The sequence below is a fragment of the Rhinoderma darwinii genome, chromosome 6 (assembly GCF_050947455.1).
Source record: "Rhinoderma darwinii isolate aRhiDar2 chromosome 6, aRhiDar2.hap1, whole genome shotgun sequence".
NCBI classification, from domain to species: Eukaryota; Metazoa; Chordata; class Amphibia; order Anura; family Rhinodermatidae; genus Rhinoderma; species Rhinoderma darwinii.
The window spans coordinates 131,466,716-131,755,073 of NC_134692.1; the positions used below are offsets into that span (position 1 = coordinate 131,466,716).

At 41.1% G+C, this 288,358-nt stretch overlaps 1 protein-coding gene across 1 annotated transcript; it reads right to left on the reverse strand.

Annotated features, from left to right (window-relative positions):
• Nucleotides 1-36,604: 36,604 nt before the first annotated feature.
• On the reverse strand, nucleotides 36,605-225,303 carry LOC142655794 (uncharacterized). Its single transcript, XM_075830365.1, has 2 exons — nucleotides 222,641-225,303; nucleotides 36,605-42,069 (listed from the first exon to the last, which is right to left on the reverse strand). The coding sequence occupies exons 1-2, from the start codon at nucleotides 224,704-224,706 to the stop codon at nucleotides 41,433-41,435; spliced, it is 2,703 nt and encodes a 900-aa protein (XP_075686480.1). The 5' UTR covers nucleotides 224,707-225,303; the 3' UTR covers nucleotides 36,605-41,432.
• Nucleotides 225,304-288,358: the final 63,055 nt, after the last annotated feature.

A 288,358-nucleotide genomic window follows, 5' to 3' on the forward strand; every position in this document is an offset into this window, starting at 1 on the left:
GAAATCAATGAGATAAAAGCTGAAAAAAAATTAAAGCCTATCGATAGATAGGACATCCGTTCCTATTACACTGGACTGGACCATTGCAGTCATCACCATTGCTAACAGTTGGTTTTATTGTAGCATGCAGGTAGGTAATCTTCATAGAAAAACATTAGCAGAAAAGGGTCTGGAGAGCTCAGGGACTTTCAATATGGCACCTATGAGGAATTCTATGAGGTTCAATTGGTGTTGAATCTTTTTCAAGCCCGGACAGTAGAGCTGAAATGTTGTACATTAGTTGTGGATGTGTCAGTGTAATGAGTTGTAGCTCGGCTTTCCGTTACCCATGGCAAAGATTCTAACCAAGAGAGAACGGCTTGTTGGAACCATCCTGCGGTACCCAGCACTTAATGTACATGCCCCACTAGTTCCCCCTAACATGATAATATCAGAGTTTGGATTTTGAAGTACTTAATTAGGGATAGTTGCTGGTGACAATGTGAACATCCAACCAAGACCTTGGTTATTGATTCTGCTCTTGTTTCGACATGACACCATCATAGGATTCCAACTTTTCATCAAGCCAGTTTCTAAAATGTTTGCAAAGGCCAAGTGCTCTTCTTATGCAGTGGAAACTTGTAGCCACAAAGTGGAAGGCTACACAAGCTAATTGTACAAGATCACTGGGTGATAAAGTGCATAGTGTGTGAATGTGATATGTCCTCAAATACAACGATCTCTACAGAGTTCCAGAACCACCTTTCTCCATTCCCAAGCCTCCATGCCTAAACAATTCATACACAATGTCAGTGTCAGACTGGGATTCATTGGGCCCACCAGAGGAAGAGATTCTGAAGGCCCACCTTCATTCTATACATGTCTAGGTCCACTTATTATCATTGCACGCACAGGATATATCATCAATAAGGTCTAATAGATCCTACTGAGAAGTGATTGCCTCCAAAATTCGCTCTAAAGGAGGTTGTCTTCTGCTGGACCATTGAGGGCCCATTATTGTGTCCAACCTTGTGCTCACTAGAGGATCCTCTAGAACTCTGGTTGTCCCCACTGAAAGGTTTGTTGAAGGAGGTATAATGGTCAGGGGGCTGTTTTATATTCAGGCCCCTTAGTTTTAGAGCAGGAAACCCTAATGCTACTTTCAACATTATGGCAACAGTTGAGGAAACACCAATTTTGTCTATAAATCAATGCCCAGTACCTGCACAAAGCCTCAACCTCATTAAACATTAAAGGGAACTGGTCTTACTTTGGATTTAGTCCTTGTCCATAATTCCTTTTAATGAAGCTTATGATGAAAAATAAAAAATGTTGGATCCATATGGAGGGATTAAATAATCCTATGATACATATGGGGCACATTACAGTTTTATACACTGGGAGACATGGGCCGAGGCATGTCATAAACAGTGCCCTCAGGGCTGGCTGAAAGGTTATGTACACCTTTGAAAGTGATTTGAAAAAAAAAAAATGGCTATCAGTGTGTTTGGTGCAACTTTCAAATTAGTTTTTTTATCAAAAATCATTTTTACTTTTTGAGATACAGCTGCTTTGTATAATGTATACAGAGCAGTTGTATCTAGCGCTGAATCCTGTCAGGTCTGCGTGACTGATGGGTTCAGTGTCAGAACATCCTGTATGTCTCTGACATGCAGAATCTACCTGTTATCCACCACATCTAAGTTCATAACAATGAACCCGTCAGTCCCGCGGGACTGACGGATTCAGGTATTAGCGAACTATACAGGATACAAAGCAGCTCTATCTCAAAAAGTTAAAATGATTTTTAATAAAAACTAAATTGAAAGTTGCACCAAACACACTGATAGACATTTTTGTTAAAATAAAAAAATCAGTTTCGACGGTGTACATAGCCTTTTAGATTGGTGGAGGCCACACACAAAAAGGCAAAAAGAACCACGCACATGCTTCTCCACCTCTTCTCGGCTGAATAGGATTGCTGAACAGTTATCAGGGGTTCCTTTATTTCTAATAGGTGGGGTCCCACAAGTTGTGGAGGCCCTGGGCACGTGCCCCTTGTGCCATCCCTATAATTCGGTCCTGCTCTCAGTATGCAAGAAACATTTTCCAATGTGATTTGATGCTCTGGCCATGCAAGTATCAGAGAAGAAGATGCGGCCATATAAACGCTTTATACTCTAGTCGCAAGTATATTGCCTAAACCCTGGGATGAGTGAATGTAAATAGCAGCCGTATGTTAGAGCAAGGTTCTCCCTAATACCTTCTGTATATAAAATCTATTTAATACATAACCACAATTCATTGCTTGAAAGGCTTTGACATCTAACCAGCCCACATGCTCTACTGTTTGCTGTGTAAGGAAATTTTTAGTGTTTATAGAGGTTTACTTGTCTAAGAAGAACAAGACTGGGAAAACCTAATAACTGTAATATAGTTTCGGAGCATACAGTAATTATTATTCTCCCCGTACCACTGTTGGGCTCTTAAAGTTTACGTCCAATTTTTAGCTGCAACATAACTTCTTAATAAATCATTATAGTGGTCGGAGATGTATTTTTCTGACACAAAGCTCCAAATATCTTGTATGGTCATAGAGTTAAATGATAAAATTCTGGCTGCCTGTAGCCACCACTAGGGGGAGCTTAAGAGTTTAATGAAAACTGTTTATGCATAAACAGTGTGTGGTACGATTCTTATGTATAAACAGTATGCAGTGAGCTCCTAGTGGTGGCCTGTCCCTAAGTCATATAAATTGAACTGGTTAAGGGTTAGTTCACACAGTGTGCAAATACTGCAGTTTTTACGCAACGGGATTAGTTGCGAAAAATCCGCAGCACAGACAGTGGCAGCAAAGTGGATGAGATAAAACAAATCTCATCCACACGCTGCGTAAATAATGAGCGGATAAAACGCTCAAAAACTGACTTGCAGTGCGGATCTTTATTCCGCAACGTCATTTGTATTCACGCAAACGCTGCATATTTGTTGCGGGATTTCCCCATTGAGTTCAATGGGAAGGTAAATCCAGCAACAAATAGCATTTGCTGCATTTTTTTGTGGCGGGTTCGCAGGAATTCCACTGCAAAAAAACGCAACAAAAAAAAAAATCTCATACTTATCCAGGAGTCTTGTGTTCCTCTCTCCAGCGCGGCCTCCTGGGATGATGTTTCAGCCCATGTGACCACTGCAGCCAATCACAGGCTGTAGCGGGGTGCTCATGGAATGAAACATCATTCCAGGGGGCCGGCCTGGATGACGTCAGAGGGCCGGCCTCCTGGAATGACCCTTCATCCCATGTAGCAAAATGGAGATACAGGCAGCACATCCAAAAAAGCAAGGAACTTTTATTCACCCATGCGACGTTTCAGCTCAACAGAGCCTTTCTCAAGCAATCACTGGCTGCATCGGTCTCCTGTGATGAAACGTCTAAGTGCTGCAGTTTCCCGCAGCGGATATTCCGGACAAAAAACTGCACCACAGTTTCCACACGGATTTCCCTGTGGCTCACAGGGCGGATACGCTGCATCCTATTACGCAGCGTATCAACCCTGTGTAAACTCAGCCTAACTGTCCTGAATAGCGCTGTCTCCCTGATCCAGTGCTGTTTTTCTATTTCTCCTGGACCACCCAATTCCAGAGATATGGACCACTGTTATGTTGGCTCCCTGTTTGCTGTAGTTAGCCAACAGGGTGTGAACTACCCTCAAGCTGCCTTGCACTGATTGGTCAGCTTCAGAGGCAGGAGAGCTAGCTCCACCCTGTTGGCTAACTAAAGCAAATTAGCCTATAGGGAACCAACGAAACAGCCATATCTCTGGAATGGGGGAATCCAGGAAGAAAAGAAAAACAGCGCTGGAATCAGGGAGTCAGCGTTATTCAGGTCAGTTAAACAGTTCAACTTATATGACCTAGTGACAGGTCCTCTTTAACACACAAGGCATTTGGAGCTCTGTATCAAAGAAGTGGAGCACCAACTGCTATAAAGAAATATTACAAAATGAAACAGCACATAATGTTGGAACTATTGAGATAAAAAAATAAAGCAGGCTATTTTTCTAATCTCATATAACACCTTTAAGTACATTTCAGAAAATACTTATTCAAATGTTGATTCTATCGGATTGTGGAGTAAAAACGGATGATAGGAGTTTAAGAGATTTTGGCCTAGTATTCCTTTTATTGGGTCCCTGGTTTAAGTTGATGAACATATAACTTTTTGTCAGCCCTGCTATACCATGACAATTAGAATACATTGAAATGTACAACTTTGAAAAAAAAAAATGTTTTTATTATTATTATAAAAATTTCTATCAGTGTGTTTGGTGCAACTTTCAAAATAATTTTATTAAAAATGATTTTTACTTTTTGAGATACAGCTGCTTTGTATGCTGTATGCAGAACTGCTGAATACAGTATCCATGTGTTACCGATCACATCTAAGTTCATAGCTTAGATGTGATCGGTAACAGCTCGATCCTGAGTGTCAGATGCACGCAGGACCTGCTGTCATTGAACCCATCAGTCCTGCGGACCTGACAGATACAGGTCTCAGGGCTAGATACAGCTGCTCTGTATACAGAATACAAAGCAGCTGTATCTCAAAACTTAAAAATCTTTTTTAATAAAATGTAATTAGAAAGTTGCACCAAACATACTGATAGACATTTTATTTTTTATTTTTTTTTTAAACTAAAATCGCTTTCGACGGCGTACATAGACTTTAAAGACTTTAAAGACCGTAGTTCAGTCTTACTTGAACTGTCTTCAAAAATATGAGGGCTTCCAAAAATAAAAACCAACCAGGGTTGGAGTCTCATCAGCAGATAGATGGTAGATTCTAGTCTACTGATGGTTATGCCACCCTTGACTCTTTTCCTCATGGGTCGTGTACCCAATTGGCCATGAGTTAAACTGATGACATCACTGGAGTAAATTGGCCGCATTGGTTCCGCCCACAAAGTGATTTCCTCAGACTTGTAATAAATTCTACGTAGATGAGTCAGTATTTGGCCGGATGCTAATTTTGCAGGTTTCAGAGGTTTAACCAAATGTGTGTTCATTTGCATTTTCCTCCCTTCATCAATTTTCTCTGCTCTTCCGGCCCATGGTTTTGCCTTATCGTTATGAAATAAATGTGTTGAATGTTCCCCTTGGTACAGAGCAGGGCACTCTGCCAATGTATAAAAAATGACGCCTCATATTCCGGCCAGCTACTTCCCTCCTTGTATATACTGTATATAGATACATTTTCTGTTGCTGTAATTTAAAAGATTATTTTTGCTTTATTAACCATTAAAAATATTAACACTTTCTCGAGGTTAGCTCATCTCTATTAACAATGCGTGTCTCCTAAAACAGTGTCTGTACGTATTACAAGTACTAGAACATGTAGGTCTTTACACAGTCAGGACATACTATGACTTGTTCATAAAGATATTGGTGACATATTGCTAGGATTTGTTATTAATGTCTAATCAATGGGGGTTCAGAGTGGTGTGACCCCATCAATGGCCAGAACAAAGTAGGAGAAGCGCTAGGAAAACCTGTCAACTCCCCTCGGCTGTTTTTGAAGACCGCATAGTCGGTCTTGACTACAATGGGCTGACCACGTGGCCTACAGAAAAGCAGAGCATGGTTTATAGGGCCCTAAAGGGGACTGTGCTTTTCCAGCACCTATGTTACTGTTTGTATTAATCTTCAGGTACAGTCTGTATTATATTTCATAGCTGCATTCGCAAATATGCAAGCTTCAGAGCTGAAATCTCACAGCATTCCCTGCTATCTCAATATCTGCAAAGGGGTTGCTCTAGTAATTTGCATTTTGAGAAGTGTCATCTTCAAACAAGGCACTGTATAGTAATCCAATATAGGGAAAAAGAACGATCCCATTGCATTATAGGAGCTTAGCCGTTACTGGTGTGTCTGCTAACAAACTTCTCAACTGTTTCCAATAATAAACAGCAGAATTATAAATGCAGCTCTGAAGTATAATACAAACTGTAACTCAAGATTAGTACAAAATGAGTAATGAAATGTACTTACAAACTTACTAAACCATATTATATATATATATATATATATATATATATATATATATATATATATATATATATATATATATACATACAGTTAGGTCCATAATTATTTGGACAGTGACACAACCTTCATGATTTGGGCTCCGCTGCCACCACATTGGATTTGAAATGACACAATTGAGATGCGAATGAAGTGTAGACTTTCAGGTTTAATTCAAGGGTTGAACAAAAATATCCTGTGAAACGTTTAGGAATTGCAGCCATTTTTCTACACAGCCCCCTCATTTCAGGGGCTCAAAAGTAATTGGACAAATTAACATAACCATAAATAAAATGTTTTTTTTAATACTTTGTAGATAATCCTTTGCAGGCAATGACGGCCTGAAGTCTGGAACCCATGGACATCACCACACGCCGGGTTTCCTCCTTTGTGATGCTTTGCCCGGCCTTTACTGCAGCGTCTTCACTTGTTGCTGGTTTGTGGGTCTTTCTGCCTTAAGTTTTGTCTTAAGCAAGTGAAATGCAGATCGATCGGGTTGAGATCTGGTGACTCGGCCATTGCAGAATATTCCACTTCTTTGCCTTATAAACTCCTGTCTTGCTTTCGCATATGTTTTGGATCATTGTCCATCTGTACTGTGAAGCGACGTCCAATCAACCTTGCTGCATTTGGTTGAATCTGAACAGAAAGTAAATCCCTGAACACTTCAGAATTCATCCGGCTGCTTCTGTCTTCAGTCACATCCTCAATAAACACTAGTGACCCAGTGCCTTTGGCAGCCATGCATGCCCATGCCATCACACTGCCCCCACCATGCCATCACACTGCCCCCACCATGCCATCACATGGCTCCCACCATGCCATCACACTGCGCCCACCATGCCAGCACACTGCCCCCACCATGCCAGCACACTGCCCCCACCATGCCAGCACACTGCCCCCACCATGCCATCACACTGCCTCCACCATGCCATAACACTGCCTCCACCATGCCATCACACTGCCTCCACCATGCCATCACACCCCACCATGCCATCACACTGCCCCCACCATGCCATCACACTGCCCCCACCATGCCATCACACTGCCCCCACCATGCCATCACACTGCCTCCACCATGCCATCCCACTGCCTCCACCATGTGTTACAGAGGATGTGGTGGGCTTTGGATCATGAGCTGTTCCAAGCCTTCTCCATACTTTCTTCCTCCCATCATTCTGGTCCAGGTTGATCTTAGTTTCATGCTGTTCTAGAACTGGGCAGCTTCTTTACATGTTGTTTGGCAAAGTCTAATCTGACCTTTCTTTTTTTGAGTCTGATTAATGGTTTGCACCTTGTGGTGAACCCTCTGTATTTGCTCTCATGAAGTCTTCTCTTTATGGTAGACTTAGATACTGATCCACCTACTTCCAGGAGAGTGTTCTTCACTTGGGTAGATGTTGTGAAGGGGTTTTTCTTCACCATGGAAAGGATTCTGTGATCATCCACCACTGTTGTCTTCCGTGGATGTCCAGGCCTTTTCACCAGTGCGCTCTTTTTTTTCAAGAATGTATCAAACTGTTGACTTGGCCCCTCCTAACATTTATGCTCTCTCTCTGATGGATTTCTTCAATTTTTTTCAGCCTAACTATGGTCGGTTTCAATTGCATTGAGAGCTTCTTTGACCTCATGTTGTGGGTTCACAGTAACAGCTTCCAAATGAAAATGCCGCACCTGGAATCAACTCCAGACCTTTTACATGCTGAATTGATGATGGATTAATGAGGGAATAGCCCATGCAGCTCATTAAATAGCTTTTGAGATAATTGTCCAATTACCTTTGGTCCCTTGAAAAAGGCAGCTACATATTAAAGAGCTGTAATTCCTAAACCCTTCCTCAACTAAGGATGTGAATACCCTCAAATTAAAGCTGAGAGTCTGCACTTTAAGCCCATATTGATTATATAACTGTATCTTCAATATGTTTTGGTAAGCAGATAAAATGCCAAAACTTGTGTCACTGTCCAAATAATTCTATATATATTCATTTATCTATCTATAGTAAAATGGTGCACATATAGTGCAGGGGTGTCCAACCTGTAGCTCGCCAATTGTTGTTAAACTACAATACCCAACATTCTCTGACATCCATAGTTTTACAACAGCTAGAGAGCTGCAGGTTAGGGACCACTGTTGTAGTGAAACTCATTGCCACGTTTTAAAAGAGACTTCCAATTGCAGAACCCGTCATTTTGGTGTTAAGCCATATTATCCGTTAACCTTCTTCTACTTGCGTACATCATCTTCTTGCTCACATAGAATATGACTTCTCTCTCCACTATCGGCATAAGACAGTTATGTTTTATCTGACATCTTACATTTTAATTTGAAGTGGCTTTTGATGGATTGTAGTCATGTGAGGCCTCTTGTCCACAGCTTCAGACAAAGTCTACATTTTCCAGGTTATAGTAATGCCAGGTCCCCTAGCACACAGGTCAGTGACACTGCCAGAGTCTGCTTTGTGTGAAGGGGCAGCAAGTTCTCACTGATATGACAGTGCCACGTCCTTGGCAGCTGTTAGTATTCAGGGTGCAAAATACAATGCAATGTCCAGAGGGGGAAAAAAATGTGAGACGATAAAAAAAATCTCATTTATTTGACAGGCTAAGGTTGAGACAAAGAACAATCACCGTAAAACTGGAAAATAGAAAGCTTCCTTCACAAGCCTCTGCTAGCGCGTTACATCGTAAATCGCTCTTATATACGTAATCTGTTCTGATAGGAAATTTAACGTAATTCCTGAAGTTGTCTGAGATGAGAAAAATGCTATTGTTTTTTCCAGAGACAGCGCCACTATTGTGCATAGGTGGTGTCTGGTATTGCAGCTCGGCCCCATCATGGAGCTGAGCTGCAATACCAGACACAGCCAATGGACAAGAGACGTGCTGTTTCTGGAGGAGAAAAAGAAAAAGAACCATTGTTACGCAAGCAATTTGATAAATGTGGCGAATATAAATGAGTATATATGACCAGGGCACATAGACGAGATTGAGCAGTCTTGGAAAAGAAAACAATTCTCTAATACAGTAAAATTCTGATAATCCAATATTCTTAGGACTGCTGAGGTGCTAATACATGAGTCCTCATCAGTATATCGGTCTCCACACACTCCTCCAACGCAAGATACTACTGTATGTACATATCCGTCTGAAGGCCCCATGCCAGTATCTTCGATATTGATGTAGGGTGCTGATGTATGAGGCCCAGAGTAGATAGGCCTACAGATACTGTATATATGTACATAGCATACAGCATTGAATAACTGTACGGGACCTATATACTGGGGACCAACCAACCTATACGACCCCAGACCGGTTCCAGATTATCCGTAAATGTACACCCTAGCAGGCCTGCTTATTGGAATTTTAACAGTATATTGTTATTATTCCAATATTACCACAAGAGCATTTTTTAAGAGCAGAACTATAGGGTTTGTAGAGGTTGTAGAAGCACCTGTACCCTAATGCCTGAGGGTGCTCAATCTACCCAGGATGTCACAGCGGGCAATAATAGTGTTTATTCTCTGTACTGTGACATTACAGCATTAACTATCCTTATACTGTGACATCACTACGTTCCATATTTCTATACTGTGACATCACTGTGTTCAATATCTCAGTACTGTGACATCACTGTGTTCAATATCTCTGTACTGTGACATCACTGTGTTCAATATCTCTGTACTGTGAAATCACTGTGTTCAATATCTCTGTACTGTGACATCACTGTGTTCAATATCTCTGTACTGTGACATCACTGTGTACAATATCTCTGTACTGTGAAATCACTGTGTTCAATATCTCTGTACTGTGACATCACTGTGTTCAATATCTCTGTACTGTGACATCACTGTGTTCAATATCTCTGTACTATGACATCACTGTGATCAATAACCCTGTACTGTGAAATCACTGTGTTCAATATCCCTGTACTGTGACATCACTGTGTTCAATATCTCTGTACTGTGAAATCACTGTGTTCAATATCCCTGTACTGTGACATCACTGTGTTCAAAATCTCTGTACTGTGACATCACTACGTTCAACATCTCTACTGTGACATCACTGTGTGCAATATTCTTCTAGTAGTATGATCCGGTACCTATCTTCTCTGTTCTGTGACATTATTTTTGTTCTGTGACATCCCTTTATGCATTAACCCTTTCCTGTGACTCCACAATGTTTATTATCAATGTACTGTCACATCACTGTGTTTGATTTTTCCAGATGTGGAACATCACTTCGTGTATTATCTCTGTATAGTGACACTCAGTGACCATGATTACCATATGCATCATCCCTGCATTGTGACATCACTGTGACTTTTATTCCTGTGCTGTGATATAAATGTAAGAATTACTCCTATGCAATTACATCATCAGGGTCCCTTAGTATCTAAGGTGCAGATGTTTCAGATGAAACAATGCATCCTCTCCTTTATAAAATGATACAAGTACTATAAACTGCATATAAAGTTTTGGGGGATCCTTGTTACAGTTTTTGCATTAGAGCCTAGGATCCTATGTCTGCAGATGGACTGACAGGGAAAATAACGTAAATACAGTTAGGTCCAGAATAATTTGGACAGTGACACAAGTTTTGGCATTTTAGCTGTTTACCCAAACATATTGAATATACAGTTATATAATGAATATGGGCTTAAAGTGCAGACTCTCCGCTTTAATTTGAGGGTATTCACATCCTAATTTGAGAAAGGGTTTAGGAATTGTAACGGCTGCCGCGCCGTTCCCCGCCTTCCCCGCGGCCTCTGCCCCGTTTCCTGCGCCCTCCATTACCGCATGCTCATCCCGAGCTCCACTTACCCGATCCGGAGGCTCTGCTGGCCCTGGGCGGCGTCAGGTGAGTGCATCCCTTACCTCCCTCCGCGGCCGTCATCCTCGATGTGCGGCTGCAGTCACGAGAGGACTCGTTCTGTCTTAAAGGGCCAGCGCGCACCTTAATTCTAAAGACTTCCTATTTAAGGTTCCTCCTCCCGTTCATCCATGCTTATTCAACCAATTTCCCCGTGCGTTTCCCTGTGCCCTGGTTCTCTGTTTCCTTCCCTTCTGCCTTTGTCTGGATTTCCCGTTGCTGACCTCTGCCTGAACTTGACTATCCTTGCCTGCCGCCTGCCTTGACCTATTGCTATCCATATCCGTTACGACACCTGCTGCCTGCCTTGACCTATTGCCTTGGTTACAAGCACCATCTCCCAGACGACACTGAAGATCCACGAACAAACCGGTGAGAACCGTTATAGGAATTACAGCTCTTTATTATGTATTTGCCTCTTTTTCAAGGGACCAAAGGTAATTGGACAATTATCTCAAAATCGATTTAATGGGCTGCATGTGCTATTCCCTCATTAATCGATCATCAATTCAGCAGGTAAAAGGTCTGGAGTTGATTGCAGGTGCGGCATTTGCATATGAAAGCTGTTGCTGTGAACCCACAACATGAGGTCAAAGGTGCTCTCAATGTAAGTGAAACAGACCATCGTTAGGCTGAAAAAAATGAAGAAATCCACCAGAGAGAAAGCACAAATGGCCAAATCAACAGTTTGGTACATATATATATATATATATATATATATATATATATATATATATATATATATATACACATATATATATATATATATATATATATATATCACAAAAAAGCAAAAAGAGGTTATGGCTAACCCATACCCCCAATCGTACCCGAAAAAGCAATGTAAATAAAGCACGGTGCCATTTCTGAAGACATTATAAACCAAAAGAAAAAGAAAAAAAAGATCCAGAAATATATGCAGGCACTCTCAGGTATAAACAATACATATAAAAATCCAATTTATTTAAACCTCCGAATAATTTCAGATATATCAATATATACATACAAATATAAATATAAAAAAATCTCCTGACCATAAGAGATGGATAACAAGTGATCTAAGACACCTAAAATGTAGATAAATTCACTCATATGCTACATTTGTTCTCACTAGGCATAGGGACAAAAAAGAAAAGAAAAAATAATCTGAACAGTCACTGGGTTGTGTTCACACTTGCGTTTTTTGACAAAATAAATTTTATCATTTCAGGGTGGCCACCATCCCTATTTGCAAAAGGTAGCATTCTTTTTTGAGTAGTAAACTCCTATGCGTAGGAGATTTAGACCTAGGAAATAAATAATCCTATGGTACATAAGCTGTTTTGACGGCAGATTTATATGTTATTAAGCTCTTCCCTCCTATTTCATGCAGCCTTATATTTTAAGGAAAATAAATGGTTATAGGCAGTCTATTCAATAGACACAGGATCTCAATAGATCCCACTCCATCCTCTTTGTTTGAGGGCGAATGATTTTCCCAGACTTTATCTGGAGGCTTATGTTTTTACCTCTGATGTTCAGGTCAGCCTCTGTGATCCATATGCAGGAGCAGTCTATTCATAAGTGGGACGGAGAGACCTTCCAAAGAGAAGTCCCAGGCTGTATGATCATCCGTATATCAGACCACTTTCAAACTCCACTGCAAAATTAGATAGCCGGCGACTTTTTCCTTTTAACATCCACTCAGTCCACAACGTGCGCGAGGAGATACACAGTCCGGGAGGGCAAGAGCATATGCCGGTAAATGAGTGAACTTCTATTCACATGGTGTTTCCTTCCATATCGTGTCTCCAAATTTGGTCAGGGATTTGCAGCGCCAGGTAAGGACGTCACTACCTGTCCAGCTTGATTAGATCCATTAGAACAGCTGACGCGTTTCATCCCTACACGGGATTTCCTCAGAGCCGTTTTGGCAAGTGTAATCAAGGGCATTGTATTTATAGTGTCCCAAACGTTTTTTATTGGTTCCTCCATTGCAGATATCAAGAGGTCATTTCGTATATATAGACAAAATATGTATAGATTCTTTGTACATTTGTATTTATTCACAACTAATAATTCGTTCCAAAAAGAAAGAAAAACTTTTCTTTTACAGGTTATTCTGAACGAATAAACAAATAATTCATCTTATTATAAATCCATGTCTATACAATATTCCATTTATTCGCGTAATAGCGGAGGATCAATGGCACACCTTCAAAAGGAACTGAAATATTCCAAAGGTTCAAACATAAGTAGCGAAAGGTAAAGAACATTTTTGCGATAATGCTATCATTGCAGATTATATATTTATTATTAACTAATAGTGGGACGGGCAAAGAATTAATTATACTCCCCCAGTGGGACCATTCCAGACATACGGCCAAGATCTCATCTTTTATAGCGTCATGCACTATTGTGACTATATAGTCTCTCGGAGAGGGCAGGGAAACCAGGCCTCATGCCAAAAGGAAATGAAACCTGTGTCCCCACCCACTCCAAAAGTCCACAAATCCATAGCCAATAACCACAAGGAAAATTCCTTTATTAAAACATTCTTGGTACAAAAATTTTATTATCATTCCATATAGGACAATCCTTTTTAATTTTATGTTTCTCCACTAGTTATATAGAGTGCCTATTCCTAAGGACGTATAATTATTTCTCCTATCATAACATTTCATATGCAAATTTCTGATCACACGAAGTTTTTTTAGAACAAAAGTCAAATCTTCTCCATGTTCCAAAATCAAATCATTCCATATTCTTGAAGTGCTTTATCCATTTATTTCAATTATTTTTATTATAATTTTAAAGTTTTAATTATCATCACATCCCAAATTTAGAGCCCTTACATAGGGATATCTAATATATACTGGAATCACCATTTATTTTAGGGAACTATAAAGGGGGGAAAAAAATAGAAGGGGAAAAAAGGCCCATATCTTGTCATCCTATGGTATTGGGAAATCCTATAAAGAACAGGAATTTAATCATTCCATTTTCAATAATTGGGAGCAAGTGGAGACTGCTAAAGACGCTGGTAAAACAGCCATCCCAGAAGTAATCAACCCGCTCCCAACATTGTATATTCAGAGGAACATATTGAATTTTATTTCGTTGTTAAGTCCCTTGGGACTTAAAGTCCCTAACGTATAAATCCACATAGTCTCCTTTTGTAGGAGTATGCGATTCCGATCGCCCCCTCTTCTATCTTCAAACAATTGATAGATTCCCATGAATTTCAAACCAACAGGTGACTGTTCATGGTGTGTCTTAAAATGTGCTGCTAGTGGGTTCTTTATTTCCCCTTTGGTAATATCTCGGATGTGTTCATTTATGCGTATATGTAGCTCACGTTTTGTTTTCCCGATATATTGTTTCCCACAAGGACAAGTAACAGAATAAACCACCATCATCGAGCGACAATTGATAAAATTATAAACTTTAAATTCTTTTTTGTGTTCACTATCAAAAAAGGTATCTGATTTTGTTGCATACTTACAACATCTACACGAGCCACACTTAAACATCCCCTTCGGGCGTTTTTCCAGCCATAGGTCCCTTTCTGGGGTATTTCTCTTGAATTCAGAACTAACCAATTTATCCCTAAGTGTAGGTGCCCTTTTGGGGACCATACTAGGGATGTTCCCTACTATTGAATTAATCCTTTTGTCCAATGTTAAGTGTGGCCAGTTCTTTATCATAAGGTTCCGCAATATATCCCAATGAGACCCAAATCTGGAAATGAATCGAACTCTATTATCACCATTATCTCCCTTATTTCTCCTCATAATTTCCTCTCTACTTTGTCTAAGTGCTCTGTTGTATCCTTTTTTAATTAATTTTTTAGAATACCCCCTGTTAATAAAACGGGAGGATAGATCTTGAGCTTCATTTTTAAAGTTCTCAAAATCAGTGCAATTCCGACGAATTCGAAGGAACTCACTGATTGGGATCCCCCTAATTTGAGAAGGCAAATGATGGCTACTTGCTGCCAATAAGGTATTACCCGATGTGGGTTTTCTATACGTAGTTGTTTTAAGTCTATTTCCATGCCTATAAATATTGAGATCGAGAAAACTTATGGTGTTTTTACTGTGAGTAAACGTCAAAAGGATATTCAAATTATTAATATTAAGATCCCCAATGAATTCATTAAGAGAATCCAAAGACCCTTTCCAACAAAGCAGGATATCGTCCATATATCTGAGCCAGGTTGATGCACACTTCCTAAAGAGGGGATGATGGTATACAATGAACTCCTCCCACCATCCTAGATGTAAACACGCGTATGATGGTGCACAGGAGGATCCCATGGCCGTTCCATGTATCTGACGATAAAATTTACCATCAAAGGAGAAACAGTTATAATTCAAAACGAATTCCAACATCTCTATAATGAACTCGTTTTGATGAGACCAATCTCCTCCTCTCCTCTCCAGGAAGTGTGCAGCCGCTCTCATGCCGACATCATGCGGAATCGATGTATATAAGGACTCAACATCTAATCCCACCAAGATAACATCATCATCAATCATTAAATTCTCGATTTTGTTTAGAAGGTCTCCTGTGTCCAAAACGAAGGAAGGCAATGTACGGACAAATGGTTTTAACTTCTCATCTATGTACTTCCCCAGGTGATCAGTCGGGCCATCACACCCTGAAATAATGGGTCTGCCCGGTGGCATATCCCTATTTTTGTGTACCTTGGGAAGTACATAGATAGTCGGTATTCGTGGATCCCTCTTTTTCTTTTCTTTTTTGTCCCTATGCTTAGTGAGAACAAATGTAGCATATGAGTGAATTTATCTACATTTTAGGTGTCTTAGATCACTTGTTATCCATCTCTTATGGTCAGGAGATTTTTTTATATTTATATTTGTATGTATATATTGATATATCTGAAATTATTCGGAGGTTTAAATAAATTGGATTTTTATATGTATTGTTTATACCTGAGAGTGCCTGCATATATTTCTGGATCTTTTTTTTCTTTTTCTTTTGGTTTATATATATATATATATATATATATATATATATATATATATATATATATATATATATATATATATATATATATAAAAAATACTCTATGTATGTGTATGTATATATATATATATATATATATATATATACATATATATATATATATTTTTTTTTTATATATGTATATATATATATATATTATTTTTTTTTGTGGTATCTAAAGGGCAAAAGAGATACACTTTACAATATCAAGAAACACTAGAATAATTTTTCATTATTTTTTGGTGAGAAGTTCAATTTTTGCCGCTTATGCACATTCATTATCAATTTTAGCCAGAGAGATCTGCACCGCACCGCACTGATAATATGAATGTGTTATCAGAGGTAGCTGATTGCTGATTTTGGCTTCTGTACATATTCAGCATTTTATGATTAGCAAAGTCCTGGTGTTCTGTAAAAAAATGCATTACAAAAATAAGATGTGCAGTATTGCAAACTAAAGTACGCTAGTATGGCTGAAGCTGTGGGTATACCTATAAATATAATATAATATATATATATATATATATATATATATATATATATATATATATATATATATATATATATATATATATATATATAGAATTGTCTGCCCTGGACAATCAAAATTGAAGACTTATACGGTGACAACTAAGACAGAGAAGCATTTATAAAAGCACGTGGTTCCAGAGTTAAGCCTCGTGCACACAGCGCTGTGGAGTCCCTGTACTGCAGAGCTGTAGGTACATTGTGTGCCACTGGATTGTGGAGGAATTCTACATTAGAAGGATTTCTACTTAAGAATACATTAAGATACAGCAGAAAAACCCTGTTGCAGAATGCATTACAGGAATATGTTAGACTTGAACTGAGAAACTCTCATTGTGCCATCTGAAGTGTTGTTCGGCTTCATTGCTGACCTTGTATCCAGGTTTTCTTGATTCCTGCCTCTGTATTCCTTGCCTTGGTTGCCCTGATTGGTTTCACCATTTTGGTTTACTCTATGAGCCTGGACCTTGAACTTCCTTCTTGCCAGATTATTGGACTTCCTGTCTGTATTCTAGTTCCTTGCTGCCTCTCTACAAACTGTTGCTGCTCATTTGTGTACCGAACTTGGATTGTTTCCTGACCACATCTCTGCCTCACACTGCAACCTGTTGCAACTCATCTACGTGCCAAACCTGGATTATTTCCTGACCACATCTCTATCTCAGTCTACAACCTGTTGCCACTTATCTACATGCCAAAAGGATTGTTTCCTGACCACGTCTCTGCCTCACACAGCAATCTATTTCCGCTTATCTGTGTACCGAACCTGGACTCTTGCTATGAGTACCCTCCTGCCTGATCGCTTCAGCCACTCTACGAATCTGCTACAGACTTTAACAGCATATTTGGCCCCCTGCTTCTTTTTACACAGACATAGAGATATATAATAAAATTCTAGTTCTCTGCAGCTATTACTAGGGGGTGTGTTTGACCTTCCACCAGATGGAGTTATTATTGACTTAAATGGGAGCTGTATAAATCCACCTTCAGTAACTTTCCCGTAGTGGTGGCTAAAGATAGTCCGATTTTTTCCAAATCTGTGACTGCATGAGGGAAGCAAAAGCCTTTGGTGGCCGGTAACAGAAAGATGGAACTCTGACCCCTATAAAGAATTATTATGAAAAAAAGAAACACTGAATTTTAGAAATTTTTTGTATTGGATAAAAAAAAAATAAACAATAGGTAAAACTGAAATAGAAAAGAGAGGGAGTCATAGCAAAATTCAAGGTGGGGTCCTGTAATAATTGTTTATTACTCCAACATACTAGTCTTTCTGAATGAATTAGAATATCATAAAAAAGTTTATTTATTTCAGTAATTCGATTCAATAAGTGAAACTCATATATTCTATAGATTCATTACACACAGAGTGATCTATTTCCAGCATTTTTTTCTTTTAATGTTGATGATTATGGTGACAGTTTATGAAAACCCAAAATTTAGTGTCTCAGAAAATTAGAATATTATATAAGCCCAATTTCAAAAATGATTTTTAATACCGAAATGTAGGCCTACTGAAAAGTCTGTCCAGTATCTGCCCTCAATACTTGGTCAGGGCTCCGACTCTGCATGAATTACTGCATCAATGCGGCGTGGCATGGGGGTGATCAGCCTGTGGCACTGCTGAGGTGTTATCAATGTGGCATGGAGGCGATCAGCCGGTGGCATTGCTGAGGTGTTATCAATGTGGCGTGGCATGGAGGCGATCAGCCTGTGGCATTGCTGAGGTGTTATCAATGTGGCGTGGCATGGAGGCGATCAGCCTGTGGCATTGCTGAGGTGTTATCAATGCGGCGTGGCATGGGGGCGATTAGCCTGTGGCACTGCTGAGGTGTTAACAATGCGGCGTGGCATGGGGGTGATCAGCCTGTGGCACTGCTGAGGTGTTATCAATGCGGCGTGGCATGGGGGCGATCAGCCTGTGGCACTGCTGAGGTGTTATGGAAGCCCAGGTTGCTTTGATAGCGGCCTTCAGCTCGTCTGCATCTCCATAAAGCTTGTCAGCAGGGGGAAGCATAAAGTACACTAAAATTTCCTGGTAGACGCTGCGTTGACTCTGGAGTTGATATAACACAGTGGACCAACACCAGCAGATGACACGGCCCCCAAACCATCACTGACTGTGGAAACTTCACACTGGACCGCAAGCAACTTGGATTGATGCCTCTCCACTCTTCCTCCAGGACCTTGAATTCCCAAAGAAATGCAAAATTTTCTCTCATCTAAAAACAGGACTTTGGACACTGAGCAACAATGTTGGTCCACTGTATTATATCAAGTCCTGAGTCAACCAGGAAATTTTCGAGCACTTCATGCTTCCCTCTGCTGACGTGCTTTATGGAGATGCTGATTTCATTTTCCAACAGGACTTGGCACCTGCCCACACTGCCAAAAGTGCCAATACCTGGTGTAATAATATCACTGCACCTGATTGGCCAGCAAACTCGCCTGACCTAAACCCCATAGAGAATCTATAGGGCAGAGGCGTATCTAAGTTCTCCTGCACCCGGGGCAAAGATTCAGTTTGGCGCCCCCCCCCCCCCCCGGAAGTCTTTCCTGACATCTTCTTCCCACTCACCATGTTTGCTTTCTCTACGAATCAATGAGGTGTAACTTTTTTTTTCACTTTTATTTTAATGTACCTGAAGCATAAAACCATTTGTAAATTTTACTAGCAGTATAGTTCTATGTGTGGTACCTGTTTCGCGGATCCGTGATATGCAGCCGTCTAAATGGCAATGGTTGTCTACTTGAGGCCTTCGGCCTCATGCACACTTCAGTTTTTTCATCAGGGTGCTATCCGTTGTTTGAACGGATAGCACCCTGACACATTCATTTCAATGGGGCCATGCACACTTCTGTTGTTTTAACGGAACCATGCCGCCGTTCCCTCAAAAATAGGGCAGGTCCTACTCCTGCCCGTTTTTGACGGAACTGTCTCGGTCTTTGTATTGATTTGGTTCGTGAAACAACAGACTGCACACGGAAGCCATCCGCGTGAGGTCTGTGATTCACGGAACCGTCATTACAACGGCCGACGGAAGTGTGCATGAGGCTATACAGTCAAATCCTTCCTCCCCACTAAAACAATTTATACGGAATCCCCTCACCCCACACAAAAAGGATTTACACACACACACACACACACACACACACACACACAGCAGTGCCACAGGCTGATCGCCTCCATGCCATGCCGCATTGATAACACCTCAGCAGTGCCACCGGCTGATCATCTCCATGCCACGCTGCATTGATGCAGCAATTCATGCAGAGTCGGAGCCCCGAGCAAGTATTGAGGGCAGATACTGGACAGACTTTTCAGTAGGCCAACATTTCGGTATTAAAAATAATTTTTTAAATTGGGCTTATATAATATTCTAATTTTCTGAGACACAAAATTTTGGGTTTTCATTACCTGTTGCCATAATCATCAACATTAAAAGAAAAAAATGCTGGAAATAGATCCCTCTGTGTAATGAATCTATATAAGATATGAGTTTCACTTTTTGAAGTTACTAAAATAAATTAACTTTTTGATGATATTCTAATTTATTGAGAAGGACAAGTATTCCCTTATCCACACCACCACCATTCCTTGTAGAAGAGAAGGGCTTCGTGATTCCCCTCACACCCCTTTTTAGAGCAAAGCTTTTCTAAAGCTCCCCTTAACTATTACTTATAGCACTGCTATTGTCTTATGTGGCAGAAGGGCCATTGGGCCCCCACAGGCACCAGTATCCAGGTGCAACTGCAACCACAACACCCACTATTGTTATATTCCTGCTACGGAGGCCAAACCACAACCTTTTACCCCACCTTAGTAATGGAGAACCCCTAGTAGGGAAGACTTAGAAGTTAAAGTGGTTGGGAGGTCATATCACCAACCAAAACTGACTTTCTTAATTTTTAGGCTGAATATTGATTTTAACCATTTAGAAGCTAAAGGGACTGGTAATACAAAGCACAGTTTAAGATAAATGGCGCAATAAGCCCACAATGTCCTTTTTACTCCAGGTTAAGTTTAAATCTTGGTCTGGTAGTCGTACGGAAGGTGCAAAAAAACCACAGATTCTTTACACTTTGCAATATCTTTTATTGATCTCACATAAACATGATAGAAGGCTGTTGTTGCCCAGGCCCGTTTAAGACCCCATAAGTCTCTTTTATAGGACATAATCACAAGAAGAAAGACGAACCATCCGAAGAATTCAGTAACACAAAGGCGCTTTCACGGTGAGGATAACTCAGGAAGGTATATGAGCAAATTTTAGGGCTGGAAGATTTTATCTCTGCTTCACATATTGTGCTGTTTTAAATAATAGAAGGAGACAGTAAACTTCCTTTACAAAATGAGAAGTTACAAGCTGCCCCGCGGGCTGTACCCAGAACCGGCCAGCGACTGGGAATAGGTATTTCAGACAAACAGCTGAACGCTGCAAAATAAAACAGTCTGCTTGTTCTCCGTCTTATCATGTCTACGAAGATCATCTGTGCGGCCAATCAGTGTCTGTGGCACTCGGCTCCTACAAGGCTTCACAATCTGGCAGAAGGAAAGAAGGGATTATTCTTAACAAGGATGGCTGATTAAACAGCGGTAGATTTGGTCTTGTACCAAACTGGTGGAGCAGTGAGTGGGTGAAGACATTAATATGTAATTTCATGAATCTGTTTTTGTGTGTGTGATAGCTAATGTGCTGTGTACACAATAGGATTTTATGCATTCAAATATTTTTTACTATTTGGGAAGATTTAACCCCTTAAGGACACGGCCAATTTTAGCCTTGAGGACAGAGCAATTTTTTTTACATTTTCCTCTTTGCATCCCGACGCTCATAACGCTTTTATTTTTTGTACGACGTAGTTGTATGAGACTTTGTTTTTTGCGGGACGAGTTGTACTTTATGTAGGTACCATTTTTTGGTACAAATACATTATCGTTTAATTTCTATACATTTTTAATTAGATTAAAATGCAAAAAAAAAGCAGTTGTGCAGCAGTTTTAATTTTTTTTTTTTTACACCATACACCGATCATAATAAATAATGGTATACATTTGTAGTACAGGTTGTTACGGTCGTGGCGATACCAAATATGTCTATATTATTTCATGTTTTGGGACTTATATTTTAAAAAGTTGATTTATTATAAAAAATTTGTATTTCTGTGTATTTTATTTACTTTTTATTTATTTATTTACCATTATTTTTTTTTTACATTCATTTAACTTTTTTTTTTAATCCCATAAAGGGATTTATCATTTTGATTTTGAATTTGTAACTGCAATGTACTGGCATAGATCTATATGCCAGTACAGTAGCCTGTTACTGATTGTACACAGGCAGTTGTTAGGGCATACCTCAGTATGCCCTAACAACAGGAAATATGTTCAGACAGCCCTGGGGTCCTTCACTGGACCCTGGGCTGTCTGGCCATATGAGTTGTGGGCTTTGATCGCGTCACAGTAATTTTCTGTGACGCAATCAATGTGCAGTCCCCTCTCCTTGAACGCCGCGATCAGCTGTCATCGCGGCGTTCAAAGGGTTAACAGCGGAGAGAAGATGTTTCTCTCCTCTCCGCTGTCAGAGCGGGGCCGTGGCTGTGTATTACAGCCGTTGCCCCGCTATCGATCGCGCGCACAGACGCGCGCAGGGACGGCTGTCACACAGGACGAGTATGCTCAGCCTGTGTCGGCAACCAGTTAATAAAGACAGACAGCAAAACAGTATTAGAATATGCTCCATTATCAGCAGAACATATATACTGTACGGATTTTTTTTTTTATCTGGCATTAATGGGATCTAACAAGTACCAGTCTATGAGACATTTTGGGCAGGGATGGCTTTTTTTTACAGGTCTGCACTTAATCCTTATTCAAAGTGATAAGGGGCTGCGGGCCACATCTGGCTATGAGACCTCAGTCACTTAAAGTGGTTATCACATGAATCAGCTTCATACCAGAAGTCCAGAAATGCTGTTAATTTCTGTTTTAAAGTAATTTTCAGTGTTCCTAAAAAACACCTTTTTCATCTTTTTTGTTGTTGTTGTTGTTGTTGTTGTTGTTGTTGTTGTTGTACTCTATGTCCCCCATTGTGCTGCTGCTAATCTGTGCTACTTGTGGTGTGGCTCTGAGCAGAATCAGTCTGCTTTCTCCTCTGGCAACTGACAACATAGTCTCTTCTCAAGGGGTCTTTACGCTGGGTGACTATTGGGCAGACGAGCGTTCATAGAACGCTCGTTGCCGATAATTGCCCTGTGTAAACAGGGCAGCGATCAGCAGATGAACGAGCAAACGCTCGTTCATCTGCTGATTGTATCGTTTTAAAAAAGTAAAATATTATCGTTGTAGGCAGCACATCTCCCGTTGTGAACAGGGAGACGCGCTGCCGACATGATAATAATGTATGGGGATGAGCAATCGGAGTACGATCACTCATCCCCATGCATAGTTCCTTGTGACAGGAGCAATCGAGCGCCAATTAACGATGTCTCGTTGATCGGCACTCGCTGCACCGGCCAACATCGGGCAGTGTAATAGGGGCTTTACTTCCCCTTCTAATAAGGAATGTGGGATCCAGAGTAGTGAAGATATATACTGTTTGCACTCTCCTTAGAACCCAATGCATTTTCTTAGAAACCAATGAATATATAATGAAATAAACAATAAAAGCTGAGTGGGCATAGCCAGGGTTTATATTGACTTTCAGGATGCAGAGCTTTATAGTCCTGACAAGCTGAGGAGAAGGCGTCTCATAAGCTTTACTGCCATGCTACTGCAGAGGCCCTGCTCCTTCCCTGACAAGCAGGGCAGAAAGCTTTATTGGCTGCTTTGCAGTGAAGAGAAGATCTCTATGTAGAGACTTGGCTGTGAGGAGAGTGACTCAACATGCGTGTCCACCAGCACTCAGCTTATTAAGTGGATGTGAACATTGCTATACACCAGGTGGTGCCACACTATGGAAGTACATTACAGAACTATTCAGTGGCTAATTGGAAAACATTGTTCATTTTTTTATTTTTTTATAATTTATGTAAAGATTTAATGGTGGGAGAACCCCTTTAGTGCCGGAATGGTCAGCCTGTTTCTAATACTGTAGTATCTATAAGCATTTATAAGACATTATATGAGATATGACAGGCAAGGGTAAAGAGTCTCCAGGCAAACAACCCTAAGTACAAAATCTATTGTAAGTCTAGGCTGATATCACTGTTCTTTTTTGTTTTTGTTTTTATTTAGAACTTTTGTCATAATAGCTATTAACCCCTTCAGGACACAGCCTGTTTTGGCCTCGTGGACACAGATGATTTTTTCAAATCAAATGTGTCACTTTATACCAGATAATAACTCTGGAATGCTTTTACCTATCCAAGCAATTCTGAGATTGTTTTCTTGTGACATATTGTACTTTATGTTAGTGAAAAAATTTGGTCGATAAATTCAATATTTATTTGTGAAAAACGTAACATTTTAGCGAAAATTTGCAAACATTTGCATTTTTCTAAATGTAAATGTATTTGCTTGTAAAACAGATAGTAATACCACACAAAATAGTTACTAGTTAACATCCCCCATATGTCTACTTTATGTTTGTATCTTTTTTTTCATGTCCTTTTGTTTTTCTAGGACGTTACAAGGCTTAGAACTTTAGCAGCAATTTCTCATATTTTCAATAAAATTTCAAAAGGCTATTTTTTCAGGGACCAGTTCAGTTCTGAAGTGGCTTTGAGGGCCTTATATATTAGAAAGTCCCCACAAATCACTCCATTTTGAAAACTGCACCCCTTAAAGTATTCAAAACCACATTCAGAAAGTATTTTAACCCTTTAGGCGTATCACAGGAATTAAAGCAAAGTAGAGGTGAAATTTACAAATTTCACTTTTTTTTCCAAAATTCATTTGTAATAAAAAAAAATCTGTAACACAGAAGGTTTTACCAGAGAAACGCAACTCAATATTTATTGCCCAGATTCTGCCGTTTTTAGAAATATCTCTGTAGTCTCTCTTTATACTCTCCTCTCATGAGTCTCTCTGTAGTCTCTCTTTATACTCACCTCTGAGTCTCTCTCTCTGTAGTCTCTCTTTATACTCTCCTCTCATGAGTCTCTCTGCAGTCTCTCTTTATACTATCCTCTCATGAGTCTCTCTGCAGTCTCTCTTTATACTATCCTCTCATGAGTCTCTCTGCAGTCTTTCTTTATACTCTCCTCTCATGAGTTTCTCTGCAGTCTCTCTTTATACTTTCCTCTCATGAGTCTCTCTGCAGTCTCTCTTTATACTCTCCTCTCATGAGTTTCTCTGCAGTCTCTCTTTATACTCTTTTCTCATGAGTTTCTCTTTATAATCTCCTCTCATGAGTTTCTCTGCAGTCTCTCTTTATACTCTCCTCTCATGAGTTTCTCTGCAGTCTCTCTTCATACTCTTCTCTCATGAGTCTCTCTTTATACTCTCCTCTCATGAGTTTCTCTGCAGTCTCTCTTCATACTCTTCTCTCATGAGTCTCTCTTTATACTCTCCTCTCATGAGTTTCTCTGCAGTCTCTCTTTATACTCTTTTCTCATGAGTTTCTCTTTATACTCTCCTTTCATGAGTTTCTCTGCAGTCTCTCTTTATACTCTCCTCTCATGAGTTTCTCTGCAGTCTCTCTTCATACTCTTCTCTCATGAGTCTCTCTTTATACTCTCCTCTCATGAGTTTCTCTGCAGTCTCTCTTTGGGCATGACCACACATGGCGGAATTCCTCCGCAACTGTCCGCATCCATGCCGCACAGAATCTGCGTTGCAGATTCTGCTGCGGATCTGCACAAAATGTGCAGTACATTGATGCGGACTAGCTGCTGCGGACTGCGGGAAAAGTGCTTCCCTTCTCCCTATCAGTGCAGGATAGAGAGAAGGGACAGCACTTTCCCTAGTGAAAGTAAAAGAATTTCATACTTACCGGCCGTTGTCTTGGTAACGCGTCCCTCTTTCGGCATCCAGCCCGACCTCCCTGGATGACGCGCCAGTCCATGTGACCGCTGCAGCCTGTGCTTGGCCTGTGATTGGCTGCAGCCGTCACTTAGACTCAAACGTCATCCTGGGAGGCCGGACTGGAGACAGACGCAGGGAGTTCTCGGTAAGTATGAACTTATATATTTTTTTACAGATACATGTATATTGAGATCGGTAGTCACTGTCCCGGGTGCAGAAACAGTTACTGCCGATCGCGTAACTCTTTCAGCACCCTGGACAGTGACTATTTACAGACGTCTCCTAGCAACGCTCCCGTCATTACGGGAGCCCCATTGACTTCCTCAGTCTGGCTGTAGACCTAGAAATACATAGGTCCAGCCAGAATGAAGAAATGTCATGGTAGTAAAAACAATACGCTCCGCAGCACACATAAGATCTGCGGACTTCATTGCGGAATTTTGACTCTCCATTGAAGTCAATGGAGAAATTCCGCCATGAGTCCGCAACCAGTCCGCCACTGCTCCGCAACAGACAGAGCATGCTGCGGACACCAAATTCCGCTCCGCAGCCTATGCTCCGCAGCGGAATTGTACGCATCGTGTAAACGAACACTGCTAAATAGAAGTGTAAGTCAATGGAGAAACGGCTCCGCTGCGGATTAACGCTGCGGAGTGTCCGCAGCGGAATTTAAGTGAAATTCCGCCATGTGTGAACCCGCCCTAAATACTCTCCTCTCATGAGTCTCTCTGTAGTCTCTCTTTATACTTTCTTCTCATGAGTTTCTCTGCAGTCTCTTTTCCTTCACTCTCTTGTCTGCTCCTCTAGCACAGAGCTCCTCCTCCTGGCTCCTCTAGCACAGAGCTCCTCCTCCTCCTGCTCCTCTAGCACAGAGCTCCTCCTCCTGGCTTCTCTAGCACAGAGCTCCTCCTCCTCCTGCTCCTCTAGCACAGAGCTCCTCCTCCTGGCTTCTCTAGCACAGAGCTCCTCCTCCTGCTGCTCCTCTAGCACAGAGCTCCTCCTCCTACTCCTCTAATCCTTTCTAGAACTTTCCTCAGTCCTCTATGCTGGGCTTTCTGGGCATGCTCAGTACAATCTGTCAAATTACTTTTTAGTAAAAATCTTCCTTCTACAAATATAACCAGACAGATAACAGTGATAACAAACTACAGTTACAGCATACACATAGTACAGCAGAATACAGGTTACACAGACTGCAATCATTTATCCCAGCCATGCTCACCCCTCTTACAGTCACATATTTTGAGATATATATTTTGGGATACTAGATCATACAGCACACTGGATATTTGCGTTGAGAAATAGTTGTAAGGCCCCATGCACACGACCGTATTTTTCATCCATCCTCATATACTGTCCATAAATACGGATCTGTAGCCATCCGTAAATCATCCGCACATACGGAAGGCTGTCCGTAAATACAGTCCGTAGTGCATCCGAAATGCATCCATATTTATGGATCCACGAAAAAACGGGGAGGAATCTAGGTTAATCCCCTGGCATCACATACCAATGCTTCCGTTATTATGGATGGCTACAGAAGCAAATCCGTAGCCGTCCGTAATTATGGAAGCGCCCATAGACTTCTATGGGGAGTCTGTGCTGTAATTACCAACAAAAAAAGGACATGTTCTATAATTTCTACGGCATGGACACCCATCCGTAAAAATACAGAAAGGTGTCCATAGCCAATAGAAATGAATGGGTCCGTAATTACGGATGAAATATATGGTCGTGTGCATGGGACCTTCGTGGTATTTAACCTAGGATCAAGGCCATTCTCTTGGGCACCCCAATGTCATGCTTGATGCCCGAACCTATGGAATGGCAGCTATATTCCCTGGTTTATTAATTTTGCACTTGTTATTTGGGCACTGTGTTATTGTATTATTTGACTCTATGGTTCACCATAGAAGGTATTATACAAGGCATATGCTTGGGATCACATTAAGAATCTCAGACATGGCGTTAACTGGAAAAATATATATATTTAAATGAATGTACGAGAAGAGACTTAAAGGCTATGTACACACTTTAAAAGTGTTTTTTTGTGTGTTTTTTTATTATTAATAATAATAATAATAATAATAATAAAAATGTCAATCAGTGTGTTTGGTGCAACTTTCAAATTCGTTTTTATTAAAAATCCGGTTTAGGACTGACCGGTTTAGTGTCAGCAGGTAATCTATCACATCTAAGTCATGAACTTGGATGTGGTAGCTAACAGGTGCATCCTGTGTGTTAGAGACAGGCAGGACCAGCTGTCACCGAACTCGTCAGGACCCGACGTGTACAGGATTCAACGAACGATACAGCTGCTCTGTATACAGGATACAAAGCAGCTGTATCTCAAAAAGTAAAAATTATTTTGAATAAAACTAATTCGAAAATTGCCGCAAACACATACACATTTTCATTAAAACAAAATAAAAAATAAAAATCCCTTTTAAAGGTGTACATAGCCTTAAAGGGAGATCCATATATAGAAGGAAATTAAAAAGAAAAGCAATTACATTGCAATGTTTACCGTCACATATAGTCCATCTTCATATACAGGAGGCGCCTCACATATAAATCTTCCAGTCTGTGGCTTGTAAGGGTCTAGAGGTTTTTGGAAGGATGTGATTCACGCCATGTAAGTGGTTGTTTTGCAGATAAATTGCAGCTAATACTTTACAACAGCTCGACTTGTCATCTTTGACTCTAAATCTAAATGACATTTTCTTGACACATTTACTTTGCAAAGTAACATGATTTTTCCATTAGTATTTATATGTGGAAACTCTAGATGAAAAGAACGTACGAAGAGAACTTCCTGCAAATATTGCTCTAGTGCTTCAAATGACAAGAAAGTGTGTCGAAGTGTTATATCTAAAAACCACAGATTCGTGTTTTATATGTACAAGCAAAGCAAAAGATGGAAGAAATATTTATGAAGGTGCATGAGCCGAGAAGACTTGTTCAGAGAATATTTATTGACATTGAGTTTGGAGCAAGGGAAAGGTCTTATTCACACAGTGAAGTTTATTTACCCAAATCCGGGGTCGAACCAAAACCGAGGAAATGTAAAAAGCAAAAACTAAGGCTATGTTCACACAAGGCGGATATGCTGCATAAAATATCACAGCGTATCTGCCCTGGACGCCGCAGGGGATTCTGGCCGAAAAAACGCACCAAATTGAGGTGCAGTTTTTAGTCCGGAATGTCCGCTGCGGAAAACTGCAAGTAAAAAAAAAAACGTTTGATACTTACGTGTAGCTATGGCGACGCGTCCCTCTGTCATCCTGCAGCCAAGCCTCCTAGGATGACGTTTTATACCATGTGACCGCTGCAGCCTGTGATTGGCTGCAGCAGTCACATGGGATAAAATGTCATCCCAGGAGGCCAGCTTGACAAAGAAGCACAGAATTCTGGGTAAGTATAAGATTATTTTTTTCTCTGAGTTGCAATATTTGCGGTGGAAAACCTGCGATTCCGCCGCAAAAATCACAACATCTGATATTTGTTGTGGGTTTTACCTCCCCGTTGAATTGAAGGGTATGTTCACACGCAGAGTCAAAAACGTCTCAAAATATGGAGCTGTTTTCAAGAGAAAACAGCTCCTGATTTTCAGACGTTTTTTGTGCCACTCGCGATTTTCGCTGCGTTTTTTACGCCCGTTTTTGGAGCTTTTTTCAATAGAGTCTATGGAAAACGGCTCCAAAAACGTCCCAAGAAGTGTCCTGCATTTCTTTTTTCGTGGCCGTTTTTTTACGCGTAAAAAAACGCCGCAGAAAACGCTCTGTTGGAACAGAACGCCGTTTTCCCATTGAAATCAAAGGGCAGATGTTTGGAGGCATTCTGCTTCCGATTTTTCGGCCGAAAATAGGTCTTGTGAACATACCCTAATGGGGGAAAACTAGCAACAAAAAAGCACCGATTACGCAAATACAATTGACATACTGCAGATTAAAAAACCGCACCGCCGGTCAATTTCTGAGCGTTTTTTCCTCTCAGCATTTACACGGCGTGTGGATGAGATTTGTTCTATTCTCATCCACTCTGCTGCTACTGTATTATGCTGCCGATTTTCTGCAATGAAATCCAGTGTGGATTATTATTTGACAATCTCTCTTTATTTCGATTGTGGATTCATTTTTCTGATCCACCCCTCTGCATAGACAGAGAGTTAAATGGGTTTTACGGATTAATCCAAAAAGTGACCAAGGGTGGAATGCAATAAAACAATAAAAGCAGGATTACTCACCTGACAAATCCCCCGCCACCGTTTATTGGCATGGCTGCATTGATGATGTGGCCGAATACTCACCTGATCACTGCAGCCAATCACTGTCCTCAGTGGGTATACGGCAAAGAAAGCAGAGAGAGCTGAGGAGCTACCTGCAAACTGTTTATACAGTCAACTTAATTATAGAACAGTACGCTGTAAACTTCTCAATGCCCCTCGGTGGTGACTGCAGGCAGACAGCAATTTATCATTTAAAGGGGTATTCTCAAGTCAGACATTTATGGCATATATTAGGGATATGGCATGAATGTCTAAAAAATGCCGATCCCAACTCTGGAACCCGCAGCTATTTGGTGAACGAGGGTCCCAGTGTGGAGGCCGCTGGTGTGTGTCTCTCTCCATTCACTTCTATGAGAGTTACGTAAGCACCAAGCCCACTGTGGCCATCCAACACCCAAAAAAAGGAACTCTGTTTTGGGACGGGAGTTTGTGGGTGAGCCTAGTTACAGGTAGTATTTCTGGTTACCTAGTGTCCTCCCTGTCGTCCTGTTTTCATTAATACAAGCCATTCCTGTATGGCTGTAAGCTTTGTTTTTGTGCAACCTCTAATTAGAAAGGGTGTCAATATTTTTTGGGCCATGTAGTAGTGGTCTGGAAATATATTGTAACATTAATTTTTATTATTATTATTATTATTATTATTAGTTTATATTTCGTATATTATTATATGTATTATATTTATTATTATCGTTATTTTATATTTTGCATATGAATTTGTATATTATTATTATTATTATTAATAATATTATTATTATTTTATATTTTGTATATTATTTTGTATATTATTATTATTATTATTATTATTATACATATTACTATAATTTTTTTATTTTGTATATTATTATATGTATTATTATATTTATTATTATCATTATTTTATATTTTGTATATTATTTTGTAAATTATAATATTATTAGTATTATATGTATTATTATATGTAGTATTATTATTTTATATTTTGTATATTTTGTATTTCATTATTATTAATAATAATAATAATCATTTGTTTAATACTGGATTTGCCTGTTGGTTTCCTTCCTCAGGGTATGTTCACACGGCCTATTTACGGACGTAATTCGGGCGTTTTTGCCCCGAATTACGTCTGAAAATAGCGCCTCAATAGCGCTGACAAACATCTGCCCATTGAAAGCAATGGGCAGACGTTTGTCTGTTCACACGAGGCGTATATTTACGCGCCGCTGTCAAATGACGGCGCGTAAATAGACGCCCGCGTAGAAGAAGTGACCTGTCACTTCTTTGGCCGTAATTGGAGCCGCTATTCATTGACTCCAATGAATAGCAGCGCTAATTACGGCCGTAATTGACGCGGCGTTCAAGCGCCTGCCGGTACGGCTGAAATTACGGGGATGTTTTCAGGCTGAAACATCCCCGTAATTTCAGCCGTTACGGACCCCCGCCGTGTGAACATACCCTCAGGGTATGTTCACACGGCCAAATTTCAGACGTATACGAGGCGTATTATGCCTCGTTTTACGTCTGAAAATACGGCTCCAATACGTCGGCAAACATCTGCCCATTCCTTTGAATGGGTTTGCCGACGTACTGTGCAGACGACCTGTTATTTACGCGTCGTCGTTTGACAGCTGTCAAACGACGACTCGTAAAAATACAGCCTCGTCAAAAGAAGTGCAGGACACTTCTTTCAGACGTTTTTGGAGCTGTTTTCTCATAGACTCCAATGCAAACAGCTCCAAAAACGGACGTAAAAAACGCAGCGAAAACGGCGCGAAAAACGCCGCGAAAAATGCGAGTTGGTAAAAAAACGTCTGAAAAGCAGGGTCTGTTTTCCCTTGAAAACAGCTCTGGATTTTCAGACGTTTTGGTTGACTACGTGTGAACATACCCTAAGGGTATGTTCACACGGCCAAATTTCAGACGTATACGAGGCGTATTATGCCTCGTTTTACGTCTGAAAATATGGCTACAATACGTCGGCAAACATCTGCCCATTCATTTGAATGGGTTTGCCGACGTACTGTGCAGACGACCTGTTATTTACGAGTCGTCGTTTGACAGCTGTCAAACGACGACCCGTAAATTTACTGCCTCGGCAAAGAAGTGCAGGGCACTTCTTTGCCACGTAATTTGAGCCGTTCTTCATTGAATACAATGAAGCACGGCTCAAGGTTTACGAGCGTCTCAGACGCCTCGTAAATTACGAGGAGGAGCTTTTACGTGTGAAACGAGGCAGCTGTTAACAGTCTGTCTTTTCACACGTAACTGCCTCTCAGCGTGTGAACATACCCTTATATCATCACAGAATGACAGTATATAAAAACCGTTTCATAAACTGTGTGTTACTAGACCGCACAAAGGAACAGAAATCCACGGTGCAGCGTTTCTCCCAGTAACCTCCTGATTCATAGATAGAGCAGAGGAAACCTCTTCTTATCAGCAAATTAAGAAGTAGTGAACTATAAAATTGCTTAATTATTTGCCAGAAATGACTTTTGAATAAGTTCAGACATCAATCACAGACGTATTAGCTTCTATTAGCAGGCCGGCATTTATTCCCCCGGCCTGGATTTATCATTGTCCTTTGGAGAAGAAATGCAAAGCATTATGGGCAGGAGAGGATACTCATTTTCATGACCCTGGGCAGATGTACAGGACAATTATAGGTCGGGCAGTTGAGCGAATCAGAATTTATTCATATAAAGGTCCAAGCCAAGTGAAGAAAAATGATATAAATTTAAAAAAACTGGAGAAGACTGAGGCTATATAGAGGAAAGTTCAGCACAATGGAATTCAATGGGGGCACATCGTGGGTGGACATTTCACCCTATGAATTTTAGACTAACTGAACCCTGTAAACAGCATTTTGCTTTTCTTCATCTAAATAGATCCAAATTTCTATGTGAATTTCATAATATATCTTTATAGCAGGTGGGGCTACGTTTTTCTTTTATTAGCTCCAGAGCCCTAGCACAGACGTACATTTAAATGTTTACAATTCTGACTGCCTGTAGTCACCACTAGGGGGAGCTTTCTGCATACAATGTAAACACTAAACTGGATAATAAAACACTAAGTGCCCCCTATTAGTGACCGCAGTCAGCCAGAATTTTATCACTTAACGCCATCGAATTTGAAGCTCAGTACTAGTAAAACAAAGCACTGTTCCCTAAAAGACCAAATTCACACACACAGTTTTGATGCAGATTTTAGTTCATTTTTTTGAGCCAAAGCCAAAAGTGGATTCATAAGGAAGGCAAGGAATAAGGAACGACTGGCGCATCTCTTTTCTTTTGTGTTCACTTCTGTGTTTGACTCAAAAGACTGAGCCAAAAACCATCATAAAAACTGCATCAAAACTGTGTGTGTGATCCTGGCCTAAAGATATATTATGAAACATCACGTTGGAACTAAAAGCAACATGGGGTTAAAATATGGGCACTTTAAATTTATCCTTTAACATCTGAAATTTGAAAAGTATTTTCTTATCTTTTATTCTTCTTCTTCTTCTTCTTCTTCTTCTTCTTATTATTATTATTATTATTATTATTATTATTATTATTATTATTATTATATTACACCACCAAATTTGAATTTCAACTTCTGGAAACCATATGACTACAATGTTCTGTCTTGTGATTAGTTTATCTTGATTCTTCAGGCTTTTTAATAGCAGGTTTATGATTGATCTATCCATCTTGTTGCTCTTTGTAAACTCCTTCTTTTCCCTTAAAGGGTTTGTCCACATTGACTAATCTCTTTTTGTTAGAGCATTCCCTCAATGATAAACTAAACCCCAGTGATGAGCCATAATCTGTGGGAGAAACGGGAAGTAAGTGTTTAATTCCCAGCAGCACCCCCACAGGGGAAATTAAGTATTGCACATTGTCTATTAAAATCAATGGGCTGTCCATGTAATGTATGGATATGCTAAGTCCTCCAGAGTAAAAGACGCACTTTATATACATTCATATACCCTGAATACTGAACCTGACAAATTGATTTGACCCTCCCTCTCCCTTAGCGAATATTACTCTATAGCTTTGATCTTGAATATTAAAATGTATGTTCAATATTTCCTAGCGAAAAGTGTTGTCCCAGTGCTTGTGTTTCATATACAAACACGACATACATATGCAGATAGTGGGCCTCATGCATGTAAACCAGTGCAAACACAATGGTGGGCATTTATTAAGACTGGCGATACATATACGCCAGTCAATCTAAAATACGCTGGGGTAAGATAAATAATAAATAAGGGCGCATCCCTGGCCATCCGTGCGCAAGAAAGTCAAAGATTTGCGCATTATTTATGCCAATTTCTGGCATAAATTATAGTAAAGTTGACAGCCTGTGGGTCGCCCTTTCTCCCTGGCTCTGCTAAGCCCTGACCACTTTTTGAAAGTGGCGGAGGCTTCGAACAAATGGAAAAGTTGCAAAATCTTTGCCCATAAAGCAAATTTTTGCACTAAGTATGACTTTTTCTAGGTCAGAAAATTGGCGTAGAGTGTTTAATAAATTCCCTCCATTATGGACCAAATGCCTATTGCAACCAATCAGATTTTAATTTATTTTTTTCCCCATTTTGCAGCCACCACTAGGGGGAGATAACTGATGACGGATTTATACAGCTCCTAATGGACTCAATAATAAATCAAGAAATATCAGAAACATACAATACATTTACAAGCCACTATAGGTGAAATGTGGATCCGTACCAGGTTGTGTTTTTTTCCATCTTCCCATTAACATTTGTGTAATACTGGCATTATGGGTATGTTTACTTTTTTGTGTGACTATTATATGGACTGAGTACCATCCTGCTATTTTGTGCGTTCCTAAAGTTGGTGATTGGCGTGCCTTATGTGTCTAATATCCCCACTCTTCAAACAATAGGGAGAGGTGAAAGTACAGCTGTCCGCTGCTTTTATTCTTGTAGTGTTATTTTTTGCAACTTACTTTTTATACATTTTTGTTATTATTGTGATTTCTAAATAAAGGTTTCGTGCAATTTTTTGCATTTGTCTGACTTTGTGGAAGACAGTGCCCTCATTATAGGTTCAATATTCAGTGTTTTAAGACTACAACTGATTCTAGTTGTCCTTTTTGTACATGAAACTCCTTTTGTAGAACGGTGAGATGTGTTATGTATCTGTTTGGTCATTTAAATAATAAATCAGTCTTCATAAAGCCCCTGAGCTCCACCTGGTGGTGGCTTCAGGGAGACAGACATTTTATCATTTAACTCTATGGCTCTATGGCCCAAAACTGTATTGCTTTAATTAAATAGAGTCACTTAGACAATAAAATCATACGCAATTTATGTGCCAGGCCCTTCCTGATGAAAGTCCACAGCTAAAGGTGATGTCATCCATTGTGACCTCCCTCTCTTGGTCATGTGACCAAGTAATGCACAGTGCTAGATCTATGAGATCCTGTGTTTTTGTGACCATGGGACATCACTATGGATAATATAGCAACTGTGACAGCCAAAATTTTACTAAATGTTTGACTATATAAGTAAGTGACTCCATTTAGTTGAAGCATTACATGAATGAGCTTGATTAAAACCCCTACTATGTCTGGAAACCTCCTTTAAATTGAAGAGGACCTGTCACCCCTTCTGACATGTCTGTTTTTGTAAATACTGGTATTCCCCCAGATATAACAATTCTGGAACACCTTTTCTTAGAACTCTACATTGTACCATTCCTCTTTTATTCCTCCTAGAAATATATGAATAAATTGACAACTGGCTGTTACCAGTTGGGGGTGTGTCCCTACACGGACTGACACTGTCCAATCAGTACTGACAGAGTGAAACTGTGTAGGGACACGCCTCTTTAACAAGGGAAATTGTAACGTCCATTTGGTAATTTATTAATAAATTTCTAGGAGGAATAAAAGAGGAACGATACAACGCTGAGTTCTAAGAAAATATGTTCCAGAATTGTTATTTCATGGGGAATACAAGTATTTACTAAAATAGACATGTCAGGAGACGAAAGGTGCTCTTTAAGGGTATGTTCACACGGCCTATTTACGGACGTAAATCGGGTGTTTTTGCCCCGAATTACGTCTGAAAATAGCGCCTCAATAGCGCTGACAAACATCTGCCCATTGAAAGCAATGGGCAGACGTTTGTCTGTTCACACGAGGCGTATATTTACGCGCCGCTGTCAAATCACGGCGCGTAAATAGACGCCCGCGTAGAAGAAGTGACCTGTCACTTCTTTGGCCGTAATTGGAGCCGCTATTCATTGACTCCAATGAATAGCAGCGCTAATTACGGCCGTAATTGACGCGGCGTTCAAGCGCCTGCACATGCCGGAACGGCTGAAATTACGGGGATGTTTTCAGGCTGAAACATCCCCGTAATTTCAGCCGTTACGGACCCCCGCCGTGTGAACATACCCTAATATTGCTGTGATTATTAGCATCCATCCTTGTTGCTTTCTAATCTCACATTCGATGGCATCTTCCCACCTGGGATTTCACACATCTGCGGTAGCTTTAGAATATGAACATACTATTCTTTGTTGTCTTTTTTTTATATTTTTTTCCTGGCGCGCTGAATGACTAAACCCTAGGAATAATGCATGCGGTGAATGAAGCTCATTAACAAGATGGGTCGGCTTCATCCCCTGCAGTCCGCACCTCAGTCAGGAGATGTTGGGCTTTAACTGCTGTCGTTGAAGATTACAAGATGATCTATGCCTGTGGCATCTCTTTAAATCTGGCGTCACTCCGTTCTTTACTGCACAATGCCCCGATAGCGGCGCACTAACTTCCTAGTCATTACTACAAATAATCAGCTCTTCTCAACATGCTCCCGGATTGTGAGAAGTAACCACTGTGTATAGAAGTCTTTGAAAATCAATAAGCACATCCAGTGTCTGAAAATAACTTTTATTTATACAGGATTTTTTTCTTCCTCCTCAATAAATAACAATGTTTTATGTGTAAGCTGGTACTGGGTTTTGCTTTCAGTAAGCAGAGCAGCACATGGAGAGATCGAAATAAAAATACAAAATAGAAGCCGTTGTAATCAATACCGCACCGGGCTGGAGGGATTGCAATGTTTTTGTCCACATAAATATTTCAAAGGGCTCCTTGCCTTCAGATGATTCTAGTTTAGATCCCTATTGTACCATTAACCACTAATATAATGTTTTTTTCCCGCTATAGGTGGTCATGCACATGGCCATATTGGGGATCCGTGTTGTATGGGTCTGTTATACAGTGCCCGTAACCTTTTATGGGCCCATACTGCACCTCCATGTGAATCATGGGGTCCATGGGAAATCAAAATTGTGGCATGCACCATAGTATTGCCTGTAGGAGTAAATACAACACCTCATGGAGGCACCATATGGCGGAGTGTCTATGGCTCCTCAATACGGACCTAAAAGGACTTTGTGTCCACATACAGGGTCCATGGATACCTGGACGTGTTTCAAAATCTGTAAATCTTTTTACATGTATTTGGTGATCTAATGGTTTATAAAGAATAATTCCTACATGGATCATACTGGTTATTGATTTCAGTATGCATCAAGCATGTGCAAATCATTCATCAGAATTTAAGGTCCTCTTTTATGTATTTTTGTATGGGGCATTATAAAAGGGGAAAAAATAGGGTTTCATCAGAACTTTCTCATCCTGTCTAAAAGCAATTTGTGTTGAGTCTATTGGTCTCTGCAGGGCAAGCATTCTACTATGCAGAGTCCTACAGGGAGCAGTTCCTATGCAGATCAATGCGTCTCCATGGTCACAGACTACAAACAAAGCCTGTGTAGTCTGATCCTGTCACCATGTGTAATTCCAATACCTCTGCCCCGTCTTCCTGATAATATTAAGACAGAAGAAGAGACGGCAGATGGAAGGGAGTAGCACATAACTGCTGGATCAGGTTTTATTTTTAGTTTGTAACCATTAAGACACATGCCTGCATAGGAACTGTATACATTAAACGGTACTATATTTCTAATCATGACTATTTGCAAAGTTGCTCCATTTTTATTTTAGATGCATTGAGGTTTTTTAAAAAATTGCTTACAAAAGTGCCCATACCCTGGAATACAGTTATGCATCCAGAGCTGTGGTAGCTGATTCTTTCCTAGAAGAGAGCAGAATACTCAGCAAATATTGCTTCTATGTGACAGTCCATACAATGGCCCAATGCTTAAAGGAAAAGTCCAGGCTAAACCAATACACCGCGTTGTGCCTAGTGCTGGCTCCGCGGGGGCGGTGCATAAGCCGGAGATATTCTTTGGTCCACTTTGACTCCCTGTGTCATGCACCGCCCCCGCACTAGACTTAACACAATGTATGCATTTTGCTTGGAGCGTTCCTTTATCACCAGTCTCTAAACTAATTGTAGGAAAATTACACCTCCCATATGCCACAGCAAGATGATGGCCATCTGGTGGCTAACAAATATGGCTACTGCAGCGACAGAGCCTCCAGGGAGGCTCAAAGGCTTTCAAAATATTAAAGAAAAACATATTTTGTATAAAATGTAGCACAGCTCTGTACAATAAAGGCTGAATACTTCAGGACATCCTCCATCAGAAATGGTCTCTGCGGAGAGAGAGAGTGCATAAGCCGGTGTTGGAACTTTTCCATTTAATTACTATAGCACAATGGCAATTTCTTGCTACATAATATGAAGAGGCATAATTCCAGCACACTATTTGAGTTTGACAAATTAATTAACTTGTCACCAGTTATCTTGCAATCTCTACCACACAGGGAGGGGATGTGCCTTTGGCTTTCACTGATTTACTACTGCAAGGCATTGCAATTAATGATCGAGCAGTTTGTTGTAATATAGTGTGACGGCGAAAGAATCAACTCAAAAATATCATGTTCAACCCTTAAAATAAAAAAAATTCTAAGCTTTATTGACTGGCAAGGCATGATGAGAGGTGTAGCCCAGAAGGGCAACACTAAGGCCGGGTTCCCACGGGTCGACTAAAAATCACGCAGCGTATCTGACCTGCAGCACCTTCCATCCGAAAAATCGCACACCACACTGTTTTTTTGGACGGAATTTCCGCTGCGTACAAAAGCACTCATACGTACCCCCTCTCTCCTTTGACTTCCGCTCCGGCTTCCTAAGATGACATAGCAGGCCATGTGACGCTGCAGCCTGTGATTGGCTGCAGCGGTCACATGGGATGAAATGTCATCCCAGGAAGCCGGACTGCAGGAAGGAGGGCGTTCTGGGTAAGTATGATTTATTTTTTTCCGGAGTTGCGATTTTTGCAGTGTAATCGCAACACTTGGCTTTGTGTTGCGGGATTCGTATCCCCGTTGAATTCAATGGGGAAAACATAAAATCAACAAAAACACAGCATAAATTGACATGCTGCAGAACTAAATTCCGCACCGCAGGTCAATTTAATAACGTTTACGCTGTGGGTTTATTCCGCGGCGTGTGCATGAGATTTACTAAATCTCATCCACTTTGCTGTTACTGTAAATCCTGCGGAATTTTCGCACATAATTCCGTTGCGGAAATTCCGCAGCATCTATGCTATGTGGGAACCCGACCTCAGAGAGAAATGTTTTAATAGATTTACGCCACTTTTCTGGTGTACAAAAGTTGCAAATTTTGCGCTACAATTGTTAAACTTTTTTCATCTCTCAACTTTTTTGAAAAGGGCAAGAAAAGTGACGGGATTAACCTTTAGGGGCCAGTGTCAACTTGGTCCAACAGATTTAATAGGAATATCCTAAAGTGACATTTAAATCTCTCTGATACACTTTGTGTTTTAATTCCTTGTCATTTAAAAATATATATATATATATTGCTGTCAGTGAATGGATTTTTTTTTTTTTTTAGATTTAGAGACTGGAAACTGGTCCTGATCTTGTTCTGCTCAGACAGTGCAGGTCTCATTAGAGGCGCTGAGATTAGAAAAACATGGCAGCTTTCTTTCGGAAATAGTACCACTGTTGTCCATGGGCTGTGTCTGGTGTTGAAGTCCCATTCACTTATGTAATGCAATACCAGACACAACCTATGGACAAGAATGACGCTGTTTCTGGAAGAAAGTAGAGCTCGGATTCTAAACCCATACAACCCCTTTAAGCATATCATTGTTCTCTCCTGTAACAAGCCATGCACCTGTATCAGTTGGACATGATCAGGATGTTTTCTCTGCCACTGGATGTAATTGAGAATATTTTCAATCACTGACAGCAAGCAGAGATTTGTAAATTGTAAGGCATTTAACACAAGGTATATTAGAAAATTGCATAACTTTTCATTGTACAGACGTTAAGGTTTTTCTTCTACTTAAAACCAGAACATCCCTTTAAAGAAATGTCACCATGCGGGGGATCAGGGCATGGACAAATTATGCCCTATGTCTACAGGGGCGTAATATCTATGCATTAAAGGGGTTGCACAGGATCATATTGTAAAAACATGGCTGCTTTCTCCCTAAAACAGTGCCACATCTGTCCGCAGGTTGTGTCTGGTATTGTGGCACAGTTCCATTGAAGTAAATGGAGTTGACTTGTGGACTGTGGACAGGTGTGGCACTGTTTTGGGGATAAAGCAGCCGTGTTTCTGGGCCTCAAACTCCATTCCTTTTTGCTAAAAATGTATATAATTTATTTTTTGGGTGTTTTTTTTAATAAGTTATTGCACAAACGGCACAGTCAGGTATTTTTTTTCAATACATCTAGACACATAGTGATCAAAATAAAATATACAATAAATATTTGTGCTTCCTCATTGTCTCTGCTGGATTGTACTTTTTTGGCAACAACTTTTTACCCGACCAAAAAAGTAACAAAAATAGTTGAGAAGTTTCTGATATATTTAGTTTGACAAAATATACAGGGACAGATAACTCGCTCTGCCAAGGTTCACGCCATATTTCTGTTATTTAGGTGCTTCCACACCTACACATCGATTAGGGGGCATTAATCCGCTTTATAATTAGCTTCACAAATGTGCCGGAACTCATAGCAACCAACCACATATTATTTTAGATTTTCTTAGTGCAAGTTTCCTAACTGAAAGGAAGTATGTGATCTTTTGCTACACTTTACAGCCCAAATGTGATGTTTGCAGGTGTAATGTCTACATACAGGTAAGGATTCGTGCACACGGTCATATTACAACTCTGTACAAGTTCCGAGTTGTACAGAATTGTATTACTACACTCATAAGAGTCCATGGACCCATATTCTCCATGCCTCTGATTTCATACGGAGACGTTCTGTAGTGTTTCCTCCCGCGTTCATATAGAATTTGACAAAAATAATATTCCATGGCGTGTCCTGTTCTATCAGATTCCGTATTACAAAAATAGGGAACACCTCCATAATATGGTGCCATATGGAGGCACCATATAGCGGTACATGGAGTGGCAACAGTTACGTACTACTGAACAATAGGGACTCCGTGTGCCGCCATACAGGCTCCGTGCACGTGACTCACCCAAGCCTAAATCTCATCAACCTCTAGAAAAGGACTTGAAAACTTTTTGCTTCTATGCAGATTTTTTAGATTTACCTGTATTACCATTTGTACCATAGAATTTGTTGCACTTTATTTTATAGAAATAATTATTTAATCTTTTCAGCAATTTTTTATATATTTTTCCTCTTTGTATTTGTTGGCAAAATGTTAAATATTCTCTGTACACTGCTAAACCTGTCCAAAGACGAGTATATCTTCTTCCACGGTACACCTCCACCCCACGTGTCCAGTTTAGCTCTCCAGTTCTCCTTTCTCCCATTGAAAATCCTGACCTGTCATTTGATAGAACATAGCATTAAAAGGTTTGTAAAACTTTCTCAGACGTTTGATTACATCGGGGTCAATTTTTGGATGAGTTCGACCCTTGGACTTTCCCAAACACCTGGGAGCTCCTGTGTCTTCCGGCTTCTTCAAACATGGAAAACCTTTAGTCTTATTGAAGTAGAAATGCTTATCCGTGATAATCCGTTGGAGACCCAAAAAATCTTGAACTTTGGCCAGTTCTTCCGCCGGGTTACTTATAAGACTTTCTCCACTAACAAAAAGGATTTGGGAAAGGGGAAAGTACTGCATCCAACTTTCTAAATGCAAAGCATAGATGCCTATCCGCAGTGCACTCCAAGAGGCATCAATCAGTCCCAGGGTCCTGTTTTTGAAAGCAAGGACCTCAAAAGTTGGAATCTCTGGTTTCTTGGAAAGAGTTTGTGTGTAGTCCGAAATGGCACGTGTCACTGGGTTCCTTACCACCACAATTAGCTTGGTGTCTTTGGCCATCGAATGGATCCTTTGCGGAGCCTCATTAGTAACAAAGTAACTTGGTGTCTTCTCCATGGTTATTTGGCCTTCTACTGTCCTTGGCATCAGATCTCTACACAAAAAGATGAACCACGTGTTAATAGATGACATTTTGTTTAATAAAACGATAGCTTGTAAAAAAAAATTAAAGAGTAATTTCACCTAGTTATTCAAATTCCCCATTACTACAACCATATGCCAGTTGCACACGACCGGGTGCCACTCTGGCAATTTTTCACGGCATCCGAGTGGCACCCGATAGTTTTCACTGACCCATTCACTTTAACGAATGAATACGGGCCGTGAAAACGGACCCGACCTCCGATCCGTGGAAAGATAGAACATGTCCTATCTTTTCTCAGATCATGGACGGGACTCAGCCGGCACACATGGCCGTGCACATTAGGCATAAACTGCAAAATGACCATGGAGTGGGGTTAAAACCAACAAGATTTTGCAGTGCCCAAAGAGGAAAGGAGATCTACTAGCTGGGAAGGGGGATGGGAGATGAAGCGACTTGCCTCAATATATTTTTAGTGTCCCTAATGCTGTATTATACTTATACATGGATAAAGATTGCTTCAATACACTGTGAATAGAATTGCTCTTTAATGTATGAAGATCAAAGACTAGTATAATAATGCTGAAATAGCTGATGTGATTACAAGTCACTAAGCAAGTCAAGCATGCTGTGTGTCTTATAACTATGCAGAAAGCTGACATTTACAACCAAAAATGTTTTCTTTTTCACTGTGGGAGAAAAATAGGTGAATAATGAACAGTGCATTTTGTTTTTACTTTTCCTATATGAATATTAAATTTTTTGTTTAAATCTTTTAAAGGGGTTGTCCAGGCACATATGATCGATGCGGATACGGCGCTAGACCCTGCACCGATCAGCTGCTCCAGCTGCCTCCAGGTGGCGGATGTTATGCAGGGTATGCAGTAGTTGGAACCGGAGGCAGATGGCTCTGACCACTGCATAGCGGCCATTCTGCAGAACTGCTCCTATTCACTTAAATAGGAGCAGAGCTGCAGTAATGCAACTCGGCCGCTATTCCATGACCGGAGCCATCTGCTTCCAGAACAGACATCCGGTGCCCAGAGGCAGCCGGTGCAGCTGATCGGTGCGGGCTCCGAGTTTCAGACCCCACCGATCATATACTGATGATCTATCCTGTGGATAGGTCATCAGTTGACCGTTTGTGGACAACCCCTTTAATATTCATTTAATTAACCATAACAGGGATAAAAAAAAGACCGTTAAAAGGATAATCCAAAAACTTAATTCCAAAATACCCATAAGACCTGCCTAACGTCCTCTCCTTATTGTTGTCAGTTACACCACCTCTGTGTGTTTCATTGGCAGGCCATGCTAGTAGTATTGGGCTACAGAGATTTTTCCCACAGATTTTCTGCTGGTATGCCGGTCATGCTCTACCCCATGTTTCCAAAAACATTCTTTACTTCCCCCTTCCTGCGCAGATTCCTCCTTATTTTCTTGTCACTCATGTTGCATTAGCCAATCATATAGCAAAACACAAGTCCTGCCTGTTAGAGGACCTATAAGTTTTGTATCCTATTCCCTACAGGCAGAGCTTTATTCGTCCATTAGCGAGATAATTAATCTCAAAACTTCTTAAACCCTGTATCAAAGAGGGAGCACTGTGACAATCTGTGAGTGAAGAGATCTTGTTCATGTTACATTACAGCTTGTACAGGGTTAGAAACCGGCAGACAAGCAAGCTGGCCCTCCCATAGATTGAGAAAAGCAGCTGCAATTCAGAAAAGTGCAGAAAAGGTAAATAAATGCAGTAATGTAAGTAGAATTAGTCAAGATATGGTTTAACTGAGCATTTCAGGAACTGAGACTATTTTATTAAACGTGTCTAGAATTCTCCCTTAAGTTAATATCACCTATTTATCAGCTATTGTTGGCTTGAAAGCTTTTTCCTCTTTATGTCTGATGATAAATTTTATTGATAAGCACCATATAAAGCCTAACAATGCCTTCTGACACTGAAAATAATTGTCTCTTTCCAATAGTACATACTGTCTGAGTTCAATTTTTCCAAATTGTCAATTTTTTATGATCACAAATGGGAAGTTATTTTATCTAGAATTGAACCCACCGTCCGTTTTATTTCAAGAATAATATTGCAGAGCAGGAACCATTGACTGCTCTAAATTGGTTTTACCCAATAAACTGCACAACACCCAGACTTCATTGAAAGGGAATCAAGAGAGCTGTAAAATTGTTACATCAGCCGTCACATCTCAGGTTTCTCTAATCACGTGAATAAAATCAAGTCTATTCAGATGACGAGATGGAGCCCAAATGGATCATTGTCTAAGTGCGCCTTGCACATAACCCATCCCTATCATCAAGCTTATAATACTTTTACTGATATAATGTTTTTGCCTCTGAAAGCATTTTTATATTCGTGTTCATAAAAAGTCATATCCATTTATAGGCAGTTAGAGAAAAACACACTCCCTGAGTAGTCTATAAATGGTGTCCTGAGCAGACAGGTCAGTCATGCAAGATCCGAACATCAAGTTTTGTAGACATACGACTTCGCTTTATATTTTTCATTCTGTAATGCAGTGGACTCTGACCTGGAGGTCTCCAACTGTTGGGAAATGACAACTCCTATCATGCTTTGACAACTTTCAGGTGGAGACCCCCAGGTTGGAGACCACTGCAGCAATGTATCTCTATGAAGTAATTCAACTTGTGTCTCCATATTCATTGTTAAGGGGGTCGTTGACTAGTAGAAGTCTGCCCATTTCTTACCTATTTCACAGAGCTGAGGTTGGCCATAGACTTCATGGTTTTGTGGTGTCTAATATTGGTGATCACCATTGTGTTTAATTTAGTCATCAATATTCCCACGGTCTATACCACCAATGGTTGGAGCAATATAATGTAATGATGGGAGAAATATCAAAATGAATAGTAAATTTCAGGGTCGCAATGGCCCATCAGAAAATCAGAGGATCCTTTGGTGGTCCAGGATTTGACCTTTCAATAATAAGTTCCAAAGGTCCAGCAGAAGACAACCCCATTTGGAGATGACTATGGAGAGAATCACTTGCCACTAGGGTCTATTTTTATGGGTAGATCCACAAATAACTTCTTAGACTTTATTAATGATATGTGCACATGTTCTGTATAGATGGGGTGGTTCCTTAGAATTATTTCCGCACAAGGAACCTTAGTTCGACGCTGCCAAGTACCCCTGCCAACTATCTTCTGTATAGTTAGTACTTAGCGCCGAATAGAGGTTTTCTACATATAAAGCAATGATCATGATAATTTTTTGTGCCGTTGTCTTCTAAAAGTCGCAATTTAAATCTCATTTAGGGCCGTGCAAATTTTAATATTCCCATTTTCCATACGAGGAGGCAGAAAAACCACCAAACGTCTGCTGTTGAGTCAGTAACTTCTGTAACAGACGGCGAGATATTTGATACAGCTCCAAGATGTCAAGCCATTTACTCAACTATGATTAAAAAAAAATAGCAAGCGAGCACCTTGCACGGCACCATATGTAATATAATCTCTGACACTGGCACCGAGTCATGTTACAGAGAATGCACGCTTGCTCTGCTCGCTTTAGCAGAATCCTCTGTGTTCATCTACACTTTGCTTAATAGGCTGAGCCTGACGGACAGGGCACAGATGGGATGTGCTAGGCCAGCATTCGGGAACAGTCACTTGAACAGTATTTGCTTGCTTTGTCCAATGAGCTGTCTATTAGGTATAGGATGATTGGGAATTTTCTCTGTGTATATTTGGCCATGGGATAAGGTAGGACAGTGCTGTGTATAGATGATGGATGAGGTTTGGCAACGGCCCTTGCAGTAGTTTCAAAAAGCATCATTTCCAGTCCCCTTAGCATTGGCCATCGTAGAAAATAACAGCATTAAACCAAAACTTTACAGTTACAGTGATTGATGGGCCTGAGTAACATCTGTAAATACAATTCTACCCTGCGTCTTCCATTGCTAATGTCCCAATGTGAACTGTCCGCCGCACGCCTCCTCTTCCGGATACAGGCATGCAATTTGAAAGCAAAGCAGGAATAAACTTATATATATATAGTGCCTTGCGAAAGTATTCAGTCCCCTAAATAATCAACAAATTTATCTGGATTAACCCCATCCCGAGATTTGACATAGCCGTGTAGGGGAAGTATGGAGCGGGCTCACGGGCTGAGCCCGCTCCATACAATGCGGGTGTCGGGTGTAAGTTATAGCCGACACTTCACAGTAATGAGCAGGATCACGCTCAAGCGCGATCCCGCTCGTTTAATCCATTAAATACTCCGGTCAATATGGAACGCGGCATTTAAATCGTTAGAAAGAGGGGGGAGACACCCTCTAACAGCTTGTTGCTCCCCCTCCTGCGATGCAATCGCGGGGTGGTGATGGTTGCTATGGCAGTTTGGGGGCCTAATGAAGACCCCCCAGGTCTACCATCTTTGTGCTCCTATTAAGCCCTGTCCAGCCTGTCAGAAAGATGATATACTGCAATACATTAGTATCGCAGTATATAGTGAAAGTGATCCATTGATCGCTGGTTCAAGTCCCCTAGGGGGACTAATAAAAATAGTAGAAATTAGTTAACAAAAGTTTTTTTATGTACAAAAAAAAACAAACATTAAAAGTAAAAAAAAACAAAACACTTTTTCTCATTTTCCCACTAAAGCATTGTAAAAAGATAAATAAATAAACATAATTGGTATCGCCGCATCCGTAATAGTCTGAACTATTACAAGATACCATTGTTTAACCTGCACGGTGTGCGCCGTAAAAAAACAAGCCAGAATCGAAGACAGCTTATCCTGCAAATAATAAGCGCTCATGCCACTTAATCGACAGAAAAATTTAAAAAGTTATGGCTCAGAATTTGGCGACACAAAATAAATGTTATTTTTCACAGTTAGGGCATGCCCAGATTGCGTTGCAGATTCTGTTGCGGATCTGCCCAAAATGGGCATTAAATTGATGCGGACTGGCCGTTGCGTATTGAGGTGAAAGTACTTCCCTTCTCCCTATCAGTGCAGGATAGAGAGAAGGGACAGCACTTTCCCTAGTGAAAGTAAAAGAATTTCATACTTACCCGGCCGTTGTCTTGGTGACGCGTCCCTCTTTCGGCATCCAGCCCGACCTTCCTGGATGACGCGGCAGTCCATGTGACCGCTGCAGCCTGTGATTGGCTGCAGCCGTCACTTAGACTGAAACGTCATCCTGGGAAGCCGGACTGGAGACAGAAGCAGGGAGTTCTCGGTCAGTATGAACTTCTATTTTTTTTGCAGGTTGCTGTATATTGGGATCGGTAGTCACTGTCCAGGTAGTTGAAACAGTTACTGCCGATCGCTTAACTCTTTCAGCACCCTGGACAGTGACTATTTACTGACGTCGCCTAGCAACGCTCCCGTAATTACGGGTGCACACACGTAGTCACCCGTAATTACGGGAGCCCCATTGACTTCCTCAGTCTGGCTGTAGACCTAGAAATACATAGGTCCAGCCAGAATGAAGAAATGTCATGTTAAAAAACCAGTACGCTCCGCAGCACACATAACATGTACATGACATCTGCGGACTTCATTGCGGAATTTTGAATCTCCATTGAAGTCAATGGAGAAATTTTGCAATGAGTCCGCAACCAGTCCGCCACACGTCTGCAACAACCATTGTATGCTGCGGACACCAAATTCCGCACCGCAGCCTATGCTCCGAATTGTCCGCAACGTGCAAATGAACCCAACTAAAAAGCTGTGGAAGGCAATGGAGAAACGGGTCCGCTGCGGATTTCCGCTGCAGAGTTTCCGCAGCGGAATTCCAGAGCAATTCCGCCACGTCTGGCCATGCCCTTAGTGTTTCCTTGTAAAAGTAGTAAAATATAGAAAAAAATCAATATAAATTTGGTATCACCGTAATTCTATTGACCCACAGAATAAAGGTAACATGTTGTTTTAATTGCACAGTGAATGTCGTAAAAACAAAGAACAAAAAATAATGGAGGAATTGCTGTATTTTTCATTTTCTACTCCACAAATATTTTTTCCCCCGTTTCCTAGTACATTATATGGTACAATATCGACTATATAGACGGAAAAATTAAAAAGTTAAAATGTAAAAGTTATGGCTTGTGGAATGTGGGCAGTAAAACGCAAATTGAAAATCTGAAAAATGGCTGCGGCGGGAAGGGGTTAAAAATGATATTTAGGGAATGTTCACACACGGTGGATATGCTGCGTAAAAGTACGCAACGTATCCGACCTAGAACCTGCAAATTGTGGTGTAGATTTTCTGCTGGAATCTCCGCTCATAGATTTAAAAAAAAAAAAAAAAAAAAGCAACAAAGAACAAAGGGACGCGTCGCTATGGCAATGCCCAGGGTGTAAGTATAGACTTTTTTTATTGCATTGAAACAAATAAAACGTATTTTTTATGATTTGCGACTTTTGCAGCTTTCCCGCCGCAAAAAAAAATAAATCGAAAATTTGCTCTTTTTTCCAATTTTTACCTCCCTATTGAATTCAATGGGGAACACCTGCCACAAAAGTGCAGCGATTCCGCAGCATAAATGGACATACTGCGGATTTAGAAAACTGCACTGCAGGTCAATTTAAGGATGTTTTCTCAGCAGATTTTTTTCTGCAGCGCGTGGATGATATTTCTCGTCCACTTTGCTGCTACTGTACTACGTTGCGGAATTTCTGCAATGAAATCTGTTGCGGAAAATCTTCAGCTAATCCACCGAATGTAAACATACTTTTATATAAATTGTTCCATCTGGCATTGCATTGCAATCCACTATGCTCTTAAATTTTTTTAAATCCTGATTGCATAAGTATTCAACCCCTGCTGTGGAAGCTTCAGGTTGATATATTAACAAAAGATATATATACACACGGTATAGTAAGCAGTCCAAAGTGCTGAACCAACATGGATTCTTCATTTTGCTCAGACGCAATACAACATCAGACGCGATACGAAATCAGACGCGATACGAAATCAGACGTGATACGAAATCAGACGCGATACGGCTGTATAACTTCGCCCCCCCCACACACCTTTTTTTTTTACAAAGCATTAAATAATTTTCTACATCAGACCGGGTGAGTGCGGCTTTTTTCTCTCTACTTGTATTGTGTTACATATGGTCTTACCTACGAAGCCCAGCACCTCCCTAGACTTATACCGCAGCCCATGTAGCGCCTCCGGACCGTGAGCAGTTTACTGCCGAATGTCCCGAAGGACTACTGGTCCCAGCAGTGCCGACTGATTCTCTTGTACTTAAGCAATACAACATCAGCCGCACTACTCCCGGAAAATAATGTGTATTTATGTGAGTCTCCTGTAGATAGGATATTTGTAAGACTATGTTCTGCTGATGTCCTCGTGGGTAAGCTCCTGGATTTGTGCTCTGCAGATACAGTAGCAGAGTTACATTTTTAATGTAAGTTTATCTGCAGTTTTATGGAATAACACAACTCACGTACTGAACATTGACAGTGTCAGCTCTGCTATATGCTCTGTCCATAGCTAGAGAATATAATGATGCTGCATTTTTTATGAGGGTACAGCTGACCCTGCATGTAATGTTCTCATGAGGAGGTCCTGGTTGTTTGCTCTATCACAAGGGTTAGAGGCAGAAAGTATACAATCCCATCAATTATAAAGAAAATATATGATGATTATTATTATTATTATTATTATTATTATTATCATTATTATTATCATTATTATTATTATTATTATTATTATTATCATTATTATTATCATTATTATTATTATTATTATTATTATCATTATTATTATCATTATTATTATTATTATTATTATTATTATTATTATCATTATTATTATTATTATCTTTATTATTATTATCATTATTATTATCATTATTATTATCATTATTATTATTATTATTATTATTATTATTATTATCATTATTATTATTATTATTATCATCATTATTATTATTATTATTATTATTATTATCATTATTATTATTATTATTATTATTATTATTATTATTATTTACCTCCAGACACTATTTCACAGTTCAGATATTTATGCTTAAAAACATAAAAATATAATTGTAATAATAACAATAATTTAAAAGTTAATGTATCTATTCCAGTATAGAATCTCTCTCTCTCTCTCTCTCTCTTTCTCTCTCTCTCTCTCTCTCTTTCTCTCTCTCTCTCTCTCTCTCTCTCTCTGTGGGGAGACAGACAGGTGAGCCCTAATCTACCCGCCACTCAGTCCCTGCCTACTTGCAATGACCCGTCCTAAGCGACGGGGTACAACTGGGCGACGGTCCCTACGCTCAGTAAGTGCAAGACAGACGAACAGACAAGGGAACACAGAAGCTAGGGAAACGGGGCAGCTGCCCACGGAGACACCGTGAGCAACAAGAGTAGTGAACGAGCCGAGTCAAACCAGGAGAGAACGAGGTACCAAACGCTGAGCAGGAGAGTGGTCAGAAAGCCAAGGTCAATCACAAGCAGAGGATGAGTAGTACAAGCAGCAGCAGCGGCAAGCCAGGAAACAAGCAGAGGAGAATCACAGGCAAAGGAGGAACAGGAAAGGCAGGTATAAATAGACAGAGGGCGGAAGCTAGCTCCATCTGGCCAGGCTGTGATAGGCTCTCCCACTCCAAAGCCTGCCATCCTGAGTGGTGGAAGATGGAGTCAGTCTCACAGACATAGAAGCAGGTGCAGACTGATTGCCCACGGGCGTATACACAGAAGCTGTGTCTTGCAAATCCTTTACACTCGCTCTCTCTTTCTCTCTCTCTCTCTCTCTCTCTTTATTTCTCTTTCTCTCCCTTATTCTCTCTCTAATTCTCTCTCTCTTTTGCTCTCTCTCTCTTTCTCTTCATCTCTCTCTTTCTCGATCCCTTTCTCTCTCTATCTTTCTCCATCTCTCTCCTCTTTCTCTCTTTCTTTCTCTCTCTCTTTCTATCTCTTTTTCCCTCTCTCTCTCTCACCATCTCTCTCTCTCACCATCTCTCCCTCTCTTTCGCTCCATCTCTCTCTCTTTCTCTTTCTATTTCTGTATCTCTCTCCATCTCTCTCTGTTTCTCTCTCTCACTCCATCTCTCTCTAACTTTCTCCCTCTCTCACTCTCTCTCTTTCTCTCTCTCTCTCTTTCTCTCTCTCTCTCTCTCTCTCTCTCTCTCTTTCTCTCTCAATACAATTTCAGTAATTTGATTTACAGCCTGTAGTACAGGGGGGGGCGTGGCCAGCAGTCGATGGCGCCGGTCGCATAAACTGAGAGCTCCGCGCCCTGCCACGCAGATCCAGCAGCCTACAGCGGGGAAAGGTGCCTCATATGGGGAAAAAAAGACCCCAAGGGTCTAGACTCACCCCTGCAGCACAGCACCAGGTCGCCGCCGCTCCACCAACGATCGACGGCTACTTTCTTCGGCGGCAAGCCACGCCGCTCCCTCAGCCGCAGCCATCTTGGACAGCCTCGTGTCAGAAGGAAGGGGAGATGTCCGAGCAGGGAGAGGAGACAGTGCCCCACGTACAGGGTAAGCTGAATAGCCGGATGGCTAAAGTTCACCCTCCCAGCTCCCCTAAGCTGTCCTCCACCTCGTCCTGTGAACAGCAGGGAAGGGGGTCCCCTATCCCAGGAGCAATGGAGGCCAGGCCACGAGGAGCATCAGCTCAGTTAGAGGCCCCAGTACACCTGCTTGAACCACCAATGTCACAGCCCTCAGCACAAATGGCCCTACAGATTTGGCCTGCACCTAAACCTCAACGGCCCACGATCCAGCAGCCGGGGAGGAGAGACGATCTGGGGGATACACCATCTTTGACCCCCTATGCCCAGGCCCCTGTATATGCCTCAGATTCTGACCTGGAGGATTCAGCCTCACTTCCTTCAGATGTGCCCCCTATGTGGAGGGAATGTTTCTCACAGTTGCCCACTAAAGAGGACTTTAAGAGTATGATACAAGAAGTGAAGGCAGCTTTTCGTTCAGAATTGGCGGGGGTGTCGCAGCATATACAGCAGATTGCTACGAGGGTGGAGGCTCTAGAAGATGACCACGATGCCACTAGGCGCCATGTCTCTGTGATACAGTCTTCAGTGTCCTCCCAGCTGGCGTCCATTAGAGATATGCAACTGCATCTAGAAGATTTGGATAACAGAGGTCGCCGTCATAATATAAGGATAAGGGGCATACCGGAGCCCTCGGGGTCTGAAGATCTTCCCATCGTGTTAGAGACTATCTTTAACGACCTTTTGGGTGCACCCCCGTCTAATCGGATACCGCTTGACAGAGCGCATAGAGCACTGAAACCAAAATCCATTACATCTCAGCCCAGAGATATCATCTGCTGTGTCCAGGATTTCCGCACTAAGGAGGACATTATGCTTAAAGCCCGTCAGCGTAAAGACCTGGAGTATGCCGGTGTGCCGATTCAGTTATTCCCGGATCTCTCCTGGATTACGTTACAGAAAAGACGTCTGCTTCGTCCGCTTCTCGCAGCCCTACGGGACCACAATATTATTTATCGATGGGGGTTTCCGTTCTCCCTTACAGCCCGAAGAGATGGTGTTTCTGCAACCCTGAGGTACCCAGGGGATTTGCCTCATTTCTGTGACTCCCTTGGTATACCAACGCCCAAGATGCAGAATTGGGAGACTCCTTTGCCGCCTTCGTCTCCACCTCCAGTCTGGCAGTCGGTCCGAAATAAGCGGAGGACCTCTCCAAGACGACAGTCTAACCGAAGTTCACCAAGACCTGATTTGAATTGATGGACGCTGCGCAGATACACGGCACCTCCGTAATATATGTGAAGGAGCCTGGTCACCCATACCAGCTGCTCCCTTCGCCAGTTGCACTATCCTAGGCTAAAAATGCATTTAGGATTATATTTCTGATTTTATGTTGCTTCTCTTTAATTCGTTAACGTAAATTGTGGCAGGGCGCGATTGCCCGGGATACACTTGGCTCTTTCACCCCCTTTTTGTTTTTTCTCGGCCTGTACGTATTTATACGTACTTTTGTACTAGGTTCCTCGACTGTTGAGACCCGACCTCCTTTTTTGATAGGGGTAATTTGTTTTGCAGTTCTCCCTCTGTTTTTAGAGAGAGTTGCAAAGGGTAATATTGTATTACCAGTTTTCTTTTGCTTTAATATCACCCGCCCCAGGGTATAGTATTCTCCCTGGTAGTATTTTCTGAGTGTGTTTGAAATTCATTGATCTCATGCATTTCTCTTTGTTCTCACTGCAGATATGTGTATTGTCTCCCTGGTACGTCTTTACCCCAGTGTCTTTCCCTCCCCTCCTACTTTCATCCGAAATAACACTTGAGACGACAGTGAATCCTCCAAGAACCTCCAAGGTAGAAGGACGCCGTAGAACGCTGCTTGCTTTGAAACCGACATGGGACTGGCCCCGACATAACTGTGAGCTGTATACATCCGCACTTTCCACATCATTCTTTGCTCTTTCATACATCTTTGACCATGGTTAAATTTGTCACACTTAATGTCAAGGGTCTCAACTCCAATGTGAAGAGACGCTTGCTTCTCAGGGAGTTGAAATCGCTTGGAGCGGAAGTTGCTTTTCTGCAGGAAACACACTTAGATTCTTCCGGAACTTTCCAATTTGCCCGAGGGGCGTATCCTGCTGTGTACTCTGCCTCGTCAGGTCGCAAAAGGGAGGGGGTGGCCATTTTGATAGCAGCTTCCTGCCCCATACAAGTTCACACCTCACATCTAGATCCGAAAGGCAGATATGTTATAATAGAGGGGACTTTGCTTGGACAGCCCATTGTTTTATGTAACGTTTACTCTCCTAATACCGCACAGATTCCATTCCTACGTAGACTCCTTTCTAAACTCCAGAAGCTTCCTAGGGGGGCATGGCTGGTGGGAGGAGATTTTAATGTCCCGTTCTCCACGTCCATGGATAGGGTCTCTCTTACACACGCTACTCCGACGCCCACCCTTACAGGACTTTCTACACGTTTTAGGCAACTAATTAGAGAGCACCAGCTCTATGATTTGTGGCGAGTGGATCACCCAGGTGATAGGTCCTATACCTTCTTCTCCCATACGCACAGCACTCATACACGCTTAGATTACTTTTTTGGTAATGTCCCTGCCCTCCGTGCGCTCCAGGGGGCGAATATAGACCCCATCTCTTGGTCAGATCACGCACCAGTTTCTGTGTCCCTACAGATAGGGAAACCAAATACGAGAGTATGTCATTGGCGCTTAAACGAAACTTTGATTAAGTCCCCTTCTCTTAGGGACAGCCTGGCCGGACATATGCGGGAATTTTATGCACTTAATGAGGGATCGGTTCCTTCAGTATCCACTCTTTGGGAGGCGCATAAGGCGGTGATGAGAGGGCAATGCATAGTAATGGGATCTAGATTGAAAAGAGACTCTCGGGCCAAGCGGGTGGCTCTCCATCGGACAATTACTAAGTTGGAGAGAGAAATGGGGATTAAACCGGCGGTCCCGACACTACGGAAATTGATAGAGGCTAGAGCACAACTCAAGGACTTAGCTATGAAGGGGGTAGAAAAGTCATTACTATACACAAAAAGGAAATATTACGACAAAGGTAATAAGGCGCACTCGCTTCTGGCCAGACTATTGCGGGATCAGGCGACTGTTCGTACTCCACAGGCGGTTCGGGATAAGGCGGGCATACTCCAGCATCACCCAGACACGATAGCCACACTTTTTCATGACTATTATAAATCCTTATACCACCTGCCAAATACCTTACCACCTGATCCGGCTCGTCGGAGGGAAACGCTGCAAGCATATCTCTCTTCCTGTGCTCTCCCTAAACTGAAAGATGAGGAGCTTTCATCCCTGAATGCCCCGATCTCTGCGGAGGAATTGTTTGATATATTGAAGGACCTCCCTAGTGGTAAGGCCCCTGGACCAGATGGCTTTACATATGGGTATTATAAGACCTTTGCAGAGATCTTGGTTCCACGGATGGCTTCGTTATTTAATGAATTCCTACAGGGTTCTCCCATCCCTCAAACATTCCTGCATTCTCATATCACGCTGATCCCTAAACCGGGTAAAGACCACGCAGAGTGCTCCAATTACAGACCCATAGCCCTTCTGAATTCGGATCTAAAAATTTTCACCCGTCTTCTAGCTAATAGACTCAATGTTTGGCTCCCTTCTTTGATTCATAAAGACCAAGTGGGCTTTGTGCCTCTTAGGCAAGGAGGAGACAACACACGAAGGGCCCTTGACCTCATTGATGCCCTCCAAAAGCAAAAGGAATCGGCGATCCTTCTTAGTCTAGATGCAGAGAAGGCGTTTGACCGCTTGGGATGGCCATTTATGTTCGAAACTCTAAATTCATTTGGGATTTCGGGCCCTTATTTGACAGCACTGCGTGGTCTCTACTCCAAACCGACAGCGGCAATTAAACTCCCACACTCCACCTCCCCTCCGTTTCAAATCTGGAATGGTACACGTCAGGGGTGTCCCCTATCCCCACTTTTATTTGTGCTATGCATAGAACCTTTAGCAGCTCAAATACGGAAATCCAGGGATATAGCGGGGGTCCAGATACAAGATAAAGAGTTTAAGGTTTCCCTGTTTGCAGATGACGTCCTCTTGACTATCACTAAACCTCATACCTCCCTCCCTAACCTTACTACAGTTCTCCGTAGGTATGGGAGGCTGTCAGGATATAAAACTAATACATCTAAAACGGAAGCGCTCCCTCTTAATGTCCCACACCAGGAGCTCCAGCTACTCAAACACAACTACACCTACAACTGGAAGGAAACCTCCCTGACTTATTTAGGAGTTCAACTCACTCCCTCCTATACGTCGGTTTACAAGGCTAATTTCCCCTCTCTGTTTGTAGAGCTACGTCAGCTAATGGCCAGGTGGGATCCTCTTCCCATGTCATTTTTTGGGCGCATAGCAGCGGTCAAAATGACCTTGCTCCCTAAATTACTGTACTACTTTGAGACTTTGCCGGTAGCAGTACCTATGAAGGAATTGCGGGCCATGCAGTCTTCTATCCTCAGGTTCATATGGCATTCCGGCAGACATCGAATTCCGAAATCAGTTTTATTATCGGGTCGATCTGCGGGTGGGCTATCGGTCCCTGATGTGGTGAAGTACTACTGGGCGGCACACCTCCGTCGCATACCCAGCTGGGTGTCTTTAAGGGCGTACAATAAATGGACCGAAATAGAGAAGCTATGGATGGCCCCGGTCCACCCAAACTCCCTGTTATGGGGTGACCCACTGGTAATGCCGACTGCATCTTTATTGGGTCCCATGAGATTTCAAAGGGAGGTGTGGGAAACCTGTAAAAACCGCTTCCATTTGGCATCGGGTTGCCCGCCCTTGACTTCGGTACTCTACACTCCCACTATTCCGGGGGGCACTACCTCCCGAATAGTCCGATTGTGGACGGGAATTGAGGTATTTCACCTGGCTGATATGGTTGATCCCCACACGCAAGAGCTTCACCCGTTTTCATACTTTCAAAAACATCATAATATTCCCTCCGCTGCGTTCTTTCACTATCTTCAGGTTAGACATTACATGCAGCAAACTTTTAGATCCACGCGGGTTACTGCACCTACAAGCTTCGAAAGGTTATGTCGGTATGCTACCACCACTAGGGGGCTTATCTCAGCCATTTATGCATTATTGCTATCCCCGGAGGGTTCCCCTCCGCCTGGGCATAGATACATGTTGAAGTGGGAGGCCTTACTGAATAAATCCATCCCGCTCTCATTGTGGCAGATTATTTGGTCGCAAGCAGCTAAAACCTCCATCTGCACTGCATATAAGGAAAACCAATATAAAATCCTTATGTTTTGGTACCATACCCCTGCCTTTTTGCATAGCTTCAATCCGGGTATTCCGTCGGATTGCTGGCGATGTAGAGGTCAGAGAGGTGATCTGTTCCATATTTTCTGGAGCTGTTCACTGGTACAACAGTATTGGTTGGAAGTTAAGAACTTGGCATTGGCGGTGTTGCAGCAGGATATTCCCTTAGACCCTCTTCATTACCTCCTAAATGTTCCCCCTAGGTCTTTGGGGAAATCACCAGCTCGACTCTTTCGACACTTTCTCACAGCCGCTAAGACGTTGATAGCGTGGAAATGGAGACAGACAACCCCTCCCTCCCACATCGACTTAGTAACTAGAATTAGGGAAATACGTACAATGGAGCATATGACGGCCTCTATTGACAATGAACTGGACAGGTTCAAAGTGGTGTGGGACCCGTGGGACAAGTATTGGATACAGGGAACTCAAGATTAGGTGGTAGGTGGAGCTCCGACTATCCCCCCCCCCTCACCCCCTTAAACCCCTGTGTTTTTTCCCAGATGTTTTGTCTGTCTATTGAAAGTTACTGTCTTACTATGTGAATTGCATGGCCCTTCATGCTGCTCTAAGTTATATGTATATTTTTGAAAAATGTTCAATAAAAACACAGTTGAAACCAGCCTGTAGTACAGGGTGGGTCATTTATATGGATACACCTAAATAAAACGGGAATGATTGGTGATATTAACTTCCTGTTTGTGGCACATTAGTATATGGGAGGGGGGAAACTTTTCAAGCTGGGTGTTGACCGTGGCGGCCATTTTGAAGTCGGCCATTTTGTATCCAACTTTCGTTTTTTTCAATGGGAAGAGGGTCATGTGACACATCAAACTTATCGAGAATTTCACAAGAAAAACAATGGTGTGCTTGGTTTCAACGTTACTTTATTCTTTCATGAGTTATTTACAAGTTTCTGACCACTTATAAAATTTGTTCAAAGTGCTGCCCATTGTGTTGGATTGTCAATGCAACCCGCTTCTCCCACTCTTCACACACTGATAGCAACACCGCAGAAGAAATGCTAGCACAGGCTTCCAGTATCCGTAGTTTCAGTTGCTGCACATCTCGTATCTTCACAGCATAGACAATTGCCTTCAGATGACTCCAAAGATAAAAGTCTAAGGGGGTCAGATCGGGGGCCATTCAACTGGCCCACGACGACCAATCCACTTTCCAGGAAACTGTTAATCTGGGAATGCTCGGACCTGACACCCATAATGTGGTGGTGCACCATCTTGCTGGAAAGCTCAGGGAACGTGCCAGCTTCAGTGCATAAAGAGGGAAACACATCATCATGTAGCAATTTCAGATATCCCGTGGCCTTGAGGTTTCCATTGATGAAGAATGGCCCCACTATCTTTGTACCCCATATACCACACCATACCATCAATTTTTGTGTTCCAACAGTCTTGAAGGGATCTATCCAATGTGGGTTAGTGTCAGATCAATAGCGGTGGTTTAGTTTGTTAACTTCACCATTCACATAAAAGTTTGCCTCATCACTGAATAAAATGTTCTGTGTAAACTGAGGGTCCTGTTCCAATTTTTGTTTTGCCCATTCTGCAAATTCAGTGCGCCGATCTGGGTCATCCTCGTTGAGATGCTGCAGCAGCTGGAGTTTGTAAGGGTGCCATTTGTGAGTAGCTAATATCCGCCGAAGGGATATTGGACTGATGCCACTCTCCAGTGACATGCGGCGAGTGCTACGCTGTGGGCTCTTGCTGAATGAGGCTAGGACAGCCACTGATGTTTCTTCATTAGTGACAGTTTTCATGCGTCCACATTTGGGCAAATCCAACACTGAACCAGTTTCACGAAACTTGGCAAGCAGTTTTCAAACTGTAGCATGGGAGATGGGTGGTCTCGTAGGGTGTCTTGCATTGAAATCTGCTGCAAAGACCCGGGTACTGCGTTCACCAGACATCAACACAATTTCTATCCGCTCCTCACGTGTTAACCTCTGCGACATGTCAATGGCTGTAAACAAAGAGAAGCTTGTAAATAACTCATGAAAGAATAAAGTAACGTTGAAACCAAGCACACCATTGTTTTTCTTGTGAAATTCTCGATAAGTTTGATGTGTCACATGACCCTCTTCCCATTGAAAAAACGAAAGTTGGATACAAAATGTCTGACTTCAAAATGGCCGCCATGGTCAACACCCAGCTTGAAAAGTTTCCCCCCTCCCATATACTAATGTGCCACAAACAGGAAGTTAATATCACCAACCATTCCCATTTTATTTAGGTGTATCCATATAAATGGCCCACCCTGTATAGTCCCAAGCTGTATTCACAATTCTGCAGACTTTAGAGTTGAAATATCTCAGAACTCCCTGCTTGTTTAGTGTCTGCACCAAGTTTATGCTGCTGATATGCATTCGATGTGTTGGTTTTAAAAAAAAACAACAACCCTGTTCCACAATATTATAGGAGCTCATGGACTCTTTCAAATAACAATCAGCAGAATTGTGAATGCAGCTCTGGAGTATAATACAGTCTGTAACTCAGGGTCAGCACAAGATAAGTAATGCAATGTATTTACAAAGCTACTTCCATATTATTGTAAAAAAAAAAAAATATATATATATATATATATATATATACTGTATATATTCTAAAATTTCATTTGTCCTGGATTTACGCTATAAGTATTGAACCATTAATATCTAACTATTTTTTTTTCATGGAAATAAATTCTAATATTTAGAATGATTTTTTTATTCCAATTATTATTAGAATTACATTTCTATTATTAAGCGTACATTGCATGTAAATTATTGGGAGTCTTGAAGAGATAAATATTAGAAAGAAGGCGAGCGAGCTCCGTGTTCTGATTAATGCAAAAATCTGAGTATCAAATACGACAGCAGAAGTGAGCGTGATCATTCCAGAAACAGTATGAAAGCTAAATGGTATTGCTCGGATAATTCCAGGCCCTATAACTGACAAGAAGAAGGATTAGACAGATTATAAATAGCAGAGAAATGAAAACAATTAGAAAGAGGGAACGGGAGGCAAGTTAAAATAACTGTGCGCTGCCACCGAAAAAGCCTTTTTGTCAATCACATTTAGAGTGGAAATATAATGAAAGAATAGATTTCCCTGAAGGATGTTCCACTGGATCGGGCATGGAGGAGAAGAGCATGTGATATAACTGCAGGTTTTATATCGCAGCCAAGACCAAAGAGAAGGGAGGGGGGGGGCTGTTGTAATGAAGCCGGTTGACAGCTTGTCGGGAGCATGGTTTTTACAAGCATGGGAAATGATCAGAAACCTGCGGTCACTGCTGTCACTCACTGTAGAGGAACGTTGGGATGGAGACACGGGGCTGCCTATGAATTTAGAAACAGTAATATGACAGAGAATTTAGTAGAGATGAGTGCACAATGACAGGCAGCCCATGCCAAGGGAGATCACGACATACCACCAGAGAATTCCAGAAATATATTTATCTACTGGACACCAGTAGAAGAACAGCCATGTAGACGTAACATGTTATCCATCTCATTGACGTCCAGATGGCAAGAAGGCCCCGAGGGTATTAGGATATGTAGCATGCGGCTCTATGGACATTGGGTGGGCATCTAGTTCAACATATGTTGGGGGCTTGTTATGGTGATCCTATTTTATCCAATGGGACTGCACAAACAAAATGAAGTTATTGGTTCAATATTTTAGAGTTTTGGGTTCACTAGTAAAACAATAAAGGACCAAAGTTTTCCCACCTGCCCCCTCTTCTTGATAACCTACAGATAGAAGGAGAGGCATCAGTAGGTAGTACATGACTGCAGGATTTGACTGCTCACAGGTTTGCTAGTAGTGTGTAACCGTGGACGCACATCAGTTTGCATAAGAGCTGCATACACAAAACGGTAGGAGATTTTCTTTAATTAAGACTATTGATAATTCATTATGCAACAGAGTAATAAAGACATGGATGTTAAGGTGGAAATATTCTTTAAAGAACGATGGATACCTGGGTTCAACACAATAGGGGTCCCCAAAGATGCAGTAGAAGACAACCCCATGTGGAGCTGTTTTCGAGACAATGATTTGCTGCCAGGGACTATTTTTTTGTTGGTTTGTGCACAAATAACATATTAAATCTTATTCATGATAAGTTCTGTGCGTGCAAAGATAACAACAAAGCTTAAAAGCAATTAAAAGTGGACGTGCACATGGTCTATATACATTAGATGGAGGGTGGACCTCTGTATCTTGACTCTGATAACTTGCTGCAGCGTGATATCACACAGCAAAAGCCATTGAAAAATTATTGAAAAAGTCAAGTTAACCCCTTCCCGTCGTAAACAATTTTCAGATTTTCATTTTCATTTTTCCTCCCCACCTTCCAAAAGCCATAACTTTTCCGTTGCTATGGTCCTATGAGGGATTGATTTTGCCATATAATGTACTAGGAAATGGGGAAAAAAATTTTGTGGGGTAGAAAATTTAAAAAACAGCGATTTCTCCATTGTTTTTTGCGCTTCCTTTTTACGGAATTCACCGTGCAATTAATACAATATGATAACTTTATTCTGTAGGTCAATACGATTACCGCGATACCAATATATATATATATATTTTTTCTATATTTTACTACTTTTACAAGGAAAAACCTAAGTTTAAAACATTACATTTATTTTGTGTCGCCAATTTCCTAGAGCCATAATTCTTTTATTTTTCCGTCGATTAAGTGGTATGAGGGCTTATGTTTCGCGGGATAAGCTGTAGTTTTTAAGGCTGTGTTCACACAGAGTTTTTTGACACGTTTTTTGACGCGGAAAACGCGTCGGAAAACGCGCCAAAAACGACCCAAAATGACTCCCATTGATTTCAAGCAGAGGTGTACCACCGAATGGACATTGATGTTGGGAAATTGATTCAAGAAGTAAGTATACTTTTTTTTTTTTTAATGTGGGCCTGTTCACATCAGCGTGGTTTCCGCTGAGGGGTTCCGTCGGTGCTTTCAGTCAGGGGAACCCCTCAACGGAAAGGCAAGTGTGAAGTAAGTTCCGTTTGCATCACCATTCATTTCAATGGTGACAGATCCGTTGACAGAAGGATGTCAGGCTGGGTTCACACGACCATGTTACGTCCGTAATGTACGGAACGTATTTCGGCCGGAAGACCCGGACCGAAGACAGTGCAGGGAGCCGGGCTCCTAGCATCATAGTGATGTACGATGCTAGGAGTCCCTGCCTCGCTGCAGGACAACTGTCCCGTACTGTAATCATGATTACAGTACGGGACAGTAGTTCCACGCAGAGGCAGGGACTCCTAGTGTCGTACATCACTATGATGCTAGGAGCCCGGCTCCCTGCACTGTCTTCGGTCCGGGTCTTCCGGCCGAAATACGTTCCGTACATTACGGACGTAACATGGTCGTGTGAACCCAGCCTCATGCATGTGAAAACCTCGGCAAAAACAGCCTGAAAAACCGCCTGGAAAACCGCCTCAAAAACCACGTCAAAAACCACGTCAAAAACCACGTCAAAAACCACATCAAACATGAAAACCTCCAGGGTCAGTTTTTACAGGAGGAATTTTCCTCCTGCAAAAAACTCCGTGTGAACAGGGCTTAATGCTACCATTTTGGGGTACATGCAAGGTTTTGATCACTTTTTATTCCATTTATTGTGGGAGATGAGGTGACCAAAAAATAGCAATTCTGGCGTTTACATTTATTTTTTTACGGCGCACACCGTGCGGGTTACATAATGGTATATTGTAATAGTTCAGACTTTTACGGATGTGGCAATACCAATTATGTTTATTTATTTAATTTTTACAATGCTTTAGGTAAAAATGGGAAAAGGGGAGATTTTTGATCTTTTAATATATATCTTTTTTTGTACATAAAAAAACCCACTTTATTTGACAAAAAAAAAATTAAGTTTCTTTTTTTAGTCCCCTTGGGGTACTTGAACCAGCGATTGTTGGATCGCTTGCACTATATACTAATGTATTGCAATATATCGTCTTTCTGACAGGTTTCTAGAAGACCCCGACAGAGGAAGCGCTTAATAGGAGCACAAACATGGCAGACCTGGGGACCTTCATTAGGCCTCCAGGCTGCCATAGAAACCATCGCCACGCCGCGATTGCATTGCAGGTGGCACGATGAGCTGCTAGAGGGGGTTGGCCCCCTCTTTCTAACAATTTAAATGCCGCGGTCTCTATTGACAGGTTAAACGAGCGGAATCGCGCGCGAGCACGATTCCACTCCTTAATGTGAAGTGTCAGCTGTATCATACAGCAGACACCCGCATCGTATGGAGCGGGCTCACTCTGTCCCATACTTCCCCTACCCGGCTATGATGTAGCCCTACACCAAATGTCGGGAAGGGGTTAAAGATTCTTGCCACTGTGTATTTAATGCGTTAAAAGTCAAGATACAGATGGCTACATCTGTATGTAGTTGGAATTTCCATCCGTTATGGCACGCAGTGATAAAATAGACGCAGCCACCATGTATTTGATGACAGACCGAAATAGTTTGTATGCAGAAATAAAGCAGATTGGGATTAGACCGTACACCGCGGTTCTTCTGCCGGTCGCGGTAAGACGTTCTTTCTACTTACACTACAAATGTTTGAACCGTCATGAAATAGACGACTTTGTTCTTTGAGGTTTTCCAGATGTTATTTTTTTTCCTTCATTGTCCATCATACAAAGTGTTAGTAATACTTCAAACCGACTCGACTGAGAGAATGTAAACGGCCTCCTCCAGGCTGCGTCTGGCGGAGCCAAAAATTCACCTCAATCCTTTTTTGAAAGAAAGTGTTTGAATAATTGTTCGGAGATGAGTGCTTTAAACAAGTACAATATAACCAGGTCCATGTGAGAACGGATTTATTGCCAGAGACCTCTGCGGATTATATAAATCCAGATTATATTGTTTATTTGAGGAATCACAGCTGTCATTTATCTGTGTGCAGCCAGAACACTTGTTAATTTGATAAGATTTTCCCGCCCTTGAGTAGATTATCCTCTAAAAACAGATCCGTTTTCAGGGTAGCGTCTGTGGCGCCACAGATTGAGCTCCTTTGGTGTGAAATGAATGGGTTTGAAGTACTTTATTTAGTTTTAAATCCACATTAACATAATTATACCGTTTTATTTGTGCGTGCGATTGCCTAAAGTACAAAGTAATCCACACACAAAGGCCAAGAATTCATCAACTAATCTGCCAATAAAACTCAGTACTTAGTGTTCCAGTAAATTAACGCAACGTTCAATGTCAATTCTCTATATGTCATTTATATTTGTCTGATGTTAATAATAAGAATATAGAAAGTTTAAAGGGGTTTTCCCATCTCGGACAATTATAGCATATCCATGGGATATGCCATAAAAGTCCAATAGATGCGTGTCCCACCTCTGGGACCTGCACCTATCTCTTGAATGGGGCCCCCTAAACCCCGTTCTAGCTTACTTGGCTCCACTGCCTCCCAACCACGGTGGTCGGGAATTCCGGAAACAGCCAAGCTCACTGAGCTATGCTGTTTCGGTAACTCCCGTAGAAGTGAATTGGAGTTACGGAAACAGAGTAGCACGGCGAGCTATGCTGTTACCGTAGCTACTGAGTTCCGGAAACAGCGTAGCTGGCTGTGCCACGCTGTTTCAGTAACTCCCATTCACTTCTATGGGAGTTACTGAAACAGCGTAGCTCAGCGAGCACTCGGCTGTTTCCGTAACTCCCGACCACCTAACCAGGATGTGGCTGGGAGGCAGCAGAGCCGAGTAAGCTAGAACGAGGTTTAGGAGGCCCCATTCTAGAGATTGGTGCGGGTACCAGAAGTGGGACCCGCATCTATCGGACTTTTATGGCATATCCTGTGGATATGCCATAAATGTCCAAAATGGGAAAACCCCTTTAAAGGGCAGTGAAAGGAAGATCAAGTAAAGTGAATGTCCACCCTGGAATACCATGTTTTTTTTAAATCTAAATACGTCCAAATTAGTAGGTCCATTCCATGCTGATTCATTTCTAAACATATATTTAGAGTAGAGTTTAGGAGCTTACTGCATACTGTGTATACATTGAACTCATTAACCCCTTACAGTCCAAGCCATTATTTTTTTTTTACATTTTCGTTTTACACTCCCCGCCTTCTTTTTTTCGGGAGGTGTTGTAGTTTCTATTGGCACCATTTAAAGTACGATCTAATGTACTGGGAAAGTGAAAAAAAAAATCCATGTGGGGTGGAATTGGAAAAAACTGTGATTCCACCATTTTCTTTTGGGTTTACGTTTTAACGTCTTTCACCCTGCAGTAAAAATGACAAATTTAATTTATTCTGCTGGTCAATACGATTACATTTGTACCAGATTTATATAGTTTTTTTTTAATGTTTTACTCCTTTTACAAAGAAAAAACTATTTGTTAGAAAAAAAAATGCCTTTCATGACTACCATCGGCACCCCACGATGTGGGGGCGGCGATGAGCGATCAGAGGGGGCCGCCCCCTCTTTATAATGCCTAAGATACTGCTGTCGCAATTGACCACAGCATTTGAGGGGGTAAACGGCCAGGAACAGCGCGGTCGCTGTTCCTATCCATTAGTGCCGTGTGTCAGCTGTAGTACACAGCTGACACCTGCAGCATATGGAGCGCGCTCAGCTCGTGTGCACGTTCCATACTTTTCCCCCTGCACCATGACGTGCACTTATGTCAAGGTGCGTTAAGGGGTTAAAGAGGACCTCCAGTGGAAACACAACTTTCCATGTCTGCACCCCCCACCTGACTTTATACCACATTCTACACTTCTTTTATGTATACTGTAATTATTTTATGAACTGCTGCCTTGTCTGTGCTTTAAAAAAGTCTCCATCTTGATTCCAACATTTCCCCAGCTTTCTCTTCCTCCCTGCTTTGCTATCAATCCCATGATGCTTCAGCACAGCATCATATGACCAGCTAAAGACCATACCATTTCTGCATGCTGGGGGATCTTGTGATTATCATTCTCTCTATTCTACTAAATAAGCTCAGAATCCATAAATATACGGACACGATGGCTGCACTATATTCTCCTACATTACACCTGTGTGACAGGAACCTGTCTAAGTATCAGTGGTGGCTGATGATAGAAGTTTCTGTCCCCCTCGTGTATAACTAGTGTGGTACAGGACCTGCTGAAGTCTGTGATGGGTGACACATAGATCTCCATAGACTCAAGTAGAGACAGCGTGTCACCGAGCCGAATTCACATTGCTGCTAAGCAACCATCCCAGTCTGATATATAGGGAAAGATAACAGGTGAGAGACTGATACATGGAATACCAGAATAGTACACATGGGAAAGTTTTGTTTTGGCCGGAGTGCCCCTTTAATAACACAGTATGCAATAAGCTCCTTAGGTCCCTCCAGTGGTGTCTGCAGGCAGCAAGCATGTTATCAGCTTTTAGCTTTGTATAAAAAACAAAATCACTATTAATAAAGATTTATTAATAAATTAATCAGAACAGAATGTTGGACCTAAAAAATACATAATGATAAAAGGTGGATATTCAATTTAAGGTTGCCCCCAATCAGATAAAATGTACAATATTTATAAAATATCACAATTTGTTGGTGCTTTGTCAATATAATACATTCAAACATATTTTACAATGATCTAAATGGTCTTCCAATGGAAAAATTCCTCAAAGCCGGAACCATAATTGCATTTTTAGAGAGGGGTTGCCAGTTCAGGGCCCTTATCTATTAGCCAGAGTGGAGAGAAGCCACACAGACTGTCTCTCACTCTGGAGGACCTAGCATGTCTTTGCATTACATCTACAGACAACTGACTTCAGTAATAACTGGGTAATGCTTAATTAACCCTGTGGGGGCGCTGTTGTGAAACTGAACTCTTTCTGCCAGGTTACTGTACTGTTACAGCTGATCTCTGGAGCTCCTACCAGCAGGACATCCTATGACCAACTTATTTTCTGGACACATTTTGCTGAGATTGGGCAAAGGTGACAACCCCAACCTCAGGTGTAATAATCTTCTCAAAAGGTAAAAGGACTTTTAAATTGTTACCAATTTTGGGATTATAGAATATCTTCCTAAGGATGAAATTAAATATATAAAGGAAGGGATAGTGTATAAAATATAACCTTTAATTATTTATCCATATAAAACGGACTAACAATATGTGTTGGGATTGTGCTATTAAAGAATATATACATACATATGCAGCACTAAAATATTCAGCTTGCCAAGTGCTTTTGAAACGTCCAGAACATATACAGCAGGGTTGCTCAGATCACTTAGGTAACACAATCGTTTTCTGTCTGTCCCTTGCATCTTACCCTCACTGTTGACAACTAAATGGGCACCCGTTCTAAAAAGAACGACCCAGTTGTCTCTGGAACCTGTCCCTAAAATAAAAACCGTATACTAACTCAGCTCATGCTCCTACGCGTTTCACCAGTTGTACTGGTTCGTCAGGGAGATATGGAGCCTCACGGCTTGACAGATAATGTAGCAATGGCAGCGAGCGCTTGAAACCACGCTCTTTTTGTATGTGCATAAGCTCTGCCCACTGTGGGGGCTCGGTCAACGGACATCCAATCAAATGAGAGTGCTATTGCATCATCGCCCACCCCTCGATACCGCGTCCTACGTTACCTGCACAGTGGGCTGATGAGATAGTATCGTATTGGGGGTTCGTTAAGACATTCCCCTATATGGCTAGTGTGCTTTCCTACCTCAAAATTACACAGTTCATTTAGATGATCTCAGAATAGATAGATAGTTCAGATGGCGTAGCCGAAAGGAATAGAATCTGCAATCAAGGAATTATTGGTTAACTAAATGGTTTAGTAAATCCCCTAAGGATGAAACTGCTGTAATGCAGCAGTCACAAATCCAGAGTCATCATCTAGCCATAGCATTGTCTTCGGTGGTATGACGGACATATTGGTATAGGTATAAGTGGTGTCACATGTCTTATTCATAGGTGAGTAATTCATCTTAGATCGACCCCTTACTTTATACCTATGGCAGAACTGTCACTTCTTGACTTGAAATACATTAGTGGGTGTAAAACCTCTATAGAGTAAGCCGAATCTATTGTAACCCTTCTCCTCCGTCACCTCCTTCAAGCTCTCAATCTTCAGTCACTCTTCATATAATACAATAGGTTACTATGTTAAGCATTTAGATGATGAACAGTAAAGTCACTCACTCATTGCTGATCTCATCTCCACAATTATCATGTCATGCTATTATAACTATATGTTCTATGAATCAGTCTTCTGTAAGGAAAATTAAGTTATCGTACTTATTGTAATCTTTGCACCAAGATATAAAGCCTAACGCCAATTGCCAAAATCCCTTGTCTGTAGTTTAATAACAACAAATCCTCCCTTGTTCTTGTCTTGATCGCTCCTTCTCCAATTTTCATTGACCTCCTGCCTCAGTGACCACACTGTCTATCCATGTACAGATGTAGCCAAGTTTATTTTGACTCTGATAACTTGCCGCAGCGTGATATCACACATCAAAAGCCATCGAAAAGATCAAGTTCAAGTTTCCTGGCTGTGTATTTAATGTGTTAAAAGTCAAGATAAAGATGGCTACATCTGTTGTAGACAACAATAGCTGTGGACGGTCACCAGGAGTTATTCTGCGCAGCACATTGGTCCTGCCCATTATACAGATACATGGTGGTGCATACTCATTGTATAAGGTAAAAGCTCATCCATAGGATTTGTTCACATGTGGTAGAAATTTTGCAGAAGTTTCTGTGACTGTGGGGTTTGTAAAAATCCATGCACATGCTGCAGAAACAACCCCTGGAAAGAATTTTCAGTCTGAGAAAATTTTTACAAAAATTCTCCAACCGGTGAAGATACTCATAAAGAGATTCATCTGGTATAAAAGTAATGGAGGTATTTATTACTACTGGGAAGAGTCAGTATCTTAGTGGAGTTATGGTTTACTGGGATTTTCCCATGATTAAAATGTATTACCTGTCCCCATTCTGACCTAGTTTTGCTAGCAGAACTGTAGTTTGTTACAATGTATTAGATTACCAGACTCAAACCAGTGCTCACCTGCAAATCAGATATCGTCATAGTGTTTATGTGAATTGTATCTAAGGCCAATTAAAATTCATGAAGATCTTCCAATTACATAGAGAGTCAATAAATGTATCAGTATGTTTCTGGAGTGTGGAAGGAAATGGGATAACACACGCACAAAGATGGGGAGAACGTATTAACTCTATGCAGATGCTGGTTAAATTTGAACCTATGACCGCAGTGTTAAAAGGCAAGTGTTAGCCACTGAGCCACCATGATGCCCAGTGGGTTATGGCAATTTCCTTAGTGACTAAAGTATTGATTGAAGGAATTATCTTCTAAAATCTTCTTTCACAAAATTCCATGTTCCAAGTTTTTAGCAGAAGCCTTTCCAGTGCACAATATCCTAAAGTACCTAAATTTATACTTGCATTAAATGGACACTAACTTTTCAAACAACTTATGCTATTCTAATAGTATACCTGATATAGATCAACTTTGTAATTTACTTGCTGTTAAAATGTCGTGTTTTATCCATGCAAATCTGTGTAAATTTACAGACACTAGGTGTCTCCCTTCCTGTAATCTGCTGTCCACCCCTTGTTGTCATGCAAAATCTGTTCCTAGTTACAGAGCAGAGGAGACGGACTGCAGGAAGTGTTTGTGTGTGTGGGGTGGGGGGGTGTTTCTTCACAACCTGCCCATAGAAGTCTATGTAGAGGAGAGGGGGAGCAGAAAGAGGGGGGGAGAGACAAAGACACACTGCCCATAGAAGTCTATAGAGAGGGGAGGGAGAGACCATGCTGCTGCTCCTTCAATATATGTGATAGATAGATATAGGAGAGCAGGATCCTCCTCTTCTATGTGTGTATAGAAGTCATAATAGCAGTTAGGCTCCGCTGGCGATTTTAAAGAAAATTGAGAATTAGAGAAAAAGCCTGCAGAGGGGAAAACTTCTAAATAATGCAGAATACAAGTCAGAAATAGTGGTACTCCTTATGTACACACATACGATAGCTTATAGCAAAAAGTCACCTGAAAAGTTAGCTACGCTTTTAGCAGCATTTCTGATACTAATTCCATTTAGTTCTTGACCTCATAGACGTATATTTTGAATTTGCGGCATAGCTGCAAGAAATTTGCTCTCATCCAAGATTTGGAACTGGTTCATGCCCTTTGGTTTGACAGTGAAGGATCAAACTAAGGTCAATGTCTAAAATACTAGGACATTTTTATTTAACAGCCAGATGACAAGAAGAGCGGATGTTGGGTGATTTTCTGCTTTGTATTTTAATGTAGCTCTTGGATGTTCTCCACTAAAATGGCAGCTTATCAGCTCAAACATTCAGAGGATTTCCATCCAGCTCTCCCGTCCCTTTCCTTTAGAGTGGGTTTTATGAAAAGCCTGTGTGTGTCTAAGTCAGATATGTGATTCCTGCCTGTCTATTAGAATTTATAGGAGTATACACATAGTGACCATTCAGCCATCCTGGCTCAGCTCCAGTGAAATTCTAGGACCAGTACTGCAGCTATTTTCTTGAAACGTACAAATTCTTATAAGATTGTAGAGACATTAGGGAAACATATAAAGGGGTACCGCAGAATACGAGTGTGTTTTAAGGGGTTAATAGATGAGGTTGCTGATTTCAGAGCCCTCATCTATTGGCTGGAGCAGAGAGAAGCTACAAAGAGAGTCTCTCCCTCTGGAGGACCTGGCACATATGCAGTACATAGAGACAGTCCATCGACTTCAACGGGAATTGAATGTATGTAATGCTTCAATTCTCCTGTGGTGGCACTGCAGGGAAATTAAACACTTGCAGCCGGATTCCTCTAAAAGTTGCAGCTTATTGCTGAGGACCGTAGCACTGGGATCATCTTAAAATTTGATGTGACCCTTATAACAAAAAGGAATTGTCCAAAGCTTTGTAGAACTGTGACTTATATGTAATCCTATAAAAATCTTTACAGAATCTATAAAGTTCTTTGACTTTTCTTTGCTTTGATTGATTTAGCATTGGAGCTTGTGTCATATTTTACAGTTTTATAGGTATTGTAAAGGATCTGCCAGGCACAGCTTCGGGGTTAACTCCCATAGGTAATCAGTCTGCACCTGAATCTACGTCTCTGAGACTGACTCCATCTTCCACCACTCAGGATGGCAGGCTTAGGAGTGGGAGAGCCTATCGCAGTCTGGCCAGACGGAGCTAGCTCCCGCCCTCTGTCTATTTATACCTGCCTTTCCTGTTCCTCCTTTGCTTGTGATTCTTCTCGTGTGGTTTCCTGGCCCAGCTACAGCTCCTAACTATTTGATCCTGCTCCATACTGACCCTGGCTTACTGACTACTCTCCTGCTCTGCGTTTGGTACCTCGTGCACTCCTGGTTTGACTTGGCTCGTTCACCACTCTGGTTGCTCACTGTGTTGCCGTGGGCAACTGCCCCTTTCCCTTTGCTTTGTATTCCCTTGTATGTTTGTCTCGTGCACTTACTGAGCGTAGGGACCGCCGCCCAGTTGTACCCCATCACCTAGGGTGGGTCGTTGCAAGTAGGCAGGGACAGAGTAGATTAGGGCTCACTTGTCCGTTTCCCTACCCCCCGTCGTTACAGGTATACTGATTTAGTATATATACTTATATAGGTCATTACCATACTCATATAGGTATTGGGCTCTGGGTTGACCTAAAGCTTTGCATGTGATTGATGGTAGATTGTAAGGTCTATTTGAGAAGATAGAAAAGTTGATATGTAATAAAAATATTGCTACCATATAAACATAAAATATGGAAAAAGAATAAACTAAAAGAGTTTAAAGATTGATTAAGAGATTGAATATTATTTTGTTTTATTTCTGACATATTAATGGGGTTTTCCAGGATTAGAATATAGATGGCCTATCCTTAAGATAGGCCAGCAATATGAGATAATTGGGAGTCCATCTCCTAATACCCTCACGATCAGCTGATTGAAAGGTCTGCTTCATTGTTTACCATGCACAGTGCTGTACATTTGGTTGTGCCTGGTATTGCAGCACAGGATCGTTCACTTTAATGTGACTAAGCTGCAGTACCAGGCACAGCCACTACCAAATGTGCAGCCCTGTGCCTGGTAAACAGTGTAGGGGACGCGGCGCTCACTGGAGTTGGATCCCCACCAATCTGATGTTGTAGCCTAAGCTAGGGAAACATTCTTTAAATTGATTACCTGTGTCATGACTTCATACTCTATTCTTAGAGGGGATACAACATTAGTCTCTGAAGGGTCAAAGGGATGCCAAATGCAAACAAAGCATGCCATGGACATTCATTGATTTTAATAGGCACCTTGTAGTGATGAGCAAATCTAAAAATTTGCTTTGCATGTGTTTCACTGAAAGGTTAATTTTTTATGATAGAGTCATATTTCACCAGACAGTGCAGGCTGAAAAGGGGCTCTTTATTAAAGAAGTTTGACCGCCATTGCTATATATACACAATAGGAAAAGGGACTGTCCTCGAAATGCTGGCGAAGCTAAATGTAGTCAATTTCAATAATTTCCTATTTCCTGTTCCTTGCCATGATTTGTTCTCTCTGAAGTTAAAACAAGACATTTTAATACTAAAGACAGGTATTTAGGGGCCTCCAATAAGACTCCTCTAAGAGCCCCACAAAATGAAAAGTGATTTAGAAACCTGGGAAACACAATTTTTACTTAAAGAGATTTTTGGATTGTCTCTTTATTTTTTTTTAAGAAGGTATCATGATAAGCTGATCACAGGTTGTCCCACTGTGGAGACCTCCAGTGAGCAGCTCTAAACTGTGGAGGAAAAAGGCATCAGGTGTTCAATTTCCCTGCAGCACACCCACAGGCTAAATGAAGCATTGCATATTTCCATTGAAATCAATGGCCTGATCGTATAATGCGTGGACATGCTGGATCCTACAGGGTAAGAGATAGTATATTCATCATTTGGGTTAATAATAAAAATAGTAAAGTAATAGAATAGAATATAAATAAAATATACATGAAAACTATCCATCCAGACTTATGCCTGCCAAGCATTTTCAGACTTCCTCCTCTTTATAAAGCAAAATGCAATATCTTGTTTGTTGGTTTGGAACATTCACCTTGAGAATAATGAGGAGATGTGTCCTGGTGCTTATTTCAGTTGTCAGTCCCGTCATTTTTTTTTTTTTCGGGAGTTCATAGAGACGGACTTCACACAGGCTATTAATACCCAATGAATTTATTTTGTCAACTGTGTGCATTTACATGTTACCAGGGACCCCAGATGAATGACATATCCCGATTATTCTGTTTATTTCATATCCACAGCTGCCATTTATCTGTGTACGGCCAGGATCCTCATTAACATGATAATTTCGTACCCATCCGCTGACTTAACAGCGCTGACTGCAATAAACATAATAATAACAATAATCATTGTAATTATAATGATCAGTGATCATTTTATTGATATCCTGAACATAGTTTCTTTGTCGGTGAAGCTTTTATGCTAACAGCACAAGCCTAGAGCAATACCCTGCCAAGCCGTGCCAGAAACACACAGCTAAAATACACATTGTTGTATATAATAAACAATGCAAAAGACACATACAAATCCAAAATTTGACAAAACCACCAAAATGCATACAGTGCTATGTGGTATCTTGACAAAAAATTTTTGGGCTCTGTACAGATCGTATATGCGCTACATTTGGCATATGCGCCAGGGAAGCTTCCAGCGCATATAAAGGACATATCCTATGGAGCCCCAGTTATCTGACGGTTGCAAAAGGGTATCCTAATGGAATCTGTCAGGCCGTTATCTTTTTTTTGTAAGTATAGGAAAGCATACTCTGCTGTGCTTTCCAATGCAGGGGCATACAGAAAAAATGTATACTGAGCGGTATACGTTTTTTACAATTGGATCCTACGGGCGATGTATTCCTTTGTATGCTTATACAACAACATATGTTGAAACCTTCTGTATAATTAATATGTCTGGAAATACTCCTGATATACTTCCAATGGAAGGCAAGAACGATATGTGAACAGAGCTATAGATGTTTCCAATAAACACCAAAAAACAAGAATTTTTGGAACAAAACATAAAATTTAAAATATTCATCAAATGGCACATAATTGCAATTTCTAATGATTCTGAAAACTCTTTTTAATCCTGGAAAAACCCTTTAAATGTATTGTGACCTTAAAATGAGTCTCCACCTTTTCTCATTGTGTTTTTAGGTCTAAACTATTGTGATGATTGATTATATATATTCATAGCGTTCAGAGCTAAATGATAAAACTCTGAATGTGTGCACCCACCACTAGGAGGAGCTAAACCGCTACTGTTATACATTAAGCTCAATAATGAAACAGTATGCAGAAAGCTCCTCAGCTCCCCCTAGTGGCAGCTGCTGGCAGTCCGAAATTTATCATTTTATTCTATTGCCATGGAATTTGGAGTTCTGTATCAGAAAAAGCTCTCTTCCCTAAAAAGATATATTAATAATTTAATGGTCTCAGAATTTTGAAAAAATAAACGGAATAATTTTTAAGGGCGGACACTTTAAGTCAGGCTGACGCCTTATTGTGTGACACTTTTTTTTTAATTTTATTTTTTTTAAAAGTATATATTATTTTTCCGGATCAAAGTAACTGTTTTTCCAATTTCCAATTGCGACCATTTTACACTGCTAAATATTTGGATTATCAGAGAAGCCCAAAAAAAATATTCTTTGCCAGAGGTATACAGGAGCCAACATGGTAATGATTGACATCTTAATATTAGACAGTGCTCAATGTTATAAAGTATATAAACATTCTATGTGCAATAGTTCACAATCATATTCATATAATCAATAATCTGAGTGTGAACTCATGGGAGATAGATCATTCTTACCATCTAAATGTAGTTTCTTAACTGTTACAATTGACTTTATGTTACAACTGACCTTGCTGCAAATAATTCACGAACCTGCAATCTAATATCAATGCTATGTTTCATGTCCTAACAGGTAAAGCTGTCTTCAATATTGATTTCTTATATTTATTTACTGCCATATGTGTTCCAGTCATTGCCCTATGACAATTTACAACATAAAGATTAAAGGGATCGTACAGCTTTAAAAAAACATGGCTGCTTTCTTGTAAAAATAGTGGGGAAAAAACGGCAAAAATGCTCCTTCAGCCTAATACTGTCTGCAGGTTTTTGATTTGCTATGAACAGTTTTTGTTAGTACACATTATGTAACACCTTTAAGTCCTTTACTCGGACCTGACAAGTATTACAAATCCACACAAAAATAATGGGTAAGGCTTCGTTCACATTTGTGTCGGGGCTCTGTTCAGGGGTTCGGTCGGACCTTTCCGTCAGGGGAACCCATAATCAGAACCCTAACTGAAACAAACGGAAACCATAGGTTTCCGTTTGCATCACCATTGATTTCAATGGTGACGGATCCGGTGAAAATGGTTTCCGTCTGTCATCGTTGTGTAAGGGTTCCATCGTTTTGACGGAATCAATACTGTAGTCGACAGCGCTGTTCATTCTGTCAAAACGACGGAACCCTTGCACAACTGAGACAAACGGAAACCATTTGGATTCGTCACCATTGAAATCAATGGTGATGCAAACGGAAACCTATTGTTTCAGTCAGGGTTTTGTTCATGGGTTCGCTCCGATGGAATCCATGAATGGAGCCCTGACGCAGATGTGAACGAAGCCTAAATTTAGTAGAATTAAAGTAAATTCATAATGTCTGGTTCCAGTAGAATTTCAAACCAACGATATCTGTTATTTGTTACATGAAACACTTCCGTTAGTTAAAGGGATTTTGCATTTTGAGTTATCTGTCTCTTAGAACATAATATAGCTCGGGTTCTATGGTTCCAAACTTGGGATGATTGCTTGTGCCAATTTTACACAGTCATGCTGTCTGGCCTGACCATGGCCGTACTACACTGATGATCTTCTCTGGTCAGTACTGACCTCTTCCTAAAGCTTTTATACTACTAAGTGGCTACCGCTGCTCATTCCTGCCAGGTCAGCAAGTGCTACTTAAAAAGTTTTTATTAAAAACTTGTATTCCCCATTAAATAATTCTGGAGAACCTTTTCTTAGATCTCTACATTGTGCCGTTCCTCTGTTATTCCTCCCAGAAATATATAAGTAAATTGACATCTGGGTGTACCAGTTGGGGGGGGGGGTGTCCCTACACAGACTCACACTGTCCAATCAGTGCTGACAGAATGAGACTGTGTAGGGACACGCCCCCTATGGTAACATGTAGTTGTCAATTTATTTCTACATTTCTAGGAGGAATAACAGAGGTATGACACAGCACAGAGATCTAAGAAAATGTGTTCTAGAATTCTTATTTCATGGGGAATACAAGTATTTACTAAAAAAGACATGTCAGAAGAGGTGACAGGTCCTCTTTAAGGAGGGTGCTTCCTGTCAATCAGCAGGGCTTGACAGGAAGCTCCCCTCCATTCCTTTTTTAAGGGACAAACTGCTGATAAAAAAAAATATTGATCTGCTTCAGAACCATTTTTTTGGGGGGGGATCTGTTTTGCTAGTCACTTATTGATTGTCATGAAGCCCCCATTTCTCCACAAAGATGTACTCTAACAGTTGGATTGTGTATTATAAGCCATGTCAGTGATTTATCTATCGTTACTTATTTCTTTTATCAAGACAATTACGAAGCATAATGTACCCACAACTATAAATGACACAACAGGGGTTCCATACTTATAATTATTGATGGCATGAAGTTAGCTTATGCCATCAATGTGTGACTATTGTGGGTCCAACTCCTGGGACCTCCAATGATCATGAGATTGAAGGGACTACTACATTAATGGCATATGCCAACAATATGCCATCAACAATTTTAAGAATGGAAACCCCTTTAAAGATACTAGAAGTCATCTCGGAGTACAGTGGCCTGTAAACAAACAAAAAAACACTGAATTTCGAAATATTTTTTCATACAATCCATTCCAATGTAACAATCTCCATGAACACAGTGCACTGCTGATCCCGTGAAAGCATTCCCTAGAGTATGTGGACTATTCTGCAAATACTAGTGCAGATCAATCAATGACCTTGGCACCAAGGTGATACCAACCTACTCATCCTCTCAATGTAAATATATACAATAATGCCTCAAGCCTGTGTGTTTAATACTGGACGCTGTCACTCTGCCAGTCCCCTAAAAAATCAGCAGGGTATGAGCTGGTCTCTCAGCTGGAGGATAGTGAAATGCACTGTTATCTGAAGCCACAGAAGCGCCTGACAGTTCTCCGGATGGACATTAAATCACAGCTCGTGGAAGTGATGGGAATCAGTCAGGCAGCTCCGATTCAGCCTCTATGAAAGGCAACAGCATCTCTGGCCTCGACAGAATGAAAATCATAAATCTTTATTATACGCTGTCCTAGTTGATTTCTACCAAACTTGTTCCACTGGAGGTAGTCTTTTTTTTTTTTTTTACGCTTGTAGAAAAATCTATATTTTTTATGTGCGAACAGAACAACATAGGACTTCATAAAATAATTTGCTATGTTCAGCATTAATCAGTTGTTGCGAAAAGAACTTACAGTCTAATTTTATTTTATCATGGAAAATATTTGGGGCGAAAATATAAAAATAATTAAAAGAAAACAGTCCACTAAAATGTGTCCTTATACTGTGTTTCATAGGCATCAATGTCGTTGTACCACCATGCGCCTTTGTCTTCTCTTCTACAAGACATGAAGAGCAGAGACCAACAACTTTCACAACATCCACTTTTCCTTAAAAAAAAAGACGAGAAGATGGGGAAGATCTGAACACAACTGATGGGGAAGATCCCACAACACACTTCTTTTCCACAAAAGATGAGAAGGTTGGTGACCAACAAGCATCTCTGAAACCTTCCCTCTTACAAGTATTGAGAAGGTATGGAAACCACCAAAAGATGAGAAGGTTGGTGACCAACAAGCATCTCTGAAACCTTCCCTCTTACAAGTAATGAGAAGGTATGGAAACCACCAAAAGATGAGAAGGTGTGGTAACCAACAAGCATTTCTGAAACCTTCCCTCTTACAAGTAATGAGAAGGTATGGAAACCACCAAAAGATGAGAAGGTTGGTGACCAACAAGCATCTCTGAAACCTTCCCTCTTACAAGTAATGAGAAGGTATGAAAACATTTGGAAACTAACAAGCATCAATGCACCCTTCTACAAAAGATAACAAGGTGCGGAAACCAACAACCATCCCAACATCCTTCTCTCTTACAAAAGATGAGAAGGTGTGGAGACCAACAAGCATCACTACACCCTTCTCTCTTACAGGAAATGAGACGGTATGGAAAACAACAAATATCACTGTACCCTTCTATCCTGGAAGGAATTAGAAGGTGTGGGGACCATCATCCATCATGATAGCCATCTCTTCTACAAGAGATGAAAAAGTGTAGATTAACAAGCATTACTGCACTTTTCTCTCCTACGAAAGTTGAGAGGGTGTGGAGACCAACAACCATCACAGCACCCATTTCTCCTACTAAATATTAGAAGGTGAAACAATTTTGAAACCTCAATGCACCCTTCTACAAAAGATAACACGTTGTGGAGACCAACAACAATCACAACATACTTCTCTCTTACAAGAGATGAGAAGATGTGGTGACTAACCAGCAACACTCTTCTCATACAAATGATACAAAGTTGTGGAGACCTACTGCCATCACAACACCCTTCTCTCCTACAAGAGATTAGAAGGTATAGAAACCAATAGAAGGTGTGGGGACTATCGGCCATTATGACAATCTTCTCTTCTACAAGAGATGAAAGGGTGTAGAGACTACCAAGAATCACTGCACTTTTCTCTCCTACAAAAGTTGAGAAGGTGTGGAGACCAACAACCATCACAGCACCCTTCTCTTCTACAAAAGATTAGAAGGTGAAGCAATTTTCAGACATCAATGCACCCTTTTACAAAAGATAACATGTTGTGGAGCCCAACAACCATCACAACATACTTCTCTCTTACAAGAGATGAGAAGATGTAGTGACTAATAAGCCTCACTCTTCTCATACCAAGGATAAATAGATTTTAGAAACCTACAACCATCACAACACCCTTCTCTCCTAGAAGAAATGTGAAGGTATAGAAACCAGCAAACATCACTGCACCATTTTATCCTACAAAAGATTAAAAGGTGTGTACACCAACAACCATCATGACAAGTTGTGGAGACCAACAACCATCACAACATCCTTCTCTCTTACAAGAGATGAGAAGATGTGGTGACTAATAAGCCTCACTCCTCTCATACCAAGGATAAAAAGGTCTTAAACCTACAACCATCACAACATCCTTCTCTCCTACAAGAGATGGGAAGATGTGGTGACTAATAAGCCTCACTTTTCTCATACCAAGGATAAAAAGGTCTTAAAGGGAAGTGTCATGATTTTTATTTTTTTTTATCATATTTATCATATATGATATTAACATAAATTGTATTTATTTATATTCTCGTGTTCTACTTTTTACTTTGTTCTTATTTTTACTTCTCTATGGGGGCTGCCATTTTTTTTTCATCTCTGTATGTGTGGATTAACGACATATACAGAGATGGAATATGGCACATACAACCCCATAGAGAATGCGAACGGGAACCGTTCCATTCACTGCAGCGTAGTCCGTCTGTGTGGGAACGGCGCATGCGCCGCTCCCACACAGACCAAAACGAAGCTCGTTCGCAGAGCAAAATCCGGCGCCATTTTCATGTGGATCGGAAGCCGCTGCCGGACAGTAAGATGACGACTTCCGGCCGCGGCTTCCGGCCATATGTTCAAGGAAGCGAAGGCGCAAGGAATAGGAGCAGAGGTGGCAGCGGCGGCAGGAGCAGGTAATTTATGTTCATGTATGTGATGTGTGTATTATGTTCGTGTATGTTTGTGTTATACTGTCTGCTGAGCCCTGTATCTAATCATCCTACACTGTGCAGTCGCTCAGAAAATGGCGGCACACAGTGTAGGAGGTTTGAAGATTCAAACTCCTCCTTCTCCTCGCACTAGCCAGAATAAGGGCGGGGGGATTGTGTGAGGACACTAGAGGCAGTGTCTACCCCAAATTTGCAGCATAAAGCAATGAGGTTACTTTACCACATTGACCATGCTGCAATTTTGGGAACTGCTCCCTGTAGTGGCCAGCACATGGAAATGTTATAAATTAGAATCTAATTTATAATATTTGCTGACTTGTGAAGAAATTAAAAAAATTAAAACAATGTGTAATCACTTAAATAATAATTGTTTAACTAAAAAAATAAATACATTTCTAGCGACACATTCCCTTTAACCCCTTAGTGACCACTAATACGCCTTTTTGCGTGATTCACTAATGGGCTTTAGGCTAGGCTGACGCATTTTCACGTCAGCCTAGTCTAAGTCCTGCACGGGTCTCCCGTGCAGGCAGGAGCCGGGGCTCTGCTGTCTGATGACAGCTGAGCTCCTGCTCCAACGCCCGCGATCGAAGTTTACTTCGATCGCGGCCATTTAACCCGTTAAATGCCGCCGTCAATAGCGACCGCGGCATTTAACTTTGTTTACAGAGGGAGTGCGCTCCCTCTGTCACCCATCGGCGGCCCGCGAATGCAATCGCGGGTCTCCGATGGGGTGTCATGGCAGCCGGGGGCTTGATAAAAGCCCCCAGGTCTGCCCTGGACATATTCCTGTTAGGACGCGCCGGAGGCACGTCCTAACAGATTGCCTGTCAGATTTACACTGACAGGCAATAATGCTCTGGTATACGAAGTATACCAGAGCATTATAGCAGCGATCGGATGATCGCACAGTAAAGTCCCCTAGTGGGACTAATAAAATCAGTCATCAAAGTGAAATAAATATTAATAATAAAAAGTACAGTAAAAAAATAAATAAAACCATTTTTTTCCATAAAAAGTGGTTTTATTTAGTAAAAGTGTAAAAAAATAAAAAAGTACACATATGTGGTATCGCCGCGACCGTAATGACTCCATTAATAAAGTTAATATGTAATTTAAACCGCAAAGTGAACACCGTAAAAAAAAAACGCAAAAAACCATGGCGAAATTGCAATTTTTTTCCATTGCCCCCCAAAAAAGTCATAATAAAAATGAATCAATAAGTCCCACGCACCCCAAAACAGTACCAATCAAAACTACGTCTTGTCCCGCAGAAAACAAGCCCAAAAAATCACTACATTGATGGAAAAATAAAAAAATTACGGCTCTTGGAAAGCGACGATGCAAAAACAAATAATTTTAGTTCAAAAGTGTTTTTATTGTGCAAAAGTCATAAAACATAAAAAAACTTCTACACATGTGGTATCGCCGTAATCGTACCGACCCATAGAATAAAGGTAACATGTTATTTATGTCGCACAGTGAACGGCGTCAATTTAAAAACGCATAGAACAATGGCGGAATTTCAGTTTTTTTTATAATCCCCCCCAAAAAGGTTAATAAAAGTTAATATAAAAATTATATGTACCCCAAAATGGTGGCATTAAAAAGCACAACTAATCCCGCAAAAAACAAGTCCTCATACAGCTATGTAGACGAAAAAATAAGAACATTATAGCTCTTTGAATGCGACTATAGAAAAACGAATAAAATAGCTTGGTCATTAAGGCCTAAAATGGGCTGGTCACTAAGGGGTTAAGGACCTACAAACATCACAACATGCTTCTCTCCTACAAATAATGAAAAGGTGTAGAGACTAACAAGCATCACTGCACCCTTCTACAAAAGATATGAAGGTGTGGAGACCAACAACCATCCTAACATCCTTCTTGCTTAACTGGTTGCCGACGCAGGACGAGTATGCTCGTCCTGAGCGGCGAGCACTTCGCGCATTAGGCTGAGCATACTCGTCCTGTGAGACAGCCGTCCCTGCGCGCATCTGTGCGCGCAATCGAGAGCGGGGCTACGGCTGTAATACACAGCCACGGCCCCCCTCTGACAGCGGAGAGGAGAGAAACATCTTCTCTCCGCTGTTAACCCTTTGAACGCCGCGATGAAAGCTGATCGCGGCGTTCAAAGAGAGGGGACTGCACATTGATCGCGTCACAGAAAATAACTGTGACGCGATCAAAGCCAACAACTCATATGGCCAGACAGCCCAGGGTCCATTGAAGGACCCCAGGGCTGTCTGAACATATTTCCTGTTGTTAGGGCATACTGAGGTACGCCCTAACAACTGCCTGTGTACAATCAGTACACAGGCTAATGTACTGGCATATAGATCTATGCCAGTACATTGCAGTTACAAAATAAAAATAAAAATGATAAATCCCTTTATGGGATTAAAAAAAAAAGTTAAATGAATGTAAAAAAAAAATAATGGTAAATAAATAAATAAATAAAAAGTAAATAAAATACACAGAAATACACATTTTTTATAATAAATCAACTTTTTAAAATATAAGTCCCAAAACATGAAATAATATAGACATATTTGGTATCGCCACGACCGTAACAACCTGTACAACAAATGTATAACATTATTTATGATGATCGGTGTATGGTGTAAAAAAAAAAAATATTAAAACTGCTGCGCAACTGCTTTTTTTCTGCATTTTAATCTAATTAAAAATTTATAGAAATTAAACGATAATGTATTTGTACCAAAAAATGGTACGTACATAAAGAACAACTCGTCCCGTCTCATACAACTACGTCGTACAAAAAATAAAAGCGTTATGAGCGTCGGGATGCAAAGAGGGAAATGTAAAAAAAAATTGCTCTATCCTTAAGGGGTTAAAAGAGAAGAGAGGGTGTGGAGATAAACAAGTCTCAAGTCCTCCTGTAACCGGACATGCGGTGTGATGGTGATCTAAACAAGGGCTAAGAGAGGACCATTTTTCTTTTTTGCGATGGACCCGAAAATAAGCTTACAAGTGTACCAGGTTCATATCTTTGCATTTCAACCATGTGTTGAATATTTCATCATCGTTCTGATTAGTGACCATCCTGCCAAATTTTGGGTCCCTATAGATTGGAGGTTGGCAGTCTGTGACTCTCCAGTTCTTGTTAAAGTACATTACAGGTTGTCCAAAGCTGTTCCAGTGGGTTAAAATTGTAGGTTTCTGCCAGAGCTACACAGTTTATGCAAACAAAATTCTGCAATCTCTTTCCAAAGCGTTAGCAACATAAAACAGTAATTATGAAAAACACTTAATTAAAGGGTTATGTTTTAAATAAAAAGAATGCGGCATGCGGGAAGGGAAATTAAAAAGCCGGAGTCTTCTTTGCATGCGTGATGTTAAAAAACAACATGCAGCTAATTACAACCACAAACTGATAAGGAATAACTCATGTTGCTATCTGCAACTCTCTGCTATCGGAGACGATGTTGGGAGGACAGATAAGAACTCGTACATACAGCACATCCAATCTTAGAAATACAATCATTTCTAATACATACAATTATATCTACGGTATCCTGACCAGGGCTAGTACTCGTTGCTAAGGGGATAATAAATTGGGTGCATTCTTCCGTAACCATACAGATGGTTACTAGTTACGAAGCTGTATATGATAGATATGTGCTATAACCATGGTAAGCAATTAAACCCAAAGGGGGTTTCCACTTATTTTTCATAAATGTCACAATTATGTGGCATTCGAGATAGAGAAACGTGTGGTTTGAATGCTGACTTCTCTCCCTCAACCAGTAACTTGAGACAGACTGGTTGCTAGGGACTCACTACATGACAACCACATATAAACAGGGTTGGATAGGTTTATGATGAAAACAAAACGGAGTGGGGTCCGTTGGGTTCGGTCTTGGTGTCTATCATTTTGATAGGAAGAATAGCGATGCTTGCAACAGAACATGATGAAGCTTATTATCTGAGGCTCAGACGCAGATGTGAACAAAGACTTAAAGGAACAGTGTCACCAACATTTTTTTTTTTTATATCAGTTTTATGTTAGGGTTTTATTAAAAACGTTTATATTTATTTGTGTGTTTGTGTGTTACTTTTTTCATTTTTTACACTTTTTCTTCCCTATGGGGCTGCCATTTTTTTTTTCCATTTCTGTATGTGTCGATTAACGACACATACAGACATGGAATACAACAGCTCCAGTCCCATAGGGACTGCGAACGGGGCCCGTTCCATCCACTTTGGTGTACGCCGTGTGTGTGGGAACGGCGCATGCGCCGCTCCCACACAGTCCGATTTGAAATGCGCGCCGTCCGGCGCCATTTTCCTGTGGACCGGAAGTCGCGGCCGGGCAGTAAGATTACTACTTCCGGTCGCGGCTTCCGGACTTGTGCACATGGAGCAGCGGCAGCAGACGGAGCGGACGGACCGGAGGGAGAGGTGGCGACTGGAGCAGGTAAGTGATTTCTATGTATGTTCGTGTTTCAGTGTGTTTTACTAGTGTATGTAAACCTTCTACACTGTGTGTTAGCTCAAAAAATGGCGACACACAGTGTAGGAGGTTTGACCGTTCAAACCCCTCGTTTCTCCCGGCACTAGCCAAGAGAAAGGAGGGGGGAATTCTGAGAGCTCACTAGAGCGAGGGATTTTTTCCCAATTTTGCAGCATAAAGCAATGTGGTTGCTTTACCACATGCAATGCTGCAATTTTGGGAAGTGCTCCATCTAGTGACCAGTGCTGGGAAATATTATAAATTGAATCCAATTTATAACATTTCCTGACTCGTGAAAAAAATAAAAAAAATTAGAACAATGTTTAATCACCCACACACTAATTGTTTAAGTAAAAAAAAACAAAACATGTTTTGCTGGCAACACATTCCCTTTAAGAAGTTTATCCGTAGTAATTAGTCTATGTATCACTGAGCATTGAGATGACAGTAGAGAAGGGGGAATGAAATTTGGCAGAAGTAACGTCATGGCTTTCGCCATCTCAATTTGCTTTATTAATCAGATTTTTGTAAAGATTAATTTAGCTGGAGAACCTCTTTAAAGTGTAACTAAACTTTCAAAAAAACTTCTGACATGTCATAGTGACATGTCAGAAGTTTTGATCGGTGGGGGTTCTGAGCAATTAGACCCCGGCGATCACTAAAATTAATTCGCAGAAGCGCTTGGGTGAGTTCCCAGACCCTTGTTTTCTGATCGGCTTTTCTCAGAAAGCCAAGCAATCGGTGTACGGGCTCATAGACTTTCACCCGAGCTCTTCTGTCGCTTTGTTTCAGTTCTCGGACCCTCACCGATCAAAACTTCTGACAAGTCACTATGAGTTTTTTTAAAGTTTAGTTACCCTTTAAAATGAAAAGTTGAAATATTATTATTTTTAATATTTACATTTTACTTAACGAAATGTCTTGTAATGGTCTGCTTTTGTAACAAAATGTAACAAATGCAACAAACAGCAGACATACAATACACCATAATCTATAATGCCCACGTCTCTATACAACCTATGAGTTGGGGTCATACCACACCTCCGCATGTCTCAGATTTTAATATGGCGGCATACATGATTTTTTTACTGTTGTATTCATATGAAATAAAAAAAAAAAAAATCATGATATGTTCTATTGAATGACGCATTACGGAGAGGCACTGAGGCACCATATGGTGGCATACAAGTGCCTACAGCTCCATTGTACGGAGCCTTGTTTGCCACCATTCGGGCTCATACTACACGGCTCCGCTATGTTAATGAGGTTTTACTTGTATGTATAATACTGACTGGAAAATACTTCTTGCAATTATTATGTTAGAACTATTACAAAAACCTTATAGATCTTTTGTCATCCAGAATACATTGCCCTTCTTATCTGACTGTATATGATTAATTAACTACAATATGTTAACAGAGTCAATAATCATGCTGTAATTCGTTAATTTGACCAACGTTTGCAGAATTAAATAAAAAAGTTAATTTTACAACTTTTATTGACTTTTTCTTCTCTCAATTATTTTTTGCCAGGCCAGTCAATAATTCTATATTTATATTCTTATCTACATAATGTACTTTCTTACCATTACACCTACATAAATCTATATAGGAAATATTATTATTAAAGTTTACACACAAGTGCATGTGCCATGGAGGCAGCCCATGTGGCTACTGTAAGGCCCTTGGAGAGAGGGTTCCCAGTCCTGTTTAGTCCCATTCCCATTGCTATTGGGTGACTCCCCTTCTCCTCAAGAACTGCAATGTTAGCAAACAAAGAGGTGGGAAATTAACCCAAAGATTATAAAAATGCCATGGAGAAGGAAACAAACACCAGGCCCTTCTGTCTTGAGCGGCAAAAACCTCACTGAAGAGCTATGACTCAGGGGCGTAGCTATAGGGGTACAGAGTGGACCTGATAGTAGGTGGGGAGCCTTATTACAGACTTTACATTGGGCCCAAGAGCTTCAAGTCACTCCTGTACATTTCTTTTATACAGAGGAGTAACGTTAAGCTCCTTGGCCCCAATATAACGTCTGTAATAGGACTGTGATATAGTTATAAAACCCATTTGGACCCTACACAAAATCCTAATGAACAAGAACTACACCTAGACATGCAATCCATCCTGTCTGAGTTGAGCGGTATTGAGATTATATTGGTCTGTGAAAAAGTTTGGTTTGCAACATCGCCCAAATATTAGGTATGTATTAAAGTGGTGGTCTCACCAAAGATAACTAAAAGCCAGTGCAGCGATCAGCTGATCTACATGGGTCGGCTCCCAGCAACCCTGGCACGCAATTGATTTTGCCACGGGAATCTACAACCAGCCAGATATGGAGTACGACATAGCAGTTATTCAGATAAATAGCTGTCCATGTAAAACATGGATGACTCACGTCCACCAGAGCCTCTTTGATGTTCATATACCCTAATAGGACACATGGACAGGGGTGGTCTTCATCATACAACGCCTTTAAAGGGGTTTTACCATGATCAATATTTATCACCTGTCCACAGGATAAGTGATAAATAACTGATCGGTGGGGGTTTGACCCCTGGAACCCCCTCCGATCATGAGAACGGGCTTACCTTGCTGTCCCTGTGAGCTCCATGGAGCAATAGTGCACTTGCTCAGCCACCGCTCCATTAATTTCTATGGGGTTGCCGAATATAGCGCTTAGCAGCCCCACAAAAATGAATGGATCTGTGGCCATGCATGCACACTACCGCTCCATTCCTATGGGGCACACAGGTAAGTCCATTCTGGTGATCGGTGGGGGTCCCATCAGATGGACCCCCACCGATCAGATATTTATCACTTAGGTGATACATATTGATTATGGTAAAACCCCTTTAAAGATGCTCTGACACCAGATTATAAATGCCCTATCTCCTACATAATCTGATCGGTGCTGTAATGTAGACAACAGTGGTTTTTATTTTGAAAAACGATCATTTTTGAGCAAATTATGAACAATTTTAGATTTATGCTAATTAGTTTCTTAATAGACAACGGGCGTGTTTTTACTTTTTACCAACTGGGCGTTGTACAGAGAAGTGTATGATGCTGACCAATCAGTGACCAATCAGCGACCAATCAGCATCATACACTCCTCATTGATCCAGCCCATTGTTACAGTGTGATTGTGCAGTGAAAGAAGCTGGGCTGCAACAATGAGAAGTGTATGACGATGATTGGTCGCTGATTGGTCACTGATTGGTCACTGATTGGTCAGCGTCATACACTTCTCTGTACAACACCCAGTTGGTAAAAAGCAAAAACACGACCCTTTGTCTATTAAGAAACTAATTAGCATAAATCTAAAATTGCTTATAACTTGCTCAAAAATGATCATATTTCAAAATAAAAACCACTGTTGTTATCTACATTACAGCGCCAATCACATATGTAGGAGATACGGCACTTATAATCTAGTGACAGAGCCTCTTTAAGTGTATGTATTAAACTAGGGATCATATATGAGGTCCATCTTTATGGTTTATTAACAAGCTGGTAATTAACTCCAACAACGAGCGTAGAGCTTTCAGTCCATCAATAGTTCCTACTCTACTCGGGGTTTGTATACACAGATTTACTAGTGTTAGACGGCCCCAGGACTTGAATTTCCTGATTAGTGTAAATATCAAACACAGACCAATTAACAAGCCCTAAGCCTGCTTATCACTTGTCATTTAGTGCGAGAATCCAGCCAACACTAAACACACAAGTATTGATTTAACATTAACAGCCAGAGATCCACTCAAAATAAAATGCAGCACAATGTACAAGATACAAAGAAGCCTCCGTCTAATGGGCCACACAAGCTGTTAGCAATTCTAATTGCTGCAGGTAATGGAGATGAATGCACAGCCAAGGATAGTAAGACAACCAGTAAAGTCATGGTGTTAACCTATTGTTTTCAGGGAAGTGTTTTCTGATATGCATATCTACCAGGTGTCCTGATTTATATTTGATATTAAAAGGGGTTGTATGAGATTAAAATGAAAATTATTATCAATTATTATTTATCCAAAACAGCGCCACTTTGTCCACAGGCTGGGATTGGTAGTGCAGCTCAACCACATTCACTTTAATAGAGCTAAGCTGCAATACCTGACACAGCCTATAAACAAGATTGGCGCTGTTTTTAAGAAAGAATAAGCAGAAATGTTTCTAATCTCACACAACCCCTTTAATTAAATGAGGAAAAAGGGGACTAAGCTACAAGTAGGGTATGAGGGGCAGCTTATTAAGAAATTCTGTTTACGTGCAGGCACTCAAAACTCCCATAAAATCAGTGGGGGAGTAGTCCCTTCTCATGTAAGTGGCATATAACCTCAAAAACAAGATCACAGGCAGAGCACATAGCACACATGGTTATTTAGAGTTAAAACAGGATAGAAACATGGTGACATCTTCAACTGCAAGCTAAGACATATGGTCTATCTGTCTCTACTTAAAGGGGTTGTCCAGTTTAGAAAACCCATTTACATACACCCTGTTAGGGAGTTCTGAGTTAATACGGGAAGTCCTCTGTTCTGGATCCTCATCTCTTGGTCAGAGGGGAAAGCTGTTACAAAACATGTCTCCATCTCTTGAGGACCTCTCCTGTCTTGTATTACACAGACAACTTATTGATTTAAATGTACAGCGTAATGCCTAATTTCCCCTGTGGTGGCGCTGCAGGAATGTTTAACACTTATTGCCAGGTTTCCTCACATATTACAGCAGATCGCTGGGGTTACCATTTCACAAGTAGGGATCGTCCAAAGCGGAGAACCTCTTCTAAGAAATAGGTTATTGACTTAACAAAGATCTGATCCGAATTGGATTATGTTTGATTCTGCTCTCCCCTGTGACCTTGTTATTCTTTGCTTTGTTATATCCACATTCTTTTGTTGCCTTTGTAACCTAGTTCTCTGTCTGTATTATGTACTTCTCTTGTAAAATGTATTGAAAAGCAAAAACAGATGTTAAAACGTCTTAAAAACAATATATTTACTAAAAACAAAAATAGTCTAGACTCTAAAGAAGCAGCAGGAGCTGAGATTAAGTATTAAAATCTAAAGCCAGGACTATAGAGTAGGTATTTTTGGATTTAGTAGAGGTGGAGTAACCCCCAGGCAACATTGACATGTTTCTGGTTCTCCTGGACACCACCATTCAATAAAGATGCAGATATATTTATCCCTGTATTCCATCTGGTCTACAATTAAAGGAGATTTACCATAATCATTATGTATCCACAGGATAGGTGATAAATATCTGATCGGTGGGAGTCTAACTGCTGGGAACCCCATCGATCACGAGAATGGGTTTACTGTTCCTTGGAGACCCATATGAATGGAGCGGTAGTGGGCATGCTTAACCATCATTTCTATGGGGATGCCAAATGCTATCTTCAGCAGCCCCATAGAAATGAATGGCATGGTGGCTGAGCATGCGCACTACCGCTCCATTCCTATGGGGCTCCCAGGAATGGCACGGTAAGCCAGTTTTTGTGATCGGTAGGGGTCCCCGTAGTAGGACCCCCACTGATCAGATATTTATCACCTATCCTGTGGATAAGTGACAAATATTGATTATGGGAAAACCCCTTTAGGGCACATGCGATATGGAGTTCCCAGACCCTTGTTTTCTGATCGGCTTTTCTCAGAAAGCCAAGCAATCGGTGTACGGGCTCATAGACTTTCACCCGAGCTCTTCTGTCGCTTTGTTTCAGTTCTCGGACCCTCACCGATCAAAACTTCTGACAAGTCACTATGAGTTTTTTTAAAGTTTAGTTACCCTTTAAAATGAAAAGTTGAAATATTATTATTTTTAATATTTACATTTTACTTAACGAAATGTCTTGTAATGGTCTGCTTTTGTAACAAAATGTAACAAATGCAACAAACAGCAGACATACAATACACCATAATCTATAATGCCCACGTCTCTATACAACCTATGAGTTGGGGTCATACCACACCTCCGCATGTCTCAGATTTTAATATGGCGGCATACATGATTTTTTTACTGTTGTATTCATATGAAATAAAAAAAAAAAAAATCATGATATGTTCTATTGAATGACGCATTACGGAGAGGCACTGAGGCACCATATGGTGGCATACAAGTGCCTACAGCTCCATTGTACGGAGCCTTGTTTGCCACCATTCGGGCTCATACTACACGGCTCCGCTATGTTAATGAGGTTTTACTTGTATGTATAATACTGACTGGAAAATACTTCTTGCAATTATTATGTTAGAACTATTACAAAAACCTTATAGATCTTTTGTCATCCAGAATACATTGCCCTTCTTATCTGACTGTATATGATTAATTAACTACAATATGTTAACAGAGTCAATAATCATGCTGTAATTCGTTAATTTGACCAACGTTTGCAGAATTAAATAAAAAAGTTAATTTTACAACTTTTATTGACTTTTTCTTCTCTCAATTATTTTTTGCCAGGCCAGTCAATAATTCTATATTTATATTCTTATCTACATAATGTACTTTCTTACCATTACACCTACATAAATCTATATAGGAAATATTATTATTAAAGTTTACACACAAGTGCATGTGCCATGGAGGCAGCCCATGTGGCTACTGTAAGGCCCTTGGAGAGAGGGTTCCCAGTCCTGTTTAGTCCCATTCCCATTGCTATTGGGTGACTCCCCTTCTCCTCAAGAACTGCAATGTTAGCAAACAAAGAGGTGGGAAATTAACCCAAAGATTATAAAAATGCCATGGAGAAGGAAACAAACACCAGGCCCTTCTGTCTTGAGCGGCAAAAACCTCACTGAAGAGCTATGACTCAGGGGCGTAGCTATAGGGGTACAGAGTGGACCTGATAGTAGGTGGGGAGCCTTATTACAGACTTTACATTGGGCCCAAGAGCTTCAAGTCACTCCTGTACATTTCTTTTATACAGAGGAGTAACGTTAAGCTCCTTGGCCCCAATATAACGTCTGTAATAGGACTGTGATATAGTTATAAAACCCATTTGGACCCTACACAAAATCCTAATGAACAAGAACTACACCTAGACATGCAATCCATCCTGTCTGAGTTGAGCGGTATTGAGATTATATTGGTCTGTGAAAAAGTTTGGTTTGCAACATCGCCCAAATATTAGGTATGTATTAAAGTGGTGGTCTCACCAAAGATAACTAAAAGCCAGTGCAGCGATCAGCTGATCTACATGGGTCGGCTCCCAGCAACCCTGGCACGCAATTGATTTTGCCACGGGAATCTACAACCAGCCAGATATGGAGTACGACATAGCAGTTATTCAGATAAATAGCTGTCCATGTAAAACATGGATGACTCACGTCCACCAGAGCCTCTTTGATGTTCATATACCCTAATAGGACACATGGACAGGGGTGGTCTTCATCATACAACGCCTTTAAAGGGGTTTTACCATGATCAATATTTATCACCTGTCCACAGGATAAGTGATAAATAACTGATCGGTGGGGGTTTGACCCCTGGAACCCCCTCCGATCATGAGAACGGGCTTACCTTGCTGTCCCTGTGAGCTCCATGGAGCAATAGTGCACTTGCTCAGCCACCGCTCCATTAATTTCTATGGGGTTGCCGAATATAGCGCTTAGCAGCCCCACAAAAATGAATGGATCTGTGGCCATGCATGCACACTACCGCTCCATTCCTATGGGGCACACAGGTAAGTCCATTCTGGTGATCGGTGGGGGTCCCATCAGATGGACCCCCACCGATCAGATATTTATCACTTAGGTGATACATATTGATTATGGTAAAACCCCTTTAAAGATGCTCTGACACCAGATTATAAATGCCCTATCTCCTACATAATCTGATCGGTGCTGTAATGTAGACAACAGTGGTTTTTATTTTGAAAAACGATCATTTTTGAGCAAATTATGAACAATTTTAGATTTATGCTAATTAGTTTCTTAATAGACAACGGGCGTGTTTTTACTTTTTACCAACTGGGCGTTGTACAGAGAAGTGTATGATGCTGACCAATCAGTGACCAATCAGCGACCAATCAGCATCATACACTCCTCATTGATCCAGCCCATTGTTACAGTGTGATTGTGCAGTGAAAGAAGCTGGGCTGCAACAATGAGAAGTGTATGACGATGATTGGTCGCTGATTGGTCACTGATTGGTCACTGATTGGTCAGCGTCATACACTTCTCTGTACAACACCCAGTTGGTAAAAAGCAAAAACACGACCCTTTGTCTATTAAGAAACTAATTAGCATAAATCTAAAATTGCTTATAACTTGCTCAAAAATGATCATATTTCAAAATAAAAACCACTGTTGTTATCTACATTACAGCGCCAATCACATATGTAGGAGATACGGCACTTATAATCTAGTGACAGAGCCTCTTTAAGTGTATGTATTAAACTAGGGATCATATATGAGGTCCATCTTTATGGTTTATTAACAAGCTGGTAATTAACTCCAACAACGAGCGTAGAGCTTTCAGTCCATCAATAGTTCCTACTCTACTCGGGGTTTGTATACACAGATTTACTAGTGTTAGACGGCCCCAGGACTTGAATTTCCTGATTAGTGTAAATATCAAACACAGACCAATTAACAAGCCCTAAGCCTGCTTATCACTTGTCATTTAGTGCGAGAATCCAGCCAACACTAAACACACAAGTATTGATTTAACATTAACAGCCAGAGATCCACTCAAAATAAAATGCAGCACAATGTACAAGATACAAAGAAGCCTCCGTCTAATGGGCCACACAAGCTGTTAGCAATTCTAATTGCTGCAGGTAATGGAGATGAATGCACAGCCAAGGATAGTAAGACAACCAGTAAAGTCATGGTGTTAACCTATTGTTTTCAGGGAAGTGTTTTCTGATATGCATATCTACCAGGTGTCCTGATTTATATTTGATATTAAAAGGGGTTGTATGAGATTAAAATGAAAATTATTATCAATTATTATTTATCCAAAACAGCGCCACTTTGTCCACAGGCTGGGATTGGTAGTGCAGCTCAACCACATTCACTTTAATAGAGCTAAGCTGCAATACCTGACACAGCCTATAAACAAGATTGGCGCTGTTTTTAAGAAAGAATAAGCAGAAATGTTTCTAATCTCACACAACCCCTTTAATTAAATGAGGAAAAAGGGGACTAAGCTACAAGTAGGGTATGAGGGGCAGCTTATTAAGAAATTCTGTTTACGTGCAGGCACTCAAAACTCCCATAAAATCAGTGGGGGAGTAGTCCCTTCTCATGTAAGTGGCATATAACCTCAAAAACAAGATCACAGGCAGAGCACATAGCACACATGGTTATTTAGAGTTAAAACAGGATAGAAACATGGTGACATCTTCAACTGCAAGCTAAGACATATGGTCTATCTGTCTCTACTTAAAGGGGTTGTCCAGTTTAGAAAACCCATTTACATACACCCTGTTAGGGAGTTCTGAGTTAATACGGGAAGTCCTCTGTTCTGGATCCTCATCTCTTGGTCAGAGGGGAAAGCTGTTACAAAACATGTCTCCATCTCTTGAGGACCTCTCCTGTCTTGTATTACACAGACAACTTATTGATTTAAATGTACAGCGTAATGCCTAATTTCCCCTGTGGTGGCGCTGCAGGAATGTTTAACACTTATTGCCAGGTTTCCTCACATATTACAGCAGATCGCTGGGGTTACCATTTCACAAGTAGGGATCGTCCAAAGCGGAGAACCTCTTCTAAGAAATAGGTTATTGACTTAACAAAGATCTGATCCGAATTGGATTATGTTTGATTCTGCTCTCCCCTGTGACCTTGTTATTCTTTGCTTTGTTATATCCACATTCTTTTGTTGCCTTTGTAACCTAGTTCTCTGTCTGTATTATGTACTTCTCTTGTAAAATGTATTGAAAAGCAAAAACAGATGTTAAAACGTCTTAAAAACAATATATTTACTAAAAACAAAAATAGTCTAGACTCTAAAGAAGCAGCAGGAGCTGAGATTAAGTATTAAAATCTAAAGCCAGGACTATAGAGTAGGTATTTTTGGATTTAGTAGAGGTGGAGTAACCCCCAGGCAACATTGACATGTTTCTGGTTCTCCTGGACACCACCATTCAATAAAGATGCAGATATATTTATCCCTGTATTCCATCTGGTCTACAATTAAAGGAGATTTACCATAATCATTATGTATCCACAGGATAGGTGATAAATATCTGATCGGTGGGAGTCTAACTGCTGGGAACCCCATCGATCACGAGAATGGGTTTACTGTTCCTTGGAGACCCATATGAATGGAGCGGTAGTGGGCATGCTTAACCATCATTTCTATGGGGATGCCAAATGCTATCTTCAGCAGCCCCATAGAAATGAATGGCATGGTGGCTGAGCATGCGCACTACCGCTCCATTCCTATGGGGCTCCCAGGAATGGCACGGTAAGCCAGTTTTTGTGATCGGTAGGGGTCCCCGTAGTAGGACCCCCACTGATCAGATATTTATCACCTATCCTGTGGATAAGTGACAAATATTGATTATGGGAAAACCCCTTTAGGGCACATGCGATATGGAGACGGCTGCCACCTAAAGCCAAGGTAAATGCATTATTGCTGTCCCAGCAGCAATGGAGGTAGTTGTTCTGTGGAAGATAAATCTCCCAGTTGACTTGGGTTGACTTGGCCACAATATAGTGGACAAGTTTCAGTCAATTTCAACCATTGTCTGAAGGTTTTTTTTTGGGCCCACCAGAAATGATTCCTCCATCTTTACAGAACATGTGTCCGTCCATTTTTTTATTCCATCATAAACGTTGTTGTTATCATTGCACACACAGGATGGATCATCAATAAGATCTAATAGGTTATTTGTAACGCAACCCATAAGAAATAGACCCTAGTGGTAAGTGATTGTCTCCAAAGTCATCCAAATGTTGTCATCTTCTGCTGGACCTTTGGGACCTAATATTGTGTTCGTGTCTGAGCTCAATGGGGAATCCTCTTATTCTTCATTGGACCACCCCAACTTAAAATGCATCTTGAATGCCGTAGCATATCACAGTTACATTGGGCCGCTCACATCAGCTTGTTTTAGCTCAACATAAATGAAGGCGTCTCACCACATGGGGGAAGAACCTCAACAGCTCCCAGTGAGCACAGATATGGGGTAGTAGCGACCAACTGCTTTATGCAACGTGTGTTAGTTCAACACTGTCCTCAGAAGGTTAGACAATAAATTTTTAGGTTTCCAATTGGTTCCTAAAATTTTTGTCGTTAATTTGTCCACAAAAAATGAAAAAGGAGGTCGCCCACCCTGACCCCGTTTGATATCTGAGGACTACCTAGAGCATGTTGTGCCAGTCATAAAGTCTTGGTTTAAGTTTTGATGCGGAACTAAAAAGCTAGCAACAATTTCTTACATTTTTTTTACAAAGGTGCGACCCTACTGAATAGTTCCCCAAATCAGCAAGTCCTGCTTACATACAGTGTCAATGTAATCTCTTTTCTCACCGCCTCATGCCTATCCACGCATAATGGAACTGTATTGCTTTTACTAAAGCCACTGTACATTATTGCAGAAATCTCTAAGGATTTGAGCGCTCTCTCCATTATAGGAAAAAAATGTACACAAAGTCGGAGCTGTATTCGACTTACGTAACCAATATGCTATGGCTTCTGGTGCTACGTAATAAGAGTGTCCATTTATTCCATATTTAAAACCAATTTAAGATGTCATTTGGTTTTTTGGCCCCCTCCCGTAAACGTTGTCCTAATGTCATTCTTCTCCTAGAGCCAAAGGGTTACTGACTCAGTGTCCCCAGACTTGTCATCAAATCCATTTCTTCTCAGGGCTGCTGGAGGTTACAAACTGCAAATCATAAGAGATATAATCTTTTCCTTGAAACTAATCTTTATTGAAGAACTCATAACCTCCTGTAACCTTCCTCCCGCTGCCTCCCAGCTCCTGTCCCGCTTACTGTAAGCCTGACAGCTTTTGGGAAGCATGCCCACGGCGGGACAAGATAAGAGGGGGTCCACCTCCTCCCCACAAGGTGTCACAAGGCTTCTATGTGATTTAAGCCCTCCGCCGCTCGCCCACAAGCAGCAGGTAATGTTTGTCCCCTGAAGTTCTTTTAACCACAAATGAACCGTGAACATCAGCAGAGATATAACCTGTGTTGATGTGAGTGGTAATAAAAGGAGATCAAGGCGGTAATGATTTCACTGCACTTTACAAGCAGCTGCCACCCTCCTGATATTGACAGTTCAAGGTCCTGCATTGGGCTGAAATATCCATTGCTGGCAAGACACCATTGCGGAAAGATTTACATTAATATCGGCTTTCCGGAAAGCAATGATAAAAAGCTACATTTATTATAATTGTGCGATACTTAGGGTAATTTTGGATTTGTTTGACCACATATGAGGTGTTAAGTAGGGCATTGGATAGGCTTTCGGGTGAGATATAAAACTCAGAAGAAGTTGAGGTTGGAGGACTGAATAAATAGCAATTCCCCCAATGCAATATTGGCTGTGGAAAATGTAGTAATTACTGCCAAACATATGTAATATGCGACAAAAATCCTTAAATTGTCTTCAAACTCATTAATGTCCTGATGTGTCCACTCACTGGCTAATAAGATGCATTTCATGTGCTGGAGATCTTGGTTTTCTTATGAAGCTTACCTGTTCCAAGAGAACAACACAAGCTCAAATGTCATCTATCTATCATCTATCTATCTATCTATCTATCTATCTATCTATCTATCTATCTATCTATCTATCTATCTATCTATCTATCTATCTATCTATCTATCTATCTATCATCTATCTATCTATCTATCTATCTATCTATCTATCTATCTATCTATCTATCTATCTATCTATCTATCTCTCTATCTATCTATCCCATCTCACCTTATCTCATATCTATCTATCTATCTATCTATCTATCTATCTATCTATCTATCTATCTATCTATCTATCTATCTATCTATCTATCTATCTATCTATCTATCTATCTATCTCATATCTATCTATCTATCTATCTCATATCTATCTATCTATCTATCTATCTATCTATCTATCTATCTATCTATCTATCTATCTATCTATCTCATATCTATCTATCTATCTATCTATCTATCTATCTATCTATCTATCTATCTATCTATCTATCTATCTATCTATCTATCTATCTATCTATCTATCTGTCTATCTATCTATCTATCTCATATCTATCTATCTATCTATCTATCTATCTATCTATCTATCTATCTATCTATCTATCTATCTATCTATCTATCTATCTATCTATCTATCTATCTATCTCCATCTATCTATCTATCTATCTATCTATCTATCTATCTATCTATCTATCTATCTATCTATCTATCTATCTATCTATCTATCTATCTATCTATCTATCTATCTATCTATCTGTCTATCTATCTATCTATCTATCTATCTATCTATCTATCTATCTATCTATCTCATATCTATTTATCTATCTGTCTATCTATCTATCTTATGTCTATCTAACGATCGATCGATCGATAGATAGATATTGAGGTCTGACTTGGTTCTATTAGTGTAATCCATTAACCTACAAAATAATACTGTAGCTTGATAGAATCTAGGCAATCTATATACCGGAAAGCCTTTTTTATTTTAAGTCCGAAGCACCTTCAGGATTGTGACTCACAGTTACAATTATAGCTCTTAATATACTCTGTTGTGTCTCGGGCAGATATTGATATCACATTATCGCTGATACCAAATAATATGATAATACAGTTATCTTACACACAATTATAAGCGTCTGCTCTTCTTGGATTGTTGAGTTTTCACAGATTGAATTAACCCACTATTTGTGTTTAGTGGAGATCTACTGTCTACTTAGCAAGATGATCCTCTTGTAATGCAGCCGCTGCTTCACCTGTGCTCTGCTATTTTATATAAGGAGTTTTCCAGGAATTTCCAAGTTGGACTTTTACCAATCAATATTTAGCATGAGCCTGCCGGTTAGTTTGGCTAGATTGAAGGCACTTACGTCCGTCAGCACACAGAGTAACAGAACATCTTTAAAAATGAATATATTTAGCGCAGCATGTGGTTGTAACACATCAGGTGGTGGGGCGTCTGGGAAACTAGAGCATTTGGGTCACATCTAGAATGGGAAGTGAAGTCTAAGGGATTGTTGGATGGCATGGACTCTAACCAGATGGTATTCCGGGGTCACTCTTCCAGAATGGTCTCTAATAGCAACAGCTACAACACATTCAAATGAAAGATACAGCCAAAGTCGAGATCATTCAAAGTAAATAGTCACGGCTGGTGGAGAATACGTACATGTATAGTAAAAAAAAAAAAAAAAAAGACTTATAGGGAACCTGTCAGCAGCATTTCACCTATTGAACTTTCCTCACCCCTCGCTGGCCACTGCTGTCAAAAGTTCATTGCGGTTATCCCCTCTCCTAAACTCCTCTTCCGACTGTAAATAACTGTCTGCAAAGATTTTATGCCTTTTATGGTAATAATCCGTTAGTCTCGTTAATTCCTCTTCCTATGCCCACCCAACACCGAGAACTGGCCTGCTCTGAATGCCGAAATCTCGTATGAGATAGCGCGCATACGCCCGTCATGTATGGTCCAACACCCTTTCCTGTTTTGTCCGGGCCTCAAATCTAGTTACTGCGCATGCGCCGGCATGGTGTCCCGTTGTGTGCACGCACAAGAAAAGGACATCAATGCGCAAGCACGGGGGCAGGCGAAGAGTTGTCAATCAAAAGTAAAGAGGCGGGGGAAATCGGAAAGGCTTGAGGAATGAAGATATGACTCTTTTCGACTGAAGATATGACTCTTTTATGCTCATTAGCTCATAATTACAGGTTACATAAAAATGATTTTTCACCCACTACCACCAGGTATTGCTGGTTTAATAGCTGAAATGCTGGTGACAGGTTCCCTTTTAGTTAGGTTAGATGGCTAACAACCAAGATGGAGCCAGAAACAGGCCAAGTTGCAATGAGGAACCAGGACAATAGCAAGACATGTTTGTACAGACGGAACTCTAAAGAGCCTATTGCTCAGATACCAGAGAGTTATGCTCCAGAGACATCTGCCAGTCCACCAGGAGACCTAGAGTTCATATAGAGCACAGAGGAACAGTACAAGCACAAGGTAGGGTCAACGTCAAACCCTACCACCGACTCTCGGTATAGAGCAAGTAGCATATATTTCAAGCTGTACTAGACTGGAAAAAAGGTCATCAAAATTAATGGTCAACAGATTAACTGTTTGCAAAAATTGTTGAAATAAGCATGGAAGACTTTTGTAATTCTGTGCAATCGATCAGACAACTGAAGAACAATTGACATTTGTTTGTGCAGATACAGGTTCAAAGACAGGTCATGACAACTTCTTCCTGGCACCTGAGCATAAGAAGACTCCCATAAATCAACAGGGATGAAAAAGTATGGCTTTGGGGTGGTTTGACGTTCCCCTCAGAGGGTCCCATTTACCAGTCCTTCTCGTTTGGTGGTGCACGGGTTGAAACTGAAAACAGAAAGTTGTCTCACCTACCACTGGTGCCCATGAGACATCTCACCATGCATGACCAGCTTAATAATACATGCCTTGAAGGGATTATGAGTAATTGATCATCTGCATTATCTACAAACCATACCCCAGTCTTCCTTTCGGGCTGCTATTGGTTGGATTTTATTGCCTAAGATTTTTCCCATAAGAGGTTTAATATAATGGGGTCAGTAATGGGGACAGCAATTATTCTTTATTTTCTTATATCTCGTGTAAATATAAATCCAGACTGCAGATTTTCAACAATTTAATTGGATACATTAGTGTCCTTAATAATAAGCTCCCACCGGGGATAACATCTGATCTGAACAAAAAAAAGTTATCTCATTTTATGGATCCTTAAAAGCCATAATTTATCCAATGTATTTACCCTACAACACATTCTCTTTGAAATCACTTGATGGTCTCGATCATATTCCTCAATTCCTGCCTACAAGATTTCACTTTTATTTCATAATCTAAGACCTAAAAAGCAGAAACCACGACTCTGTTGTCTTGCCAGAGGCAGATTTTTTTACGTCTTCGGCTCAGTAGACTCCATGCCTCATCCACTTGCTGGAGAACTGAATTCAATTGTTGATCCCATGAGATCCCTGCTGAGATCTCTGATAGATAAATATAGAAGAAGCTCATTTATCACCCCTTCTTCCTCCTGATCTACACAGTTTTTGCAGAAACAAATTCCTGAAGAAAAGGGGCAGCTTCCAAATCGAATAAGATGGTGAGGCCAGGTTGCAAAATATGTAAGATTGCGGGTGGTGACCATTCTTTGAGTTACAGACTTTATAATGGCATTTATAAATTCAAGTAAGTCAACTCTACAAGGAAAAAAAGCATAAGAGTGGTTACATGGTTAAAGAAGAGTTCCAGTATGGAGAAAATATGATCTCCTGCCAGCCCCCAACTGTGACCTCTTCTAAACCCCACTTATTACTTCCAGCATATTTGACACCAGCACTGGTTATTGGAGGTCATCTCTTGGTGCCATTACATAAATATGGGCTGGCAATGCTTCTGGACATTGGTGGGGGGACAACACTGTGCTCACAGAAGAAAGGTGCCACAACAATGTCAGCCACTTCTTGTTGGCAGGTAAATGTTGCCCAACAAACAGAATAGATAATGAAAAGTATTCATTAGGAAGTGCAAAGGTTGTCCTAATGGTTATCGGTGGACTTTAATTTTTTTTCTTATTTCCATTTAAACGATGGTGCTCTATATAGCGTCATTGGTTACACGAGAGCCAACACAGGAGAACAAACCTAAACATAAGACCCTTAGTAGTAAAATGCTAAAATGCTCCCAAAAAGGACATCCATATTCTTTACAAAGGTGAAACAGAAGGTGGCCATCAAAACCAAATGGTGTCTAGACTCACCTATAAATTTATCCAAAAACTAGCAACAAGGTCCACAGAAGAAAACGTTAAATCCTAAAAGAACAGATGAGGATATACAAGCTTTGATATTCCTATAGCTGGAACTCTACAATATTTGAAGACAATTTCCACCTTACATTAGCAAATCACCTTGATTTTGTCAAGGCATTGTCATTTTTTGAGAAAATCAACACAACCATTGCATCCCCCCCCCCCCCCCCCCCCCCCAGGGATTGTCATGCAACTTTTTTATACTCCTAATTGGTATATCTGCGAGTATTTGCTTCAATAGACTGACTACATTTACTACATAACTAGGCAGCTTTAGTGTGGGAAAGCAGCGATAATCACTATAGGGGCTGTTGTTCCACCAATATTGGTTATTTCTTTTGTAAATTGGCAGGGAATCAACATTACGTTTTTGATTACATGTCACAAGGACCAGATTTCTAGGCTCTGTTCACACTAGCGTCATGGCTTCCATTCATAGAGGAGCCACAACAGCTATGGCGGATCCACTTTTTAACACAGCCCAATAAATCCTAATGGATTTCATTGACTGAGGCTTCATGCACATGGCCATATTATGGCTCCATACAAACTCCAAGTTATACACAGCCATAATGGGGCACCTATAAACTTAATTGGGGGCCTACTGTGCTTCTGTATGCCTCTGATTGCTTAGGTGTTTTCTGTCGGACTCTTTATTCATTTTACAAAATAAAATTGTGACATTCTCCATCGGACACCATAGTACATGGGTATTCTCCGCTAATAACATTTCACCTAGGGGAGAATCTCTCCGTAATACGGTGCCATACGGAGCATCATACAGTGGCACACAGAGTGCCTATGCTCCCTAGTACGGAACCGCATTAGAATTCATACCATGAAGGCACTGATGCCTTCTTTTAATGGGGTACAAGGAACCCTCTTATATAATGCTGTATACGATTATAATGCTATTCTTTCTTGTCAAAAATACCAGACGAAGAGGGAAAAAGAGGGTACAGAAAATTTTCTAAATTCACATTCTTTTTTTGTTTAACCTTACCTGGTGACAAATTGTTGATCAATGTTTATTAAGCTCAAACACACTGCCTTAAAGGAAAACCTGATTACATATTCATCCTAATTAAAACAAGGTAATTAAATCTATTGGAAACTTTGGTCTTCTTTCCCAATTAACCCTACAGTTCCTAATCGTTCCATTAATTCCATGGCGTTATTGACTTTGTGCACGAGTGGAGTACCTTAAAGGGGTTGTGCTCTTTAACAATTCCTTTTAGTTAAAATAATTTTCCCAACGTCCGAATGATAAACTGACCAAAAATTGTCCCCCTGTTGAGACCTCCAGCGATTAGATATAATTTGTCGGGGGATCGGACATCAAGTGTTTGCTTCCCCTGCAGTGCCACCACAGGTGAAATGCAGAACTACACAGTTCCTATTAAAATCAAAGGTCTGTATATGTAATGTATGAATGTGCTGGGTCCTCCAACTCAAGAGATGCTGTTTGCAGCCACAATACTATGGCTAATAGTAGGGGTTATACATGGAGAGACCCTTTTTTTAAAATTCGTATGCCCTGACAGGGTTTATGACCAGGGGTTTTCTAAGGCAGACAGCCCCTTTAAATCTGTTCATTTACTGCACAAGCAATAGAGACACCTAAGTGACAACAGGGAGTTAATACTAATATTGTGGCATTGAGAGGTAATAGAGTATAATTTAACTGGTAATCTTTGTAAAGGCAATTAATAATCATGAACCGTTTGCCAAGCTCATAAACATTGTATTCAAATTCCCCTATGATATGCCACAGGGGAATGAAAAGAAGAAAAAAATGTCTGCTACTGCAAATTATATCACATATATCACAGTAATCAACATAAAGTCTTTGTCTAGTCAGCAGTTATTGACTTTTAGGACCTTAGAACACAAGAAGTATATCTACCTACGACACATATATAGTGTATGATGCCGAACGTTGACTCATAATGAATATCAATAGAAATACTGGCCTTTGAGTTAAGGCCCTTTTACACGGGCCAATTATCGTGCAACTACCGTTCATATGAATGCTCGTTCCCGATGTAAACATCTCCCTGTGTAAACAGGGAGATGTGCTGCCGATATGATGAAAATGTATGGGGACGAGCGATTGTAATATTGATCGCTATTGACCATTCACAGCTCCTTGTGAAAGGAGCAAACGAGCGCCAATCTACGAACTTCCTCGTTGATCGGCGCTCCTCTACACGGCCCATGTTGAGCCATGTAAGAGGACCCTTAGTCCAAGTTTTCCAAGGCTATACACTCTTGCAAAACCATGCCCATCCTTTTTCCTCTCATGTATATTCTTGAGCTCAAGTCTCCTTTTTAGCAAGAATTGTTAGAAATTAAAATAGCAGTGAAAGAGGTGAGGTTTGTGTGCTGCTTCCTTGCCTCAACGTTGGCCTCAGGATTGTGGATCTCATGCAAACCTTATGTTGTACAATAGACAGTTAACTAAGAGCCCCAACCCCAACCAGGGCCAGATTATAGGGAGGGCAAAAGGTGCATTAGCCAATGAACCTCCGTTTCCAAAGGTCGTTCCAGCCACCCCCTGACACTCCCAGCAGCTAGCTAGGGGTGTTTTATAACCGAAATACTTATTTCCATCTAAAATGTTTATGGCATATCCAAGGGATGTGCCATAAATGTCTGATAGTTGCGGGTCCACGCTCTGCGACCCGCACCTAACTCCAGAACAATGTCCCCTGACCCCAACCCTGCCGGTAGAGAATCTATGTTTTTTATTGAAACAGCCGAGCTCGTTTGCTCTGCTTTTTCCGTAACTCCTATAGGAATCAATGGAGAGATCTGCGCACATATGCGACCACCACTCCATTGATGCTCCGGCTGGATGCGACAACCATCAACCACCTCACCAGGTGGGACCGGGGTGAGTTGACTCCCTTTCTGGTGATAGGTGCGGGTCCTAGAGCTGGGACATGCATCTATCAGAACTGATGGCATATCCCGTGGATACACCATAAACGTTGTAGATGGGAATAACCCTTTAATTGTGGGTGGGAGCTTGAGCAGGAACTCCCCTCTATTACATCCATATGCCTAATAGGGCATATCCAAATGGGCTTTTTAAAGCAGATAACACATTTAACTAGTAAGATGAATACATTTTTCTTTAAAAAATTATTTTCTTTAGCAAGTAAGGCAAGCAATCTTTGGGGCCTCTTGAAATATTCTTATTATATTATAGTATTATTATAATATTTTCTACAGCTGCAGATTTGGGACCCTCGGTTGAAATGTTGCCGTGTGCTGTCAGGTTGATGGTTGACTTCTCCTGCAAGGAATGGCACGCTCAATCAGTACATGAAATGTCCATATACATCTAATATCACTGTATGGGGATAAATGACCTTTAATAACACATCCAGAATCGGAGAAGGTCAGAAGTTGATTGAAAAATCAATCTATTGGAAAAATGTTAAATAAACTTTGCAGAGATTGTTGCTCCATAAACAGACCACTCTATCACATAAACACATTAGATGGATATCACGCAGGCAACTAAAGGCTTTATCCGATTTCCGCAAAAAAAATATATATATAATACGTGTCCCCCATGGGACCCATAATCTTAAATGATGACTCAAGTTCTGGAATGTGTTTTTAAGGCAATTTAACTTTATAGGAAATTTTCTCTATTTCACCACGGGTAATTAAATTAAATTATAAATTAACTAAATATTGATTTAATTACTCAATTCGATTTCACATTTGGAATGTTTACACGACAAACAATTTAATTTCTAAATCATTTACAGCGTTGTTGTAATATTAATATTAATGTTTTGTTTCATAAAAGGGACTGTAATGATATGAAGGAATCATAACGAATATCAAGAGATCGCTTAATGCTACGGTGCTTGTGCTACATTTTATTATTGCATTTTTAGTTAGCGTGAAGGATTCCACAGCTCCCTTGCTGTTATCTAAAATCCAAGGACCTTGGGAAATATATTGTATTCCAGTCATTCCTCTGTAGATACAGTACATCGCTCCATTCCTAATCTTACAAAATAATTATGCCCGGACTGTTGAGACTTTTATCCTTGTATATATTGGATGACCAATGAAGTGTCGGATCCGGCTCTTACTGGTCTCCTCATGGGTGGAGTCAACTTGTACAGCTTCCCCACCCTCAACAGGTGCAGAAATGTAAGCAAATAAGAGTGAAAAATAAAGAAACAAGAAGGTTAAGTGGGGGCGGAAGTTACAACAAGGATGAGCCCATTTTGACTTTTGCTTGTATTAAATAAAAGAGTTGAAAAAAAGAAAGTCTATGTCAGCTCAACCAAGGACATACCTGCGGATGTAGCAGCCAAACCCCACCCCTGGTGAAATCAGTTAAAGTGTAACTAAACTTTAAAAAAAACTTTTGACATGTCATAGTGACATGTCAGAAGTTTTGATCTGTGAGGGTCCGAGACCTGAGACCCCCACTGATTGTTAAAACAAAGCGGCAGAAGCAATTGGGTGAGCGCTGTGCTGCTTTGTTTCTGATCGGCTTATCTCGGAGCGGTGTACGGGCTCAATAGAAAGTCTATGGGTCCGTACACCACTTGCTCGGCTGTTCAAGGAAAGCCGATCAGAAATAAAGCAGCACAGTGTTAACCCGAGTGCTTCTACCGCTACGTTTTAGGGATCGGTGGGGGTCCCAGTCCCTTCAATCAAGACTTCTGACATGTCACTGTGACATGTCAAAAGTTTTTTGAAAGTTTAGTTACCCTCTAAGTTTAGAGGAAGGCCCTTCCTTACTTTGGCAAGGGGTCATGTCATTATGGAACAGGAAAGGACCATCGTGGCAGGTGATTAGCTCTGAATTCAGTTCCAAATACTCTTGTCTTCTGCTAGATCCCTGGGGCCCATTACTGTGTCATAGCCTGTGCCCAGCGGGTATCCTCTCAGTCTAACCCTGCTCTCAGCTCCTTAGTAAATCTCCTTCTAGCATTTCTATGGCGATTGTGTTATTTTTACTTGATTCTTTGCATCTGTTAAACAGTAAGTGAGGCATAAATGTCCAATCTTCCGAAATTAAAGGGAAGTCCACATACTTTTGGTCATGAGCTGCATATATTTTTTTACAAGTATTTATATAGTTTAACAACATATTTGTTTTTACTGAATCTGTTCCCTGCATTATTGCTGGCCTGTTCTCTATAGCTGCCCCCCCCCCCCCCCCACTCCATTGCGGAAGATTTTTCTATTTTAATCAATGGTTGACATTTGCATTATATAGTCTGGTGAAGAAGACTTCCCCCAAGCTTGGTAAGGAGAGGTATTGAATGAGTGGCCTCTGTGAAATGAGTCAGACGTCTCTCTCCCGGGCTGTCACTCAGCATAACGCCAGGACTCCTGCTCCTGTCACACTATTGTATTATCACAGAGACGGGTAATGTTTACAGATTAGATCCTTTCAAAGAATCACCTAGAAATATCTATTTTCAGGAGTCGTTGAAGTTTCCTCTGTCCGAAAATGAAAATCTTTATATCTAAGGAGCACTTTTCATCACTCAGCGAGAAGATGAGGAAATGAGATTATTCTTTGATCTCTGCTCTAATCCTGACATATATAAGAAATGTCTATGTACTCAATTACTGCAAAGATATAGCTATGAAAGTTACATCAAATATTACAATTATATAGATTGTGCCATACAGCCCCCCTGTAGATAGTGCCATACAGCCCCCAACCTCCCCCTTGTAGATTGTGCCATACAGCCCCGCTGTAGATAGTGCCACATAGTCCCCCACCTCCCACTTATAGATAGTGCCATACAGCCCCTCACCAACCCCTTGTAGACAGTGCCATACAGCCCCTCACCTCCCCTTGTAGACAGTGCCATACAACTCCTCACCTCCCCGTGGTAGACAGTGCCATACAGACCCTCACCTCCCCTTGTACACAGTGCCATACAGACCCTCACATCCCCTTGTACAAAGTGCCATACAGATCCTCACCTACCCTTGTACACAGTGCCATACAGCCCCCACCTCCCCCTTGTAGACAGTGCCATACAGCCCCTCATCTCCCCCTTGTAGACAGTGCCATACAAACCCCCCCCTTGTACACAGTACCATACATCTTTTACCCCCCTTGTACACAGTGACGTACAGCCCCCCACCTCCCCAATATAGACATTGCCATACAGCCCCTCACCTCCCCCTTGTAGACAGTGCCATACAGTCCCCACCCCTTGTACACAGTGCCGTACATCCCTCACGTCCCCCTTGTAGATATTACAACACCCCACCTAACCCTTGTAGACAGTGCTATACAAACCACAACCACCCCCTTGTAGACAGTGACCCCCAAACAAATAAAACAAAAAAATTATACTTACCTAGGCCCCGTAGGAACGGAGCTGCTCCTCAAAGCTGACGGAATCCTTGCATAGTCCGGCGTGTTCCAGTAACGTCATCACTCCGGCCTGCGCAGGGATCCTGTCCCTGCGCCTAATAAGCTGCAGGCCGAATGGCCTGTAGCTTAGTAAATGGCAGAGCAGGGAGATACCTCCCTGCTCTGCCATAGTGTTCAGTAGTATCTGTGTCCTAAGGACGCAGATACTATTGAAAGTGGCATCACAACTGCTGTAGCAGCCACATCGGCTGTAGCAGCCACATAGGCTGCTGGTGGCGCCACCGGGCATAGGTGGGCCCTGTAGCAGTTGCTATGGCTGCTACTGTGGTTGTTTTTCTGATCGAGAAAAGCCGATCAGAAACGAAGGGTCTCAATGCTCACCCGAGCGATTCTGCCTGCTTCGTTTTACCGTTGGGTGGGGGTCTCAGGGCTCGGACCCCCACTGATCAAGACTTCTGACATGTCACTATGACATGTCAGAAGTTTTTTTAAACTTTAGTTACCCTTTAATAATAGGCATGTGTGGAGGCCTCCTTCCCCATAGTACTCCCTCTCAACCAGACATCGACATCTAGATAGATAATGTGACTTAGGGGACACCAAAGGTTTTATTTAGACATTTTCATTTTTGTTCTTTCTTTTTCAAATTCAGACCAAATGGATCTGAATGAATTTCATTTTGCGCAAAATTGTCTCGAAATGCATCCATAGTTTTCTGTCGCCATTTGTAACATATATGGAAGCATTGTTCCGGTCGTGTGCAAAAATAACCACTTTTGTAACTCCAAAGTAGTCCATGGGACGACTGATAAATAAAATGGTGGTCATCTGTTGCCCCATTAACTTCAGTGTAATTGGAATCAATCAAATAACGGGTGACAACTGAACATTTTTCACAGCAAATCCAGAAAATCATTTCACAATAAATATCCCCAAAAAGTAACAACATATTGTAAGGATATGAACATTGTGGCTGCTGACTGACTCAACGACAAGTATGTCAAATGTGCCTGACATGAATTATTGTTAGGGTTTTATTCACACACAGCAGATTCGTTGTTGAAATTTCATCGTCGATTTCATTTATTTGAATGGGGCTTACAGAAATCCATGCACATGCTGCAGAAACAACCCCATTCATATGTATAAAAAGGATTCTGAAGTCACTGAAATTCTCAGAGTGTGAACATACCCTTAACCCCTTCCCGACATTTGATGTGTCCATACGTCATAGCCGGGTAGGGGAAGTATGGAGCGAGCTCACAGGCTGAGTCCGCTCCATACGATGCGGGTGTCGGCTGTATGTTACAGCCGACACTTTACAGTAACGAGCGATCCCGCACGTTTAACCTATTAAATGCCGCAGTCAATAGCAACCGCAGCATTTAAACGATTAGAAAGAGGGGGCGACCCCCTCTAGTAGCTCATCGCAATGCAATCGAGGGGTGGCGATGGTTGCTATGGCAGAATGGGGGCCTAATGAAGGCCCCCAGGTCCGCCATCTTTGTGCTCCTACTAAGCCCTGCCTCTGTCGGGGTCTTATAGAAGTCTGTCAGAAAGTCGATATACTGCAATACATTAGTATTGCAGTATATATTGCAAGCGATCCAATGATCGCTGGTTCAGGTCCCCTAATAAAAATCAGTGAAATAAAGTTTTTTTTATGTACAAAAAATAAACAAATTAAAAGTTAAAAAAAAAAATGTTTTCCAATTTCCCCCCTAAAGCTTTGTAAAAAAAAAGAAACATAATTGGTATCTTCGCATCCGCAAAAGTCTTAACTATTACAATATATCATTATGTAACCCTCACGGTGTACGCCGGAAAAAAAAAATTAAACGGAAGAATCGCTTTTTTTTAGTCACATAATCTCCCACAAAAAAATAAAATAAAAAGTTATCAAAATGTCGCATGTACCCCAAAATGGTAGAATTAAAAACTACAGCTTATCCCGCAAAAAAATAAGCCCTCATGCCGCTTAATCGATGAAAAAATCAAAAAGTTATGGCTCTCAGAATTTGGTGACAAAAAATAAATTTTATTTTTCACTATTAGTTTTTTCCTTATAAAAGTAGTAAAATATAGAAAAAAACGATATAAATTTGGTGTTGCCGTAATCGTATTGACCCACAGAATAAATATAACATGTTTTTTTAATTTCACGGTGAATTCTGTAAAAACTAAGCGCAAAAAACTATGGAGGAAGCTCTGTTTTTTTTATTTTCTACTCCACAAATGTTTTTCCCGTTTCCTAGTACATTATATGGCACAATAAATGGCGCTACAAAAAACTACAACTCGTCTCGAAAAAATCAAGCCCTCAAAGGACTATATCGTTGGAAAAATGAAAAAGTTATGGCTTTTGGAACGTGGGGAGGAAAAAATTAAAATTTAAATCGGAAAAATGGCTGCGACGGGAAGGGGTTAAGGAGGTCTTGTAAACTTAGCAACCCCTTTTCAGATTGACGTCGACCCATTGATCAGTTGTTTGCTGTGGTTGGCCATACATTTCCCCTGCAGAGGCAACTGCAAGGAAAATCTAGTATTACATGCCAACCATTCAAGTAAATGACCCACCATATAATACATGGACAGGACTCCCTCTATAACGTCCATATTTCTATATGCATAGAGGTTCCCTTCATGAGACGATCCCTTTAATGGCTTCAATATTTATTAATCAACCAAATAGTCAACTAATAATGAATTATAACAAGACATTGTAAGTAGAGATGAACGAATTGATTATAAACTACCGTATTTTTCGGACTCGGACTATAAGACGCAGTTTTTAGCAAGAATAAATCTTGCTAAAAAGACCCTGCATCCTATAGTCGGTAGCCAAGGGACCCGGCAGCGCCGAGTCCCCTGACCGCTACTTACTTAACCCCTTCCCGACCCATGATGTGCCGGCACATCATGGAGCAGGGAGGGGATGATGTTTGGAGCGGGCTCGCATGCTACGCTGCTTCTGTAACTGCCATTCACTACTATAATGATCGCTGGTTCAAGTCCCCTTAGAGGAACTAATAAAATGTATAAAAAAAAAAGTTTGATAAATTTCTTAGGAGTGTAAAAAAATATTAAAAGTTAAAAGAAAAAACTTTTCCAATTTTTCACCAAGCGCAATGTAAAAGATAAAGAAAAAGGAATGAAATAAAAAGTGATTAAAAAAAATCGTATGTATCAAAAAATGGCTCTCAGAATGTAATGAAACAGAACTAATTATTTTTTTTAGTAGTAAAAAATAAAAAAAAATTAAATTTTTTTGTTGTCTAAACCCTGGGTGTGTCTTATAGTAATGTGCGTCTTATAGTCCAAAAAATACGGCAATCGAATTTGGTCGTAATTTCCTAAAAGTTTTTGATTCGGCAAAATCCAAAAGTTTTGGTGGTCTCGGAGCACGAATCGGCAAAATGGCAGTAATCCTTGTATGCAGGCCCTTATGAACGATAATAAGATAACAATAAAGCCTCTGACAATACTTCTTGCATGTTTCTCCCATCAACACTCAGGTCATGAATACTTAATACATTGCTTATATATTCAGTAGTGATACAGATACCAGGAAATATAAAAGTGGATTTCACAGTTACAGTTTGGAATGAAATGAAGCCAATCACATCCCGCTGTGAGCAGCCAGATTAGATTCATTAAATGTTAGATAATTAGTAAATAGAATAATTAATTCTCACATATTTCTGGGAATTCTTTATTTCCTGTAACTCCCAACAGAAGTTTAATAGAACAGTAACATTTTATGGAGAGTAAAACGCGTCTTTATTACAGGAAAATGCCGAATACGATGAGAAATTGACGTCGCTTCATTAGACCTAAAATTAGATAAATTAAATTTGCAATTCTTGATTTTGCCAACACATTTTAATAATTAATTGCAAACAAAGACACGGGTTTCTTGTAGACAATGATGTATCTTTGACTGAGCAGCATTTCCCTACAACTACTAGCACCAGTATCCAGAACAAGATAAAGGCAGTTGGTTCTCCAACTGTTGCAAAACTACAACTCACAGCATGCTCTGACAACCTGTATCTGTCAAAGCATGCTTGGAGTTGTAGTTTTGCAGCAAGCCATAGGTTGGGGTCCACTGCTCATATGCTCATTGAACTCTCCTGCGTGAAGGTTTCCTTCAATCTAAATGTAAATATACAACTGGATGTAAATTTGGAGGGAGACTAAATCTTTGCACAAAGTACCTGGAGTGAACTTAAAGTCCAGTCCCAAAAAATGGATGGCGTCTGCTCAGCTCAATAAAAATGAAAGGAGCGCTGTCAGTGATGGAGAACTTCAGGGGCCTTTCAGTCCCCCGTTCTCCCTATCGCTGCCAGCGATCACACAGGTATCCCCTATCCTGTGGATAGGGGATACATGTCTTTTGTTTAATGGCAGAGCGGGGAGATACCTCCCTGCTCTGCCGTAGTGTTCAGTGGCGTCGCGCTCTAGCAGCCATAGCGGCTGCTAGCGGAGCCTCCGGCCATGGTGGGGGCCCGTGCCGGCGGGCGACAAGGGCCCCCTCTTGCCGCGGGCCCCGTAGCTGCTACGGCGGTAGTTACGCCACTGGGAGAAGGCTATAATACTGGGAACCGGCGCTAGAAGTGTGTCGGTAGTTCATAGTATGAGCCGCAAAGGAAATGAAGGGGAAGCAGCGCTCATACAAGCATATTCAATCCCCTAGAGCAGTGGACCCCAACCTATGGCTCGTTGCAAAACTACAACTCCAACTCTCCTGAGAATAGGCCATCAATTTTTTGGTACTGACCAACCCCTTTAAAGAGGTTTGTATGAGATTAGAAAACGGGTTTTTCTTTTCCCATAAAAAACACCACACGTGTTCACAAAAAAATATTATTTTAGCAATTTTGATTCCGCTTGACTTCGGCGATACACCCGGGGTCGAGGCATTCTATTGGTTCAAACCCTTTACAATGCCCTCCCCGTTCTTTCTTTGATTACGTCTCAATGCGGGCACTGAGGGATAACATGAACGAAAATAAAATAGGGCTGGCATTGAGACGTAATCTAAGAAAGAACGGAACGGGCATTGAGGCGGCTTTGGACTAATAGGTTGCCTCGAACACGGGTGTATGGCAGAAGTGAAGCGGAATCTAAAAGGCACAAAGTTATTTTGTTTGTGTGGGCGCTATTATCTGTATTTAAAGGTGCAAGCGCAATGAACAGACTTTTAATGCACATGCGCAACATATTGTAAACAAACATCAGGATATAAACAATACAGTGTAAAGCTGATTTAAATATATAAAATTGTGGAAACGAGTGTCAGGGGACAATAATTTAACTAGATAGAAGCATTACAATGATTAAAAAAATAATAATAATAATTTGTGAAAAACCCCTTTAATTCCAACCAAGTGAATCGGGAAGAAATATTTCACTGGGTAAGGAACAGTTCAATAACAAGGAAAGCTGGAGAAGCAAGAGTTAGGTATATAGGAGAATTACAGTAGGTGTGGTCTGGCACCTAGAGATGGAGAAGGAGTAGTCACAAATGAGCGATGGTAAGGACGGGATCGGCGCATCGGCAGGTCCTGAAGGATGGCCGGGAAACTGGGAATGAGTGATCGGACATCAAGCGAGCTGGAAAAAAGCGATCCGAACAAACGAAAGAGCTGGGAAGGAGTGACGTGATACATGGGTTAGCAGTAAAGGAGCGGTCAGACATAGAATAAAGTTGTCTGACACAAAGGAGAGATTGAGGAGTGGTCCGGCACCAAAGAGAGTTGAGGAAGGAGTAGTCTGGTGCAAAGGAAAATAATTGGAGTGGTCTGAAACATAAAAGATCTGGACAAAATAGAATGTTCTGCTACATGAAAGATTTCACAAGTCGTAGTCTGACACCTAAACGAGCGGGGAAGGAGTCGTCTGACACATAGTGCGGATTACATAGAATAAAAGTTTACACATTTGACACATATATAATATGAATGTAATTGATTATGGGAATAATGCCAACAACAGGCTGCTACACACCAAGGAAGGAAAGGTGGGAAATAGTTCTAGATGTCTCTCATTACGGATATCTCGTTATGAAGTCTATGTCAATCCATTTGCAGATTGATGCTAAAGAGTTAATTATTTCATTTCATATATTTATTTGGCAGAGAGACAAGTTGTTTATTAAAGAACTAAATCATTTCTGTAATTCTGTAAAATGACAAAACACAATTCATTTTTTTGTAACCTTGGAATTCATTTGGACAATTGGAAACAACAGGAACAAAAGACATTTTTGATGTCAGGCAAAACATATTTAGCTGCTCCCATGAGGTCCTGGGTGACATTACATCCTGTCCTTATCATTTTGTTATGCACGTTCAATAATCTAACGTTTTCAAAGGCTCACATGTTAAGAGCGCCCATTCAAGCCGTGCTATAGTCCTGTACGAGTGTTTTTGCCAATGATTTCAATGGGGAAATTGCAACCGCAAAATTCAAATATTTGTTTTTTATTTGCATATGGCACCATTGGCATTCTCCAGTAGGAATCAGTTCTGGTGGAACATACAGATGTAGCCATCTTTATCTGGAATCTTAACACATTAAATACACAGTGGCAAGAAACTTTAACTTGACTTTTTCAATGACATTTCAATGGCTTTTGTTGTGTGATATCACGCTGCTGCAAGTTATCAGAGTCAAGATCAACTTGGCTACATCGGTATGCTCTTTTTTATATGGTAGGTGCATTTCTCAACAACCCTCTTTCATTAATTCGGCAGTTAAAAGAGAAATTCTGACACTTCTCATCAGAACGCCCAGCTAGTAAAAGTAGTAAAAACGCCCCGATGTACGCACATAATACACGCCCAGTTGTACTTTTACTTTTCAACACACCCACTTGGACTTTTGCAAGCCTCATTTGCATAAATACAAAAATAGCCATAACTTGGCCAAAAATGCTCGTTTTTTTAAAATAAAAACGTTACTGTAATCTACATTGCAGCGCCGATCTGCTGCAATAGCAGATACGGGTTGCAAAATCTGGTGACAGAGCCTCTTTAAAGACCCTAGCAACGCCCCTGCCTTGGCCCCCTGATGCCAAAAGACCCATGAAAGTTTCAACGGCTGTCTCTATGGCATATATGCACCATGTCTCATAATCTTTTCTCAATGGTGGTGTTTAGCTTCTAGTTTATAATCGTTCCATCCTTTTTCTATAAGAGATATCATCTGAACATGCACTTACTACCTGGTGAGCTTATGCCGGGCTTATACTTAGACACAGCAGCCAATCTAAGACCACAGAGCTGCAGTGTAAAAGTATTGCGGTAGGATAGAGCAGCCGCACGAGTCACTGATAAGACAGGAGCATTATTTCTGACTACCTCAGACTCCAAAAGACAATGCAGTGAACCTGGATTTACTCCTCTATAAAAGCACCTGGAAGGTACTGATTCTACTTGAGAAGATCCAACTCATAGGGAGTCCTAAGGGCAATTTTTCTCTGGGGTAAAAAAAAAAAAGTATGCATAATGTTGTTCTCCTCCAGAAGGAAGAAAATTGTCTTTCTACTGCCACCTATAGGTGAATGCCCTGTAAGTTGATGTTCTACCCTTTAAACATGACTCGGGTTAACAGCCAAACCATAGACACCTATGTGGCAGCACTATTTCAGAGTTGTTGCTCCTCATTAGTAGAGAGAAGAACTCTGATTGGCTGAATGAGAGGCCTTTGATGCTCTTGGAAGGTACTGATTTTTCTTGTGAAGATACAGCTTGTAGCATCCTGAAAAGAAGCAAAGCTAAAACCCCATACTGTAGTTGTTCAAATTCATATGTGTGTACATGAGGTATAAGACTATTTCTGACCATTATATTACCTGTATCCTGCATCTATCTATCTATCTATCTATCTAATCTATCTATCACATATAGAGATGCAGAAGTAACATGGAGGAGGTTCTATAGAGATGAAGAGCAATGTAGCTGTAAATCCAGAACTTGGGTGAGATATAACACTTACTAGGAAGATGCTGCAGCATCTGTGTGTTTGAGTCTCCCTCTCTCTATTTAACTTTTTTTTCACTCTGCTCCTGCTGCCTCCCCCTTCTCTCTCCATAGAGTTCTCTGGGCAGCTGTAACCTGATCCCTCAGCGAGCTGAAAATAGCAGTAAATTCAGAGCAAGTGAATAGTTAAAGAGGCTCTGTCACCAGATTTTGCAGCCCCTATCTGCTATTGCAGCAGATCGGCGCTGCAATGTAGATTACAGTAACGTTTTTATTTTTAAAAAACGAGCATTTTTGGCCAAGTTATGACCATTTTCGTATTTATGCAAATGAGGCTTGCAAAAGTACAACTGGGCGTGTTGAAAAGTAAAAGTACAACTGGGCGTGTATTATGTGCGTACATCGGGGCGTGTTTACTACTTTTACTAGCTGGGCGTTGTGTATAGAAGTGTCATCCACTTCTCTTCACAACGCCCAGCTTCTGGCAGTGCAGATCTGTGACGTCACTCACAGGTCCTGCATCGTGTCGGCACCAGAGGCTACAGATGATTCTGCAGCAGCATCGGCGTTTGCAGGTAAGTCGATGTAGCTACTTACCTGCAAATGCTGATGCTGCTGCAGAATCAACTGTAGCCTCTGGTGCCGACACGATGCAGGACCTGTGAGTGACGTCACAGTGCTGCACTGCCAGAAGCTGGGCGTTGTGTAGAGAAGTGGATGACACTTCTATACACAACGCCCAGCTAGTAATAGTAGTAAACACGCCCCGATGTACGCACATAATACACGCCCAGTTGTACTTTTACTTTTCAACACGCCCAGTTGTACTTTTGCAAGCCTCATTTGCATAAATACGAAAATGGTCATAACTTGGCCAAAAATGCTCGTTTTTTAAAAATAAAAACGTTACTGTAATCTACATTGCAGCGCCGATCTGCTGCAATAGCAGATAGGGGTTGCAGAATCTGGTGACAGAGCCTCTTTAAGAGGAAGACGGGGTAGGAAAGGAGTCTGATAAGTGAAAAAAAGGCATTTTTCATTAAAAAGATATATTGCAAAATTTCTTATATTCGCTTTTACTTTTTTATTGAAAAGTTGGTGACCTTTTAAGCAAATTTGCTGGCAAGCAATGAAAGATATGACAACATCTAAGCAGATCATACAACACAGTGCTCAGCAAGACCCACTTAAGAGAAAATTAGGAAAAATAATAATATATCTACTGCGTATATCAGTGTTATGCATTATGCAAAATCATACTTATGTTATATAGCGGTGCAGTACATCATATCGATGACCCAGTATGCTCCTGCTCGGAGGTATGGTATACTTGACCAGGTTTCAAGCTGCTGAGCTGAGAGATTACATAAGTAATGAACAAATTCAAATATGGCAGTAGTTTACTTAAGAATGGATTTATTTTTCAGGCTCTGTTTTCACTTATCCCTTTGTATAATTTGTAATAAAATGCCAGCAGGATAAGATTACCAATAAATAATGTTGATTTTATGCAGCTGGTAGGTGCCCCCTGAAACGTAAAAAGCATATTTTACTAATCTCTAAGGGGTTTAATTCTCTGCCATCCTGCTGGACTAGAAAGGTTCTGGTAGAGGAGCTAATCCAATGGAATGGAATGATGATGCTGCGGGAGGGTAGGAGGGATCGTCTCTGTTTGCCCAAAAGATTCTCGCTAATGGTTTGCGAAAGGCGGAAATGTTTTTCATTATACAGTGAGTGATCAAAGCGTGAACTGGATTCAGACGGATGATGTTTGGTCTTAGAATTAATGATTCAACAATTGGAATACACAGAGGGGTAGGGTGCGGAAATTTAGAACATGTTTTAGAAGTCTCATATTAACATGAATGAATCTCATCCAAGTTGTTAAACAAAATAACACAAAGATTGGTTAATATTAATAAATTATTTAATGCCCGTTGTATTGACTAATTCTCCTATTCACATGTGTGTCAGTCGTTACCTCACCACCTGAAATCCTGTGAAGATGCTGGAACTTAGGATAGACTCAAGTCGAGCAACTAGTGTTGGATAATAGGGGGGAAAATGTGTAAATTGGCCTGGATCCGCCACCACCACGGGCAACCCAAGACTTGCTACCTTTATATCTAGGGATGTAGGTGGACGTCTAGGGCATGACTTGAGGTGGGGTGCAATTTATGGCTCCATACAGTATATGAAGAAAGGTAAGGGAGAGACTTTAGGCCAGCCAGTCCTGTATTGAGGACTGTACATGTGTAAAGGTGGTGAAGGGATATGGGGAACATATATTATACATACTGTAAGAATGCTAGGGATTGGTGAGGAAGGGGAGGTTCAAGGTGCAACTAAGTGAATAATTGTCTATCCCAAAGCTATAATGCTGAACTTCAAGGATGGATGGTGTGGTATTCACCCCTGCCTTGGGCACCAAGAGAGCTTGTCTGAAGAGAGGCAGTAACAGGAAAATTTTGTGATGTATATAAAGGGAACGTCTCATGTATTTGATTTTAGTGTCAAGAAATATATGTAAATCTGTAGAATTTTGTAAAAACTTCCCTGCGGGCGGCCATATTGGAGGCACTCACCTTCTTGTATTGATAGTGCAGCAGTTTACGGATGTAGCCATCTTTATCTTGACTTTGATAACTTACTGCAGCGTGATATCGCACAACAAAAGCCATTGAAAAGTCATTGAATAAGTCAAGATAAAGGATATTACTGTTGTGTATTTAATGCGTTAAAAGTCAAGATAAAGACGGCAACATCTGTATGTGTGCAGAAGCATAGCTACAGGATGTGTAGGGGGTAGCAGTCATACCCAGGTTCTGGTGCCTCGGGGTTTCAAATGCCTCCCTGCCGAAAAAAAAAATGCAACAGAATTATAATTGGCACATGGTAGGTGGAGGGCCCTGTTAAACATTTTGGACTGGGGGCTATGTGTGTGCTTTATGGCGGATGGAATGAATGGAAGCTAATTGACATTGAGAAATGTCCATGAAGTGTGGGGTACAGCGCCTCTCATAGACCCGAGACTAACAGGGCAGCTGCATCTGTGTGAATAGTATTGCTATCCTGACTTATCTAGACCTCTAGCTGTACAATAGAGCTATCATCTGTCATTTAATACTCCGCTCTCTGCTGACTCTGTCCCAGTCTATACAGCAAAGCTGACAATTGAGCTGCAGAGAAAAGGAAGTGTCATCCTATCATGTGTTCTCTATTGGCCAGTGTGAAAACTGGAATATTTCTGCAGTCCAATCTGTGCCCACCATGTTGTGGCTTCATTGTCCTTATTTATAGAAGGGAGCAATAGTAATTATATAGATATAGTTGCGATGGAAAGTTTGTAAGCTCCTCTAACAAATATCAGGGCCTATAATATTTTTTTGTGGTATATGTTCTTGCACTTAATGATTTTCCCCTCTTGAACCTGAACATATCTTTTTTTTTAGCCTTTTTTTCGATCAAACATTGCTCTGTATAGCATGCAGAAGACTAGAATCTCTGACTCACAAGAGGTAGATTGGAAGAAAGCTAAATAATAAATAGAATTACAGCTATTTTATGTTAACCATTTATGTAACAAAGGAGATGGGTGCTAGTGGAAAGAGATGGGCAAGATTAAGTCAGCATAGATCTGCTATACAGTAGGTGTAATGTTTGAGAATAGGGGGGGGGGGCGTTGAGAAGAAGAAGTAAAGATAGATGAAGAGCAGTGGTACAAAAATAGACGTTTCCTTTCTGGTCCCATAGAGAAGTCTTCTTCTAATGTGCAGGAGTCTGAGTGGGTTGCCGATGATTTTATTTAGAAGCTGTAGGTGCTGCCGCAGCTGCCGGCGATGCATGATGTAGTACAGAGAATGTTCGTACTCTAGTATTTTAACCGTTCCACGGCTGAAGATCTCACATTTAAAAACATTGTTCACTACTATTCCAAAAAATGCAAATTATGTATATCAGGGCAAATTATGTATGTAACATGGTACAATTATACAGTATATCATATATAGTGCAGTCCCATAGCTATGGGGGCGCAGATGTTGCATATACATCCAGGTCTTGATTAAGCCCAAGGGCACTTCTGCGTTATAAGAGGACAATGCTATAAATTGCAAGAGCTGGTTAAGAGGTGGCTCAAGCACCAGGGGCAGGTTGATCATTCGGGCCCATGGCCAGAGGAGGCCGGCAGCCCCTAAATCCGCCGCAGCACAACTTAAAATTTAAGTACACGGCCAGCCAAGAAAAGAAGCGCAAGTTATACATGCAATGTGATTACCCAATCCAAGGGAATCATGATTAAGATACTTGGTAAGGGGTCCATATGACATTTATTGCCCAGGGGCCCTGCCTGGTAGACTAGAGATCTTATATTTTATTTATCCTGTAGAATGGCATATCCCACAATGCTATGCAAACCATATATTCATTAAATTATTCATTACACAGTATATGGAGCATACAGATTCATTTACACACAAATACTGTATTAAAAAAGCAGTCACCCACATAACGTTTACCTTTTGTTCTTGTGCTTATTACAAGCATCATTTATCTACAGTGGTCTCCAACCTGTGGCTCCCCAGCTGAAACAAAACTACAAATCCCAGCATGCCCTGACACCTGTAGGCTGTCAGGGAATGTTGGAAGTTGTAGTTTTAAGACAGCTCAAAAGACACAGCGTGGAGAGTACAGATCTACAGTAAGAAGCCTGGGGGAGATTCAGTAACAACAGCAGAATACACTATGTAGAGTTAAGGTTGTCACCCAGTGCATTCCTGGATTGTTGCTAGGCAGCAGCCCAGAAACATTGTATCTATTACTACATATATATTTTCATTATTCCGGAACCTACAAGTGGCAGCAGAGATATCAAAAATTATGATTAAAAGTTAGAATTAACTTTGACTTTCCCAGCCGTTTCCATTGTTACTTCGATTTTCATTTGATGTTCTAAGACATATTTAACATCATCGGGACTGATATTTGCTCTTCAATAACAATGATAATCAATCAAAAAAGATGGTCCAAGTACTTTTATAAGCCAGTGTTCGCTAACCTGAGGCTTTCAGATGTTGCAAAACTACAACCACCAGCATGCCCAGACAACCTGTGGCTAACAGGGCATGGTGGGAGTTGTAGTTTCTCAACAGCAAGAGAGACACAGGTTAGAGAACGCTTTTATAAAAGAACATGGTCATGGTCAGGAAGGCAAAAATGTCAGTCATCGGGCGACAGTCGCCAGTAGTGAGCAGGAGAAAACCTTTGGACCTTACGCTGATTTAGAGCAAGAGAATTCTAAGAGGACAGAGCAAATCTCACTGCGGCTAATAAGTCACATACCGTCATCTGCAGTTGCTGGATATTCTTCAATTTATATATTTTTTTTTTAACAAGAAAGAGATTTGGTGGCTGTAAATGTAGAGATAATCAAGATCAATATACAATGCAGCACATTCATTTTCACCAGAATATGAAATGTCTTTTTAAATAAAATCCAAGGTTGTACAATGATTTCCATTCACAAGCCCCTCGCTTTGCTTAGAAGGTCACCGTGTACCATCACATGTAAAGATCTATTTTTGTTTTCATAGTTTTTGTTGAACTGAACTGTAATTTTTTTCTGCTTCTGTTGATTTTATAATAATGTAGAGATTTATTTCTTAAAGGAACAAATTATTCTCTCTGTAGCCATTTAGATCAACCATTTCAGCCCACCTCCTTTTTACAAACCTCTCTCTGGCTGTGAGACAACTGGCTGCAGTAGGAGCCCTCCCACATTACTCTGTCTGCAAAAGGAGACAAAGAATATTAAGCCCTACCCTCTTGTCTAAGCCCCACCCCTTTGCCTGCCTATAACAGAAGAGATCAGAAAGAAATGAACACTTAAGGTCCTCTTACACGGCCTGTCCTGGGCCGTGTAAACGAGTGCCGATCAACGAGACAGCTCGTTGATCAGCGTTCGTTTGCTCCTGTGACAAGGAGCTATATATTGGGACGAGTGCTCGTTACTCCGATCGCTCATTCTCATACATTATTATCATGTCGGCAGTGCATCTCCCTGTTTACACATGTGCTGCCGACAACGATAATATTTTACACATTTAAAACTATACAATCAGCAGATGATTAAGCGTTTCCTCGTTCATCTGCTCATCGCTGCCCTATTTACACAGGCCAATTATCGGGAACGAGCGTAAGGGCCTTTACTCTCTGTATGATTTCTAAAAAATTGTTTGTTCCAGGAGCTGCAGAAAATATCAAGACAGACAAGCTCCACCATTGACTAAGATACTAAGATTAGATATAGATTTAGAAAACGTATAATACAATGTGCAACACATCTTCATTGTCTACTGTTTGGAAACTGTCATCTTATAATTGGTTCTGTATTTTTATGTCTATATTTAGTACTTTGAGTACCCAAGGGAATATTGGTCTAAATGGGCTGATGGTTTCATTGACTCATTAAAACCTTAAAGGGGCTTTCGGAACACAACATGTTTTTTACTTTTATCTTCTGTAAATCAGACAGGTTGTACCGGAATAATAGTTGGGGGTCCTACCCCCAAGTCCCTTTCTCGACCCGACAGAAATAAATTGGACTTTTAGAAACTCGGCTTTATTAAGTATTAAAGGGGTTGTACAGGCACGGACAACTAATGATCTATCCGCAACATAGGTCATCAGTATATGATCGGTGGGTGTCCGACCCTCCACCGATCAGCTGCTCCGGCTGTCTCCGGGCACCGGATGTCCATACCGGAAGCAGATGGCTCCGATCACAGTATAGCGGCCGAGCTGCAGTACTGCAGCTCTGTTCCTATTCACGTGAGTAGGAGCAGAGTTGCTGTTCTGCAGCACGGCTGCTATACTGTGACCGGAGCCATCTGCTTCCAGCTCCGACTACTGAATAGCCTTCATAACATCCAGCGCCCGGAGGCAGCCAGAGCAGATGATCGGTGTGGGGTCTGGGTGTCGGACCCCCACCGATCATATACTGATGACCTATCCTGTGGTCATCAGTTGTCCATGCCTGGACAACCCCTTTAATGAGACAGGTACTAAGAGATACTTGAATGTGAATAATTCCAACTTATTCTAAATACTTGTACAAGCAGCGTACAAAAATAAAGACACACAAGAATAATATAACACTAAAAACAGTAACTAGCCTGCATGCTGACAGTTTCGACACTGTAATTGGAAATTATTTTTAATTACTGCAAAGTCTAAAAACAAAGTGAAAAATAAATGAAACAACATAAAAGAAATAGATTACAATGATGGAAGATTGAACATTTGCTTTTAAGGAATTGATTAGTACTAAACTATAAGATTTATATGTGTCAGAAAATATGACAAGAATAAATATAAAATAAAAAGCATTTGGATGCATAGGTGTAATAGGAGAGGAAGACGCCATTGGATTATTACTGTCCCTTTAGACACAAGAATGTAATAAAATGCTAGAAAATATCACCATCCATTGACTGATGTATGGAAATTCTACAGGTTTTCCTATAGAGAACTCTAGTTGACAGGCATCTATGAAGGGCTCCTGTCGGCTCTTGTATGACCGGCTCCTGTCGGCTCTTGTATGACCGGCTCCTGTCGGCTCTTGTATGACCGGCTCTTGTCGGCTCTTGTATGACCGGCTCCTGTCGGCTCTTGTATGACCGGCTCCTGTCGGCTCTTGTATGACCGGCTCCTGTCGGCTCTTGTATGACCGGCTCCTGTCGGCTCTTGTATGACCGGCTCCTGTCGGCTCTTTTATGACCGGGTCCTGTCGGCTCTTGTATGACCGGCTCCTGTCGGCTCTTGTATGACCGGCTCCTGTCGGCTCTTGTATGACCGGCTCTTGTCGGCTCTTGTATGACCGTCTCCTGTCGGCTCTTGTATGATCGGCTCCTGTCGGCTCTTGTATGACCGGCTCCTGTCGGCTCTTGTATGAATGGCTCCTGTCGGCTCTTGTATGACCGGCTCCTGTCGGCTCTTGTATGACCGGCTCCTGTCGGCTCTTGTATGACCGGCTCCTGTCGGCTCTTGTATGACCGGCTCCTGTCGGCTCTTGTATGACCGGCTCCTGTCGGCTCTTGTATGACCGGCTCCTGTCGGCTCTTGTATGACCGGCCTCTGTCGGCTCCTGTATGACCGGCTCCTGTTGGCTCTTGCATGACTGGCTCCTATTGGCTCTTGTAAACTGAATATCAGTGACAGCCTAATAAATCTTTGGCTGGTTTGACCCGTAAAGTGTAATTTTATTTCAAATTGAAACAAAAGAAACCAAAGCCCAAGAAGAAATTGTTGAATTTGTTATCAATATTTTGGTCTATTCGCATTAAATGTATCACAATAAGTCTCTGAAGAATTATTTCACGGCCAAAATTCCAAGGTTTATGACTCCGGGGGTCAGAGGCGTAATGTGAAGCTCTTGGGCCCCAATGCAAAATCTGTAACAGGGCCCCCCACCTTCCATGTGCCATTTATAATACTGGTGTTTTCTTATGTGGCAGAGAGGAGTTTGGGCCTCTTAAGGCGCCAGGGTCTGGATGAGACTGCTACCTCAGCATCCCCTTACAGATATTCCCCTGCGGTGGGTCCAACAATCTGTTGCATTTACAATTCATAGGCAACCGGGTATATTAATTTCTATTGAAACCAATGAAGAAAAATAAATTTGTGAATTTATGGCCCTTGAAGAGAGAGGTCCAGCTCTGGTTTCTCCTATTGATCGGTTAGTGGGTGGCGAGAAGAACCTGTGCAGGTGCAAAGCTAGGGGATGCGGAATTGGTTCAAGCGTTATGTGAAGAGGGGGGATGAAAAAAACACCAGAACCTTTTGTGTTTAGTCGCAAAACCCCAAACAATATTAATAGCCCATTTTGACCTTTGGGGCCTACTCTCTTCTATGTTCGCCATTGCCTTGAACTACACGTACTACGTATTATACTTGTAATCTTATAGGCTATAAAATAAGGGTGAAGGCTCTGTTCTAGCTGGATTATGTTTCCCAATATAGGGATGGATAAAGTCAAGCCCATCTCTGCATGCACAGTAAGAGGGGAGAGTGAACCGATTGTGATTGGCTGCCAGGGAGATCTATGAGTGGAGGAAGAGGACCCTCTGGGTGAGGTATCATCCCCATGAGAGCAATACTGGCTGAACATTGTATCTACTACATGTACTATCCCTGTTATATACTACAGAAATACTACACCTGCATATACTATATACTACATGTATACTACACCTGCATATACTATATACTACATGTATACTACACCTGCATATAATATAAACTACATGTATACTACACCTGCATATACTATACACTACATAAATTCTACACCTGCATATACTATAGACTACATGTATACTACACCTGCATATACTATACACTACATCAATTCTACACCTGCATATACTATATACTACATGTATACTACACCAGCATATACTATATATGACATGTATCTACACCAGCATATACTATATATGACATGTATCTACACCAGCATATACTATATATGACATGTATCTACACCAGCATATTCTATACAGTACATAAATTCTACACCTGCAATAATATATATTACATGTATACTATACCTGCTTATACTATATAATCCGTTTACATATGCTATATACTTCATGTATAGTACATCTACATATGTTATTTACTACATCTGCATATTTTATATACTACATATGCACTACTTCTGCATAAACTGTATAACACATAAACACTATACCTGCATATATTATTTACTACATATACACTTCACCTGCATATATTATTTACTACATATACACTTCACCTGCATATGTTATATACTACTTATACACTACACCTGCATATACTATATACCACATATACACTACACCTGGATATACTATACACTACATATACGCTAAACCTGCATATACTATATACCACATATACACTACACCTGGATATACTATACACTACATATACGCTAAACCTGCATATACTATATACCACATATACACTACACCTGGATATACTATACACTACATATACGCTAAACCTGCATATACTATATACTACATATACACTACACCTGGATATACTATACACTACATATACGCTAAACCTGCATATACTATATACTACATATACACTACACCTGCAAATACTATATACTACATAAACATTACACCTGCTCAATGTTATATACTACATGTATACTACAACTGTTTATACTCTATATAACACATATACCTGCATATATTGTATAATACATAAACACTACACCTGCATAGAGTATATACTTCAGAAATGTAATATTTCTATATGAAACACTATTTACTACACCAGCAGATACTTTATGGTACCTGCATACTACACCAGCATATTCTATATACTACATGTATACTACACCAGCATATACTGCATATAATACATGAATATATCTCCTGCATATACCTCCATAGAACACATCCATATGATATATATTATATCTGCATGTACTTTATGGTGCATGTATACTACACCAGCATATGCTACATTCTACATAAATACTAAACCGGTATATACTATATATGACATTGGCATATGCTATATATTACATGTATACTAGGCCTGCATACTTTCTCACTTCTAGTAGATGAAAGGCTAGTAACGCATTGCTGAAAGTGATTCTGTAAAAGGGAAGAAGAACAAAAAAAAAAGGAAAAGAATATGAACCAGACACTTTATTTGACCGAAATATAGAGACAACGTTCACTCCAAAAATATCTGCAGTTATTCCAGAAAGTACAGGGCGAGGATATAAACCTGTAATAATCAGCCGGCAGACACAAAGCAGCCGATACAAACACTGCCGGTGACATCTCTTTTATTTGTGTTCTCTGTTCTGTTTGCCGGGAAAGTGACTGCTAGAAAGATGAAAATCATTTGACATCATTTTCTATCGCTGACAAAAGGCAGAGCTCAGAGTAAAGTCACAACTCATTTAAAATTATTCTTTCATCACGATTTCCAAATACTTCTTTTGTTCTATTAAAAAGTCAAGCATTATATCTAAAGGATCCTACAAGCAAGCGCTGATACCTTATAAATTATTACACTACAACTCCCATCAGCTGTAGATTGTAGAGTTTATTTTCAACAGAATTTTGTGGCGCATTTTTGGCATATTTTAGTGCAATTTTGCCCTTTTTAAGCCATGCCCATTTTCCCACTAAGCCCAGTCCAATTTCGGACTTTTTTTTTTAAAGTGTTTAGAGAGGAGCAAACGTCTATTTTAAAATTAATTGCACAACATTGAGCCAAAATGTGGCAAATTTTGGCACATTTTTGGACACATTCTAGGTGTAGACACATTAATATATTTGCCACGGTGTCTCTACTACCAGCCACACTGCCCTCTGGTTCAGCCACAATGTCTCCAGTAACCGCCAAAGTGTCTCGAGTACCCAATACAGTTTCTCCAGTGCCAGCCACATTGCCCTCTAGTGTCAGCCACATACAGTAGTTTCCTGTAACCGCCAATGTCTTAAGTGCCCACTACAGTTTCTCCAGTGCCAGCCATATTGCCCTCTGGCATCAGCCACATAGTTTCCAGTAACCGTTATAGTGTCTCCAGTACCTGCTACAGTTTCTCCAGTGCCAGTCACATTGCCCTCCAGTATCAGCCACAGCATCTGTAGTACCAGCCACACCGCCTCTCATTATCAACCAATGAGTCTCTAATACAAGCCACAGTGCCCTCAGTATCAGCCCCAGTATATCCAGTACCCGCCACAGAGTCTCTACTACAAGCCACACTGCCCTCCAGTTCAGCCACCGTGTCTCCAGTAACCGCCACAGTGTTTCCAGTACCCACTACAGTTTCTCCAGCGCCAGCCATATTGTCCTCTGGTATCAGCCACATAGTTTCCAGTAACCATTACATTGTCCCCAGTACCCGCTACAGTTTCTCCAGTGCCAGCCACATTGCCTTCTAGTATCAGCCATAGTGTCCTCAATATCAGGCACAGTGTCTCCAGTATCAGCCATAGTGTCCGCAATATCGGAAACAGTGCCTCAAGTACCCGCCACAGCATCTGTAGTACCAGCCACATTGCCCTCCAGTATCAGCCACAGAGTCCGTAGTACCAGCCACACTGCCTCTCAATATCAACCAATGAGTATCTAATACAAGCCACAGTGCCCTCAGTATAAGTCACAGTATCTCAAGCACCCTCCACAGTGTATCCAGTACCCGGCACACCACTCCTCAGTTTCAGTCACCGTGTCTCAAGTACCCACCACAGCATCTCCAGCACCAACCACATCCCAGTAATAGCTAAAGAGTCTCAGGTGCCAGCCACAATGCTCCCCAGTAACGGCCACAGTACGCCCCCCCCCCCCCCCCCAGCACCAGACCCCTAAATTCTGTCCTGGGACACTGGGTCTGTCCTGTTTAATCTGGTACTCTTGGGAGGCATGCCAAACCTCATCAGAAACTGAGGAGCTTCAATGCGACTAAGCTGCAGTACCAGTCACAGCCATTAACAAGAGTGGCACTGTTTCTGGAAAAAAGCTGATTTTTTTTTTTTCCTAATCTTAGTCAACCCCCCTAATGTTCTGGTAGCCTAATGTTGATTGAAATCCTGTACCCATCATGTAGGGACACTTTTATTCCTTAGTATACTCCTGGAAATACATGTAGCTTGTGATGCCTCTATGAAGACACAGACTATAGCTTGATGCCAATCTTACATTTATCTAATACTCACAATTATTCTAGGCGTAGAACTGTAATATAATGAAGGGGTCAGAGGTCACATTTTCTGCCTCCCTGGACACATTATGACAGACCATAAATCATAGATAGGAGAAGATGGCTTCATATCAGTCAGTTATGTCTTTAGTAATTACTGGCGCAACTCAAAGGGATAATCATCCCACCAGCATAAATACAATTACAGATTGTCTCACGAAACATTCACCTCTTGTGCATTTGATTCATATATGGGCACATCCCCCCCATGTATGTGGGAGAGAGGGCAAGTTATCATTATTCATGCGGCTCGTAATACATTGCAGACAAGGAAATTGCAACAACTACCCTGGCAGAGCAAATTACTACTAGCTTTATTCATTCCTATAAATGTTTTATTATACTGTACCAGACAAGTTCTTCATCAGTCATAAACGCGCACCGGTAAAGCAATCCAAAGATTTCTGCATTAGGATCCCCAACTGAAGAGGTTCATGAAGTTACCATCTAACCGGCCTACATGGAGCGCCATTGACATTAACTTTTTGTAGCTGCCCCAATTCTTAAAAGGTGTTATGTGGGGACCAAAAATGATTACCAGTTTAGTCCCTCCAGTATGTGAGTCCACTCACTAATATACATTCCGTTCCCCCGTCGCGCTGATTCTGAGATTTTCATAGATTTTTATAGTTCTGCCGGGGGACCGGAAGTCTAGTTGCACATAACCCCTTTAACACCCAGATAGTTTTGACTTACTGATATGGTACGTGCAAAAGCTTGAGTGTTTTTGGACTAGTTGGATCTTGAATGGACTAGATAAAGAACTGAGCTTTGTATTGGCTTTTTATTTCACCAAAAATTAAAGGTAAGGTAGGTATTTGCTATGTCAGGTTTACTAAAAGCTCATCATGCACACAGTAATGCCTGTACACATGGTTTTCTACAAGTCTGTATTATGAACCCATACGTACTCTGTGTGCTGCATAATTTTCCTATAGAAGCAAAGCCCCCAAGGCAGAATACCTAAATAGGCCAAAATTATGCTCTGATAAATATCATAATATACCTTCATAGGTGTTACGGCTACTGTTTGTATCCAGAAATCCCCTTCACACAGTCATAGAGTGGAGTGATAACATTCTGGTTGCCAGCATCCACAATTAGCTTACTGCATATCCTTTTTTACAGCTCCTATTAAATTCAATATTAAATCTGTATGCAGTAAGTGTCTAAGCTCCCCCTAGTGGTGGCTGCAGCCACAGTTTTACCATTTAAAGGGTTACTAAATGTTTGACAAACTTCTGACATGTCATAGTGACATGTCAGAAGTTTTGATTGGTGGGTGTCCGAGCACTGAGACCCCCACCAATCGCTAAAACGAAGCAGCAGAAGCTCACCCGCATTGTTTCTGCTATGCTTTTTCCGGAAAGTACGTTCTATTGAGTCAGTACTACGATACACTGATTTCCGGAAAAAGCTGAACAGAAACTAAGTTGCTGAGCGCTCATACAAGCAGTTCTGCCACGTTGTTTTAGCGATTGGTAGGGGTCTCAGTGCTCAGACCCCCTCCAATCAAAACTTCTGACATGTCATGACATGTCAGAAGTTTGTTGAACGTTTAGTTACCCTTTAAAGGAGTTTTTCAGGAAAACGAATTGATGACCTATCCTTAGGATAAGCCATCAATGTGTGATCAAGGAGGGTCCAACCCCTGAAACTGTCACTGATCAGCCAAACAAAGGAGCAATGTCGCTACCTTGAGTAAATGGGGATGAACTGTGCTGCTATGCCCAGATAAACATAGAAAGGGCGCTCAGAAGAGGCCATCATTATGTTTTCCCAGAAATCCCCTTTAAATCCGTGCTCGGGTCAAGGGAAGTCCTGGAATTCTAGCCATTGCCTTCTTAGTTATTGCTACCACTGTGGTTTCTATAGTTGGGAGAGGAGCAAATTATGAGACCTCCTTCATTCCAATGTATCAGGGCTAGAATGAGGCATAGACAAAGCAGGCAAATGTCTAGGGCGCCATTAAAAGGTAAGGGGGTGTAATATATGGAATAAAAAAAAACAATGTTCTGGCTTTAAATGTCCTTGCACTACCAATTGGATAACATGGGGAGGATATAGGGTAGAGAAAAATGGGGAGTATGTACTATAAATAAGGGATTGTGGGGCAACAGTTGGAAATTCAATGGGTAATTGTCTATCGACAGTCATTACTTTACTTCAGGGTCTGAAAGTGATGAGGCGCATTTTGAATACCTCCTATTTTGGGCACCAAGAGAGCTTGTCCCATGGGCTTTATACTATGGGGGCTGTCGCTTTTACATGCACCCTTGGCTTTGGGGACCAAATGTCTTGTCTTGCATCTCGATACAAGAATCATATTCAAAAACAAGATTTAATTTTACAGGACAAGATAATTAAAATTGGCAAAATGAAATGCACCCTGGGGGAGCGTATTTTGCTCATTTAAAATCCGACTGCCATTGTTTATGAAGAGTGATTACATTCAAGCAAGGCCACATCTCCCGCATTTCAACAAGGTCTTCATATGAGACAGTGTTACTGAGTACAATAAAAAGCCGATGCCTGTGAAAAGCCCTGCGGGGAATTAATATTATAAAGGCATGAAAAAATTGAAGCAAAAAGCATTTTGAAGTATCCTCCGGTTTACTGGGTAAAAATGTGGCTTGTCACTGACGGCTCTCACGGCCCAACCTTATAGGCAGGTGATGAATTGATGTCTATAAAGGAAGAGAATTGAACGCCGTATTTCTCTCAGTCGAAAAAAATTAGCAAGAAAAATGTGATCCACAAAACACAGCAATTTGATAAATGTTTTTGCCCCTCTGAGTAGACTGGCACCTTTAAAAAGAGCCGATATTAAAGAAGTAATGGATGTCATTATGTATTGTGCGTTGCAGGTAATAGACGCTTTGACGCCAATAATACCGAGATGACTCCGGCTAGTACATTATACTAATGAACTGCTGCTGATATTGAAGTTTGCAGGGGTTCTGTTTACTGCGGGGCTGCCGGTGCCCCTGACAGTTTTCCCGCACCGGCTCGAATACTAATACCTCCTGAGATTGTATTCTTTTCAGTCTAATAAACACCTCTGTTTTTTTATTATGTAGGACGACCTTCAAATCTTTATTGCTTTTTATAAATAAACACTGAGAAGCTGACATGAAATAACACGTCACGGGTGCTTTACCCCGGCCCATTGAAGGGAAAGCTATGAATTTTTACCCTACGATTGCTACAGGGCATTCTTGAATAAAGGAGTAATGATGATCTGACATTTATCTGTTGGATTATTAAACCTAAATTTGGTCTTTAGACCATGTTGGACTTGACTTTTAAACATTATGTGGTTAGGAGTTTGTTGAAAACTATAGCACAGGCGGCCAAAAAACTGTGCAGTAAAAATGTCATCATGGAAAATGTTAGATGAGGTTATTGAGCTCTTAAGAGGACTGAGCAGGAAGCGAGACTTTATCGGAAGGGATTACATTACTGCCCCTATCCCCAAATACCTTTGTGTGAATTGCAATGTTCATTCTCATTTTTCCTGCAGCACCCCTGCTGGGAAAACAGAGTACTGTAGGTACCAGGCACTTATTTATTCAATGGGTGTCCAATGTGATTAATGAGAACCAGTTACCACTGCTGACATGTCAGTTTTAGTTAATATTTGTATTCCCCATGAAATAACAATTTTGGAACATATTTTGTTAGAACTCTGCATTGTGCCGTTCCTCTGTTATTCCTCCTAGAAATGTATGAATAAATTGACAACTGGGTGTAACCATTCCCCTTGTCAAAAGGGCGTGTCCCTACACAGTCTAACTCTGTCAGCACTGATTGGACAGTGTCTGTCTGTTAAGGGACACCCCACCCTCCCCCCTCCGAAAAGTAACAACCAATTATCAATGTATTAATAAATTTCTATGAGGCATTCCATGAAGAACGGCACAACGCAGAGTTTGAAGAAAAAAAATATCCAGAATTGTTATTCCATGGAGAACTCAATTATTAACTAAAACAAACATATCAGGACAGGTGACAGGTCCTTTTTAAGAGGAAGCAAGAACTTATCACAAGGGGTCCCACTGCTGCCCCTACCCCCCAAACAGCTTCCTGTGAACCATAATGTTCATTCTAATTTTTCCTGTATGTACCGGGCACTTATTTTATTTAATGTGTGTCCCAATGCGATTAAAGGAATTTTCTGGATCAGTCCCCCATATTTTAGACGGTATGACCTCTAGCTGACAGCTTACTATGGGGGTTTATCTCGGGTTTCATATGCAACCAGAATAGCGGTTCTGGTGGCATATTAAAGAGGAGATTCTAATCTTTCATATGCCACCAGGATCGCAGTTCTAGCTGCGACACAACCGGAGATATCGCCAGTTAAAAACACAGTCGGGAATGGAAGCTGTATACTATATGATCACACTGTGTTACTGGGCAGGGAAGGGGGAGAAGCTGAATGCTGATTGGACAGCGTCATACAGAAAACATTACACTCCCTTAGTGAAAAGAAAGTGTCACCTCCCATTTGGCTAATAGAGCCACATTAGCATATTTAGAAAAATGCTCATAACTTTGCAAATATTAAACGTTTTTGAAAACAAATCACACTGTAGTTATCAGCAGCATAGCGCCTATTAGATTAGTTAGGATAGAGGGAATTGAAGGATTCAGGTCTCAGTGCAAGATACAGCTGCTCTGTATACGGGATACAAAGCAGCTGCATCTCAAAAAGTTAAAATAATTTTTAATAAAAAGTATTTAGAAAGTTGCACCAAACCTACTGATAAACATTTTTATTAAAAAAAATAATAATAATTTCAAAAGTGTAATTGGCCTTTAAAATGTGCCAAAGTGCGCCAAAACTGGACCAATAAAGTAAGTTAACCAAGAGGTGGCATAAGGAAAAGAAAAGTGTCTAACATGTATTCCTACATTCTTGGGAGCCAACATTTGTCATAAAGTATCCTCTACACATTACATATTACATGTTGGAGACGTAATAAATCTAATTGAAGGCAGGAGGGTATTTTGGTAGCTGCCAGGGTATCAGTTGTGGTACTGTTATTATGTAAGTCGTTAATAAAATTTCATTACATAGGAAAATTTAGTGTTTCATTGACCAGACAAAAATGACTTTGCTGTAAAGAAGGAAACCGTCTGATGGACAATGTTCCAGCTAAATCCCCCGGCATTGTAATTTTGTTTTTCAATACCAATGGTCAAGAAGAAAGCAGTTCATTTTAATTGAGTAAAATCGATTAAAATTGTATTATGTAAATCCATATTGTCCGACACTTTGACCCTTTTGAATGGACAGTCATCAGGGAGAGGTTAATGGAGAACTGCGAGGTTAGGTAATATAGATTTCTTATAATACAATTTACTTTGATTGTCCTTTCTCAAAGTGCCTGTATATTATTCATCAGCAATTTTAAAGTTTGTTTTACAAGGCAGATTCTATACGTTATTGTCTTAAAGATAAACTCCATCATGTTTACAGAAGGAAGGCCGAGGTGGAAAAGACAGGAAGAATCCCATTAGGCCCCTTCCCAAAACTCGTTTCCCAAGGGAACTACCGCTGTAAGATGAGGCCATATATGATGCCACTCCAATGAATGCGCGATCAGGTAAAACAAATTCTCTAGAATAAGAACTGCTCGTTGCAGCCGCCTGACATCATTGACCCATTAACGGCAGAGGTGGGCTTCCCCATACTGCCTAGCAAAAAGCCTTTCTAAAAGGTTCATCAAGGTTAATTAACAGGGTCCCCTAAAAGAGTATATTGACAAGGGTCGCCCTGATAGCAATACAGCAATTATTCAAAAACTGTATTATGTATTAACTCATTGGGGATATGTCCTAGATGATTGCTCTGCTACTTCTGCTCCTTTGTGGCACCGCGGATTACAAATGACTGTCCTTACACAAGACACAGTGAGTGCACACAGCTATTACTAAGTACATATAGGTTATGAATTTTGGGAGGAGAGACAAATTAAATACCGTGTGCTACTTAAAGGGTAAGTCCATTTTTTGGACAGCTTTATTCTATATATAAAAATTAGTTACATTACATATCCTGTACTGATCCTGAGTTACATCCTGTATTATGCTCCAGAGCTGCACTCACTATTCTGCTGGTTGAGTCAGTGTCTATATACATTACATTACTTATCCTGTACTGGTTGTGAGTTACATCCTGTATTATACTTCAGAGCTGCACTCTCTATTCTGCTGGTGGAGTCACTGTGTACATACATTACATTACTTATCCTGTACTGATCCTGAGTTACATCCTGTATTATACTCCAGAGCTGAACTCACTATTTTGTTGGTGGAGTCACTGTGTACATACATTGCATTACTTATCCTGTACTGATCCTGAGTTACATCCTGTGTTATACACTGGAGCTGCACTCACTATTCTGCTGGTGGAGTCACTGTGTACATACATTACATTACTTATCCTGAACTGATCATGAATTACAGCCTGTATCCCACTTCAGAGCTGCATTCACAATTCTGCTTGTTGTCATTGGGAACAGTCAACAAGATTGTTGTCAGATACAACCCTAACAACTAGCTGAGCTCCTATTATCCAAGCGCTCAGTAAGCTTTTCTAGATCTTATTATCATACAGTGTCTGGTGTAGAGACAATACTTCCCAGAAGAATGATTGTAAATCAGCAAGGAGATATCAGTTCAGAAGCAACAGAATTATGAATGCAGCTCTGGAGTATAATACAGTGTGTATCTTAGGATCAGTACAAGATAAGTAATGCAATGAATTTACAAAGTTACTCAACTATTTATGTAGATACTATAAAATTGTGTCTAAAGGCAGATGCTGTAATTTCCTATAGTTGCAATTTATTATAGGGGCTCATTAATTTACATGCAAAGGCTGTTGACAGTAATAAAGTGGCTTTCCATTGAATAGCAATTAATGATCAATATATACTCTAGTAAATAGAGAATTGATTGTTTCTCCATGCTATTAATTCAGCTATTTGCATTTTCAATATTTTCTCTCCTTGACTACTTTTGCATGGGTAACTGAATAAACCTGTGACGTTATTGGTGTCACAAAAAGTTGTGGACGTGGCGCAGCACTCAGAATCTATTTATTAACCAGATATATCAAATAATTATTTTGAAACCACAGCAGACATATGTTTCAAGTATTATAATATTTTACATTTCAATTGCATATGTTTTGTCTATTGTAACTTACAGATATGTGAACAAAATGTTTTTCTGGTGTCCAGTGTTTTGGAATCAAGTTTCAAGGAGTTGTCTGTTTGAGAAAAGAAGTAGAGATGGAGCCCTATTGATATCAATAAAAACTACAGTATGTGATGCTTTATTTCTCCTGTGGTGGCGCTGTAGGGAAATTGAACACTTGCAGGCAGATTTATCCACAGATTGCAGCTGATCGCTGTAGATCCCAGCTACAAGACTCTCTATGATCAGCTTATCATCTGAGGACCTTTATAATAATAAATAAAGGGATTGTCTAAAGCGGACAGATTTTCCTCTAATCCGCTAATACACATTAACAGGTAACCCCAAACCATAATTGGGTATGAATAAACCGTAAAGGGGTCCTAAGAACAGGGTTATATAGGCTTAAAGGGGATTTCTGGGAACATAAATGAATAGCCTATCCTTAAGTAATTCAATAAGACAAAAATAGAAAATAGGAAGTTGAGCCTAAAGCATAAGCTCTCAGACTGGATCTATATTTTAGAAAAATATATTATGTATAGTACTGGTCAGAAATTATAGATTGCAAATATATATATATACACACACACACACACACACACACACACACACACACACACACACACACACACACACACACACACACACACACACACACACACATATCTCTTCTTAATACATAAATGTATCAATACATAGATAAATTGATACATTCATACATATCAACCTAACAATAATAATGATAATTCATAAATTCAAGGTATGAAGGTTATATATATATATATATATATATATATATATATATATACACATATAATAACTCTTATAGAAAAAAATGTATTATATCTATCTATCTATCTATCTATCTATATCTATATATATATATATATATATATATATATATATATATATATATATATATATATATATATATATATATATATTTATAGGTCAGACTAAACATTAGTACATTGGGTAGTATCGGCAGATATCCAAATAGCTCAGGTAAGTAAGAACATATGAAGCAAGATTTCTTCATATGATGGAAATGATGGAAAAAGCAAATGAATGCCCAATATTTGATGAAGGGAATATAATTCCCAAACCGTCAGAAGCCACTGACACGATCACTCAACGTAGTGGAGATAATGATAAATTTACAATGTCACATAGACAGAGATGAGTAGGGGAGCGGCCCCAGTAGAATGACTCTTAAATGTTGCCTCTGTACAGTACTGTATTTTCCTCTAAAATAATGTGAGGGGTCCTTTGACAATAAGCAGATCACACAGTGCCCCCCCTGCTGGGACCCTCCACGATCAGCTGTAATCTCTTGGAAACTTGGAAGTAAGTGCCAAATTCCCTGCAGTGCCACCACAGGGGGAATTAAGCATTACACAGTTGTTATTCATATCAATGGGATGTCTGTATAATACAGGACAGGACAGGTCCTTCAGACAGAGAGACGCTCTTTGTGACTGTTCTTCATTCTGGCCAAGAGAAGAGGATCCTGAACAGAGGACCCCCGCCCCCTCTATGAACTCAGAATTCCCTAATAGGGTATATGTAAAGGGGTTTTCTAAACCAGACAACCCCTTTAAGTTCAGGGTTACGTGGCGATGTTCATGGTAAGAGTTCAATGTTTCCCTATGGGAAAGAAATCACCTGCAACCACAGTCAATTTGCAACATGTATTTTTACTGCGACTTTTCATTTTTGGGGGTAGTCCAATGATCATTTTTTCTTGTACAATATACCAGGGGCGGACATACCGCATGTGCAGCCGGTGCAGCTGCACAAGGGCCCCGCGTGGGAAGGGGGCCCGTTCAGTGGCGTAACTACCACAGTAGCAGCCGTAGCAGCTGCTACGGGGCCCGCGGCATGGGGGGGCCCGTGTCGCCCTGACAGGCACATTACATTTTATGTACCAGGCCTGGCGGCACGGGCCCCCTCATGCCTAGTAGCATCACAACACTAGGCATGAGGGGAGGGAGGGGGCGGGGGCCCGGTGATAGCCGCCACACTGCACTACCAATCGGGAGGGAGGGGGCGGGTGCCCGGGCCCGGTGATAGCCGCTACACTGCACTGCCAATCTGGCACAGATGAATAGGACAGGACGGCGATGCTGGTGGTAGGAGGAGCGCTCAGGCAGGGGAGAGGACAGGGGGCGGTGCGACGTAAGACTTCGGGCGGCTGGACAGTAGTCAGGACTGCCGGAGAACTCATAGGATGAGCGGAGGACAGACACAGGACGAGTGGAGGACGTGCAGACTGCAGAGGACAGGTAGATGAAGTTAAAAAGTTCATGTCAGAAGGGAGAAGTTTTTATGTAGAAAAATCTGCCTCATAATTCCTTCCGGAATTTTGAGGCATATTTTGACCTGCCGGTAGAACACTTCCCGCGTTTTTCATTGCGTTTTTTTGTGGCGTTTTTCGGCCATCGGGCCGTGGGCAGGGAAACGCAGCAAAAAACGCATTTTCTGCCTGCCATTGTTGTCAATGGGAAGTCAGAGACAGAAACGCCCGAAGAAAGGGCATTGCGCTTCTTTTTCCCGCATGCGGTTTTTACTGCTCGCAGGAAAAATTTCATGGATTTCAATGGGAGGCACTTTCTGACGTTTTTCGCGAAAAAAACCTCAGTGTGAACTCCCCCTAACACAGGGGCGTAACTACTGCTATAGCAGCCGTAGCGGCTGCTACGGGGCCGCGGCATGAGGGGGCCCGCGTCACCTGCCGGCACGGGCCCCCACCTTGGCCGGAATCTCCGCTAGCTGCCGCTATGGCTGCTACAGCGCGATGCCACGGAACACTACGGCAGAGCAGGGAGTATCTCCCCGCTCTGCCATTAAACATAAGACATGTATCCCCTATCCACAGGATAGGGGATACGTGTGTGATCGCTGGCATTGATAGGGAGAACGGGGGACCGAAAGTCCCCTGAAGTTCTCCATCACAAACCTCGGACTTCCGGGGTCTGTGTCGGCAGCTCCGTAGAAATGAATGGAGCGCCGGTCACACTTGAGCTGCGCAGACACCGGAAGTCAGAGGTGAGTGATGGAGAACTTCGGGGGACTTTCGGTCCCCCGCTCTCCCTATCAATGCCAGCGATCACACATGTATCCCCTATCCTGTGGATAGGGGATACATGTCTTTTGTCTTTTCACACTGTAGGTCGCATTTTTTTGAGTGATTGGGGGTGTATGGCGTTCCCTACAGGGGGGGGGCTGTATAGCGTTCCCTACAGGGGGGGGCTGTAAGGCGTTCCCTACAGGGGGGGCTGTATAGCGTTCCCTACAGGGGGGGCTGTATAGCGTTCCCTACAGGGGGGTCTGTATGGCGTTCCCTAAAGGGGGGTCTGTATGGCGTTCCCTACAGGGGGGGGCTGTATGACTTTCCCTACAGACCCCCCCTGTAGGGAACGCCATACAGAACCCCTGTAGATAACGCCATACAGACCCCACTGTAGATAACGCCATAAAGTCCCCCCTGTAGATAACACCATACAGCCCCCTGTAGATAACGCCATACAGCCCCCCTGTAGATAACGCCATACAGCCCCCTCTGTAGATAGCGCCATACAGTCCCCCCTGTAGATAGCGCCATACAGTCCCCCCTGTAGATAGCGCCATACAGTCCCCCCTGTAGATAGCGCCATACAGTCCCCCCTGTAGATAGCGCCATACAGTCCCCCCTGTAGATAGCGCCATACAGTCCCCCCTGTAGATAGCGCCATACAGTCCCCCCTGTAGATAGCGCCATACAGACCCCCCTGTAGATAGCGCCATACAGACCCCTCTGTAGATAGCGCCATACAGTCCCCCCTGTAGATAACGCCATACAGTCCCCCCTGTAGATAGCGCCATACAGACCCCCCTGTAGATAGCGCCATACAGACCCCTCTGTAGATAGCGCCATACAGTCCCCCCTGTAGATAGCGCCATACAGTCCCCCCTGTAGATAGCGCCATACAGACCCCTCTGTAGATAGCGCCATACAGACCCCCCTGTAGATAGCGCCATACAGACCCCTCTGTAGATAGCGCCATACAGTCCCCCCTGTAGATAGCGCCATACAGACCCCTCTGTAGATAGCGCCATACAGTCCCCCCTGTAGATAGCGCCATACAGACCCCTCTGTAGATAGCGCCATACAGTCCCCCCTGTAGATAGCGCCATACAGACCCCCCTGTAGATAGCGCCATACAGACCCCTCTGTAGATAGCGCCATACAGTCCCCCCTGTAGATAGCGCCATACAGACCCCTCTGTAGATAGCGCCATACAGACCCCCCTGTAGATAGCGCCATACAGACCCCTCTGTAGATAGCGCCATACAGTCCCCCCTGTAGATAACGCCATACAGCCCCCTCTGTTGATAGCGCCATACAGTCCCCCCTGTAGATAACGCCATACAGCCCCCTCTGTAGATATCTTGAGATTCAGTCCTGCTTGATAGGTAACAGTGCAGTAAGCTAAGCATGATAAGATCATCTAAATTATTGCATCTCAGTTGCATGAGTGCTTTGTGTTATATTCAATGATTCAATTTAACCTAAGTCTCTAAATGTGGGCAAAGAAAATAAAAAAACTATACTCACCTCCTCCCTCGCCTCCGTTCACCCGCCGCAGCCCCCATCCTCCTGTCTCGGTCTGTGTTACAAGTGTACAAGGCTGCACTGGTGACGCGCTGCCGATGGCACGTGACCGCTGCTGCCAATAACTCCTCATTGGTGTGCTGCTGAGGACAGTAGTTCCACAGCAAATCGCTGTTGAGGGCATTGATTGGCTGCAGCGGTCATGTGCCATCGACCGCGCGTCACCACAGCAGCTTTGTAAACACAGAAAGGGATAGGGGCTGCGGAGGGGGAACGGAGGCGCCGGAGGAGGTGAGTATAGGTTTTTCATTTTCTTTGCCCACATTTAGGGACTTAGTTTAGATAAGAATTTAACCCGGAAAAAAATGTGTTACTTGTGTTCTAAACTGGTAATAAAATGTACAATATAAATCTTCCTTCATAATTTTTATTAGTAAGGTTTATTTTTATATGCATATATATGTTTAGGTAACTTTGTCGGTATTGGGGGGGGGGCGGGGGGGCCCTGGCACATTATCTGCACAGGGGCCTTTTGCAGTCTGTGTCCGCCACTGCAATATACACAGTAGCTTTTACTAGCGAACATGACATACAAAAAGACATTGAACATCACCTCTACTATATTTCTCTCTCGGATATAGGTTGAATCTTTTTGTAATGTAACGTACTGTGTATTGTGCTGGTTTAAAGCCTTGCAGGGAATCTTTGGTAAATTTTGTAGAGGACGTTTGATGATAATCACATCTCATGTAATTAATCTCTTTCCTTCAGCTTCCATCTTGCTATCTATACATAAGATCTTCAGGTTGCTGCTGATGTTAGGATAGCCGTAACACTATCCTTCCTTCTTTGTGTAGCTTGTGAGCAGAATTTTTTTTCCCAGGATCTGAACCAGCATTACTGTCTCCTTCATATGTTAAGAAGCTTTTATTCTCTGTTTTTGGAAGGTTTGCTGTGATAAAATAAATGGAATTGCTGATAAGCATCCAGCTAGTATGCAATGAACACAGGTCACCACTCATGCTTGGTGGAAAGTAGATTTTACCGTGAGATTCTCAGCACAGGGCAACATCTGTCTTTTTATTTAACAGCTTTTTGATGCATAGGTCAAAGATCTCCGATAGGGGGGAGAGGGGTTTGTAGAGATTCCTACCATTTGAGCTGACCTGACGAAGGCCGTGTAAACGAGCACTGATCAACGAGACAGCTCTTTGATCGTCGCTCGTTTGCTCCTTTCACAAGAAGCTGTGGATGGGGCGAGCGATCATTACTCTGATTGCTCGTCCCTATAGATTACCATCATGTCGACATGTTTATCGGAGATGTGCTGCCGACAATGATAATATTTTGGCTGCATAAACTATACAATCAGCCGATAAATGAGCGTTTGCTCAATCATCGGTGGATTGTTGCTCTATTTACACAAGGCAATGATCGGGAATGAGCGTTCATATGATCACTTGTTTTCCAGATCATTGGCCCGTGTAAAAGGGCCTTAAGTATGTTCAGCATCTTGGAGGCACATCTTCGAGGAATGAAGACTTCTTCAGTTTTTTGCGGAATATTACATTTATCGCCATGCAAGGCCTGATCCCAGATTTGAGGCTCAGAAATATGACGATCTGATGGGGATCCTGCAAAAGAGGGTTTACCCAGGGGAATACCGATGAATGATTTCAATAATGTAAAGAAAACATATATTTTAATTCTTATGGAAGAACCAATCCTTTACTTTTTATGGAGAAAAAGGAAAAATAGACACAATGGCAAGTGTACCCCTACACAGTAGGTTCAATGGGGCTCCCAGTGGGGTTACATATTGGCAGTCGATCACGGGGTGCCAATGGTTGTTATAGCAACCTGGGGGTCTAATTTGTGCTCCTATTAAGCCCTGCCAGAGGAGCCTGTAATAGGAGTCTGTAAAATTCATGGGAGATGTGCTGCCGACAACGATAATATTTTAGGCTGCGTAAACGATACAATCAGCCGATGACCGGGCGTTTTCTCCTTCATCGGCTGATCGTTGCCCTGTTTACACAGTGCAATTATCAGGAACGAGCGTTTTGTGAACGCTCGTTTGCCCAATAATTGGCCGGTGTAAAAGGGCCCTAAATCTTATAGACAATTAAGACACAATTGTCAATGTAAGTAAAAGTCGTGTGTGCTGCTCTCTTGAAAACCATAGAAGCGCTGTACTTAGAGGCAGACCATGCGGCTGCTATTGGGCCCTTAGAGAGAGCTCTGGTTGGTTTCGTCCTCTTTCCAATAGGGTGGCGAGAAACTCTACAGAGTTCCTTTCTTCAGAGGAACTGCATTGCTAGCAAGCAAGGGGATGGCAAATTGGCCCAAGGGTCACGGAAAGGACCTGAAAGAAACACAAGGTCCATCTGTCATGATAGGCAAAATTTAGGAATATAATGGCGGTCTAATTTTGATCTTTGTTATGACGCTCCCTCACTTCTACAGTTTGTACATCACTGTATAAAAAAAAAAACCATTATTAATTAGAAACTACACGTTCATCAAACTTTTGATATGTCATAAGACTTGTCAAAAGTTTGGATCGGTGTGGGTCCAAGTGCTGAGACCCCCACCGATGCTGAAACGATGGTGCAGCTGAGTGTCTTGCATATTCGGCTGTGGTCAGCGCTCATCATCAGGCTGAAGACGTCTTACATAGAAGGTCTATATGAGCCGTCTTCAGATTGACAGGGAGCGCTGATCACATCCGAAGGTGCAGGGCGCTCAGCTGAGCACTTCTGCACCTTCATTTCAGCAACGGTGGTGGTCTCAGCCCCTGGACCCCACCGATCCAAACATTTGATATATCTTTATATCAAAATTTTGATGAACGTGCAATCACTCTTTAAGCTTGACTGACACATTTTTATAAGCCCAGTTTTAAAACCCATCTGTGGTCAAAAAAAAGTATAACCCCGTCCCGCACCGTGCAGTACGTTTATGGCACCGGCGGGAGGTTGTTCCCAAACAGCCCCGTAAATGTACACCACAGGAATGGTGCGGGCTCAGGATCCCATCAGCTCACCTTGTTGAACTGAATTGTACGGTCATATGATATATCTACGTGCAGGATCACTAGAAGAAATGTTTAATTTATTTTGATGAAACAAAAATATCAAATCGTTTTTCTTTTATCCTATCTCTGACCGAGTGCCTTGTTCTTTTTACTCTTTTTTTTTTCTCCCTTGCTTCTCTATGTTTTCCTTTTTTATGTACATTAAAGGCTATGTACACCTTTGAGGACTTTTTTTTTCTTTAATAAACAGATCAGTCAGTGTGTTTTGTGTAACTTCTTAATTAGTTTTTATGAAAAATTATTTTTACTTTTTTAGATGCAGCTGTTCTGTATTCTCTATACACAGCAGCCCTATGGTGCGCTATTCACTCCTTCAGTCCCGCAGACCTGTCGGGTTCAGTGTCTCTGAAACGCAGGATCCACCTGTAATCGATCACATCTAAGTTATGAACTTAGATGTGATAGTTTACAGGTGAATCCTGTGTGCCTCTGACAAGCAGGACCCGCTGTCACTGAACCCATCAGTCCCGCGGATCTGACGGGTACAAGATTTAGCGCAAGATACAGATACTTTGTATAGAGAATACAGAACAGCTGCATCTAAAATAGTAAAACAAATTTTTAATCAAAACTAATTAAGAAGTTAAACAAAACACACTGACTGATCTGTTTATTGAGCCCTCAAATGTGTATATAGCCTTTAAGAGGTATCACTATTGTTTTTTGGGCAAATTTATTCATGTAGAGATTCCTCAGGATTATTTAGTATAATATAGACGCATTCTTCATATAATAACCCTTCATATATTGTTCTGTGTACTATGGTCTATGATTAGAAAACCTCTCGGAATAAAATAAGCAGTTTGAGGATATATTGTCTGGCACTAGCACTCACGAAGCTTCGTAAATAACACCCTATCGGTGCGGACAATTAGAGGTTTAACGTCCGCTGCTATATGGCAAAGCTTTTAGATCTTACATGTTTTCTATTATGGTGATTAAATAGTATTAGCGTATAGTCCAATCATATATTAAATATTCAGGCTCGATCATTGCTGTATATGGGAGTTGATTTACGTCATGCATGTGTATGTTTGTCTATGGACTTGAAAAGTTTGCTACGTTATTGTGCCAATAAAAAGTGGTCAACAGGTTAATATATTATTGATGCTGATGGAGGAGGGAAGGGGAGTTATTTACACACTAATAGAATTCAGGTCCATCCAGATAACCCTTTCACCACCCAAGGGAATTGAAATCCAATACACGACCATGCATCACATTAAATAGGCCAGATCCTTATTTAACAGTTCGTTGGTTAGATCCTTTGGTTCTGGGTTAAATCTGTATATGAGTAACTATGAATGAAAATAACATTAATAACAATATCAAGGTAGACCTATGTTCGATTTATAAGGACGGCCTTGGAAAAGAATGCACGGGAACTTGTATTATTGACCTTTACTAATGCTCTATTGACATTGAGTATGTTTAAAGCTTTAGGAGCTTCAAGATGTGTCTCTGTGTCATTGCACCATGGAATCATTGGCGCCTCAAGTATCGCATTTTTCACATCCTATTGGAAAGTGATTTTCATTAGGGCATGAATCGGCATCTGCCGATGCCCCCACAGGAAGCGGTTCTGAGTCTCCCTCTCTCTCATCCTGCTCACTCCCCACCACAAGTAGGCAAGGAGTGAATGGAGTGGGCCTAACGGATCGGCTCAGTTAACCTCTTAGATGTAGCGGTCATTAGGTAATAATGCTTTGGAATACATAGTATTCCAAAGCATTATGTAAACAATGAATCACAGCTTCTATTCCCCTAGTGGGACAAATAAAGAAAAAAGCTAAATTATTTAACAATTAATAATAATAAAAAATTCCCCCCAAAAATAAACCCAAAAACATTAAAATAATATATAAAAAAATTTAAATAGTAAAAAATAAATACAAATATTTGATATATGTAGAAACACAATCGGAAAGACCCATAGACAAAAAGATAACCTATTTTTTTTAAACGCATTGTACTTGGTGTTAAAAAAAAGAACGCAAAAAAGCTGTGGCGGAATTTCTGTTTTTTTCCGATTCCTCCCGTTAATAAAAGTTAGAAAAATCAAACAATAAATTATATGCACTCCAAAATGGTGCCAAAAGACAACAACTGATCCCACAAAAAACAAACCCTTTATGGCCACAATGACAACAAATTTAAACTTATGGGTCTCATAAAGTGGCACCCCAAGAAAAAAAAAAATTCCCCATAAACTATGCGCTTATTTAGCAAAAGTTGCAGAACAGAAGAACAAAAAAGATATAAATTTGGTATCACCGTAATCAAACCGATTTATTTATACCGCAGGGTCCATGGTATAACAAAAAAGAATAAATTAATAAATTATATGTTCCTTCAAATTGTACCAATAAAAACTACAACTTCTACAACTTTGTCGATGGAAAAATATAAAAGTTCTAGCTCTTGGAACAAAAAAAAATTGCTTATTCCTGAAAGCCCAAAATAGGCTGGTCCTTAAGGGGTTAACTAACCCATATTTTGTGGCTCATTTTTGACCTACCGTATTTTTCGGACTATAAGACGCAGTTTTTAGCAAGAATAAATCTTGCTAAAAAGCCCCTGCGTCTTATAGTCTGCAGTCAAGGGACCCGGCATCGCCGGGCGCCATGTTCGCTTCATTACTTAACCCCTTCCCGACCCATGACGTGCCGGCACATCATGGAGCGGGGTGGGGGGGTGATGTATGGAGCGGCTAACGGGCTGAGCCCGCACCATACACTGCAGGTGTCAGCTTCTGACACGCTGCTCTAACGGCCAGGAACAGCAATTTCGCTGTTCCTGGCAGTTTAAAAGGGTTGTGCCATAAAACACATATATCTCCTAACCACAGGATACATGTGTGATCGATAAGGAGAACGGGGACCGAAAGTCACCAAGAGCACTGCATGAGAAGCTGTGACTTCCGCGTTCTGTGTCCGGCAGCTTCATAGAGATCAATGGGATTCTTCTGCGCATGCACGAGCGGCTCCCCATTGATCTCTATGGAGCTGTGGAACAGATAAGCCAGACACAGAACCCGGAAGTCCAGGCTTCTCATGTAGCGCTCTGGGTGACTTTCGGTCCCCTGTTCTCCTTATCGCTGGGGGTCCCAGCGGTCGGACCCCCAGAGATCTCACATGTGGCCTCTATCCTGTGGATAGGGGATAAATGTGTTTTATTGCAAACCCCTTCAACTAGTTAAATGCTGCGGTCAGTAGCGACCGTGGCGTTTAGGGGGGTTTTATATGAAGGACATTTATGACACATCCTTTGGATATGTCATAAATGTCAGATAGATGCAGGTCTCACCCCTGGGAACCGCATCTCTAGAACGGGGGCCCCTAAACCCCATTCTAGCTTTCTGTGCTCTCCCGGCCACTTGATTGCATGTGGAGTTACTGAAACAGCGTAACTCGCTGTTTCCGTAACTCCCATAGAACAGAACAGTAGTTACGGAAACAGCGTAGCTCGAATGCTACACTGCTCCCGTAACTGCCATTCACTACTATGCAAGTTAGGGAAACAGCGTAGCTCAGCAAGTTACGCTGTTTCAGTAACTCCACATGTAACCAAGTGGCCGCTGGTTCAAGTCCCCTAGGGAAACTAATAAAATGTGTAAATAAAAAAAATGTTAGATACATTTTCAGCAGTGTAAAAAAACAAACTATATATATTATTAAAAGTAAAAAAATAAAAAAAAACTTTTCCCATTTTTCCCCAAGCACAATGTAAAAAATTTAAATAATTTGGTATCGCTGCGTCCATAAAAGTCCCATCTATTACAATATACAATTATTTGACTCGCACGGTGAGTTTAAAAATTGAAAACATCAAAATAGTTTTTGGTCACCTTAGCGCTTAAAAAAAGAAATAAAATAAAAAAAATCGTATGTACCAAAAATTGGTACCAATAAAACTACAGCTCGTCCTGCAAAAAAATAAGCCCTCACACCGCTCAATCGATGAAAAAAATATAAAAAAACGTTTTGGCTCTCAGAATGGGGTGAAACAGAATAAATTATATTTTAAGAAATTATTTTTTTCCTATTTTCTGTTGTCTAAAACCTGGGTGCGTCTTATGGTCAGGTGTGTCTTATGGTCTTACTGAAAACACAAGGGAAGTTCACCTCAACATCCTGGATCATCAATGAGTCTTTAAAATGGATGACAGCCATAATGACTCTTATTTCCAATGACGTACATTCCAGTTATTATCGGGGGCAATGATGAGAACCTCAGTTTAGGAATTTGGAATCCACTCTGAAGTCCACCACAATCCACTCCTACAAAAAGGCAGAAACCAAGCACCAAGCTCTCCTGTCCTGTAATAGGACAGATGTGGCAGTATCAACTACTGCAGCCCCAAGAGTGGGACCCCTTTATGATTATTGCTATGGGCACCACACCCTTTCTCTGTGTGTGCCCCTCTATGATTTTAGCAATGGATAAAATGGAAAACCTCTTATGTCGCACACGCACTGATATTATCCCTCGTGATAGACCATGGCAAGTAGTGAAAATAACTGTTCTTCACCTTCTCACAACAATATTGTTCTTCAGTAAAGATTTATTAAGTCATTGATAAGATTTATAAAACCCATTATACATACCATAGGAACTATAATTGTAAAAGTTTCTTCTGATAATTTTTATTATACTGGTCCAATAACTAATTTTGGGCATCTCCACATCCTGTGAATGAAATCAGCTGATGGCCTCCCGTATCTTGGACTCTCTGAATCACTTCTTAGACCATATCTGTATACTGTATATCTTATCAGTAGTAACATATGGATAACATACAACTGAGATAGTCTATATGATTTATTAGTAGAAACCCTTAGCACCAATGCCAGGGCACTCTCTCACCGTTCTCATGAAACTTGCCCGATGGCCTTCCTCCATCTATCATAAATTGGCGAGAACTTTTACTTAGTATCCACCAAACACATATATTTATAACATTTAGATAGTACTCTGTTTTTCACACGAGCACTATACAAATAATAAGCTATAATACACACTGCCCTTTAATACCTTGGATCACCCATTTGTGTCTTAACCACATGCCATAATTGAACAAAATAAAAAAAATATCTTATTCGATAGTGAAAACACGTGTTGCATCTCCAAAATGGTTAAAGACAGTTTATAGTATAAGTGGACTGTGATAGATAGGAAGAGAGAGATGTTCACACGTCTTCACAAACCAGAGTATTCCTAAAAGCTGAGGCTCTTCATTCAACCTGTCAGTCTCCACTGCTTGTTTATAAATGATCCTCTCAAGTTGGATTATATCTTTACTTATGTCCGTTATAGTAGATTTCAAGCTTCCCGGAGAGCTCCATCATTAGTGGGTGGAATTTCTATTTCTTTCGAGTCTCTGGATACATTCTTCATTCTCTCCTCTATACCATGGTCCCGGCTGCTACACTGCTGATCCCTTGTGCTCACGCATGGGATTGACTAGGCTTTAATGTCTTGTAAATAAACAATGCGTGAGGATTCCCGGTGAACAGCAGATTGGATATTATATGTAAGATCAGGCTTCTCCTGATCTCTGATCGCAGCATGACTTCACAGGTGGATAGATGGAAAACCTTAAAAATGTTCCTTGAGTAAATTCTTAGTCAGGACATTCGCTAAGAACTTGTGGTGGGTTATCTTAGATGTTATTTTTTGAGTATTCCCTGATAAAATAGAGTAATAAGTTTTGTTAAAGGGGTTTTCGTGCCTTCAAAAAATTACCTAAAAATGTAATATGTGTTAAAATAACAAACAGTGAATTATTTACACCTCAAATCCCCCGCCTCTTCCATGCAAACGGTTCTGTGGTCCCTAACTGGTCTCTGTGTACACCCCTGTAGCAATTAGCAAAGCATGAGTTTGTTTTTTCCGAGCCTCTGAGAGAGTTAAAAGCCCAATGACATTCAGATTGACCTTGGCTGGTCTTTAAGTTATACTTCTGAAAACCCTAAATATTTGGTCAGCAAAATAATATTTTAAAGAGCCAACGGTCAAGCTGCCGATCATGGGGACTTGTTTAAAGGAACAGGAGGTTTGGTGCATCATTTAACTGTCTGCGTCAATAAGTAAAGGGATCAATAAATCAGATGTGATGCACAATGACTGCCAACAGGAAAATTTGGACTCATGAGTGCCATCAAATGCCATATTATGGAGCATTACTTCTAGGAATGAATATCTCCATAATTGGGTACCGTACCGTACATAAGGAGAACCGTATGATGGTGCATCCCAGCCACCATTGTGCTACCAATGTGGTGTGGTGGGAAAGCTGAGAGGGCAAGGAGAGAGGTTGTGGTTTTGTTAAGGTGGTTGGATGGCGCATATCAAGAGGATGGAGGGTTTTGACTTTGTTGCAAAACAACACTTTAAAGAGTATTAAAAAAAAGCAGCTTGTACTTATACAACTGGCTGGGAAAGAACATAGGGATTTGTAGTTTGACAGCAGTTGGTGAATTACAAGATTCTTACATCTTCATTAAAGTCCACCAAGTTGACAGATTCAGCTGGCTTTAGTCACCAATACGTTCATTCTGTCTTGTCCTTAAAATGTGCCTGGCACCAACAATTTTTGTTTTATGTTTTGCAGATATAATAAATGATTTTCCGCTGGAGGGACCGGCATGTCCAAGTTTTCCTGGCAGAGACTGGACCAAAATACCTTTTTATCTCATTTTCTAAGTTGCTGCTAGTTTAGCCTTAAACCAATCAGTGCATTTACTGCAAAGTAATTTGTTGCAGGCTGTTCCCTGCTTGAGAGAAAGTAATATTGTTTTTATGTTTTGTTATTTTATTTTTATGTCACGCCAGCCACATGCAATGCCAGCCATATGCTCTAAACCGCTCAATGAAAACTTATGAGCAATTGAAGGACAGATAGAGATATAGAGAGAAAAGGACCCTTAGCCCAAGGATCTACTCATCACCAGCTCTACTGTACAAATAAATATTTTATAGCGGTGACTGTTCTGAAGGTCAACGAGAGTGTTGAGTCCTTCCTAATGAAATAAAGATTCTTTTTTGTGCTACCAGTATATTTTCTCCTACTGCTCTGATAAATACGAACCTTTTGCAGATAGTTTTCATTTTTTGGGATGGTTGGAGTGGTGGTCCATGAGCTGGGATCCCACTAATCTCTAGAATTAAGGGGCCAGTGTCATATGTCTTCATGCCTTTTTAGCTTGGGCAAACTGGCCATTTGGGCATTAGGGCTGTGTCTGAAGCCCACTGTCACTTAGTTACTCTACATTGCAAAATGTATTGATCCAAACCAAGTGTATCTATGGTGGTTGGTAAGAGGCCCATAAGCATTAATGTCCCGGGGTCTAATTCACACCCAGTCCATCCATTTCCTTCACTATTTAACCCTGGTGAGTTTTTCCATTGAATTGAATTGGCTGAAGGTTGAAGTCGAATGACGCTTCACGAAAATAACCCAGGCCCCTTCTTTCTAGTGATTGGGTCCTAACTCAAAGACCCAATAAATTACATGTTCTGATACTTTTTAATGACATATCAGAAGAATTCTAAAGATTATTTTAGGACATTAATTAAAATATTGTTTTAATTCACTCCTTGACCTGGGCATATAAGGGTCCTGAGTGGCCCATTTGGTTAAACATATGCTATTGTATGGCTTATCTTTTGCCTAGTTGAAACTATATTGGGCTTAGAAAATGACTAGACACACAGACTGAGACAGACAATGGATATTTTTTAATACTCTTGGTAAGAAATTGTGGAAATGGTTGTGTTGCAGGAGATGAACAGGAATCTTTTTTTTTTAATAACGTTATAATGTGACAATATCTGGTAAAGTTGGCCCATGTCTTTACAAGTTAGAATACACATTTAATCCTATTTTTAAGACTTTTTTTATAATTTTTTTTTAGCAGAAAACATAAAAATCTGCATAATATTATTAGCAAACTGAAATGATAGTATTATTGTCAAGTAGATTATTAAAAAAAAAATGTACTGTACTGCATGGTAAGTCAGAACTCCCCGGAGATCACTGTAGCTACACTAACACGGGCTAATCTGACCTACGGGTCATCTTGATTTGACAGTTGTATTACTCAATGTCTCCACAGGTTAGGAGTGAAGGAGGAATAGGGCTGATAATGTATTTTTCAGATATACTCACTTATCTAATAAAAAAGTGTGGAGAAAGGAGGAAAAAGGCTTATGGAGCTGTGTTGTAGGATTCTAAGAAAATGCTCTCTCACTGATGTCTGTAGAAATGAAGGAATCGGTTCATGTACATTCCTGGGTGGATTCAGATTGTGAAACTTCTTTACTCATTTGTTCTCTTTGAGATATTCAGAAGAAATCAAGACAATATTATGTTCATCAGATTAGACAATATTATTTTGTTTACAATGTAATTTGGGGTTTTCCAGCTGTGGTGGGTTTACAAATCACCTATTGCTAGTCCCGAAATATTGCCTTGCCCAACAAATTAAGTACTAAAGATGTACCCCTGTACCTTGCTCCCTCTCCCTTCCCCAAGGCAGTGTTTCAACCTACGTATTTCCTCTTCTTCACAAGCATTTCAGCCCGAATCAGGAGAGGGGACAGTGCTGTAGATCATATTGCCCTTTTCTATCACAAGGGATGGGAATGAGGAGTCCGAGGCCTTACTTTTCCAGGATTATGGGCACATTCTGATTTTAACTTTTGACCTACCTTTCCTCTATGTAAACAGAAATCTGAGAGGACCAGATAGCACAGAGTTGGTTCTTAACCTGTGGTACATGTACTCCATGGGGTGTATCCTCCAACTGTGCTCATGTTGTACTTTTACTTGGGGGTACGTTGATGTAATTTTTTGAGAAGGGAATATTTCCATAGTAAGATATTAAAATAGTTTGTATGGCTGAAAACATTTATAAGTTCATCCAGTTCTGCCTATAATCATGCAATGTTGATCCAGAAAAAGGCACCACCCCCCCCCCCCCCACCCCCTCCATATGGTAAAAGCCAATTGTCCTCATCTTTCCACCACTTTAGAATTATTTTAGTAAATTTATCATCACTGGGTACTGTAGTCCATCCATTGCATTTATTACTTTGGTACTGGCTTAAAAAATGTAATGCAATATTTTGGGAAATTATATCTATGCTGTTACAAGCCAAGACCTTTAAAAATTATATCTTCTGTATACTCTCTAAAACATTGACCAGAGGGGTGAGACTGTGCAACATACCCTTCATGTCAAAGTGGTTCCACCATCAATAGAGGGATTGTATTATTGGCATTGAAACTTGGTAAACGTCGAAAATAAAATCAGAATTCAATATGGCTGCACATCGAAGCTAAGCAAATTATTTTTTATAATATATATATATATATATATATATATATATATATATATATATATATATATATATACACATGGAACTGCATTGGAATGACCCTTTAATAGGTTAATCACAAGTGATCACCAATTTCTCAGCATTGAATACATAAATTTTGGTATTTTAGTAATTATATTAGTGATAGATTTACTGGCTTAACACTACCAATTAACTTAACGTTTCTAAGGCTAGGGCTCCGTATCGTCACAGAATTGGCCACAATTAACAGTAACATTTCTGAATTATTGCAACGGTCACACCAGCTCAATGTTTCCTTATGACTGAAAAATTCAAGTAATTTTGTTGAGGTAATGCCACTATTCTTCCATGATTTAAAGGTGACGAGAGTCGCCATGGAGCCCCGAGCCTTACAAGTAATTACAATGTATTCATCAAGATTTTTACATTTATTTCCAGAGGGAAAAACAGAATATTGGAACTCAACAGGCAAATTGCATATTGTCTTTCTAGGATTATATGGACACTTTTAGATAAAGGTTCCCGGCTTTAAGTACAGTAAGTGATTTTATCTGGGATTACAATGTCACCTTCATACAGAACAATGATTTATTTTCTAATTTTACATCTGTAACTTACAAAAGAATTAATGAAACTTTGCATTGCATTGGAAGAAAGGTTTGAATCCGCTGGGAAAAAATTGAGATATTATACAAATGTGAATTGTAGAATAATGAACAGTAGTGCAAGCAAAACCACTATGAAAGGGGTTGTCTTATTTATTGACCATGGCATCTAAGGGGTTAGACATCTGGAATCCAAGTTATCTTCAATCTTGGCCATTGCAGTAGGGTGTCTGCTCTATATTACAACTGATACCCGCAGGTTCAGTGCCATCACCTTCCTTGTTCCATGATAGTATGGCATAGTGGGGGTAGGGATCAAGGACCCTTATCTACTCTAGTACAAATAGCAGCTGCAAAAAGCATTTCTAGCTCTGTAGGACCATGCATTACATGGACAACACATTTCTTTCAATTTGCACTGTGTAATGCTTTATTTCTCCTGGGGTGGCGCTGCTAATTAATTGAATACTTTCTGCTGGGTTCCACCTTAGCTGATCACTTGGATCATGTGATCAATATATTGTCGGGGGACCCTTTAACAAAAAGCAATTGTTCAAACTGGTTAACCCCTTTAAAGCTAGAACAACTAGTAATCACATACTCTTTATTGCTATTCCAATTCTAAAAAGGTGGCTACAAAGTCATATTGATTGGCTGATCGTTGGCACATATTGATTATGTGCCACCAGCCCTTCCACTACCAGCCCCAGAGGAAAGAAGATGATCACTTGAACCCAGCCCTGCAGCATAAATGTCAATTTTTTTTAATATGGTGGTTTTGAATGGGGCTGGAAGAAGACAAGAAGGGTCCTCGTCTCTAGTTACATTTTAAACCAACCGGACACTTTAGCTCCTCCTATAATCCTTTGCTAAAAATAGGGTGCTGTATCTTTAAGTATAAACTTTTAGTACCCATTTTTTGCACTAGCTTTTTAATGAAGAAAGAATAAAATGCGATCTCCAAATGCTGATTTAGGAGACTACAATTGCTGACTTAATTCTGACGCTAGACGAAGTCTTAACCTTAGTTCAGGTCTCTTCCATTTTAATTATACAAATCTGTTTGCAGACAGCAGTTATGTTTAGTGTCTTATGGGGTATATGAATATTTAAAAAGAATGTGTTTTTAAAGGCAAATATGTTTAAAAATTAATCAATCATGTAATGTTAGATTTTTGTTTGCCAGTTTGTAGCTGTGAAGGGATTTAAAGTGTTTCTAGAGGATAAGTGTAAAAATAATGATCAATGTCAATCTGCAGCATCAAGTGTAAGGCTGAATACATAATACACGCGGCTACAATGTGCAGATGAAGGACGTAGCCATCAAATATCTCTATGTCCTGCATATAAATACTTTACCAAACTAAAAACTTTATAAAAAACCAACTAGAATGCAGCAATACTGAAGAAGTGAGGTCAAACTGCGAATTAGAAAATTGCAAACGCGTGGTCTAGTTTGGGCTACCGTTTTCCAATTTCAAGCCCCCTGGTGACAAGCGGCTGGGCACCGGAGTACCAATGGGTCCTCCATCTGCCCCATCCTTGGCTTGTCAAATATAGATCATGTTTACCCAGATCGCCAGATAATTCACAGATCCGATAGTTGGACCCTACTCTATCTGCACAGGATGGCTTAATATGGAATTTGAATGTGTTGATGCTTATTCTGGACACCCTCTCGGAAGGAATTTTCTACACGCATCTAAACTTATACATTTTGAGTCTAAACATATTCACTCTTTTACACTTCAAAATTATTTATATTGGGTGAGTCAACAACGGAGAAGGTTTTAGGTTTATTTATTTAGGACCAAGATGCACTCACTGTAGTATACTAAACCACAGCCGAAGCCTGTGCTGACCCTGGCAACATGACAACCAAGCAGTCCTGGAATGAGCCACTTGGCAGGCAGCATTGGAAATACCACTAATCTTCAATGCAATGGTTGACAGTTGTAGTATTTTCTATGTTGCTTGCCAAGTGGCTCATTCCACTGCTTCATGGTTGTCATGTGGTCATGGTCGGCACAGGCTTCAGATGCAGCCTAGTTGATGATTGTCCCCCGAAATAACTTTGGCAAGGTGCAGAGCTGAAGTTTTGCTTTAAATTTATGCTCCAATTATATTTTTTTAGACCTTTTACAGACCTAGGGTATTTTAACTCCATCACTTAGATCTTTAGATGTGCAGATTTTATATAAAAATTAAGTTGTCAACTACTTTTTGTGATTTAATGGATGCTGAATTAAAGGGATTTTTTTTTTCTATAACTTGCATTGATAAAAATGTCATAAAACTGACCATGGATTTTCCTGTTTTATCATACTTAGTGTATTGTTATTGCATAGACAGCTGTATCCTTCTGTGCATTTGACAGTAGTAGTATTACATTTAACAATGTCACCTCTAAATTTAGATGAAAAACTCTGGGGGATGTCCCATGTTAAGTCATTAACTCCTGTATAACCTCAGCATTACAGGTCATGTTCTATTGGGGTATCCAATTACAAACTGATCTCCTCCACAATATCATGTCACTAGTTGACCTTTATGGAAATTCTTGCTTGGAGGGATCTCTTGGTTTTTCTTATATCAGAGAAAGACCATTAACTGATTCCTTTGTGGCATTAGGACCCCATTGGGGAATCTCGGTTACAATATAATTATTTGGTAACTTGTCCCATGTGACTGTACAGCCTTCTCAAAGAACTGCAGTAAGACCTCTAAGGGACTCTCTTCTTAAACCACAGATGAGCAAACTCATTATTTTTAGCTATCGGTGAACATTCAGGCAGGAATGTAACAGAACTGAGTTTGTCATGTAGCAGCTTTTTGTGCACAGTGATACATCTTATAACTCTGACGGCTATCATGTAGATCTATGGAAAATCACAGGTTTCAATGGTTGACTTAAAGGGAACCTGTCAGCAGTTTTGAGGTCTTAAAACTGATGTGTATCGATAAAAGCGAGCGGGAGGGCATTATAAACGTACCTTTTTTTTGCATGACCAAGAAAATGATGTTTAATTCTCCCGGTGCGCCGATTGCAAGTGCCACTAAGGCGGGATTTGATGTGCAAGTACTCCTGCACTGCATGCTGCAAGTCCCGCCCCTCTGGCCTCCTGATTGGCAGTTAGAGCCATCACAGAGCAGAGAGTGGCACATGTGACTGCCAAACTGGGGGAATCGAGCAAAGTTTAAAATGCCCCTCCTCTCCCCTATATCCCCCTGTCAGTAGTTTTGAGGCCCTAAAACGGTTGACAGGTTCTCTTTAATTACGGATCTGTACAACACGGATCAATGACACAACAATAAGCATGAGATCTTAGTGTACTTTTAAAGTCTGTTCAGAAACTAGAGTAGCCATACAAACATGGGGAGAACTTATACATTTGACGTAGACATTGCCCAGTCAAAATCAAACCGATGGTGCCAGTACTGCAAAGAAGCAACGAGAACCATGGAGCCACGGCCAAAACAAGACTAGGAAAAGTGATTTCCTACCCATTGTATATATTTACATGTAAGTTATGCAAAACTTATTACTCAAAATCTGAAAGTCAAATCCATCTAAAACATAGAAGAGATACTAGCTGACAAGTCGCTGCCTTCTCTCCGATCACATAGGTTTGGCAGACACATAAACCCCTGACCAGAACCATCCGGGGAGGCTGTGGTTACTCGGCTCTTGGAATAACAGGCACATTTCAGCAGATGCTGAAGGTCAATCACTGAGCACAGGATGAAAGGGGATCCTCTTGGGGCCCCCGTGGAGAATAAGGCTCTGGTGTGTATGTTTCCCCTAATTGCAGATCTGACATTTCAGGTTGAAGAGTCACAGAGATGAGCAATGCCCGTCATGGATAAATGTTCACGAGGCGGGATGTCTAGTTGTCAATATTACTTGATCACAAAGGTATAAGATTGGGAGGGATCATTTTTTTCCATCTTGTAGATATAATTCTTATGGAGTCGGCATTGACAGCCCTTTTAATTTGTGGCTTAAGCAGTAGTGCTGACAAGGGTCAGTCTCTTTTATCTTAGTGTCAATAAATCTGCTTCGATTGGCATATACTATGTAGGATACAATTATCTGTATATGCCCAAACATATTCCTCTAAAATAAAAAAACAAGTCCTTGAGTTGTACATTTTTATCAAGCTGTTGAAAAAATATATATTCAGCTGTTTCATAGTTATATCGTACTTAGTATTGTAATAGCTGAATGATGATAAACAATATGGGCACTGTCGTACTTCCAAGGGGTTGTGACCCAGCATGCCCAGTCTCCTGGTATAGGAGCACAGGAATAATATAGCCTATACAGGCAGATTTGACATTAGGACTTTAACAAAGATGGTAAGGACCAGTGTTGGGCTTCATTGGGTTCACCAGTGGAAATAATTCTGAGGGCCCACCCTCCACCTATACAGAATATGTCCACTTTTTAATTCCATTTTAATCTTTGTTGTTATCATTGCTCACACAGGTCATATCATCAATGACTTCAAATAGGTTATTTGCAAATGAATCCATACGAAATAGACCCTAGTGACAAGGGATTGGCTCCAAAATCATCTCTAAATGGGGTTGTCTTCTGCTTGACCTTTGGAGTCCATTGTTGTATCAGAACCAGGTTCCACCGGAGAATTCCCAGATTCCCTGGTAACAATTCTAGGGTCTAACTTGAAACTTTTTGGCCCCAATGCAAATTCTATACCAGGGCCTTCCAACTACCATTTATAATATTGGTGTCATCTTACATGGCAAAGGGACTTTGGGCGCCTCATGCGCCAAATCAAAGTGATAACAGATACCACTGCAGCCCCTATAGTTACGCGCCCTGTAACAAGCCTTGTTTGAGCTGTAGCGCTTGTCACATTGATTGTAACATCTTTCCTACAAACAAAAATGTGGCTAAACATGGGTGAATATAATAAATATTTTTCATTGTTTTTTTTTTCTTTTAGGGGGAGCTGTTCTGTAAATGAGAAATAGAAATGAGTGTATAAATCTGATTTGAGTTTTGCCAATAATTGTTTCATTTGATTAGATAATTGATTGGCAAGTGCCCTCTATTAACCCTGGAATAACTGGGGAATAAATAAACCCATTGTATTCTATGGTGTAAAATAAAAAAAAATCTGCACATTGGTTTAATCATTTATATAATTATTTATATTAATATAAAGGTGAAATTTGAATAAACTGCAATACACAAATACTGCAAATTTTAAGCTGCCATTGTTTGATCTGATACATAGCCAAGACCCTTTATTAAATTACACAAGCACATAGGATTTGGAATAAATGGTGCTTATCTTTTTGCAATTTAGGTGCTCCTATATATCTGTATGAAGAGAATAAACCAAGGCTGTTCATGCATGTATGCTGTCTGAGAAGAGTCTAAGGACTGGCGGTTAAAGGAAGGAGCACTGCGCCGCATACGAATGAAGACCGGGGAGTATATTCTGCACAGAAATTGGAATATTTTTTTCCTTTCAGTGCCTGAGTCTGCTCACCCAATCATAATATGCACCATCTTTATAGTAATAATCCCCTTGCCAGCTCCTATCACTTTGTGGTAATGTTTTCTAATGCCTATGCAAAGTTCTCATCAGATGTAAAATCCATATTTAGATTTCTCCACCCTGGAATCATCCTGTAATCACAGATAAGTGGTTAACCGGTTCAGCACTTCGGAGGCTTAAAAGATACAACTGACTATATATGTAACAGTAAAGACAGGTTTACAAAGAATCGACTTATTACATGGGGGTTGACAACATTATTGATGACGTGATAGGCGGAAAAGTCAATAGTTAGACATTTAAATGAATGAATGGATTAAGTGATCGATGGATGGATGGATGGATGGATTGATGATTTGTGAAAGGAAAGCCAGACATATAGATGACCCCAAAGTGTCTCATTTGTTGTCACAGGTGCCTAGTGACAAGATCCTGACTTGGAATCCAACTATAGGCCGAATCTACATGAAACCTGTACAGTCGATGGATCCATGTGCACATAAAACCAGTAACAGGCTAGAATATTTTACCTGTTAACAAGTTAGGCAATTGCTCAGATGAAAAAGTAGGTACCTATAAGTTCAGTGTAATAAAAAGTAGCCAAAAACGACACTGGGTTGTAGAAATAGAAGTTAACATCTACTGGCCATGTTCTTGAATATGGTGGTGTAGAGACCCAACTTGCATGTTCCAAGGTCTATGACCTGTTCACCTTGTGTTTGTGTCTGTATGCTCATCCCATGTGTCTCCCTGTCCTCAGGGACCCATGTATCTCAATTTACTTCTCAATGCTCCATCTGTCCACCATTTTTCACCTTGGGGAACCCTGATGGCATCTGATAGAACCTTGGAGCCTAGTTTTAGAAACAATATTGTAATGCTTTGCGCCTATAACCAAGTCATAGTAAATAACAAAAAAGGACACTAGCATGGCTTCAATAGAAAAATAGCTAAAACGGAGATTCAACCAATTCAACAAGACCTTCAAAAAGTTGAACCGCCATGGCTTTTCATCTAAAACATTTCCTGTTGTCAGTTATATTAAAACTAAAAATTAACATCTTTGTTTATATATGATTTGATCATTATTACCTTATTTGTGCCTCTCTGATTTTCCCCTTCCGTGTACCGATGCAGTGGGCGGGCTGATGATGTGGCACACACGGCCACCACTTAGCTGCTTCTGCCTACCATTCCCATGATCCTTTGTCCAAGACTCTGCTCCTTCCCCCGCCTTACTCTACTCCCCCTTTTCCTTAGGCGCAGCTTAGGATAGGAGAGGTAGGGATAAAGCTGTGTCACTGAAGGAGAGATCATTGCTCGCAGTTCAAGGAGGATCTGGATCTAAGGGTGAGTTCACATCTGCGTCAGGGCTCCATTCCGACTACGCTATTGATTCCGTCAAAACTACGGAACTCCTGCACAACAGAGACAAACGGAAACCATTGGCACCGGATTCATCACCATTGAAATCAATGGTGATGGAAACGGAAACCTATGGTTTCCATTTGTGTCAGTCAGGGCTCCGTTCCGACGGAAAGCTCAGACGGAACCTTGGAACGGAGCCCTGACGCAGATGTGAGAAGGATGTGCAGCGTGAAATCCTCATTGGATACAAGGTGGCACAGGTACAAGACAGTAAGTATAATATTGCAGGAATTAAGCATATATATATTTTTTTAACTATTTTACAAATAGAAGTTTTTTAAATATTTATCATGATGGGATAACCCCTTTAAAAGGGCTGTCTAGTTTTAAAAAAAATGTTTTATATATCTTATTTGAAACCCATAAAAACATACGAGATCCGTACAGGTGAAAAATTGAACTCACGACTCCAGTACTACAAAACAACATTGTTAACCATTTAGCCGCCATGTCAAGGATCCCTACAGTTCGGTCCATATCCCACTTAAAAACAGTACACGGCAACATATAATTTTTTATTTTTCAATTTTTAGAGATATTATACAGTTTTTACATATATATGTGTGTGTGTCAATCCGCATCACTGCTCTGACAACTGTATAAAGCACATAGTACTTAAATTCCCTTCATTACTTATTGCTAATTAACTGAATTAGCAACAAAGTGATGTATTACTCTTTGATACAATTAGGTATGTCGGCTTTTTACTAATTTTGTTTCTTGAAGGAATATTTGATTCTGGATTAATCTCCTTTGATGTGAGTCTTTCTGAATTACCACCACTTCACTAATCCTCTATTTTCTGATGGTTCTTGTGACGATTAACTTTTTATTGTGTTTTGGGTTTTTTTACTCCAATTTTTGCTTCTATTTTAAAATTAATTGTGGACCTGATGGTAGTCACTATATATTCTTCTAACCTAGTACGGTGTTTCCCAACCACTTTTTTTTGGAACCCAGTCACGGGTTCCCTGTTCCCCAGAAGATATCAAGAGCTGTCACCATTATTGTAACGATGGGATACTTGTAGGGGTTTACTGGGAGGGAAGCATTTTTGGTTCCTCCATGGTAAAAAAAAAAAATAAAAAATTGGGAATTGCTGGGCTAGAATACTATACTGGGTTGTCTAGTTCCTATTCATTACTAAGATTTTCCACATCTTTGAACACGCAGCCTGTTGATTGGTAGAACATTTGTCAGTAGGTGACATCATTATACTGGGTGGGTCTAAGGCAGACTCAGCCCACCCCGGCTGAGCATTTAGTTTAAGTTCAGGGTAGATTTAGGCAGTATTTTAGTTCAGGCCTATACAGAAATGTGATAAATGTGCTTTGCATGTTCTTTATGAGCCCAAATTTTCATACTGGTGGTAAACTATTATATAAACTTATAAACATAATCAAATAAAACACAAAAAGCAAATAAACCAGGGAGTGATATAGACAGGGTCGGACTTGCCCAGCAGAGAACCAGATGATCCTCCGGTGGGCCGAACCTCTTAAACAATAATGGCCCTTAAAGGTCCAGCAGAAGACAACCCCATTTGGAGCTCTTTGGAGCCAATGACTTACCACTAGGGTCTATTTCTTATGGAATGATTCACAAATGACCTATTAGACCTTATTGATCATATGTCCTGTGTGTACAATGATATCAACTATGATGAAATTAAAAGTGGACATGTACATGTTCTATATAGGTGGAGGGTGGGCCCTCAGTATCATCTCCTCTGGTGGGCCCAAGAAACCCCAGACGGACGCTGGATACAGAAGATACGTTGAAAGTCGATCCCACTTCTGTAATTCGTTCTTCAAGGACTGAGGCTACATCTGTACTTACTTTCTACGCAACTAGTGAAGCAACACCAGCTATTCTAGACTCACAAAGTGACAGATGCAATGCTCATTTACACGCAGGGGGAAAATTAGGCAGAACATCCTATTTTACAAACCTGTTGACATCTGTCAGACACAAACCCTAGGAGCCTATTGTCTGCACACATTACTTTTTCATTAGGCTGTGTTGGTGGAAGATGCATCTCCCAGTTTAACATGCTAGCACTTCTCTGCTCCAATTCACACAAGCGAGGAGCATTAATGCAGCTACAGTTGACTGCTTTGTGTAGACACCCCACTGGCCCTAATTCTTTATCAGAGGCAGCAGTTAATGATTATGGCTGTGATTACTTGATTGCGTATATAGCGGCAGGCACAGCACGTTATTCTGAAATATATCTACCATTGATGATTGAATATGCCCAACAGTGAACATAGACATGTTGCACTTACAGCGGAGGACTGACATTTTCTCGTCTATTCCTAAATCATTGCATGGAATATACATATGAGGATTTTATGTTATGAACGTCATAGCAAAGCTTTATGGGCAATGTAGAAAATTAAATCATAACTGCTAAGAAAAACCTGGATAAACTCAAAGGGGTTGTCTGGTTTAGAAAACCCATTTTCAAATATTCTCATTCAGAACCTTCATCAATTAGCTGGAGCAGAGAACAACTACAAAGAGCGTCTTTCTCTTTGGAAGACCCGGCACATCCATGAGTTACATATATAACCCATTTCAATAGTCACCATGTAATACTCAATGTCTCCTGTGGTGGCACTGCAGGATAATTAGATACTTTCTTCCCATTGCCCCCACAGATGACAGGAAATCATGGGATCAGCTTATTTTCTAAAGAAAAATGTGATTGTCTAAAGTTAGATTTGTCACAGTTCATGTTTTCTATCCCTCAATAAAAAGGATAATATCATTGACATGATATAAGAGCTAGGGGAAAATACATAAAGATTCTCTACCTAACGCAACTCAAAGGGGTTGTCCACAACCATTTTTAAAAAAATTCATGACATGTCAATTATACAGGTCTCTGAGACCCCTCAAAAACAGGGGCCTCAAGTCTCACATTCAAATGTATACAATATTCCCATGCAGTCCTCCGGAGAGTGGCAGCATGACCAATTCTCCAGCCAATTGTTTTTAATAAATGGTGGGGTCCCAGAGGAATGTTCCACTACCCACTTGTCTAATTGAAAAATATATTTAAAAACAACAGAAAGTTTTCTCCCCTATTCCAACACTTCAGTTCTTACTATTTGTAATATAATTAGTTATACCCACTTATGTACAATTATTTTCAATCTTGCTTAAGTGAATATTAAAGTTTTCAACATGGCGTCCTATTGTAAATTAACCTTTTAAGGTTATTATAATTTAGAATTTAAAACGCCTTCAAGTAAATTATGGATTTAAAATGTTGTTGGCAATATTAGTAAACAATGTATCATTTATCGTAATTGTAGCAATATTAAATCTCTTAAAGACTGAAATGGTTATTGTTGCTCTAAATACCAACATTGTGAAATGAGCTGAACAAGGGGAATTAAGTCATTAAGTTATTTCAATGCGGTGCATGGATTAATTAGAACAGAAGGAGTTTACTTCTTTTTTTTTTTTTTTTTACAAGGCGGCATAATGTAAACTTTTGACTCTAATAAGTAAATAAAATGTCAACGTAAAGTAATTGTGTCTCTTTTTATCATCATGTCATTTTTAAGTCCAACATTCTGCGCTGAATAATTTCTTACTATATCTTTATAGTGGTCAGAGCTCCATAAAGTTCTGGCAGCCTGCAGTTACCACTAGGGGGAGCTTAGGAGCTTACTGCATACTGGTTCATTATTGAGTTTAATGTATAATAAGTATACAGTAAGTACTTTAGCTCTTCCTAGTGGTGACTGCAGGCAGTCCAAATTTTATCATTTAACTTTATGATTTTGCAGAGGATTTGGAGCACTGTATCAGAAAAAAAGAACTTTGACTGCTACAGATGTAGCAATCTTCAAATCGACCCTGATAACTTTCTGCAGCGTGATAATTTATCACATAACACAACAAAAGCCATTGAAAAACGCAAGTTAAAGTTTCTTGCCTCAATGTATTTAATGTGTAAAATATCAAGTCAAAAATTGCTACGTCTGTATAATGGCATTTTCAGAAATTAATCATCACAGAATTTCAGACCCATTTAAATAAAACTGTGTTCAAGGAGGGACAGTCAGCATATGCTCAACATTTTACAATTTACATATGAAATGAATCTACATAAAATGTTTAGAGATTTTGCAGACATTACAGTACTGGTCTTGAGGAACATATCCAGAGCAGCAATCAAAATTCTGCAGGCTTTGGGGTTGAAATCTAATACCTGACTCAATGTCTGGCGATTTGTCTTATGGAAAATGCCATATTTTCCCCAGTCATGTACAGTAATGTGATGTAGAAGAAACATTTCTCATTTCAAGATGGGGTAGTTATTTTTTTTTTATATGGTGAAATGCCGGCTGTATTGCAACCGTAGTCTATATAGTCTTTACATGATCGTCTTAGGTGGTTGAACAAAGCTAATACTCCTATAGTAATTATATTAGGAGAAAATAGCAATAGAGAAGCAAGAACAGTATAAAGGTCAAGTATAAAGAATTTAAGATTTAAGAAGGCTGTCAGGGAATTCAGGGAATGTCACAAACAAAAATAATAAATTATCTCATATTGAAAAAAATATATGAAGAGTGATTTCTCTAAGGTCACTTTATCACTAAATGGGATGAAATATTGATCAGAATTTATAATGTTTGATATCTGATATTTATTGTGAGCACTAGGTCTTTACAGACCAGTATATTTATGCAGAGATACAATTAGCATGGGTGTAAGTGAGAAGTCCTGGGTTCAGTGATACTCATAAAAAGAGTGACACTCCATTTTTCCATGACTAGTTCGGATCATAGTACACTCCCGGCTCCAGGACATACGGTAAGTGCAAGGACGTTTTCCAGTAACCAATTCTCTGGATAATGTGTATGTGATGGTTGCCAGTAGGTAATGATAAATCAGTGGGTGGGTAGAGTCAAAATGTAGTAAAAAAAAATCTAGCTGGGGTAGTTACGAAGAACAATAGCTAAACATAGTACAAAATATTCTTCTCTCATTGGTCGGATGGCTGTGCGCATTGTACATGCTCTGCTCAGTATTCTGGTTGGCTCCGTTATATAGACCAAAGAAGTACCGGCGGCCAAGACATGCAGATATTACTAGCGCACGGCAGTAAGTACATTTTTTACTATAGTAAAGCACTAATCGAATTATGTGAGGACCGAAAAGTATTCGCAGTGTAGTCCCTGCAGTATGTGCGTACACTTGCTAATATACATTCCGCTCCCCCGTTGGCTGATTAGGAGATTTTAATAGATTTTTAACAGTCTTCCTTCATGACGACACGACTCTTCGTCATGTAACCGGCCCCGCCGTACTCTATGTAATCAATGTACTACTGCTTATATATAGAGTACAACAGAGCCGGTCACATGACAAAGAGTTATGTCGTCATGAAGAAAGATTGTGCAACTAGACTTCTGGTCCCCCGCCAGCGCTACAAGAAACCATTAAATTCTCATAATCAGTGTGACAGGGGAACATAATATATATTAGCGAGTATACTCACATACTGCAGTGAGTACACTGCTAATAAGTTTTGGTGCCCACATAACCACTTTAATAAGCCTACACTGAGGAATCCAGGAAGAACATAATTGAAATACAGTTTCTTCCTAAAGAGGACTAACAGAAGGAGTCTTGAAACATGTTTTGGATAGTAGCTAATCCCAAACCTTATTTTGCTTGAATTTTGTTAAGGACTCTAATTTCTCTGAATATTTAAAGGTGTTGCACCAGAATCGAAATTTATCTTCTAGCCAGAGTATGGGTGATAATTGTCTGATCGCTGTGGGCCCCACCACTGGAACCCCCATGGATCGTGATAACGGAGGTCCCAAACCCCCCGTGCCTTCTCTGCACCCCCCCCCCTAGTGAGGAGGAGCTTGAATGGAGTGTCGGTCGAGAATCCATTCGCCTCTCCATTTAATGTCTATGGAACTGATGGAAACAGCCGAGTGCTGAACTCGGCTGTTTGTCATTTCCATATATTTTGAATAGAGCGGCAGTGCGCAATGTTTCAAAGTCCTCCTCACTGCAGTCCAGCCCCCCGTTCTCGTGATCAGTGGAGGTCCCAACTGTCAAATAATTTTCACCTATCCTGTGGATAGGTAATAAATGTGGATTCTGGTACAGTCCCTTTAATATCACTGGCATCACATCTTCTGCCCACAGAGAACAAGCAAAGGGGAAGCATTCTTTAGGTAATTGCCTCCTAAAAAGAAGAATTTTGTTTCTTCGGTACCAACTATAAATAGCTAGCTAGCCTGTAAACCAAATTTTCACCCTAGAAATAGTCTTGAACATGAGTTTGTAGATACAATTTTCTTCCTTTTTTTTTTTTTCATTCCTTTTCTTTTCCTATCAAGATCCAATAGATCAAAACATATATGTCCCCACATGGGTGTCTCTATCTAGCTAATGTTGAAGCCATCTGTTAAAATCCCGTCTGGAGTAAAGGCCCTTTTACACGGGCCAATTATCGACCAAACGATCGTTCACTGAATGCTCTTTGGCGATAATTGCCCAGCGTAAACATAGCAGCGATCATCACATGAACAAGCAAACGCTTGTTCATCTGCTGATCGTATCGTTTTAAAAAAGTTAAATATTATCGTTGTCGTCAGCACATCCACCTGTGTAAACAGGGAGACGCGCTGCCGACATGATAATAATGTATGGGGACAAGCGATCGTAGTAACGAGCGCTTGTCCCCATCCATAGCTCCTTGTGACAGGAGAAAACGAGCGCCGATCAACGATCTTGTCTCGTTGATTGGTGCTCATTTACATGGCCCAGGACGGGCTGTGTAAGAGGACCTTAAGATAACAGCAGGCAGAGTCTGAAAAAAGGGCTATAGCTAAAAGAAATCATATATTGTGCCCCATTGTTCAGTGAAAAATGCTGGCATAGATGTAAGGCATAAAGAAGTGTTACCAATGTCTAACCAGTTACACCATATTTATAATGCCACAGGCAACATTCTGAAAAATTTGGGTCAATTTGCCCCATTTCACTCTCCCATAAACTAATGCATCTTACAACAGTATTGATAAATCTCCATCATTGACTCACATATAGATGGTGTAACCTGTAGGTGTAAGATGACATAGATAAGGACGAATGTGAATTATCACAATCATTCCCCGCTGTTCTGCTTCTCATTAACACGCGATGGATGATATTACGATAAAGGTAAGAAAGACTGCAGCACTCGAATTTCCAAAAGGTATTGGTCTTTATTCACCAAGCAATAAAAACTACGTTATTACGATAACAGATACATATTAGGGAATTTCCATTAAGGCAAACTCTGGTGCAGTTTTTCACCCGGAATGTCCGCTGCGAAAAACTACGGCACTTAGCCGGCCTGCTAGCAGACCGGCCTCCTGGGATGAGACGTCCTGTGATTGGCTGCAGCGGCAGTGACATGGGCTGAAGCATCACCCCAGGAGACCGGCCTGGAGGAAGAAACAGACTTCTGGGTAAGTATATGATTTATTTTTTTCTGAGTTGCGTTTTTTGCGCCGGGATCTTTGCGAACCCACCGCAAAAAAACACAACTGCTATTTGTTGCGGGTTTTACCTCCCCATTGAATTCAATAGGGAAAACCCGCAATAAAAAAGCAGCATTTACGCAAATACAATTGACATGCTGCGGAATAAAATTCCACACCGCAGGTCAATTTCTGAGCGTTTTTCCGCTCAGTATTTACGTAGCGTGTGGATGAGATTTGTTCTATCTCAATATCTTTGCTGCTACTGTATTTGCTGCAGATTTTCCGCAACGAAAATCCGCAGTATTTACGCAACATGTGAACTGACCCTTAAACATTCAGAACAGAAAGCCCTGTTGCTCACATATCATTTTCATGCCTAAAGTACGTTTCCCACTTCCTGTGGAAACCACATAGGGACGAGATCATCCTGGAATAAGCCCTCTCTATCCATAGCAGCCGCCTGCGCTACCTTTATGGTACATAAGCTCTTGATATCTCCTTGTTCCAGACAATTTCTCATAAAGCAAGAATAAAAAAAAACAGCTCAAGTTAACGGGGCGCAGATAGACTTGTCTTGTTAAAATAACATTGAAAACGTCATTAAGGAAAAAGGATTTAGCAAGAAACAATTTTTGTTATCGTTATCCAACGCCGATCTCTAACCAGTGTAACATAGCGGTGATCCCTTCAGATGTAAGCAGTGAACCTCCGACTAATCCCACTCCTGCCTGTCTCACACTACGCTGCTTACTGTACATTGCCAGGATTTTCTTCTGTTTGCAGTTATTAACCATGTTTGTTTTGTTACTTTTCTGTTTGTAAAGAAAAATTCCCGGTTAGATTTCTCATAGATTAAGACTGTTCAGGCTTGTGAACAGTATCTATGAAGCAGCCTGACTGACTCATGTAGTCTTCTCCGCATCCGACGTTTCATCTCAGAATAGATAGAAAACTTGTATCACTCATTAGGACAAATAAACAAGAACAAAACCATGACCCTGACCAAGGGCGGATATACCAATAGTGCGGCCGGTGCAGCGGCACAGGGGGCCAGTAGATAAGGGGGTCCACTGTCAACTTAAAGCAGCCTTCTTTTTCCTATGGGATATGGCTAACAAATAATGATGGATTGTAAGGCTTCGTTCACATCTGCGTCAGGACTCTGTTCATGGGTTCCGTTGGAGCTTTCCGTCAGAACGGAACCCTGACTGAAACAAGCGGAAACCATATGTTTCCGTTTGCATCACCATTGATTTTAATGGTGACGGATCTGGTTCAAATGGTTTCCGGTTGTCTCCGTTGTGCAAGGGTTCCGTCGTTTTGACGAAGCAATACCGTAGTCGACTGCGCTATTAATTCTGTCAAAACGACGGAACCCTTTCACAACGGAGACAAATGGAAACCGTTTGCAATGGATCCGTCACTATTAAAATCAATGGTGATGCAAACCTATAGTGTCTGTTTGTTTCAGTCAGGGTTCCGTTCATGGGTTCCCCTGACGGAAAGCTCAAACGGAACGCTTGAATGGAGCCCTGACGCAGATGTGAACGAAGCCTTAGAGACACATGAGGGTGTGATTTATGATGAGATATTGGAGACCAAGTGGCCCATATACTGTTCTTGCACCAGAGCCCTCAAGTGTCGGCATCTGCCCCTGACCCTGACATAATAATTGTCCCAAGCCACAACAGGGTCCATAAAGACAAGCAGAGTTTAAAAGTTAACAGGAATACACCTTGCCCATTCCAACCCTGAACAGAACTAACTTACACATAGGAAAGTATATGTTGTTACTAAAATTGGGCACGTATTGTGCATCTGCACAATAAAAAGAGACCGAATTCGAACACTTAGATAAATGATCTGGTTGGCCTATCAAACATGTGAGACTTGGTTGTACTCCATGTCAACAGTACAATACATTAACAGTCTTCAAGGTAATAAAGCCCATAGTTGCCAATGCAGCCCCCGGTGACTAGGTTACATAGAGGTGTGGAGGAGTCTGGCGATGGGATGGTAGGTCATGAGCTACATTGTATTGTTAAAGAGTAACTGTGTAACTATGTCATACATACATATCAAAAGTTTGGATCGGTGGGAGTCCGGGTGCTGAGACATCCACCATCGCTTAAATGAAGCTGAGCCTCCCGCACCTTCGGCTGTGATCTGCGCTACTTGTTAGGCTGGAGACAGCTGACATAGACCATCTCTGAGCCATCTTCAGCCTGACAAGGAGCGCAGATCACAGCCGAAAGTAGCGATGAGCTGAGCGCTTCCGCACCTTTGTTTCAGTGATGGTTGGGGTCTCAGCCCACCGATCCAAACTTTTGACATGTCTCTATGACATATCAAAAGTTTGGAGAAGTGCAGTTACTTCTTAAGCCACATTGAATATCAAAAGGAGAAAATTCTAGTAGAGATATAACAAAGTGATATAGCTTTTACCTTAGTGTTCATCCAGAGATAAAGTTTTGAGTGAAGGACTACTAATTCTAAGACAATCCTGGTGCTACTAGTCCATAATAGTATCTGCAGCTGTCAACAGTTGGGGAGCGACATGAGAGCCACACGGGGCTACCAAGCAACTGGTTGGGGAACACGGGTATACAGTATAGTTCTTGTGTTGTGCCAGTTTGCAAAGTTCTTTGATAACTTTCTCCATAATGATCTATAAATTATCCAACAGATGGATGCAACGAGCTCAATTACAGAGCTCTGATAAAGTTTTTCTCATCCAACCCCTAAAACAAATTGAATTATGTGCAGGCAATGGGAAAGAAATCAAAGTTACCCAACAATTAAAGGGATTGTAAAAAAATGTAAAAACTTTTTTTTTTAAAAAAAACAGTGCCACTCTTGCCCATGGTATTCATACGAATGTGGCTCAGCTGCAATACCAGACACAGCCTCTAGACCGGAGTGGCACTGTTTGCAATCTCACACATCCCCTTTAAAGCTTCTCACTCAATAAGTGGAGAATGTTCATAGTTTTATGGAACATATAAACCTGAATACTTCTAATCTTAGCAAGTCAATTAATTAGCATTTGTTTCACCATATGAATTCTTTGTTCGAATGCCGTCTGTAGAGATTTGTTATTCCTTGAATATACTAATTGTTTTGCTATGACAGAACATCATATGAAAACAATTAGTATAATCAGATTTATGTTTTTATCTACAGTAAAAAAAACAAAAACAAAAAACAAACTATGGGATTCAATTAAATTTAAATTCTACAATAAAAAAAAGTTTTCATTTGTGAAAAGCATTTCTGAGCCAAAGCCTGGTGGTAAGAGTATAGATACCAGGAAAATAATCATTACCATAGACCTTCGTTTCTAAAGAGACAGGAGAGACAGTGGAGTCGACCCTCTTCATTTTCCTAAAACACCAAGGACCCACTAACTCACCAGTTACCATGACTACAAAGATCCCAAAAGGTTGGGATGGTAGCTGGCAATGAGGGCAAAGACCATAGGAGAAGAGTGAGTATGCAAGGTGGCACTCCACATGCCGTATGCCCATGATTAATGTCTGTTTGGGACTTTATTCTTTACATTCCCGTCGTGTACACTTAAATTATAGTTCAGCGCCGTCAGGGAGAAATTGTTTTTCATTGAAAATATTGTTCCTTGGCCTATCACCAATATATTTATATCTTTTTCCATTGTTATAGATGTAGTTTATCTTAAAAATATCAGCATCTGAGCTGTAACATTAATGCAGAATAGTCCCGAACGAGAGCCTAGGGCAGCATGCTTATGACCATTTAGTTATCTAGAAAGACAGACCATGAAAGGGTTATCCCAGAGGATATAATTATCTCCTATCCACTCCATATGTGATAAATGTTAGATCTGTGGTCCCTTGCCCCAAGTCCCCAGTCGCTTGCCCCCCAAACCACCACCAGCCCAACCATAGGAAAGAGGAGAAGAGCATAGCCCACTCAACCACCGCTCCTTACAAACTCCGGCTTACAAACAATCATAATGGTGGGGGTGTAGGGTGGCAGGGGACTAAAGGATAGGTGATAAATGTTATCCTCTAATGAGAGATGTTAGAGCTGATTCACCCACTTTGAGGTTCACAACCAAAAAGAGTGATCCACCAGGTCAAGCACCCACAATAGATCACGATTTGATTTAAAGTGTAACTAAACTTTAAAAAAGACTTTTGACAAGTCATAGTGACATGTAAGAAGTTTTGATCGGTGGGGGTCCGAGCACTGAGATCCCTACCGATTGCTAAAATGAAGCTGCAGAAGTTCCCCCGCGACGTTGTTTCTGATCGGCTTTCCTCAGAGCGACCCATACAGTGCTTGCTCGGCTTTCCGAGGAAAGTCGTTCAGAAACAAAACGGGACAGCGCTCATCCAAGCGCTTCTGCTGCTTCGTTTTTAGCGATCGGCGGGGGTCTCAGTGCTCGGACCACCACAAATCAGAACTTCTGACATGTCACTGTGACATGTTAAAAGTTTTTTTAAAGTTTAGTTACACTTTAAGGATATCCCTTAGAGAGAATGCCTTTTGTAATCCCTGATGTAATGACCATAATTAACCCGTTAGTGACCGCCAATACGCCTTTTCACTAACGGGCTTTCTTCTGATGCATACACCTTTTCACGTTGCTGCATCTGAATAAATAAACAGAACAGGGAGCCATTAGGGTAAGTTCACACGGCAGCGTCCGTTACGGCTGAAATTACGGGGCTGTTTTCAGGAGAAAACAGCTCCGTAATTTCAGCCGTCATGGCATGTTGAGGCGCTATTTCACTGCGTAATTCACTGTATTTTAACGCTATATATTGTGCTCCCACAAATATGAACATTTGAAAATTCACTGAAGTGATAAGAGTAAAATGTATAATTTTTATTTCATAGCTATCTAAAAACAGGGGTACAATCACCACTGTGAAAAGCCCAACCGTGTATTTAAAAACGTATTAAACAGAATACTCCCAGTCCTAGTTCGTTTGCGAACCCTTAATGACTGGGTATGTAAACAGAGATATCAAAATATGGAATCAGCGTATAACATTGGTAAAGCAGTGGTTTGGACCCTCGTTCACACAGGAGCCTGCGTTAACCGCACCAGATTCTCCCAATGTACAGATGCACAACAATGCCACTGCCCCCTACGCAAAATTCCCTCACTTCACCCACCGCTATTTCACTGCGTCCATTACGGACGTAATTGGAGCTGCTTTTCCATCGAGTCAATGGAAAACGGCTCCAATTACGTCTGAAGAAGTGACAGGCACTTCTTTGACGCGGGCGTCTTTTTTACGCGCCACCTTTTGACAGCGGGGCGTAAAAAAAATGACCGTGTGCACAGAACATCGTAAGACCCATTCTAATGAATGGGCAGATGTTTGCCAACGCTATTGAGGCGCATTTTCGGACGTAAATCGAGGGGTAAAACGCCCGAATTACGTCCGTAAATAAGCCGTGTGAACATACCCTTAAATCTCCCTGCTCTCAGCTGCCAGAGGTAGCTGAGGGCTGGGGGCGTCCCTGCTCAAACGGGTGAGATCGATATAAGTATCGATCTCACCCGTTTAACCCCTCAGATGCGGCGCTCAATAGGGAGCTCCCTCTCATCCCACCATCACCCTGCGATAAGATCGCCGAATGTCTGTGTCTCCGATGGCAGCCGGGGGCCTAATAAAGGCCCCCAGGTCTGCCTGTAGGGTATGCCTGCTAGGTCATGCCAGAGGCATGGCCTAGCAGGTGCCTGTCCGGTTTACACGGACAGGCATAATACACTGCAATACAAAAGTATTGCAGTGTATTATAAAAGCGATCGGATGATCGCATATTAAAGTCCCCTAGTGGGACTAGTGAAAAAAAAAAAAAGTGTAATAAAGTTAATTAAAAAAAAGTGACAACAATAAATTTAAAAACCCACTTTTTCCCTTACAAAATGCTTTACTATTAAAAAAACTAAATAAAGCAAAAACGTTACACATATTTGATATCGCCGTATCCGTAACGACCCCAACTATAAAGCTTTTACATTATTTAACCTGCACGGTGAACGCTGTAAAAAATAAAATAAAAAACAATGGAAAAATTGCTGTTTTCTGTGAATCCTGCCTTATAACAAATTTGTAAAAAGTGATCAAAAAGTCGCATCTACTTCAAAATGGTACCAATAAAAACTACAAGTCGTCCCGCAAAAACAAAGCCCTCATACAACTGCATCAGCGGAACAATAAAAAAGTTATGGCTCCTCAAATATGGAGACACAAAAACAAATAATTTTGTAAAAGTAGTAAAACATACAAAATCTATACAAATTTGGTATCGTTGCAATCGTAACAACCCACTGAATGAAGTTATTATGTTATTTATACCACATGGTAAACGGCGTAGATTTAGGACGCAAAAAAGAGTGGCAAAATGTCTTTTTTTTTCTATTCCCCCCCAAAAAAAAGTTCAGAAAAGTTAATCAATAAATTATATGTACCCCAAAATGGTGCTATTAAAAAACACAACTTGTTCCACAAAAAAACAAGACCTTATACAGCTATGTCGACGCAAAAATAAAAAAGTTATAGCTCTTGGAATGCGACACTGGAAAAAGGTAAAAAATACCTTAGTCATTAAGGTTTAAAATAGGCTTGTCATTAAAGGGTTAAAGTATAACATCTGTGGAATACTATGGAACATCTGAAAACATGACCTATTGGGTGGTACCTGAGCCTCGGAGTTCAGAAACATTGAGATAGAAGACCTGGACTGATCATCCCTAAATTTCCTGTAAACTGAACATTGCTTGTTGTGACCTTTCTGTGTTAAAAAAAAGGACAACCCCCTTACATAAACCCTATTATAACATATGGATCCCCCGGTCAAGACCACTTTCTATAGCCCAGACCGGAGAGCCACTAAATAAGAACAGTTCCCATAAGGGCTCATTCAGACGAGCGTGATTCTCGTCCGTGTGCTGTGCGGTGAAACAATGGGGCCTTTCACACATGCGTGAGTTTTCACGCAGCGAGAGTCCGTTGCATGAAACTCACTGCATGTCCTATATTGGTGCGTTTTCACACACCTAGCCGCCCATTGAAGTCAATGGGTGCGTGAAAACCACAGACCGCACACGGACGCCCATGTGCTGTCCGTGTTTCATGCATTAATTACATTGAAAAAAAAGTGCTTGCAAGTGCGTGAAAAACACATGCCACACAAAGCACACTGATGCAAAAAACGCACACGGACAATCTGTCACGCTCGTGTAAATTTACACGAAGACATACGACTATCCCTTTAAATATCTCTGATTGGGTTTCCCACCTTCTTCTTGTATAGAATTCAGAAGTCAAGTACTAGAAATCGAAAATATTGCAAAGCAGATTTGTAATCTAATTCAATAATTGTTCACACAATCATTTTACAAAATCCATATTTTTTTTATGCCTACAATAATAAATGTGGCGCACGTTACCCGCAAAACGTTTATGAACAGAGCGAAAAATGCCTTGTGATATTTGATTCTGTCCATTGGTCTCACTTTATGAATAAATACCATTGTAAGAACGCTTGTACCCACAGCAATCCTATTCTGCAGATCTATCCCACAATTTCATTATATGGTTCCATTATTGCATCAATCGGCGTCTCCCCCCTTGCCCTCACCCCATTTACAGTACTGCTGAGCTCCGAATGATGGTATTATAGAAATAAATGCTGAAGATTGCCGAAGTTAACCGGCTCACTCTGTCATTCTCTCCCTTTATTTGTCCATTGTTTCGTCTTTTTTGTTGCTTTTTTGCTCGCTTTCGATCGTGTAAATAGACGAGCCTGTTGTAATGACTTAATTGAGCTACACAAGTGATACTATAGAATAGAGTGATGTATCTATCAGCGGATGCCTCTTGGACGGATATGCTCTGGCAGAGGCACAACAAAGCTGAACGAACACTGGTATCAGTCAATAAGACAATCAGCATCTAAGAGTGCGTCCTGCTGCACGGAAATGTGCGCCATCAGGGGTTTTGCTGCTGGATTCTTGTTATAGGCTTATTGCTGGTTGGTGTTGGTGCGTGGTCTGAAAGTAAAGTAATATGATACCTCCCAACTTTCAAGTATCACAAAGAGGGACAATCGATGCGGCGAGTGTAGTGCGTCGCAGCAATTTTTTTCTTTTAAGCCACGCCTCTAATTCCACCCAATCCCCGCCCATACACGTCCGCTTCAGCCCACACAGTAAAATGCTCCCATAGTGCCTCCCACACAGAATAATTCCCCCATAGATGCACCCATACAGTATAAAACCCACACAGATTTTCCATGCTTTATAAGGCCCACACAGATGCCCCCATACAGTATAATGCCCACATAAATGCCCCCATGTAGCATAATGCCCAAACAATTCCACTATACAGCATAATGCCCAAAAGTGCCCCCATACAGCATAATGCTCCCATATCTGCACCCATACAGTAGAATGCCCCCATAGCTGCTTTATACAGTACAATGCCTCACAGCAGCCCCCATACAGTATAATGCCCCCAAAGCTGCCCACATACAGCATAATGCCCCCAGAGCTGCCCCATACAGTATAATGCCCACATAGCTGCCCTTATATAGTATAATGCACCATAGCTGCCCCATACAGTAGAATGCGCCCACAGGTGCCCCCAAACATGATAATGCCCCTATATCTTCCGTTATACAGTATAATGCCCCCATAGCTGCCCCCTTAGCTGCCATCATACAGTATAATACCCCAACAGCTGCCCCATATAGTATAATGCCCCTATAGCTTCCCCCATACAGTATAATGCCGCCTTAGATGCCACTAGTGCCAGTGCCCACATATAAAGTGTCAGGGCCTACGTAGATAGTGCCATAGTGCCCATGTAGATAGCACCAGTGTCCCCTGCAGATAGTGCCCCTATATAGTGCCACAGTGCCCATGTAGATAGTGCCATACCCCTCTTGAAGATAGCGTTACCATCCCTGTAGATAGCACTACCCCCCCCCCCCCTCCTGAAGATTGTGCCATTGGGACTCCCTCCAGGAGTGGAGTCCCCAGCCAGAGCATAGGCTGGGGATTCTGCCCCTAGATGGAACCCCTGATGTCGCTGTCTACACATGTCTTCTGTGAGCAGAATCCCCAGCCACAGCGTCGGCAATGGGGATTCCCCTCCATCGGAGCCACTGATGTCACAACAAGAACTTCCCCGGGCACAGTGCTTAAAGTAGCACTATGCCCGGGGAGTCCTCAGCGAGCGGAGGAGCTCCCTCTGCTCCTCCGCTCTGAACTAATGCTGAAGCAGGAACGGTTCCTTGCTTCAGCATTGGGTTCAATTATATCTGCTTCCTGAGGACGCAGATACAGTTCACAGCGGGACATACCCCCAGCCGCCCAGGACAGCTGGACACTGCCCAGAATCCGGGACTCTCCCACTGAATCCGGGATGGTTGGGAGGTATGGATAGGGTCCTATTCAGAGCAACAGAGGGAGGACAATGGCTGCTGGAAGTATGATTCTGATCATGAGTGCACATGGGTGTAACTATCAGGGTAGCGGGCATAGCAGATGTTATAGGGGCAGAGGTCCACGTGCTGTGTGTTGAAACAATGCACAGCACACGGACCCATTGATTTCACTTTTGATTTCAATTTTACTAGAGTTAAAAATGCAGTTGTTACTGCAGATCACTGACTATGATCCCCCTCGGTATTTATAGCTAGTTTGTAGAGCCAACAGGGTGCTGGGCACTATTCTCTTTAGGCCTGATTTACACGAGCGTGTGCGTTTTGCGCGCGCAAAAAACGCTGCGTTTTGCGCGCGCAAAAGGCACTTGGCAGCTCCGTGTGTCATCCGTGTATGCTGCGCGGCTGCGTGATTTTCGCGCAGCCGCCATCATAGAGATGAAGCAAGTCGACGCCCGTCACTGTCCAAGGTGCTGAAAGAGCTAACTGATCGGCAGTAACTCTTTCAGCACCCTCGACAGTGAATGCCGAACACAATATACACCAACCTGTGAATAAAAAAAGACTTTCATACTTACCAAGAACTTCCTGCTTCCCCCAGTCCGGGCTCCCGGCCGTTGCCTTGGTGACGCGTCCCACTCTTGTCATCCGGCCCCACCTCCCAGGATGACGCCGCAGTCCATGAGACCGCTGCAGCCTGTGATTGGCTGCAGCCTGTGCTTGGCCTGTGATTGGCTGCAGCTGTCACTTGGACTTAACTGTCATCCCGGGAGGTCGGACCGGAGTTATCGGTAAGTCAGAACGTCTTTTTTTTTTTACAGGTTCATGGATTTTCGGAGCGGAAGTCACTGTCCATGGTGCTGAACCAGTTTAACGCTTTCAGCACCGTGGACAGTGACTGTCTCCTGACGTCGCGTACCCGAACATTTTTTACCGGTTTCGGTCAAAACGAGTTTGGCCGAACCCGGTGAAGTTCGGTGCGCTCATCTCGAATTTGACACTCCGTTTGGATGTTTGTAAACAGAAAAGCACGTGGTGCTTTTCTGTTTACATTCAGGAGTTTGACAGCTCTTGCGCGAATCACGCAGTTCGCACGGAAGTGCTTCCGTGCGGCATGCGTGGTTTTCACGCACCCATTGACTTCAATGGGTGCGTGAGTGCGCGAAAAACGCACGATTATAGAACATGTCGTGAGTTTTTTTCTGCACACACGCGCTGAGCGCAATTCACGCATCGTCTAAACTGCCCCATTGACTAATATAGGTGCGTACGACATGCGTGCAAAGCACGCGCGTCGCACGCGCGTATATTACGTTCGTGTAAATGAGGCCTTAGTGCTTATTCAGACGAACGTAAAATACGCGCGTGCAACGCGCGTGATTTTCACGTGCGTTGCCCGTAGCTATATTAGTCAATGGGGCCGTGCAGACATGGCAGCGTTTTTTGCGCAGCGTTGCTCCGTTGTAAAAAACTCACGACATGTCCGTTGATTCAGCGTTTTTAACGCATCACGCACCCATTGAAGTCAATGGGTGCGTGAAAACCACGCATGTCGCACGGAAGCACTTCCGTGCGAACTGGGTGTTTGCGCAACAGCTGTCAAAAGGATGAATGTAAACAGAAAAGCACCACGTGCTTTTCTGTTTCCGAACATCCAAACGGAGTGTCTTTGCGATTAGCGAAGCCGGACAAGCGAACCGAACTTCACCGGGTTCGGCCGAACTCGATTTGGCCGAACCCGGCAAAAAAATTATCGGTACGCGACGTCAGGAGATAGTCACTGTCCATGGTGCAGAAAGAGTTAAACTGTTTCAGCACCATGGACAGTGACTACCGATCCCAATAAACATGAACCTGTAAAAAAAAAAGAAGTTCTGACTTACCGATAACTCCCGGCGTCTTCCTCCAGTCTGACCTCCCGGGATGACAATTCAGGCCAAGTGACAGCTCCAGCCAATCACAGGCCAAGCACAGCCTGCAGCGGTCACATGGACTGGCGCGTCATCCAGGGAGGTGGGGCCCGATGTCGAGAGGCGCGTCACCAAGGACGCGTCACCAAGGCAACGGCCGGGAAGTTCTCGGTAAGTACGAACTTTTTCTTTCTTTCACGGCATTCACTGTCGAGGGTGCTGAAAGAGTTAGCTCTTTCAGCACCTTGGACAGTGACGGGCGTCGACTAGACTCATCTCTATGATGGCGGCTGCGCGAAAATCACGCAGCCGTGCATCAGACACGGATGACACACGCAGCTGTCAAATGGTGTTTGCGCGCGCAAAACGCTGCGTTGTTTGCGCGCGCAAAAACGCAACGCTCGTATGAATCCGGCCTTAAGGTGGGCGATTCCAAAAGGCATCAAAAATATATTGCCATATAGTGGCCAAATAATTAGCCATACATCAGCCAGATACACAGTGTCACATTGAATCGGATTAATAGTTTTAGGGTCTATTCACACTTGACTGTTTCCTGTAGCAACCAGCAGAATTGTGAATGCAGCTCTGGAGTATAATACAGGATGTAACTCGGGATCAGTACAGGATAAGTAATGTAATGTATGTACACAGTGACTCTACGAGCAGAATAGTGAGTGCAGCTATAAATAGACTCGTTTGGGCCGGACAGATGCCAAAAAAGTGTTCTTTTTGGGATCCACCGGGCTGGTCTACGGCAGTGAAGGAGTAAATGTCAGCTTCTCTGGTCTAATTTTAGAAGAATAAGGCTACGTTCACACAGGACAGATACGCGGCTACAGGGAATTCCAGACTAAAAACCGCACCAAATTATGGTGCAGTTTTTAGCCCGGAATGTCCACTGCGGAAAAAAGAAAAGAAAAAAGAAACACATACTTACTCTCTGACGTCCTGCAGCCCGGCCTCCTAGGTTGACGTTTTATCCTGTGTGATCGCTGCAGCCTGTGATTGGCTGCAGCAATCACATGGGATGAAAGGTCATCCCAAGAGGCTGGCCTGGGCGAAGGAGCCCATAAGATTTTTTCGGAGTTTCAATTTTTGCTGTGGAATCGCAGCTTTTCTGCGGAAAAAATTGCAACATCTGCTATTTATTGCGGGTTTTATCTCCCTATTGAATTCGATGGGGAAAACCGGCAACAAATAAGCAGCATTTACGCAAACACACTTGACATGCTGCAGATTACAAAACCGCACCGCAGGTCAATTTCTGAGCATTTTTTCCGCTTATCATTTACGCAGCGTGTGGATGAGATACTGTATTTTGCTGTGGATTTTCTGCAACGAAAGCCGTTGTGTAAAATCTGCAGTATTTACGCTATGTATGATCTCAACCTAATAGTGCCTACATAGCAATGCCAAACAGTACCCACATTATAGTTTCATATAGCGCCCCCATAATACTGCAATAACAAATCTCCTAAAATTGTGGCAACTACATATCAATTATTTCTATACATATCTATATTAGTGTCATATAATACATAGTGCCCATATTATGATACCTATAATAGTGCCCATATAATAGAGTGGCATGAGCCAAAGTCTAAAAAACATGCTGCCCCTAAATGACTGCCAATACATCAATAGGTAGAAGGACCCAAACTCCATCATCCCGACCCCCAACCCCAAGCCTCACACTCTACGACTAGTCCCAAGGCCGCTCATCTATAACGACTGATATAACTGCAAATACAATTCCTAAAAAAACGAATGGGGATCCATCTTCAATCTTTCCATCCAATTTGAACAATCAGTTTCCCATCGGCAATAGAAACAAGGAACACCAACGCATCTCGTACAGAACAGTCTATGCCCTCTGTCCACCAGGGTTGGTCTTGCCCACCAGAGGAGAGGAGCATGAGTCCATGACCTGACATTATAATGGGTCCCAGCCAAAGTAGGGCCCATGTGGTCCAGCAGAGTCTACAAAACAATTAAAGGGGACATGTACCCGTTCTATATAGCTAAATGGTCGTCCCTTAGTCTCATCTCCTTCAATGGGCTCAAGGTAGTCCAGTCCAACCCTACACTCCACCCAATTCCGATACCAAACAATGATCCTCATCATCCATAAACTCATATGGTTAGATATCAGTGAGGCGAAAAATTAAGAAATGTTTTTGCCCTTCACAACCGGTCCCTTTTACATCATCGCTATAGACTCTACGCCAACACAAGTCTCTATTATTAATACAAATAGTCCCAAACAGCCTTGTACGCCACACGTAAGCCATAAGAGGGATTAAGGATAACGCCATTGAACGCTTTGTTTCCGACACTTTTCCATTTTCTCGGCACACGCAGCATATGTTCCTCCATCGCCTTTATTGTTACTGTTGAATGGAGTAGAAAAACAATGCCGTCACTTAAAGGTTTTAACCCTTCTGCCACTGGACTGGGAAGCAGGTAGGGATACAGTTAACCAGCCTAATCGAATAGTTCCCGATTCCTTTTTTTATTCTCCCTATGAATCCCGTGTAATAATAAAAGGAAAAAACTGCATCGCATGCACCCGGCTGGTCCCACGGGCTCCCGCATGCGGCTTAATTTGAATCATTTTGATGCAATTAAAAAGCTGAAAAGGATTTAAAAGGATTTGAAAGGCTGTAAACAAATTGCAGATTGGAGTGCTGAGTTTTTCACTGAAGCGCTTTTTGTTTGGAAACAATCTGTTAAACATAAAAAGCCCTCAGCCCTTATTCAAACAGAGCTGGCAACCTTGAATTATCAGCAGCGAGAACCTTTCCATTATTTATTAGCAGGATCAGTCTGAGTGTGCCATGTGCGGAGCGCCACTCATACATGTGCACGCGGCACAATAGGTAGGATAAAAATAAAGAGAGGGAGGAAGAGCAGATGACACTCCACGGATCTCCAATAACTCCATGGATACTCATTTTTCCTCTATGGAAGGACTGAGATTTTGGGTAGGATGGTAATAAATTAAAGGGGTTGTCCAGGATTAATGAAACATGGCTGCTTTCTAGTGCCCCACCTGTTCACAGGTTGTGTGTGGTATTGTTACAACTCAGCAACATTCACTAAAATAGAGTTGAGCTGCAATACCCAAGACTTGATTAAATAAATCAAGTCTTGTTCTTAAAGGGGTTAAATGGGATTAGAAAAATATGGCTGCTTTCTAGTGCCCCACCTGTTCACAGGTTGTGTGTGGTATTACAACTCAGCACTATTCACTTCAATAGAGTTGTGCTGCAATACCCAATATAACCCATAGGCAATGAAATAAAAAAATCAAGTCTTGTCCTTAAAGGGGTTGAACAGGATTAGAAAAAACATGGCTGCTTTCTAGTGCCACGCTTATTCACAGGTTGTGTGTGGTATTACAACTCAGCACCATTCACTTCAACAGAGCTGAGCTGCAATATCCAATATAACCCATAGATAATGAAGGTTGAACGGAATTAGAAAAAACATGGCTGCTTTTTATTTTTTTTTAAAACATAGTTCCACACCTGTCCACGGCTTGTGTGCGTTATTGCCCCTCAACCTCATTTACTTCAAAGGAGTTGATCTGCAATACCAGATACAACCCATGAACAGGTATGGCAGTGTTGCTGGAGGAAAGTCACCATGTTTTCCAATCCTGCACAATACTTTTTATGGTTTTATGGGTACATATTGTGCCATGAACAGAAGAACATGGTAGAACTAAACAGGGCCATAAAGAGGAGAAGGCAGGGAAGGCAATAGCCTCAGGCGCCAAAGAAGGAGACAAAGTTTAGGGGAAAAAAAAATCAGTCGGAGTGGTAAGTAAAGCGGCTGGTGTCCCATTATAGTTGATGTATTTTAGAGTGAGGTGGGAAGGAGCCAGGAGAGGAGCTGCCGGAGCCACCAGACACTAATACAGACAAGTGGAAGGGTGGCCAGCTGGCCCTGCATTGATAACTGTTCATGGGTAGAGGTGAATGGGGAAAATGTAATATAAATAAGGGCCCTTTACATGGGTCAGTTATCGGGCAAACGAGCGTTCATATGACAGCTTGTTCCCGATCCTTGTAAACAGGGCAACGATCAGCCGATGAACGAGCAAGCGATCATGATAACATTAAGCAACTGTAAAGGATTTGCCAGGCACAGCTTCGGGGTTAACTCCCTTAATTAATCAGTCAGCACCTGAATCTACATCCCTGAGACTGACTCCAGCTTCCACCACTCAGGCTGGCAGGCTTAGGAGTGGGAGAGCCTATCGTAACCTGGCCAGACTCAGCTAGCTCCCACCCTCTGTCTATTTATACCTGCATTTCCTGTTCCTCCTTGCTTGTGATTCTTTTTCGTGTGGTTTCCTGGCCCAGCTACAGCTCCTTCTATTTTGTTCCTGCTTCATACTGACCCTGGCTTACTGACTACTCTTCTGCTCTTCGTTTGGTACCTCGCACACTGCTGGCTTGACTCGGCTCGTTCACCACTCTGGTTGCTCACGGTGTTGCCGTGGGCAACTGCCCCTTTCCCTTGCTTGTATTCCCTTGTATGTTTGTCGTGTTTGTCGTGCACTTACTGAGTGCAGGGACCGCCGCCCAGTTGTACCCCGTCGCCTAGGGCGGGTCGTTGCAAGTAGGCAGGGACAGAGTGGCGGGTAGATTAGGGCTCACTTGTCCGTTTCCCTACCCCCTGCCATTACAGCAACATAAGCAAATGGATGATCGTGTTGTTTATGCAGCAGAAAACATTATCGTTGTCGGCAGCGCATCTCTCTGTGTTAGTAACGATTTTTCGTCCCCAGACATAACCAATCGCTGCTGCTTGTGAAAGGAGCAAATGAGCGCCGATCAATGAGCTGTCTTCTTGATCGGCGCTTGTTTTTTTATGGCAAATATTGGTCGGTGTAAAAGGACCCTAAGATTGGAGGAAGAGGGAAAGGACAGGACACTTGAGCACCCTCAGGCACCCCTTTAGCTACACATGATAGATAGATAGATAGATAGATAGATAGATAGATAGATAGATAGATAGATAGATAGATAGATAGATAGATAGATAGATAGATAGATAGATAGATAGATAGATAGATAGATAGATAGATAGATAGATAGATAGATAGATAGATAGATAGATTTTAAATACAGACATGAAAGGAATAAATATGAATTGTTTTCAAATGAGAACAAACTATAGCAGATGGTATTAAGCAGCATATTGTCTAGTTTGACCTCCCTCTGCCTGTCAGACCTGAGACAATGAAGCCCTCGCTGGAGAGCAGCATATATTACATGATTCATTCTGTATGCAAAAGACTGGGAAAAGACCTGAGACTAAACAGCCACATCTGTAGTTCAGTCACATTGAAGTAATCGTGTTATTGTGGAAACAGTCGTCTCATTTACTCTATTGGAGAAATATACGAAATAAAATAGTGTTCGAAAAAGAAGCGAATATTCATAAACCGCAGACTGGGAAACTTTGACTACAGGAGACAATGTAAAGCGATCAGTGTCGCCGGCCTCCATCACAGTCATTCATTATCCCTGAGATATGCATATGCTAATTATTTAGACTTCAGTGTTTATAAAGTTTCTAAGTGCAGTTGATTACGTAGCAAATCAGTGTCACATAAACCAAAGTTTTTTTAAACTTGTCAAATAACTTACAATAAAAATGAAACACAATTTCCTATCATCAAGAGTAAATGTATCAGAGGATTAGTTCATTTCATAAATAGTACATATTTTGGAATTATATTTTTAATTTTTGAAAGAATAGTACAATAAATGTAAAGGTTTAGTTAGCTCCGTCTTAGAAGACTGAATGTGGTTTTAGTGTCATGTACATAGAGACACTAAAACAGTGGTGTAGCTGGGGGGCTGGTGAGGCATGTGCCCTGGGTGCTGGGTGCCAGGAGGCAGGTTGCAGTCTGTTTTTGAGGAAAAGCTCACAGAAACGTTAACGAAGTGTCAGGATTGTGAATAGACATCCCGTGGAATGTCTATTCACTGACTAAACACTTCAGTATCGTTAATGTGTCGTTATAAGACAGCGCATAATGAATAAAGCAGTGTCACTATGCGCTGACTAAATGAACGGAGAGGAGTACATGACGCTGATTGGTCACTGATTGGTCAGCGTCATACACTCCTCTGTACAACGCCCACTTGGTCATATAGTAAAACACGCCCAGTTGTCCATTAAGAAACTAATTAGCATAAAGCTAAAATCGCTCCTAATGTGGTAAAAATAGATCGTTTTTTTTAAATAAAAAGCACTGCTGTCCCCTACATTTCAGCGCCCATCACATTATGTAGGAGACAGGGCACTTATAATGTGGTGACAGAGTCTCTTCAAGGCTCATAGAGTAGTACACGGTACATTGAATTTCATGACCCGGGTGCCTGCCACACCTTAAAGTTTATTTCCCTGCGGCTGCTTTTGTCTAATCTCCGACGTACAATTAAGCATTGTTTCGGCTGACTCTGCAAGTGAATTATTTATGTGTGTGAGGGAGAATCACATCCCCTTCCCTGCCGGGGCCTTCATCTTCTCTGCCGTACTTTGTCCCTGAAAATTATCTGAAACTTAAAGGGAAGGTGTCATGATTTTATTTTTTTATTATTATTATTATATTGCTTTTAATATGATATTAACATAAACTTTATTTATTTGTGTTCTCATGTTCTACTTTTTACCGTGTTCTTACTTTTACTTCTCTACGGGGGCTGCCATTTTTTTTTTATCTCTGTATGAGTCGATTAACGACACATACTGAGATGCTATACGGCACATACAACCCCATAGAGAATGTGAACGGGAGCCGTTCCATTCTTAGAAGCGTGCGCCGTCTGTGTGGGAACGGCGCATGCGCTGCTCCCACATAGATCAAAACGAAGCTCATTCGTAGAGCGAAATCCGGCGCCATTTTCATGTGGACCGGAAGCTGCTGCCGGACAGTAAGATGACGACTTCCGGCCACGGCTTCCGGCCATATGTTCAACGAAGCGAAGGCGCAAGGAAGAGGAGCGTAGACCAGCGGAGGCGGCAGCAGGAGCAGGTGATTTATGTGCGTGTATGATGTGTGTATTATGTTTGTGTATTACTGTCTGCTGAGCCCTGTATCTAATACTCCTACACTGTGCATTCACTCAGAAAATGGCAGCACACAGTGTAGGAGGTTTGAAGACATTAAAACCCTTCCTTCTCCTGACACTAGCCAGAAGAAGGGAGGGGGGATTGTGTGAGGACACTAGAGAGTGTGTCCACCCCAAATTTGCAGCATAAATCAATGAGGTTGCTTTACCACATTGACCATGCTGCAATTTTGGGAACTGCACCATCTAGTGGCCAGCACATGGAAATGTTATAAATTAGAATCTAATTTATAATATTTCCTGACTTGTGAAAAAATGTAAACAATGTGTAATCACTCAAATACAAATTGTTTAACTGAAAAAAAAAATTCTAGCGACACATTCCCTTTAAGAGTAAAATAGTATTTCAAAAGAGTCTCTCCAGACACTTCTTCACATAGGTTGTTATTACCATTACAGGCTAGGACTTCATCATTATTAGGAAGTGATTTCAATAGAGCTGCATGCAAGGTGATGTCTGGGATGTGAGCCGTACCGCTACTTAGCAGCATGCAGAATACGTTTTAATGTTACCTAACAAATCCAACACTTTGTACCCGCTATGTTTGCTTATCACAAAATCCAGGAAGATTATTAAGGGACCACAGAAATCAAATATAATCTTGCTTGAAGACTTTAGAAGAGAAAAGAAGATATATGAATAGTTATCTTAAAGTGCCTCAACCCAAATAATTACATGTACCTCTGCTAGTGATTGTATGTCTTCCTTTAATCTATAGTGTGTTACTTGTTAGAACAGCATTTCAGAGCTTCATTCTGTAAGTAGGTGTAGGAATTTGCAACCATGGCCATCCATTTTGAAACCTACGGAGAGCTGCCTTTGGTCACCCGGACACCAAATATGTATACAAATGTATAGAAATGTTTCTCCGTTCTCTTATCTCTATTTGGTTCACTATGTTGCCCTTTCTCCTCTGTGCATACTTGGATTACTACGCAATTACTGTAGCAGGGACCCTTATACCGTGATAAGAATAATCAAAAAGTAGTCAACATCTTGAGAGAGAGGAATGCAAACTCTTTCTCTTATGGAACCTTTTATTTTAGTTCAGGTTAAAGTCAAGAGAAAGTAGCTATGAACCTAAGTACAAAAAAAAGGATACAAGATACACAGGGCCAATTTGCGTCACCCACACTTCTACATTATTTTCTGACTGTGCCATCTTGTAAAGTATATATTATTATTATTGGATCATCATCTCCATAGACATGACGATGACGGAGATTTCCAAGTATGAGTATTAGCACCATAGGTATGTAGACGTTACTTATTTCCATTTGTTCAATCCAATTGGATCACTATCATAGACTTAAAGATTTTTGCTTCGTTCAGTAGAATTTAGGTCAGCAGGATCTTCACGTCCATGCCTTCGTGACATGTTTTGACAAACATTAAATAGTTTCCATGCCTTGAACAACCTTTTTTTGTTTTAGAAGTGTTCTACCAAAAATAAGATGATCACTGCTGGGAACATCCAAAATCATCTGTTATCTGAAGGGAAACGTGGCAGCAAGTGTTCATTTCCTCTGCAGCACTCCCACAGGAGAAATTAAGAATTACACGGTGCCCATTAAAATTAATAGACTGTCTGTGTAATACAGAGACAGGCAGGGTCCTCCAGAGGGAGATGTGCTCTGAAGCATCTCTCAGTTTGGATTGATTAATGGAGGTTCTGAATGAGCCCCCCCCCCTCCCCCATTAGCTCAGAATGCCCTAAAGCGTATTTGAAAAAGGAGTTTTCTAAACCTGATGACCCCTTTAACTAAGAATTGGTATATAAAAATCTTGCTGGAGTTTTTAATATCCTCTAAAAAAAGGTTGCCTCTAGAATAGTGATTCCCAACCACCGGGCGGTGGACCAATACCGGGCCGTGGATCATTTGGAATCGGGCCGGCGATATTTGATATCCGCCGCGGTGGCCGCTGGGAATTTTGGGCAAAAAAACGCACCAAACTGTGGTGCAGTTTTTCACCCGGAATGTCCGCTGCAGAAAACTGCTTAGCATTTAGCCAGCCTGCTAGCAGGCCGACCTCCTGGGACGACGTTTCATCCCAGGAGGCCGGCCTGGAGGTAGAAACACAAACTTCTGGGTAAGTATAAGTTGTTTTTTTTCTGAGTTGTGTTTTTGCAATGGAATCGCTGCGATTCCGCTGCAATAAGCGCAACAACTGCTAATTGTTGTGGGTTTTACCTCCCCACTGAATTCAATGTGGAAAACCCGCAACAAATAAGCAGCGTTTACGCAAATATAATTGACATGATGCGGAATAAAAGTCTGCACCGCATGTCAATTTCTAAACGGTTCTTCCACTCAGTATTTATGCAGAGTGTGGATGAGATTTGTTTTATCTCATCTACTTTGCTGCTTCTGTATTATGCTGCGAATTTTCTGCAACAAATTCCGTTGTGGAAAATCTGCTGTATTTACGCAACGTGTGAACTGACCCTAACCCGCCCCAACTCCCTCCCCCCCCCCCCCGCCCACGCAGCTATTAGGGCAGATGGACGTCACAGAGGGGGGTCGGCTATGAGACAGACTGGAGAGCCGCTAACAGAGAGCAGCTCTTGCTCTGCTGGACCTGGCCCATCTATGAATTACAAGGTGGGCCATTTCTTGTGACCGCTGCAGCGGAACTGTACAAATATCTGCTCTGTGTACAATCTTATGTTTTATTCACCAGTAAAAACAGATGATCTTCGGGGGGTTTCTGAAGCCAAACCAATAATGATCAGCTGATCGCCAGATCGGCTTCAATTTAAAATGAGTTGTCTTGGTGAGGCAACTCTTTTAAGAAAGGTCCAAGACTTAGAAGTAGAATGGTTGTCTTCAGCTTGAGGAGCACCTAGGACCTCTGGTGGTCTGAAGCTACTTCTGGCTTCATAACTGAGTATTTTCCTAAAAAAAAAACATCATATATCTTCAAGCGACAGATGTATGTGATGTGCTAAGCTTAGTAAGACTCTACTGTCTCCATCTGCCTGCAAGGAGGTCACCCTTGTCTGATATCTAGCTGATGTTGTTAATAGCTATGTAATATGCCATTAGCAGATATGTTACTCTAAATGAATGTAAGCTATTTATAAGTACATTCAGTTGCAAATATGGGTCATTAGAGGGTGGTTAACACTGTAGGCATGCCTGCCATTTAAATCAAAGTATTAATATAATTGATAGCCATAATTAAATAAATACTGATGACAGTTGTAATTAAATGAGAGCAATTTCAATTTATTTATGATCACAGGAAATATACATCATACACTGGTAAGAACTCATCCAATGCTCCTGGTCCTACTTCCAAGATCTACAATAAATGGTCAGCGAAAAAAGAATACGGATAACTACAGACGAATGCCCATATAATAAGATATAATACACTTGGCAAATTCTCATATACAAGCATCCAAGACAAGGTCTAAGAGGTTGTCTGGTTTAGGAAACCCAATGCTAGGAATAAGTGAATTTCACGAAATTAGTTTCAGGTCCTATTCGGTCCTTGGCGCATATTGCAAGTGCCTGATTGCCCTGAAAACTTTTGTCCGTCTCTCTGATGTCTTCTACGACTGTATCCGTCCTCTTTTAAGCTCTTTAACGCCAAGACCTCGTTAGTAATGTCAAAGCAACATATTTGGTTAGTGGGAGGGATTACCGCAGTGCATTTTAGGAAGACTGCCTGCATGGCATTATAGGTAAACACCCCTGAGGTCATGTGATCCTTTTTCTAATCCTTAAAAGTGGTCAACACTTGCCAACAGCCGCCATATTTCCACCAATCATGCGTTGCAAACACCAAAAGTTTTGGAATTTGCAAAATCCAAAACTTTTTGAAAATATGGAATGAATTTAATTAGTGTGGAATGGATTTGCTTATCTCTACCTAATACCCTTTTAGAGAATTTTTGAGTTAATAGGGGGGTGTCCAAAATGAAGATCCTTATCCATAGCTAAGATCGGCTACAAAGAGTGTCTATCACTCTGGAGGACTCGACATGTCAATGCATTATAAGGACAGCCCGTGATTTAAATTGGAACTGTGTAATGCTTCACTTCTCCTGTGGTGGTGCTGCAGGGGACTTGAACACTTGATGCCTGATATCCCCACAGATTACAGCTGATCTCTGAAGATCTCCACAGTAGCACACCATTTTAAAGGGTTCCTCTACAAAGCGGACAACCTCCAACCATTTAATTATATTATGTAAGGATAGTAAAATAAATATATTTTGCACTGGGAGAAAGATATTCTGCACTTTTATATCACTCACACTATGATCAACACTCCTTAAATCGGCGTAATCAAAATGTCTGCTCATGAATATTCATTAGGTACTTCACCCTTTTTTAATACATATATTTAGCAGCTTCCTCTATAAGCTGACAGATGCTTTTCCTGTGATGTGACCTCACAGTCACTTCTGTACCACAGTCAATGTGATTGGTCAAAGCCATTACTCAATCTCTAACCTTCAGACTCATTCAGAGACAAGAAAACCCTCTTAGACTCATTTGTTCCAAAAAGTGAGAGAATCCTTACATTAAGAAAATATATTAGGATTTAACATTGACAGATGCGCTTTAATGATAAAATATAACAAATTTACATACTGTATGTGACAAAAAAATGTACAGAAGGGAAAACCTAAAGGTATACCTCATAAACTCAACACCTGGTGAATAAATGAATGAGGTGACCATACCTCTACGGTGCCCATCATATTCAAGGTGGCACCTCTACTCTACCGGTGCAGGCCCAAAATAATAAGTAATAGTCACCTGGATTTCACTAACCAGTATATCCATATGTCCAAAAAATATTAGTTTAAAAGGTATGTACACTTTTGCACTCAATTTCATTTTGCTGAAATGCCTTAAAGCAACTTTGCACACAGCTCCTATGCAGACCTATGCGTCTCCATGGTTACAGACGACAAACAAAACCCTGTGTCATCCGATCCTGCCCTGCAGTACTCCGCTCTTCTTGATAACCCACAGACAGTAGAGACAGAGGGAGTGGAAAAATACCTGACTGCAGGATCCGACTACCACAGGATTTGTTTGTGGTCTGTAACCATGAAGACCCATTGGTGTGCATAGGAGCTGTATACACAAAACAGTAGAATATTTTTTCATCAAGACTATTTTCAAAGTCGCTTGATTTTTTGGTTTAGTGGCATTGAAGCAATAAAAAAAAATTCACCCTTTAAACCTTTAGATCCAGAACGTCTCGCATGGATTTAATCAGGAAAGAGAGAACTTGAACAACGGCGCGCTGACAGATCTACCAGCTGTAACGAAAACATTGACCAATTTCGACAATTAAATCGATGCAATTATTTTAAGTTAATTGAATTAATAGTTTATTTGTTTCATGTAGTAAATGTCCCACTCATCAATAATAAGATAGACTGGTTACTTTTAGGAACGTTATGTAACATTCATAGGGGAAGATTATTCCTCAAACGATCACAGCTAAATATTTAACGCCAGCACTGCAGCCGTCGCAGACTCATTAGCAGGCTCGAGTGGTAACAAGCGGATTTTCAGACTGCCACAAAGGTTACTGATTGTGTTGTGCAAGAAGTACATTGTCTGAAGTGCCAAGGTACATGTGCAGTTCTCCCGGGGGTCATGGAAAATGAAATTAAACAGTAGGCTTGGGGAACTTGATGTAGCACAGTGTGTAATATGTACGACTATCCCAGGAGGGAACTCCAGCACATAGTAGAAGCCAAAAAAAGCACCAAGTTGTATTTAAGAAAGATTAGGAACCTGGACAAATTGCAAGGCAGTGATCCAAAAGTGTTGACTTCAAAGTATGTAGTCTAGAAACGGTATAAAGAGGTTTCAAAGGAGTCCACTTAAAGGGGTTGTCCAGAATAAGAAAAATATGGCTGCGCTCTTCACAAAATAGCGCCACCCCTGTTCACAGGTTGTGCGTGGTGTTGCAGATTACTCACATTCAATTCCATGCAGCTGAGCTGCAATATCAGATAAAACCCATGGGCAAGTGGGGCACAGTTTTTGAAAGAAAGAAGCCATGTAATCCTGTACAATATAAAACATTTTTGTTTTCATTAGAAGAAGCCTCGGATGATAAGCTTATTATAATGGTGTTTCTGCTAGGCCCTCTAGCAATCAGCTATAAACTGTAACAGCGCCACTACAGGTGAAATGAAGCATTACACCGTTCCCATTGAAATCAATAGTTTGTCCATGTATTACAAGGATATTGGGTCCTCCAGAGCAAGAAATGGCCTTTGTAGCTACTCTCTGGCTACTATATGAGGGTACTAAACAGAGGTCCCCATTTTATTATCCGCAAATTCCCTAATAGAGTATTTAAAAATCAGGGTTTTTAACCAGGAATCCCCTTTAAGAATATAATGGGCCAGTCCCGTTCCCCCATTGTATCCTATGGAATGGTGACTGCAATTGTGCAAATTGGGGTATCAGGTGAAACAATACATTAAAGAGGATCTGGCACCTCTCCTGACATGTCTGTTTTAGTACAAAAAAAACTTATTAACCATTAAATAACAATTCTGGAGCAACTTTTCTTAGAACTTTAGGTTGGCCCCGTTCCTCTGTTATTCCTCCTAGAAATGTACAACTGGATATTATCAGCTGGGGGTGTGTCCCTACACATACTCACATTGTCCAATCAGTGCTGACCGAGTGAGACTGTGTAGGGACACACCCCTTTGAAAAGGGAAATGGTAACACCTAGTTGTCAGTTTATTCATACATTTCTAGGAGGAATAACAGAGGAATGGTGCAACGCTGAGTTCTAAGAAAATATGTTTCAGAATTATTATTTCATAGGGAATACAAGTGGAATTTGTTTATGGTGCAATTAATTATTATTCATATTTTTGCCATGTCCCTTTAAGACTGGGGATAAACTACATAACTGTGACAGACTGAAAGTTTATTATCAAAATCTTCTATAACAAGTACATATCGTTACAGTGTATAAACAATTCGGTTAAATTGCTGGACTGAATTTAAGATGTTTTTGTTTATTGTTTTTTTTTATCATTGTGTTTTTTTTAATTCTGGAAAATATCTTTTAGCTACAGACATATTTAGCTAAATGATAAAAAGTGATGGAAAGAAGCAGCTCAGGTAGATGCATGTAACTGAAGTGGAATAAAATAAAGTTTATTGCCTGAGGAGTTATGAAATAGTAAAAACCTTTCTCAAGGGGCATTCACTGCAAATAAATACAAACTCAATAATTCTAAACCTGCTATAAAATGCAGAACCAAACATGAAACGAAAAATCTAAAGACGGCCTAATCACAAAGAATAAGTAAACCACACAAACACTGGAGATGAGTGCTGTGGTCAATAATATAATGAATAAACTACAGCTATAACAACAGATACATATAAATGGGGTGTCTCAAAAATTTAAGCCGGCCCAGTATTTAGTACATCATTCTGGTTCAGAAATCTCAGCAATCAACTGCCAATGGCTGCAGGACCATCAACTTCTGCAGGACCATCAACCTCTGCAAGACCATCACCCGCTGCAGGACCATCACCCGCTGCAGGACCATCAACCTCTGCAGGACCATCATCCACTGCAGGACCATCAACCGCTGCAGGACATCAACCTCTGCAGGACCATCACCCGCTGCAGGACCATCACCCGCTGCAGGACCATCAACCGCTGCAGGACCATCAACCGCTGCAGGACCATCACCCGCTGCAGGACCATCTACCGCTGCAGGACCATCACCCGCTGCAGGACATCAACCTCTGCAGGACCATCACCCGCTGCAGGACCATCACCCGCTGCAGGACCATCAACTGCTGCAGGACCATCAACCGCTGCAGGACCATCACCCGCTGCAGGACCATCTACCGCTGCAGGACCATCAACCGCTGCAGGACCATTAAACCGCTGCAGGACCATCAACCGCTGCAGGACCATCAACCTCTGCAGGACAATCAACAGCTGCAGGACCATAGTTTTGCATAATGGCAATTGAAATAAATAGTAGACCATGTAATACATTGATAACTGGAGGATCCCCCCTCTATCATGTCCATATGCCTTAACAGTGCCCTAATAGGGATCACACATCTTGCAACTGTGGCAGATATTTGCCGCTTGCCACGATTATATCACTAATGACCGTAGATTTCGGGTGGACCCTCCGGTCCCAGGACAAAATTATAAATGTGATTGGGTGTATAAAGTTATATTACCTGGTGCCCTCCAGTTGCGCCCTTCTGCCGTGGACCCGCCGCCTTGGGATCCCCTCTGAGTTGTCTCAAAATGGCCACAGCGTTTCTCAGACTGAGTCTAAGACACTCCCTTTGTTCTCGGATTGGCCAGAACTGCTCACGTAAGAAGCTCTGGCAAATCCAAGAATAGTGGCTTTGTCTCAGACTCAAGTCTAAGAAACGCTACAGCCATGTTGGGACAACGCAAAGGGGACCCCAAAGCGGCGGATCCACGGCAGAGGGGCGCAACTGGAGGGCACCAGGTAATATTACTCCATATAGCCTATCATATTTAAAATGTTGTCGCGGGACCGGAGGGTCGCTTTAGTGATTGACATGTTATACCATAGGATCATAAACACGAGCAAGAGGTAGTGATGGTGCGGGAATGGAGTAGAACCACTAAGGTGGGCATATCGAGCAGTTGTACCCTTTTATAGGCATATAACCTCTACTTGAAAATTCCCAGAAGACCTGGAAAGGTTGGTATTTCAAACAATACCAAATCTGTGGTGTGGCTTGAAGCTCCTGGGCACCCAATCATGCCCCCACCCATATACCATGTCCATATTGACTTCTTATGTGGCAGAGGAGTTTTGACCCACCTTAAGCACTATGGCCTAAGCAGAACTGTGGCCCCTGCACCACCTACACCTACCCCTCCTCATAAAGACATGGCGCGCTAATTAACATGGCATCCCAATTGAAATTACACAAGTGTGACAAGACATGGCCGATGTAGCGATATATATATTTTTTTATATGATTTTCACAAACCAATGCCGTGTCCTCCTTGTAAACAGAGCTGCCGGTGTGATAAGGAGAGATGTCTTATATGAGCAATCAATAAGTGAAATATTTCAAACTGATCTGTCCTGCCGGAGTGAGATGAACAGAGCGTCAAGAGATTGATTTTCAGTTTAAGGGTTTGTCATGAATCATGAAAGGTTTTCAATCCTCATTTGAACTAAGGGCCATAGCCTACTGACTCCCGGGGCACCTGTTCCTTTGAGCTGATATTGCAGACTATCAGCTATCTCTAGTGGTAAAGTCTACATATTTGTGATGGGCTCCTCTGGGGTGTAAGCTCTCAGATAACTTTGATGTTTCATTGTTACTTTGTGTTTGTGATTCTCAAGAGCTGTGGTCAGGGCAGATGTCTCTGATCTTCAGCTTCTGTTCCACTGAGTCTCTTCAGCTTACATGCACTATATGGTAGAAAATGGAAATAAAAGGAACTGAAAATCCCAAGCGTCATTTCATGGATTCGTTCGAGAAACAGAGAAATTACAGTAGATAATAAACAATGTCATGATTTTTCTATTGGTTTATTGTCACTGTGGTTGAGCTATGATCTGACCCTAAACAGACCCAAGAGGATCTAATTCACATTCACCTGAACCATGTTAACACCTAATCGGTACTCCTTACTACCTTCTGGAGAGGATATACCATAGCACTGCGTCTTTGCACATGGACTCAACCAAAAATGTCCCTGGGTCCAGTCATAGAGGAGGTGGAACATCTGTAAGAACAGTAAAGCCGACTACCTGTATGTGCCACCACAATTAAATGTGACTATGCCCTAAAGCCATATGCACAGCCACTGTCCCAAAAAAACGGTAAAGCGATTGTCCCATCAGAACTCCTGTCTCCATAATCTATAAGGCCAATTTAATTACATCATTGGGAGTGCTCAAGACCCCCCTCTGACAAGAGAGCCATTGTAAATTGCAACTTCCACTCTTGTCGACTGAAGAGGGCCATAGGCATCATGTAAAACTATATTCGTGGATGGTTGGGTGCAGCTTCCCCAGTGATAATAGCTGACCGCCAGGAGTTAGGGAGTCCAAATCTATTCCTATGTCCAATTGAAATAGTCTCTTTTATGTTGAAGATATGAAATATTAGTTTCAAGAACTGGATTGATGAAGGAAAAGTGGTTTAGTCATCTATATAGGAAAGGATTCTTTACAGAAAGAGCAGTAAAACTTTAGAATCTCCTACCACAAGACATAGTAATGACAGTTACAATGGCAGCGTTCAAAGGGTTATTCCCTTCTAAGACATTTATGGCGTATCCTTTGGAGAAAGCTGAGACCCGCACTTATGTATAGAATGGGGGGCTCCCCGACCCCTGTTCTGCCTGGTGAATTGGCCTCTACATCCAGGAGGAGAATGAATGGAGCTCTCTATAATCTGTTCTATGGGTGTTATGGAAACAGCCGAACAAGCAATAATTCTTCATTATAATTAAGGTGGCAGAAGAATGTTTCATTGATCCAAGGAAATGATCTGACTCCTGTGTGGGGTCAGGACACAATTTTTTTCCCGTGAGCAAAATTGTCAACTATCGCCCATTGGTTTTTGATTGGATGAAGCAGCCAGGTCTTAGAAAGGTTGAGCATGGTGGATATATATGGTATATATATATATATATATATATATATATATATATATATATATATATATATATATATATATATATATATATATATATATATATATATATATATATATATTTATTTATTTATTTTTAATTTTTTTTATTATTTATTTATTTTAATTTATTTAATTTATTTTTTTAATTACTATGGAGACCTCTAGGTATAGATTTATATCCATCAGAAAACGTTTCTCATATTGACTCAGTTGCAGATATGTCTATATACTGTACATACAAGCAACAGATGGCTCATCTATAACACCTTTATCATTACCTCCATTCTCCATACAGAACAGGAACACAAGTAGCTAACTAGAATACTAACTGAGACCTTGAGCTACAACATCTAATAATGGTTTCAATTTTGAAGTGATTCACGTCAATACAATGGCTGTCTATTCAGAACAATGAGCCGTCATCATGTATTTTCAACACAATAGCAAATGTATGAAAAAAGAAGGGTTCACAGATAACTGGAATTCATCAGAAAACATAGTTCGCTGCTAAGGAACAGTGTATTCAATGTTACCTCATTGGAGGTCAAATGTGGAAATTCTCTTATGAACAAAGCTGGAGACAGAGGCAAAGTTGACAAATTAGTGGATTGTATGTCGAGAGAATGGCATTGTCTCTATCACTGATAAGAATGATGTACAGATATGTGATAAATAAGTCATTGTCATACAGAACATAATTATTAAATGCTTCAATTAGGGGTAATGAAGTAAAAATGACACGTAAATGGTATTTACCGGTCCTGGTACGCAGTGACCTCTTCTGAAAATGAAAACACAATCAAGAAAGCTCGACAGCCAAGAAGAGCATTTTTCAGCAGCATATGGAGATGTACAATACACATTAAAGTTCCTTAAAATAGTGTGTGCTATACTACACTCACTCCATTCCCATATACCTGGTTAATGTTGCTCTACAGGTGTACATATATATAAAATATCTGGGGGTCAATGCACAGCAACAGCCATGAGAGAGCAAGGTGACCACCCTCCTGTGTTTAGGATTCAGTGTAATGAGGTGGTTACCTTGCCAGGAGGAGCAGTGTATTCTCGCATTCAAAATAATGTAGGTACAGACAGTACTGTCTCCCTGTCTCTCCCTGTAAAAGATGTAGTTATAAATAGGACTACATCTTTTTCTCTTCCTACTAATATTGTAGATACAGTTAATATGGCCTCGCCTTCTCTCCCTGTAACTGAAGGTAAAAAAAACATTGTCTCCCTGTCTCTTCCTTTAAAGGATGTAGGTACAGATAATACTTGACTCCTTGTCTTTCCCTGTAAATTATATATGTACAGTTAATACTGTCTTCTTGTCTCTCCCTGTAAGTAATGTAGGTACAGATAGTACTGCCTCCCTGTCTCTCTAGTTAAATGATGAAGGTAGGGAAAACACTGTTTCCCTGTCTCTACCTGTTAATGATGAAGGCACAGATAGTACTGCCTCCCCATCTTTCCCAGTAAATGATGTAGGTACAGATAGTGCTGTCTCCTTATCTCTCCATGTAAATGATGGATGCACAGATTGTACCGCCTCTCTGTCTTTCCATTTAAAGGATGAAGGTACGGAAAACACTGTCTCTCTGTCTCTACCTGTTAATGATGAAGGCATAGATAGGACTGTCTCTCCATCTTTCCCTGTAAATGATATAGGTACAGATAGTACTGCCTCCCTATCTCTCTCTGTAAATGATGTAGGCACAGTTAGTACTGCCTCCTTGTCTCTCCCTGTAAATGATGTAGGCACAGTTAGTACTGCCTCCCTGTTTCTCCCTGTAAATGATGTAGGTACAGTTAGTACTGCCTACCTGTTTCTCCCTGTAAATGATGTAGGCACAGTTAGTACTGCCTCCCTGTCTCTCCCTAGCTGGTAAAACATGCTGCAAGATCTCTCCCTCCCTAATTCATTCACACCCCAGTAAGCAATAACACCAATATCTTATTAATGCAAAAACCTAAATGAACATTATAAAAAGTAAAGAAAATATTTACTGCATATCAACATGTAACTGGAAGAACAGTGAAGTGTGTGATGGGGAGGAGGGGTTGGAGCTTTCTTTTTAGACTGGATAAGTACCAGATTATACAATATTCTAGGTAATCAGAAGATCGTAGAAAAGTATATAAAAGAAATGGAAGTAAATCCAAAATCTGCTATTATTGCATTGCATTTTTTTTTTTTGTCGTGTATAGAATATATTTCTCTATACACAAACCAGTGCTTGCATCTTCTCCATTTTTATTTCTCTATTAAAGTCTTGTTGATCATGCAGCGAGACGCCTCATCCTGAGCTCTCTGGCGGATTCTTACTGCCTATGAGTCAGAAACGACAATATAAAGACGATCTAGTTTTCCTCTTAATGCATTATGTCGGCTTACAATCCGTTCTGAAAGGAGTCGGCATTTGCATTTGCTTGAGCTCATTGCCAGTGTGATATTATGTGTTTCTTTATGTCACGCGTTAAATCATCTGGAATTTCTCCTTTCTGTTTAGTAACTTTTTAAATGTTCAATTTTCAGTATGACAATGTGAACATTTTAACAGCCACAATGGCAGCAAATATTGAGTAGAGCTCGCAAGATTTATAAAGGTATTTCCATCTACAGAGCAACACAATTACATATGTAAGGAATTTCCAGAAGTATAAATTTAATAGTAAACCATAAATTGTCCCGGCATTATACTATGGATAGTTTTATCAACTCAATGAGGAGGCTCGGGGATTCACAAAAATGTCTTCATAAACTGCCTATTGAGATGCATATAGGAACGTGGTCATATTACACTACGGGAGCTGATAACAAGGGAAAATATGTCACTGTAGCGTACAGATGTAGCCAAGGTTATCTTGATTCTGATAACTTGCTACAGCGGGATATCACACAACAAAAGCCATCGAAAAGCCATTGAAAAAGTCAGGTTAGGGTATGTTCCCACGCTGTGATTTTAGTCATTTATCAAGGCGTAAACGCCTCGAAAAACCAGAAGCTGACCGCCTCCAAACATCTGCCTATTGATTACGTGGCCGTTTAAAAACACGGCGCGTAAAAAGAACATGTCACTTCTTGAGCCATTTTTTGAGCCGTTTTTCATCGTGTCAATAGAAAAACAGCTCCAAAAACGGCTCCGAAAAACGCATAAAAAAACTGATGCTTTAAAAACGGCTGAAAAATCAGAGTCTATTTTCCCTTGAAAACAGCTCCGTATTTTACAGCCGTTTTTACTTTAGCGTGTGAACATAGCCTTAAAGTTTCTTGCCACTGTGTATTTATTGCGTTAAAAGTCAAGATAAAGATGGCTACATCTGTAGATCAGCATTTCAAATGTGTAGAATACTGTTATAAAGGTTAACCCGTGAGTGATCACCCATTAGTGTTTTTACGGCGGCCACCAACGGGCTTTATTCCTGTGCAATAGTCTTTTTACGGCGCTGCATCGGAATAAATAAACAGAGCAGGGAGTCGTTAAATCTCTCTGCTCTCCGCTGCCGGAGGCATCCCTGCTCTAATTGGAAAAATCTATACCAGTATAGATCTCACCCATTTAACCCCTCAGATGCGGCGCCCAATAGCGAGCGCCGCTTCCAAGTGGTTTTGGAGAGAGGGAGGGAGCTCCCTCTCATCCCACCGTCATCCTGCGTAAGATCGCCGAGTGTCTGTGTCTCAAATGGAAGCCGGGGGACCTAATAAAGGTCTACCTCTAGTTATGGCCTAGCAGATGTCAGTGTCAGTTTTACACGGACAGGAGGTAATACACTGCAGTACAAAAGTATTGCAGTGTATAAAAGCGATCAGACAATCGCATAGTGAAGTTCCCAAGTGGGACTAGTAAAAATGTAAAAATAAAAGTTTAATAAAGTGAATAAAAAAAATAAGTAAAAAAAAAATGAAAACCCCACTTTTTCCCCTTACAAAATGCTTTATTATTTAAAAAAAAAAAATGTTACACATATTTGGTATCGCTGCGTCCGTAATGATCCCAACTATAAAGTTATTATTTAACCCGCTCGGCAAACGCCGTAAAAAATAAAAAAATAAAAAGCAATGCAAAAATTGCTGTTTTCTCTGAATCCTGCCTTAAAAAATATGTGATAAAAAGTGATCAAACAGTCGCATCTACTCCAAAATAGTACCGATAGAAACTACAAGTCGTCCCGCAAAAAAACACTCATAGAGCTGCATCAACGGAAAAATATAAAAGTTATGGTTCTTGAAATATGGAGACACAAAAACAAATAATTTTGAAAAATCAGTGTTTTGACTGTGTTAGGGCGGGTTCACACATAGCGGAATTTCACTTAAATTCCGCTGCGGACACTCCGCAGCGTTAATCCGCAGCGGAGCCGTTTCTCCATTGACTTTCACTTTAATTTAGCAGTGTTCGTTTACACGATGCGTACAATTCCGCTGCGGAGCATAGGCTGCGGAGCGGAATTTGGTGTCCGCAGCATGCTCTGTCTGTTGCGGAGCAGTGGCGGACTGGTTGCGGACTCATGGCGGAATTTCTCCATTGACTTCAATGGAGAGTCAAAATTCCGCAATGAAGTCCGCAGATCTTATGTGTGCTGCGGAGCGTATTGTTTTTACTACCATGACATTTCTTCATTCTGGCTGGACCTATGTATTTCTAGGTCTACAGCCAGACTGAGGAAGTCAATGGGGCTCCCGTAATGACGGGAGCGTTGCTAGGAGACGTCTGTAAATAGTCACTGTCCAGGGTGCTGAAAGAGTTACGCGATCGGCAGTAACTGTTTCTGCACCCGGGACAGTGACTACCGATCTCAATATACATGTATCTGTAAAAAAAAATATAAGTTCATACTTACCGAGAACTCCCTGCGTCTGTCTACAGTCCGGCCTCCCAGGATGACGTTTCAGTGTAAGTGACGGCTGCAGCCAATCACAGGCCAAGCACAGGCTGCAGCGGTCACATGGACTGGAGCGTCATCCAGGGAGGTCGGGCCGGATGCCGAAAGAGGGACGCGTCACCAAGACAACGGGCGGTAAGTATGAAATTCTTTGACTTTCACTAGGGAAAGTGCTGTCCCTTCTCTCTATCCTGCACTGAATAGGGAGAAGAGAAGCACTTTTCCTGCAGTCCGCAGCGGCCAGTCCGCATCAATTTTCTGCACATTTTGTGCAGATCCGCTGCAGAATCTGCAACGCAGATTCTGTGCGGCATTGATGCGGACAGTTGCGGAGGAATTCCGCCATGTGTGGTCATGCCCTAAAAGTAGTAAAACATACAAAATCTATATAAATTTGGTATCGTTGCAATCATAACAACCCGCTGAATAAAGTTATTGCGTTATTTATACCACACGGTAAACGGAGTGAATTTAGGATGCAAAAAAGTATGGCGAAAGTGCAGGTTTTTTTCTATTGCCACTAAAAAAAAGTTAATCAATAAATTATATGTACCCCAAAATGGTGCTATTAAAAAATACACCTTGTCCCGCAAAAAAACAAGACCTTATACAGCTATGTTGATGCAAAAATAAAAAAAGTTATAGCTCTTGGAATGAGAAGATGGAAAAACGTAAAAAATACCTTGGTCATTAAGGCCCAAAATAGGCTGGTCACTGAAGGGTTAAACCCTTAAAGGGGGTTGTCTCATTGCAATTATTGGTGGTATATTGATAGGATATGCCACCAATGTCCGATCGGTGGGGGTCCAACCACTGTGACCCCTGCTAATCGATAGAACAAATTGGCAGCGGTGCTAGGCAAGTGCTCTGGCATCCAGATGGATGACCATTGATTAAAATGTCTGTCCATGTGGTCCCTGAAAAAGTAGTGCCACTTGATGCTAGAGATTGGCAGGGGTCACAGTGGTCAGACCACTGCCAATCGGACAGTGGTGGCATATCCTGGCAATATGCCACCAATGCGATGAGACAACCTCTTTAACAACCAGTCCGTTTAGTCCGTAAAAACCAAATAATATTTTGGGACTTTGCACACGTCGTAAGTTAGAAAAAAAGTTTTTTGTTTTTTTTTCAGAAACAGCACCACTCTTTTCTATAGGTTGTGTCTAGTATTGCAGTATTCCCTGCAATACCAGGAATAGCCTATAGAAAAGAGTGGCGCTGTTTCTGAAAAAAAGCTGTAAAAACATAATACACTTCTAGGTGATATTAAATATTTATTATGCTAATTTAAACATAGCTAGAATTATAATCAGGTCACCTTAAAGCACTAATCCTCTTTTTATATATCCAAGCAACTGCACAAGATAACTCTGAATTTTAATATTATAGAAATTTCCACCTTACCTGTGCGCTTCGCTCAAACCATTAAGAGTTTTTACAAGTCATGAAATGCTGCGGCTAATCAGGAAAATACATTGATATATATTCCTGCCTGCAAAGTTGGTGTTTGAACAGAAGACCTATCAGACACAGATTCTCTCTGATGGATTACGGAATTATGTATGATCCCATCTACTATCACAGCCTTTCTTTTAATATCAGTGAAGGTTTCCTCTCATTTTAATAACGCACCCTGAGGCAAATGACTACAAGGGACTTTGAACACGAGCTGTAAACGTACTTTAATATATAAAATATTGGTAATGGATATGGACAGCAAAGTCATAGTAGTGATGTCATATTGTCTACTTGATAGGTTATCCTCAACTGAGTACTGAGCAGTGTGGGTATAAAAGCACCTAAAAGGGGTGGGTATAAAAGCACCTAAAAGGGGTGGGTATGATAGGCAAGTAGCAGAGGTGGTGAATAATAAGCAAATAGAATATAATTTAATATAGAAAATATTGTTAATGGATATAGACAGCAAAGTCATAGTAGTGATGTCATATTGTCTACTTGATAGGTTATCCTCAACTTAGTACTGAGCAGTGTGGGTATAAAAGCACGTAAGAGGGGTGGGTATAAAAGCACGTAAAAGGGGTGGGTATGATAGGCAAGTAGCAGAGGTGGTGAATAATAGGCAAATAGAATATAATTTAATATAGAAAATATTGTTAATGGATATAGACAGCAAAGTCATAGTAGTGATGTCATATTGTCTACTTGATAGGTTATCCTCAACTGAGTACTGAGCAGTGTGGGTATAAAAGCACCTAAAAGGGGTGGGTATAAAAGCACGTAAAAGGGGTGGGTATGATAGGCAAGTAGCAGAGGTGGTGAATAATAAGCAAATAGAATATAATTTAATATATAAAATATTGGTAATGGATATGGACAGCAAAGTCATAGTAGTGATGTCATATTGTCTACTTGATAGGTTATCCTCAACTTAGTACTGAGCAGTGTGGGTATAATAGGCACGTAAGAGGGGTGGGTATAATAGGCACGTAAGAGGGGTGGGTATAATAGGCACGTAAGAGGGGTGGGTATGATAGGCAAGTAGCGGAGGTGGTGAATAATAGGCAAGTAAAACAGTGAGCGTGATAGGAATGTAGTGGGGGGCCGAGTAGAATAGGCAAGTAAAGGTGGTTTTTATTATAGGCAAGTAGTGAACATGAGCATAATAGGCAAGTACAGGGGTTGGGCATGATAGAAAAGTAGTGGGGGCATATTAGGCAGGAAAATAAAAAGTAATGGGGTGGGAATGATATGCAGGTTAAGGGAGTGGGCATGAGAAGCAAGTAGTGAGGGTGGGTATAGTAGGCAAGTAACGCGAGTGGGCATAATAACAAAGTATTGTTTTTAACTGTACAGTTTATAGTCATTATGCTACATAATGACAATACAAGGAAATTTAGTTATGGCAGAAAGTGATACTATTCAGCGGTAGCTGAACATATAAGGTAAGAGCAAGCTTGGGAAGAACATACTTGTCTACTTCTAGTAGATATGTGCAAATATAAAATAAGTATGTAAACCGGCCAATACATAGCAATTATACAATATACAATATAATTACCTAAAAATGCTCTAATGCATCTAAAATAAAAAAAATGAAGCAACTTTATATATATTCTTGTTTTTCTAAATCTCCAACCATATTGTGTATACAGATCCTATGCAGATTAATGTGTCTCCATGGTTACAGACTGCAAACAAACCATGTGCGTAGTCTGATCCTGCAGTCATCGGTTACTTCCTTCCCTCTGTTCCCTCTTCAATTGTCTGTAGGTTAGCAGGAAGATGGAGCAGAGCAAGTGGAGTAATACATGACCGTAGAATCAGACAACCCAGGATTAGTTTGTAGTCTGTAACCATGGAGACACGTAGATCTACAAAACATTAAGGGTCAGTTCACACGTTGCGTAAATACTGCGGTTTTTCCGCAACAGAATTTGTTGCGGAAAGTCCGCAGCAAATACAGTAGCAGCAAAGTGGATGAGATAAAACAAATCTCATTCACATGATGTGTAAATACTGAGCGGAAAAATGCTCATAAATTGACCTGCGGTGCGAATTCAATGGGAAGGTAAATCCCGCAACAAATAGCAGTTGTTGCGTTTTTTTGCAGCAGGTTCACTGCGAAAAAACGCAACTCAGAAAAGAATTAAAATCTAATACTTACCCAGAAGTCTGTGTTCCTCCCTCCAGCGCGGTCCTCCTGGGATAATGCTTTATCTCATGTGACCGCAGCAGCCAATCATCATCCCAGGATGCCGGCCTGGATGATGTCAGAGGGCCGGCCTCCTGGGATTATGCTTCATCCAATGTGACCGCCGCTGCAGCCAATCACAGGCTATTGCCGTTTCCTGGGATGAAGCGTCAGTCTAAGTGCTGCAGTTTTCCGCAGCGGATATTCTGTGCAAAAAAATGCACCTTAGTTTGGTGCATTTTATCGCCCGGAATTCCCTCCGGTGCACAGGGCGGATACGCTGCGTGTTATTATGCAGCGTATCCGTCCCGTGCGAACACAGCCTTAGGCATTTTGAATCAAGACTATTTACCAAGTTGTCTATTTTAGATGCACTGAGCAATTACAAGTGGTTGCAAAAGTCTACATACCCCTTAACATGATCGTTTTGCTAAACAATAAGACTTATGTGCTATGATTACTGTACAGAAGATGTTCACCTTGTCTAGTACTTGCTGTTTTTTTTCCGTTTATGGGTTCCCGGTTGGATTTTGATGTGATCTGCAAGCATGTACAATTTAATTGGTTTCTTAGCTGTCCACACAAATTCATGTCTTACTTCTAGTGAAAAGGGAAAAAATGTGAAGTCTTAATCCTGCCGACAAGTACTTTTGAATCTGTGATTGGTAAGCAATGCTGGCACAAATGCATCCGTCTCAATACCAAGTGCCGTGCAAATATAGATAAATATAAGTACATGTTTATTGTATTATACCATTCACAGTCTACTATCATTTGTCAATAGAAATTTATCTCCAGAACGCAAAGTATAAAGAAAGAGAGGGAACGGATGAGACAGAAATTCACAGTATTTAACGAAACAAGCCCCGGGCATAGAGTCCGATTTTCATATGAGAATCTCCGGTTAAATCTGCATGTCTGCTTTTTATAGCATCTCCAAATACAAGGAGTACACATGATGACAAATGCCGCTTATTAGCCAACTTCTAAAAGAAATACATCACTTGATATAAAATTTGTTTAGTTAAAGGTCCAGGAATTCCGCTATTGTTAAAGGGGTTCTCCATTTCAAAGTATCCTTTTTTTTGTTAAAAGGGTACTGGATGTCCTGCTGCTGCGATCCCCAGTGATCAGATATAATCTGTAGAGGAATCTGGCAGCAAGAGTTCAATTTCTCTGCAGCACCACCACAGGAGGAAGGAAGCATTGCATAGAGCCCAGGGCTATACATATAATGCGTGAACATGTTGGATCCTCCAGAGTGAGGGACTCTCTTTGTCTGCTGCTTTCCACTCAGTCTGAAAGATGAGGGTCCTGAACAAGGCCCCCCCCCCCCCACAATTAATTCAAAATTACATAGTAGAGTTTTTGAAAATAGATTTAAATTTAAAAAAAAATAGACAACCCCTTTAAAGATGCAACAATATTAACTACTAATAATCATATTTTAATGACCATATTTAATTAACCATGTTACACCAGGAAAGGGGGTTGTCCAGGATTAGAAAAACATGGCCGCTTTCTTTCAAAAACAGGCAACTAAAGTTAATGGAATTGAGCCACAATACCACACATAACCGGTGGACAGGAGTGGCGCTGTTTTTAAAAAAAAAATAGAAAACAGACATGTTTTTCTAATCCTGGACCATCCCTTTAAGTAGCTCCATATAGCACAATACTGACCTTTATGGACAGATCATATAGAACAATTCATTCTGAGCTTCCATATTCAGGATTTAAGATGCTAGAGCTGCCAAAACTTTACAGACAGAGTAGTAGGAGAGAAGGGGCAGGGAAAGAATGTGATATGTGGATTGTTACGCCATTTAGGATCTGTGGAAAGCTCGGCGACAGTTCCGAACACATTTGAAAACTTTTTTTTTGTAAAAAATAAAAATGTCTATCAGTGTGATTGGTGCAACTTTCTAATTACTTTTTATTAAAAGATACAGCTGCTTTGTATCCTGTTTACAGAGCCAGCTGTATCTGGCGCTGAGACCTGAATCTGTCAGGGCAGCAGGACTGACGGGTTCAGTGTCAGCGGGTCTGATCCACCTGTTATCGATCACATCTAAGTTATGAACTTAGATGTGATTAGTAACAGCTCGATCCTGCTTATTAGAGACACGCAGGACCCGCTGTCACTGAATCTGTCAGTCCCGCTGACCTGACGGATTCAGGTCTCAGCACTAGATACAGCCGCTCTATATACAGGATACAAAGCAGCTGTATCTCAAAAAGTAAAAATAATTTTTAATAAAAACGAATTAGAAAGTTGCAGTAAACACCCTGATAGACATTTTTATTCATAATAATAATAATAATTAAAAAAAAAAATGTTTTCAAAGGTGTAAACAGCTTTGAAGAGTCTCAAAGAACCCCAAACCTGAAAATGAGCGATGAAAGTAAAGAGGTGAACTATTTGCGCGCAAGTCCTCAAAATTTTATGCAGCTCCTTAAATAAATGTTCTTGTGGAAACCTTGCAGAGGGTTAATTCTCTCCTTATCCCTTTCAAGAAGGGAAATGGCTGATCTCCTGGGACCCATATACAGTTCTTAAAATATTTCTTGCAGCTTTTATTGCAATGTTCGATAGAATAGGATGAAGGGAAAGTAGGAGATTAAGGAAGAAAATGGTACTTTGTGTGTATTTTCTACATTTAGCGTGTGGGTGAATGAGCACCGAAGAAACTGAGCACTGAAGCTTAATAACATATCCAGTTGCTTTCTATACAGTTTTATATAATGTGAGGAACAGAGGGTCAGGCCGGCCCAGCAGAGGAACAGAGGATCTTCTGGTGGGCCCAGGCACTGACTCAATAGTAGGCCCCAAAGATTCAGCAGAAGACAACCCCATATGGTGATGACTTTGGAGCCAATCATTTGTCATTAGGGGCTATTTCTTATGGGTCAATTCATAAATAACCTATTAGACCTTATTTACCCCTTCCCAACATTTGCCATACAGTCGGGAGGCTCATGGGCTGAGTCCGTCCCATACGACGCTGACACCTTGAACTTACAGCCACTGCGGTATCAATATCGACCACGGCATCCAAGCCGTTAAACCAAGGTAGGGGGACCTCTGTCACTCAATCGCTCCTCCATGCGACGCGATAAGGGAGTGCTGAGGATGTCCTGGCAGTCGGGAAACCTAATAAAGTTGCCTAAATCTGACAAGTTAGTGTTCCTATTAAGCCCTTCCAAAGGCAGGGTTTAATCAGAGATGGAAAAAATAAAAAAGTACAGATGTAGCAAACTTTAACTTGACTTTGATAACTTGCTGCAGCAGGATAATTTATCAGTTAACACAACAAAAGCCACTAAAAAGCCATTGAAAAAGTAAAGTAAAGTCTCTGCCACAGGTTATTTAATGCGTAAAGTTAAAGATTGCTACATCTGTATTGCAGTCTCTGGTGTAAAGCGATCAAACCATCACATTCACGTACATGTTCCCTAGATCAAAAAAAGTGAAAAAAAAAAAAAAAAAAACTGTTCTGCTAAAGTATTGTAAACAATTGAAAACAAATAATCATAATTGGTTTTGCTGCATACATAAAAGTCTGAACTATTAGAATATAACTTTATTTATCAGGCATGGTACGCGCCGAAAAAAACGGAGAAAATTATAAAAAGTGATTAAAAAAAGTGGTCAAATATGTTGCATGTTCCCCAAAATGCTATTAATAAAAAAACAAAAAAAAACAAACGATATAGATTTGGTACGGCTGTATTCATCCTGACCTGCAGAATAAAGTCGCCGTGTCATTTTTACCACAGGGTGAACGCCGTTAAAACTAACACCGAAAAACAATGGAGGAATTGCTATTTCTTTCTTCATTCTACCCCACAAAATCATTTTTAAAAGTTTCCTGATATTGTACATTATATGTTACATTAAATGGTGCCATTAAAAACTACAACTCATCCTGCAAAAAATGGAAAAATGGAAAAATAAAAAAAATATGGTTTTTGGTATTCTGGGAGAAAAAAAAACGAAAACGTAAAAAAAAGAGAAAGGCTGCGGCAAGAAGGGGTTAATGATATGTAATGATAACCATAAAAGATTATGAGGCAATTAGAAGTGGATGTGCACATGTTCTGTATAGATAGGGGTGGACCCCTAGAATCATTGAACCCCAGTCCGATGTTAGTGATACACTTCCCATTAGAGGAGAACTCAGGGACTTATTGTATCAAATAGTTTTCATTTTATGGGGATTTGCCTTAAAGGAACATTCCATTCCAATCTGTTCTATGCCTCGTGCAGAACCGGAGGGGCGGGGCATAACTCAAGGATTCAAAAACAGCAAAAAGATTGGTCAGGCTCCGCCCCCTTAGGCCCTGCTCTAGACATAACACAGTGTATTAGCTTTACCTGGAGTGTTCCTTTAACTATATCAGTATTCAAATTTATTTTGCATGTTTTTGTGCATTTCCAGTGTTGGCAGCCATTGTGTGTAATGAGCCGTAAGTAGGCAGCCTATCAAATCACCAGGAAAATTGTGTCTCATGAATATTAATCAGATGTCATGAACATTACGTATAAAGTGCACCAGTGATACCTCTCTTCTGATTGCAGCCAATTATGGCAATTTCTACTTGTTATATGTAATCTGCTTCACATTTCAACTGATGTGCGCACTTAACCCTTAAGACTGCTCAAACACCACAAGAGGTGGGCATTGCCCCTACCCTGATACCCAGTTTAATGTGATGCTGCATTTGTTACATTTATTTATGCAAACGTTCCTCTTGATAAGACAGCTGTTGGAAAACAAGTATCTAAATTTAGGAGGACGACGGCGAGAGATAAGAACTCAGTCACACTGATGTCGGAAGGAAAACAGAAACCTGGTTCTATCACATATCCAGATGCTGGCTTCAATCTCAATTGTTTCCTGTGGTATAAACCACCACCTATGTATTTTTATTTAAAAAAAAAAAAAAAAGAAAACCTTCCCCTTTTACCTCCATCTTACAGTTTACATCAAGATATACTGTAATTTGCATAATGTGCACATCAAAGGAAACGTCCCATTGTCATACCTGTACATAGTATTAGTATAAACATCACATTCTAATCTCAGAACTCGATGACTTTACAGAGATAAGTGTCACGAAACAGGCGCCGCTTATCTCTTCCTGCAGACGATGTCTTTTACAGATCACCGTTGCAGGAAGTTCTTACTCTTGTGCCAACCACTGAATGATTGATTGATTGATTGATTGATTGATTGATTGATTGATTGATTGATTGATTGATTGATTGATTGATTTATTGATTGATTGATATATAGTGCCCCCATCTTTAAAAAAATAAGTTATTGAGCAGCTGTTGTGTGCATTATACAGTTTTGTGTCTCTGCTGCTGCAGAAGATCATGATACACACCTCAGATGCTGCAGAACATGATAATACACACCTCAGATGCTGCAGAACATCATAATACACACCTCAGATGCTGCAGAACATCATAAGACATACCTCAGCTGCTGCAGAACATGATAATACACACCTCAGCTGCTGCAGAACATCATAATACGCTCATCAGATGCTGCAGAACAACACAATACAGACCTCAGCTGCTGCAGAACAACATAATACACACCTCAGATGCGGCAGAACAACATAATACACACCTCAGCTGCTGCAGAACATGATAATACAGACCTCAGCTGCTGAAGAACATCATAATACACACCTCAGCTGCTGCAGAACATCATAATACACACCTCAGATGCTGTAGAACATCATAATACAGACCTCAACTGCTGCAGAACATCATAATACAGACCTCAGCTGCTGCAGAACAACATAATACACACCTCAGCTGCTGCAGAACAACATAATACAGACCTCAGCTGCTGCAGAACATGATAATACACACCTCAGCTGCTGCAGAACATCATAATACACACCTCAGTTGCTGCAGAAGATCATAATACAGACCTCAGCTGCTGCAGAACAACATAATACAGACCTCAGCTGCTGCAGAACATGATAATACACACCTCAGCTGCTGCAGAACATGATAATACACACCTCAGATGTTGCAGAACAACATAATACACACCTCAGCTACTCAGAACATCATAGTACACACCTTAGCTGCTGTAGAACATCATAATACAGACCTCAACTGCTGCAGAACATCATAATACACACCTCAGCTGCTGCAGAACATCATAATACACACCTCAGCTGCTGCAGAACATGATAATACACACCTCAGCTGCTGCAGAACATCATAATACACACCTCAGTTGCTGCAGAAGATCATAATACACACCTCAGTTGCTGCAGAAGATCATAATACACACCTCAGATACTGCAGAACAACATAATACACACCTCAGCTGCTGCAGAACATGATAATACAGACCTCAGCTGCTGCAGAACATGATAATACACACCTCAGATGCTGCAGAACAACATAATACACACCTCAGCTGCTGCAGAACAACATAATACAGACCTCAGATGCTGCAGAACAACATAATACACACCTCAGCTGCTGCAGAACATGATAATACACACCTCAGCTGCTGCAGAACATGATAATACACACCTCAGATGTTGCAGAACAACATAATACACACCTCAGCTACTCAGAACATCATAGTACACACCTTAGCTGCTGTAGAACATCATAATACAGACCTCAACTGCTGCAGAACATCATAATACACACCTCAGCTGCTGCAGAACATCATAATACACACCTCAGCTGCTGCAGAACATGATAATACACACCTCAGCTGCTGCAGAACATCATAATACACACCTCAGTTGCTGCAGAAGATCATAATACACACCTCAGATACTGCAGAACAACATAATACACACCTCAGCTGCTGCAGAACATGATAATACAGACCTCAGCTGCTGCAGAACATGATAATACACCTCAGATGCTGCAGAACATCATAATACACACCTCAGCTGCTGCAGAACAACATAATACAGACCTCAGCTGCTGCAGAACATGATAATACACACCTCAGCTGCTGCAGAACATCATAATACACACCTCAGTTGCTGCAGAACAACATAATACAGACCTCAGCTGCTGCAGAACATCATAATACAGACCTCAGCTGCTGCAGAACAACATAATACAGACCTCAGCTGCTGCAGAACATGATAATACACACCTCAGCTGCTGCAGAACATGATAATACACACCTCAGATGTTGCAGAACAACATAATACACACCTCAGCTACTCAGAACATCATAGTACACACCTTAGCTGCTGTAGAACATCATAATACAGACCTCAACTGCTGCAGAACATCATAATACACACCTCAGCTGCTGCAGAACATCATAATACACACCTCAGCTGCTGCAGAACATGATAATACACACCTCAGCTGCTGCAGAACATCATAATACACACCTCAGTTGCTGCAGAAGATCATAATACACACCTCAGATACTGCAGAACAACATAATACACACCTCAGCTGCTGCAGAACATGATAATACAGACCTCAGCTGCTGCAGAACATGATAATACACACCTCAGATGCTGCAGAACATCATAATACACACCTCAGCTGCTGCAGAACAACATAATACACACCTCAGCTGCTGCAGAACAACATAATACAGACCTCAGCTGCTGCAGAACATGATAATACACACCTCAGCTGCTGCAGAACATGATAATACAGACCTCAGCTGCTGCAGAACAACATAATACACACCTCAGCTGCTGCAGAACAACATAATACAGACCTCAGCTGCTGCAGAACATGATAATACACACCTCAGCTGCTGCAGAACATCATAATACAGACCTCAACTGCTGCAGAACATCATAATACACACCTTAGTTGCTGCAGAAGATCATAATACAGACCTCAGATGCTGCAGAACAACATAATACACACCTCAGCTGCTGCAGAACAACATAATACAGACCTCAGCTGCTGCAGAACATGATAATACACACCTCAGCTGCTGCAGAACATCATAATACACACCTCAGATGCTGTAGAACATCATAATACAGACCTGAACTGCTGCAGAACATCATAATACACACCTCAGCTGCTGCAGAACATCATAATACACACCTCAGCTGCTGCAGAACATGATAATACACACCTCAGCTGCTGCAGAACATCATAATACACACCTCAGTTGCTGCAGAAGATCATAATACACACCTCAGATGCTGCAGAACAACATAATACACACCTCAGCTGCTGCAGAACATCATAAGACATACCTCAGCTGCTGCAGAACATGATAATACAGACCTCAGCTGCTGCAGAACATGATAATACAGACCTCAGCTGCTGCAGAACATGATAATACACACCTCAGATGCTGCAGAACATCATAATACAGACCTCAGCTGCTGCAGAACAACATAATACAGACCTCAGCTGCTGCAGAACAACATAATACAGACCTCAGCTGCTGCAGAACAACATAATACAGACCTCAGCTGCTGCAGAACATGATAATACACACCTCAGCTGCTGCAGAACATGATAATACAGACCTCAGCTGCTGCAGAACAACATAATACACACCTCAGCTGCTGCAGAACAACATAATACAGACCTCAGCTGCTGCAGAACATGATAATACACACCTCAGCTGCTGCAGAACATCATAATACACACCTCAGATGCTGCAGAACATCATAATACAGACCTCAGCTGCTGCAGAACAACATAATACAGACCTCAGCTGCTGCAGAACAACATAATACAGACCTCAGCTGCTGCAGAACAACATAATACACACCTCAGCTGCTGCAGAACAACATAATACAGACCTCAGCTGCTGCAGAACATGATAATACAGACCTCAGCTGCTGCAGAACAACATAATACACACCTCAGCTGCTGCAGAACAACATAATACAGACCTCAGCTGCTGCAGAACATGATAATACACACCTCAGATGCTGCAGAACATCATAATACACACCTCAGCTGCTGCAGAACATCATAATACACACCCCAGCTGCTGCAGAACATCATAATACACACCTCAGCTGCTGCAGAACATCATAATACACACCTCAGCTGCTGCAGAACATCATAACACACCACAATTGGTGCAGAACATCATAAAATATACCTTGAGAGTTGCAGATTTTCTTGAAAAATGTCATAGAGGAATCTCTCCCCTTACTCTACAAGAAGAGGTTCTGTAGCAGCTGAGGTCTGTATTATAAGGAATAATATTCCCACCACTGTAAAATATAAGAAATACTAGAAGTCACATCAAAGTTCCGTGATCATATAAAGATTCTCAGCCTGTGGCCTTGTGTTTCTCTATGGTAACAGAACTCCTCGCTGACGCTTTACATTCACATAATTTACAGTAGGGGGGGGGGCATATTCCATTTATATTGGAAAGTAATAATAATTTTGCTAATTTTGAGCTAATGAGTTTCTCTTTAAGTGGGTTTTATGAGATGAAAGAAAAAGAGTATTTAATCCCCCCCCCCCCCCCCCCAGAAGCCTATACATGGGATAATATAAACTCCTCCGAAGGGTTCACATATCTGAGGCTCTGTTCACATCTGCCGCCTGGTTTCTTTTTATGTCACAACGCATAATGCAGCGCCGGATCCGTCATACACTGGATACCACCGGCACCTGATGGACACATTGACTTATATTAAGGTATGTCGGGCTGTTGTGGTATCTGTCATATTTACTGAAAAAATCCTCTATAAAAGGGAATTCTGCTCTGATCCCTCATTAGCATTGATGTATATACAATGGAATGGGATTATTTTACTGCTATTTTGGATCTCATTCAGTTTATATTAGCAGGGACCAGCTGTATTCCCAAGCACTAAGAATTGAAAATCCAGGACCAAGAATGTGCTGAGCTCCGAATCTGATCAGAAACCTCCATACATTTCTATCTTACCTTTCTATGTCAGTAACGCACTTACTATTACCAGGAATTCACTGGAGGAAATCACTGGCTACTTGTTTATAGATGGGTGGATATTACTGACGCTCATTGTAGACTAGTATCTCCCTCACGTGCAGTAAATCTCCACTTGAATGGCTTTTATTTCGGTTGCGCTACCATGGAATGAAAATGCTGAGTGAAGGGTTTTACTTAGCAGAGTAATCATTACATTGTTTGAAGTGCTAAACTCATTTATTCTTTGTGGTTGGAGATCACTTCAATCATTGGTGGACAGCAAGATATTATCAACGGCCCTGAAAAAGGCCAATTTCATGCGATTGTAATGGATGTAACGTATTATGTCCGCAAATCCTGGCCCAAACACTGATGACTTAAATGACCAGCATCATACAGATGTGTCCACTTTTACCTTTGCTTGAATTTGGTTAAGGACTTGAATTTCTCATGAAGCGAATTCAATACAATATCGCGACATGCTACCTTAAACTCTTGACAGGCTGCAATTCACATGACAGCCACTGGGTCACAAATAGATACATATAGCATAGATGTCTCGTGACGGTATGGTAAAATCATGTTGTTTTTTTAAAGCTGGTCTTCTTGCACCACACATGTCAGGATATGTTGAGATATGACGAAAGGTAAGGAAGGACGCATCTGTAGGTCTCTTTGCACCTTATTAGGCTTGCATAAAACTGGCCTTAGACCTAAAATTCAAGGGTTGTCCACTTTTGAAATCCCTTTTTTGTTCAAAGGTTCCTCGGATAAAAAAACTGATCACTGGGTGCTCCAATGCTTTGGGGAATTTCTCATTAATTGTTCACTTCCTCTTGCAGCACAATATTTATATATATATATATATATATATATATATACACACACTTTATAGACAAAGCTATTACAACCTCCTTTATAATTCTAGCATGGTCCTATAACAGGATGCCACAGTTGTAACAAGTCAGTTCCTGACATTTCTTCCCTCCTTGATGTTCCACCATAAACTGTGAGTGATATTATTGTAGAGCGTTTAAGAACCACAGAAACTCAGCCACAAAGTGCAGACCACGTAAAGTAACAGAGCGGGGTCAGCGAGCGCTGAGACTTATAGTGTATAAAAGTCGCCTGGTATTAACATCTGCACAAAAACTGTGCCCGGGAGCTTCATGGCATGGAGGGCGAGTTGCTACATACCAGCCTTACATCAGTAAGCACAATGCCAGGTGTCGCATGGAGTGGTGTAAACCCGCCGTCACTGGACTCTGGAGCGGTGGAAACGTGTTCTGTGGAGTGACGAATCGCGCTTCTCTATCTGGCATCTGATGGACAAGTCTGGGTTTGGTGAATGCCAGGAGAACGTCACCTGCCCGACTACATTGTGCCAGCTGTAAAGGTTTGGTGGAGGAGGGGTAATGCTCTGGGGTTGTTTTTCAGGGGTCGGCTCCTTAGTTCCAGTGAAGGGAAATCTTAATGCTTCATCATAACAAGACATTTTGGATGATTGTAGCTTCCAACTTTGTGGGAACAGTTTTGGGTTTGTCCCTTTTCTGTTCCATCATGACTCTGCCCCAGTGCACAAGGTCCATAAAGACATGGCTGGTTGGTTGGTTGGTTGGTTGGTTGGTTGGTTGGGGGAGTTTGGTGTGGAAGAACTTGACTGTCCGCACAGAGCCCTGACCTCAACCCCATCCAACACCTTTGGGATGAACTAGAACGAAGATTACGAGCCAGACCCCCTCCCCCAACATCAGTGTCTGACCTCACAAATTCTCTTCTGGATGAATGGGCAAAAATTCCCACAGACACCCCAAAATCTTGTAGATAACCTCCCCAGAAGAGTGGAAGCTGTTTTAGTGGCAAAGGGGAACCAACTCCTTGCTTGATCACAGTTGTAGTTTGGTAAAAAAAAAAATATCCAGATCTCTGCCCTTGTTGGTAGAAATGTGTCATTTGATGAATTAAGACATAGACAAACATTGTGGCAGATTTGCATTCAAAATGCGCCAGAATTCCAGATTTATTAATGACGTGTGCCAAAATTTTAGCACAAAACAGTGGTCTAAAGTAAGGAAACCAAGGGGTGGCATGGGAACCAGAATGGTATCTAATCTCTAGATCATCACCCAGCGGGTATCACAGTGATACATTTACAGCATCTTCTGTCTGTCTCCTCTCAGTTTCTTCTTTCTTTATTTTACACAGTATTAATAAATCTACCGCATTGTCTGCACCATCAGATATCATATTCCTGATTATACTCATTTATTACTTTTGTGGAAACTGCCAAAAATTCAACATTTTCAAACAGATTTCATGTTTTAGTAAAGCAAAATATAAACTTGTGGGCGAAAAGGGATAGTTCAATGAACAAAAGCTCAGAGACGCCACATTCAGAAAGATTCAGAGATCAAAGGTTCAAAGGATACAAAGATTGTCGTGTCTGGAACTCCACCACTACTGGCACTCTACTTGCCAACTGATATTGAGAGTTGTAGTTTCTACGCTTACAGCTATTATGTTCTGGTACATAAACAAATTGAAGAACATTTGGATTAATTATATATTTAGAAAAAAAAAATGTTGATGTTATAGTTACATCAAAGTTCCTTTTATACGGAATCTGATTATATGGAAATTCGGAATGTCTGGCAATTCTGTCTAATAGAGAAAATCCATAATCAGAGGATCGGGCCGCAACAACCTGTGACCTATGATACAAAGTGATATATTAACATGTTATATTTGGTTGCCTTTTTTTGAGGTTTCTATGCTTTTCTATGACTGTCACATAATTCAGAATATTCCAGCAGTAGAGTCCTAGTCATTTCGAATTAAAGACATCTTATTTTGAATATTTCACAACTCTACCTGTAGCTGTAATATATATATATATATATACTTCAAATTAATAAGATATAGATAGTGTAATATTGGACAGTGGTCTAACCTATGGCTCTCCAACTGTTGCAAAACCACAACTCTCATTATTCCCAGACAGCTGCAGGATGCACTTTGCTCACAAATCAGGGATATAGTACATACATAGAGTTGCATGAATGCATTATCGGTCCATGGACAAGACCTAAGAAACCAAGAAAACCCCATCGTTCATCAGACATAGCAATCAAAATTGACCCTTGGGGACAAAAATGTATATCTTACACCCTAAGGGTCCATGAATATGACCGTATTACAGCTCCGTACAAGCTCCAAGTTGAATTAAGCTGTAATACAGTACCTAAAGTATACGGGGCCGTGCTGTACCTCTATATACCTCTGATTTCATATACCGAATTCAATAATAAAAAAGGCGTATGGCGTATACTCCATCAAATGGCGTACTATGGAGAGTAAGTCTGTAATATGGCGTAGTATGGAGTACCGACGAAGCCATAGAGACTCCATGTGCCGCCATACAGGGCTCATTGTATACAGCTCTGCCATGTGCATGATCTCTTAGTGCAATTGCAAACTCTACGTGTTTTGTATGACTGTATGAGGACGATTGATGGCTCTAATGAAATTGCACTAACCTTAAAGTTCAGCAATCAAGAAAGCTTAATAGAGCCCATACCAGCTCTGCGTGACTGCCACTTATCTCCACCCAGGTAAATGATGATTTTGAATGCTAAATATATTACTATAATAATATTACTTTCAGTGGAATGAGCAACGGGAATGGGTTGCTTTGGAATTCTTCATCTCCCTTTAGTTCTAGGGGAGCCAATAATTAATTAATTCCCCTCTAGTCATCACTAGTCAGATCACACATGGAATATTGGGCACCAGTATATTTGGACAGTTATTGGCACCATAGCATGTGTATATATTGTGTACCATTTTGGGCACCATAGCATAGCAGGCCACCAGTAATAGTAGGAATGGGTGGAAAGCAGTACTCTAAAAACATGTTAGGGATGACCTGATAACTGACCTAATATGTGTAGCCATGACAAGGGGGCTATCACTATGTCTACAGGATAAAGGGTTTCACCATGAGTATATAGGGGGTTTTCTTACTGTAGCAGTCACGCTCTACAAGTCTTCAGAGGATGTTGTAATGGTTATTGATTGGAAGATTTTACAAGGCACCCGGATATATATATATCTATTTCTACCATACTTGGAGTGGGAAAGAAATGTTTTCCCCTAAAGTTAAAGGCTATGTAAACCTTTGAAGGGCAATTTTTTAAAAAATAAATAGATTAGTCACTGTGTTTAGTGCAAGTTTCTAAATAGTTTTTATTAAAAATTTGTTTTACTTTTTGAGATACAGCTGCTTTGTATCCTGTATACAGAGCAGCTGTATTGTTTGCTATGACCTGAATCCATCAGTCCCGCGGACCTGACGGGAACAGGATTTAGCTTTAGATACAGCTGCTATGTATAGAGAATACAAAGCAGCTGTATCTGAAAAAGTAAAACTAATTTTTAATAAAAACTATTTAGAAAGTTGCACCAAACACACTGATTGACCTTTTTATTAAAAAATAATAATAATTTCCCTTCAAAGGTGTAGAAAGCCTTCAAGACAATCGTCTTCTATCTCATGGGGGTAATTTTGCTTCCACTGCAAGACTATTGGTTGAACTTGATGGACTTGTGTCTCTTTTTCCATCCTACTTTGTTACAATGTATCTTGTTTTATCTTGTTTGTCACGGAATTCTCAGGAATTCAATGTGATGTCGACAATATGAGGCCATTCTGAGGCATCATTAAGAATAGACATTATTACAAGAAGGAAATCAAGCAGATTTTCACACATTACAATAAACCTTTCACTCAGTGTGAAATGACAAATTGAGCCAATCTTCAATCTCAAGCGAAATGTTAATATAACAAACAAGTCTGGAAATGGGCTAAATTCTGATTTTTTTCATGCCTCATCCTTTATTACTAAATTGAGAACAGCATGTTAATGGAGATTATAATACCTGGCATAACCAACCAGGGATACAGGTTCATCTTTCCAAGCAAATAAAACTGGAACACCAAGGGTTAACCATTCCTGTAATAAGTCACCACAGTTTTCTAGAGTGTTTGCTCAACATACTTTTTCTTTGCTGACTTGAAGACCTAAAACTCCTTAGGGCATCACGCAGGCCTCTCATGAAGATGTATTTCTTTGTCTAAACTTTGTCAGTGATAAAAAATCTCATATCTGAATATAATTTGGCGTGTGAGTATCATAGAGAAAGCTTTGGTACAATGAAAGAGTCCAAGATGGAATCAGACATGTAGATAAACACTACCACAAAGTATAGTAAAGAAATATTTTCCAAAGGGTCACTGAACATGGTTATGTCAAACAAGTTCAGTTTACTTTACAAGGACTCTGATCTAAAACATATCTAAAATACACCAACAACCCAACATCATCATGAAAATAAAACGGAGCAACCGGATAATGTAAGGTATTGACGGAAATAAAGATGCAAAGTTGTAGGGTAGCACATGCTTACAGAATATTGCAGACTACAATATGTATGTGTATGTATATATATATATATATATATATATATATATATATATATATATATATATATATATATATATATATATATATATATATATTAGTATACTATAGTAGTCATAGATGGTATTTAATATGCTATGTATATAAATATTTATATGTTCAATATTTGACACTACAGCGGTTTCAGTATGTGATTAGTATATATATATATATATATATATATATATATATATATATATATATATGCAAGCTCTTGTGTTTTAGACTATAGTGTGCCAAAATAATATACTGTGGATATTATTAATTTTGGTCACATAATTGGCATCCTTTCCTGACTTGCATTTAGTATGAACTATACCAGTGGTCTTCAGTTATACCCCCTACTTGTCGTGACTTAGAGAATGGTACACTGTGTAAAATGTACAATAGTCCTAATGCAAGATCAGTAAATAATTTAGAATACAAGGTGGCAATAGAATCATACAGTATAGTAAGGTAATGTGTGCTATACATATTTTCCTGTGCACACATTATAATGCAATGCATGAAAACTGATCTATAATTTGATATGATAGATAGAGAGAGAGAGAGAGAGAGAGAGAGAGAGAGAGAGAAAGAGAGAAAGAGAGAAAGAGAGAAAGAGAGAAAGAGAGAAAGAGAGAAAGAAAGAGAGATAGATAGATAGATAGATAGATAGATAGATAGATAGATAGATAGATAGATAGATAGATAGATAGATAGATAGATAGATAGATAGATAGATAGATAGATAGATAGATAGATAGATAGATAGATATGGGATAGATAGATAGATAGATAGATAGATAGATAGATAGATAGATAGATAGATAGATAGATAGATAGATAGATAGATAGATAGATAGATAGATAGATATGAGATAGATATGAGATAGATAGATAGATAGATAGATAGATAGATAGATAGATAGATAGATAGATAGATAGATAGATAGATAGATAGATAGATAGATAGATAGATAGATAGATAGATAGTGGTTATAACAACACAAACTTATTGACATTATGTGATCATAAAACTTCTTGCTTCAAAAGCCATCAGAGACCTTCTTCTAGTGTACAGAAGTCCATTTATTTTTACATTGTGGGTGGCAACAAACTTCTCAGATCAGGAATATATTGTTAACCAGATCATAGACAGAGTGAACCTTTATGAACAAAAGTCCAAACATTATTAAGAATAAGTGCTTTAAAATGCTACAGCACTTGGGTTATAGCCAACCATTGCATTCTAAGCAGGTTGATGGGTTAAATACATAGTGTATTATAGCTGGAAGATCAGGTCATAGAGAAATATTTTTTTATATTGAGATAAAGCAAACATCAGTCTACAAGTACAATGAAATATCAGTATTCATAGGGAATGGGATAGCACCGTCTTAGCAGCTACCAGACAGATAGTGAACCTTCCCTACATGCTCATTCCATAACCTGGCAAACTGCAGAAGATTTCTCATGCATTAAGATTCCTACACATTGAGACCATACACAAATAGAATGAAGTATACAATAAGGAATCAATAGTATGCTGGGCTCCTTATTGTATTTGATGCCTTAATGTAGCACTTAGCCTTTCCCAGCTGCTCAGAATATACAAATTGCCAACTGGGGGAGGTTACAGTTAACACTATGAGTCCTGCAACAGTAAGGAACTTACCGGTACCATTCCAGCCCTTTCTCATAGTTTCTATCAAAGAAATGAGGCTCTACACCAACAGCCCTGACGTCAGGATGGGCTCTTAAAGCTTCCAGCAGAGCACGCGTGCCCCCTTTTTTCACCCCAATAATAATTGCCTGGGGCAGTTTTTTTTCTCCATACTCTATAGTACTATTGACAGACAGTCTGCGACTCAGCTCGTCCTCGGTGGTGCTGGATTCCTGAGTATCTCGATCTAAAAACCCAGTGTGAGATTCTGAGATCATTTCAGTGGCAGCTAGAGGAGTCCTACCCCAGTTGTTTAGGGGTGTATGCATTTCATTTCCTGTAAAATCCGAGTGTCTGGGGATCTCCTCTGGATTAAATATTCTAGAATAAGTATTTCTAGACATGTAGGTATCCTGATTACTTTTATGAATTGGAAACGTGTCAGCAGTACTGAAGTCATTCAGTCTGGGAGACACGCTGGGGATAGCAGTGCTGTCAGTGCTGATGCTGAAGGTTTGCTGGTAGGATTCCTTAGTCACTCTAGCTGATCCTTGGAGTGAAATGTCAGCATGCGAAAGGTGGATTTTCAGTGCACTGTCCGAGGTGCTTAATCTCTGTGCTGTTGATATGATAGGAGTGCTATCCAAGGTGCTGAAACCCTGGGAGGAGGCGGAAAAAGAAGCGCTATCCAAGGTGCTGGACCGCTGTGCTGTGACAATAGGAGCGCTCCCCACAGTGCTGAACCCCTGGGCTGCTACAATGGGAGCGCTGTCCACGATGCTGAACCCCTGGGCTGCTACAATGGGAGCACTGTCCAAGGTGATAAACTCCTGGGAGGTTAGAATGGGTACACTGTCCAGGGTGCTGTACCCCTTAGCTGCTTCAATCGGAGCGCTGTCCAAGGTGTTGTAATCCTGAGAAGATAGAATGGGTACACTGTCCAGGGTGCTGTACCCCTTAGCTACTTCGATCGGAGCGCTGTCCAAGGTGCTGTAGTCCTGGGAGGATAGAATGGGTGTACTGTCCAGGGTGCTGTACCCCTTAGCTACTTCGATCGCAGTGCTGTCCAGGGTGCTGTAGTCCTGGGAGGATATAATGGGTGTACTGTCCAAGGTGCTGTAGTCCTGGGAGGATAGAATGGGTGTACTGACCAGGGTGCTGTAGTCCTGGGAGGATAGAATGGGTGTACGGTCCAAGGTGCTGTAGTCCTGGGAGGATAGAATGGGTGTACGGTCCAAGGTGCTGTAGTCCTGGGAGGATAGGATGGGTGTACGGTCCAAGGTGCTGTAGTCCTGGGAGGATAGAATGGGTGTACGGTCCAAGGTGCTGTAGTCCTGGGAGGATAGAATGGGTGTACTGTCCAATGTGCCAACCCTGACAGCGGTGAAGGGAATCTGAGCAACCTCCTGGGGACTTTTTCTTGACACTGTGGAGCCTACAGGGCCAAGAGCTCTCTGTTTTTGGACATCAAATGAGCTGAGTCTCTGAGCTGCAGATAGCAATGGAGAGCTGGTCCTGACAGTAGACCACCCGGGTTGTAGAACAGTATTTAAGGTCCTGGTCCTGCTGGAACTTGCAGAAACTAAGTGTGAGGGCACAGAATTGCTTAATTCCACCACTGATGAAGTGGATAGGGGAACCCTGATTCCTCCAGAGGACTTCTTAGATTCCAAGTCAGCATTTAATGCAATGTCCCCTTTCCTATCAATGCTGCTGATGCCACTACTAGATGGCAAATAGGAGTCCAGGCTACTTCTACTATTCTGAGTGACAGCCCTGCTCTTGTAATTACTCTTCCTAGAAGAGGGTGTTAGAGAGTATCCAGACTCTGGACTAATTATATCTTGATTGCTAATGTCTGGCTTTAAAGAAGCTGTTCTGATAGCATTCACTGGACTGACCCCAGAGTCTGGCTGCAAATAAATGCCAACATCCTGCAATGGAAACTGCAATGAACTGTAGCAGCTGAGGAGGCTATAGAAGAGATAAGTGACGGATAAGGACAGTGTGAACAGGAACACAAGTTTCCGAGGTGCCTTAATTGAGAGCAGGGAAGTACCTGGCCACCACGGGGCCATTGCTGATCGCCAGCCCCAGACCACAAGACATGGTTTCAGCCGAAATCGTGCATGGAGCCGCCTGAAGAAACAGCCCCTGGAAAAGGAAATATTGAGGATCAGGAGGGATATGCTGTCCAGATGTGAAGGTGCACAGAAACTTACAGCAATGTGGATTGAGATCTGCAAGACTTTCAACGTATCCTATTCCCCCACCTCCCAGCACAAAGCTTCTTCACATGGAAGAGATCTCCCAGCAAGTTCCGATGCCTGGGCTGCCAACTGCAGATGAGGAGAGGAGACATCACCGACGTGTGGCTCCCGGACCTCTAGCGCTCCGGATGATCCACTGATTCCTAATGATAGGTTTGCATTGCAGCATATCCACCCTATTCTCCGCTCAGCGCGTCAGCAGCCGCCGGTTGTCACCTCGCCTGTTGCAGAAACAGAACAGCAGCAGCAACTTTAGGCGTCGGTAGGTCGAGCTCAGCTCTGCAGGAGGCACCAAGCAAGCACCGCCTTATGCCTCACAGTCTCGCCCACCTATGTGTCTAGGAGAGACCCCCTCACCTGCTTCCTATCACTGCCAATGAGATAGTAACTGCGCCGCGTCTACAAGCAGCACTCTCTACCAGGGGGGTAAGAAGGAGAAGAGAGGAGGATCGTTCCTAATATTTATTGGAACAAAGATCTGCAATGGCAACAGAACAATCAAACACCTGGAGGTGATAGGAAGATGTGATACATTGTGATACATTGTGATACGTTGTGCTGCATTGTTATGTTTAGCTCATTTGTTTATTTTTCTTATTGTTTTGCTACATGAAGAGAATTGTAACAATGTTTTACACCAGATGTTCAGTAATAATGATCCCTAACAATTATTGGTATTGGAAATTATTAAGTGAAATTCAGATTTATTTTTTTTATAAGTCATTGAATTTTAACATTTTTGATTGGTTGTCATTTGTAATCAAAGCAGGAATTTGGCGATGTGACTATCATGGTGAATGATGATTCACTGAGGAACTTTGAAGTTGTGTGTTTTTTGTATTAGTCAATTAATTAGATACAACATTGGCCTCAATGTGATCAATCTTTTACACTGTCAGTTTTTACGGTGTTGTATGATGGACTTATTATTAGATGGTTTATTGTTTGCAATAATAGGTTAGCTTATTAAGCTAGAACAGCTCCTTCACTGAACATGTATTCGAGGGGTTTTCCCATCAGGGGCATTTATGGCATATCCACAGAATATGTTATAAATATTAGAGAGATGCGGGTCCCACCTCTGGGACCTGAACCTATCTCTAGAACGGGGCCCCGTCAACCCACTGTGCCGTATCTTTCGCTGTTCCTGCTGTGACTTGTAATTTCCGACTATGTAAGTAGAAAACAGCTTAGCTCGCTGAGCTACGCTATTTCCGTAACTCCCATAGAAGTGAACGGCAGTTACGGAAGCAGCATGCCATAAATGTCCCTGATGGGAAAAACCATTTAAAGGGAACCTGTCACCAGCATTTCACCTATTGAACTTTACTTATCCCTCACTGGCCGCTGCTATCAAAAGTTCATAGCCGTTATCCCCGCTCCTAAACTCCTCCTCCGACTGTAAATAACGGTCTGCAAACATTTTGCGCCTTTTATCGTAATAATCCGGTATCCCTTTGTGTGCACACCCCAGAAGAAGACATTAATGCACAAGCACAGGATTTTGTGTGCTGGGGGAAGGCGAGGAGCTGTCAATCAAAAGTAAGGAGGCGGAGTAAACTCGGAAAGACTTGAGGAATGAAGATATGACTCTTTTCAAATGAAGTTTTGACTCTTTTCAAGTGAAGATTTGACTCTTTTATGCTCAGTAGCATACGGTGTGGGAACACTAAAAAGCTGAGTACTAAAGCTTCAGAGCCAACTAAGAAGACAATTATAGGTTATATAGAAATTATTTTTCACCCACTACCACCAGGTATTGCTGGTTTAATAGGTGAAATGCTGGTGACAGGTTCCCTTTAAGTTCCATATGTTTATATGTACAGTAAAGCTACAGAGGAGGAAAAGATTTCTATAATGCTATATAAATGACTTAAAGTGTACCTAACCTTTCAGGTGACTTTCAGAATAAGCTGTCAAATGTGTGTGCATGACAAATAACACTATTTCTGGCAATCATATGACTTGTATATGCCATTTTTTTTCAGCTGTTTTTCCTCTGTAGCCACTATCTCTAACTCTCATTTTTCCCCGAGATAGTATAACTGCTATCATGTCTGCCATACACAGCACACATAGAAAAGAGAACATCCTGCTCCCCCATCTCTTTGTAGCCCACCATCAGAAGCAGCAGCTGCATGGAGAACAATACAGCCGTAAAGAGTAGAGTAGCTTAGACGTACTAGAGTGAGATAAAACACATACTATAAGCTGCTGCAGTGTCTCTGTGTATGTTTCTCTCTCTGCCTCCCCCTCCCGTCTCCATAGACTACTATGGTCACCATGTAACCCGTTCCATCAATGAGCTGATAATATGTCACATCCCTTGGACAGATTTAATGATAAATTCAGAGTTGGTGAACAGTTAGGAAGAAGGGGTAGAGGGAGAAGAGTATAATAAGTGGAGAAAAGAGCATTATCTCTAATAAGATATATGAGAAATGTTCTTATATAAGCAAATATAACAACATTTCTAATATATCTTATTAGAGACAATGCCCTTTTCTCCACTTATCATACTCTTGTCCCTCCCATAAGATATATTAGAAATGATCTTATATTGGCTTATACTATTGATTTATGCAAAGTTAAAGAGATTGTATACGATTATAAAAAAAAAAAACATCAGATTTTTCTTCACAAACAGCACCACTCTTGTCCATAGGCTCTGTCTGGTATTGCAGCATTCACTTCAATGGGGCTGAGCTGCAATACCAGATACAACCAAAGGACAAGAGTGGTGCTATTTCTGGGGAACAATTTATCCTTTATTTCTATCTGTAAGTTTTATATTACTTAAACACTGTGGTAAAATTTTGGCCTGAGCACTGATCTTGGATATTGCAGACATCTTTACACAAGCTCTCCATAGATCAAGCCCTCTCCCCAACCCATAAATACTAAAATCAGCACATAGGGGTCACATTTGAACAGAGAGGTGTTTTTTTTAAATTTGATCACTAGATGGACTCACCTATATTTATGTAAAGTCAAAGAAAACCTTTTATCTACAGTTTCTGTATCAGGTACTTCAAGGTCTATGTCAAACCATGACCGTAAATCAGTAAAGTCAACATTTGAGGCCAATGTCCAGAACAACCTTATATTGAAGCTCAGTTGTTTCCTAGCAGTGTCTTAACAATCATCTTGTCCTCACTGGTGTGTTAGTTGCTTGTAGTTTATAATCATTATATCCTTGTTATAATAGAAATGCTCCATGTAAGGACTTCCTGGTGAGCCGGAGGTGGGCTTGTGCTTATACACAGCAGCCAATCTGAACTAACAGAGCTGCAGTATAAGGCTGGGTTCACACACCCTATTTACGGACGTATTTTGGGCGTTTTAGCCTTGAATTACGTCCGAAAATACGGCTTTAAAGCGTCGGCAAACATCTGCCCATTCATTTGAATGGGTTTTACGATGTACTGTGCCGACGGTCATTTTTTTTACGCGCCGGTGTCAAAAGATGGCACGTAAAAAAGACGCTTGCATCAAAGAAGTGCCTGTCACTTCTTGAGACGTAATTGGAGCCGTTTTCCATTGACTCCATGGAAAAACAGCTCCAATTACGTCCATAATGGACGCAGCGTAAAGCGTCTGCACATGCCATTACGTCTGAAAATCCGGAGCTGTTTTCTCCTGAAAACAGCTCCGTAATTTCAGTCGTAATGGACGCTGCCATGTGAACATACCCTAATGGAGCAGAGATAGCAGCCAAGCATCCAATGCTATATCTCCACAGCCATGAGATATAAGAAGGCTATTAGAGAAGGGGGTGGGGGTACAATAATAAATTTTATCAAGAAATTGTTATTTATTAAAGGGTAACTAAATTTTCCACAAACTTCTTACATGTTAGAGTGACATGTCAGAAGTTTTGATTGGTGGGGGTCCGAGCACTGAGACCCCTACCAATCGCTAAAACGAAGAAGCAGAAGTGCTCGTGTGAACGCTTAGCCACTTAGTTTCTGTTCGGCTTTTTCAATGTAGCGGTGTACGGGCTCAATAGAAAGTCTATGAATAGAAAGTTCAGAAAAAGCCGAACAGACACAAAGCGGCTGAGCGCTCACACGGGCACTTCTGCCGCTTCGTTTTAGCGATTGGTGGGGCTCTCAGTGCTCGGACCCCCACCAATCAAAACCTCTGACATGTCACTATGACATGTCAGAAGTTTGTTGAACATTTAGTAACCCTTTAAAGACTGTATTTTGCGTCGGCATCCAACTGAAATGGACACGAGGGTGGAGTATTGGGTGGAGAATACTGGCAACCAGCTACTCTCAGTCAATCAACATCAATGGGAGTAATTTAAATAATGCTGATTGGCTGAGAGCAGCTGACAGACAGGACGCTCCTCGCAAGGCTCCACCCTCATGTCCTTTTCAGTTGGACGCTGGCATAACATACAACCTGTAATAAAACCATTATGACTTTATTAAAGGAGATTTATCTAAACTGGTTGCCGATAACAACCAATCAGATTGCTTATTTTATGTTCAAAAGCCTCTGAAAAATGTGTTCCGGAATGTGATTGGTTGCTATGGGCAACTCCACTCTATGTTTGCAAAAATGTTGTTCCATTTCCCCCAGTGTCTGTTTAAATAAAGCTATGTAGATATTTTGAAACGGTTCCAGTTCTCCTCCGTTTCCTAGGACCAGATATTCTATTTTGCAGATAATCCCACATTTGTGACTCTGCGGTGTCTTCACTTGTTTAGCTGGAAATTACACATTCCATTTTATAACCCAGATAGGAATATGAAGCGTTAGAAGAGAAAATTGTATTAGCCGTATATATGCCATGGAATGTTTTCCCTGAGATTTACTGTTTATTCTTCCCTCTACAAACACATGGATTATGGCCTGTTAAGGGATCTGTGCATTGAGCAGAAACACTATCAAAATTGTTCTTTCATGAGAAATCGGATCACCTGATTAAAGGAAACCCTGTCCTTGTAATACTGTAAACTGGAGCTCTACATTTTTAACCGCCCTTCCCCCCATGCCCATAATAACAAGTAATTGTATCATTGTATAGGATCACCTTTTAAAAGTAATTCTGGAAGGTTTTGAAAAAAATGTCATATCATTAAAGGAACACTCCAATTAAAACCTATACACTGTCTTATGGATAGCTCAGAGCTGGAGGGGGCGGAGCATGACACTGGGATTCAAATTGAGAATCATGCACCCCCTCCTTTCGTCCTGCCCTAAGCACGGTATTTAAATGTTGCCTCAAATGTTTCTTTAAGGTGTAAACACAATAGTAATAGATACAGTACTTAAAGGTACAGTAAACATTTTGTACATAGGTGGAATATTGCTCATAAAATATAAAAAAGGAGCAGAAACAAGGTGAGTCATAAATAATAGACAGACCCCAAGAATAAGGTAATAATTGTTCTCCTTTCTCTGTACAGGACCCCTTCCCCTCCCCCACCTTTAGTGGCACAAACAGTTGGGCCTGGTTTTTCCACAGCTAAAATGGTGCGTTAACGCATGGAGATTGGATCAGGGCAAGGATTACATTGGAAAGTTACACTCTATCCTAATTGGGCAGCATTTAAGTAAAATATAAGATCCCTTTAAGTGGAAAAGGTATTGGTATGTTCCTAGTAAAAGCAGCATTGCTTTTCTGTTTTCTGGATCTGTTTTAGTAGGAAGATTCATTATCACAGTCATAGCATTGTGAATACATGAACTTATTAACTCCAGAGTTCTAGTTGCCTGCAGCTGCCACTAGGGGAGCTTACTGCATATGTATCGGTTCATGTGTTCAATGTGAGCTATAGCTGCTCCCCTAGTGGTAGTTGCAGGCAGCACAATTATTTCATGATTGTTCCCACTGTATACAGCCGTAGCAACGTTTCCTTTTTCTTTTCCTCTCTCCTTACGTCTAATCTCTACACCTTCCACTAACCTTATATCAATACCTAACTATCGATGACATACACAGACTCCCTCCCAGACTTGAAGCTAGTCATGTTTTGCTCATATGTAAATTTGCATCCCATTCCTTTACTTTCTCTGGAGTTAATTGTAGTGTTATCTGTCGGTACACACATTGTTCAGGGGTCCGTCTTTGTTTATCTCGCACGCTCTTAACAGACTCTGCCACGGGGTAAACTCCTGGCCTCTCTATTGGTGTGTGATTAAGTCAACCTATTAAGAACACCAACATGCAAAGTGAATAAAAGGAAAGGCTCAGATATGAAGTGAATAGAGATGACTGAACTGCTTAGGACGGTTCGCGGTTAATTCCAAAATGGAGTAATTTTCAAGATTTGGCGAATGGCGAACAATGCCGGTTTCAACATTACTAGCGAATGACTTCCCCTCAGGCGCCATTTTTCCATACATCATAAATCATGTAATTATGTGCATGTAAACAAAGAAGAAGACAAGACTTTGGCCCACGCGTACTCACGCATTTCACATGCCAGTCTTAGTCAGTAGCCCGTAACATTAAGAGGCTGAATTAATTTATTGCGTCTTAATAAATTTGTTGGATCTTCTGCTGTCGGAACTGCCGTAGATTTCTGTAAGAAATGACGCCACTTTCTGGTGTAAAATTGTAAAAATCTGTCGGGTTGCGATGATCCGCCCCCTTTTTAGGGCACGCCTTATTTATTTTTTTGAAATTCAGACCTAACATAAAAGTGTTAAAAGTCGCAAATTTTAGTGCAAAACGACCGTGCGTCCTAATTTGCAACTTTTTTCATCAAATTAGTGCTAAAAAACACATAAATGAGGGGCCCCCTGTATAAAGTTGCACTTGCACTCATATTCTCATGCGAAAAATAAATAATTTATTAAACAAAAAAATGAAAACACAGCCGTAAAAGGATGAAAACCTCACTATGGACATCAGTGTAAAGTCCAAATATACAAGGAATAGATGAAAAAACAATATAACATAAGATGAACAATATAAATAAACAAATGTACTAATGTCATCATGTACCGGATCACCATATAAAACACAGCCTATAGGATGTGCTGCATTCTGTGTATCCGTCAGTCTCCTGTGAGAACTACAACTCTCAGCAGGCAGACATTGGGGTGGATGAGGTTGTTGGGGAACATAAACAAAACAAATTTTTTGCAGGCAGCCAACCCCCAGCGTCTGTGCACCCGCACAAATGTGGTCAGTGTCATTGGGTTTCTCCTATATAACTATATCAAATATTAAAATAACAAAATAAAACATTGATTTAATTTTCTGCTTGTATTCTGCAGCACCTTCAAACTGGCGGCCAAATGGACCAAAATGTTGGCAAAGCAAATTTTTTAAATTTCACACATTTTTACTTCTGTATTGGGGTTTGTCCACATGTAATGGAATTGCTGCCACAAATTTCTGCAGCAGTTCCGTAGAAATGACTAGAAATTCCGCTATGGAAAAACCGCACCATTTACTGTATTTGTTGCTGCAGAGAATGGTGCGTATTATGCAGCGTTTTTCTCAATGTTGGGATATGGTGACGTCGCCTCCTAAAAACGCAGCAATTCTGTCCACTTTCCGCAGCAGGAATGGAGATGCTGCGGTTGGAAAAATACGCACCGCATGTGAATTTCTGCTCGGAAATTTTACGCAGCGTGTGGATGAGATTTGTTAAATCTCACCCACTTTGCTGCTATTGTATTCTGCTGCGTTTTTTTTTCCGTCCGCAATTTCCGTTACGTGTAAACAAGCCATAAAATAAAAGAGATTCCACCGAATCAGAGATTTAGCCAATAAATCGGCATTTTGGACAGAAGACCCTCCTTTATTTAGGACCATATCTGAGGATCCCTGATCTCTCTGTCTTACCCTTCTTTTTCTTGCTTTGTGTTTTTTCGTCTTTTCCTGCTACGGTCACAGATTTTTTGACAGTAAGGGCTTGTACACACGTAACGGAATTGCTGCGGAAAATTTCGGCAGAAATTCCCGTACCGTGTGGACAAGCCCTTAATGTCATAATATTGTGTATTGTTGTTGTTTTGTGTGAAATTCTTTTTTTTCTTGGATTTACAAAAAGTAATAAATAACAAAAGACATAAAAAAATAGAAAATGCTGCAAAACCTATAACAATAGTAAATATTCGTCAAACATTAACCAGATATCAAGTGACACGAAACGCACTAACAAGTGACACGAAGCGCCGCTGCCTGTTGTACGGTAGAAGACAAGCTCTTTGCTGCCCTCTGCTGGACACAGTTTTCTTCTTTGCCGTGCAGATGCTTCTTTTCTTTTATTTCAGTCTAAGATGTATATACTCAATTTTTTTTGGAATGGTTGGTTGGGGACACTATGAAAGCAGGGGTCGTCCATGGACTGGAGTTCTCTTCAAGTACATTCATGAATATTTTATGCCCAGCATATGTTTATTAAGCCTTGCTTACAGTATCTATAATATACATTGCGATGTGCCTGGCTCTAGCTATAGCACTGGAGTCGGTAACGATTTACTAAAAGGGCAGAACATCAAGAGGATTATCCAGTTATCTTTTTCTGTCCAAAATCAAACACAGAGTTTTTCGCAACAAGTTTTGTTTCTACGTAATGATCAGATCATAAAGGTAGAATGATTAAATTAATGCATTCCCCCACCCCACAAAAAAGTGGCATACAGACAAAGAAGACCTAAGTTTCTATATAGTTGTTGCTTTTGGGCAAGGGAGGATGTTATGGGGTCAAAACTGCCCCCTTTACACCTCACTTGTTGCTGATCTCTCATGAAGTCTCTTTATTAGTAACTGCCACTAGGGGGAGCTCACTAAATATACAGCTCCCATTGACTTTAAATATGTATTCAGTGAGCTCCCCCTAGTGTTGGGTGCAGGCTGTCAGAATTGTATTATGTAACTCTATAGAAGCGAAGAAGAGGATTTTGAGCTCTGTTTTTTTTTCAGAAAAAATGGAGCTCCGTTAGACTTCGTTCACATCTGCGTCGGGGCTCCGTTCATGGGTTCTGTCTGAGGTTTCTGTCAGGGGAACCCGCGAATGGAAACCAAACTGAAACAAAGGTTTTCGATCACCATTGATTTCAATAGTGACGGTTCCAGTGCAAATGGTTTCCGTTTGCCACCGTTGTTTGAAGGGTTCTGTCGTTTTGACGGAATCAATACCATAGTCGACTCCGCTATTCATTCCGTCAAAACGACGGAACCCTTAAACAACGCACCAGTTCCGTCACTATTGAAATCAATGGTGATGCAAACGGAAACCTATGGTTTCCGTTTGGACTCCGTTCATGGCTTCTCCTGATGGAAAGCTCTGACGGAACCCATGAACGGAGTCCCAACGCAGATGTGAACGAAGCCTTAGTGACACTTTAACCACGAATGTATCTATTCACCCCTTTGTTGTCCTAGATCACTACAGAAAATATTACTACTCTGTGCTTGCATTATTTATGTAGTTTTTTTTTTGGGGGGGGGCAGACCGCTGGCTACAAAGTCTCTATATGATACCTCGGAACCCCCCCTTGACAAAACGCTGCAATCACCATGTGGTGTTCAATGACAAATTCAGCTGTGTAGATTGACCAGCTCCACTCAGCTTAATCTGTAGAACAACAATTGCATCAGACGAATGTCCCCTGAGAAAACACTCACCGGTAAAGGGGGGACGGCAGAAACAAATCCGTTACAGGTGTGCAGACAATATCAATGGATAAGCTACAGAGAAAAAGTCTGTAATCACACTAAATATGGTACAAAAAATACTTTATTTAGATATACAATACATAAAAAATTTAAAAATGGATCGTACAGTGCAAGAATAAGGCGTCATGATCCCGGAGGAGGAAATAATGCTAATATGCCAAGGGTGCTGGTATATAACTGAAGCTGATTCAATTCCAAGTGGTTACTAATCTTAAAGCCATGAAGGAGCCATGTATACTGAATAAGTTATCGGTATTAGAAAAACCGTAAGGGCAAAGCCCCACGTGGCGGAATTGCTCTGGAATTCCGCTGTGGACACTCCGCAGCGTTAATCCGCAGCGGACCCGTTTCTCCATTGCCTTCCACTTCTTTTTAGTAGGCTTCGTTTAGACGAGGCGGAAAATTCCGCTGCGGAGCATAGGCTGCGGTGCGGAATTTGGTGTCCGCAGCATATAATGGATGTTGCGGACCAGTGGCGGACTGGTTGCGGACTCATTGCGGAAGTTCTCCATTGACTTCAATGGAGATTCTAAATTCCGCAATGAAGTCCGCAGATGTCATGTACATGTTATGTGTGCTGCGGAGCGTATTGCTTTTTTAACATGACATTTCTTCATTCTGGCTGGACCTATGTATTTCTAGGTCTACAGCCAGACTGAGGAAGTCAATGGGGCTCCCGTAATTACCGGTGACTATGTGTGTGCACCAGTAATTACGGGAGCGTTGCTAGGAGACGTCAGTAAATAGTCACTGTCCAGGGTGCTGAAAGAGTTAAGCGATCGGCAGTAACTGTTTCTGCCCCCTGGACAGTGACTACCGATCACAAGATACATCAACCTGTAAAAAAAATAGAAGTTCATACTTACCGAGAACTCCCTGCTTCTGTCTCCAGTCCGGCTTCCCAGGATGACGTTTCAGTCTAAGTGACGGCTGCAGCCAATCACAGGCCAATCACAGGCTGCAGCGGTCACATGGACTGCCGCGTCATCCAGGGAGGTCGGGCTGGATGCCGAAAGAGGGACGCGTCACCAAGACAACGGCCGGTAAGTATGAAATTATTTTACTTTCACTAGGGAAAGTGCTGTCCCTTCTCTCTATCCTGCACTGATAGGGAGAAGGGAAGTACTTTCACCTCAATACGCAACGGGCAGTCCGCATCAATTTACTGCACATTTTGGGCAGATCCGCAAGAGAATCTGCAACGCAGATTCTGTGCGGCATTGATGCGGACAGTTGCGGAAGAAAACCGCCACGTGGGCCCATTCCCTTAAGGAGACAACAATCCCAATTACCATGGACAAATATGTAGAAGCAATGAATATCACACGTTGATGATTATCAAGGGTTACATCAAAATCCCACAGTGGGAAACTGCATATAATAGGTAAGAGGTCAGAAATACAATATGTGTGTTGGGGAGGAGACCTAAGTATATTCCCCAGTTTCAATTAAATAATGACTAGGTAAATAACAGAATAGCATCCATGGATATAATCAGATGAGTTGTATAAAATTCACATACCCATAGGAAAGATAGTAAGGTGAAACAACCTTCGGGATGACGCCAGGCGAAGGTAACGCCGAAACCTGTGTTGGGTCTGGCGTCATCCCAGAGGTTGAGGACATTCACCTCACTATCCTTGCTATGGGTATTTAGACTTGTATACAGCTGATTCTAAATAGTGAAATCTTTATTTTTGAGAAGTTTTCTTACCACTAACATATATGGCATGATAGGAGGAAAAGGGAAGGGTCCCCAACTACTAGGACTCCACAAATACTGATTCTTGGTGCAGTGAATGGGGTTGAGCTGCAATACCAGGTACAACCCATGGACAAGAGTGGCGCTGTTTCTGAGAAAACAAAATATCTGGACCACATATGGCGCATGGTCAGGACCCCTGAACCCCCTATCATGTTGATCATCCTCCATCTTATACCCTATTGTGTACATTTGGTGAATTCCAGGGAAAGGCTGTTATATTTCTTCTCAAGCTCAGTGACCCACTCACTTTTAAATGAAGGGGAGTAACATGATCTTTATGTCCAATAACATATGTTTAGTGGGTCCATAGGGGAGGGGAAAATACTAATTAGGACCTGTGCATTTACACTTATGTGAAATAAAGTACCCTATGCTTTAGAACCAGTATTGTACATCATTGCCTATTTAATAGAGACCGTTTCTTTTATAAGTGAAACTCCTACGTCACAACTGGTGGGTAGTGGGTGGGTGGCAGTGAATTTGGGATCCTAATTTTCCTGGGCCCTAAGTGTACTACAACCTTTACTGACCTGATAGCGACCCTGTCTGGTGCAAACCTATAAATATTCTATACCATTTGTGATTGCATCATACAATGTATACGAATGATACCTATAAATGATCCTATAAAATGAGAAAATCTAGATACAGATGTGTCCACCCTTACCTTTGCTTCAATTTGGCAAAAAACTTTAATGAAACCAATTCAATACAACATCACGACATGCTACCAAATCCCTTGAAAAGCTGCAATTCACATCACAGCCACTGGGCCGTCACACATAGACACATATCGCATAGACATCTCGTGAGAGAGTATCGTGAAATCATGTTTTTTTTCAAAGCTAGTCATCTCGCGCCGCACATCTCAGGATATGTTGAGATAAGAGGAAAGGTAAGGAAGAACATATCTGTATAATTTAATAAGTCATTGCCCCTAGAAGACTTTTATTTATATCTACATTCAGCTATCTGTTGACAGACACTTTGGAGAGATTTTCTTCTAAACCCAAACCCTGCACTGTTCAAGAAATGAAATTAAATGAATTGTTCACACAATATGTTAAGCAAACCGAGGAATATGCTTCCCGCATGTAAAGTACCAGCTGGTCCATCAGAAGATTGTTTGGAATTTCAAGTAGAAAGAGATATGATATACGGAGTACAGGCTTTACAGGCTGCCGTTGTGAACAAGGAATGAAAAGCCTGAGAGCTGTATCAGGAACTGTAGCCTATTAGGTAGCGTGATGTCCTGAGTGAGCAATTAAGTCGAGGTGTTAGAAGAACAGAGAAAGCTCTTGGTTAATCCTTGGTATTGTCATTAATAAAGTGAATTGCTGTCGCTGCACCTTCTGGTCTAACATTAAGCCGGCTGCATCAAGCAAGGCTTCCAATCAATTAGTTTGCATTATTCACGGCACATCATTAAATAATAAACAACAGCTTAGTTTGCTTGAAAGATCCCTAAAGAATACCGTTGGTAAAATATCTGATTGTGAAAGGCGAAAAAAAAAATGTCAGACTGATTATTTCATCGTATTTATGTTTACAACTCCCCCCCCCCCCCCACAAATCAGTAATATGCGTGAATATCTGAAACTTTGTAATATGTCTTATTAGGGGAAAGTTGCATCTTCTTCTACTATCGGCAACCTGGAGTTCCCCTTTTTCTTGGTTGAAGGCTCTCTGTAATTTTTCACAAACCTCTTCAGTTCATAAAAATAAATCCTTCTAGTATAAATAGGTAACAAGCAGACAGGGAGGAGGGGGAAGAGGGAGAGGCAGCTGCAGTTCTATAGGAGTGAATGCTGTGAGAGGGGAGGAGGAGCAGCAGCATGGGGGGACATCTGATCACACAGCACAGCTCTGACATCACACTAGGAAGGAACCTGCCCACTCAGAAAGCATGGAGGGGGGGGAAAAGTACAATTACTGAAACCTGCAGAGAATAGGACAAAGAAATCTAATACACATCTGCCAAAGGAGGGATCAGGATATATATATTTTTTTTACTATTAGCACATGTAAGTGTGATACAGTTGTTCTGGTGTTGTTAACAGCTCAGCATTGCAAAGAAATTGATTGTGAATATAAACATTAAGGAAGGGGATCCCAGAATATTAAACTATCCACTAATCGATTTAGTATATAAGTTACAGAGTTACAGATTATATAGAGTAATTCTAAAAACATATAGGATATGGTTGCCAAGAAAAAAGGAATGTGCTATTATTTGGGTAGATTAGGACCTTGACAGGCTCTAATTCACATCACAACCACTGGGTGGCTACACATAGACACACATATCTCGTGACAGAATATCACGAAATCATGTTTTTTTTCAAAGCTGGTTATCTCGCGCCTCACGTCTCAGTATATGTTGAGATAAGAGGAAAGGTAAGGAAGGACAAATCTGTATAATGAAAAAAAAACGGCCCCCATTTAAGTCAATGACTGCCTATTGATTTGAATAGGTATTGTGTAATCTACATGGTGGTTGCCCAGGGGATAGCAGTTGATTTTTGGGCTTCGTGCAGCAGTCCTCTATGAACAGTTTGTCTCTGGGGGTCCTAGAATTTAAACAGGAGTTTGAGAAACCTATTTGTTATTATGCTACTAGGAAATTTGAAATTAATATAAAAATGGTCGAAATGGGGACCCTCAACTATAAACCAGAGCGGTGAACAACTAGAAAGAGCATCTTTCCCTTCTGGAGGACCCAACATGTCAATGCATTACACAGACAGCCTATTGATTTCAATGATAGCTGTGTAATTTTCCATTTCACCTGTGGTGGCGCTGCAGGGAAATCAAACACTTGCTGCCAGGTTGCAATGCAGATTACAGCTGATCACTTAGAGTCCCAGCAGCGGGAAAAACTTTTATCAGCTTATTTTTAGGGGGCCCTCATAACAAAAAGGAGTTTTCAAAAGTATTTAACCCCTTTTAAACGTATAAGACCAGTAATACTTTAGGCAGTAATTTCTGAAAATAAGCCTTGTCATTGGATTAGCAGTTCTACATCATCCTGTTTTCTGTTTGTAACTGTATTGTGTCCATGTACTAATGTGAATTAAATCAAATGTAGGTGTCTGAGACAAAGAAGAATAAGTAGATAGCCCAAGGCTTGGTAGTAAGTGATACATGGAATCGCCTTCTTCAGGATTATCCACTTTAAACCCAATAGTTCTCCTGAGCTCTTTAAAATGAACATCTACTCTGCGTAATCTTGTTTTATTTCTTTCAATAGCTGTCCAGGATTAATTCAATGATTCTTTGGCCGATATCCTAACGTTGCCTTTGCTAAAAATATTGTTAAAGGAAATTAAAACCAACTTTAAGAAGTTAGGTGAATGGGTGTCATATAATGTCACAGGAAAACCCACATCTGAAACCTCATGAATTTTGATAATTTTCTTACAACCAAATATTATCAACCGCTTGCCGACCGCCAAACACCATTTAACGACGGGCTCGCCCTAATATAACTCCGCAGAGACGTTTCTAAAAGTCTCTGCAGAGTCTGCAGGAGGGGAGATTCAGCTGTCTCTGACTCTCCATAGAGGTGGCATAGCCAGTTTATTGCCATCTCTGCCTTCCTAACCGCTGAATACTCAGCGCTCAAGACGCTCCGTGTACACATTTCAGAAGGCGGCAATGCTGCTTAGTGATTTCGTTTAGGTGATCACGTGATCGCCAATTAGCTGAAGTGGCAGCTGAGTCTTCGTAGAGTCTTACAGGGGGGCAATATATCCTCCTGATGTTTGCAGCCACCACTAGAGGGAGCTAAGGAGCTTACTGCATTCTGTTTATATATTGAACTCCTAAGCTCCCCCTAGTGGAGGAGTTAGAATTTTTTTTATTTAATTCGGTCTTTACAGGGGTTTTGGAACTCTGTATCACAAAAATAGAGCTCCAAAGATATAATATAAACTTATTCAGCACAGAATTTTGGACCAAAAAAAAATTGCTGTTAAAAGATGGACATTGTATATGATTGTTGTATACATACTTTAAACCACATACAGAATATAGTAGCAAAGTGAAAAAAGAACATGGTGCTAGAATCCAGCCCGCACAATCATGACTTTTGTTGTTCTGTTGACTGCTATTTTTCCATCCTAGACCATATGGCGCAGAGAAGAGAGCGAGTATTTAGCGACTATTAAAGCAGCAATTCACATCAATGTGTTCTCGCAGAGTCTGGAGGCTCCCAGTTGCTTTATTTTTCTTCTTGTACAGTGGTTTTATAATTTAAATCTTATTGCTGTTATTTCATGGAGTCCTTTGAGAGGAGATTAAATAAATTAGAGGAATGACGATGCCCTCTTGACTGTACAGCCCATGTAAAACCCTTTCAGGTTCTTTCCGTTCTACAATTGTTATTTTCACACCCAAATGATAATAGGAACAGTAACCTGGCACCCTTTCTACACTCTCCATATGGTATAATTGCTCCTAACACAAAGTTTTGTCCTCTTTCCAACCTCTAAACTAAGGCAGTAGTCACACTTGGCTTATAGGAGCAGCATGGGGCTAAAAACATTATATCAGGTTAACCCCGTATGCACCCCTTGTTAAATTTCCCTGTGACCTTGGGCAAGTTGCTTTATGAAGCAAAGAAGAAGAAGGAATTGTGAGTTTGCAGAAGGACCAGCTCTGATCTAATAGATATGATTGACATTTTACCAGTGAGTCTTTTATACGTTGGATGGGAATCTGAAGTCCCTTTGCATACAGAGTTACTTTTGATTCCGGTTTTTGATCCGTTGCTGACTTCTAAGGCATCTAAGGGTATGTTCACACGGCCTATTTACGGACGTAAATCGGGCGTTTTTGCCCCGAATTACGCCCGAAAATAGCGCCTCAATAGCGCTGACAAACATCTGCCCATTGAAAGCAATGGGCAGACGTTTGTCTGTTCACACGAGGCGTATATTTACGCGCCGCTGTCAAATGACGGCGCGTAAATAGACGCCCGCGTAGAAGAAGTGACCTGTCACTTCTTTGGCCGTAATTGGAGCCGCTATTCATTGACTCCAATGAATAGCAGCGCTAATTACGGCCGTAATTGACGCGGCGTTCAAGCGCCTGCACATGCCGGTACGGCTGAAATTACGGGGATGTTTTCAGGCTGAAACATCCCCGTAATTTCAGCCGTTACGGACCCCCGCCGTGTGAACATACCCTAACAATTTAGGCAATGTAACTTTACTTCTGATTCTGTCCTGACACATTATCAGGCAACTTCTCCACCTTATGATCTGGAGTTCCTCCACCTGTTGCTCCCACCTGTCTATTGGGGTCTATACTGGGGACTGCAGTCTGAGGATACAAAGCCGCAAAATCTATCCCTTAAAGGGGTTGTCCAGGCATGGACAACTGATGACCTAGCCAAAGGATAGGTCATCAGTATATGATCAGTGGGAGTCCAACACCCGGATCGATCAGCTGCTCTGTGGCTGCCTCCGGGGAACAGATGTCCATACCGAAAGCAGATGGCTCCAGTCACGGAATAGCGGCCGAGCTGCAGTACTTCAAGTGAATAGGAGCAGAGTTGCAGTTCTGCAGCACAACCGCTATGCAGTGGTTGGAGCCATCTGCTTTCGGGTCTAAATACTGCGTACCCTGCATCTCATCCAGCGCGCAGAAGCAGCCGGAGCAGCTGATCGGTGCGGGGTCCGGGTGTTGGACCCCCACCGATCATATACTGATGACCTATCCTGTGGATAGGTCATCAGTTGTCCGTGCCTGGACAACCCCTTTAAGGGGGCTTAAGAGTGAGTACTAGCACTCCAGTTTAGCTTCTACCAACCCAATAATGACATTCTGCCAGTCCATCTCCTTTCAAGTCCTGACAGTCCTCCGTTCTTGTGCGCTGCCTGTCACACTACAAAGTCAAGCTACTACTTTCAACATCTGGCTGTGTCGTACCTATCCATTCTTCTAATGTTTTCTGTTCTAATTTACTGATCCTGGCCTGGCTGTTACTTTTCATCTTACCTGTCTTGTATTTTCTTAACCTGTCTACATGGGGTCCCAAACCTGTGGCAGCTTGGAGTAGCTGGTCCCGTTAAGCCCCTAGTCATGACATTCACAAAGTGGTGATCTAAAGAAGACAGCACATGCCTGCGGTCAGGGTTAGATCCAGGTTTACTTGGGCCTTTGGGCAATAGTGTCACGTTAGGATTAAACCAATCAAAATACCAAACTAGATCAGCAGCTATAAATATATACCACAAATCTTATACTAACCCAATTCATATTTAATGCAATATATCTTTATTAGATCAAATAGAAAAAGTGTAGACAACTGCTGTCTCAATAAAAACAATTTTAAAAAAACAGACTGAGGTGGTCAAAGTATATACAGTCAAAAAGTTACAATGTTCAAATGAGCAAATCCAGGATACACATGCTGTGAGGCAAAAAGTACCAATAAAGTGTCAGAATTCACAAGCGGGTCAGGATAATAAAGGCAGAAAAATCACACAACATAACTGCTGCCCTACTTGCTGTAGCTGCTTCTATATATGTGATAGAGATGGGGCAGGATGTTCTCTTCCTTATGTGTGTAGTGTATAGAAGACATGATAGCAGTTAGACACCCTCCACTAGCACAGGGAAAACTGAGAATAAGAGATGGAGCCTGCAGAGGGGGAGGGAGCAGGAGCAGAGTGAGCGAGAGGCAGTGAGACGCAGACACACTGTAGCATTCTAGTAAGTGTTATATCTCACCCCATTGCTATATTCACAGCTACACTGCTCATTACTGCTGCCCTACTTGCTGTTGCTGCTTCTATATATGTGATAGAGATGGGGGCAGGATGTTCTCTTCCTTATGTGTGGAGTGTATAGAAGACATGATAGCAGTTAGACACCCACCACTAGCACAGGGAAAACTGAGAATAAGAGATGGAGCCTGCAGAGGGGGAGGGAGCAGGAGCAGAGTGAGCGAGAGGCAGTGAGACGCAGACACACTGTAGCATTCTAGTAAGTGTTATATCTCACCCCATTGCTATATTCACAGCTACACTGCTCATTACTGCTGCCCTACTTGCTGTTGCTGCTTCTATATATGTGATAGAGATGGGGGCAGGATGTTCTCTTCCTTATGTGTGTAGTGTATAGAAGACATGATAGCAGTTAGACACCCACCACTAGCACAGGGAAAACTGAGAATAAGAGATGGAGCCTGCAGAGGGGGAGGGAGCAGGAGCAGAGTGAGCGAGAGGCAGTGAGACGCAGACACACTGTAGCATTCTAGTAAGTGTTATATCTCACCCCATTGCTATATTCACAGCTACACTGCTCATTACTGCTGCCCTACTTGCTGTTGCTGCTTCTATATATGTGATAGAGATGGGGGCAGGATGTTCTCTTCCTTATGTGTGTAGTGTATAGAAGACATGATAGCAGTTAGACACCCACCACTAGCACAGGGAAAACTGAGAATAAGAGATGGAGCCTGCAGAGGGGGAGGGAGCAGGAGCAGAGTGAGCGAGAGGCAGTGAGACGCAGACACACTGTAGCATTCTAGTAAGTGTTATATCTCACCCCATTGCTATATTCACAGCTACACTGCTCATTACTGCTGCCCTACTTGCTGTTGCTGCTTCTATATATGTGATAGAGATGGGGCAGGATGTTCTCTTCCTTATGTGTGTAGTGTATAGAAGACATGATAGTAGTTAGATAGCAGTTAGACTCCGTCCACTAGCACAGGGAAAACTGAGAATAAGAGATGGAGCCTGCAGAGGAAGAAATTGCTAAAAAAAATAATTACAAATACAAGTCGTATAATGAACAGAAATATTGTTATTCCTCATGTACACACATGTGACGGCTTATTCTAAAAAGTCACCTGAAAGGTTAGGTATGTTTTAATTAGACAAACATAGAAAGTACTTATCTAGATTACCATGGACTCCCTCAAGCCAAGTGGACCTGCCATTTACGTAGGTTTGTCTGGTACTGACACCATCCCTGTCCACTGGTTGTTAATTTATTTTAAAGAGGGCATCTGGCTTTAGTGAAGAAATGTTTTACTTGGTACAATGAAAAGTTATACAATTTTCCAGTAAACTTTCTATATCACTTTCTGAAAGTTTTCAAGATCACTGCTTTTAATCATTCACTTTTTTTACTTTCAGTGGATAAAAAAAACTGTCCTGGTCATGTGATGGACACACAGGTGCATTGTCTATGGGACTAACGGAGGTAGTAGAGTCCAGCAATCGCCGTCAGTCCCATAATTAGTGAGTGGAGTGGTGGACACGCATGCACATTGTCTTTGGTGGTCCTAGTGGTTGGATCACCAGCGATAAGACGTTTATCCTCTGTCATGTGGATAGGCGATAAATGTGTCACATTGGGTTCGTGGACCCACTGGGTCGTACCGCCTTGGCGGTATGGCAGCTGGTCAACAGGGCGCAGGTAACAGTCTATAGGGTACCTGTGGCAGCTCGGACAGTAGCAAGGCAGGCTCGGCTGGGACTAGGTAGCAGGCAGACATCAGGTGTGGTGTAGCAGGACAGACGTGGTATACAGCACAGCACGACTACAGCACAGCACGGCACTTGACCAGGATAGCACGGGATACAGGTACGGGAAACACTGGGAACTGAAAGACACTAGGAGATCATTTGCATAGACAAACTTAGGGTATGACAACAACACTCAGGCAAGGGAGGAAGGGGCTGGGCCCTTCTTACAGTCCAGGGTGCTCATGGGCTAATCTAACATAAAAGTCTGATGCGCACGCTGCCACTTTAAGAGCGGGCACGAGCGTGCACCCTACGGGACCCGGCCGAGGTGAGCGGAAGTGAGCGCTGGCGTCTCCTGAGGAGGAGACTGGGGCAGCGCTCGCAGAACCATGGCTGCGGCCGTCATGGACCATGGACATGACAAAATGTTGTTTATGTTAAAACCCCTTTAAGGAGCTGAGTTCTTCTCCAGCAATGCTATGGATGTCCAACAGTTGATGTCCTACAGCATGCAATGGTTGATTACACAGAAATATACATTTGATACAACTTCAGAATAAAATATATTTTTGCTTGTTAACATCAAACCGGGAAGAATTCACACAGAAAGCAGCGCTACGTTCTATCATGCAGTTTGCTCAGCCAAAAATGGTAATGGATAATCCCCCTCTGGAGGAAAAGCTGCATACACTACTGGTAAATCCAATAACCTGAATGTCCTTTTATCGCCATCATAAGTGTCCCTCTATGGCCATTTCACGTGTTTGGATGTATGTGCCTTATTGAACAGTTAATGATGAACAGAAAACAGACCTAACATCTGGGTATATGAGCTAACACTTCCCACTTCTGTTTCCTTGCTGTCGTTCCAGCTATTTAGGTGCTTATAATAATATCTACTTGTATATTGTTCAGAAAAATATTACTGTTTTACTGGTTTGAAATATTACTTATATACACACTGCAAGAGATAGGTAGGTAGATAGATGATAGATAGATAGATAGATAGATAGATAGATAGATAGATAGATAGATAGATAGATAGATAGATAGATAGATAGATAGATAGATAGATAGATAGATAGATAGATAGACAGACAGACAGACAGACAGACAGACAGACAGACAGACAGACAGACAGACAGACAGATAGATAGATAGATAGATAGATAGATAGATAGATAGATAGATAGATAGATAGATAGATATGAGATAGATAGATAGATAGATAGATAGATAGATAGATAGATAGATAGATAGATAGATAGATAGATAGATAGATAGATAGATAGATAGATAGATAGATAGATAGATAGGAGATAGATAGATAGATAGATAGATAGATAGATAGATAGATAGATAGATAGATAGATAGATAGATAGATAGATAGATAGATAGATAGATAGATTAAAAATGCTTTAACCAGCAGCAATTAGGGAAATTCTCTCTCACATAAGTTCTTGTCTCGTTAGATGGTAATCAGCTCTGGACCTTTTCTTTGCACTTTTTTAAGCATTTTATTTATTGCTACAATGTATTTATAATAAAAACGGAAACAACTTTGCAACTAATTTTCATTTACCACCATCCTACCGTTGTGAGTTTACAGCTACTATGCAGATCTATGTGTTTCATGGTTTTGTAGGGCGTCATACTGTATAAGGAAGATGCACGTGACTGGAGATGTCAGGCTTTACATGGTTAAGGGATTAAATTCCCTGCAGCTCTGGTTGATTTAGATCCACCCTGTCTTATTCTCCCAAAGGGATGTACCAAGCGATAGGGGGGTTTATGTACACACCCTGCTTTTGTCAATTAAAGGGAATGTGTTGCCAGCAAAACATGTTTTTTTTTAGTTAAACAATTAGTGTGTAGGTGATTAAACATTGTTCTAATTTTTTTTTTTTTTCACGAGTCAGAAAATATTATAAATTGGATTCAATTGGATTCTAATTTATAATATTTTCCATTGCTGGTCACTAGATGGAGCCATTCCCAAAATTGCAGCATTGCATGTGGTAAAGCAACATTGCTTTATGCTGAAAAATTGGGTAAAAATCCCTCGCTCTAGTGAGCTCTCAGAATCCCCCCCTCCTTTATCCTGGCTAGTGCCGGGAGAAACGAGGGGTTTGAACGGTCTAACCTCCTACACTGTGTGTCGCCATTTTTTGAGCTAACACACAGTGTAGAAGGTTTACATACAGTAGTAAACACACACTGAAACACAAACATACATAGAAATCCCTTACCTGCTCCAGTCGCCGCCGCTCCCTCCGGTCCATCCGCTCCGTCTGCTGCCGCTGCTCCATGTGCACAAGTCCGGAAGCCGCGACCGGAAGTAGTAATCTTACTGTCCGGCCGCGACTTCCGGTCCACAGGAAAATGGCGCCGGACGGCGCGCATTTCAAATTGAACTGCCGTTCCCACACAGCGGCGTACATGATAGTGGATGGAACGGGCCCCGTTCGCAGTCCCTGTGGGACTGGAGCTGCCGTATTCCATGTCTGTATGTGTCGTTAATCGACACATACAGAAATGGAAAAAAAAAATGGCAGCCCCCATAAGGAAGAAAAAGTGTAAAAAAAAAAAAAAAGTAACACACAAACACACAAATTAATCCAAACGTTTTTAATAAAGCACTAACATCTTTAACATATTAAAAAAAAAATTGTGGTGACACTGTTCCTTTAAGGGTATTCACCCTCCCCACCCTCTTGGTATGCTGATAATGGTTTCTCCCACTGTCTCATAGTCAGAGCAAAGGAGCTGTTCTTCCTCTTTCCAGCTGCCTTTTTACAGGAGTTGCCCGCCCACCCACCCCTTATTTTGTATTTTCTCTATTGTTAACTTATACCTTATATTTATAAAATAAATTTTATATATATATATATATATATATATATATATATATATATATATATATATAAATAAATAAAATAACAACTAGCTAATTAGCTTCTAAGCCTAGAGGAAGCAATGGTTTCCCTAGAGGTTTCCCCACAAGGGGTTTTTCCTTTCCTGCGTGCTGGAAAGTGACTCTTTGTGAGTCGGAGGTTTGCTGCTCACTTGAATGCCGTTTGCACTTTATGCTGTTTTTCATATGTTGTTCATGATATGTTTAGATTTTATATTATGCAACCAAGTCACAGCTGGCGGTCTGAGATGGTGATGATGGTGGAGCTGAAGGCGGACTTGCCCGCTGGGAGTCCGGTGGCAGCATACCGTTTCGGATCTCCTTGTTTACATTATGAGAGAATGGTTTTGTGGAGATTTTTATAAATTTGGAGATACATTAATAAAAGCTCTGACCGACCCCTGTCCATCAAAAAAGTTAAATATGTGTTGTGTTTTTTATTGGGGAGCTTAAGGGCAACTCATATTATGGGCTTATGGTGTCTACAGTCTAGATGACAAACAAACCCTGTCTGATCCTTCAGTGATTTTCTACTCCCGTGCATCTGCCCCCTCTTTTACTGTCTGTAACCAAGAACTAGGGTAGATGGAGTGGAGTGACACATGACTCCGGGATCAGACCACACAGCTTGCTTGTAGTCTGTAACCATTGATACATAGGTCTACATAGGAGCTGCATACACATAGCGGTAGGATTTTTTTCATAATCAAAACTATTGAGATCTTGATCCTTCCATTAAATTTTTAAAAGTGATGGGAGATGTCAATTTCAAAGGATTGGTTTTCCTACTTTCCTCTGCTGTATGAAGACAACACAGCGCCTGCCCATTGCCACTCTGTGATGTTCTTGTCTCATCCACTTGATATAATTTTTGGGCAATTATTTAAATTATTTATGGCCCAAATATATGGAGAGAACACAGATTAAAAATGTGACCGTGTAATCGGGGCTTTAGTGGGTCACTATACACTTACTTCAGCCCAAATTTGTATTTTAATGAGGGAGCTTAAACCTCTGATGAGTAACGCCCTAATAAAGCAGCATTCATTACATGATATTGGTAGACGTATGACGCGGCCAACCATTTATGAGATTTGATGACCAATTGGAAAGTACTTCTGCGGAAGTCATTATAAACTTTACAGAGCTCCGGTTCCACATAAAACATTATGCCAGGTGTCAGTCGTGGGATTCATTCAAGCTCCGTTCTTGAAACTGACCAGAATCTTTATTGTTGCATTAAGAAAAATGTCAGTAAGGGAGCTATAAAGCATATTTATTTTATGACCATTGTTTCTTTTTAGAACTTGTTTTTCTCACATAATTTATTGTCTTTTCATCTACAGCATTGCTGGACGTACAGAGGGAAATATAACTCACAAATAAGAATGAGATTCTGCTACATTGAATAGTTTAGGATGTTAGATCTTCAGCAGCCTGTATATAAACGTGACCTTGTATACAGGGTGATATGGTTCTATTCAGAGTCACTGCAATGCATGTTTATGGCTGACCTGAAAACGCCCATAGGGTAAACACATTGGGGCAGATTTAGTAATATTGTCTTTTAGACAGTAGACAGTGTAAACTTAGACAAGGCAGTCAAAAGTATGATAAACTTGGCGCATTTAGCTACAAGTTAGATACTTTTCTCTTCCTTGTACCACCTCTTGGTTGGCATCGTTTTCGGACAGTTTTTTACAATCTTTTTTTTTGCATATTTTAAGCCTTACCCTTTGCCGTACAACCACTCACCTTTTCCTGCTATGCTACTCCCCCTTGTCGAGCGTGACAAAAAAAAGTGTCTAAAATAGTTAATAAACCTGGACGCCAAAATTCTGTTTCAATTTGAAAAGTAAATCTCTCCCATTAAATGCTCCTCAATAGGGAAATAAGCTGATCACAAAGTGTCCCCTGCTGCTGGGATCCTCAGCGATCAGCAATCTGACAGTAAGTGTTCAATATCCCTGCAGTGCCACCCCAGGGGTAATTAAGCATTGCAAGGTGCCCATTTAAATCAATGTGCTGTCTATGTAATACAGGACAAGTCCTCCAGAGCAAAATTTATACTAGTACTCTTTGTAACCACTCTCCTCTCTGATTAAGAATTAAGGATCCGGAAACTGAAGACATTCCTGATGGGCTAGGGAAGTGAAAGAGTTAACTTATTGTGCAGAGGTTATCATTAACCCCATCTCTGCATTAGCCCACCAGGGTTGTTGTCATTAACTCTTTCATTGACCTAGCCCACCTGGGACGTTACCATTTACTCCTTCACTTCCCTTGCCCACCAGGAATATTATTAACCCCTTTGCTGTCGTAGACCACCAGGGGTGTTAATATAGACCCCTTAACGCCTTTAGCCCTTGAGTGATTTCATTATTAACCCATTCATTGTCTTAGACCACAAGAGGTGTTATTACTGACCCCTTTTTTTACTTTAGCCCATGAGTGATATTATCATTAACCCATTCGATGACCTAGACAACCAGAGATGCTATTATTTACCTCTTTACTACCCGAGACTACTAGGAATATCTCGGGTTAACAATCACTGCAGGGGAACTTAGACTATCCTGACATTTTCCAGAGAGATTTTATATAGAAATAAGCATGTAACAATAGTGTTTTTTCACTTTGCAAAATATATTTCTTTTTATCAAAAATTCAGTGTCATGTTGATCACATACAGAGAATACATATAAATATCACCCAGTGTATTACAGTCCATAATATATCCGGATGGATTCTTCCCGGTGGTTTTATGGTTAGTTTGCAGAGACTTCATATGGAGGAAGGATTGGTGTCTTACTATGCCCAGTGCAGCGTTTCGGCGGTCCGCCCCCTTTTTCAAGCTTGAGAACCATAGAACCACCGGGAAGAATCCATCCGGATATATTATGGACTGTAACACACTGGGCAATTTTATATTTATTCTCTGTATGTGATCAACATGATAAAAGGAAATATATTTTGCAAAGAGAAAAACCACAATTGTTACGTGCGTATGACAATATAAAGTCACATTGTTATTTTGAGACATAGGAAGGGGCTCCTCTAGCAGGCATTTTACCCTGGTCTTACTTCAAGGGTCAAAATTTATATTTCTTCTACTGAAAGTTTTCCAGAGAGATAACAGCAAAAATAATGAAACTTTTTTTTTAACATTCATTATTCATTTTAAATATAAAAAAATGTAAGTTGCAGGTACTGTATGCGGGCGGAAGGCGGCCCACATGTTGTTTGTGCCCACTGTTCCCTCCGTTGTCTGTGTTCTGAAGCCTATAGTATATGTGAGGGAGAAATTAAGAGTTTAGATATGCAGATAACAATTCTTCTTCTGCTGCGTCGTTTTAGCGATCGGTGGCGTTCTCAGTGCTTGGACCCCCACCGATCAAAACATCTGACATATCAGTATGACATGTCAGAAGTTTGTTGAAAGTTTAGTTACACTTTAAAGTAAATGTCTACCTTTAACATCATGTTATTTTTAGGACTAATATTCCTTTCTCTGTTTTTCTTATACAGATTGCTAAATTCACTGCATAAACATAGAGTTAAAGGATTAAATTCTGTATACCTGCAGCGTCCACTAGGGGGAGCTTAGGAGCTTAGGAGCTTATGGCATACTGATTCTCCATTGAGTTCAATGTATAAAGTGTATGCAGTTATCTCACCTAGTGGTGGCTGCGGGATGCTAGAAATGTATTAGTTAACTCTCTGAATATACAGGGGATTTGAAGCCCTGATTCTTTAAAATTGAGCTCCAACTGCTATAAATGTAACAGAAGAGATGAATTAGAGAAAAATGTTACTCTAACTGTCCATATAGGTTCTGAGCTTCAGGCAAAATCAATACACAAAGTTGAATAAGAGCATTTATATAGCTTTCCCGAAGCAAAGATGGATTATCTGATTGCATAGGGAATAGCACCTCCTGCTTCTTCACGTTGATGATGTGGCTACCATGTTTGGACATTCGGTAGCCATTTACCACCCCAGTTATTATGTTGCCTGTTTTTTGTCTTATGCTCCACCCTCTGAAAACTTTAACATTTGCTGCTCTTCATCCTTCACAAATGCAAAGATGACGTCTGCTCATCATGTCTTGTACTAAACACCCTGGCAGTTGCTGAATGCTTCACATTCACCTTTTTATACCTCCCAATGATTTGACGTCAGCAATATAATGGGTAATCACCACTTTACATAAAATGTCCTACTGTTCCTAATAAACTGGTCACTAACTGTATAATTTATCAGGTGCTTTAAATTTATGAATATTTCACCATGTGACTGTTTAACCTTCAGATTGGAAAGATTTTAGACATAAACTGCGCATAATATTCTCCGCTCGGAAAACATGATAAAAAAAAAGTGGCTAGCGGTTGCACGCCTTATCACAGCTTATTATATTATAACTCACTGCGGAATTCCCAGAGTCATTTAAATACAGCGAAGCAGAAAAATATATTTGTGTAATAAAGTCTATTAGTTGTGTAATGAGAAAATAACACACACACATGGGATTTCCAACTTATTACAACCTGCACAGGATGCGAGCTGACAATATTGTCACCTCCAGGTTAACAGCTGGGATTATCTTCTTATCCATTAGTGCATAATTTCAATAAAACATGCTCAGCCACATACTGTGCTGGCATTTTACATGTACTTTTTATTATGTGTATGTATTAAACACAGCATGTTAATACTGAAGAGCATGAATGGCGATTTTTGTGTTTCTTTTATACATATTATCAAACCTAGAAATACTACCAAGCTTTGGTTTCCAGATCAGTTGGAGATATTAAAGGGGTTGCTCACCTTTGGTTAAAAGAGTCCCATTGCGATAAGATAATCACAGATTGTCCAGCTCCTGGTACCTCCAGCGATCGGCTGTACCTGGCATAAAGTGTTTCATTATTCTGCAGTGCCACTGCAGGTGAAATGAGGCATTGCACCTTTCTAATTGAAATAATGTACTATAATCAATGTACAATGTATGTGTTGGGCCTTCAGGGGAGTGAGACACACTTTGTAGCCACTCTCTGCTTTGTATAGTAAGAGAAGGCCACTATAAAGAGTGCCTCTTGCTCTGGAGGAGCAGTATAATCTCTGTGTATTATACTGATCGCCCATTGATTTCAATGGGAACTGTGTAATGCTTAATTTGCCCTGTGGGGGCACTGCAGAGGAATTGAACATTTGCTGCTAGGTTACCCACAGATTATAGCTGATTGCTGGCATGCTGGGGATCATCAGGGGACTCGTCTAACAAAAAGGGTTTTGAGCAAAGTTGTCAATCCCTTCAAATATATATAATCTCACTATATGGAATCTCATTTGGTATTCTCTAATCTATTATTTTTTCAAATCTATAATTTGCTTTATTGCTTTATAATAATAAATGAAAAGACATGTATGACATCATAAAATGATGTTTGCTATGGTGACCTACGGTTTTAGACTCCTAAGAATAACCCTTATTGCATAAAACAATGATTTTCTATGGTTTCCGGGCCATTTATATAAGTAAAATAGTCTGTAATTATGACTAGAGTTAATGTTCCTTTTTTCAGTGAATGACATTTGTTAAGGAGTTCAAGGAAATTCATGTTTTCCCTTTTATGAGAAGAAATAGAAATATCTTGCCGCGTTGTACAATAAGAAACAATACACACAAAGGACTTTGCAGACCTAAGTAAAAGTGGGTCAGCCTCAATGATTAACCCTCCTATATTTAATAAAAGACTTATTGTATTTCTCTTCTTTAGAGCTTGTATTTTCTGGAGTTATGACCTAGAACATGGTGGGAAATGAAAGTTGACATTTTCAGAGGTACCAATAGGTTTTATCCTTGAAACTGCCCCTGCAAACGACATTTGAGGCTTGAGTTGCAAACTCTTATAGGAAGAGGGAAGCAAAACTTTAAAAAAATATATTTCCTACTGATCACATATATATACAAAGAATATATATATATATATATATATATATATATATATATATATATATATGTGTGTGTGTGTGTGTGTTACCCGCTGGTTGTGGTCTCTGTTGCAAAGCAATGGCTAGAATATAGATGTAGCCATCTTTATCTTGACTTTTAACACATTAAATACAGTGTCAAGAGACTTTTTATTGACTTTTTCAATGACTTAGCACGCTGCTAAGTAATGTCTCCTAGCACAGATCCAATCCAGCTTTGCATCAGATATGATAGTCAGGTGGCTGGGGAGACAAAGTATATTCCAGGAGGTCATCACGTAGCAAGTCCTTAGCAATGAATCTGTTTTAGATTATTGAGGTCAAGGCAGAATTCTCATTGAACTGAGAGCAAACTGCTCCTTTAGGACAACCCCGTCCATATGTTCCTCTATGGGCCTACTGCTAAGGAGTCAAGAGGTCCATGTTTTCATCAACGATCGTTCTCCAGAATGGCTACCATGTAATACTACATAGTCGGCTGAATCTCCTACTGGCAAAATCAGCTGTTTGCCGGGGTCTCAAGAGCTGGTTGGCTCTCAGAAGAAAGTGGTTGACTGTGTCTGTTTGAGACAATTCCTTGAAATATTGTCCCTTTTATGGACTCTCGCTTTAATTGACCATAATGTCCCTTTTAATGTCACGAGTCTGACTTCTCTATTATTTACCCATAGTATATTTCTATATTAAAGGGAACCTGTCACCAGCATTTCACCTATTGAAACCTCCTCACCGGCCGCTGCTGTCAAAAGTTCTTTGCCGTTATCCCCTCTCCTAAACTCCTCCTCCGACCGTCAATAACGGTCAGCAAACATTTTGCGCCTTTTATGGTAATAATTCGGCAGTCTCATTTGTTCCTCTTGTTATGCCCGCCCACCACTGAAGCTGGCCCGCCATGAATGCCAAAATCTCGTATGAGATAGCGCGCATTTGCTCGTCACGTATGGTCTGACACCCTTCCCTGCTTCGTTGGGGCTTCAAATCGAGTTACTGAGCATGCGCTGCTATGGTGTCCCGTTGTGCGCACGCACCAGAACCGGACATGCGCAAGCGCGGGATTTCGTGTGTGCTGGGGGAGGTGAAGAGCTGTCAATCAAAAGTAAGGAGACGGGGTTAACTCGGAAAGGATTGAGGATAGAAGGGATGACTCTTCTGCTCATTAGCATACGGCGCGGGAGCACTAAAAGACTGACTACTAAAGGTACAGAGCCGACTTACAATATAATTATAGGTTACATAACAATGATTTTTCACCCACTACCACCAGGTATTGCTGGTTTAATAGGTGAAATGCTGGTGACAGGTTCCCTTTAAGTAAAATGCTATTTTGCAGGGTAGCTTGGTTCTTTAGAGGCTCGGAAGTCACTTACACTCTGCCAATGATCTATTCTCAAACAAGCCGCACTGTGTTATGTGGCCCGCTATGCTGCCCTCCTGCACTTTGAAGTCCTATGAGACGCATTTTTGTCGTTGTTAAGAAGAGAAATGTCCCGTTGTCCCATAAAGTGAATTGCTCGATGTTATCTAAACACTGTGAAATGATGATACAATAAAGGACAATACAAAGCTTTTGGCCGGAATATGTTTTCTGGCAGATACAGAATGGGAAATAAGTGGCGTATATGTAGCACTCCAGAGAGTCACTTTAGTGTTCCGGCATCCATCTCACAGAGATACAATGTAACACCATGCCGTTCGAGACTCAATGCAACTCTATAGCTACTGTCGCTATGTACTATCAGCTATTGTGATTTTCATTTCCAGCTGTTTCCATATAGACTGATGATCACTTCCTTCATAGTAATGAAGAAAACCGGACTGGTAGCAAGTTCAGACTACAGGCTGTAAATTTAGTGGTAATCTTATAAACTCAACAGGAAGAAAATAGTCAGAAAGAAAATCTCATTAAAGGGGTTGTCCAGTTTAGAAAATTAATTTTCATATAAATCCTCTGTTCAGGATCCTCATCTCTTGGCCAGAGCGAAGAGCGATTATGAAAAGCATCTCTTGCTCTGGTGGAGATTACAAAAATAATCCATTAATATGACTGTGCACTGTGTAATGCTTAATTTCTCCTCTGGTGGTGCTACAGGGAGATTGAACATTTACTGCCAGGTTTCCCCACAGAATACAGATGATCGGTCTGGTTTCCAGCAGGGGGATACTTTGTGCTCATTATTAAGGGGCCCTTCTAACAAGTAAGGATTGTCCAAAGCGGAAAACCCCTTTATGATAAATTATCACCGGACAACAAAAGTCTTTTAGTCTGTTAAGTTGATAGACATTCTTTTCAGACATTTCAGGGAAAGCTGGTTGACAACCAAGAAGACCACCTTTACAGCTCCCTTGGGCATTTTCACCTAGGTGAATAATACAGAGGAGTTGCTTTTCAGGTTTTTAGGAAAACTGGGTGAGCTGAGCATGACTACCATGGTAGCAGGTATACCGGCTTCTATGGGGCCCTTCAAGTAAGTCGGCCCACCTTCTGTCAAAGGTGAGGTACAGTTTGTAATGACTGTGGACGACTACTAATTTTAATGGCGTTGAGCCCCATGTTTGTTATGCCCCGGTTGTGTGCATTAGCTCTGAGCTATGACATCACAGTGTTTATTATCCCTGTACTGTGACATCACTATGAGCATTATCCCAGTACTATAACATCACTGTGTATTATTCCTGTACCGTAGCATTATTATGTGCATTATTTCTGTGCTGTGACATCACCACATGCATTATTCATGCACTGTTACATTACGTAATTATTTCTGAACTGTGACATCACTTACACTTAGTACATTATCTTTTTACTGTGACATCACTGGGTACATTATTATTGTACTGTGTAATAAGTGGTTACATTATAACTGTACTGTGACTTTACTATGTGCATTTACCACTGCTGTGACTTCACTGTTTGCATGAATTTGGAGCTGTAACTCTACTATGACATCACAGCGTGCATTATTTCCATATTGTGATATCACTGTGTGCATTATTAAAAAATTTTGATGCACTGAACTCACTTGCTTCTGAAGGTTATGATAGAGTGAGTAACCATTCCAAATATTTCTACCCCAGGATTAGTTGTTACAGCCCTGCTGCATGATAACCCTGATAGGACCCGTAAACAGATACGCCATATCACATAACACAATATTTTCAGTGAATGAGTAAGTCATTCATTCACAAAAATAAAAACAGGAGTGACTGAATATAAATTTTGATCAAATGGGATCAGGGAGCTATATCTCGGGCAGACTTTAATTGTAGGGGTAGATAGCTAAGATTCAATGTGACAAGCTCTGAATGTGTTACCCAGCATAATACCTGTGTTGTATTTTACTAGCTACTCATGAGTAGAATGCCAGAATTTCAGTGAAGACTGACACACTGACAGACTAAGAGAAGAAAGCAAATAAGGAAAATATGTAAATTTATATGCCATTCAATAGCTATAGAAAAGGGGTGACAATATCTGTGGACCCCATTATTGTGACCATTACCAAGTAATAACAGCCAAATACAATAATAAAAGTGACCACCAACTAAGGACTATATGAAGCTCAGATTTCCAGTTGTCCCTGTTTTTTAAAGGTGAAATGTTCTTTAATGTGTTCCAGGAAAAGAGGCCATTCTTGGAAGTAATATCTTATCCGTCTCAAAGAATACAGGACTGAGGTTGCCCAAAAATGGTGTATAAGATCTGATCACCTGGGCCAAAGGCAACGTCAGTGTATTATTTTTTATCTATTTTAGTATCATTACAACTGTCCAGGGAAACGCTTTGAAAGCCATCATAAAAATGTGACAGTCAGTGTTGGCTAATTTGCATTTTATTACCCAGGATTCCTAGCTCCAGTGAGAGAAGGATTTCATGATATGTGATTATGTAGGAAAGCACACCTGGGACCTGTCTGAAACATCGGAATATTCTCATAAGTGTTTCTTTTTATCATTACAGTAATTTGTACCTGGGAAGGATCTATTACTTTTATACTCTCCATAATGTTTGTATTCAGAGCTATTTCTAATGTGTGCTTTAAAAACAAACAATCACGTTCACCGACACACATCTAAATATATCTATCTGCTGCCAAGTATAGAAAGGTGAGACAAGCTAAACATAGAGTAAATTCACCTCGTTCCAACAAGAGAAGCTGCCAAATCGTAAACGTGACCAATTTGTGATGTCAATATTTCCATACAGAATTAATTATACTTTTAGTTTAAATATCAGCCAAGAACAGACAACAGAAAAAATATCATGCCTGTTTATTAAGCTACAATGGACTATATTCAGTGTTGGACTGGCATGCTAAAGGCCCACCCTCATTCTACAATATGCAGAGTACGTCTACTATTAACTGCGTCCAAAACTACGAATTCATCACATCATCAAATATCAATCCTAAAAAAAATTCCTAATAAAAAGCAATGGGTTAAAATGTGCTTTAAATGGGATTGTCTTCTACTAGAACTTTGGGGTCCTTTTTGAGTCAGGGCCTGACACCACCAGAGGATCCTCTGGCGCTTCGGTAGGCGAGTCCAACCCAACTGCAACTTGTGATTTGCAATTTTATCTAATTGAAACCTCCTCAACGTGTAGCGTTTTAATAACAGCATCACATCCTCTACTGCATGGTAGGGCCACAGGCAACTGTGCAAGGTATCCCCTTCCTTAGTACTAGAGGTGTGGGGCAGATTTTGGTGTATAAAAAATGTCTCTAATATTAAAGACTGGTCTAAAACAGGTATAAGCTCTGCTTTAGGTCTAACTTGCTGTACATGTGTCTTTAGACCAGAGACGGACCTACCATAGGTCTGACCTGTGCAGCTGCACAGGCGTCCAGGAGATAAGGGGGCCCTCTGCTACCTCAAAAACAGTTAGCAGAACACTACTGTCTATTAGATTGCATGTGATGTATTTCATAGCTCACAATCGCTGGTGGCCTGTTGGCGAGACAAAAGGGGGATTCTCTATGATAAGAGGGATGCCCTATAATTTGAGGGAAAGGGGCCCATAAACTGTTCTTGAATGGGGGTCATCTGCTGCCTGTGACCGCCCCTGCTTTAGATTATGGTCTGCTTCAGGTTTATGTGTGCTTTTGGGGGACAGAGTCACAGTTGGCCCCCTCTCTACCAGACACTCAGGTTGATAGGCTTAGAGAATTTTTGCCCAGCTCTATATGGGCCTACAAGCCCAGTGGGCCCTTAAATCTGCATAGGTTTGCCTGCTGATGCTGACCCGAATTTAGACCTTTCTAGGGTGGGAAAAAAAGCCACCCTGTCATACCCCTGTAATGTATCTTATGAAAAACTACATTTTAATAAAAAATTCCAACTAATTGAAAATTTCCAACAAAAATGTTAAACATTTCTTCAGCAATTATTCCCATTCTTTTTTATAAATATGGTTCAAGTGAGCTGCAACAATCTGCGTAAAATCAATAAATGTGTAGAATGTAAGTAACACAGGTTAACAAATAGCAGGAGATGATTCACGGCTGGTCTGAGGGGTCACCTAATCCAAACAGAATTTCACATCAGTTACTATGTTTTTTTTTCTCTTTTTCTGCAGTCACCTCAGTTCGGTTATACGGAACATGGGAAGTGCCAGTGCAAACCCTCAGTCTAGGGAGCAGACAAACATATGACCTAGGACACTACGGGATCTTCAGATGAGATGACTGCTTAAAAAAAACCTCTCCTAAATATTATTAGCAGATCATGAAGTTTTCATGTCATGGGCCCCAGAAGCTTAGGGCAAGTTACCATCTGCAGGACTTTTTTTTTATTGCAACCAAACTTAAAAACTAGAAAGATGAGAAACTATTTATCTTTTTTTTATTATTTTTTTATCATTCAGCAGCTACGTAGCTTCAACATATTTCTATACAATGTACTCATACCTGTGCCTATGCAACTCTTGCTCTAATTTCCCTATTCTCAGGAACATGCCACTACTGTAGGATGCCAAAAGCCTCCGCAAGTTTTAGGGATGTTTCGGGATACTAGAGTGTGTAGGACAAACCTACAGAAACATTGGGAGAACATACAAACTCCATGTGGATTACTTTAGTTGGAGTTGAACTCAAGAGCCCAATGTTACATTCATAATAAGTCAACTTACCTCCCATCCCTCAATAAAACAGATCACCTATATTAGAAACAAACATCTTTTCTCGTTTTCCTTTTGCCAAAGTGAGAAAATGTCTTCTAAGGGTTGATATTCTCCACAGTGGTTGTATACTAGTTGTATCTACTTCTGAATCGTGGTCAAAGTATCCAACCTCATTTCTTTTAGATGTGTCCTGCATAGTTAAATCTGTACTGAACCTTCCTAGGAATATGGCAACACCTCCACCATGTTCGAAGGTGCAGGATGAATCCAAGGTTGACCAGGATCTCTTCTTTGACCCCAATAATGAAAGTGGCTCATACAGATACTGTATGTTCTCTTCCAACTAAAAGCATATGAGAAGCCTATGATACCAGGCGTATCATCAATAACTATTCACCATCTCATTACTGAATTGATCATTTCAACTTGTAGCTGTATGGTTTGTGTGTTCAACCTGATTTTTTTGGTCAAGTAAACCTTCTTCTTATGGTCAAAGTAACCAATGTGGTCTCTTCTGGATGTGTCCTGCACTGTTCATTCATATGGAATGTAAAACCTCTCGGACTCCATATTCCTTATGAAGGTTTAGAATGCATCTAAGGTTGACCAGGATGTCTACTTTGGCCACCAAGATGAAAGTGGCTTCTTTAAATATATTCGTATCCAATTGTAGCAGAGTGAATATGTCTATCATTAATATCTATTCATCATCTTACCATACTATAACTATTGGTACTTTCATGTTACACACTTGTATATATTATAAGCTGTCTAGTTGGTTCTCTTCTAGAAATGTTCTACATGTGTACATCTTCACCATACCTTCATAGGGAATGCAACTGCACCGCTGGGACCTCAATATTGCTCATGAAAGTGCCCGGATGCATCCAATGTTGACCAGGTTGTCTACTTTGACTCGTATATTTTTAAAGCTGTTTGGTTGGTTTTCTTCTAGATATGTTCTACATGTGTACATCTTCACTATAACTTCATAGGGAATGCAACTACACCTCTGGGACCTCAATATTCCTCATGAAGGTGCAAGATGCATCCAATGTTGACCAGGATGTCTACTTTGACTTGTATATTTTTAAAGCTGTTTGGTTGTTCCTCTTCTAGATATGTTCTACAGTTGTACATCTTCACCATACCTTCATAGGGAATGCAACTACACCTCTGGGACCTCTACATAACTCATGAAGATGTAAGATGCATCCAAGGTTGACCAGAATCATTGGCTACAATGATGAAAGTGGCTCCTTTAAATACATTCATACCCAACTGAAGGTGTCCAGCCGAAGTACATATTTACTGTGTCTTCATAGAGAGTACGTCAACACCTCAGGGACTGTACTTTAATACTCTCGATAGACATTCTTGTCTATGGATGCATCCAAACCAGCACAGTCTGGATGTAGCCAAAGACAAGGATGTCTATTTTGACAACAATTATGGAATTGGCTCCTTTAAATGCTTTCCTATCCAACTGAAATAATATAACATGCCTATGTCCCGGGCCCGTCATCAATACCTACTTATCATCTCACCATCTACTCGTGTATTTTCTCACAGCTGTTGGTCGGTGTATTCAATCTGATTTCTTGGTCAAGTAATGCAGCTTCTTTTCATTTACACAAGACCTAATTTCATATATATAGCATGATGTCCTTTCCATCCCCCGCATACAAATAGCCGCGGCTTGTAGGATGAAGCTGAGCTCTATCCACATTCACAATTCATCCCACCTTCTAGCTTTAATTCCCCCAGAGAGCCTGCAAGCAGGGACACAGAGCCAAAGTCAAGGTTATTTTTTTTCGTATGTCACTAAGACACGTATTTGGCTTAAGGTTTCTCTCCAGATATTGTCTTGTAACTCTTCCACAAAGCAATCGCTTTCAAAGAACAAAGATCTAAAATAGAAAATCACTACTGAACCAGTCTAGTCATTTGATCAGGATCCAGCTGGGCATAGCCTGCTTAGGCATCCTAGAAAAAAAAATACTCAAAAACATTATTGTAGTGGATCAAAAGACGAGTGCGTAGTCGTAAGACCTTACACAGGCTGAGCAAAGACTGGTCATCCCGGATATATCAACACTTAAATAAACAGCAAGTCTCCACCGGCAAAAAATTCAGACTATTGACGTTGTTTTTTTTTTTTACATTGGTTTTTTAATGAACTCCCAATGCGTGTCATTACCGGTACGCGGCTTACACTCCGCACATCAATGATTAAGTAAAATGGGTGTTGTTGCATGGATAATCACCAGAAGCTAATGCCGGCACTGCAATAACATGAAATTAATATAGATGCAAATGTGATGCAATTGCTTGAAATGAACTGTTTACATTGGGGATTTTAATTCATACCGATATAAAAAAAATATCTAAAAAACATATAAAAAAAACATAAATGAGAAAATATTAAGCAATCAAAGGCATCCACAATATACAGACATCATTTTGTGTAATATAGCAGAGAAATGCTTTAATGGCGCATGGAAGCCACTTCACACCATATTCGACTTCAGTGGAATTAACTCATTCTGGCATTAACAAGAAGCAAGGGGATTATTTGCTAAGGCAAACCCCAGAATTTCCTGGATCGGTGCGGACGTTGTGCTGTGCATAGTATGTTGTTTGCTTTTCTTTGATTAGAAATACAAAATTTAAATAAGTCGGAGGCAAATAACTAGGAAATGAAGAACCAGAGGCCCCTTATCCTTCAGAACTCAATACATTTATCTTGTCAATCTGTTTAGGGTTGGATTTGCTGCATCCCCTAATGTAAATGATATTAGAAGTTAGATACTGAAAGGTCTGTATAATTTTACTAATAATATAACCCAAAAATGATGACAATGGCGCAGATTTACTAACAGAGTATATATACATATATAAAAATTGTTAGCAATTATGTATGTGTACAATTGTGTCACGCACACTTAATGTCAGAAGAAAGGTCGGAGCGGGCGAAGTTAAGAGTTTATCCCAAAAACTCTTTGACAAACATACAAAAATAAAAGAATACTTATCCGCTCAGATGACTCAAATGATTCCATAAATTCAGTCCAGTGATCCTGGTGGAAATGTAACAGCACAATAAAGCTGGAGCAGCAGATGTCCGTGCTGGCTGGGCTCAGTAGTACTACGGCCGTCCAGGGCTCTTTCTGATGTTAATATGAGCCTACTATGAGAAAGATGACACATAGAGTAGTACTGCCAGTAAATTGTGATAAAAGACAGTCTGTGAGCCCGTACACTGCTACATCAGCTTTCCGAGAAAAGCCGAACAGAAACAAAGCGGCTCAGCGCTCACACGAGCTCTTCTGCCGCTTCGTTTTAGCGATTGGTGGGGGTCTCGGTGCTCAGACCCCCGCCAAGCCAAACTTCTGACATGTCATTATGACATGTCAGAAGTTTGTTGAATGTTTAGTTACCCTTTAATAAATGTGGCACACATCATGTACACCAGAACTCTTTCTCAATTTGAATAGTTAATCTGCCCCATAATATCGAATTTTCCCCGAATTTTCAATTCATTCACCTGTTTTTAAATACCTCCAGCTATGCTATATTAGGGTATGTTCACACGGCTTATTTTCGGCTGTTTTTCAGGCATATTTTGAGGTATGTATGCCCCGAAATACATTTGAAAACTCTGCGTGTGAACATACCCTAAGCCTATCATATGTGATACTGTCTGCTGAGACAATGTATCCAACTCTATCCAATGCTGTAGCTATAGGAGCCTTAGTCTTATAGATATGCTATCTCTGATATGTATGTAAAAATATTTATTTTTCGGTGGGGTAGTGGTAAATATATGTCTCGGGGCTTGTGCCCCTGTTAATGGTGGAGTCTTGGTGATGTTATGGTAATAACTAGGGGTATAACTACAGGGGATGCAGAGGTTGCAGTAACCTTAGTGCCTGAGGGTGTCCAAAGGTGCCTCTGCCATGTTAGAATACACCAGTGTACAAAATTGCAAATGGTAGGTGGGGGTTCTGTTAATGGTTTTGGAGCTTTAAATTATGTCTCTGGTGATAACAGTAATCTATAGCTTCCCATGGGGTAGTTATGTTTATAGATCAGTGGGGGTAGTCTTATGCAACGGTCATGTTAGTAGATTAGTAGGTCTGTAGATGTCCATGAGATTTCTCTCTTTGGAGATCAGTGGGGAAAATCTTCTCTGCAGTGGCCATATTATTTGTGTTCGGCGATGGCATTCACAACTTTGGAGATCAGTGGGGGAATCCATATTGTGGCATCCTTAGTCTATAGATCTATATATAGGACTTAATTTTCTGGATTGGTGGGTGGGGGTTGTCCTTTTTGCAAAGGTCATGATACTAGATTAGTAAATATGTAGTTGACAATAAGATCCCCATTTTTGGAAAACATTGGGGATAGTCCTCTCGGTGATGGCCATATAATTTCTCTGTAATTGTCCATGGGATTTACAAGTTTGGGGATCTGTTTGGGGGTGTCTCCAATGCAGTGATGATAATAGTGGTCTATCAATTCACTGACATGCCTAACTCTAGAGAGTGGGTGATATCCTCTGTAATGGTCATGTAAGTAAATTGCTAGGTCTGTAGTTGTCCATGAGATACCATCTTCGGACATCAGCGGGATATCGTCTTTGTGACAGCCATATTAGGTATCTGCAGTTGTCCATGGAGTTTTACACCTTCAGAGATTGGTGGGAGTATCTTCTCTGTAGTAGATGTTAATCATTAATCTATAGGGATCCCCAATTTTATAAATTGATGAAGGTATCTTCTGTGCAGTACCATATGTTAGCTTGTACTTATAGGAGTAGTTAGTGGTAAAAAAACAAGAATACAAAAAAATATATATACATATAATTTTTTTTTGCCTCTTCACATTGGACACTATAGTCTATTTGATTCAATAAGGACACCTACTGTATAAGATAATAACACTATAAGATAATCGACTTACTTAAAGGGACACTCCAGCCAAAAATAAACTTTCCCATGTGACCATTCTGGTATTCCATGTGTCAGTCTCTCACCTGTTATTTATCTGTATATATCAGACTGGGATGGTTGCTTAGCAGCAGTGTGGATCCGGCTCGGTGACACGCTTTCTCTACTTGAGTCTTTGGAGATCTATGTGTCACCCATCACAGGCTTCAGCGGTTCCTGTACCTCACTAGTTATACACAGGGGGGGGGGCAGAAGCTTCTATCATCACCTACCACTGATGCTTAGACAGGTTCCCGTCACACAGGTATAATGTAGAAGAATATAGTGCAGCCTCCCTGTCTGTATACTTATGGTTTCTCTGCTTATTTAGGAGAATATAGGGAGAATGATAATCACAGTGTCCCCCAGCATGCAGAAATGGTATGGTCTTTAGCTGGTCATTTGATGCTGTGATGAAGCATCATGGGATTGATAGCAAAGCAGAGAGGAAGAGAAAGCTGGGGAAATCTAAGAATCAAGATGGAGGCTTTTTTAAAGCACAGACAAGGCCGCAGTTCAAAAGTAATTACAGTATATATATAAAAGAAGTGTAGAGTGTGGTATACAGTCAGGTCGGGAATGCAGAAACGGAAAGTTGTGTTTTCACTGGAGGTCTTCTTTAAAAGAAGTTTAGAAGTTGTCAATGAAGGAAATCCATCATTCATTCATTTATTCATTCTTTTTTGTCGTTATGAATGCTGACATGATGCCATCTAAGCACAACAATCAACGGAAATGACAACAGATCCCACCATCCTACTGATATCACCTACTGAAGAACAGGGCAAGCATCATTTTAAGGACTTTTCAAGTGAGATGAATACTATAGCACATATGTTGCTGATCTCTATTTTGAACCATTTTTATATCTCTAAATGAAATTCATAGAACATGGATTGGGAAATTATAAATTCACAACGCAGCTTCAGAAAAGCGTCTGGATTTTTCAGGTCAGTGGATCCATCCTATTAATGTGATGGGCATAGGCAAATTGAAAAAAATAAAAGAAATGGAAATCAATTTTAAGGAATCTATCTGTGGAAAACACTGGCTACGCCAGGCTGCTCAACCATATGACATAAGCAGTCAGTCTGTTTGAGGATTCCAGTGATAGAAATGTCGGCCGCAGCTCAAATCCAAAGCAGAGAGTAAACATTTCTTCTTCCAAATTGCACATGTCCACTGTGAAGCTGGAGACACATCAGCTACCAGTATAAAGAACACAGTAATACAACATGGGTTTAAATATCCATATTAAAAAGGAAACACATGAATAAATGCATTTTAATTAATGCAGATTTTTTTTTTAACCTTTAAGGACTTGTATGGTTTAGAAAATACAATTTCTCAAATACTCTTAAAAAATTCTGAGCAAATAGAGGTGGATCCCCTGTTCAGGACCCTCATTTATTAGCCAGAGTGGAGAGCAGCTTCAAAGAGTGTCTCCTACTCTGGAGGACCTGGCAGGTCTGTGCATTACACAGACAGTCCATGGATTTAAATAAGAAATGTGTAATGCTTTATTAACTCTGTGGGGGTGCTGTAGGCAAATTAAGCACTTGCTACCAAGTTCACTAACAGATTAGAGGTGATCACTGGAGATCCCAGCAGCAGGACAATATATGATCAGATTATAATCAGGGGACCCTTGTAACAAAAAAAGATTGTCTAAAGTGAGCAAGCCCTTTAAGGAATAAACATATTTCCAGCATATTGTTGCATGTAATTGTAGTAAATCTGAGAAACATAACAAATGTGCCCAGTTACCAGGCTTGACCCGGGGGGGGGGTATCTACACTTTAAATACTTTTTTACATGAAATGCCTAAGAAAAGACAAAGGAACGTCTGAAACTTTTTCGCTTCTTGACAATTTTAGTCAAATTCAAAGGTGCGGCATGAAAGCATGAAGATCCAATGTCCCTCTGCCATAGCCATACTTGGGTCCATTACTAACCACCAAGGACAACATAAACCACCATGAATACCGCAACGACGGCAGGCGTTGTGTACTGTCTGTTTCAGAGACATAGAATTGGAATAAATAGTATAAAGACTGTAGCTGAGGGTATGCATCTGGAGACCACCACCCCATCCACCCAAAAAAATAAAAATAGAATACATCACTTTGAGGGAAATCTTATTTATCTCTTTATAACATAGAAGACAGTATACAATGAAACCTCTTTGAGGGGGCCACTCAAAATTGCAGTGAAAAACGCTCTACTAGAGCGGTGATCTTCCCAAAGAAGAGGATCAATGGGATTTAAAGAAATTGAAAATCTGTCAAAAAAAATTCTGGTCCACATTAGGGTTGGTTTTCTTAAAGATGTGGTATTTTGGAGAGGGTTTTACTGTACGTTCAAAATTGAATCGAGATGAAACACATCATAGTGATGTCATTATGTGGTAACAGTGGTTTTCCACACTACCGCAGGTAAACCCTGCAACATCATTATCCTTACTCTAAGAGTTCATGATACACTACAAGGAATTCCCCAAAAAGTTAAATCACGCATTAAATCATCTTGCCAGCAGCTGAAACACCTTGCGATCAGCTATTTTTGCCGAGGAAACTTGCACACATCTACACTTTTTTCCTGCATTGGCCACAATAGTAGAAATGTGGTATTACATGGTGCCCAGTCAATGAATGGATAACCATGTCATACATGATCACGCTGAGTCCTCCAGAGCGGGAGCCACTCTTCCCAGACACTCCACTCTGGCTAATAGAGGGGGATGCCAGTTTATTATGTTCATGGCAAGTGTAGACTAACATCACCACCCAAGGGACTGACATCTGGTGGACCTAAAAGCCCTCAGGATGGACCTAAAAGTGGACCCCATTCTATTCCATTAGCCACATTGGTTGAGCATCTTATTGTGACATATGATGTAATATCATAAGTCCCATCCCAGGTTATTATGTTCACGGCAGGGGTAGACTAACGTCATTGCCCAAAGAATCGACATCTGGTGGACCTACAGGACCTCCTGATGGACCTAATAATGGACCCTACTCTGTTACTTCAGCCAGATGTTTGGTTAAGCATCTCATTGTGTCATATGCAGTAATATCATTATTCCCAGCCCAGTTTATTATGTATATCTAATAGCACTGCCCAAAGGAGCGACATCTGGTGGGCCTACAGGACCTCCGGATGGACCTAATAATGGACCCCATTCTGTTAATTTTTCCAGATCATTGGTTGAGCATCTCATTGGGTCATATGCAGTAATATCATTATTCCCAGCCCAGGGTACTCAGGGTAATGCCAACCCACCTCTGTTTCAGTGGGCACAAAAACATAACTGTACCGTAGAGTTATCCAACCCTAATATTTTCCTTTAAAAAAATATTCAGCCATAAATATGTAGCAAGTAAGCAACATAACACAGATCACAGTTACACAAATCCCTAATGCCAGAGATTGTTCCGAGACGCCGGGAAAGTTTTCACAAGCCTATAATCTCTCTTGAGAAGGAAGGAGTGTAGTATAAAGTACGGCCCTGCAGCCAGCTCTCACATCCCATCCATTACAAGTCTCTGATGCCCCGATAACAAAGACATTGCTTTCATTTCTGGGCTGCCTTACCTTAGGGCCTTTGTTTAGGAAGGATATTGTCAGGTGGAGCACATTTGAGAAATTACACAATCGGCTAACCTTAGCCAGGAAAAATGTTCTTATGTACAAGAATATAGATGTTTTGTAGCAATCAAACCAGGAAAAAGCATTATTGAAACTGAGGTTCTGAAACACGGTTGTTTTTAAGCTTTATAGGTTCAAGTTAGTTTTCTTACCATGTCGAAAACAAGAAGTGATCTGTAGGTTTTATAGGAGTTTGATTTATTGTATCTTTCTATACAATAACCTAAGTGGGTCATCAACACATCAAATGATGGCCAGAAGAGATATTGGGAATTGGGTAGGTGGCCCTCACGGCTAAACTTGCAACCTTTATATTGGCCTATCCAACAATTACACAGAGCTGAGGTGGCTTAGACAAAGGCAGAGCACACATGTATCCGACCAACAAACTGGAACTTCGGGAACCATTTGGTGGGTTGAATATTGCCCACTAGTTCTAGTTCCTCTTTGATAGGACATTGTGCAGATACCCAGGGAAGAAAGCAATGTAATGACGATAGGTTCCCTTAAAGGGGTATACTGACCATTCATATTGCTAATCTATTGGGAGAATGGGTATCTAGTGGCCCTCCTTGTGCCAAGCAAAAAGAATGATGGCAGACGAGAAAGGGGAGAGAAAAAGGTGGAGAGAGCAGAGCAAGTATTAATTTTAGTTTACCTGTAATAAAATATGGTGGTATACCAAATTTAGGAGCTCAAAGAAATACTGTTGTTCAGTTGAATTAGGGTGTTTGTGTGACATATTCCTTAAAATGTTGTGATAGATAGATAGATAGATAGATAGATAGATAGATAGATAGATAGATAGATAGATAGATAGATAGATAGATAGATAGATAGATAGATAGATAGATAGATAGATAGATAGATAGATAGATAGATAGGGAGATAGATAGATAGATAGATAGATAGATAGATAGATAGATAGATAGATAGATAGATAGATAGATAGATAGATAGATAGATAGATAGATAGATAGATAGATAGATAGATAGATAGATAGATAGATGATAGATAGATAGATAGATAGATAGATAGATAGATAGATAGATAGATAGATAGATAGATAGATAGATAGAGAGATAGAGAGATAGATATGAGATAGATAGATAGATATGAGATAGATAGATAGATAGATAGATAGATAGATAGATAGATAGATAGATAGATAGATAGATAGATAGATAGATAGATAGATAGATAGATAGATAGATAGAATGACAAATACAAGGAAGATGACTTCATGGTAAAGGAGAGCCATGAACTTCTGCTGATTACAAACTTGCATGCAGCAGCATAACTTTAACCTTTTCCTTCTCTTAATTGTGCAATGATCGTGCGTGCGACAGCAAGAAAGATTAATCTTTATAAGTCCATTTTAATGAATTTGATGGTTTAAGATTTAATTAAAAGCATTAGTATGAAAGTACAAGAACATGAAGCAGTGTGCGCTTCTCCCAGCACAGGCCACTTTTATTAATGTGTCTATAACACGGTGGCAGTCATTTAATACCATGGCTCTTGGGTTTGTAACAAAACAAAGACTTTACTGAACTTTCAATGTGTGCTGTAGAGATATATATATGATCTAACTGAAGTTCTATGGCTATCCATGTAGGCATATATGGAGACATGTCCTGTATATTATTATTATTATTATTATTATTATTATTATTATTATGTAGCCATGTTATACATGCAGGCTATGTAGGCCATCACCAAGAAGCCCTGAGAAACCATATTTGACCCATGGGCCTCTAGATGGAGAGTAATATTTTTAGAAAACATCAGCAGGATGAAAAAGAGACTCCTGGAAAAAACAAAAACAATTCACAATTTCTCAAGACAAAAACTCACGCTAAGTTTTTCTTAAAGAAGACCTCCAGTGGTAACACAACTTTCCGTGTCTGCATTCCCCACCTGACTGTATACCACACTCTACACTTATATTATGTATACTATACTTACTTTATGAACTGCTGCCTTCAGGGGCGTAACTAGGAAAGACTGGGCCCCATAGCAAACTTTTGACTGGGGCCCCCCTCCCCTGGGTGTCACACAACCCCCCCCCCCTTGTAGATAGTGCCTTTTTTACAGCCCCCCTGTAGATAACGCCATACAGTCCCCCCTGTAGATAACGCCATATAGTCCCCCCTGTAGATAACGCCATACAGCGCCCCCCTATAAATAACGCCATACAGCGCCCCCCTGTAGATAACGCCATACAGTCCCCCCTGTAAATAACGCCATACAGCCGCCCCTGTAGACTGTATGGCGTTATCTACAGGGGGGGACTGTATGGCGTTATCTACAGAGGGGGACTGTATGGCGTTATCTACAGGGGGGACTGTATGGCGTTATCTACAGAGGGGGACTGTATGGCGTTATCTACAGGGGGGACTGTGTGGAGTTATCTACAGGGGGGACTGTGTGGCGTTATATACAAGGGGGACTGTATGGCGTTATCTACAGGGGGGCTGTGTGGCGTTATCTACAGGGGGGGCTGTATGGCGTCATCTACAGGGGGACTGTATGGCGTTCTCTACAGAGGGGGCTGTATGGCGCTAACGCCATACAGCCCCCACTGTAGAGAACGCCTTACAGCCCCCCCTGTAGAGAACGCCATACAGCCCCCCCCTGTAGGGAACGCCATACAGCCCCCCCCCTGTAGGTAACGCCATACAGCCCCCCCTGTAGGGAACGCCATACAGCGCCCCCCCTGTAGGGAACGCCATAGAGCGCCCCGACCTGCAGGGAACGGCATACAGCACCCCCCCTGTAGGGAACGGCATACAGCGCCCCCCCTTGCAGGGAACGCAATACAGCGCCCCCCCCTGCAGGGAACGCCATACAGTGCCTCCCCCTGCAGGGAACGCCATACAGCGCCCCCCCCCCTGCAGGGAAGGCCATAGAGCGCCCCCCTGCAGGGAACGCCATAGAGCGCCCCCCCCCCTTCAGGGAACGCCATACAGCGCCCCCCTGTAGGGAACGCCATACAGCGCCCCCCCTTGCAGGGAACGCTATACAGCGCCTCCCCCTGCAGGGAACGCCATACAGCGCCCCCCCCTGCAGGGAAGGCCATAGAGCGCCCCCCAGCAGGGAACGCCATAGAGCGCCCCCCCCCCTGCAGGGAACGCCATACAGCGCCCCCCTGTAGGGAACGCCATACAGCGCCCCCCCTTGCAGGGAACGCTATACAGCGCCCCCCCCTGCAGGGAATGCCATACAGCGCCTCCCCCTGCAGGGAACGCAATACAGTGCCCCCCCTGCAGGGAACGCCATACAGCGCCCCCCCTGCAGGGAACGCCATACAGCGCCTCCCCCTGCAGGGAACGCCATACAGCGCCCCCCCCTGCAGGGAATGCCATACAGCGCCTCCCCCTGCAGGGAACGCCATACAGCGCCCCCCCCCCTGCAGGGAACGCCATACAGCGGCTCCCCCTGCAGGGAACGCAATACAGCCCCCCCCCCCTGCAGGGAACGCCATACAGCGCCTCCCCCTGCAGGGAACGCCATACAGCGGCCCCCCTGCAGGGAACGTCATAGAGCGCCCCCCCTGCAGGGAACGCCATACAGCGCCCCCCCTGTAGGGAACGTCATACAGCGCCCCCCTACAGGGAATGCCATACAGCGCCTCCCCCTGCATGGAACGCAATACAGCGCCCTCCCCCCCTGCAGGGAACGCCATACAGTGCCCCCCCTGCAGGGAACGCCATACAGCGCCCCCCCTGCAGGGAACGCCATACAGCGCCCCCCCCCCCCAAAAAAAATGCGACCTATAGTGTGTCCTACAAATAACATGCATCCCCTATCCACAGGACAGGGGATACATGTGTGATCGCTGGCAGTGATAGGGAGAATGGGGGACTGAAAGTCCCCTCAAGTTCTCCATGACTAACCTCTGACTTCCGGCGTCGGCTGCTCTGTAGAAATGAATGGAGCGCTGGTCACGCATGCGCACAAGCGCGACCGGTGCTCCATTCATTTCTACAGAGCTGCCGACACAGACCCCAGAAGTCCGAGGTTTGTGATGGAGAACTTCAGGGGACTTTCAGTCCCCCATTCTCCCTATCACTGCCAGCGATCACACATGTATCCCCTGTCCTGTGGATATCCTGTGGATAGGGGATACATGTCTTTTGTTTAATGGCAGAGCGGGGAGATACCTCCCTGCTCTGCCGTAGTGTTAAGAGGCGTTGCGCTGTAGCAGCCATAGCGGCTGCTAGCGGAGCCTCCGGCCATGGTGGGGGCCCATACCGGCGGGAGACACAGGCCCCCTCATGCCGCGGGCCCCGTAGCAGTCGCTACTGCTGCTACGGCGGTAGTTACGCCACTGGCTGCCTTGTCATGATTCTTACATTTCCCCAGCTTTCTCTTCCTCTCTGCTTTGCTATCAATCCCATGATGCTTCAGCACAGCATCACATGACCAGCTAAAAAACATACAATTTCTGCATGCTGGGGGACACTGTGAATATCATTCTCCCTATATTCTCCTAAATAAGCTGAGATACCATACGTATATAGAGACGGAGGCTGCGCTATATTCTTCTACATTATACCTGTGTGACGGGAATCTGTCTAAGTATCAGTGGTAGCTGATAATAGAAGTTTCTGTCCCCCTCCCCTCCCTCGTGTATAACTAGTGTGGTACAGGAACTGCTGAAGTCTGTGATGGGTGTCACATAGATCTCCATAGACTCCAGTAGAGAAAGCGTGTCATCAAGCCGGATCCACACTGCTGCTAAGCAACCATCCCAGTCTGATATATAGAGATAAATAACAGGTGGGAGACTGATACATGGAATACCATAATGGTCACATGGGAAAGTTTCGTTTTGGCCGGAGTGTCCCTTTAAGTAAGTCTACTTCGTGAATAACTTATTGTCACTGTGACTCTCCACCATATAGAATTTACTACTCTGTTGCTCAATTCTTTCCACCTTGTACTGTATAGTGGGGCTTAGGGGCACTTCCTTTTTCTCAATAATTGGTTAGATTTCCACCTATCAGAGATTTTCGCCGTATCCTTTCAATATGCAATAAATGTCTAAAGTAGAAAAACCCCTTAAATGTGGCAATTTCTTACTAATATCCACATTACAGAGCACCATTATCAGTCACATTCATGGTCACAACTGCACGTTTCTTGAGGAATTGATTGTAATAACAAACTAAACATTCTGGAAGTCCTATATACATAAAAAATGTGAGGGGACAAAATGAATTTCTTACTTCTAAGCTAAACTGTGATTGAATAAAGTTACAGGCCCAAAGCCTGAAGAGAGATTCTGATGACATCACATCCCTTTCTGACTGCTTCAGGTCTAGTGTTGTCATGAAGACCTTGTGTGGATCCAAATCATCAAATACAACAATATCTGCTCCTTTCTGGCTGTAATAGTTGTGGTTTCGGTGGCCATATTGATGTATTTGGTGAAATGGAGCCACACAAACTCTTCATGACATCACTGAACCTGATAGTAATAAAAAGGGACATGTTTTCATCGGAATGTTTCTTCATACTTTCGGTCTGTAAACTCAAGTGACCATATCTCAAAGGCTTTTCTTCTGGTTGTGTTTCTTTAGGCTGGATTCATATATGCAGTTTTTGGTGCACTTTTTGATGCACTTTTTTGAGCCAAAGCCATAACTGGTGACAACAGGAAGGAAAAGTATAAAGGAAAGAATGGTACGTGTCATCTGTTTTGGATCGACTCCTGCATTTTGATTGAAAAACTGCATCAAAAACTGCACCAAAAGCTGCATGTCTGTACACAGTGAATTTTTTTTTTTGCCTGGTATTGTAACTGGGCCAATATATGTCATTAGCTGTTGGGCTCTTCTATTAATTCAAGCCTTATCTTTCCTCCAAGACAAGGGGAGGGTCAAAGCTTTGTTGATGTGCCGCCATTGTTGGCCAGCTTCTTAGAGATACAGTAGGTCTTTATATCAGCAGAACCTATATGCCCCTTTGCCAGTCATGTAAAGCTGAGACAGTACACACGAGTGAAGTAGGCATCGCTCTTTTAAGGCTCACAGAGTGATAAATTTATATCCTTAACATGTAATATGAATACACAGTACGTGTTCTCATTTTTATGTTAACATTTTCTTAAGAGGATAAAGTTCTCTGACGGGTGTCTCAGCTCTAAATGAGTATTTACAGAGATTACACATTTTTAGATTCTGATTTTAAACCCAATAATTATACCTTGTTATAGGTATTTATCCTTAAGAACGAGATGAACACACAAGGTATATAAATAAATAAATAAATAAATAAATAAAAATTAAAAAAAAAATAAAAAAAAAATAAAAAAAAAAATATATATATATATATATAGACACACACACATATATGTGTGTCAGCAGTGGCCAGCTATTTGCTCATGCTATAACAGTTTTTTTATTTATGCGCTACCAGTGGTGTTGCCCCCCCCCCCCTATTATACTGCCCCCACCACTAACACCAAAATTAATTTTAGAAATTAAGACCATCCTTTTATGCTTGAGGGCTTAGAACTAGTGTTGCCTTACAGCAGGCATCTGGACATAAGGAAATTAAGTCAGAAAACGACCAATTGACTTCTATGGGAGAGTGTAGTGAGCGTACTCTGTATGGAAAGACTGCTGTGAGCACTATTATTCGCAACAATTAAGGGGTGCCATTCCTTTCAGCTTAGCACTGGCTAAACCAGGTGCTGAGTCTAAGGGATCCATAGTCTTCACCCTTTATCTGGACTGCGCTGTAGGGAAGTCGACTACTGGCAGTTCGAGCAGGTAAAGCAATCAGGCGTAAGGGAACGTTCAAGTCAAAGGCAAAAGGATAATTAGTATATACTACCGTAACTGTTGTTTTGATTAAGAGAGTGAGTAGAATAAAAACAGGAGGAAAACAGGATATAAAGAAAGCTCAGCTTCTCCTCCCTCCTCCCTCTCCCTGCACAGTGTTCTCTGTACGTGTCACAGAGCATGCTCACTACACTCTAAATGAAGTCAATATTTAATAATGATGTAGCCGTAGTTTTTAGTTTTTTTACTACAGGATCAACCTTCTGGCACATCACGCAACTGCACAATAGCAGATCAATTACAACTTCACCTCTGCTACATTGATACATATCAGACGAGGACGCAACACACAAAAGGTTAAGTCCATCGTTAAATATATTGCATTTCTTGTTTCCAAAGCAAATCTAGGCCATTGGGCATAGCAGATAAATAAATACTACAGGCAGTCCTGAACTGGTTTTGGCTATACGTGGCCCGCTCCCATCAAACTTTCATTTGTCTGTCACTATCAGCAGGAAACAAAGCCCTACACCTGTTTTACCCCGTCTGTCCTCATTTAATTAAACCCCCCCCTGATGAAAGATCAATGTTTTCTAAATGTGGAGAAGTACAGGTTGTTCCTGCAGCTGTTGATGTGAAGAAGCCACGGCAGGAGCCTAATAAAATTACAGTTACTAGCGTTCACCATAATACAAATCAATACAGAACAAACCGGGAGCTCTTTCAGGCTTTACGAATTCTCGGCTCTGTATAGGATGGAAAACAATGACTCCGGTGGGAGGAGAAGGCAAATCAAATGTATTTTTTTGTCACGAGTGATGTGCATTAAGTCTGATTAACTTCCAGGCTGCTGCCTGCAATGCGGTGAGCCATTAGTAGTTGTAAGTCGCTGTACAGACTCGGGGAACGTATTGCTCAACAGACTTGAACACGGCGGCCTACCCACGCCAACCAGCCCTTAACTATATTTAACTGAACGCTGCTAGTGCAAACTGGAAATAAACTGACAGAGAGGGAGGGGGAGTAGGAATAAAAGTTGTATCATTTTATTGCTCCGGGGTCAATGTAATAATAAAGTTATACAATGGGAGACTCCATAGTTAGATATTAATGAGCCAACGTGGAGATTTATTGAAAGCCTACAACCAATTTGTTTACATCGTATTACCACCGTTCATGGCTTGAGTAAGCTTTGCTTTCATTAGTTTGAGCTCATTTTAGGTCACATCATGTTTTCATGTCTGCCAGAAGGACAGCAGCTCTGGCTAATAAGGAAAAATGAGGAGCGGGGACGCCCCTATCGCCTTATTAATAGGGGTTGCCCAGCTGCAATAGCTCTATTAACCCCTTCCCGCCGCACCCCTTTTTGAGATTTTCATTTTCGTTTTTTCCTCCCCACCTTCCAGAAACCATAACGTCTTTATTTTTCCATCGATATAGTCCTATGAGGGCTTGATTTTTGCGGGACGAGTTGTAGTTTTTTGTAGCACCCTTTATTTTGCCATATAGTGTACTAGGATACGGGAAAAAAATATTTGTGGGGTAGAAAATGAAAAAAAACAGCGATTCCTCCATGGTTTTTTGCGCACCGTTTTTACGGAATTCACTGTGAAATTAAAACAACATGTTAACTTTATTCTGTGGGTCAATACGATTACGGCTATACCAAATATGTATAGTTTTTTCTATATTTTACTACTTTTACAAGTAAAAACCTAGGTGTAAAAAAGAAAATTTATTTTGTGTCGCCAAATTCCGAGAGTCATAACTGTTTTATTTTTCCGTCGATTAAGTGGTGTGAGGGCTTATGTTTTGCCAGATAAGCTGTAGTTTTTAATACCATTTTGGTGTACATGCGACGTTTTGATCACTTTTTATTTCATTTTTTGTGAGAGATGAGGTGACCAAAAAATAGAGATTCTGGCGTTTACAATTTATTTTTTTTACGGCGTTCACCGTGCGGGTTACATAATGATATATTGTAATAGTTCAGACTTTTACGGACGCGGCGATACCAATTATGTTTATTTTTTTTTATTTTTTTTACTATGCTCTAGGGGGAAAATGTGAAAAGGTTTTTTTTTTTTACTTTTAATATAAAAAAAAAATTTTACACAAAAAAACAACTTTATTTAACTCATTTTTACTTTTTTTATTAGTCCCCCCTAGGGGACTTCAACCAGCGATCGTTAGATACCAATGTATTGCAGTATATCGTGATTCTGACAGGCAACTATTAAGCCCTGTCGGAGGCAGGGCTTAATAGGCGTACAAAGATGGCGGACCTGGGTGCCTTCATTAGGCCCCCAGGCAGCCGTAGCAACCATCGCCCCCCTGCGATTGCGTTGCGGAGGGCGCGATGAGCTGTTAGAGGGGGTCGCCCCTCTCTTTCTAATGATTTAAATGCTGTGGTCTCTGTTGACCGCAGCATTTAACGAGTTAAACTAGCGGGATGGCGCTCAACACCGGCATCGTATAAAGTGGGTTCACTCCGTGAGCGCACTCCTTACTTCCCCTACCCTTTGGCGTATGGAACCGCATGTTAAAAAAAATATCCCTCTGCCGCCCTGCAGCCCGGCCTCCTGGGATGACATATGATACCATGCCATTGGCTGCAGTGGTCACATGAGATGAAACGTCATCCCAGGAGGCATTGGGCGCATGCACACTAAACTCATCTCCCGGACGAATTTTTTTTTTTTTTTTTTTTATGATGTTCAATAGTGGAGTTTCACTCTTTAACTTATATACAAAACCACTTGTGGCCGCATGAGTGTAATATTCTGTACACAGCCCGACAACTCTTTTCCTTTTTTTTTTTTTATTATGTTTCACACATCTTGCATTTGTGGGCTGTTCCATTGTAAAGTTTTACACATTTAGTCTCGACATAAACTGACAGCACATAACAACTAAAAAAAATAAAATATGAAAAAGTATTAAATAAATGCAAATTCTGGCAAGTTCAATTACATTTGAATTTGCAAAACATTCTAAAAATATTTTGATGGAAATACTTTTTTAATCAGGAAGCAAATGAGAAAAAAGGTGAAAAGCCTGACCAAGACAGGGAGGGGAAGGGGAGAGGGAACAAAGGGAAATTGTTACTCATCTAAAAATAAATGTGATTAAATACTTAGAGGGGTTGTCCGAGATAACATAATATTTTAAATAACACCATTAAATCATTTAAGTTAAAAAAATAAATACATTTGTAATATACTTACGTTTTCCAAAGTGGCCCCGCTTCCAGATCCTGCCTTCGGGAACTTGATTGTTGACGTCTCTCTCTGCTCCGGCTCTGCCGCATTGTTGATCTTGAATTCTTGCCGGGTACACGACACGTCACTTGTGACGTGGTGTATATCGGCTTGTTCTGTTGTAACGCGCATGAGCGGCACCTGCTGTTATCTCGAGAACAGCAGGGACCGCGAGAACAGCAGTGACAGCGCATGCGCGTTACTGCATGTGAAGCAGAAGAAGCCGATCTACACCACGCGACAAGTGACGTGTCGTATACCATCCGAGGTCTCTCTGGTGCGAGACCATGTGATCGAAATACGACACGACAGTGGAGGCGGCTGAAAAGGTGACGTCAGAGCTCAAGTGACCAGAAGGAAGAAGCAGCCAGAGCGGAGAACAGAAGCAAGATTGCACGGGTAAGTATATTATGCCATTTTTAATATGTGTAATGTATTTCTAAATGTACTTAAAAAAAAAATCTCGGACAACCCCTTTAATATGAAAATTTAGAAAATCTGTATATGACCCTCTTCAAGCCACCGTACCTAGGTAACACGAAATACAAGGGCATCACAGTAACATAGTGTGTGGGGCTGAAAAGAAGAAACGTTCATCCAGTTCAGCCTATTCTCTGCAATGTTGATCCAGAAGAAGGAAAAAAATCCAGATGGGGCAGAAACATAATTTTAAGGAACAAAAATTCCAGTTGGTTCTGCCACTAGAGTCCCAGCAGTTCCTGTGATCAGCTTATCATCATGGAAGTCTTCTAATAAACAAGGATTCTCAAAAGCGGACAACTTCTTTTTTATTTCTCTATGTTTTGCCCTATTAAATATCAGAATCTGGTTGACAACTTTTACTCTAATGGCTAAAATAACTAAGAGAGTATTTAAGGACCTATAATTACACAAACATCCCATTGATTTCAACTGGAACTATGTAATGCTTAATTTTCCCTGTGGTGGCGCTGCAGGAAAATGTAACACTTCCCTAACAAATGACAGCTCATCTCTGGGTGTCCCAGCAGCAAGACCTAAGTTCAACCTATGACATCATCAGTTTGCTTATTCTTTGTCACAATGGTGTTGGATCCCTTGTCAGATAAGGTCGAGACCTACTTATGGAGACCATATGGACTGACAGCATGATCCAACAAGCGTAGCGGTGTTCCTAGTTTTTACTCAATACACAACTTAGAAAAGAGAAAGCTGTTTGGGAAAACAGTGTGAATTTTCCATTACCTACAAGAGTTTGCCCTGTTAATTAGAAGTGACAAGAACAATGAATTAGCAACTTAATAGCAACTTGTTTGGTGCTTTGATTCCAATCCTGATGTATAGGTCATTAGAGAGTTTTCCCCTATGGCTCGCAATGCATCTCCAGCCCCCAGCTCTGCTTAATATACAATCTGTTATCAGTAACGCATCCATCACGGCGGGCAGTGAATTGTGCTGATGCACTGCACCGGCTCTGCCAAGAGACGACAGTCCAATATGATAGATACACAGCTAATAATCAGTCGATACCATTGTTTAGGTCGCTGTCCATCACAATGCCATTGTGGAGACTAATTAGATGATAACATGTGATGAATGGGACTTATACTCAGCTCTTAGTCTTCATCCCCGGGGGGGAATTCTCCAGTATTACCGCTGACCTTTCAGATCTTAACTTTATACTACGTGAATACAATTAAATCAATTTGTCATAGATTTGCATGGCAGCAGCTTGTTCAGAATTCAATTAAACCATGTCAAGATATCACACCGGACATTGAAATATATACATCTATTCAGACTGAAATTATTCTGATTTGATTGAGGGACGGTGAAAAAAATATGTAATTAGTCGGTGATTGACTTATGATTTCACGTGTTCAATTACAATGGTGACCACATTTTCTAATGCAATAGGAACTCTAAATGGATGTCAAATCCAAAATAGGCAAGAAACAAAAATATATGAAAAATCCTTTCCGTGAAAACGCAGGTAAATATGCGTAATTTGTAAAATGGAGCTACAGTGGTCATTTAAAGAGAACCTGTCACCTCTGCTGACATGTCTATTTTAGAAAATACTTGTATTCCCAATGAAACATAATTCTGGAACATATTTTCTTAGAACTTTGTGTTTTGCCATTTCTTTGTTATTCCTAATAGAAATTTAGGAATAAATTCACTACTGGGTGTTACCATTCACTTTGTTAGGGGAGTGTGTCCCATAGTCTCACTTTGTCAGCACTGATTGGACGATGTCAGTCTGTGTAGGGACACTCCCCCAACTGGTAACACCCAGTTGTCAACTTATCCCAAAAATTCTAGGAGGAATAACAGAAGAATGTAGATTTTTTTTCATGGGGAATACAATTACTTAATACAACAGACACGTCAGAAGAGGTGACAACTCCTCTTTAACATACCTGGGCCAAAAATTATTTAGCTCTGTCCCTAAAATGCAAGTTTCCAGGTGCACAAGTTTCCTTGACACCACAAGCAATAACTACTGCTGCATGTTAGTGGGCTGTACAGCAGAAGTTGCCAAAATTATCCCCTTATCTTTGACATTACTTAATGCTCTGTTGCTATTGACTGAAGCTGCATCACACAGACTTCCTGCTCTACCTGCACCCTGCATGCATTCTGTACATAATACTAGTAATGCTGAGAGTTCTCAGCTTCCTATTAGCTGCTTCCTCGTGCTTTTAGACTAGAAAAGTGAAGTAGCTGAAATAGAGCAGAGAGTGGGTTTGCCTACAGGAAGTTTGTGCGGTGAAACTTTAGCCAATAGCTTCTGAACATTGAGTGATGTCATAAATAGCAGCATTGTTTAGCAACTTCTGCTGTACAGCCCAGTAACTCACAGCAGTAGTTATTTTTATTGCGTGGTATCAAGGACCTATAGTGTATATAGCATTCGGGGGACTAGTGTGAAATAATTAGTAGCTACGCTATGTTAAATGACTAGTAGGTCCATTTGACTAATCATTAATATTTGCCCTGTTTTACTTTAAAGAACAATTCCAGTTTATAAAAATATTAACATTAATTATACAGTATTTATTCCTAAGGAAAAAAAAAATTCATTGTTTTTTGGTGGACACTTATTATTTTTTATTCAGAGTTTTAATCCCAGCATGCCTAATGGTAAATTATAGGTTTTAGATTATTTTTATACTGGGAGAAGTGTAATTATATGCTCATTGTTGTCCCTTAGTGAGTGTTCGACTTGATAATAGTGAAGGAAGTGAAATGACAACTGCCCTAGACACATTTCAGGTTCAGAAAAGTGGTTGTCATGTCTTCAAGCTGAACAACTCCTTTAAAGTTTGCCACCCTCTGGTGATCAGCTCATATATCTGGGGAAACGTCCAATTTACCATGCATAGTATTACATGGCGCCCATGCAAATAGATGAGCGACCAAATAAAACATGGGCTGTCGATGACCTATGACATTCATATGCCCTTGGAGGTCATGGTCATGGGTTCTCCTCTTGAGACAACTTCTTTAATTTGACTAATTATGTAGAATATCTTTATGCTGCTACTGCTTATTATTAGAACACTTCACACTATGGACAAGAATGAAGACATTAATATGGATTTGAATGGCTAAATAATTGTTTTTTATGTTATTTTAGACCTCTATGATCTAGTAAGTTAAGCACTGTCTATAACCTAAAATTTTAAAAACCACAAAAAGTTGGTTACCCAGGATGGGGTATTGAGAGTCATGCAGGGTTCAGTCACATTTCCCGCAGGAACTATGTATATGAGATGGTTTTGAAGCAAACTTGACAGAGCTTGTTAGTGTTCCCTGAGCCCAGCGACCACAGCAAGCCTTAGGCTACTTTCTCAGGACTCTGGAGACCTACACAGAATCTATCAGCCTATTTCCCCATCATCACATTATGCAACCATTTTAACCTTAAAAGCCTCCACTATTTTTTTTTTTCTCCCGCTATAAAAATAGAAGTCGTGTTTTTCGACAAAGGACATATCCAAATGAAAAGGCAAAGCTGGTGAAGGAGAGTTGTGCAGTTTACTATGGCTTCCCCTCTGTACGGTTTACTTTATAGATTTGATATGCAGATATGGGACCCGAGGCCGAATTTTCTGTTTAGATAATGCTAAAGAAACATTAATATACATATATACATAGATAGATATATATCTACATAAATATATATATATATCCATACTGTATAGATATATATATATATATAACAGCTCAAAGAGGAACCACTTTATATATATATATATATATATATATATATATATATATATATATATATATATATATAGTAAATCCTTTCAAAATACGAGACAGCACACCTTGATAGTGAAAAAAGTGGATTTATTCACCACATGCGACGTTTCAGCCCTACTCCATGGGGCCTTTCTCAAGCATCTCTATATATATATATATATATATATATATATATATATATAAAAAGTGCTTCCTCTTTGAGCTGTTTCTCTAATAGCCTCGGCATTTGTGCCCAAAAAAAAAGCATAATAGGGTATTCATTAAAGCCAAAGGGCTTCCATAAGATACATGGTTTTCAGTAAGCACCTTGTAGACCTACAATGGGGGGTCCTAAATGAGGGACCTCGCGCTACCACAAAATATTATATAAATTTGTTGTAATAAATACAAATTGAAAAAAATAGCAAATTGTGAACAACAACATGGTTAAAATGTAAGGCAGAATTCAATGGTTGTATATTTTTTTGTACACTTTCCGACTCTTCAACATTGTACAATTGGTCTCCATTGGTTGCATCCTGCGTGGATAGTCCCTGTTCTAAAGACAGGACTCTCTATAACCACAATCGGATTTGTGCAAAGGTGCAGAGTGTAAGGGAGCCCTTGTCCTTACCCTTAACCCCCTCAAGGCAGTATGGCTATTGCTACAGAGTATTCCCCAGGTCATGATCCTCAGGACACTCACCGATTGGTGGTCACTGCACTAAAGGCACCAGCAGGTTAACAAGAAGTACATTTTCAGAAAATAAGTTTGGAAATAAAATCTGATATTCATAGAAAAAACGGCTTTAAAACTTTTCCAGTTGTTTGGAATTGATGGCCTGTCCTTGGGACTTCACCAGTCAGCTGTGTGAAGGTTTCGTGGCACTTGCCAGAGAGTGCTGCGTTCCCTTAATTTTTTACCAGTCACAGCACCATGATTTGGGTGGAGACTGTGCCTGGTGTTACAATTCACTACAGCTTCATCCCATTCAAGTAAATGAGACTGAGCTGTAATGTCAGATACAACCGCTGCTGGGATTGTGAAGCTGTGCTGTATGGAGCATTGGGGAAAGTTAAGGGGCCGCAAGCCCCTTCAAGTGATTGGAAGGGTACCGAGATCCTGACCACCACCGATCTGTTGTTGGTGACCTATCCTAGATCAATTTTGAGAAACCGGAAAACCCCTTTAAGACTCTGTTGGGCCATGATAAGTTTTGGATTATCAAGGGGTCTAAAGGAACTAGAGGTAGAAGATGAGGTCAATACGTAGCCAGGGATCCAAGCTGAAGGTCAGATTGGCATCTGAACTAGGTAGCCCATAGGAGACAAAGTCACAAATTTAGCCAAGAGCCAAGACCAGAAGTCATTCTCTAAGATGTCTTGACCTGGGACAAAGCACAAGAACCAGAAACATAAACGAGCAATAGGTCTGAGCAATAGCGTTGCCAGCACCTGATACCAGTGGCCCATGCCCTGGGTCCTTTGGTGATTGTATCTGCATCCTCCCCCTCCACTAGTGCCCCATGGTGCGCCATTTGCCACCGTAATGCGACATGTCCAGCTGATACACAATGAGTAGCGGAGAGAGCGGTGCTATAGCTGTGTGGGATGAGTGATATACCCCATAGCAAGACGTCTGCATTGTTGCTATATTCCATAGGAGAGCATGAATATACATGAAGAGGACACATTCAGGGGAGACCAGATTGTCCACTTCACCTATAAGGGAGAAAAGTCTATAATTCCATTAAGTATTTTTTTTATTTTTTTTGAATACCAGATCGTGTGGCGGCACTTGGAAGCTCTTTGCTGGAGTGGTCTATTCTCAGTGAAATGTTTGCTCACATACTTATGGAAGACATGACTATCGGAGGCTTATAAATGCAGCAGATGGGCTATTCAGAGAAGTGCCGCTAGGACATAGTATTATCCCAGACGTGTTCATTAACAAGAAATAAATGTATTGAAATATACTGCCAAAATATGCGGATGTCACATTATCAAGCAGATGAACCGGTCCTATACGTCATATGTCACCACATGAGGACAGACTCCTATAAAGTGACAACCTTTTATATAAGCAGTCAATACAGTTGAGCCATAAAATAATTAAAAACGAAGAAAATGAAAACGAGCCCCATCAATGGTAATTATGGGCGGAATTTATTAAGACTGGCGTTTTTACAAGGAGTGAGATGTGACACATTTATTAAGAGGTGAACTTTATAAATGTGTCACGTCTTTCGGCCGACCAGGCACCATAATTGTGGCACGACGGCCGTGGCTGTTCATTATGTATTTCCCACTGGGCATGCTGTAAAATTAAAACATTTATATTCTTACCTCACCGCTCCTCTTTTCCCCACCGGTTCCCCTCAGGGTCCCTCAGCGTGCGGCGGCTCAAACAAGGTCCTATTTGCACCATTTTGGGCTACATGAGACTTTTTGATCACGTTTTATTTAATTTTTTGTGGGATATAAAGTGACCAAAAAACAGCAAATGTGGCGTTTTAATTTTTGTATTTTTTACGGCGTTCACTGTGCTGGGAAAATAATGGTATATTGTAATACTTTTACGGACGCGGCAATACCAATATTTTATTTATTTTTTAATTTTACTTTAGAGGAAAAATGGGAAAAGGATTTTTTTTTTTAAACTTTTAATATTTTTCATTTTTTTTTACACTACTAAAAACTTTATTTTAGTTTTTTTTACACAATTTATTAGTCCCCCTAGGGCAGGGGTCTCAAACTCGGCCGGGTAAGTGGGCCGCATATAGAAAAGATGGGAAGTTGACGGGCCGCATTACTTTCAAATTTGATACAATACAAAATTATTGTTAATCAATTAGTTATTTGAACTACTATAACACTATATTACTATAATAATAATACTACATTACTATAATAATAGCGCTAGGTTTAAAATTTGAGATATTTCTCCACGTGCTTATTTCAACAATCCAGCTTTCCAGTTTAAGTGTCGCTAAATGCAGTCCGGCGGCTCAGTTAGCACACATGTCAAGATTGGGCAGCCCCTTTTTAGATAGTGCCACAGTGCCCTCTGTGGATGCTGCCGCAGTGCCCTCTGTGGATGCTGCCGCAGTGCCCTCTGTGGATGCTGCCGCAGTGCCCTCTGTGGATAATGCAACACACACCTAGATAAGGCCACAGTGCCCTCTGTAGATAAGGCCACAGTGCCCTCTGTAGATAAGGCCACAGTGCCCTCTGTAGATAAGGCCACAGTGCCCTCTGTAGATAAGGCCACAGTGCCCTCTGTAGATAAGGCCACAGTGCCCTCTGTAGATAAGGCCACAGTGCCCTCTGTAGATAAGGCCACAGTGCCCTCTGTAGATAATGCAACACACCCCTAGATAATGCCAGTGTCCTCTTCAGATACTGTCACACACCCACTTGTAGATAACGCCACAGTGCCCTCTGTAGAGGCTGCCAGAGTTGGAGTCTCTTCCTGGGACTCCAGCTGTTCTCCTGACATCACTGGGACTCCTGCTCTGGGGAAGCCCCTGACATCATTGTCGATGTATGGACAGCGATGTCAGAGGCTTCCCCAGAGTCCCGGAGCAGAGCCGATAATAGCGCTCTGCCCGGGACTCCGCTCTGGGGACGACCCTGACACACTGTCCATATAAGGGCAGCGATGTCAGGGAATTCCACAGAGTCCCGGAGCAGAGCCTGTACTAGCGCTCTGCCCGGGACTCCGGCTCTGGGGAAGACCCAGACATCGCTGTTCATATGTGGACAGCAATGTCAGGGAATTCCACAGAGTCCCGGAGCAGAGCCGACACCAGCGCTCTGCTCGGGACTCCGGCTCTGGGAAATCCCCAGACATCGCTGTTCATATGTGGACAGCGATGTCAGGGAATTCCACAGAGCCAAGGAGCAGAGCCGACACCAGCGCTCTGCTCCGCTCTGGGCAAGACCCTGACACACTGTCCATATATGGGCAGCGATGTCAGGGAATTCCACAGAGTCCCGGAGCAGAGCCGACACCAGCGCTCTGCTCGGGACTCCGGCTCTGGGGAATCCCCAGACATCGCTGTTCATATGTGGACAGCGATGTCAGGGGATTCCACAGAGTCCCGGAGCAGAGCCGACACCAGCGCTCTGCTCGGGACTCCGGCTCTGGGGAATCCCCAGACATCGTTGTTCATATGTGGACAGCGATGTCAGGGAATTCCACAGAGTCCCGGAGCAGAGCCGACACCAGCGCTCTGCTCGGGACTCCGGCTCTGGGGAAGCCCCAGACATTGCTGTTCATATGTGGACAGCGATGTCAGGGAATTCCACAGAGCCAAGGAGCAGAGCCGACACCAGCGCTCTGCTCCGCTCTGGGCAAGACCCTGACACACTGTCCATATATGGGCAGCTATGTCAGGGAATTCCACAGAGTCCCGGAGCAGAGCCGACACCAGCGCTCTGCTCGGGACTCCGGCTCTGGGGAAGCCCCAGACATCGCTGTTCATATGTGGACAGCGATGTCAGGGAATTCCACAGAGTCCAGGAGCAGAGCCGACACCAGCGCTCTGCTCCGCTCTGGGCAAGACCCTGACACACTGTCCATATATGGGCAGCGATGTCAGGGAATTCCACAGAGTCCCGGAGCAGAGCCTGTACTAGCGCTCTGCCCGGGACTCCGGCTCTGGGGAAGCCCCAGACATCGCTGTTCATATGTGGACAGCGATGTCAGGGAATTCCACAGAGCCAAGGAGCAGAGCCGACACCAGCGCTCTGCTCGGGACTCCGGCTCTGGGGAAGCCCCAGACATCGCTGTTCATATGTGGACAGCGATGTCAGGGAATTCCAGAGTCTCGAAGCAGAGCCGATACTAGCGGCTCTGTGTCCCGCGGGCCGCAGATGACAGCCCCAGGGGCCGCATGCTTGAGACCCCTGCCCTAGGGGACTTTAACCAGTAATTGTTAGATAGCAGGTACAATGCACTGTAATACTAATGTATTGCAGTATATTATAATTTTTACAGGCTCCTCTTAAGCCCTGCCTCTCTGGCAGGGCTTAACAGGAGATGAGGAAATGCAGTCCTGGGGACCTTCATTCCACGTCTGGGCTGCCATGATAACCATAGGCAGTCCCCGATGAAGGTTAATTGTATAGCAGCATGGTTTAGCACTTTTCTAACATTACTTTATCTATAGAGATTTTATTTGATCACTGTATGGTGGTATTATATGAGCACTATATGATTGCATTATTCGGGCACAGTATGGTGGTATTATTTGGGCACTGTATGGTTGTATTACTTGATCACTGTATGGTGGTATTTATTTGGGCACTGTATGATTGTACTATTTGGGCACTGTATGATTGTATTATTTTGGCACTGTATGGTTGTATTATTTTGGCACTGTATGGTTGTATTATATGAGCACTGCATGGTTTTATTATTTGGGCACTGTATGGTTGTGTTATTTGGGCACTATATGGTGGTATTTACTTTGTGCGGCACTGTACTGCCCATTATTTTGCAGTATTTGGTGGTGGTACTATATAGGGCAGTTATTTGGGCCACTCTATGGGAATGTTATTTGTCCAATGGCTGGCACTATTATTTAGGCACCATAGTG

What these genes read in the sequence shown, in the direction of transcription:
- LOC142655794 (XM_075830365.1), bottom strand. Translation starts at nt 224,706, where the DNA reads ATGGCCCCGTGGTGGCCAGGTACTTCCCTGCTCTCAATTAAGGCACCT. An exon ending in AAAGGGCTGGAATGGTACCG is followed by an intron (nt 42,070 to 222,640) that starts GTAAGTTCCTTA and finishes CTTTTTGTGTAG; the next exon opens with AGATCTGATGCCAAGGACAG.